The sequence below is a fragment of the Antechinus flavipes genome, chromosome 1, assembly GCF_016432865.1.
Source record: "Antechinus flavipes isolate AdamAnt ecotype Samford, QLD, Australia chromosome 1, AdamAnt_v2, whole genome shotgun sequence".
Classification (NCBI taxonomy): domain Eukaryota; kingdom Metazoa; phylum Chordata; class Mammalia; order Dasyuromorphia; family Dasyuridae; genus Antechinus; species Antechinus flavipes.
Window position 1 is genome coordinate 268311568 of NC_067398.1, and position 284458 is coordinate 268596025.

General features: G+C 34.0%; 2 protein-coding genes across 4 annotated transcripts; one reads left to right on the top strand and one right to left on the bottom strand.

Moving 5' to 3' along the window:
- Positions 1–3955: 3955 nt before the first annotated feature.
- Positions 3956–63462, top strand: ABCC6 (ATP binding cassette subfamily C member 6). Its single transcript, XM_051961163.1, has 31 exons — positions 3956–4380; positions 10274–10450; positions 11854–11979; positions 12164–12301; positions 14349–14474; positions 14869–14930; positions 16584–16715; positions 17670–17882; positions 18516–18693; positions 21220–21381; positions 31674–31766; positions 32677–32880; positions 35420–35566; positions 36780–36861; positions 38840–38909; positions 40738–40864; positions 42568–42744; positions 45037–45204; positions 47321–47495; positions 48072–48141; positions 50844–50952; positions 51390–51597; positions 53444–53754; positions 54652–54851; positions 55967–56093; positions 57446–57547; positions 58154–58300; positions 58448–58606; positions 58781–58947; positions 59919–60113; positions 62908–63462. Exons 1-31 carry the CDS (start codon positions 4327–4329, stop codon positions 63014–63016), a joined length of 4515 nt encoding a protein of 1504 aa, XP_051817123.1. The 5' UTR covers positions 3956–4326; the 3' UTR covers positions 63017–63462.
- An 8616-nt stretch (positions 63463–72078) lies between these two features.
- On the bottom strand, positions 72079–232617 carry ECPAS (Ecm29 proteasome adaptor and scaffold). Of its 3 annotated transcripts, none has more exons than XM_051961107.1 (49): positions 231818–232617; positions 181433–181563; positions 171926–172042; positions 169832–169950; positions 167188–167337; positions 165478–165646; positions 160253–160392; positions 155737–155818; positions 155089–155208; positions 151021–151106; positions 150645–150723; positions 143419–143468; positions 141132–141198; positions 140888–141010; positions 138934–139037; positions 128125–128248; positions 126714–126794; positions 124490–124709; positions 123113–123204; positions 118348–118482; positions 112976–113138; positions 112273–112445; positions 109313–109414; positions 108089–108212; positions 104988–105133; positions 104395–104449; positions 103319–103433; positions 102406–102474; positions 101371–101488; positions 100917–101084; positions 96011–96090; positions 95263–95368; positions 93000–93047; positions 91507–91628; positions 88020–88170; positions 85912–85977; positions 84477–84566; positions 83814–83880; positions 83264–83355; positions 83117–83183; positions 82840–83031; positions 81752–81960; positions 80855–80898; positions 80565–80757; positions 78959–79100; positions 77704–77809; positions 77426–77514; positions 74030–74101; positions 72079–72380 (listed from the first exon to the last, which is right to left on the bottom strand). In XM_051961107.1, the coding sequence occupies exons 1-49, from the start codon at positions 231837–231839 to the stop codon at positions 72241–72243; spliced, it is 5520 nt and encodes a 1839-aa protein (XP_051817067.1). In that variant the 5' UTR covers positions 231840–232617; the 3' UTR covers positions 72079–72240. The 3 variants fall into 3 exon arrangements, with proteins under 3 accessions (XP_051817067.1, XP_051817050.1, XP_051817057.1); XM_051961090.1 differs by having other exon boundaries at positions 230792–231822; XM_051961097.1 differs by lacking the exon at positions 231818–232617 and adding an exon at positions 223681–223782.
- Between the last annotated feature and the right edge of the window lie 51841 nt (positions 232618–284458).

The following is a 284458-nucleotide window of genomic DNA, read 5'->3' on the forward strand; positions in this document are numbered from 1 at the left end:
CTTTCTGATTGGCTAAAGTGACAGGAAAAGGTAATGACTAATATTGGAGGGGATATGGAAAAACAGGGACACTGATACATTGTTGGTGGAATTGTGAATGGATCCAACCATTCTGGAGAGCAATTTGGAACTATGCCCAAAGAGTTATCAAACTGTGCATATCCTTTGATCCAGGCATGTTTCTACTGAGCTTATATCCCAAAGAGATCTTAAAGGAGGGAAAGGGACCCACATATACAAAAATGTTTGTGGCAGCCCTTTTTGTAGTGGCTAGAAACTGGAAACTGAGTGAATGCCCATCAGTTGGAGAATGGCTGAATAAATTATGGTATATGAATGTTATGGAATATTATTATTCTGTAAGAAACAATAAGCAAAATGATTCAGAAAGGCCTGGAGAGACTTGCATGATCTGATGCTAAGTGAAATGAGCAGAACCAGGAGATCACCATATATGGCAACAAGATTATACAATGATGAATGGACATGGCTCTCTTCAACAATGAGATGATTCACATCAGTTCTAATGGTCTCGTGATAAAGAGAGCCATCTACACCCAGAGGGAGGACCGTGAGAACTAAGTGTGGTTCACAACAGCATTTTCACTCTTTTTGTTGTGGTTTGCTTGCATTTTATATTATTTCTCATTTTTCTGGTTTGTTTTGATTTTTCTTGTGCTACAAGATAATTGTATAAATATGTATGTACATATTGAATTTAACATATATTTCTACCATGTTTAATATATATTGGAATACTTGGCATCTAGAGGAGGGGGTGGGGAAAGGAGAAGAATTGGAACACAAGGTTTTGTAAGGTTAATGTTGAAGAAATTTTTTAAAAATAAATTTTAAAAAATAAAGTGACTTTGTTTCCTTTCAATCTTAAAGTAATATCATAAAAATATGGGTTTGGGTGTGGAGGAAGAAGATTCTTCTCTACCCCATAACAGGTCAATTGTTCCCAAGAGGCAACTAAATTTGGGTCTCAGTTACACAAGTTTGAGTCTGGACTTTTGTGCTGCTGCTTGTACTTTTGGTTTTTTACATGATCTTTAGCAACCAAATATCCATGTGAATATCATGTGTACAAACTGGAGGTGATATCAAAAGATTTGGAGGACAGTGCCCTGAGTGGGTACCAGTGTTATTTCTGAAGGATCCCTAGCAACTACATCAGCACTGTTATAGAATATGACCACCAAGAAGGAGGATAAGTTTGGCCTGACTTACTAGAAGACAGGGGTCTGTAGTTGTTCAAAGAGTGCAAAGTCAAGATGAAAGGTAACGATACCTAATTAAGAGTTCCACAAACTGTTTCATGTTCTTCTAACTTAAGCCTCAATCCCCTGAAAGAGAATAATAGTAGTTGATAAGCAAAGTTTAATTTCTGCCTGAGTGCACTATGGATATGTGTGTGTGTGTGTGTGTGTGTGTGTGGTGTGTGTGTGTGTGTGAAGTTAAAGAACTTTATTTTAGTTTATTCTGTCAAAACATAGTTATCACTGTTTTGTGTTTAGCTTTTCTTTTGTGTATAGGAATTGAACACCTGTCCTATACCTGATTTACATCTTACTTTGAATATCGTCCTGGGATGTTCAGAAGTCAGCTCAAACTGGCTCATGAGAGCTGCTTGTTAAATTTTCAGTGTGAGCATTTACACATCAGAAATTAGAAGCTGAAAATCAGCACTGGATTTATTGTTTTATTGATTGTCTAGAGTAAATAAAAGAAAATGTTAATAATCCAGATTAAGCCCAAAAGTTTGTATGTATAGGGGGAGAGGGATGTTAAATGTTTAATACCATATCCTGGGGCATAACAAGCCAAATACTATGAGAAGAGGAGCCTAACCCCTCTCATTAAAGGCCAAACTTCTTGAGCGATCTAGACTGCATATAATATAGTCTTTGCTTTTTAGAGCAAAGAGGCCAGTTAGGAGAAAAGGAGAAGATGCTATTCCCTGACCCAGTGAACCCAGCATTAGCTCATAATTGTGTTTTTTTTTAAGGTACACATGGAATATATACAAAATGAATACAAAGTCTTTTTGGGATAATGGGCTCTAGTAACTGGGGAATTAGGAAAGATTTCATATAGAAGGTAGTGCTTTGTGTTTAATCTATATCGGATTGTTTTCTGTCTAAGAAGGGGGAAGAGAGGAGAGAGGGAGAAAATTTTGGGACACAAGATTTTGCAAAGATGAATGTTGAAAACTATCTTTGCATGTATTTAGAAAAAGAAGAAGAAGAAGAAGAAGAAGAAGAGAAGAAGAAGAAGAAGAGAAGAAGAAGAAGAAGAAGAAGAAGAAGAAGAAGAAGAAGAAGAAGAAGAAGAAGAAGAAGAAGAAGAAGAAGAAGAAGAAGAAGAAGAAGAAGAAGAAGAAGAAGAAGAAAAGTGCTTAAGCTGAGTTTTGAAGAAAACCAGGGATCCCAAGAAGTGTAGAGAAGAAAAAATATTTTGGACATGAGGAACAACCAGTACAAAGGCACAAAGACAAAAGTATCCTGAGTGAAGAATTTCAAGTGGTCATCAAGGCTGGTTCATCAAGTAAGCAGAGGAGACTAATGTATAATAGAAAAATAGAAAGGAACCAGTAAAAGAGCATTAAAAGCCAACCTGAGAAATTTATATTTATCTTAAAAGTAATTTAGTAACATGATCAGACCTCAGATAGTTAGGTAAATGGAGTGCTGGGTCTAGTTAGGAAGAACCGAGTTCAAATGTGACTTTATATACTTATTAGCTTGTTGTGACCCTGGGCAAATCATGTAGACTCACTCAGCCTGTTTCTTCCTTTGTCAAATAGGAGTAGTAATAGTCCCTATCTCCAAAGTTCACTGTGAAGATCAAATGAGATAATATTTTTGCATTGCTTAGCACAGTGTCTAGTACATAGTAGGCACATAATAAATACTTGTTTCTTCTCTCTAATTTAGGAAAATTACTTTGGCATGTCTGTGGAGGATGGATTGGAAGGGGAAAAGAGTTGAGAAAGGAAGGTTAAAGAAGAGATCTAGGTGATGAAATCCTGGATATGGATCTGTGAGGGGAGAGAAGGCTACATATACCAAAAATAACATGAAGATGGAAAAGACAATATTTAACAATTCACTGGATAAGGAAGGTGAGGGAAAATGAGGTGCTTAGTATGACATTAAGGTTGCAGATATGAATGACTAGAAAAATAGTGCTACCCTCAATAGCAATAGCAGTGGCATGGTGGTTAAGTGGTGGCTCAGTGGATAGAGTGCTGGATCTAGAATCTGAAGGACATCAGTTCAAATCTGGCCTTACACACTTACTAGCTGGGTGATTCTGAGCAAGTCATTTAACCAGGAAAATGGCAAATGAAGTCATGGAGAGTTAAACATGCCTGAAAACAACAATAATAGCAATAAGGAAAGTCAGAAGAAGGGTGCATTTGAAGGGAAAGATAATGGTTTCTCTTTTGAAGTTTGAGATGCCTCTACAAATCAGATAATTTGAAATGCCCAATAGGTATATGGTGGTATAAGATTAGAGCTCAGAAGAAACCATGTTAGGTTCGATAACGTCAAACATTCCTTTCAGCATTAAACATTTGATCCCATTATACTCCAAAGAGACAGAGTAGACCAGGAGAATGAATGTAAAGATTTCCCCTATATGGTACTGCCCTCATTTGTTAATACACCCTCAGACTTCTCTGTACCATCCCCTCCTCCCAAGCTCTTAAAATTCCAAACCTTTTAATCTTTGAAATAAGTCAAGCTGGTTAAGAACTATGGGTTTCAAATTTAGAGCCATGCTACTAACAAGACTTTGGGCCCTGTGACACTTTAAACTTAAGAATATCTTACCACTTTATTCCATATAGACCCATCCCACACGAAACCTTTGCCAGATTTTTTTTTTTAAATGGGAGCTCCGAGAAAACAACTTGAGATCCACTTTAACTTGATATTTTTTTACTTTTTCCCCTTTAGTATTATTCCACAGTCTCTGAAGATTTGCATTTTGACTTTTTCAGTGGATTGAACCAGTCTGAGAGGGAAACTATCTGGAGAGAAGTATCTGGGCTCCAGCTTTCCTACCCTGGGATAGACAGAAGCTGGGAGGGGCTATAGAGTACAAATATTCCATGCCCCGGCCCCATTTTCCCGAGTTCCCCTTACTCCGCCCCTTAGTACATCCGTGGCCCCTGCTGGACCTTGCCCCAGGTCTGCTGATAAGATGAAGCAAATTCATGTCAGGTCCTGCTAGCAAGGTCCTTTCCCTTCCCGGAACTTCAGCTTTGCCGGACAGGACAGCAAGAAAGTCAAACAACCTGACAGACGTGTCGGAATGGTTGTAATAGGCTCTGTTATCGGGGCCTGCGATCCCCTCTTAGGCATCTGGGTAAGTGTTTTCTGGTCCTATTTTCTCAAATCTTAGCTTCTTTCTGGGCAACCTCCTGATGATATGGGCTTACAGAGCAAAGTATTAAAGAGTTGAAGAGGGGACCCCTCCTCTACATCCCATTATCCCCGCCCAGCCATATGCAGTCTCCGCCCTGGAAAAGAAAATGTAACTGCTGGTGAGTTTGTAAAAGCTCAGAAACAAAAGCTGGAGGCTTTTCTTTTGCTCTCCCTTTCAGGAGCTCCTCACATCCTATAACTCTCCCTAAACGTAGCATAGAAGCAGAGAGAGACATTTATGTCAAGAGATTATTCTCCACTCCATAAGAGTCCTAGCTCTTGCCACCTCATACTAGAGGGGAAGGAGGAAGAGACAAAGACAAAAGAAGGGACTTCCTCGGAGCATTTTGGAGGCTCCTGAAAGACTTGCCTTATCTAGGCAGCTTTCATACAAGCATGGAGGATGAGGCAACACCTCAGTTCCCAGGGGCTAGAGGAATTCCTCATTGGCATAGGGGCACCGCACTGCCAGTTTGTTAGCCATCATTACTAACCCCAGCATGGTCATGAATTTGTAGATCCAGCCTCAGGACATGAACATAGAGATAAAGACCAGGGATTTCCAGTGGAGACAAAGCATAGGGACTGGGACTGAGAGTCACAGAACACTAGGGATCAGGAGATGTCACTTTGTCTTGGCTCCTGCCTTTACCGCTGACTGCCAATTCAGTTATTTTGGGAAAGAGAGCTGTTTATTCAGTTAATATATCCAAAGAGGTTCCCTGGGGCCCTGATCCATATTCTCTCCCATGCCAACATAAAAATCATCCTCACTTAATCTTTTCTTTTTTTTTCTTTTTGAAAAAAACAGCTTTTAATTTTCAAAATACATGCAAAGATAGTTTTCAACATTCAACATTGCAAAACCTTGTGTTCAAAAGTTTTCTCCTTCCCTTCCCCCCACCTTAGATAGCAAATATCCAATATAGGTTAAACATGTGCAATTCTTCTAGACATATTTCCACATTTATCATACTGCACACAAACTTAATATTTTCAAGATTGGAAATGAAGAGAGAAACTTGCTTCCAACCATTTTCAATTAAACAATCATATTAAACTTCTACTAGGCACAATATTAAATGCTAGGGAATGAAGTAAACAAAGAACTTTTGCAATGTAATATAACTGGAGGCTCAAAGTTTATTTGCTTTAGACTCACTTCATAGCTGTAGCTTTATTACTCAATAAATTACTCCAATAATAAAATACTATGTACTTTATTAGGAGAAAGAAAAGAAATCCTGGTCTTTTGGCTCTGAAAAGAAGAGGCATGATTCAGGATCTCTATTCCCTCAAGCTCTCATCAAACTTTCATACAAGCATGGAGGATTGAGTAATCATTTTCTGCCATTGAGGAGAATCTTATGCAATTGATTTTGAGCCATTCTTATACTAGTAACAAAGAGACGCTATATATATATATAAAGAGAGAGAGAGTATATATATATATATATATATATATATATTATATATATATATTATGTATCCTGATTTGCTTTTATAGTTAAATGTAAAGGTAATAGGATATATAAAGGAGATAAAAAAAAAGATTAAAAAAGAGATATAAAGAGAAAACACTTGGAACTAGAAAGATCAGGGAAAACTTTTTGGGGAAGAGATACCTAAGTTGGAACTTAAAGGAAGAATTTCAACAAAGTGAGATGGAAATGAATATATTCTAACTGAAGAAATGACTAATTTGTCCATTTTGGCTGGAAGTTAGTAAATGCTAGTTATATGAGATAAGACTGGAAAAGGACATTTCAGATTGTTTATTATTTTTATATTTGTTCCTTTATCTGCTTTTGTGTGACCCTCTCCAAGTCCTCATTTTCTTTTCTGCAAAATAATACTTCAGATCTTTTTTGTATCTTTAGTTTCCTCACCAGCTTCAACTCATTCTGTGTTATTGAATTTATGGTATATTTACTATGCCACACTCATATTGGCCTTCTTAGAACTATTTTCTCTGCTTAGTCCTGTGTATTTAACATTTTTGATACTTTGATAAAAGAAATGTTCATCAAACATACAAATGACACAAAGCTAGGAGAGATAGATGACACATTGGGTGATAGTCAGGATATACAAAGATCCTCAACAGAGAAAAACACTGGGTTGAATCTAACAAAATGAAGTTTGATAAAGTTGTATATATGTAAAGTTTTTCCCTGGGGTACAAAAAAAAATTTATTTCCTTAGTACATGATGGGGAAAACTGGTTTGACAGCAATTGTTTTGAGAAGGATCTGGAAGTTTTTAGGGAATTCAAAGCTCAGTATCAGTCAGCAGTATGATATATCAGGCTGCTTTAAGAAAGACTGGCTTCCAGAAATGGGAAGGTGATAGGTCTCCCTGTATTGTACTCCCTCCCATCTGACCTCTGGAATGTTGTATCAGGTTCTGAAAAGCACAACTTACAGAAAAACATGAATGATCTGGAGAAGACTCAGAAGATGATAGTGATGATGATGATGATGATGATGATGATGACAATAATAATTGCTTATATTTATATAGCCCTTACAACATGTCAGGCATCTTTAAAAACTTTATACATATTACTTCATTTGATCCTCATGACAATCCTGGGAATTAGGTGTTATACTATTCTACTTTACAGGTGAAGAAACTGAGGCAGATAGTGATTAAATGACTTGCCTAGGATCATATAGCTAGTGTCTAAGGCTGGAATTGAACTCAGGTTTTCCTGATTCCAGGTCCATTACTCTATCCACTGTAGCTGACTTAAGAAATAGTGACTTGTTTCTCATTGAAAGTCTTCAAAACAGAGATTGAATGACCAGTCTGTGATATAAAGGTTCTTTTTTTTCATATATTGGTTGGACTAGAGCAGAAGGGCCAACATGCAGCCCTTGGACCTTAAACTCCAAACTAGATTAAAATGGAGTTGAAAAATATTTAGTACAATAAAGAAAAATACAATAAAACATGGATAATATTGCATTTTAAAATTAAGTCAATGCAACCTACAGGGTTCCTTTTGTATGGATTAGCGATCCAGAGTTTCTATATGAGTTTGACATTACTAGACTAGAGGATTACTAGACTAGAGGATCATTTAGCTTCCTTCCCATTCTCTGATTCTATGGCTATGGATGACAATTATCTTCTTTACTAAAGTTACTGAAGATACATAAATCTTCCAGGGATTCTAGAAGCTGGTTTTGGGTCCTGAAAGCCATATTAACTCAACCCACCAGAAGGATTCTGCTAGATCTTAGATTGTTCTGTTATCTCAATCATGTCTGACCCCTTTGTGATCCCATTTCAGGTTTTCTTGGCAGAGATACTAGAGGGGTTTGGCATTTTTTTTCCTCTAGCTCATTTTATATATAAGGAAGCTGAGTCAAACAGGGTCAAATGACTTGTATAGGATCACACAGCTAGTAATTTTCTGAGGCTGGATTTAAGTTCAGATCTTTCTGACTACAGAATCTATCCACTGCACCACCTAGCTACCCAAGACTTTCTCATCATGCTGACCAGATTTCTTGCTGTGACCTGTGGGCAGCTGTTATCAATCATTATAGCTCTACCACCACTCCTTCCCAAGTAATTCCCTCCTGCTTCAATAATAAAAGATTTTTTTATATAATTAAGGATATAACCTATATGAAATCTGGTGGTCCTTGTCCCAAATACTACTTTCACTGGCAAGCTGTCTCTCAGATCAAGATTATATTTTCCCCTAAGCATTCTAGGTGCATCCTTGAGAGGTTGAGGGTGTTTTTCTAATGCTATTGGTTCGAATCCCTATTCTGGTTGTTTTTCACAATATCAGTGACTTGTTATAATCAGTTTCTCCCTTATGAAAAAATGAACAAAGCATGTATTAAGTGCTTACAATGCTAAACACTGGGAGTACAAATAGAAAAAAAAAATCCTTCACATTCTAATAAAGGAAAGAATACATATCAGATGAAAAAGTTGCATGGTCCTTATGGTACAATAGAAAACCAGATGTCAATGCCCCTTCTTTAATGTCATTTTTTAAAATGTCACTATTCCCAGGGCTTTTAAGTTCAGGATCCTGCATTGTTCACCATCAGGATCTGAGGGGACTTGTTGGGCACATGCTGCTGGCTCCTGTCTTTCCCTTGAAATGCCCTGCTATCTCATCAAGGCTGGTCCACCTGTACTGTATGTGGAAATTTACTGACAGTTGTTTGGGATGCATGTCCTCCTCTCACATGAGTTTCTTCCCAAGATGATGTCTATAATAGATAGTCTGGAAACTAGACATGTCAAGTAAGGAGTCCTGTCACTACTGTGCTCATGTGCCTATTGGTGCCAATGGATCAGCTGCTGTTGTTGCTGCTGGTGAGGAAGATGGGACAGTTCTTTACAATATCTATACAAAATCATGAACTGGTCCAGTGATTGGCATCACAATGTCAATTAATCTATTAATAACTATTACCTTTTAAAAAAGAGATTTTTTTAAAAACAAAAACAACATTACAAACATTCATAAAAACTCAGGGCACATTCTTCCTTGGCCCTCTTAAATGATTCTGTATCAGAAAATTATATGATTTTGTCAGTGGAAATGTCATTAAATTAAAATAAATTTATATATATTTATATGAAATGTGATTCATCATGCACTTTAGGAAACATGAAGACTTTCCATGTGATTTGCTTCTGAAACCTTGTACAAGAGTTGTTTTTTTTTTTCAAATTAATTCAAAGAATATAAGCTCCTTTAGAATAGGAATTTTTTTTTCATTTTTGACTTTATATCCAGGTGCTAACATAGTACCTGATACAAAGTAAGTAGTAGGTACTTGACAGATGCTTATTGGTTGATTGAAAGGTTTTTGATCCAAACACCAGTGTCTGGCACATAGTAAGTACTTAAGAGACAACAAACATTTATTAAGTGCCTGCTATATATCAAAAACTGTGCTAAGCACTGGGGATACAAAGAGAGGCAAAGAATAGCTCTTATCCTCATGGAGCTCACAATCTAAATACTTATTGTTTAATCATTGTGACATTAATTATCAATTTTTTTCATTCCATAGTCCCTTTATACATTTGTAATATTCAGCAAACGCATATTAGACACCTATTCTGCATAAAATATTGTGCTAAGTACTGCAAGAGATCCATAGCTAAAAGAAGCAAGTTCCTTGCCATACTTTACCCTGGAGTATTAGGAGGGACAAGGAGATTAGGTGAAAAGCAGTGGAACAAGGGAGACTGGCCTTTGAAATAGCAAGCTTAATTATTATGAGGGGGATAAGAAAAGGATACTTATTTGCTGGTCACAGGCATAGTTAGGAGGCATAGTCTTCCTATGCCAGAGGCAACCTCTGAACTAACTTTTCACCTGGGATTAGAGATTGGGAGGGACTTGGATCAGCCAAAGAGAAAATGGTAGCTCAGAGGACAGGAGTAGCAGCTCTGACTACAATCCAAACAGGGAAAAAGTCAAATGTATGTTTCAGGAAAAGCTTATTTGAATTGACTTCTTTGAGTTGTGCCGGTATGTTTCCACACACTAAAAAACACACCTTTAGATCACCAGAGATATATACTCAGTGATACTCTAGAGCAAAGATCTTTAAATTTTTCTGTATCATTGACTCCTTAGGCTGTCTGGTGAAACCTAAGGACCTTCTCACAATAATGGTTTTAAATGCATAAAATAAAATACACAGATTACAAAGGAAATTAATTATCAAAATGTTTTTTTAAACAAGTTAATGGACCCCAAATTCAGAACCTTTACATCTAGGGTATACCAACATTGATAGCAGAGTACTCCAATAATAATCCTTCTCTGTGTTTGCCTTGTACAGAGTTCGAATGAGACTCAGGCGCTAGGACTGCAGGTGTTCAGCCCATGTCTCTTGAATGCAACTGTGGCCTGGCTCCCCTCAATCTACCTGTGGATCATTAGTCCCTTCTACTTCCTCTACCTTCGCTACAACAACAAGGGTTATATTCGGATGTCTTGGCTCTTCAAAACTAAAATGGTAGCAGTTTCTGGGGTTCCTGGCCCCACTATGAGCTTGAAATCAATTAATTAACTAATGAGCTTGATGGCAATTAATTAACTAATAAGCATTTATCAAGAACTAGCTACCATTTGCTCAATACTATGCAAAGCACTTTGGGGATATAGATGAAGTCTAACTTTCTTTATTCAAGGAAATTTACAGTCTAATAATGGGGGTGGCAATTATTATAAATGGAATAATCAGAGAACAATACAAGATAATCTATAACTAAAAGCTAAATTATAGTTTACAGATTAAAACTGTTTAAACAGTTCAAAGGTTGGGAGAGATTATACTGGTTATAGAGATAATAATAGCTCACATTTACATAATAGGATATTGAGGTTTAGAAAACCCTTTACTTATTGTATTTTATTTTATCTTCACAGTAACTTCATGATATAGTTCTATTATCATCCACATTTTACAGATAAGAAAATTGAAGCTCAGAGAGGTTAAGGTATTTGCTCAGGGTCATATAATTGATGACGTATTTGAGGCAAAGTTCAAACTCAGATCTTCTATAATCAGAGACTGTCACTCTATCGAAAAATTGCACAAAAGAAGATGGGGTCTTAATAGGGATCTTAAAGCATTCTCATCCTAATTAAAAATTGGATGAGCTTTTACTATTCAGTTCTTCACTGCCTTTTTTTGTGCCTTTGGGGTACTATTATCTTCTATAATTCACATCTTGTTGTCTTCATAGTTAAGTCAATAAATACAGAATAATACTGAATGCATTTTCTTCTTTGAATGCTCTTATTATTTTTGCTTTATTTAATAATAGTTTTCCTTGCTTAGACTGGAGAAGACAGTAATCATCTTCAAGATGGCAAGCATTTTCCATTCTGACCTTCATTCATCTCCCTAGGTCTAAGGCCATAGATCTATTCTGTTTCCTTATCCTTGTCACACCCCTAATTTGTGTTATTCCCCCAATCATTTTTTCTTTTGGGGCCCTTCATTTCCTTATCTATAAAAGGAGAGAATTGACTTAAATAATTTCCAAGGTGCTTTTCCAGTTAAGCATCTTCTAGTTTGATTATTCCTTTGTGTTTATAATAATAATAATAATAAAGTTGACATTTCTATGCTTCTTTAAGATTTGCAAAGCACCATACAAATGTTACTTCATGATCTTGACAACAATCTTTTGAGGTATGTGCTATTATTACCCCTATTTTACAAATGAAGAAGCTGAGGCTGAGATAAGTGCTTTTTTTCTGGAATCATACCCATTAGCATTGAAACAATTTGAACTCAGATCCTACTGATTCTACACACTGAGTGTGTGGGAAATCAATACATGGCTTGTGGTCACCTTAGCTTTCCTTTTTTCTATTCTGTACTCAAATTAATTTTTCTACTCTTCTTAGGTGCTTGGATTTACCTTCATCCTCCTGTGTTCTTCTAATATAATCTTCATTCTTTGGAAAATCAAAGGTGGAACCCCTCAAGCCCCTGAATTCCTGATCAGCCCTACAATATGGCTTGTCACAATGGTAATAACTAAAGCTCAGGTTCTTTCATGTGTTAGATTTTACCATCTCTTGGACAAGCTGGAGTAGAAAGGAAACCAAATGGGTACCTGAGGCAAGAATATTTTTATTTTGTCTTGGGTGGGGAGGTGATTTTGGATCTTCTTCAGGCCCTAAAACACCCTTGCTGTTACTTCCCTCCTTTCAGACCCTGGCCATGTTCCTCATGCATTCAGAGAGACAGAAGGGCATCCAGTCATCAGGAGTGCTGTTCATTTACTGGCTCCTTTGTTCTCTCACCATGGTGGCCACAGTCAGTGCCACAGTGTACCAAGCCCAGCAAGGAGTAAGTGGATGAAGGACAGAGTGGAAGTTTGGGAATCCAGGCTGTGTGCAATTCAGTTCAGTTCCATAAATATTTATTGTTGTCAAGTTGTTTTTCAGTCTTATATTACTCTTCTTTGCACCATTTGGGGTTCCCTTGGCAGAAATACTGGAATGGTTTGTCATTTCCTTCTCCAGTCTTTTTACAGATGAGGAAATGGAGGCAAACAAGATTAAATGACTTGTCCAAGGTTACACAGTTAATAAATTTCCAAGTGCTGATTTAAACTTGGAAATTTTCCTGATTCCAGGCATGATACTCTATCCATTGGGTTATATAGCAGCCCCATTTATTATATGACTACTTTTCAGAAAGGGAAATTAATGTGGTATAAAATGCTGGGATTGGAAGCAGCCAGACCTTAGCATAAAATTCTCCCTCTGGTACTTATTGTCTGATTGTGGTCCAGTCCTTTATGCTTAGTCCCTTATGCTTATCCAGAAAAGATTATGATCTGAGGAAGGAATATTCTTCCACAATGGGAGTTTTCTAAATTGAAGAAATTGTAGGTTTGTGCCTACATACAAGGTATTTGGGATACAAAAGTTAATGAGGTGGAGCAATAGATAATTATTTCTTGAACAAGATGACTGTTTTGTCTTGATTCAAAAGGTAGAGACATAACAAAATATATTACTTTATATAACAATAACTGATATTATATGAATCAATATTAAAACATCATCATCCTTATAAACAAGCAAGGCAGTTCCTGACTGGCAAATGGATTCTGCTGGAAAATATGATATATAATTCAGTTTTAGGATAAAATTTGGGGAAAGGGACTTGAAATACAATTTCCTATGGAAGTAATACTCACATAGTGTTCCAGTCTTAAGCCTACCCATAAATTTGTTCAAACCCATAATGTCACTGCACTGTGGTATTCAAATGAAATAGTGTATGCAAGATGCTTTGTCAATTTTAGAGCTCTATATAAATGTCAAATTTTGACATTATTACTATATAATATTTGCAAATATTTATAGGGTTTAAAGATGAAGGGAGGAGAAATTTTCATGATAGGAAATTAGGAAAGGATTTTTATGCTAGATACAACTAAGCAAGGGAGAACGAAAGGGATAAGGTTCCCTTTTTACCACTCATGACGGTGTTAGGTGGAGGGGAGTTATTTCCCCTGCACATACCATAATAGGAATGACCAACTTGGAGTCAGAAGAGACCTGATACTTTACCTAAGAGGATAACAGTGAGTTTCAAATATGTATATGGACAAAGCACCTTGTAAATCTGCAAGTATTACATGATTATAGATCGAGAATTAAATAGCTGTGGCATTTATCACCTTTGCTCTAACCCAGAGAGGATAAGTTACTTGCTTTGGAGAGATGGTGTCATTGTGGATTACAAGCTGGGTTTAGAATCAGTCTAAAGCATTTACAAGCTATATAACTCAAAAAAAGACACACAATAACCTTCCTTTTTTCTACAAAATGGCAGGAAATCAGGATAGACTCAGTGACCTTTCTGCTTCCTTCTAACTTTAATTCTATGATCCTTGTAACTTCCAAGGTCATAGAAATATTAAGCAGCAGAGTCAGGATTAGTAGCCAGGTTTGTGACTCCATTTCCAACACTTAGCCTGTTGTATCAAATGTCACCTTCATAGAGTCATCACAGCCATTTTTGGATAAATGTTAGACCCTAGCTAACTGTATCTGTGGGTGCAGATAAATCAACTGTTTGTGAATCAGAAACTATTTGAAATGCCTTATAGGAAGCATTTTAAGCCAGGTCTAAAAGAGTTTGCTCAAGCATCCCTACTCCGGCATTTTTCTTAATTTCTCTAATTCTTCCTTACCACACTTTTAATTTAACTAGTTTTTTTTTCTCTTAAAGAAAAAAAAAAGATGGGTTAGATGAGTCTTGCTTAGTCTTACATATATAAAGGGATTCCTTAAATTTCTAGCACCTGATACAGTGACTAGTGCATAGTCGGTGCTTAATAAATGTCTGTGGACTTATTGATTGCTTTTTTACTTCACAGGGCTTCCCAGAAGATACTTTTCACCACCTCACAACCTATTTTTATTCAGCTCTAATTGGTGCACAATTTATATTGTCCTTCCTAGCTGACCAGCCTCCATTCTTCTCAAAAATCCTGTGTTCCTCAGTAAGTGCCAACCATATCACTCTTCCCCATTCTGTCATAATATAAATGGAGAAAGCAAGCCCTTGATCTGAACATTTGAGCTCTTCCCCAGGAAAGAAGGTCAAAATAACAATGCAGTATAGGAAGATTAGACTTCAAAAGAACTGGATTTTAATTCTGGCCCTGTTACTTTACTATTAACTAACAATATCACCTCTTAAGGCCTGTTTTCCTCAACTGAAAGGGAAGAGATGATAGAATCTCCAATATTTTACAACTTTATGAGTCTATGACTTTAAAAATTAATTTTATTTAATGAGTATCTATGCCATACCTAACACTTTGTTAGGGACTTTGAGATAATTAGGGAACATCATCCTTTTACATCAAAATAACTTTCTTCTGCCTCTTCCAGAACCCATGTCCTGAATCTGGAGCCTCATTCCCTTCCAAAGCCACATTCTGGTGGTTTTCTAGGTAAGAAAAAAAGACAAATGGCAGGATATTGTTATTAATTGTTCTTTAAGGCTTACCATGATTTTTTCCTTCCATGATAGATTTAATTGCTTTTAGCATCATAAGCCATAGCATCAAAATGCAATATCAGAAGGGAAGTTTTGGGCTCTAAGGAAAAATAACCTTGTCTAACTTTTAGAATTGTCAAAAATAGAAAAGGCTGTCTTTGGAGTTGTATGGTCTATGTCACTAGGGAAGGGACAAGAAAATTCTTTAAGCAAAAGGCTAGACAGCTATCTGTTGGGGCTATATGACTTTAAGAAACTTATTTAATCCACTTAGGCCTCAATTCCCTTATTTGTAATGTGAAAGGATTAGACCAGATGGCTTCTGAGGTCTCCAATCTAAATCTACAAATCAATAAATCTATTCTCCTTTAGTTCTAGAAGGAATTATTGGTCAAATGCTAATTGAACACAATGACTTTTAAAGCCCCTCCCCCCAATTTCTGTCATTTTGTGATCAAGAAGTCCAACATTCCCATTTAATAAAAAGGATAACTGGAATTCAAAAAGAACAGATCAGCTTGTGGAAGAGCTCACAGGTAAAAAATAGCGGGACCCATATTTAAATCCAGATCTTATATCTCATCATTGCACTAGTATACTATTCCATTTCTTTTTTTAGTGCCTTTATCTCTGATCACACAATCCCACAAGTTCCCACAGATTTAACAATTTCTCCCAGTGCCATCAGGTATAACTGATGCAGCTATGCTTGTTGTAGTTTCCCTTCTCTTGGAGCTAATATAGACATTAATAGCTATGCCATTTCAGTTTATTGGTGCTCAAGAATTCAATTTATTGGTGCCTAAGAGTTTGTTCTTTGGTGATCTCAGCAACATCTTGGAATTTGAGTATTGACTTTCCAACTCCAAGGTTGAGTATGCCCTTCAGTAAAATAGAAAAAAGAAAGGAAGGAAGGAAGGAAGGAAGGAAGGAGAGAGGGAGGAAAGAAGAGAGGGAGGGAGGAAGGGAGAAAGGAAGGAAGGAAGGAAGGAAGGAAGGAAGGAAGAAGGAAAGAAAGAAAGAAAAAGAAAGAAACAAAGAAAGAAAAAAAGAAATGCACCTCAGCTAAGCCTTAATAGAAAATAAGGATTCTGAAAGCAGCGTGAGGATGGATCACATTTCAGGCATGGGGAATAGCTTGTATGGATGCACAAAGAAGATGAAATATTGAGTTCAAGCGATAGCTCGCAGCATACTTTTCTTGGCACATAAAGTACAGTTAGGAAGTGCAGTGGTTAGAGTCATAGAACTAGAGTCAGAAAAACCTAAGTGCCAAGTCAGTCTCAAATATTTAGTAGCTATGTGACCCTGGGCATGACACTTAAGCCTTTGTTTGCCTCAGTTTCCCAAACTGTAGAAATGGGAATAATAATAGCACCTACAGTTTCCCCAACTGTCAAATGGGGATAATATCATCACCCATCTCATAAGTTTATGGTGAAGATTCAATGAGATAATATTTGTAAAGTACTTAGCACAGAGCCTAGCATATAATAGACTCCTTCACAGAGCTTCCTCTTCCCTCAGTTAACAAAAGATAAGATGAGAGTTATAAGGAGGTGATGGGGTTGTCTTTGGTAACTTTTTGAAAGATATTCTTTTATAGACTAGTGTGGCAGGGCTACAAGAAGCCCTTAGAGCTGGATGACCTTTGGTCACTTGGGAAAGAAAATTCATCTGAAGAAATCATATGCCAACTTGAAAGAGAATGGAAGAAGATCTGTAATGAAACCCAACAGTAAGTGCTCCAAGGGAAAGGATTCAGGTCAGCTTGTGCGCAATTGAGAATCCAGCAAATTTTAGTTTTGCTATTATCCTGTATTTCCTTTCAGGGTCCCCTTAACCAAATCATAATCACTCCTTATTCTCTGTACTCTCCTCCTTTCTTATCCCTCATTTTTCCTTTCAAGCTAATTTCTAATTGTTAATAATAGTCATAAGTATTACATTTTTTTACAGCTTAAAGTTATAGACTTCCTCAGAGAGACTTGGTCAGACTCACCAAGCAATAATAGATTAGAAGGTGATTTTCTTTCTGTTTGCCAGGTTAACCTCATATTAGTTTTCCAGGGTGTTAAAGGGCAAAAGGATTGTTTATTGAAAGCTGGGATCCACCCCTGCCATCAAGAGATTTTTTTCATAACTGTATTAAAGGTCTGTCCAGTTAGTTAAGTTGGAGGGAGCATGGTGCTTAATGAGATAACTTCACTGTGTTCTCAAAACAAAGACTAGACTCAGCCTTCATATGCCTGTGCCCTAAGTCACAAGGAGACCAAGTAAGGAAACATGGTAGCTCAGAGCAAATGCATTTATACAATTTGAAAAGTTCAGGGCAGTTACATGGTACAATGCATGGAGTCAGAAAGATTCTTCCTCAGTTTCAATTCAGCCTCAGACACTATCAGGCAAGTCACTTAATCCTGCTTGCCTCAGTTTCCTCATTTGTAAAATGAGCTGGAGAAGAAAATGGCAATCCACTCTAACTTCAGCATTTTTGCCAAGAAATCTCCAAGTGGAATCATGGAGGGTTAGACATGCCTGAAAAACAAGAAAATGGACTGCATGGCCACCAATATCCCTTCCACGAACTCTAAGCAGATGGAACAATAGTATTCCCTGTATATACAAAGAAGAAGTAAGGGAAATTGTCTCCAAGGAGCTAATCTGACTTAGAACTTCATCTTCTCTTAAGGACCAAAGAAGAAGTAGGATTTGAAAAGAGTGGAAGAAATAGAGTTAAACAAACATCCCCTTCAGAGACTGAAGTTTTCCTGCAGGAGCACCAGACTTCTCGACTCCCTTTGCTGAAAGCAATCTGGAAAGTGTTTAATGTCACCTTCCTCCTTGGCACTCTCAGTTTAATTATCTGTGATGTCTTCAGGTTTGCAGTCCCAAAGATTCTAAGGTAGGTCAAAATGCAAAGACTTCCCCTTTTTGTCTTTCCAGGGCAGGGGCAACCTTCTTTCATTGGCAGCTCCACAAAGGGTGCTGCTGGTTTTTCTCTCAACTTTACTTTACCTCTAGATATTTCCTTTCCTTTCTTGCTCCTTACTCTTCAAGTAAAAACCTGCGTCAGGCACAAATGAGTGGGTAAAAAAGAAAATGAGAGAGGAAAAAGAAAACCAAGAAAATGGCCAAACTAGACTTGGAATATCACAAACCTGAGTTCAAATTTCTAGGTGTTTGTAATGTAAAAAGAAAATATATCAATAAAACTTTTTTTTTAATTTTCTTAAAAAATCTACCTCGAACACTTATGTGACTTATTGTCACTTCACTTATGTGATTTACACTCTAAGTCACTTAATCCCACTCAACCTGAAAAATGGAATCTACTCCCCAGGGTTGTTGTCAGGACCAAATGAGATAAAATATTTGTTAAGTGTTTTGTTATTTTTAAAGCACTATCCAAATGCTAACTATCATCATCATCATCAATATTAGTTTAAGTGGGAATGTTTCTTGAAAAGAGATAGCCCAGACATAGGCAAATGATCCTGGCAATGAATGCCTTCTCTTTTTGTCCTTTTCCTTGGAGCATTTTTCTAGAGTTCATCAGTGACCCTCAGGCTCCAGTATGGAAGGGCTATTTCTATGCAGTGCTACTTTTCCTTTCTGCTTGCCTGCAAACCCTGTTTGAACAGCGCTATATGTATGTGTGCATGGTCCTGGAACTACGACTGAAGACAGCTGTGATAGGCCTGGTGTACAGGAAGGTGAGTCCATCCTCTCTGGCCAAATCAGTGACTAAGACGGTTAGAACCCTAAAGTACAGAGAGTGTTTCTGGGGAACCAATCTCCTTAAATCCCTTCTCTTTTTAAGGATGGAAAGACAAGAAGGAGAGAAACCTCAACAGCCTCCTGTGATTTAAGCTTCAGGAAACTATGAAGAAACTTTGCTATAGATTTCTGTGCCCTTTTCCTTTTGAAGTCTTTCCCATAGATACTTAGCCATTTAATACTCTCTACCAAAGGAACAGATAATTTGCTTTTTAGTGTGAATTAGTTTAATTTATGGAGAGATAGGCAGCATTTCTGTAACTAGGTAGTATTTTTATAGCTCATCTCATGGGTAGGAGCTGGATTATTGGATAGAGTGCTGGGCCTGAATAAGGAAAACTTTTCTTCTCAAGTTCAAATCCAACTTCAGACACTTACTAGCTCATGAAAGTTGGACATGATTGAAACATCTGAATAACAGTAATAACAGAAACAGAACTAAAATGTCCCTCATCAGGTCTAACTCTTTAATTTAAAAAATATTTTTTATGCCTAACTTAAATATTTCAAAAAGATCATTTTTCCATTCATAGCAGAATACAAAGAGGATTCTCTATATAATTGTTCATACTGCTTTTTTTTAAAAAAAATTCTACATATTATTTTCAAAATTGCTTCCTTCTGAACTTCCTTCTATTCTCTTCTGTGCATTTTTAAAAAGTTTCAATTGCTCTTATTTTTGGCATCACTTTTGCTATTACCAATCTCCCTTTCCCTCAACCCTCAGCTGAAAATTGAGAAAAAGAAAAGGGGAAAAAGGAAAGTTTTGTCACATAGAAGCATAGGTAAGCAAAATGATGGCCATGTTCAAGAAATGTATGTCTTTTTTTTTTTTTTTTTTTGCATCTTGAGTCTCTCTCTCCTCTATTTGGAGGTTAGTCCTTCATTTCACAGATGAAAAAACAAAGGTTTATAGAGTTTAAGCAATTTGTTGAAGGTCACTCATCAGAAGTGCAAGATCACTGGAGTCCCCTCAAATCCTGTGGTTTCAAGTTCATGATTATCTATTGTGTCAACTTACCACTCCCAGCATTTACTTTTCTTTAAAAGATTGAACCTCCTTCACAGGCTGAAAATAAAGTCTACTCATGGACTTCATGACACTCTGATTGACACAAGAGCTTTGACCTGCTCCATTTCCAATCTGGATTAGTTCTCCCCTCACCCCTCAACCTTATCCTGTTTCCTAATGCTAATGCTCAGCGTTAGTGTGGATATCCAGTCAGCCTAGCCTAGTCAACACAGAACTTTAAAGATCAAATCTTCATCATGCTTATGGGCAGAAAAGATTACAGGCTATGCTGCTGTGCTCTGAATCAGCATTTAAATTTTAAGACAGCTGAATTAGTAGACAAGTCATGGCAGAATTTCAGGTACCATAATACTAGGATGGGGTATTTTGTTTTGTTTTAAGGGAGGCCTCCTTGGGCACCCTTCAAATCATGGTGCTTCTACACACAAGACCAGATTGTACTTATTTCAGAAGTAAGAGAACTGAAAAGAAAGCTTCTTTTTTCCCTGTCCATATCCCAAAGATACTCTCATTTTGTGTGGATCCCTGATTCTGTACCACTTGGGAAACCAGATAGGAAGAGATGTTTCCCTGTTTGGTTTTAAACAAAGGAATTATCTGTTCAATAGATAGATTGGATATATCAGGAGAACTGACTTGAGCAAGAACTATAATCAGGAATATGCTGGTAAATTTTTGTCAACCAATGAAATGATGGAAAAGGGGTCAGTTAGAAAATGTATATACCACTTTTAAGTTTAATTCATATTATTAACATTAACATTGTCTCCATTGTTTTCTCAAATCTAAACCAGATGTAGGCAAACTATAGCCCACTAGCAGTCTATTTTTGTATGGCTAGGGAGCTAAGAATTATTTTTACATCTTAAACTATAATTTAAATTTATATTTTATATAGGTACTTATGTTATTTAAAAATCATTTTATGTATTTAAATATAATAAAATATATAAATTTACATTAAAATGTAATAAAATTATATTTTAAAATGTAAAAACCATTCTTAACTTCTGGATCATACAAAAATAGGCTCCTAGAGTTTACCAACTCCTCGTTTGGACAATGAAACAAATAATAAAATATCAAGTACTGCTTTGTAGTATTTTCTAATTACCAGTATTCATACCGAAAATTTAACAGTGGGCATAGCCAATATGTGTTGAATCCAATACTCACCTGCCTGTAATATACTGAATAATAAGGAGTAAATGAATGCAAGAGTTAGTTTCTATGCAAGGAAAATGAAAAAAGGACAAGAACCCTGATAGACTCTGTCCTTATTCTCTGAGTGTGGTAGTTAAGTCTTCTCTTATTCCAGCTACCTGAGACTTACTACTCTAACTCAGTCTCTAAGTCCTTAGTACTCTTTCCTCTGGTAAGTCCTCCTACCTCTTAGACCTAAAACACCTTTATTCTTTGCCTTATCCAGGTTTTAGCTCTTTCAAGTACTACACGGAAAACTGCTGCAGTGGGAGAGATCATCAATCTGGTGTCTGTGGATGTACAGAAATTGATGGATGCTGTTTTGTATCTGAATGGTCTTTGGCTTCCTGTGGTCTGGATGACCATCTGCTTCATATTTCTTTGGCAGGTAGGAGCCATGGGGTTCCTAGTTTTCTTAGTAGTGAACTAGGGATTAAGTGGGTGCATGCATCTGATTGAAAATTCCATGATTGTTTAATCAAGAACAATTCAAACCTAAGCTTTGTGGTTCCATTCATTTAATCATATTATACTGGTTGATCTAGCTATTAAAACAGGACCAGTATAATGTCTGCTATTTCTTCCCTGTGGTGTGATTTTGAGGTACCAAATATCATAAGATCATACATTTAGAGGTAGAAGGGAATTCAGAGATCACATACACCAAAGGTTTCATTTTACAGATGGGGAAATTAAGGCTCATAGGTCTTTAAATGACTTACAGAAAGTCACTTAGATGTAAATAGGTAAGCAAGGATTTGAACATGAGAAGGTCTAGATTTAGGGAACCAAAATGAGATTAGGGTTTCTGGTTGTTAGGGAGTTAAATGATAAGGTCTAATGGCAGATTTGAGGTTCAGGGAAACAAATGGAGAGGTTTGGCTCCCTTGCACCCTCTTGGGATTCGGCACAAGGGTAGGGAGTTTTGGGGACTCCCTTCTGCCAGTGCAGAGATTCTCTGTAAAGGAATTTACAGACCTGAAAACCTAGATTGATAAAAGAGGTTTAATTATAGGAATTGGGAAGTAAGGTTAGAAATCCTGACAGAGAGGCATAAAGTCTAGTTAGGGAAATAGGTGAGGAAAAAGAGAAGGTGGCACTGAAAAGAATATTCCACTGGACAGAGGCTCCTTGGCACAGCAAGCATGGCATAGCTGGCATGTTTGGAACTTCTGCAAAGAAAGGGTTTTTAGATTGGCTCTTTTATAAGCCTTGGCTGCAAGCTGGGGGTTGCTCTTGATGGGGCTGGGTACGGCTTGAGTCAAATTGAATAGAAGATCTTCATTTGAATGGGATTGAAATTCTTTAGCTCAGGACTCAACCAGCCCCACCGAGGTAAACCACTTCATCTGATTCCCTGGGGCGGTTTCTCACTGAGGCAGGGTTGAAGGAGATTTTCTCCTTCAAGGATTTTTAGAGTTTCAGGGTCCCCTCTTCAAACACAGGTTCAAAACATAAAATCCAGAACTCTTCATTAAACCATGCTGCCTGAAAGTATTTATTTAGGAGTATTTTATGCCTTGGCCTAAGGTTAATTTTCATTAAGGGGCCAGATGAATTAGATGAATTAGAATATTCTATTCCCATCCATTAATCATCATAATTTTTTTTTAAAGCTCTATTCAGGTTCTTAATTTCATTCTTATTTATATTTTTGTTGACTTTGGTCTGAAACAGATACATTAAAGTTTGTCAACTATTGTAATTTTGCTAAATAGTTTCTATTTCTCTTTATAATATGATTAACTTTTTTTCTAGTATTTAAATGTCATTGGGTGCATGCATGTTTATTGGGCATTAATATTATTTCATTATCTATGATGCTTTTAAGAATAGTATGGCTTCCTTACTTAATTATTCAATCATGCTACTACTACTATTGCTGCAGTTGCTGCTGCTACTACTACTACTACTACTACTACTGATGAGGTCTAGATATGGAGTACCTAAATGAAATTAGGGTTGAATTGAGGTCTAGTGGCAGGTTTGGGGTACAGGGAGTCAAATAGAGTTACCTTCAACCCCTTTGGATTTGGAGCAAGGAACTGGAGTTAAATAAGGTCTAGAAGTGGCACAAGTCCCCAATAAAGGAATTTATTGGCCCAAAAAGCTATATTGATAAAAGAGGTTTATTATGGGGTTTGAAAGTAAGGTTAAAGTATAGTTAAAGAAATAGATGAAGGTAGAGATAAGAAGGGCACCTGAAACAGGGTTCTAGTGGACAGAGGGTCCTGGCATGTCAGGCGTAAGCCTGGCATGTTTGGAACCTCTGCAAAGAGAGGGTCCCAGCTTGGCTCTTTTATAATGAAAGATTTACCTAAAGGGGCTGTGGGTGGAGTCCCAGACTGATGTCTTTGTGAAGGGAAAGTGTATCATCTGTTGTGTTTCAATTCTTATCTAGTCCTAAATCATTGAATGCACATTGCACCAGACCTTAATTTAGAAAAGCCAAAGTTGCTTACTGCATTCTGGATCATTCATCTTGACCTTTATTTTGCCACTAGACTTTAATGACTTTAATGAGGAAAGAGTGAAGCTAAAGACTTTGCACTTAAATCCAGTTCATGCATAAATCATCACCTTCAAGGTGTCATTGGTCTTCTTTAAGAAGGATGAACAATAAGAATCTTCTCTTCATTTAACTCTGTGAGTCTTTATGTTTCAAGTGCATTTCTTAGAAACCACATGTTGATGGATTCTACTTTCTAATCTCAATACTGTCCTCCTCCATTTTGTAGGTAAGTTTGCCACATTCACTGATATGATCAATTGTGTATTTATCTTTATCATAAATCCAGCTTTTCCCTAAGAGAGAAGAAATGTGCTTCCTTAAGCTTCTGCTTCTCCTCAGACCAGACCCCAAGCTCTAGTTCTTAGATTTTTTTCTTCTTTCTTTTTAATCTCTTCTTTATGACCAATCCTCTGAAATTATAATTTGTTTTGCTCATGACTATTCCATTCTCTACTCTATTATTCCTCTACTTTACTCTGACTGTGCCCCTGTGTTTCCACCTTGAGGTTAATACATTTATACACAAAACTTTGTTTTTCTGTATGTGAGCATGTGCTCAGCCTTCTGTTATCTGATTTATGTTGAATGACATCATGATTTCCTTTTTCTTTGCCTCTTTATTTGTATACTCTTCTCACATTTTCCCTTTATGTGAAAAAATTAAGTTCCTTTCCCTTTTTCTTAATATCTTTCCCACTAAATTTTTTCCTCCATCCTTTTCCATTCTTTCTCAAAATCAACAAAACAGCAAAAAACAAAAACAAAAACAAAAACAAAACAGGTATTATGTTATTTTACTTAATCTTAAAGTGACCCTTAAAGACATTCAGATTCTTTTTTTTTTTTTTTTAGTATACTATTGGTCTCTACCCTCAAGACATTCAGATTCTGAAGGGACACATCTCTTTACTCCATTAGAATATAATCATTTTATAAAATAAACATTTAGGGGCAGCAAGGTGGTGCAGTGGATAGAGCACCAGCCCTGAAGTCAGGAGGACTGAGTTCAAATTTGGCCTCAGGCATTTAACACTTCCTAGGTGTGTGACTCTGGCCAAGTCACTTAACCCCAATTGCCTCAGCAAAAAAATAAATAAAATAAAAACTTAGTCTCTTATAGCTGCTTACTTATTTTTACCATTCTAAATTTCTCATGTTTTCTGTGTTTACATCTCAAAGTTTCTAATCAGCTCTTGTCTTTTCATCATAAATGCTTGAAAATCCTCTATTATTTTAAAAGTCAATTTTCCCCTGTAGTATTATGTTCAGTTTTACAGGTGAATTGTTCTTATCAGTAACCTTTTTTTTTTTTTTCACTTTAACACACCATATTCCAAGTTGGTTTTTTTTTTTTTTCCTCTATTTTTTGTGTGATCCTGACTGTGGTTCCTTAATTTGTTGTTGTTGTTGGTTTTTAACCCATTCACTTTTTCTGCTTGTTTGCAGTATTTTTCATTTGGCTTGGAACCACTGGATTTAATTATGAAATTCCTAGGTGGTTTTATTTTAATTTTTTAGGAGATAATTGATGGATTCCTTCTATTTTCACTTTGCTCTCTGTTTCTCATACATTCAAGCCATTTTCTTTCTTGAAATGCAGTGTCTAGGTTTATTGTTTGATTATGGTTTTTTAGAAAGTCCTATGATTCCTGTCTTCCCTTAATCTGTTTTCTAGGTCTGTTGTTTTTAATAGTAGTTACTTGGTATTTTCTTCTTCTTTTTTCAATCTTTTGATTTCATTCTAATATTTCTCATTTTCTAATAGAGTCATTGAGTTTAGTTCATTCCAATTTTCAAGAGGTTAATACTTAAAAGGTTTTTTAGGGCAACTAGGTAGTATGCAGTGTAGTGGATAAGCAAGACCTGGGTTCCTTATGGCCTAAGAAATTAGCTAACTGTGGTTAACTGGGCAAATCAGTTTGCCTCACTTTCTTCATCTGTAAAATCAATTGAAGAAGAAAATAGCAAGCCACTCCCATATTCCCCCCTAAAAAAAATCCAATTGGAGTCATGAAGAATTAGAAATAATCAATGTTTCCTACTTTCAATTCTCAACAATTTATTCTTCTTTCTACATTCCCTTTCCAAATGTTAAAGCAGGTAAACTACAAACATATTAAATTATTTTTCCCCCCTTGGCTTAACTCTCAGGCATCTCCTAACCCATAATATTTCATTTTATTGTGGTTTTTTTCTTATTTAAATTTATGAGATAATAATTACAAAGTGCTTAATGTAGTATAAGGGTGGCACATATTAAGCAGTAAACAAAAACAAGCTACATAAGACAAATAGTTATTTTGTATTTTGTGAGTTGTTGTGGGCAAAAAACTCATCATCAAAAACACTTACTTTGTGGGAGACACTGTGATTAGACTTGGTGATACAAATACAATGTAAAATAAAATACAAAAGCCAGTCTTTGCCTTCAAGAAATTTTCATTCTTTTTATCATTGTTATTGTTTGAATTCTGAGCTACTTCCCTCCATCTCTCCCAACTTGGCACTGCAAAGCAACATTTAATACAGATACATATGTAAAAGCATATAATACCTATTTCTATATATTAGTTCTTTCTCTGGAGGTGGGTCTTTTGTCATAATTCCTTTGTAGTTGATTTGAATATTCATATTACTCAGAATAACTTGGTCATTTACTGGGTTACTCTTAGAACAATATTGATGCTACTATGTAATGTACCCAGTCTTTTGATTCTGCTCATTTCACTCTTCATTATTTCATGCAAATCTTTCCATGTTTTTCTAAAATCAACCTGCTCATCATTTCTAAAAACATAGTAGTATTATATCACAATCATATAACCCAATTTATTCAGCCATTCCCCAATTTATGGGCATCCCCTCAATTTCCAATTCTTCATCACCACAAAGCTGCTATAAAATATTTTAGAACATAGAGGTTATTTTCCTTTTTCTCTCTGATCATCTTGGAAAACAGACCTAATAGTTGTATGCTGGGTCAAAGGGAATACACACTTTTATAACTTATTGGATATAATTCCAGATTGTTCTCCAAAGTGGTTGGATCAGATCAGTTTCACCAACAATATTATTAATATCTCAAAATTTCCATATTCCCTCCAACATTTGTCATTTTTCCTTCTATCATTTTAGCCAATCTTATAAGTATGAGGTAGTATTTTAAAGTTTTTTAAATTTGCATTTCTCTAATCAATAATGATTGTTAGAATATTTTTTGATTTGACTATATGTAGTTTTGATTTCTTCTTCCAGAAAATGTTTGTTCATATCCTTTCATTATTTATCATTTGGGGAATGACTAATATTATTATATATTTAATGAGATTCTCTACATATTTGAGATATAAAATATCTGTGAATATGTCTATAAAGATTTTTTTCCTTAAGTTTCTGTTTTCCTTCTAATCTTCAATAAATTGGCTTATTTTACATAAAACCTTTGAATTTATTATATTCAAAATTATCCATTTATATCTCACAACAATCTCTATCTCTTGCTAATTCATACATTCTTCTCCTGTCCATAAATCTGATAGGTAATGAGTTTCATGTTCTATTTTATATCTTCCTTTATGTCTAGATTATATACCCATTTTGATCTTATCTTGGTATATGTTTTAAGGTTTTGACCGTTTAAGGCTTTTTTTCCTCCTGGACTGCTTTTCAGTTTTTCAACAATTTTTACCAAAAAGTGAATTCTTAAATTTTTACATTTATTACACATAAGGTGCATTGTATATCTACTCACTTCCACTAATCTATCCTTCTATTTCTTTTTTTTAAATAAGTTTTAATTTTCAAAATATTTGCAAAGATAACTTTCAACATTCATCTTTGCAGAATCTTGTGTTCCAAATTTTTCTCCCTCCCTTCCTTCTATCCCCTCCCCTAAACAGCAAGTAATCCAATATATGTTAAATATGTAGAATTCTTCTATATATATTTCCACATTTATCATGCTACACAAGAAAACAAAAAGCAAGCAAACAACAAAAAAAGTGAAACTACATTGTGATTCACATTCAATTCTCACAATCCTCTTTGTGGCTATAGATGGCTCTCTCCATCATAAGTCTATTAGAATTGTCTTGAATCACTTCACTGCTGAAAAGAGCCACATCTATCAGAATTAATCATCAAATAATCTTGTTGCTGTGCACAATGTTCTTTTGGATCTACTCACTTCAATTAGCATTAGTTCTCTCCAGACCTTTCTGAAATCATCCTGCTGATTATCTCTTATAGAACAATCATATTCCATAACATTCATATGTCATAACTTATTCAACCATTCTCCAACTGATAGGCATCCTTGTCACTACAAAAAGGGCTACTACAAATATTTTTGCATAGGTGGGTCCTTTCCCCTTTTTTATGATCTCTTTGAGATATAGATACAGTAGAGACACTGCTGGATCAATGGGTATGCACAGTTTGATAGCCCTTTGGGCATAGCTCCAAATTATTCTCCAGAATGGTTGGATCAGTTCACAATTTCACCAACAATGCATCAGTGTCCCAGTTTTCCCACATCCCCTCCAACATTTATCATTATCTTTTCCTGTCATCTTAATCAAACTGAAATATGTGTAGTGGTACCTCAGAGTTGTCTTAATTTGCATTTCTCTATCAATCAATAGTGATTTAGAGTACTTTTTCATATGACTAGAAATATCATTGCATTTCTTAACCAAAACCAGATTGTTTTGTTAATTACTCCCTTATGATACTATTTAAGATCTGGTACTGCTAGACATCCTTTTTTCATATTTTCATTAATTCTTTTGATATTTTTGATCTTTTGTTCTTCCAAATGAATTTTGTTATTATTTTTCCTAGGTCAATAAAATAAGTTTTGGTAATTTAAGTGGGATGTATGAATAAGTAGATTTAGTTTAGGTAGAATTGTAATTTTTTATTATATTGCCTTGGCCTATCCATAAACAATATTTTTCTATTTAAATCTGATTTTATTCATATAAAAAGTGTTTATAATTATGTTCATATAGTTCCTGGGTTTCTCTGACAGGTATACTCCTAAATATTTTATATTACTTACAGTTCCTTTAAATGGAATATCTCTTGCTATCTCTTCTTGTAGGGCTTTGTTGGTGATATATAGAAATAGATGATTTACATAGCTTTATTTTATATCTTGCTACTTTAATTGTTAATTTTTCAATTAACTTTTTATTTAAATCTTTAGGATTTTCCAAGTACTATCATATCATCTTCAAAAAGAGATAGTTTTTTTAAACTCATTGCCCATTCTGATTCCTTCAGTTTTTTTTTTCTCTTATTGCTGTCACTAGCATTTCTAGTACAACATTGAATTATATTACTGATAATAGGTGTCCTTGTTTCACTTCTAATCTTATTGGGGATACTTTTAGCATTACAAGTAATGTTTGTTGATGATTTTAAGTAGATATTTCTTATCATTTAAAGGAAAAATACATTTATACCTATGCTTTCAAGTGTTAATAGGAATGAATATTGTGTTTTTCATTCTAATGGGAAAAGACAAAACATCTAGGGGATAGTGGCCAAAAAAAGAAGTTTTAGTTTGGAAAGTTACCTAACTAAATGGTAGCAATGACTAGAGCCAAGGTAGAATAGAGTTACACATCTGTTTGGAGACTGATGGTAGCAGCATTAATTTGTTGGGGAAAAATTTTCAAGAATTTAAATTTTTTTTATTCTGAATTTTTTAAGAACACCAAATGAGGTTAAGTTCTTTTCAAGATTAAGTCCACTATGAGATATTTATCTCTGTGTGTTTCTCCGTGTCTCTATCTCTCTCTGTTTCTGTCTGTCTCTGTCTCTGTCTCTCTTGGTTTCTGTCTCTGTCTCTCTCTCTCTCTCTCTACTATAAAACTAACTCTGATAGCTCTGCTAAACTCCTCTTTGGATTTAACCTGCCAGTCAGTTGCATACCCAGGCCTCATGCCATATTCTTTTAATGGATTCTTCCAAACTCCTCTTCTTTATAATGATAACCCTATTCTCTCCCAACTCTATTTCATATTTATACCATCTAGCGTCTATTTAGTGTCTTATTTTGCTGTAACCTCTTCTCCTAAATAAATCTACCTTTTGCCCCCCCACAAAAAAATCAACCCCAACAACAACAACAAACACCAAATGAAATAAAAATATAAAAGAATAAAAAAAGAGGATTTCATATATGAAATATTGTACGTGTGCTACTGATCATACATGTACCACATGATTGCAATGTAATATTCTGTTTAGTTTGGTTTTCTTTTTAAAATGTACAGTAAATTCAACATGTAACTTTCAAAACTCCCCTGCTAATTTCTGATTTTTTTTTTCCTGGCCTTCATTCTCTTCTTCAATGTGAGTTTTTAAAATGCTTCAATAATATCTCTTAAATTAAAAAGAAAAAGAAAAAGAAAATCCTTGTAACAAATATGGCAATTTTTATTGCACCATTTTTCTAGAGCATAAATGCCCTGACAGGGTAGCTATGGGGAAGACAGCCAGGGAACAAAGTGAGGCATGCTTAGGGCCAGCCTGATGGAGACCAGGAGATGTTCTTCAATCAGATCAGCAAAGTCCTCTAGTCAGTGATTCCAGACATGAAAAATTTAGATACATAGATCAAAGGGAAAGAGAGCTGGAGAGGAAGTGGCCTGAGAGTAAAGTGAGGCATGGCAAGGAATTTGAAATAAGAGAATCTCCCTTCAGATCTTGATCGTGCTAATTATCACCTGGGTAACCTTAAACAAATAACTTTACTTCCCTGGATTCAGGCTTCTCTGTAAAATGAGGCAGTTGGACTAGATACACTCTGAGATCATTTCTAGGTGTAATTGCAACTCCTTATGAGATTTTTTTTTCATTTAGCAGATAGAGAATTAGGAGGATGCTTCTTCATTTAAGAGCATCATTTGTCCCAGCACTAAACACCTTTTTCCAGATTTTGCGAGAAATCCTGGCAGATTCAGTTAGTTGTAGCACACATAGTTTCCTCTTCTCAGGTTTGAAACAAACTACCATTAACTAACTGACTAAATATTTTCAAGTATAGATCCATGAAATAATAGAGATAAAAAATAAAGAAATAAAAATAAGTAATCAAAAAGATGACTCCATTCTCCCATCCTCCCCAGAGATCACTAGCTTTTTCTTTTTTAACTGAACTTTCCAATGCTTTGTCAATCAAGGTCCGATAAGAAGCCTCTAACCAAATTCTCTAACTTCTATACCTCTCCTAAATATCTCCCTGCATTGATATTTATTTATACAGGGACAAACTTCCCATTTGGAGTACAGGCTACTCTTCCCTATGGCCAACAGGTGGCACTATTGCATAAATAAACTGCATTCCATGCTTTCATTTCCAACCAATGAAGTGTTTGAAATATTTCTAGATTTCTAGTATTCTTTTGTGTTGAGTCCCTGAAATAATAAGAAGATATTCACTAACCAAAGAACTATTCACTAAAAGAATTATTGGAATGTAAGAAATTTTCTTTAGAGATATGTGTCAATAGAATTTCAGGATTTTATCTGCCAGAGATGAGTTGTCCAGAGAAAAAAAGGGTGAGTATTTCAACCTAAACACCATTTGATCAAATGAGAATAATGTAGTCCATGCAGATTATGTGACTTGCCCAAGATCACAAGGCTAGTAAGTGGTAAGAAACAAAAGTAAAATCCAGGTCTTCACGTCCTTGATCTAGTACATATTGATCTGTAGTAGCCCAGAAATCAGTAAGACTGATTTTTTTGACACTAACTCTGTGATCTGAGAAAGTCACTTAATCCTGTTTGTCTCAGTTCTTCATCTGTGCAATGATCTGAAGAAGGAAATAGCAAACCACTTCAATATTTTTGCCAAGAGAACTCCAAATGGGATCCAATGGGGTCAGACTCACCTGAATAACAATAATAACAAGCAATTTAAGGACTCTTTTATTATGTGAATAAACATCTCCCTAGATTATATCTGGACTTCATCTATTACTTAATGAGCTGGGAAATTTTCAGGGATTTGAGCTTGGCTTCTCACTGCCTTATTTCTGAGCTACCAAACATTTTTTTTTTAAACTATAAACAGCACATTATGGGGCAAATAGATACTCATGAAACTTAAGAGTTTGGGGGAGTCTTAGATCTGATATCTTCCTATCTTTCAGCTCTTAGGTCCGTCTGCTCTGACTGCCATTGCTGTCTTCCTCATCCTTCTTCCTTTGAATTTCATCATCACCAAGAAAAGGAGCCGTTTTCAGGTTTGTGGGGAGTTTTTCCAGGGCTGATGATGGTCCTGTTTCCCAGGCGAAGTTTCTTTGGGTACTGAAAAATTCAACAATTTGTTCATGATCACACAGCTAGGGTTTGACAGAGGTAAGGACTTGAATCTGGATCTTGCTGGCTCCGGGAGTGACCCTTAATCCATTCAAAGATCCACATTGCTCTCTCTGAGCAGCAAAAACTGAACCTAGTATTTCACTGGTACTGTGAACTCCTGGGTGAAGAAGCTCCCACTAGTGTAGGTCAACACCTTTTCTGCAATTTATGGTCTTCAAGAAATGATTAGAGTTTTGAGAAATTAAGGGATTTATCCAGAGTCACATAACAGTATGTGAGAGAGGCAGAGCTTAAACCCAGGCCTTTCTGGCTCCAAGGCTGGCCTTCTTCTCTCTACTCTGCCAGACACATATTTAAACATTTCAAGCATTAGTAAGGCTCTTTCTAATGCTTTAAAACTTTGAAAACATATTTAACCACTCCTACTTTTGTTGCTGTTGTGTCCAACTGTTTATGACCCCATGGACCTTACTGTCCATGGGTTTTTCTTGGTAAAGATACTGAAGGGGTAAAGCCATTTCCTTTGCCAGTGGATTATGGAAAACAAAAGTTAAATGACTTGACCAGCATCACACAGCATCACAGTAAGTGTCTGACTCCAGGCCCCAGAGCTCCATCCTTTGGGTTTCTAGCTGCTTCACTACCTTTTCCCAATACCCTTTATTATTATGAGTGAATAATTTTTTCAGGTGAGAAATGTCCTGAACTGCATGTAAAACCACCTGTTTTACTGAGATCTCCCTAAAGAAACTGGATTTGTCCCATTTGATAATTATTATCTCCATGATCTTGCCTTATATTTCCCCATGTTCTCCTTTGTATTTATTTCAGGAGGAACAGATGCTGCATAAAGACCATCGGGCCCGGCTAACAGATTCCATTCTCAGAAACATGAAATTCATCAAGTTACATGGCTGGGAAGAAGCTTTTATGGAGAAGATCCTAAGTATCCGTAGAGGAGAACTTCAGGCCTTGAAGAATTCTGGGTTCCTCTTCACAGTGTCTTTGGTGTCCTTCCACTTGTCCACATTTCTGGTAACTTAGTTACCTTCTGGGGCCAGTTGGGTGCTTCACTGGATAGAGTACCAGTCAGGAAGACTCATTTTTCTGAGTTCAAATCTAGCCTCAGATACTTATTAACTGTGTGACCCTGGGCAAGTCACTTTACCCTATTTGCCTCAGTTTTCTCATCTGTAAAATGAGCTGGAGAAAGAAATGGCCAACTCATTCCAATATCTTTGCCAAGTAAACCCCAACATGGTCACAAAGGTCCAATATAGTCAAAATACCTAAATGACTAAAAATACCTAAACAGTTGCCTCTCCCCATCCCTAGCTGCTGGTCACTAGGGAAAATTTTAAAGCAAAAAAAAAAAAAAGGCATCCAATGTATAGGGTGGTTTTCCAGAGATGCTCAAGGTATTGGGTGAGTCAGTATCCATCAAAACCCCTCATGAACCCTCACTTATATGTTTACCTTTAGTTAGTGTCCACAGAATCAATCTGTTTTTTTTTTTAGATTAAATTTCCAGGTCCAGGGACTTGGGTTTTCTGCTAGAGACTTCACTCTAGCTCATGGACAGTGTTTCCTTTGCCTCTTAGTTATTAAACTCTGAAAGCCTGACTGTCTAGGCAATTATCCACATAATGGCCACTCATCCAATAACTGCTGTTTTTTTTTAAGTCTAAGTCCTTTCTGCTTTTCCATAAAAATAAGCCCAGAGACTAGGTCATCATTTCTCCTACTATACTAGCCACATTTCTGGCATTTTGTGTATAGATTAAAATAGTCTGAATCCATCCTAATCCAAGCAAAATTTGTCCTTGCTCATACCCCTCCCCCAGGTGCTCAGAGGCCTCATGATTTCTCCAGGCTATCTAGTATTCTCCACTAATGCATATGCCCTCCCTAAGAAACATTTCCTAATTTCTTCTCCCTGTTCCTTATCCCTTTCATGTCTTCAAAAGATAGCTACTAGAGATCTACTACAAAGCTCTAGGTATGAGCATCTGAATTCAGATCTTTAGTGTTCATCACACAAAAATGGTAAGATGATCATAATGTGGCTCTTAATGTGTTCAGTTGTTTCAATCATGTCCGACTCCTCATAAGGCTTTTTTGGGGTTTTCTTGACGTAGATACTGAAGTGATTTGCCATATCTTTTTCAAGCTTATTTTATAGAGAAGAAAACTGAAGCAAACTGAATTAAGTGACTTGCCCAGGGTCACACAGCTAGTAAGCATCTGAGACCAAATTTAAACTCAGGTCTTCCTGATTGCAGGTCTATTACTCTAACCACTGTGTTACCTAACTGCCCATGACACTTAGTAGGTCCTTGATAATTTGTAGGTACTACATAATTTTTAAACCTATTCTTATTTGGAAGTTAAAAACAACAAATAAAATGGCTATTCTAATATATATAGTAAGACAGATTTGTACATAAAACTGCAAATTTCTTTTATGTATTTTAATTTTTAATTATAAAATATTCAAACTGTAGCTTTCAAAACTATCCTGTTTTCCTTTACATCTTTCTGGCCTTCCTTTTATGCATAATTTTCCTCCATGCATAATTTTAATTAATTAATGGCCTAGTTTTTGTCCTCTACTTATATTCTAGTAATAGAGTCAAGATATTGCCACTGAGGACCTTGCTCTCAACTAAGATTATTTATTATATGATGAGAAAATTACTGGCCTGGAAATCAAGAAAACCAAGTTCTGGTCTTATTCATCACTAAGTAGAAGTGTGACATGTGACTGATCAGTTCCCTTTGCTGGGGCTCAGTTTCTTCATCTGTAAAATAGCATGGTTAGATTAGATGATTTCTTAAATTTTATCCCTTCCTTAACATTATATAGAAAGGGAAAAAAAACTAATGCTGTAAAAGATAAAAGATATTAAAAGCTAATTCTGATTCAGTTTGTCACTTTTCCAAGCTGACATTTATATTCTAAAATAATTCTTCATCTTTCACTATCTTAGAACCTCAAATTGCATTTATTTTTACCAATCTCTATGTAAAATTTAGATTTTCTTCAATTATAAATTATTCTTAAAAATGTTAATCTGAGAAGGGAGCTCTGAAATAGCCAAGGATCTAGGATACAAACAAGGTTAAAACCTCTAACCTAAAGAAATGAGTAAAAGAAATTTCATGATGCAGATTCAGGCAGGTAAAAAAGAATTTCTTAGACTAAGGTACCTTTTTCCTTGTATATTCAAAACAAACCATATAAGAATCTTTGAATATTAGAGCTAGAAGGTCCCTTAGGAATCAAATAGTTCACTCCTTTCATTTTACAGATATGAGAAAACTGACTCCCAGAGTGGAAAAGAAATTTGTACAAATTCACAAAGAAAGCTAAATGGAACCCTATGACTCTTTCCACTACAACATAATACCAAGTAGACATTTGCTTTTACATAGGCTGATTCTATTCCTAAATAAGCTATTTAACATAAAATAATCTGTCCCAGGATTCCCAAGGACAGGCCTAATTTCTTAGGGTGAAGAATTTCTTCTTGTATAATTCTACTCACTATTCCTTCTGGGGGGTCTCTTCTAGGTTGCCCTGGTCATGTTTGCTGTTCATGCACTGACAGATGAGAAGCATGTCCTGGATGCTGAAAAAGTTTTTGTGGCTCTGACAATCATCAACATTCTCAATAGGGCCCAAGCTTTCCTGCCATTTTCCATTAATACCATCTTCCAGGTGAGACAGGAGTGAAAAAGTCAGCACTCATTGAATTAAGTCATTATTGAACCCTCAAATCTCTTTCCATTAATAGATCTAGAAGATTTGCAGATAGGAGCAAGTTCTGGGAGAGATTTCTATTTGTGATATATTAGGGTTTAAGGTGCTAATAGAATATTCAGGCAGAGGTGTTTAAAAGGCAGTTGTAAATAAGACACTTTGTCACTTGAGGGATAGAAGTCCAGATTAGAGATACAGATTATCTACATAATCATGTTTTGTAAACTCATACTTTTGTATATAGGGTTTTCTTAAAGTGAAACCCATGAATCTGATCAAGCCAAGTGAGCTCTCTCATTCAATTTAGTTGCATTAGCAATGAGCCTTGAAGCCGTGGGAGTAAAGGATTGCCAGAGGAAAAACTGTACAAAGAGAAGAAAAGAGGACCAAAGATGGTCTTTGGAGAATAGTCATATTTAGGAGGTGTGAGAAGGATAAGAGACCAATAAACAAGATTGAAATAGATTGAAAAGAGAATAGATTCCTTAGAAAGAATAATTCAGAATGAGGATACAAATAGAGGAGAAAAGTAGAGAGAAGAAATGAGGAGGAAGAAGGGAAGATTGAGCAAGACAGATGGGTAAAAGAAAAGTTAAGAGGCACATCGATTATGAGGCCCCCCAAAACCTGTTTCATGGAACATCCATGCCATTGGTTGCGACTTTGTGTTAACTATAGCCACTAGTTCCTTTTGTAGAGACAGAAATCAACTTATCCCCATCCAAGACAGAGAGCACTCTATCCTTATTTTTCTCTTCCCCAAAAGGACAGGTTCTAAAAACAACTTTAATTAAGTGGAAAACTAGGTAATAGCTTACATTTGCTATTATTTCAAAATGTTCTTGTAGGCATTATTTGCTTGCATCTTTTCTCTGCTCTATAACAGCCTAATGAAATAGGTAAGATAGATGGTGTCATAATCTGCTGCAGATGGAGAAACAGGAACAGACAAATGAGGTAATGGGATCAAGATCACATAGCTACCTAGAGGCAAAATTGGACGATCCTGGTTTCATAATTCCTAGAGTTCTTCCTATGAGAATAATTCCTCCTTCATTTTTGTTCTTCCTTAACTGATAAAGGAGATACATTTTTCAGGATTTGCATCAGAACAGTCTTCCTTTTCCTCTTATATTGGTCTTCAACCGATGAATTTTGGTTTTTTCCCCAGGCCTGGGTTTCCTTGGCTCGCCTAGTTGCTTTCCTCCATCTGGAAGAGATAGAGCCCAGAGCAATTAATACAAGACCCATGGGTAGGTACTGAGCTTAGCCTACAAATCCATGTTGAGGGTTTTAAGTTTTAATACTAGTCAACCGCAATTTAAAGATACCTTGAGGTGCAAAGGCAAGGCAATATGTTATGATAGATAATGAGTTATTCTTGGACTCAGGAAGAGCTAAGTTTTATTTCACCTTTGATGTATATGTATGTTTGTGTTTGTGTGACCTTAGAATTGTGGGGAGGATGACAGGAGAATGATATCTTACTGAACAAGGCCAAAAGTGATGTATAATATCAAGAGAGGAATCTGAAAAAGTATAAAAAGCAAGTACAAAAACTCAAAAAACACTGTATAATCTAGCCCTACATTCCTCAGTAAATCCTAAGACATGATAGTCATTGTTCATAATGTGAGAACTGAGTCATCAAGAAAAGGATAAAGATGTACAGAAGCAAATACATTTTTAAATGATTTCTATTTTTAAATTTTCAAGTATTGGAACTCAAAAGTACATTTTGAAAATTCAGCTCTTTCCTAGATATTGCTGAATCCCAAATAAATTAGTTTCCTCTATTTCCCTCAAATCTCAAGTAGTACTTATTCACCATTTTTCTCCATTCTCTCAAACTCAACCCCACACAAATACACTAAGAAATGATGTTATAATTAAAGACCAATAAAAAGTTCAATGATACTTGAACTTTTTCAATTAATGTATCCATTTTAATCTTGAGAAATTTCATGAAAGAGTTCTTAAGGATTAGAGACATTTGCCATGAGGCTAGACCAGAAGGCAAAAAGAGGAACCTCTGAGTTTAGTTGAGAACTCAGGAGGACCCCAGCAGAGAACTCTGACTTAACATTGCTAAAAGCAAGAGAAGAAAAACAATGGCTTGGTAGAGCCTTTGGAAAAAAAGAGAATGGGATGACTTTTTAGTCCTATTAGGCAAAGGATAGATCTTTGGACCCCCTGAAATTAAGTAGAACAATGTCCTTGATGAGACTAGCTGGCATCAGAAAGTCCAAATGGGAACCTTGACCTACTCTCATAGACTACCAGTCATCTGGTAGTACATAGTCATGGACCTCGGAAGCGGAGGATTCAGATTTACCTCAGATTGAATGACCATGAACTAGATGGCCTCTACAATCCCTGCTAACTCATCTGTGATTCTGTGATCATGGTACTGAGTCAGCAGGGAAGAAATGACTTCTCTAGTTCACAATATGTTCTTCAGCACATGAGACTACCCTGGTTATATGGCATCTCATTTCTCTGTCATTTTCTCCCTTACAATAACCTCCCACAAGTTTCTAAATGAGAATATTCCTTGCTGCCTAACATTATTAATAGATTCCTGGAGAAAGACACAAAATGCTTCCCTGGAATTATTCTCTCCATTTTAGAGTGAACTCCCTCCCTTTTCTCTGAATGTCTCTACAGATTTCTTAGATATTAAACAATGTAAACAGTTTTCTGTGCTATCAGTAATTTATATGTTAGTATGAAGAGGAGAAATCTACTGATGACACCTCAAACTTTAATCAATAGGTATTTTTAAAGACTTACTAAGAACTAGACATTGGCCAGAGTGGAGAAGAGGAAGCAGGAGAGGACAATCAGTGTTTAGAAGCCAAATATAAACACATAAATTGTACCTACTATAGCTTCTTATTTCAGTTCCCTCTCTCTGATTCCATATCTCCATCTCTTACTAACCCTTTCACCAGAACTTTTAATAAACCAAATTAAAGTTTCCAAACTCCTTTCTTCCTGCTCCTAATATCCTCATCTCATCTCTGCAGAAAGGTAATAATAATAATAATAAATAATAAACAATAGGTAGCTGGAAGGGATAGTGGAGGCCTTTGAGTTCAACCTACAAATGAGGAAAGTGAGGTTCAGGGACAAGTGACTAGTGTCAGAATAGTAGGAGGAAGAGGAATTAAAGAACCAAGATAATGTGCAAACAGATCCTCAAAGCTGAAAGAAGTCTTTGTGTCACAGGGAAGGAGTGCATCTCTGTCCAAGATGGCACTTTTGCATGGTCCCAGGAAAGCTCTCCCTGCCTGCAAAGGTATAGAATGATTTCTCTATAAACTTTTTTTTACTCTAAAAACACACACAAAAAAACAAGGAATGATGTTTTTCAAATCCAAACCTTTACTGAACCTGAGTGATTTTATTTCTTTTTTTTAATCCTCTAGAGATTTGGGGGTTTGTTTCTTTTTCCGATAAGGAGAATTTATATTTTCAGCCCATTTATTTCTTATTCTCTAGTAATGGATCTCAAGGAAGTATTGAAAGCAGGCAATTGTCATCTCTCCATTATGGCATTTGCTAAATTTCCTTCATAAGGGAAGAAGAAACAGACCAAAAGAGGCAAAACCTCTTTGGATGGATGGCAAGCAAATGTTGACAACAAGTGTAACAAGAATTATTGACACATAGAGAATGTAACATAAAATAGACCCAATGTTCTCAAACAGACCCTATTATTGTGATATAGGAGCCATCTGCCAGTGGCTGCTGGAGGTCTAACTCAGACCTGTAGAATGAATCTTTTCATGTGAAAGGATGATGATGATACAAGGAAACTGAGAGGTAGTTGCTTTGTCTGATCTCTCTCCTCTTCCCTCTTGACTTCAATTTATTTCATTCCCAATCCACAAGGAACATCTGCAAAGGCTGCTTTGCAACTCCTTCAAGTTTTTGATTCACAGCTGTGGAGGATCTAGGAGAATTGACTTTCCTCTTCACCTAGGCATGGTCCTTAACACCCTATAATTCACGATGTGAGGAAAATATCTTGCTGTGTATTCATTATTCATTGTTATTCATTATTTAAGATAAATTTAGTCAAACAAAAAAGGGACTTCATTGTCATATATTATAGGTGTGTATTAACAATGGAAGCCATCAGGTAGTTTCCTACTTATCAAATTATTAATTTTGATTAGATGCTAATTTAAATTATTCCCAACTTCTGATAAATACACATTATAAATTCTTATGCTTTCTAAATTGTCATATCATGAGGACAAAGCCCCAGTCACCACAGTTTCGTTATAGCTGCCAGATTTCCCACTACGGGTTCCCTAAAAGAAGTCTAGTAACTTTCTAGTGTTCTCTAGCATTTCTTTTAAGGAAGCTATTACATGATGCTTGAGATCAGGACAATCTTGGGATGAGAAGTAAAGGTTGCAATCAGTAGCTCACACCTCCCTAAATGTACCTACAAAAAGGCTACCCTTTCTTTTACTTGCTTAGTCCATAGTTCCCAAGCACTCCCTTGGTCCAGGTCCACATTCCTAAGGCAATCATTTGGTGAGAATTTATGACAAAATTTATTTATAGGAAAAAGGAGGATATTGAGCCTCACTCATAAAAATCACTTATTATCATTACTATTTCAGGAAACAGAGGTACATCCAGTATATATTCACAATAGTCTAGTTTCTCTCATTCCATTGCCAGATATTGCCCAGGGTGGTTGAAAGGTGATCATGATGGAGAGGAAAAAGAAGCCTGAAGAAATATATGTGGGTTTATAAAATCATTTTTGTCTTTGTATTATTCCCAGTTCCTCCCATGAGGCCCTTGTACTGGTAGGCACCTAATGCCTTCTTGTTGAACTTAAGTGAATGTGATTGTAGGTAATAGTGGTTGGCCGTGGATTGGGACATGGGACATGGGTGGCTGTCTGGCTACCACTCCAGGATGTTCTCTGCAGATCCAGAGGTGGGTCAAAAACTGTAAAATCTAGGAAGGATTAATCTGCATGGATTATTATTTGGATCATTAACACTTTCATTTTATTTTCAAAGATTGAGCCTATGATCTCTCACCCAAAGAGTCTAGCTCCCATTCCCATGTTTTTCTTTATTTTCCCTCTGTTTTATCAGAATAAACTTGGCTGTACCACGGGGCTCCTTGTTTGCTGTAATTGGCTCAGTGGGTTCAGGGAAGTCCTCATTGCTGTCAGCCCTCCTAGGGGAATTGCCCAAATTGGAGGGATATATGAAGATTAAGGTATGTCCTGAACATTAAAGTATGTCCTGGAATATTAAGGCATGTCCTAGAAAAAGATGCTGTAGGAATTCAGCCCCCAAACAAAGATATTCTTCAAATTTGCAAGTGTTTGCAATCAGGAATTCCCAGAAGAAACTCAGGAGTGGAAATCAGAAGACCTAGATTCTAATCCTGGATTCACCATAATTAGCTCTGTGATTTTAGGCAAGTTACTTAAACTTTCCAGACCTTATTTTCTGCATTCATAAAATAGGGCCAGTCATGCCTAACATTATTGGATTAAAGAGTCCCATTTATCTAGTATCACTTAAGGAGTTTCTCTAAGCTTACTTCTTAAACCAAATCTCATATGTGGTTGAAAGATTTTTAGGGAAATTTTTTAATTTAACATTTTATTTTTTCCAATTAAGTATAAAAGCCAATTTTAAACATTCATTATGAAAATTGAGTTCCAAATTTTCTCCCTCCTTTCCAACCAACCTCATTGAGAAGGCAAGCAATTTGCTAAAGGTTATACATGTGTATAAAATGTATAAGTAAAAGATTTTCATATTAATAATTTTATAAAAGAAAACAGACCAAAATAAAAACTCAAGAAAAACAAAGTTTAAAAAAAAGTGAGCTTCAATCTGTATTTAGATTTTTCATGATAAGTCTTTCAAAATTATCCTGGATTGCTTAAAATAGCCAAATTATTCAGTTGATCATATTACAGTGTTGCTCAATGTTCTTCTGGTTTACTCATTTAACTTTGAATAAGTTCATCTAAATCTGTCCAGGTTTGAGCATCTAGCTCATCTTATATGGTTTTAAGCCCCTTCATCATCCTTATCACCAGGCTCTAGGCACAATGTAGTTTAGTGGTGTCCTGCTTAAATCACAGTACCCACTGTGGAACATTGCATATACTGTTAAGATTCAATTGATGTCTTTCTCCCTCCCTATCTTTGTCCATTCATTTTTTTTCCTTGCTTCCTCTCTTCCTTCCTCTCTCCCTTTTTTCCTCCCTCTTTTCCTTTCCTTCTCTTCTCTCCTTTCCTTTTCTCCTTACCCTCCCTTTTATCCTTTCCTTCCTTATTTCCTTTTCTTCCTTCCTTATAGATCTCTGATGCAGGGAAGAGAAACATATATCTCATGAAATAAAAATGATATAAGAACAAAAGATTTTTTTTTAAAAGACATGGCACCAAAGACTAGACCCAACAGTCTAGAGGGAGTTCTCAGGTACAACCTCGTCTATGCTAATACTTTCCTAACTTTAGAAGGAAACACAGAGAAGTGTCTTCTAATGTCTATTCTTTAGGATCATTATAATTTTACAGCATGGAGTTTTGATGCTGCTGCTACTGTGGCTCTTTCTATTTGCGTTGTTATTTTCATGGACATACTGTTTTCCTGGTTCTCACTTCACTTTACATCAATTCATACAAATCTTCACATGCTTCTCCAAATTCTTAATGTTTGTCATTTCTTGCAGCACAGTAATATTCCATTGAATTCATGTGCCACAATTAGTGTAGCCCTTTCCCATTCAATAGGCACCTGTTGTTTTGTTTTTGTTTTTGTTTCCAGTTCTTTGTAGCCACAAATTTGCTATAATTTGCTATATAAGTTGCTATAAATATTTTGGTGGTCATGGGAAATTTTTTTTCCATCTTTGCCCTCCTTGGGATATATGCTATTTGGGTTTGTTTCCTCCATAGGGCTCAGTGGCTTATGTACCCCAAGAAGCCTGGATCCAGAATGCTTCTGTGGACGAGAACGTGTGCTTTGGGCAGAATCTAGATGTTCAATGGTTAGACAGAGTTCTGGGGGCTTGTGCATTGCATCCAGACATTGCAAGTTTTCCTGCTGGAATCCACACAGAGATAGGTGAACAGGTCAGTCAGCTCTCACATCTCAGTGCCTTCCTAATTATCAGAGAAGGCAAACCCTGGGCTCTCTCTAGCTTTTTCACTAGTAGAGGATGTGCTGTCATCCTCATTTCATAGATAAAGAAGCTGAGGGTAAGAAAAGTTAAGTAACTTACCCATAGTCACAAAACTACTAAGTGTGTGAAGCTGGATTTGAGCTTGTGTCTTTCTGATTCCCAGTCCCATGTTCTGTCCACTGCACCACTTAGCTGCCCCTGCATAATCTAAGTGATATCTGAAGACATTGTTTGGTAAAGGTAAGTCATTTCTAGAAATTAATGATGATGAGAATAAAGAAAATGAGAATATTGTAAAAAGGAATGATGGGTTAGGAAACAGGGAAAAAAAGAAAAAAAGATTCATGTAGCAAAAATGCAGTATAGAAAGTTGTTCTGACAACTGGAAATTGAAAGAGCTGTGTTGTAGTCCAGTACAGTCACTCTGTCAACGAGCATTTATTAAATGACTCTTATGGACCAGTCATTGTGCTGAGGTTGTTGGGATACCAAGAAAGACAAAAAAAGGTGGTTCCTTAAACTCAAAGAAGTCACAATCTCATGGTGGGGAAACCTCATGTGTAAAAACAAGCTAAGTAGAGGATAAATAGAAAATATTCAGCAGAGGGAAGGATCTGGTACTGAGAGATTAGGAAAGGCTTCCTGTAGAAGGTAGCTCCATTAACCAGCTGTTTAAGCATTGGTAAGTCCTCTTCTAGGATCACACAATTAGAGCAAGTTGTTCATCATATCTGACTCTTTGTGACCTCATTTGGCATTTTCTTGGCAGAGATATTGGAATGGTTTTGGTTTGCCATTTTCTTCTCTACCTCCTTTTACAAGGGAGGAAACTGAAGTCAACAAGGTGAAATGATTTGCGCAGGAACACACAGCTAGTGTCTGAGGCTCAGATTTAAACTCAGGGATATGAGTCTTCTTGATTCCAAGCCCAATGCTCTATCCACTGTGTTATCTAACTGTCCAAATTGAGCAAGAAAGGATCTTAAAGATCATCTAATTCAACTCCCTTATTTCATATGGGGGAAAATGAGGCCCAGGGACTTTCCATGGCTAGTTAGCATGGCTAGAATTTGAACCCATATGTGTTGAGCTAGGTCTCAGGACTTTCCCACCAACCTAGGCAAGGTTCCTAGTGCTGACAGCAAAGGTTTATCCTCTTCCTTTTTTTTCAAAACAATATAGTAACATAGTAGAATCAACTGCCCTAAATCTATGTCACTCTCTGGATCTCAGTTGTCTCATTTGCAAATGAAATGAACTGGATGACCTCTAAGATTTCTTCTAGCTCTTAAAATGAATGATTCTTATAGCCAAGAAGGATAACTTCAAAAAATACTTGTTCATTTTTTTTTTAAAGAAAAGTTTTGTCGTATATAATAACTAGTATTTTTATGATGTTTTAAGGGACAGCTGTATGGTATAGTACAATATGATAGAGTACTGGGCTTAGAATCAAGAAGACTCATTTTTATGAGTTCAAATACAACCTCAGATACTTATTAGCTATGCGAACCTGGGTAAGTCACTTAATTGCTTGCTTCAGTGTCCTCATCTGGAAAAGGAAGTGGCAAACCACTCCAGTGTTTTTGCCACGAAAACCCCAAAATGGGATCATGAAGAACAGGACATGACTGAAATAATTGGATAACATGATGTTTTAAATTTTGTAAGACCCTTTACCAATATTATCTTATTTGATCCTCACAACAACCCTGGCAGGTGGGTGCTATTATTATCATCTCCATTTTATAGATGAGGACTATAAGATCAAGTGATCAGAGATCAAGTGACTTCTTCGTGGTCTAGTATGTGAGTCTGGATTTGAACTCAAGTCTTCCTACAAATTCAGGGTTCTATTCTCCATTTCACTTGATTCATGTTTTCATATTTTAAAAAATGTTTCTGATTCTATAAACTGCTACATCTTCTCCTCAGAGATTTCACAGAAGCCAAAATATACCTCTCTGAAACCACTGTTTTCACTTCCTTATTCTAAGTTGGGATTTCAAGTTCTTGATTTGGATTATCTTCTTTGGATTTCTTTTTGGGGAGAGATCTGGGAAGTTGTCCTCTGTATTCCAAACCTTAGTCTTTCTCAGGGATTTGAGGGGACTTAATAGCTAGTTTTCTTTTTATCACAAGGCCAGAGGGAAACTAATTAAGCCAAAGGATATCCCAGCTTACCTCAACAGAGAGATGTAAAGATGTTCAAGACTAACCCTGTCTTTTGGATCCTCTTCAGGGCATTAACCTTTCTGGAGGCCAGAAGCAGAGGCTGAGTCTGGCTCGTGCTGTGTACAAGAAAGCATCTGTCTACCTATTGGATGACCCTCTGGCAGCCCTAGATGTTCATGTTGGCCAGCATATCTTTGATCATGTCATTGGGCCATCCGGATTGCTCCAGGGAATGGTATTGTACCCAAAGGGGACCCTTGTCCATCTATCCCAATTCCAGAGATTTTTAGACTAGAATTAAACAGGACTCGGCCCTCATCCATTTCAAATCCCCATCTCATTGTCCTATCGTTTCTGACCTTTTTTGTCTTCTCCCCTCTCCCTCAAGGAAGAGAAGAACAAAAGTATCTCTTTTTCCCCCCTCTGGCACTATATAATTATTTACAATCTACAGAATATGAAAGACCCTTCAAGTTGTTATGACATGAATAGGAAATATCTTCTGTCTTCAATGACTTCATATTTCATTAATACAACAAAGAAAACATATGGGCAATAGAGTGTGTTCATATTTTAAGTAATTTTAAGTTACATAAGCATGAGTTACATAAGCACTTTGAGAAAAATCTAATAGCTGTAACTTCAAAATTTTTTAAAATGATAAATGGGGGGAGCATTCACTTCCAAAGCTATCACTAAAAATTCTAATAACTAAATCAAATACCATAAAATTACCCTGGACCACCCTGACCTACAAAATGTAGACATAATAAAAATCTTTTTTTCTTTTAAGATAAACTCAATTGGGCAGCAGGGGGAATAAAGATTTTGGACCTCAGGGTACAAGCCCTAGGACATTGCTCCAGAGGAAAGAAATATAGAGATCTAGGGCTTCCAACTCTATCTCAACCACAGAGTCTGCCATCATATGAGGAAACAAGACAAATATAGGGGAAGGGAATCTGGAAGACCAAGAGAAAAGTCTAGTTTCATTTTTAAACTAAATATTCTTGATAACTAGTTGCTAAACTTAGTTATTTTTGCCTACTGAAGGAGGACAAGTAAATTTCAACACCCTGGGGTAAAATTCCAGTCACTCTGACCTAGTTAGAATATTGTTCAGGTTATTCACTATGGGAGCTCCTTTAAATATTTGATCTAATCTTGAGGATTTAAGTGTTTACTGATAGACCTTTAGACAAAGTAACATGGAGCTTAGAAACTTGGAAACTGCTACCAAGAGGATCAAGCAGAAATAAATAGGAAGAATCTCTAAAATTACAGTGGAAGTCGATGGGAGAATAAGATTTAGAGAATACAATTTTGATTACATACTGTTCAGCAATATAAAAGTAGGCCACTACACATTGAAGTATATGAATAAACACACACATTTATATGCCTGCATGCAGATATATATAGAATAGTAATCCTCAAATTCAATTCCAGAAATCCTTGTGCATAGGGAAAATTATATTTTTTGGATATTTAATGGGCAATATTGACTACAGGGAATTGGTTTAGATCATTGAGTTCTTTAAGATTCTATATGTGAGTAGAGTGTAGGATTTGTAGTCAAAAGAATCTTAGTTCAAATTCTGCTTCAAATGCTTACAAACTGTGTGATGCTGGCAAGTCACTTAATGATGTGATTGAATTTTCTGACTTCCTAGGTTTTTTGGCGGGGGTCTGGGGGAGGCAATTGGGTTTAAGTGATCTGCATATAGAGTCACACAGCCAATGCCAACTCTGAGGTCAGAGTTGAACTTAGGTTCTTCTGATTCCACATCTGGGGCTCTATCCACTGCACTACCTAGTTGTCCTTCAACGTCTTTTCCAATTCTGAATTTATGATTCTATGAACCTGAGAGCAAAAATTCTAAGGTCAGAGAGTGTCTTTCCTAAATACACATTTTTCCAGTTATCTCTGTCCAAAAAGAAGTTTGGGGGAAGGGGAGGATTACAGGAGACTAAGTTACTAACTTTGTCTTTAATATAGAAATTGTGTTGCCCTAATGTAAAATTTAATCTACAGCTGGATTCCAATTGTTACAAATAAAGAGAACTGTAAAATGGTCCATTGGCTTGAAACCAATTACTTTATTTTATATAACTTCAAACAGTGCAAATTAAAATATATGGAACCACTTAGATTTAAGAATTTGTACTAATCTGGATCTTGATGAACACTTTTCTTAAAAAAAATACGTATAATGGAAGTCCACAGTTTCATGCACAATCCCCTATTTTTTGTATATTGAAATATTCATATTTATTGTTTAAGTTTATAATTTATTTTTCAAAGCACCTTTTTAACCTATACACATAACTCAATCTTCTGTCTTTCCTAGACTCGCATTCTTGTGACCCATGCAGTCCACATTCTACCACAAGTTGATCACATTATTGTGATGGCAGATGGAATAATTGCTGAGAGTGGTTCCTATCAAGAGCTACTACAGAGGAATGGTGCTTTTGTAGACTTTCTGGGACAGTCAAAACAGGAAGATGTCAATCACAGCCAAGGTAATTCCTTCAACATAGACTGTAGGGTGAGCATTCACTCTGTCTCTGTCTCTCTTCCTTTTCTCTCTCTCTCTTCCCCCCCCCCTCTCTTTCTCTCTCTCTGTCTCTCTCCTCTGTTCTCTCTCTCTCTCTCTCTCTCTCTCTCTCTCTCTCTCTGTCTATGTCTCTCTGTCTGTCTCTCTCTGTCTCTCTCTCTCTCTCTCTTTCTCTGTCTCTCTGTCTCTCTGTCTCTCTCTCTCTGTCTGTCTGTCTCTATCTCTTTCTTTTTCTGTCTCTCTGTGTCTCTCTCTCTGGGTCTGTCTCTCTGTCTTTCTGTCTCTGTCTCTCTCTCTCTCTCTATCTATCTATCTATATCTATCTATATATATATTATATATCTATAGATATATATATATATACACACATATATATCTGTCTCTTTCTTTTGGAGGGAAGGTCTCTTTAGGCTTCCACCTAAGGGAAAGAGGTGAATATGCAAATAGTCCTCTAGGACTGCATCAAACCTCTAAAGTCTCACTGATTCTTTGAGACAGCTCTTAGGAGGAACTTTTCATTTTCCCCAAATGCTTCTTTCAGAAATGAAGCTGTCAGAAGTTAAGAACTCCAGGAACATTTCAGAAAGTGAGGCTGCAGGAAAACCAGACAGGTTAGTGTTGCCTTCATAACATTCCCAAGACAGAAAAAGTACACACAAATTCAAAAAACTTCAGAAGCTCCCAGAACCAGTTGACATTTCTTGGTTTGGAAGGGGAGAAGTGGAAATAGAGATAGTCATATTAATCAAAAATCTCCAACATTTTCTCTTTTTTCCTTTGTTATTTACTCTTTCTCTAAATTCCTAAAGAAGTTAGGAATCTTAATAGAGAGATGTAGCTAGTAGCCCTTTGAGGATCTAACTTGCCTTTCCAAGAGGAAGTCTTCAGCCTCTGTCTATATAAGGATTACATGTGTACTACTTATGGGCTGTCTATCACAGCCTCCTTTAACACTATAATTATTTATGTACTTGTCTTGCCCTCCTTCCCACTCCTATTGCTAAATTATACATTTCCTTTTTAAAAAATGTAAATAGTATTTTATTTTTTCCAATTACATGTAAAATTTATTTCAACATTAATTTTTATAAGCATTTGAGTTTCAAATTTTTCTCCCTCCCTTCTGCTCCCCTTCCCAAGATGGCAAGCATAGATTATATATTTCTTAAGGATAGGTTCTATCTTACTCTCGATTGTATCCCTTATAGAATCTAATGCTTTACTTGTAGAAAGGAAAAAAAGTCACTGATCTTTTTGCCATGTTTTGGCATAAGCAATACCACTTTATTTAGTTAGTAGACAGATTGTTCTAGTTTACTTCTTATAACTCTGCATTTGGGAGATTCATTTTCTCTTCAGAGAAACTGATACCAAGGTATCAGTGAACACAATGATGAATATACACTATGACAGACATGAGAATTGGATCAGATATGAGAAATAGACTTTTGTTGAAGTCAGGAGCAGGGAGAAGGAAGCCCCTTCAAGGACATCTTCAAGGATTTATCCTAGTGACAATGAGCAGGAGTGGGATTTGGGATATAACAATTCAGTTTCCCACATGAGATAAAGGGACCCACATGATTGCATGTATGGGAATGAACAAGGGAAATGGTCCTATCTAAAAGATTGGCACTTAACTGTTAACTAAGAGTTAGTGGGATAAATACCCTCCAAATTAGGGGTGGAAGAAGAATGTTGAGAGTTCCTCCGGGGACACCCCCCTTTTTTTTCCTACAAGGCGGGTGTTTCCGGATGTGCTCAAAGGCTGGGGCCCAAGACTTTTAAAGGCTACATTTATAAGTACCCAAGTCAGATCCAAACAGTGGCCTTGGATAGCTGAAAAAAAAATCCTGTCAGTTTTGTAAACTTGCAACAGACATTAAACTTCTTGACTTTTCATTCCAACATAGAAAAGCATTTTTGTCTCATAAGTAAGACTATGATTGTATATGGATCACAAAACTACAATAAACATCAAAGTGGGTAAAGTCACATTTTAGGTACCTTAAAGAAATCTTTTCCCATTAAAATTCTGTATATGTTAGATGATAATAAATTTATGCTATGCATATAGCAGGACCCAAAGATCCAAAGTTTGATAATGTCTATAGAAGCAGCACAGAACAATTAGGAAAATTCATCAATTTTTGTTTTTATTTTTTCTATTCCCAAATCTAATTATATGTGATAAAAACCTTTACCTTTACAAGGTTGATCAATGAAAGTATTGAAGCAGTGCAAAAGAATACTAGGCTAGAGGGTAAGAAATCTGGGTGGCAAAATTGATTCTCTTACTCATGTTCATGTTCAGATGCTTTTCAGTCATGTGTGACTCTCCATAACCCCATGTGAGATTTTCTTGGTAAATATACTACCATGGTTTGTCTTTTTTTTTCCTCCAACTCATTTTACTAAGGCAAACTGGGTTAAGAGAATTGCCCAGGGTCATACAATTAATACGTTTCTAAAGCCTGATTTGAAATCAAGAAGATGAGTCTTTCTGGTTCTATGCCTGTCATTTTCTCCATTGTACCACCTATTTGCCCCAATTCTCTTACTACCCTCTCAGACATTCAGTTCCTCATCTTTAAAAACTACTTAACGATCCCTGCCTTATTTACCTCACATTATAAATTTATTAAAATTTAATATTTCTAAAGTAAATGTGTTTTTACATTTTGTACCAGGATATCAAGTTCATCAAATATTTTCCTTTGATATGATAGAGTAAAAATCCTTAATGAAATTAATTAATTTGTCTTTAAAATATCACTATATCTCAGATTATATGTAAACAAAGTAAATATTTAGCTTTCAAGACACAGATAGTTGTGGCATCCCTACTGTGACAGCCTTATTTAAACAAATAATCAACTTAGAAAACTGATGGAGAAAAGGAAAACGATGTAGAATTGATGAATTGATGCAGAATGAATGAATGTTTGACTCAGAGATGTCCCATAAAGGGAACATGAGTGGCCAATGTGTGTTTTTATTGTCTTTCAATCTTTATCTACACTACAAGTTTAAAATCTATCCATACATGAAATATTGAGATTGTGTTTATTAGGAATATTAGGAATAAGATTCCCAAATCTTGCACAAATACTGCCTCCCTCCTTCCCCGCCAAATATCTACCTTCATTTTATTTTGTGCAGGAGATAATTTTAGAGAGCTTCTCTCAAAGGTCCTTGATTCTATTCTAAGCCAAATTTAGGGAAATTGTAATCTTAAAATGCTAGTATAGATGGCCCATTAGGGAGAGATTCAGAAATTAAATTTGACTTAATGACTGGTCCTATTTTGCAGCTCCATGGAGGACTACCATGGAAAAGATAGCACAACCTCCCGGAGCCAGGCTGAGGGCACCAAGATGGCAGGACAGCTGACCCAAGGGGACAAAGTACAATATGGCAGGGTAATAGTTGTTTCTTTTATTCTCCCCCACTAATCAGTTGCTGTTCTAGGCCTTTAACCAATGAGAGCCCTGTTGCTCACTGTATTACTGAATGTTTTTAAACTTTTAAAAAATATGTTTTCATTAAAAAGCAACAGGGAAAAAAGACAATAGAACACCTTGATATAAAACTGGAGGGCTATTTCAGAGAGAAGAATGTAATGACTCTGGTAGGGGCTCTGACTTAGAGAAGAAACTTCATCCTTATAGGAGCAAATGATTAGTTGGTAGACTTGAGAATGCTCATTTCTTGCCCTAGAATGTTTCCAGAAGTTTAACTGAAGGTTTTCTTTTTCTTTATCTCCCCCTCTGTTTCACTCTGTTTCCTTCCCCTTCTTTTCCCTTTCCCTTTATGTCTATCCCCCTCCCATTCTTGCTCCATTTGTCATGTGTTTCAGGTGAATGCCACTCTGTACCTGGCCTACCTGAGAGCAGTGGGGACACCAATCTGCCTTTCCGTGGTGTTTTTATTTCTCTGTCAGCAAGTGGTCTCCTTCTCCCGTGGTTACTGGCTCAGTCTTTGGGCAGATGACCCCATCATGAACGGAACCCAGCAGCACACAGGACTTCGGGTTGGGGTCTTTGGTCTCCTAGGCTGTTTCCAAGGTGTTTCTAACCTGTTCTCACTCCATTTCCTTTTTCACTCTCCTAATCCATTCCCATACGTGTTTTGTAGCTCTCTTTTCTTCAGAAGGGTTGGTTACCACTGGCCTGCCTCAACTATCCCTTACCCATTCTTCCCTTTCCTTTCCCCAACATTCATCAAAAGCCCAGCTGAATACGGTTTGGATTCTGTCCTAATCCTTGTGGTTTAGGAAAAAAGACTCCCACGGTCTTTCTATGCATTAGAGAGGAATTGACAGCAAGAATCAAAGAAGTCTCTAGATCATGTATTTTATCACCTCTCTAATAACATACACAAATTGGTACATAGGGTAGTGGGTCCTGACAATTTTCTGGGTTTTTTTATATTTAAAAATACATCACCACCTTATACTTTATAATTAACTGGGAGGAGATACTTTCTGTATTTGTGACATTTAATTGAATTTAGGATAATCTTTAAAGAAATATAGTTTTATTATATTCAAATAGTGCTGTCTCTGGGCCTAATTAGCTATGTTACTTCATTTATCCAGGTCTCATTTTCCTCATCTGAACAGTGAGGGGTTTTGATTAGATGGCCCCTTCTAGCTATCATAACTCAGGATTCTAAATTTGGACTGAATAATAATTGGGATTAATTTATTATTATTATTTATATTATATATATATATAAATTAATAAAAATATTGGATCATAGTAAATGCTAGAGGTTGTTTGTTTAATCCTCTTAATTTACTACATGAAGCAACTAAGGTCAAGAAAGATTAAGGACTATCAGAGTTCTTTGGGTAAACTGTTAATGAAAAAATGAGGCAGAGTTATAATTATATCAATTATGTAAAACTGTAGCTTCTAAGGTATTTGAGGCTATTAAACAGTTTGGTTTCTTTAGTAGGCTCACTCTTACCCTAGCCATTTTGTTCATGTTTTTGAATTTGCTTAATTAACCCTTTCCTAGACAGCAAGGTACCCTAGTGGATAGAGCAATGGTCCTGAGTCAAGAAGACTGGAGTTCAAATGTGGCCTCAGATACTTATTGCGTAATCTGGGAAAAGCCACTTGGGCTCTGTTTGTCATGTATAAAATGGAGATAATAAAAGCATTGCCCTCCCAGGTTTATTGAGAAGATCAAATGAGATATTTGTAAAGTGCTTAGTTAGCCCAAAGCCTGACATAGTAGATGCTACATAAATGCATATTCCCCCCTTTTTCATAGATTAAATTAGTTTGTAAATTGTCACAAGTTCTGTATCACCAATAAAGCCACTTTACATATGATTAGTACTTTGCCTTTTTGGAAGCACTTTCACACCTTTAATTTAACAGGCATTAAAGGTGCTGTCTTCCTTTTATACATGATAGTGAAGCCCAGAGAAAACTGGGTCCCAGTCCTGGAGCAGATCAATTACTAGCTCTGTGGGCAAGTCACTTAATCTGTTTTTTCATTACAGCCTGTTAGGGCTGAAAAGGACTTTACAAATAATACAACATAGTGTCCTGTGGACACTACAAATCACTTACATCTGCACTGCTCTTATAAACAGTCTTCGCTAAAAGAACCTTCTAGCCCTTTACCACTTCCCACCCCTTTTCTCCCTCCCTCAGTTAGAGTTGTTCTGCCTATAGGTACCCTTGGGGTTATAGGTTCATAAATGGAAGACTAGGTGGGACTTTAGAAGATAGTCCAATTCTCTCAATCTGCAGATGGGGAAACTAAGCCCTAGTGACATTAAATAAATTGTCCAAGGTCACACAAATATCAAATGGCAGTCAGGATTTTAATCCACATGTTTTGTCAGCACCATGAATTCTTATTTCCTGTTTTTTTTTTTTTTTTTTGTCTCAGCCATTGGAAGGTTTGGCTCCATTGCAGTTGTCCTACTGGGAGGAGTTCGAGCATCTCAACAGCTGTTCCAAGGGCTTCTGCATGATGTGGCCCGATCCCCCATGACATTCTTTGAGCAGACCCCTATAGGAAATTTGCTCAATCGCTTCTCTAAAGAGACTGATGCCATCGATGCTGTGATCCCAGACAAGTTCAAGTCTTTTTTAGGCTTTCTATTTGGACTTTTGGAAGTGATTTTGGTGGTAGTGGTAACTACTCCACTGGCTGCTCTGGTAGTCCTGCCTCTCATAGCTCTCTACATTGGGCTTCAGGTATGGAACCCAGTGAACACATAATTCCAAGAAAGAAAAGAGAAGGCAAAACACAATGTCACATATCACTCATCCCTCCTAGTACTTTAGAATCTCAAAAATAGCCTCTCATTACACACACACACACACAGAGAGACAGACAGACAGACATGCTAGTGCACTGGGCTGGGAAAATGAGAAATCTGAATTATAGTCTTGATATGTTATTGCATCAGTGGCAGATCTTGGACAGTGTCAAAATTATTTCCAGGTTTGGATTTCCTCAGTTGTCACTGATCTCCTGAGGACAGCAAGGAAGGCTATCCCAAGAGTATCTGTGAGCTCTTGCCCATAAATAGCTTCTCATCTGTTCTCACAGATCTGTCAGGAAATTTGTCCTCCTTAGTTTATTCCATTATCTCTCATAACCCTCAGTTTTGTCAGTTTTACTTTAAAGTTAATCTTCTATTTTCATACTGAAATTTTTAGTTTTTCATTCATAACAAACTAAAAAATAGTAAATTATCATCTTTCATATAACTATGGTCATCTCTTGGCTTATATGAAACACTAAAGAAGTGTTTCTTGGGGTGAAAGAGCTATTTCTCCAATTTCTTTCAGCAAACAACAGGCCATTTCTAGGTACTTTTGGAATAGCCTTCCTTGCTGTCCTTAGGGGGTCAGTGACAACTGAGGAAATTCAAACCTGGAAATGTTTTTGACACTAAGGTCTTCCACTGATGAGAAAACATACCAAGACTATAATTCAGATTTCCCATCTTCCCAGCCCAGCACTCCTGCCATGATAATTTCTATTAATCCTTTATCTTAACTCTTAAATCCTGCTATATTATGGGCAGGGATATTGTCTCCCCCTACTCATCCATGAAGACATCTGTCTGTTCCTTCTGACTTCAGAGCCTGTATATTGCCAGTTCATGCCAGCTAAGGCGCTTGGAGTCAGCTAGCCGCTCACCCATCTATTCCCACATCTCAGAGACATTCCAAGGGAATGCTGTGATTCGGGCCTTCCAGGCTCAGGACCAGTTTATTGCACAGAATGATTTGCGGATAGATGAGCACCAGAGAGCCAGCTTCCCCAGGCTGGTTGCTGACAGGTATGAAAGATGTTTAAAGAAAAGAGAAGGGGAATTGAGGGCTGTGCAATCAGAACCTGCATTGGGTTTGGGAAGAATATGAGATCTATAGTCTGGTCATCTTTCCTTTCTTCTCCTGTCTCATATACCAAAACAGGTTTATCCTTTGTGATTCCTCCAATTTATTTTTTAACATTTCCCATATGGAAATATGTAATCGCCCAAGATCAATTAGTCAGTGATTTTTCTGATGGCAAAGTCAATAAGGCTTTGATAGTCACCTATTTTGTGGGATGGGATAAGAACGTTTTCTTCCCTGAGAAGGAGCTAAAAACTGCTTTACAGAGTCAAGTAACTAGAGATATACTCTGAGTCATCCTAAACTTCCTCATCTCTAATTGGGCCACAACTCAGCCTCTTTCTTACTTGGCTAGTCCCTGATAAGGGCTGTAGCAGAGCCCATGCACTACTTTTATTATAAACTAACAGACATATAATTAATTTCTCACTGTGCTTCAAGCCCTTCCTTCAAGAATCTTACATTCTAATGGGAAAAACAACATATATGTGTTTAAATAGACACATGCAATATACATTTGAAACATATGAAAGAGAACCTTAGAGAAAAAGGTACTAGTTGTTGCATGGTGGGGAGAAAACCTGGGAAAACCTTCTGGAGAAGATGGTATTTGAACTGTGTGTTGAATGAAGTTAAGGGTTCTAAGAATGAGATGGGTATGGGGAGAAAAAGCATTCCAGCAATGGGTTTAGTCAATGCAAAAGCAGTGAAACAGAATATGGATTGCCGTGTGTCATTTAACTGCAGAATTCTTGAGGGAGTCTTTCCCTTGGCATCTGTCTCTCACACAGATGTACCCTGTGTAGAAAAAGGGAGTGATTGGCTTTCAATGCTAGGCTGGAATTTCTTAATCATGAGAATCCCAAGGTTTTCTCAGTCTTCCAAAGTTGCTATGTCTCAGGGCACATGTACTGATCGCATTAGGCCTTGTTACCACCAAGATCTCTATATGGGATAAACTACCCAAAGGATTGATATGAAATAATATAGAAACATGTGAAAAAAATAGTCTTTCCATGGGTTGAAAAAAAAACACCTCTTCTCTTGGGTCAAACAGGTGGCTGGCAACCAATATGGAACTCCTAGGAAATATTCTCATCTTCTCTGCTGCCTTCTTCGCTGTGTTCAGCAAGCCTCATCTCAGTCCCGGAATTGTAGGGTTTTCTGTGTCAGTGACTCTCCAGGTAATGTAAGGTCAGGAGAAGTTAGGGCTGGAAAAGCAGATCTGCATAGGGATGATAACTAAAACCTTAGGGGCCAATGATATCACCAAGTGAAATGGTAGAGATAGAAAAAGTCTCAAAATAGAACCCTTAGTGAGTGAATACTCACAGTAGCAGGAATAGCCTGGATGAAGTTCCATCCAGCAAAGAAAATAGAGAAGTATTAGTAAGACAGGTAGAAGGAGACCTAGAGAACAGCAGTTATGAAAACCTATGAAAAATCTAGAGATTGCCTGGGCAACTGGTAGCAGAGCTCGGACTTAGAAGTCAAAGATAGCTGCTGAAAAAGGCACACTCTCCTGGGAACGTTGCTTAGGATTACGATATGCTTTGTCCTGCATGAGGCAAATCTCAGGGGCACACATTAAGTTAGAGTCTTCCAGATCCTTCCACCTGCTTGCTACCCTTCTGGAGCCAGGAGCTGGATCCTTTCTAGACAAGGCCCACCTATCTTCTTCCATCATGGCATTTCAGCCTCTCTCTGTACTGCTATCATTTTCTCATACTCCAGTGTGCTTGAAACCAAGCTGTGGCTTCTCCCTGGATCCAAATATATCCTTTGCCAGGCTCAGGGCCTGAGCAGACTTACAAATGACTCCACTAGGCCTCTGCACTCATGCCAGAAACTTCAGTGCAGAGTGGGGCTGGGAAATCATCTTAAGTTAGTGGGTTGGAACTCAGTGCTATGAAAGTCAGCCCCATGGGAGCCTTCTCTTTATTCCGTGGTCAACAGTGATTTCCTTTAAACTCAGACATCTTACATATGTATGCTCTTAGACCTAAAAGGATGACAGTATGAATGTTTCAGTACAAACCATCTTCTCTCCTGGAGACTATTGTAGCCTCTTGGTATCTACCCTACTGATGATAGGCCAAGTTTTTTACTGTCAGATTACTTGGTAATTATCTTCATTACCGAGTATCAGGACCATCTCCTTTTTCTTTTCTGATCTATGTCTTTCTGGTGTGTTTATATGTTTGTTGGTATATCTGCCTAAAGAAGGTATGATTGAAGATCATCCCAAGAGAGAATGCTTGCTTTGCTTTCTATTATTTGCTTTCCTCGAATGGAGAAGGAAGCTGGTAAAATGGAAATAGCGCTGGCATTGGAAGCAGAAGATGTGGGGTCAAGCCTCGCTTTTGATGCTTTCTATTTGTGTGACTTTGTGCAACTCATTTAAGTTCCATAGTCCTATGATCCTTGGGTATATTTTTGTAGGTTCAAAAGGGCAGACCTTTAGAACACAACCTACCAATTTAAAATTTGATATCAGGACAAACTTCCTGGACATCACCCACTTTAATCATAATAGGTGACTGAGATCCTACACTGGGCAGTGCGCTCTTGGACAGACTTGGAGAACAACATTGTCTCTGTGGAGAGGATGAGAGATTATACTATGTCCTCCAAGGAGGTAACTTCTATTTTCTCTGTTTTGAAACAAACCATCATGATCTTTATTAATCAGACTGTGACAACAGATTTGTGCCTGTTTCTATTTGGTCACATCATGATGCTCTGGCTTTTTAAAAATCAGAAATCCATGCCATCATCTCATCTACCATTTTTGGGTGGGGAAAGAATTGGAGATTAAGATCAACAAATTAAAGGGGAATTGAGTGTTAGTAGATTCCTCATCAATGAAGTATGGGAGCATGTTTTCTAAGAAGAGCTGGATGACTGTTTATGGAAGAATGCTGCACACAGAATTTTTGTCCCAGGGTAGTTAATTAGTTGGCTTGAATTGGATTATTTAAGAGAGTCAGTTAATTAATTAGTATGACAAGATCCTTTTCAAGGATCTTTTCTAGGATCCTTTGTGTAGAAGCCTCCCCGCCCCCCACATGTACCTAAGTATCTATCATGCCTTCTGATTTCAGTATATTATCTTCAATCATAGCATGCTTCAGAGAAAGGCATTTTTCTTTTCTCCTGGCAAACATGCCCGGATCCCAGGTTTAAATTCTTCTAAATGACTTTCTCTTACTATTTCTTTTCGGCATTTTCTGCTTTTGTCTAGGCCCCTTGGATCCTGCCCCATAATAGGGTCTGTCACACCTGGCCTGCTAGGGGGCAGATTGAATTTCGAGGTTACAGCCTAAGGTACAGGCCAGAGTTAGCACTGGCCTTACGGAATCTGACTCTGAAAATTTACCCACAGGAAAAGGTGAGCAAGGCTTCCTATGGGTCATTCATCCATTGTAACTACTACAATTCAGTCAATTCCAACTCTGAAAAGCTTAAGTTTTCTTTGAGTTTCTTAGAGGCTAGTCCTAATAACAGAAGATGCCACCCTCCCGGGTCTTCAATTTAGGTTGGCATTGTTGGCCGAACAGGGGCAGGGAAATCATCCCTCACCATTAGCCTCTTGAGGCTCATTGAAGCTGCAGAAGGAGGGATCTGGATTGATGGGATCAATATCAGTCAAGTGGGACTCCATACCCTGAGGTCCAAAATAACCATCATCCCTCAGGTATGTGGTTGGTTATTGGAGAAAACCATTAATAATCATTCCTAAGAATTTGGACTTTATACATCAAATGTAGGTTGAGGGAGAATAATCTGGGTGTCTAAAAGGGAAGGTGCCCTGTTCTTTGATTTGTTAGGATATTACTAGTGGATTTTTCTTTTCCCCTTCTGTCCCAAGGACCCAATTTTGCTTCCTGGCTCCGTGAGAATGAACCTTGATCTCTTCGATGAATATTCTGATGATGAGATTTGGGGGGCACTAGAAATGGTTCAGCTTAAGACCTTTATTTTAGGTCTCCCTGGCCAGCTACAATATGAATGCTTAGACCAAGGAGATAACCTGAGGTAAGGACAGTATGGAAAAAGGGGGAAAACAATTACATTACCTAGAGCTAGGAAGTGGGGATGACAAAAATGGTTTGGCTCTGGTCTTAATGGTAGTAGCATAAAACAGATCTGAAAGGAACTTCAAGAAATCATCCATCTCAAGGAGTTCTTATACCTTTTTTTGTAACATGGACCCTTTGTGATAGCCTTGATCTTCTTAAGATGTACTACATCTTTAAATGCATAACATAAAAACATAGGATTGCACAGGAAAGTAAGTTAGTGAACAAATAAATAGATGTGATCTTTTTTCCCATTCAAATTCAACAGACCCCTTAAATCTATCCACTGGGGATCTTTGTGGAGTGAAGAATTCCTAACTTATTTAGTTTAGCTCTTTTACTTCTGGCTATCATGGTATTTTTCCTCATTTGATAGATAAAACAGTTAAGGCCCAATGAGAATGTGATTTGGTTAAAGGTCACATAGTAAGTAGAAAAACCAAAGCAAAGATCAAAGTTTTCCACATCGCAGAATCACAGATTTAGAGTTAGTTAGATTAAAATTAACTTTGGAGTTCACTCACTACAATTCCTTCAATTTTTATAGATAAGCAAACTGACTCTCCAAAGTAGAGTAACTTGCTCAAAGTCCCACAGGTAACAAGTGTCAGAACTGGAATTAGAAATATCCATTCCTTTCTAACTGTACAACAGATAGCAGTGGATAGACAGAAGTTCAGAAAAAAATGGCCACCATGTTGGCCTTTGCCTTGACTTACAAGCTATCTGAAAAACACACACACAGAGACATACACACACACAGAATGAGAGCGGGGCAGGTAAGAGGAGGAGGAGGAAAAAGAGAGAGAGAATATGAATGAAAATATATGTATGTGTATGTAGGATGGACAAGGAAGAAAAGGAAATAGAAGATTTAGTGACCCCTTGGTCACCATGTGGGTCACTTTTTTCTGTTTGCTCAAACAGTGTAGGCCAGAAGCAGCTCTTATGTCTGGCCAGAGCCCTGCTCCGGAAAACCAAAATCCTTTTCCTAGATGAAGCTACAGCTGCTGTGGATCCTCAAAATGATCTCCAGATTCAGGCTATCCTCAGAAATCAGTTTGCAGATTGCACAATATTGACCATTGCTCATCGTCTGCACACAGTGATGGATTGCAACAGGTAACCCCTGCAATAGAGTCTCTTGTCTTTTCCTCCAATATCTTCCCAGAAAGATGCCTAGAGTGAGTCCTGCTTGTAGTTCAGCAATCTAGGGATTGGGTTAGGACCCACTCCTCAACTGAGAACTCAGGCTGCTACTAAATTCTTCATAATTCTTCCCCTGACATCCATAATCTAAGTATACAGAAGGTAGTGAGGATTCAGCTCTGTACAGATTTTTGAAGTGAGTTCTATATGAATGGTAGAAGGTAGAAGACATTCAATCCTTGCTGTAGTCTAGTTTCAATTCAGAATCATGGCAGGGCAATCTAGGGAATACACCAGGCCTCTAGGAAAAAGTTAATTTTCCTGGTCTGTTGGAATCCTTACAAAGTGTTAAGTCATTAGAGTTGATAGAGACAATAATTATCTAATTTGAAATGGTTCAGTATGATTGATCTGATCTTACAAGGAGATGTTAGGGGCCAGAAGAAACAAGGTACTAAGTGAAACTGATAGAAACAATGCTTGTATTCACACCTTTAGAGAGCTCATATAAGCAAGAAGCTCTTAGGGTCAGAGAGCACTCTGGGACAAGCACAGGAGGACTCCGGGAACCATAAGTCCTCTCTCGGAGGTGGAGTCAGATTCATTCACTTCATTTGACACCACTGTGGTGACTGGGCTCCTGCACTTCTCCCACTGAGACCAAGGCTGGTCTGAAAGGCTCTCCAGAAAGCTGCCCAGCCCCAGGCAAGGAGACAAGAGATTCATTCCAACTTTCATTTTGGTGCTGGCTGGAGATATTTGGAAGAAGAGAAGCCAAAGCTGGCAGAGGCAAAAGATTAGCGGCAAGAGCTCTTGGAACCAAGCAGAGAGCTAGGCCTCTAAGAAAGCTACCCAGGCCCAAGGAAGGAGAAAATAAATATTTGCATTTTATCAGCTGGCTGCGTTTGGAATGATTATTACTTTTAACTGAAACTAAGGCTGCCTCCAAAAAACCTCCCCAAGAAACCTGCTCCTAGAGAGAACCATTATATTTTAAAGAAGAAAAACACCGCACTGTCTGGAACACATCCTACCTTGCATAATCACTGGCATCTACATAATACTCTCAAGTTTGTGAGGCACTTTATATTCCAACAACCTAGAGAAGAAAGTGCCAATAGGAGACTGATATGCCCTTGATTGTATCATAAACATTTACAACCCGGAAGGTAATATTTTCATGTTGAGAGAAGGAAATAGGCTCCAAAAAGTTAAGTAATGACCTTAGTTAATGTAAAATGTGAGCTTTGATCTTTTGTCTTTTTGACTTAAAGCAAATATAGTCCCTGAAGTTTAATTAGCTTCTTCCTTACCTACCACAATGAGTTAAAAATCATGCAGTTCTTGTGGAAAAGGAGAGAAGTAGGTTTGATGACAGTATAAGTATTAAATAATTTGAAATTGATTGATGATCTAAACCCAAGAATAGGCAATGTTAGAAGGAAGTCTGCAGTGATATACTCCATGGACCTGTGTAATGCCTATATGCTATTTAACATTTTTATAAATTATTTGGAAAAAGCATAGATGGCATTCATAGCAAATTTATAGGCAATATGATGCTGGGAGGGGTAGCTAATGCATTGTTAGTCAGTTGAGATCCAAAGTCTTGATAGGCTAGAAAATCTGGCTGAATCTAAAAATAAAATTTAATGAATATAAATGTAAAATCTTATGCTGGATCAAAGAAACCAACTTCATGAGTACAAAAAAAATGAGAAGGGAGGGGCAGAAACAACTCAGTCTAGAAAAAGATCAGAGGGTTTTAGGTACTGACAATTCAATTCAGGCAACAGTATAAAGAGTGATCTCTTTAACAGAGGCATAGCTTCCAGGAATACAGAGGTGATAGTCACATAATATTCTGTCCTGGTCTGACCACAAATGGAATTGTGTTCATTTCTGAATGCTATATTTTTGAAAGAATGCTAATAAGCAGAGAGCATCCAGAAAAAAGTGATTAGAGTGGTAAAAGGCCACAAATCCTTGATATTATAAGACCTGACTGAAGGAACTGGGGAAAAAAAACAAATTGGGGGATGGGGAGATATGATGGCTATCATCTTCAAATACATGAAAAGTTGGCATGTAGAAAAGGATTTAGATTTGTTCCATTTGGCTTCAAGGAGGCAGCTTGGGTATTATAGTAGATAGAATCCTAGGCCTGGAGTCAGGAAAACCTGAATTCAAATCCAGCTTCAGAAGCCTATTAGCTTTGTGACCCTAAGCAAGTCACTTAATTTGTCTGTTTGCCTTAATCCACTGGAATAAGAAATGGAAGCCACTCTAGTATCTTTGCCAAGAAAATCCCATGGACAGTATGATCTACAGAGTCATACAAGAACCAGAAGCCACTGAACTATAGTAACAAGCAGAATCAGGAACTATAGGCAGAGATGGAAAAAGGCAAATATAAGTTTATTTTTAGAAAAACTTCCTAACAGCTATCTAAATATGGAATGGCTGCTGGTAGAGGTAGTATTTATTATAGGACTCCATACAGTTTGAATGACCTTTTTGCTGGGAGTGTTATGGTAGGAATTCTTTTCTGGAAAGAATTGGGCTAAGTGGTCATTAAGAAACCTTTAAACTCATAAATTTGAGTATTCTAGGCACTCAATAAATGTCTGGCGAATTGAATTTGGCAATTTTAAGCTAGAAAAGGGAAAAAAATACTGGCTCTCAATATGATCTACTACATTTAGGTTGTGAATCTTACAGCAATTTAGCTTCATAGTAACAGTGTTTATTTTTCTTCCTTTGCTAGGATTCTAGTCATGGACAATGGAGCAGTGGCAGAATTTGATACCCCAGCCCAATTGCTGGCTCAAAGAGGGCTATTCTACAAATTGGCAGAAGAGTCAGGCCTCATCTGATTAAGTTCTGGAGAACCAGCTATTAATGTCTTCATAAAAAGAACATCCACCCATAATCCAGAATAGACTCACACTTGGTCTAAATTTGAATGCCTCCATAAAGTGGGATCAGATGCCTAAGACAAGATCTACTATAAGTAGGACAGGAAAGAGCTCAGTCTTGGTGGATCTTAGGCCACATCAGTGACAGTGATTTTTGTGTCCCAGAGATTCACAGATGGCTCTGGGGTTATTACTTCATTTCACTATACTATTCATTCTTAACACACAACTGTAGTATCAAGGAACAATTCAATAGGAAAAAGGGCATGAGTGGGACCCAAAGAATCATCAGCCCCTGCTTTCCACAGAGTCAATATCAGCCCCCTGTTAACCCTTCCCGGCTTTATTTCTGCAATCCACTGCCATCCCATATAGGTGCTGGAATAAAGTGCCTGATGATACTACCTTATGCTTGTTCTTTAGCTAACTGAAGCCCAGGATGAGAATTTCCTCTCAGAAGTTACCACCTCAGAAACTTAAAGCAACTCAATCCCAGAGAGCATGGCATAGATAGGAGGATGTCAGGAACAAACAGGTTCAAGTTCTATTTTTGACACTTATTATTCAAATGAACATTGATAAAGTCATTTATTCTCTTAGTGACCTAAGTTATTTATCTGCATTGGGATAATATACACATGCGTCCCACTTTTATTTAGATACATATATTTTTATCTACATGAGGAACTCTGTGTCCTCCAATGCTCTCTGGTAACTCATGTAACTTAACTGCCCTAATGCATTATTGGGGGGCACCAGAATCACACTGTCAGTATGTCAGAAGCAGGACTTAGACACGGTTTCCTGAATTCAAGGTTTTCTACCTACTGCACCATGTTCTCTCTGCCCATTTTTCTTTTACTGAAATGCCAAGCCATTAATAATTTTGGCAGTTGTCCCATCCTCAATATGAAGAAGTCAAAGTGCTCTTCCTATGGTTCATTATCAAGACTGTGGCCTTACTCAGACTTAGATCAAAGTTGGGAACTTTCTCATGCCAACTTTTATTGTTCATAATCCACACAGGGTTTGGGGAACTTGGATTTGGAAACAGATACTATTTCCACGCAAGCACTCAGGATAAAATCTACCATATCTAACATTTAATATCAATATGACCAGGGGTAATATCACAGGGTTTCATTTTCCTTATCTACAAAATGAAGTTGGACTAGATTTTCTCTGAGGTCCCTTCTAGATTTTCTATAGTTAAAGGAAACACTTCATCAGACTTTTGTGTAAGTGGGACCATTACTCTAGAAGGGGAAATGTTAAAGGATTTGGTGCTTCAAATGTAGCTAACCTTAAACTTGAATGACAAACTCTGTTAACATGTCTTTACCTGATGTCAGCAGTAACTTATACATAATTTTTACCTCGACAATATCTCCTGCATCCCCTATCTCTCTACTTATATGATCATCACCCTAATTTATGCCTTCATTAGTTTTCACCCAGATTATTGCAATAACTTCCTAATTTTGTTTCCTTGCTCCTAAATTCTCCCCATTCCAACATAACATCTACTTTAGTGGCACCAAACTCTAGTGGAAATACAGGCCACTAAACCATACTAAGTATCCTGGCTGACAATATACTAATGTAGAAAACCAATTGACATTACCTCTGCTTTACTGTAAAGTAGCTAGCACAGTAGACAGAATGCCATGGAGTTATGAATTCATCTTTCTGAGTTCAAATCTCATCTCAGACACTTCTTGTATGGTGCTGGGCAAGTCACTTAACCCTGTTTGCCTCAGTTTCCTCCTCTGTTAAATGAGCTAGAGAAGGAAATGGTAAACCACTCTAAGTATCTTTGCCAAGCAAAGCCCAAATGGAGTCACAAAGAGAGTGAAAAACAAACTATTATATTTTACTATATTCTCACAAAAATTTGTAATTGCATTTTAATTGAGTCTCTACTGTATTAGAGAATGTTTGGTACCTCTGCTCTATATAACTACCAAAGTGGTTTTCTATTTTCAGGTTTGATTGTATCATTTACCCTCCCTACTCAAAAAACTGTGCCTCATTTCCTCTGTGTTCAAACAGAAATTCCTCTGGCTTTTAAAGTCCAGCACAATCTATCCCCAAACCACCTTTCTAGCCTTATTATACATCATTCAATTTTCTTTTCCCCCTATGGACAAGCCAAACTGTCTTTTTTGCTATTTCTTATACCTCCTTTTTTTAAAAAAAATCTCCAGGCCTTTGCACTAGTTGATTCCTATGCCTGAAACACATCCCTTCTCCCCTTTACCTCTTAAAATCAATTATTTCCTTCAAAACCCAAGGACTACCTTTTCTAGGAGGCCCTTCCTGATCTAATTGCTGTGTCCTTCCTCCAAGGTAAATAAATACCTTGTATTTTATTTTGCATGTTTGTGCATTATTAGCCTCAAAAGCCCTTCTTGCAGATTCTAGGTGTTTTATTGCACATTTAGTAGAAATCAAAAATTGGCTACAGTTTGTCACCTAAAGCTTATATCATACATTAGATTATGTGAGGCATAGAGGAAATGTCAAGCTGCCAAGTCAACAAGCATTTATTTAGTGCCTATATGCTAGGCACTATGATAAGCAGCAAGAATAAATGAACTAAAGAATTGAAAAGTATTTATTAGCACTTACTATGTTCCAAGTAGTGTATTGAGTGCTGGTGATAACTGGCCATTAAGGAATTTATAATCTAGTATGAGAAAACAGTATTAAAATAGGCATGGGTGGCCAGGGATAGGAATTATGGTCAAGCATATCAGTGGAGTCACAAAGCAATTATTTAAAATGTTCTTCCCAAGGTGGTAGTATAGATTGGATTACTGGTCCCAGAGCTAAATGTGGGAAATGGGTAGTGGGAAAGGAATAGGTACATAATTCTCATTGGCTGGGCCATGATCATCAATCAGTCAGAAGTTGTAGGCCCAGAGTGAAAGTGTCAGTTCAGAAAGTAGAGGCTAGTATGAGAGAGACTGAGTTAATTATCTATCACCTTTGATAATGAAGAAATTCATCCTGTGGAAAAGATATCTTGAAAAGAATTGCTGAGAGACTTTGCCATCATGAAAACTGAATGGTAAGATTATGGTGTCAGTGTTTGTGAGAAGTTAGCAGTAGTACTTGGTTAGAAGTGACAGACCACATGTGATCTCACAGTTTACACATTTTTGAGATTTACACTGTTAATAGGTTATATAGCCAATAAAACTGATGTTTATCTAAACATTTGGTTAGAGATTTGATACTGAGAGAACAAAATCTTATGGAGAAAAACCAGGGCTCCCCAGTTTATTTATAAATTGATAGATGGCTCAGTTAATTCATTGAAAAGTTATGCATTTCTATCAACTTATAAGAAATATACTCTATATTTATCTTGTAATCTGGGAATGAGTTGGTGGTAGTTAGAGAGGAGTGAAGGTATTAATTTGAACAGCTAGAAGAAATTATGTGGAGAAGACAAGGCTTGTGTGGGGCCATGATGCTCTCCCTAAAAAGAGGATTCAAGTAGAGGTTAACCTATCATTTATAGGTGACATTGTTTAAGTAATCCTTGTAGAAACTCAAGATAGCCTTAGGTCTCTTTCCACTCTGACCATGACCACTAAAAGAAAGCTTAGCATGTGGAGTAAACATTATCCATCCCTCTTAAAAAAGGGAATGTTTGCCTTGCCTATTCCAGCACAGAACACAGGCAAAGCTCCCTGAATTTTGGAGTTAGGAGGAAATTAATTAGTTAGCAAGACAGTAAAGCTTCAAGCAGCTAAACCCATGGGTTGTTATGTTTTAAAAAACAATTTTAACATAGGAAGTTATGTAGTTTTCCTTCAAATTAAGTTTTCCTTCAAGGACAATAAGAAAAGCTGAAATTAGATTAAGTAGTGAAATTTAGTGAGCAAACAGTTGTGGTCTTGTCAGCTATATCTTAAATGAGAATTTCTGTAAATACTGCTTACTTTTTAACTATAGTTGGGGAAAGCTTGGTTTGGCTTAGTATGTCACCATTCATTCAATGGCACTTATAATGTCCAAAAATTTGTTTTCTAGACCCACAAATTACAGTAAAAGTAACAAGACCACAATACTTTTTCCAGGATTCAGGATCCCAAATTTAAAGAATCACATATTTAAAGCTAGAAAAATACTTAGAGGCCATCTAATCCAACTCCTATCATTTTACAGATAAGAAAACTGAGGCCCTGAAAATTAAAGTAAGTTGCCCATGGTCACACAGATGGTGTCAGAAGTAGGATTTAAACCTAGGTCCTCTCCTATCAAATTCATTGCTTATAACTATACCATGCTATCTTTTCATGAATAGTGGGAATAATGAATTTTTTACGTGGTATCCTTTGCAAAGTGTTCATAAACTGCCCATCATCCTAGTACAAAGAATAAAACTAAGGTTAAAGATGAAACAAAGGAATATGATGTGGTTAAATGCACAATGGAAATGATTTTTGGATTGTGCACAATGCTGCTTCTTTTGCACTGTGTAAATAATGGCGAATAAGATAAACTATTCTTATCCACAGAATTTCTGTATTTTTTTTGGTTTAATCTTATATTATCTCTGTAAGCCTATTTTATTACTGAGTTAGAAAGTGCAGAAATAACTATGCCCTAATATTTAAAAAGCAAAATGAGCACACTGTTTTCTGACATCATAATGAATATTTTCCCTAGCTAAGCAATGTATATTGGGAAGACTACAGGTACTTAATTAAAAAATAAACCAGTCAAAGGTTGTTTTTTTTTTAAACTTAAGACAAATGAAAAGGCCATAAAATAGCTGCACTGAAAACAAGCATTTTTATCAATGATTTTCACTTGCTGACAAACTAATTTAAGTACCAATATTTGGCTTATTAGCTAATAAAACTTTTTTTTTCCTTACCTAGATTTATTTTGAGAAGATGCCTTCTTTCAATGGTTTTTAATTTAATTTTTATAGTCTAATATCATGTAGAGACTGATTTTATGAGACATGACAAATGGAAAAACTGAAAATTGTTTAACAAGTCACTTTTCATTGTAATATAGTATTGTGATTGTGTTGCAATAATTGTTATTATATCAAAATAATTATGCCAAATAGAAACTCTTGGGAAGGATTTCTGAAACTCCTTTGTGGAGCTTCTGCGAATATTCTCTAGGACTAGGTTCTAACCAGATCCTCAATTCACTCTTTTGGTTTTGAACTATAATCAAAGCAATTTCCATGATTCCTGAAAAGGGTGTGTCAATTTGCCTCACTATATATACTCCATTCACTATCCCTATGACTTTCCAAACTAAAATATAGCTCCCTGGCCACCACTCTCTTCAATGTGCTGCCCTCCCATTAGAATGTAATATGAGAAAGTCTTTGTTAAAAGGCAGGGACTGTCTCTGCTTTTGTACTTGGTCCCACACAATGCTTGGCACATAAGTGCTTAATATATTTTCCCCCATTCATTCATTCAAAATGAAAGCAGTGTGCAAAAAAGTGGCAGAAGATACTAGCAAAGTTGAAATGAATATTACCAAATCCATTTCCTTTTAACATGATGCTCCTTAATTGTGGTGTGATAAGTATTATGAAATCACTTACCTTGAAAATCATTCTTTGAATCCACAGAAGGATCTGGCAGCTTTAACTAAATTTATTTTGATAAATTTGTTAGCTTGTTGACATCTTTTTAGACAGAATGGACACAGCACCTATAAGGTGCTAAAACAGTTGAGCTAATTGAGAGAAAACAAGTGGCATAGGTAGAATAAGAAGGTCAATGAAGACAGAGCAAGTGTAGCATGTCCAGTGGAAGGAATATAAATCATATTGGGATCAACAATTTAAAAATTAACATTAGGTTGTAAAAAGCAGGAGGGAAAGAAGAGATGAACTGATCGGGCATGAAAATGCACATTTCAAAATAAAAACTTCAATTATAAAGAACCAAAACTGCTATCTAATTTGAATTTTCCTAAAAAACAGGAGAGCTCCCCCCGCCCTAAATCATATTTATCAATCTTGAAATATATGTATAGTTTTTTCCCTTTACAATTTCTCTCTCTCTCAAATCTCAATTACTCAAGATAACTTCTATTTGAAATTGTGGAATCCTTTATAATACCTGAATATCAGATTAAATCTCTCAAAATAGGACAGGTTATGAGTTTTGAAAGATGGTCAATTAAGTATTCTCCAACAGGGGAAAAAATTACCCATTACATCCAGAGGGATAGTTGGTCATGCAGCTTTATTTATCATTTTATACCTTCTTAGTATGGGATGGATTTCCTTTCAAATAAATTCATTACATGCTTAGATAGCTATATACAGATTGAAGTGAATTCTATGAAGACCTTGCATGTAGAAAACCCTTCTTACTATACACCAATTTAAGCAAAAGCTTGCACATGAATGAGTGCTGGTGTTAAAATCCCACCTTTCACTCCTCGTTCACAAGCAGCAGACACATTGCAGCAGTAGCACAAGGAAACCCACATAGGGCAAAGTACAGTGTTTACATAGTGCGACCACTTTTAGAGGAAAGACTCTAGCAAGGCCGCATTTTTTTAAAATCAAACTCACAAATTAAGATTGAAATAGGAGGGGGGAAGGGAAGTCAAAAGGGATTAAGTCAAAGTCTCAGTTTTGTTGTGCAGATAGACTTTGTATATATAGGCACACACACTAGGCTAAATAGAATAATTTAAAAGGCAGTTGGAAAATTTCATATTGCTCTTTATCATCAAAAAAAAAAAAAAAGAAAAAAAAAAGATTTGAACTGTTTCACAATCCCTGTTCCCACTTGTTCTAGACAGAGGCAAGGGTGCAGATCTTTTTTTTTTTTTTTCACATTTACAGAAATGATTCTTTAGTGCACTGTAATATTACAGTAAAAAGGAACTCTCTCTTAAAGACAATTTGATCAGATGTTGGCCGATCAGAACTATGGATTATTCCTAGGGAGGTGCCAACCAGTCCGTGCTATCTATCATGGATCATCTATTGCCATTTTTGTTCTCCTGGGTCAAAATTTCACAACAAAACCAACTTTTTTTCTTTAACATCGTTCCCTTAGATACAAATAGTCATATATACATACCTAACTACACATACACTCTGTCCACACATACACACACATAGAAGCTGAATGAAATGTTTTTCATCATTTCTGGGAGGCAAGACTTAGTGTTATGTTGTGCAAATGATTTGGCTACTACAGGAAATGAAGGCATTAGGTGTAAAAATTAGAAGTGTGCTCAGTCAGCCAAAATAAATGTAAACAAACAGCAGGCTTTCACTAAGCAATTCAAGTGTCTTAGCACCAGCTCTCAGCACCAAGGGAATTTCCCTATGTTAAATACTAAGTTTGTGATGAATAAACTTGGTGATGTTTATCCATCTAAAATGTGCAAAGAGACTCATGGTTTAGGCTTGAATACACTTGTTCTCTTAAGATTCTTTCAATTGGACCTAGCCTACATTCATTCCTCTCTTCCCTGAAAACAGCGTCCCAGCAACAATGCAAGCTAAAGAATGCTGAAAACACATGTAATGTAATGGAAAGAGGGCACTTGATATCATAGGATAGAGGAGTAAACACAGAGGTCCCTCAAAACAGTCTAAGTGAAGGTACAGCGTACCAAAAAACATTCGATGCTCACTGTCATGGAAGTAAGCCACAGATACAGATTAAACATGAAGAAAGCTAAGCATTTAAAGAAAAACAAAAGCTTTCATTTTAAAATTCAGAATTATGACATTGCTGAAAAAAGTTTGATTTCAGAATACACACTAAGCTATCACTTTCTGGTAAAAAGTATATACTTGATTTAGGTCTTCATTTTACAATTCCTTCCTTTTCAACTCAAAAACAAACTAAAGAGATGTCAATTAGTAAAAAATAGATTCTGGTATTCTGTCTACATGGAATATTAAAGACAATAAGAATAGGATTTCTGCCGAGATAGGGAGTTTTGCTGTAATATATTTTTTTTCTTTCTAAAATCTAGGAGCTAAGATTTGAATCTAAATTATTAACATTTTTTCCTAAAGAAGAACAAGGGTATGCAAGGCTCTGAATGTGGAAGTTTATCTTATTGTCATATAAAATTCAATCATAGTTTGAAAAATATTTATAGAAAAAGTTACTGTGATTTGTTTCATTAATGACGATAAGAAGAGAATGTGTTGCAGCCACTGAAATGCCATGGCCAAACTCTCCCAAGAAGGGTTGACACATAATAACAAAACATTTCACAACTGGTTAATTAAGTGCTATCCCTTCCCACCACTCATTATTGAATCAATTCACATGAATTCAATCTTCTAAAGGAGGAAATGGATGTTTTTACACTGTTGCTGAAATGTAAAGTCTATTAAGAAATCTCTCAAAGCAAGGCAGCTTGGTTATTTCACCAAATACCCTCAATTAGAATGTATAATGATATATCATTCAACCTCACACGCCTGAGAAAATGGTATGATAACCAGAGAACAATAGCATAGATAATGAAATCTCCCATGTAAATACAAGTCTTTAATAATGACTCAAAATGTAAAGCCGCCAAAAATTTTCTCCCCCCACAAACAACATACCACACAACCAGATTTCCCTCCCCACTTTCCAATGATGTGCAATATTCAAATGTTCTATGTCCAATAATTCTTTAACATTTAACAGTTCATTTTGCTGCATGAGAATTATAACTTTACAGCAAATCCACCTATATGCTTAACTGATTGGTTGGTTGGATGTTGTCCTTGTTCTTGAAGAGGACCAAAATGACATCACTATGTTAGAATCAAGTTACAGTGTGTTTGACTGTGGCTGATCAGACCAGTGCTTAATTAATCCTAAAAGGACTCTTTTTTCTTACCCTATACATTTTAGTCCATTTAAGTCCTTCAAACAGCATTTACTATAGATTTCTTCAACTACAAATATTCTTTTCAAATATGAGGTAACAATGACCACAGTCAGCCAAGTTGCTTAAACACCACAGTAAAATAAAGCTAATGGGGAACAGAATTTAAGGCATTTTTTTTTTTTTATTTCGGCCAAGGAATGATGCATGCTACAGATTAACCTTTACTTTCCCCACTTGGTTTTCTGAGAACACCGAATTTTTCTTCAATTTTTGTTTTACATGGCACTTGGTTATTGGAGGGAGGGAGAATTGCCTCCCTTCATTTACTCCAGATTTTCAAGCGTTTTCTTCAGTGATGATGCTTTCTCCTGCAGCTCAGGTCTGCTATCAGTCTCCATGGTAGTTAAAGACTCAATGAGCAGTGTTCTGCATTTAGGTGTCAAACTTTCCCACTGTTTAGACTCTACAAAACATTTGGAAGGGAAAAATGAAAAAAAATTAAAATCCAATTTATTAAAAAAAAAAAAAAGAATCAAAAATGTGGGGGGAAACCTGTGAGTTAAGAAAATACAACTCTCTGGCAAAAGCAACTAATTAAATGCCTTTGTATATACCAATGACCAAATTCTATCAACACAGAAACACAATGGAACAATCTGATGTACCATAAACCAATAAGGTGACTATTAGTCCTGTGAGTCACACTAAAGAATGCGAAGTACTTATTTTATATTTAATTTATACTTTAACATATTTAACATATATTGGTCATCCTGCCACCTAGGGGAGGGGGTGGGGGGAAGGAGGGGAAAAACTGGAACAAAAGGTTTGGCGATTGTCAATGCTGTAAGATTACCCATGCATATAATTTGTAAACAAAAAGCTATTAAAAAAAAAAAAGAAAGAAAGAAAAAAGAATGTGAAGTATTTAAGCCACAAAGTTTGAAAAGTTTAAGTGGAAAATATGAGGGCACAGTTCTATAATGTAAATGCAATTCTACTCTAAAAGCATGTATCATGAAAATTAACAGAATGCTACTTCCTATACATCCCCATACAAAATTATCCCATGAGCTATTTCAGAACTATGAACATTAAAGAATCGTGATAATTGAAATCAATATAAAAGGAATTCTTTCACCCTTTTTAAATGTAGGGGGAAAAATCAAATTTATATTCATATATAACACTAATAAGTTCTGCAAGTTAGGTTCAAATTGGGCAAGTTCTCCAGTAATAACAACTAAAATGTACATAATTAAAACAATTTTTATTAAAGCTTTTAAATTTTCAACAGACATGCATGGATAATTTTTCAACATTAATCCTTGCAAAATTTTGTGTTCCAATTTTTCTCTCCCTTCCCACCTCCTCCCTTAGATAGCAAGTAATCCAATATTAAGTTCTGTAAGAGTAAAATCAATGTCTTCTTTAAGTGTTTCTAAAAACAAACTGAGTAATATTTTAACCAAAAAAAAAAAAAAAAAAAAAAGAAGAAAAAGAAGAAAGAAAGAAAAAAACAAGCAAGAGATACCCAGGACTTAACTTAGAAAAGTTAAGATATTAAAGGGAATTGTTCCACTTCATAGATAACATGTGGGAAGGTGGGGGGGGGGGGGAGAGGGGGAAGAGAGAGAATGGACCTTGAATAAAGCTATTTTTTTATTACTACCAAAAGAAGTTATTTAGGGCATCTTCTGGGAGACTTTATAACACCAACTTCAATGGGCATTAAACAGATTAGTAAAGAACAAGCTTTACATCAGATTCATAGATTTATTTATATTTAATCTAACAATCTATTGCTCTGGTTAACTTAAACATTGAGTTATCTACTCTAAGTAGCTTTCATAGTCACCAGTGCTGCACATATGAAAATCAAGTTGTCATCTTGGAAGAGTAACTTCTGTAATTTTTAAATACTATCTTAAAGATAACAACAACAACAACAACAACAACAATAAAACCCTCCTCAAAAGAATTGTAACCATAGAAGTATAAAAGTTACATGGAAAAAATAACATGATAACCTACTAAAAATTAAAGTTAGAAATTGGTATTATACCAAGTCGGCTTACACAATGCAAATTACTATGGAAACTTGTGACTCACCTTCAAGTTTTTGAAGCAGCAATTCTAACACAGACAAAGCTTCTGTTCTTATAGATGTATAGCTTTTGTTTTCTAAAAAGAAAATAATATTTAAAATTATTTATCTTTTGCATTTACCCAACAGAATGCTTCTTCAAATATGAAGCAACGTAGTGAGCCTTTTTTGCAGCAAAATGAGTCAAATATTGCTTCATGTACTCCTACCAAAAGTATATGCATCACACAAATTCATATGTCTAAGTAAGGAAATACAAATGCTAACAAAAAATTCTACTATTTAGCTAATTTTAAGAAGACAGAAGTCCTACTAAGATAAAAAATTTAAAGACAGAAAAGGGCAATTCAAAGGTTTTCTCGGTCAACTCCTTTATTTTCTATATGAAAAACACTGTTAGAAGTTAAGTGATTTACTTATTTAAGAGAAACTAAATAGTGAATTAGGTGTTAAATTCATGTCCTCTGACCCAAATCTAATACTTTTATAAGTATGCTACAATATTCTTGCTTTTCATATTTATTTTCATTATATACCTATTAAAAACATTCCTAAAATACTCAGACTGTAACACTAGGCCAGTCAGAAGACTGGCCGCAAACATTAACTATGTGATTGATCCTGGCCAAGTCATGTCATTGTTTGCCTTAGTTTCCTCATCTGTAAAATAAGTTAGAGAAGGAAATGGCAAACCACTCTAGTATCTTTGTCAAGAAACCCCAAATAAGGTCACAAAGATCTGGATACACCGAAAAATGACTGAAAAATACTCTATCAGAGCAACTAGCATTAAGAATATAGACGTTTTGACCTATTAAGGAATACAGAGAAGTGAACTATGGAAAAATCTTAAAGAAGGAGCCACATTCCTTAACTCCCAGTCCTCTGTCCATAAAAGCAACCAAGACATGTTTTCCCTTACTTAGGCATGCTTCTCTTAACTACTGAAATGCCTCTCCTAAACTAAAACATAAAATTACCCTTTGGGGGGGACAATATTCCTATTTTTTCATGATTGTATCTCAGAATTATGGAATTTCAGAGTTTAAAGGAACCTTCAGTTAAATTACCCAATCTCTATAGAGGAATCTCCTCTACAATATCCTCATGTCCAGAGGTGATCTATTCTTTGAAGATTTACTGATGACAAATTAATTAAATGCCAAAGCTGACCATTTTATCTTTGTACAATTTTACAATTTTAATCTGTCCTAGGTCCTTTTCCTCTTTTGTCTCTACACATATTCTGGATGGTCACATGGATTCAATTATAGTCTCTATATGTATGAGTCTCAAATTTATGTGTCCAGGATTTATATTTGGGCAAGTCCCCTATTACTAAAAGCTTAGCAGACATCTCTATGTGGATGTCCCTTCCAAAATTCTATCCTTCCCATCTTCTCTTCCTATTAAGGTTACCACTACTCTTCTAGCAATCCTCTGATTTTCACTCTCATTCCTCCTTTTTCCCTCATCAGTTGACAAATCATTTTACATCTACCTCTTCCCTACTTTTTTCAACCATACCATATCACCTTTTCCCTCGATGAATGCAATCAATATCTTCTGAATCTGTATCCCTGCTTCGAGTCTCATCACCATCATCAACATTCCTAGCATTTATATGGTGCCTACTATGTGCCAGGCATTTTACTATGCAATTTACAAGAATTATCTCATTTAATCTCACAACAACTGGAATGCAGATGGTATTATCCCTATTTTTCACAGATGAAGAAAGAGGCAAAATGTGATTAAATGACTTAGCCAGGGTCACATAGGTAAGGTTTGAGACCAAATTTAAACTCTGGTAATCCTGAGTCTAGGCCTGCTGCTTTATGCACTGTACCACTTGGCTGCCTCTCTGCTCTCCAATCCATCCTCCACACACCTACTGAACTGATATTCCTACACCAAAGATATGAGATCACTCCTTTGTATTAGCAATCAATGGCTATTACATTTAAGGATAAAATGCAATTCTTCTGTTAGTCATTCAAAGCACTTCACAATCTAACTCCAGATTCATTTACCATTACCCTTCACAAATCTGACATTCCAGTCAAACTGGTCTATTTGCTGCTTTCTCACCTTTCATCTTCTTCCCCCCACTCCTCTCCCCATCATAAAACATTAGATGCCAGGCACTGTCACTTTAATGAGGATACAAAGAAACATAAAAGACAATCCTTGCTCCTTGGAAGTTACAACATACAAACAATTACATACAGTAAGAACAAGAACAATAATAATATGTAATTTTTATCATATTTTATCTTCTGCTTCTATGCTTTTATCCAAACTGTCTTCCGTTCCTCAAATGTTCAATCTCCTCACCAAGACCTGTTGGAATCCCTCAGCTCAGGTCAAGTACCACCTCCTACAAAAGAAGGTCTTTCCTAATCTTCTGTTAGCAATATATCCTCCTGCCCCGTCCTCCCTACTCATTTAAAATAAAAATTACTTTATTTATCTTTATTTACCTCTTGTTTTCTTCAGTGTTATGCATTCCCTGCAGCTTAACAGAGCAGATAGATATGCTTGGTGAATGCTTGAGAGATGCAGAATACTCTGGACAACCTGCCTCTATTAATGTGGCCTAAGATTATGTTAGTTTTGGGGGAGAGGATATGGGGCAAAGGATGTACACACTTTATCACATTACTAACTCACAGCCAACTTAATACACACAAATTATTGTCTAGCCATAGACATAGAAGCCATGCTTCACTCATCTTGGAGCTGGTTAAAAACAAACAAACAAACCAACAAATAGTAAATATTTGACACCTTACCTTCTATTAAATTTTACCTAGATTTCCATTTCCTTAGCTATAAAATGTGGGGATAGTGATGGTGAGAGGGTGTCAAGGATTAGGGAGAATGTGACTAAATGATCATAAAAGTTCCAAGCAGCTTTAAATCTTTTGATTTAGGTTTGTAAGCTAAAGGCATAAAATTCCCAGAATTTTTCTAGGAATTAAAATCTAATTCACTGGAATTTGAAGACTCAACTTTTTCTCCTTTTTTAATTATTCTATCTCCAGTCCTCAAGACACTTACATTCTAAAAAGATGTCTCAGTGACTGGCTACAAATCCAATTCGAGTCAGATAATTTTGGCTAGAACCTTTTCCTACCTAGATGTATCCTATAAAATTTTTAAATCTGGTTTGTCTTAAATTTGTTCAATTTAATCAAACTTTTGTTTTTATATCACTTTATTTCCAAATATATTTTTCCTCTCCCTTTATCTAGAGTTTTACCTAATTTAAAGAAATAATAGTAAAATACAGTTCAACAAAACTGGCCTAGATATCAACCAATCTGAGACAGCATATGCAATGTTTCATAGGGTTGTCTTCTTAATCTTAACTGACCTGGGGATGGAAGCAAGCTTACCTAAAGAGTGTGTGATTGATGAACATGTCTCAAGCAGTATTTCAGTCAAAGCCTCAGAATCTGCATGCTCCTTTTCTAAAAGCATTAACCTAAAGAATTAGAATAGAGATATTTTATTAAGCAATAGCAATCATTCCAATAGTCTTTTCAACTAAAATGAAATATCTACATCTATCACTTTTAAGTCATTTTAAACTGATATTATAACAAAAAGCCAGAACACTACATAATTATGCTAGAAGAAAAACAAGAAAATTTTGAAGTATAAAGTGAATTACCCCTGAAAATAGGCATTCATTGACCTCAAAACTCCCAACTGTACTTTCCATGTGCTGAGTTTCAATCGTTCACACATTAGTTTGCACAACTCCTGACGATAGCAACCTAAGAAAAAGTATAAATTGAGTCCATAAATTAGTATTTCCTGGAAATTTCTCAGTATTTCCCATAAAATTTCAGTCAACTATTACTGTGTCTATTTCCCCTTAAACATTTCTTTCAGAAGAAATTTACTAATTGTTCCACAGAGCCTTCCATAAATGTTAACTTTTTAAACTAATTTGACCAACCCTCTCCCCCCAAAAATACTTTTTTTTGGACTCAAACTAGATCTTATACATTAGAGACTTAGTGGTTCTTAAGTACTTCATATTCAACTATCAAACAATTCATTTTCTTTCAAGATATAATTACTTTACTAGAAAAAATAAATGTAATTCTTTTCAGCATGTGCTTTATGTCACATGCTAAAAAATTAGAAAATCAGTAACTTAGAAAACAATCTTACTTCTGCTTGTAGACAAACCAGATTATGAATGAGCAAAGCAAATTGAAAAACATTAAAAATACTAAGGAAAAAAAAAGCAAAAGGATACAAGGGCATACTGCAAAGTACAATAGTTAAAATACTAAAACTCAAATGTAAGCTTCTGACAAAATAGCACATGTGAATCCCAATCAGCCCTCCTTAAATGTAAAAATGTTTTTTTCATCTTGTTTAGAATGTAAATTTGGCAGCAAATTTGGCTTGGTGAAAAAGTACTTCTTTAAATAAACATTTCATTTCACCTCTTTCTCATGGGGATATATGCCATTGTTGATGCAGTCTCCAAAAAAAGTTATCCGTATACAAAAAAAGTGCATCTCAATCAAAATGACCAAATGTAGAAATCAAATGCCTAATAAGAATTAGGTAGTAAGGCTGATATAATTTCAAACTGGACAGATTTTTCTTTTGGCTTTGTGCCAGTGGCTGAAGATAATATATATGGTTTACAGATTCATACGCAGATGGAACATAAGGTCAATGACATTAGTGAGATAAAATCTATCACAAAGAATTTGATAAAAATATTAATTGGTCACTAAAATCAAACATACTATTATTATCTTAGACCATTCCTAAAGTCAGCTAGGCAAGAAATCAGTGATCATATAAAAAAGGAAATTGTTCATTTTTAGTCAATAGGTATTTCTGGAAGCACTTTCTTAATAAATTCCTTCCTCAGATTTCAAGGTCACAGATGTGCTTACACTGAGTCTCCACATTTCTGGGCCAAGCTTTGCCTATGCTCTCAAAGGCACATAGCAAAGATTCCATCTGAAGTTCCTTTTCCTTTTCATTATCATCCTCTTCATTTTTTGATGTCCGGGCACCAACATTTTCAAGAGAATTCTATGATATATTTAAAAAAAAGAAGAAAAAAATTAATCATTTGTGAGAAGTCAATGTTGGAGGAGTTATGGAAATATAGGTACACTAGTGCATTGTTGGTAGAATCTCTGGAAAACAATTTGAAATTACTTAAAGTGACTAAAATGTCCATATCCTTTACCCAGAAAATCTACTAGCAGACTTCTAGTAGGTCAGATTTCAAGGAGGTCATAGATTAGAAGAAAGCCCCTATAGAGACCAAAATATTTTGTAGTACTTTTCTGGTAGCAAACAATTATAAACAAAGTAAATGCTCAACAATTGGGGAATAGCTAATCACATTGTAATACAAAAATGTAATGCAATATTACTATGTTGTGAGAAATGACAAATGAGAAATGTTGACTACAAAAAAGTATAGAAAGATCTACATAAACTGATGCATAATGAATTAAGAGGACCCAAGAAAATAATATATACAATGACTACAACAATGTGAATGGAAAGAACACATAAACAAAAAAAAAAAAAATACAAAATGAATGTTGTAGAATTAAAAAGAATAGTCATGGCGCCAATGAACAAAGAGAAACTGCTTTCAATTCTTTTGCAGAGGTAGAAAGTTTAGGATTATGGAATACTGCATATATTTCAGACTTTTTGAATACAGTTTGCTTATTCTTTTCCTATTTTTTCCTTTTAAAAATGTTATTATAGGAGATGATTTTCTGGAGTAGGAAGGATATGAGGAGAAATTTAAGAAACATAACAACAAAAGCTGTCAAAAAATTTTATATTAAAAATGAAAAAAAGATTCATTTCTTATTGTCTAGGTGTACTCATAACAGCAACAGACCAGGAGCCAGTGATCTTGATTTAGATGCCAAATTTATCATCATGTCACTTTTAAATGCATGTAATGTTTCTGTGCTTAACAATATTATATCTTGTACTTAAAGGTTCTATAATTGAGAACTCCTAATTGCTTTACTGCCAACTACAGAGATGAAGTCTAAGTTAGGTTTAAAACAGTGAACAAGGGTACTCAATTATCAAACTCCCATCTATTTTATAAAAACTAAACCACACAGCTTATCCTTAATATGGGGTTTTATGAATACAAGTTGATATAGGCCTTGGATACTACTCAATAAATGAAAATCCAAGTTTCACCAAGCTCAGAGGACAAAAATGTAAGGATGGAATATTACTATGCTGTAAGAAATGGCAAATATGATGATTAAAGAGAAGCATGGACATGAACTGACATACACAGCAAAACAAGCTGATAGTGAAATATCTAGTTGGCAGATTCCTGTTCTGCACCACTGAAGCTAACTTTTCTCAATGTGTTTTCATGGTAAAAGCTGCTTACCAAAAAAAAAAAAAAGGATAGAGAAAACATTTTCTCCTTTCCCTTTTTTTATAACTCAAGTATCAAAATCTTTTACTGTGAAAACATAGCTTCAATTTAGCAATTGTTACCTTTTTAATCATTGGAACTACGATATCAGACAACTCCTGGAATCTATCTTCTTTAGTGGCACTGAGTATATCAGCTATACATCTAACAGCTACTATTTTGTATTTGATGTTATCCTTACGACACTCCTTCAGAACAGCTTGTACAATCTCATTTATACTGGGCTGATTGGGCACTGACTTTTCCAGCTCTTCACTGTAGGATACATTAAAAACAAACAAACACTGATTATTAGAAGCGTCGACTTTCTGTTGAAATCAACAAATGGTATATTCATTGAAAGAATACGTACCTACAGGCTATTACAACACAAGCAATGGCTTTTAACAGCTCTTCCTAGCAGATTTAAAAAAGAGAGGAAATATTTCTTTATGAAAAAGTTATTAGGTCCACACATATCATTTGTTTCTTACAAATAATGATTCCACTAGCAATTTCAGGATCACTTAGTTTCTATATACAACAGACAAAATATTCTATATTCTACCACTGCAGGATTTTAAAAGTTTCACTATTTCCAATGACTGTTCATTTCAACTATGATGTTATACAACCCCCTTACAAAAAATAGCCAACATTTTAATTTAAATCTAGGCCTGCAAGCACCTAACTATATACTATGTTTAGTTTAGTCTAGCCTAATATGGATTATCTATCAGCCCCCAGGGAAAACCCTATTGAACTTTGTTCTGGTTTCTAAACCAGACTGAGATATGTGAGCATCATGTAGTGACCATATTGTTTCAAGTTTTAGCTTTCAATCTATGTGAAATAGGTAATCTTTAGTCAAGATATGGATGAAGTACTAAATGACTGACAAGCTCAGACATAGGCAAAATCTAAAGTAGAAAAACAATACTATTTCCAGTTGAATAGTACTTAAATTTTGAAATAAGCACATAAATGCAAGTTTTCATAAGTTGGTATTGCTTCATTCTTTGTATTTGTTAAATGCGCACATAACAGGTGCATAATAAATGCTTGGTTACTGATGGATAAAGGACAGAATATATAGAATTTAATTTATGCTTACTAAAAATACCAATGCTTGAAGCCATCCTCAATATCTATTGTCAAAAATTAGACACTTTTAAAATCAATTTGACATGAATGACTCTTTTGCCTTTGCTGTTATTTTCAGTATGTACTGTCAAGAATTAGATCCAAATGATTTTTTTTTTTTTTTTACCTTTCCTGACCATGTTCTTCCAGCCAACCCCTGTAATAAAGCAGTCATTATCATTCCCAGATACGGAGGTACCAGGGAACTTGTTTGCTTTGCAATAGATGCCATGGCAGCTGCACCCTGGGCTTTCATCTTCCAAGATGGAGACTGCAAAGCCTTCTGAGTAACAACAATCAATTCCTGCATGTATAATCGAATGCCACCAAAGGAACCTGCATTAATGAAAACAAATTTAATACACTTAAGAAAGAACAAATCGTGCAGTCAACCAAGTACTTTTCTTAAAAACCTGACTCAGGGCAGGTAACTAGGGCAATGGATAGAGCACCAGTCCTGAAATCAGGAGGACATGAGTTCAAATTTGGCCTCAGACAACATTTCCTATAGAGGGCTGGAACTCTGGAAAGATATACTTGAATCAAGGGCAGCAGGGTGATTATAGTTAGGCACCTACTCAGTGTGAGATAATGGTTCTCTAAATATATACTTAATGTGATATGGTGATGTAATAGTTGCACATGCTCAGTTGCTGTAGTAATGTAATTGTACTGAAGTATTTAAGGGCTAGGAGGACTGGGAACAAGACTCTCAGACACAGACACAGACACAGAGAAGATTTGGGACTCTATCTTTGACTAGCCTCGTGGTGGCTCTCCTGCCTTCTTCACTTCTCCACGTAAAGACCAAGACCCACCCAGAGATCCTCAAGAAAGCTAGCCCAGACATTACAACTTCCTAGCTGTGTGACCTTGGGAAAATCACTTAAACCCCAATTGCTTCAGCCAAAAAAAAAAAAATCTGATATTTTAAACTACTATGAAATCTTACATGATAATTTTTTTTTAGTAAAAAATGAGATAAAAGTTCAATACTTCAAAAGGCATATAGAAACTTGTTAAAGCTGTTTCATATATTCATTCTTAATAGAAGGTATTTAGACACCCAAATTATACATTAACTAATTGCTGATCTAAAGCATGCAAATGAGCTAAATAGGCTTTGTTACTGAACACATGAGAAGGTAATCCTAAGATTAACAAGTTCCATTTTCAGTTCTATAGGGAAGGAGAAAAGGATGTGGGAACACAGACCTGGCACATTTTCCTGCCACACTTCTGTCCATAGAGTGGCTTCATCCTTCTCCCCCTTATCCTCACTAGTTGCCTCATGCATTCCCAGGAATGCCAACGGCAGCACTTCCTTGGCATGGCTCTTGAGCACGTCAGGACTGTAGCGCCCAATGGCATGAATGGTCAAAGCACATGAGCTCTTATATATTGGTTCTAAAAACAAGGAAACACACAGACAGAATTTAGCTAAATAAACAAAAAATCCGAATCAAGTTGATGATGTCAAAGTTGAGAGTACCTTCCTTTTCCATGTACCAGCTGTTCAGCTTCTGTAACAATTTCTCAGTGCTACTATCTCGTGAAGTCTGAAAAAGAGAATTCAGATCATTTTAAGAGAACAACAATTCTCTTTTTCACTTAATCAAATAAGAGACCAACCACTTACTCGAACTAAATGTCCCATGGCAAATGCAAAGGACTTTTGTACCACATTGTTTCGGTCTGTCAAGCCACTGAGCAATGCACTCATCAGTTTCCCTATTGGCAAAAGGCAAAAGAGAATTTAAGGTTTTAAGCCAACTGCTTTGACATTTTAGCAGAGAATAAAGTGTACCATATTATGATTGGCATTTTTCTTTATAAAACCCTAATAAATAATTAATAGCTCATAATAAATATATAAAGATTCATGGTTCAATGTTTCTATTACTCAATGGACAGTGATTAACTGTCCAAGGAGAGAAACATCCAACATGTTTTGATCCTCTTAGGAAATAACTAAGTATCAAGCACAAAATGGGGCCTAGAAAACTAGAGAATTCATTGAATCTAAGATTACTTAATCAAAATGGGAAAAGGAAAGAGAGAAGAAACCTCTGCAATTATTAGTCACTGATAGAACCAGTTTAACATTTAAAAAAACAACTGTTGCACAAGACATTACTATATACAGAAAAGATTAAGGAAGAAAAAAAAAACACCTCTTAAAAACTTACCAGAGTAAGGTGTTAAGTCCTGAGGACACTGAGTGGTTAATGACACAATTACATTGGCACATCCTCCCTAAAAGATTACAGAAGAAAACATATCTAAATATGATGATCATTTTTTTTTCCATTTTTAAAAACAAATCCCTTGTTTTGGCTCTAATCATTTTGAAGAGGATGTACTGAGTTAACAGTAAGAGAAACTAGCTACTCTAAACCTTTAATCATCAACTTATACTGATTGGATCATTCAAAAGGTACATACATGGTAACTAAAAACGATTTCACTGATGTGTTCTGCATTAACAATTCCACTGAATATCCAAGTTGCACAATATAAGAATTTTTAAAAATGAGTTATTAGTGCAGCCCTGAAGAAAAAAAAATGAATGTCGAGTAACAATACTGAACAGCATTTAAAACACAAATTAGCATACAGACACTATAGATAGATAATATGTGTATATATATATGTATACATATATATATATATATGTATATGTATATGTATATATATATATACACACACACACATTGCAAAGTAGATGGCTAAATTTTTGTGGATAATGAAGGGAAAAAAAAAAGCTGATGCCATGTCTTATCTTTGTATCAATGACTAGCATTCAAAAAATGTGAATTTATGTTCCCCCCCCCTTAAGAAAATATCCTTACCTTAGTACCAAGACCTACTCCACTTTTGATCAATTCACACAACCTAGGAACTAGCTCGCCCAAGACAGACACATCTAGGTATTGCAGGCACTAAGAAAAGAAAAAAAATATGCAAAAGTAACCATCAGGAGAAAGTCAAGTCAGATACAATGATTTAAGAAAACAGTGACTGTACAAATTAAATAACCATAGGGTTTATATTAATTTGCAAAAGTCCAGTTTTTAAGAATTACCCATTCTAATTTCAAAATACCAACAACAAAAAAGATTAAGTGAATGGTACTCTCTCTGCTAATGGTTTGGTCAGTATTTCAATAAATCAGAAGATAGCAGCTTAGCAGAGATGTTATCAAAAGCTAATTATGAACAAAATAGCTCTCCTGTAACTTTCTATTCCTCTTCCAAACCAATTCTTTTCCAATACATACTTCAAGATATGGCTTAAAACTCACCTCCTGCAGAAATCCTTTCCTAACTACCCTACCCCCAGTAACATGAGCATTCTTCAACTATAGGTCCCCAAGCATACGTATTCTAATTTTTTAATGAAACATACTTGCATGTACTCTTCCTAAGGAAAACAAAACAAAACAAAAAAGCACAAAACTCTATGTATTCTAATTAGGTTAACTCCTTAAGGGAAATGATTGTGTCTTCTATTGCTTTCATTTTCCTCCCCCTAAGGACAGGCCTCTGCACACAGGAGACTCTTATACTAATAACTTATACTAATAACCTTGTGTGACCCAATGAAAAGTACGTAAATATTTTAAAAAGCAAGCTGAATTAAAGATACCATTTCCAATAGCTCATGAGGGTTCTCAGAAAACCACAAATAATGATGAACAGTCTAGACTTTTAAATACTTTCTCACACCAGGGCTGGAATAGGACTTGCACGGTCATTATGGAAACCAATTTCAGTTCCTCACAACCTCCTTCCTGTGAATGAATCAGCAACATCAGTTTTACCCCTCCCTTTCACTAGCACACTAATGATTACTTCACCCCCCTGTATTTACCTTGACACCTACCCACCATTCCCTATTTGTGCCTCTTTTCCCTTCTTAATTAGCCCCACTTGGCGAGAAAGCATAATCTGATCCCTTTTTGAAGTTGGCAAAAGTAAAAGAATATTATTACTATTTACCTCTTTTGAAAAAAGATAAAGTTCCTAAATATTATTTTTAGTGTCTGGAAGGAGTTATGTGAGGTTAAAAAGGACCTGTACAATGAACAAGTCTGAAAATCACTGTTCAAGATTCATTTCTTAATTTTTTGTGCTTCTTCTTTAGGGACAAAATTTCTTCTTTGTGGGAGAGTTACTATGAAGACATAGTTATAGCTAATGAATGAAACCTGAAAAATATGTTGTGTTTTTGCCTACAGGAACAATATACAACCTAAAATTGTTCCCTTTCCATTGAGATATTTACCATATTGATTGTTTCCATCATGGGAGAGGATTTTGCAGCACTGAGTCTAGCACTATCCATTGCAGCCTTCAAGAAAAAAAAAATTATTAAAATCACTCTGGAGTACTTAGAAAAACTTCTATATTGAATTTATTTAACACAGATGAAGATGTTCATACACAGAAACCAAATGGCAAAAATTAGCCTCTTGCCCAACTGTTCAACAATCAAAAGAAAAACTGTCCTAAGTAAGTAACTGTTCTAAGACTCTTAAATCTTTCAAAAAGACACTAACTTTAATGGACACTTTGATAGAAAACTTGTTATCAATATAAAAAAAGGCAAAATTACAATGAATTATGGAATCTCAGATTTTTTTGCACTCAAAATCCTTTATGAGATTGCTGTAAGAATAAAATAACAAACAGAATGTTCTTTGTAAAACAATGCTTCATATTTAATATCTTTATTTTTCAGATTTACAAAACAGAAATTTTTTAACTAAAAGGGAATACAGAGATCTCTGTAAAATAAGGAATAAAGAAGTATCAGTGACTTGCCCCATGTAACATATAATATATGGCAGTGTCAAATTTATTAATTAGTAATTGGTCAAATCCTTGTAAGCCCCTCTTTCTACCTTGTTTCTTTCCTTTGTTTTCCCTTCAGGTAAATACTTAGACTTTCAAGCGATCCATATAACTATTTTTTTTCTCTTCCAAGGGATCCATTCCCAGCAGAAGCTCAATTACAAACTTCTGTGGGTGGGAAAATGGGGCAGTATCAGATCCACTGGGGATGCTGCTTACAGAGGAGGCATTTTTCCCTCATACTTTCAATCTTGAAGCAAAGATGCCATTGCTCCAATCTTAGTTACAAGGCTGATTCTAGAGTTCTTAAATAGAAAGTTTCTAATTAACAAATTTCTTTTTGTATTACTTTAACAAATATCTTTATGACCTCAAACTTAGTCATTTTCAGTATCATTTCTACCAATAATCAAGTTGATGTTTTGAAAGTAAAGTTACAATAAGAAATCCAAAAAAGTCGATTATTAAAACTTTGTAATTAGTTTGGTCTTACTGACCTTTCCGTCACATCCCCAAAGTGAATTACTACTTCTACTAATATTTACACTTTTCAATTAGTATTTATTTTCTTAAATATTGGGTCTTTTTAAAAATGGTACAAAATTGGCAACTTGCCTAAACACTTGCAAATTTATTTAGGCTATGAAAGTAAGAAATTGTATTACATTATCAAGAATCTTCCTCTCTGAAACTTTGAATTCACCACTGAAAGTACTATTCATTACTTTCTGAATTCATACTTAAGCTACCATGAATAGTGACTCCCTTCAAAAACATATGTATCTATGTATCTGTATATATATTTATAGATACAAATACTTGCAAAAAAACTATTTTAGACATTTAATTTTTCTTCAGTTCTAAAATCTAAACTGATCTATATAATGATCTGCCCATATATCCAGGGCCAGGTATACCTAGTGTATTACAGTACTTTCTTTAATGAACAATATTTCTATCCTTAAGAGGAAGAACTTATTATACTACTTCCTCATAACTTCAACAACCTAACCTCATTAGGTTAATTGTGAAATATATGCTACGTAAACAGCAAAATACTGTATAAATGTAAACAATGCCTTTAATTACTATTAATCCTTTTATATTGTTCTACCTGTAGCCAGGAGGCACAGTGGATATAGCATCTAAAAGAAGGAATCAGGAAGACTCACTTTCCTGAGTTTAAATCTGGCCTCAGAAACTTATTAGCTGTGTGACCCTGAGCAAGTCACTTAACTCTGTTTGTTTTAGTTTCCTCATCTGTAAGATATCAAACCACTCCAATATTTTTGCCAAGAAAAGCCCAAATGGCTTTCTCAAAGAATCAGATATGACTGAAGAATTAATGAACAACAATTTCTTTAAGTTGGTTTTTATCAAAATTGCCACTTTTTACTGAGACAGGAAGAATCATCCATGATTTTTATTCCCACTACAATTTCTTTCTCTAGTCTCTAATTTTCTAGTATCTAGATGAGTTGAATAAGCAAAATTCTTTATATGTCACTTTGAAAAAGAAAATTGTACTTTTAAACTCACCTTTTCCTGGTCTGTAGCCCGGAGACTCAGATAATTAAGAACTTGTGGCTCCAGTACACTGAGGGATTCCAACAAAGCTGGGATGAGTTTGGGGGCATGTGGTTTCAACATGGCACCAGCACTTTTGCTGATCTTCACAAGGGTGTTAATGCTAGAACATAGAATATGCTATTTAATGCTAAATAAAGGTCTGTAGTGAATGCTCTTAAGCAAAAGTACAGAATTTCATAAAAAAGAAGGGTATTTCCCATTTACTCTCAATTTCATCACATAATTTTTATGCAAAATTATTAGCTTCAAAGTATTTATTTGAATAAAACTACATAAGTACATATGTATGCTATATTAACATTCACTTAAACAATTACTTTCTCTAGAATTCTGCACTCTTTTCAGAACTTTTTTCTTCTGTGTATATTATATTTGCTATTATTTAGAAATTATTTTTATCATAATGTAATAGCAATAATCAAAAATCATGCACAGCTTGTTAAAGAAACAAGCTAAGAGTTTATTTTTAAAACAATTTTCATATTAACTTTTAGAAAAAAAGTCTTGGGTCTTCTACTGATCATTCATTATTCTTTATATTTTTTAAAAGATTTTGCTATTTATCAAAATGGTCATATTCTTTGTGCAGGTCATATTCTGATGCTGCACTACTTAATTTTCCCCCTAATACCAAGGTATTTTTCATATTTGTATCTTTTGTAAAATAACATTCCATTATGCTAATATTCTACTATCTGTTTTAATAATAGATTATACTGACTAACTTTAAAGTATCATTATATTGTTTATCAGTATTCCAGATTTGGGAATTACTAACATTTCGTCTCATAGAAAGTATTAGGGAGAGTATTTCCTTTTCCTCTATCAGTTAACAGCTTATAGGATGTGGATTTGTTTGTTCTTAGAATGTCTAAAAATATTTAATATTAGGCTCATAAATAACCTGTATTTAATTTACTCTTCTGAGAGTGGTTTATATAAGTTACCTTTTTCCTGACTTCTCAAACTGAGTATTTTATATATTTATAAAAATTTATCTATTAAAATTTTTTGTTGGTATAGCTGTATGGACCTGAGCATGTCATTTTGCCGCTAGCATTCTCGAGAACTTCTCAATATGCATCAGGAAAGGGAATTTGTATGATGTTAAAGAAACCAGAAGTCCTTCACTCAGCTATATACAAAGAAAATGTCAATATACAAAGACAAATGTCAAAACATTTGTTTTAATTTCTATTGTATTCATTGTAATCTCCCCTTTCTTGTTTTTATATTGCCATTTGATTTTCTCTCTTTTTGAATACAAAATTAACATATTTAATGTTATGAAAACCAGCTTTTAATTATATTTGTCATTTAAATAGTTGTACTCTCTATATTTCTTATTTAAATTGTCAAATTAACTAGTTAATGATTTATCTTGATTGTTTGCTTCAGACTTATTATTATGTGTATTATGTGTATTATGATGTTCATTTTCTAACATTTATTTAACAGCAAAAACTTGTTAGCTCTTCCTCTGATTTTCTTAATAATCTAAGCATGTATAACTGAATAAAGTAATAATTTATCTGCATTGCTCTGATATGCTGGACTGATACCATTACTCTCTTTGAAACAGTATTTTAAATACCGAGTGTTATAAAAGAAAGAGCCTAAGACCTGGCATTATTAGGAAACCAGTGTCCTTAATTCTTAATTTCAATTCATTTTATACCCACAGGACTGGGAAAGTTACATTATTAATACTTTATAACTTAAGTTTCTGCAGTTGTAAAATGAAGGTTGGACTCAATAATCTTTATTAATGAAGTACTTTAAAATACTAAATCTCAAGGTCCCAAGGATCCTATTGAGGTGCAGTTTCTAGGGAAAAGATAGCAGTAATTCCAAGGTTCCCTGACCTGCTATTGTTTTAACAATCTGACAATGATTCTAATGTCTTCTGGCCTCAGGAACAGTCCTACAATGCTGACTGTCAGATAACCTGTTGGTCAGTGTTAACTAAGTTCCTGAGACAGTAGTGAATAGACCCCCTCAAACTTACTTATATGTCATAAAATTAGAAAATATGAAATATGAAGCTCTGGTCTTTCTAACTTGTATCCTATAAATTTGTCTTCTTGTTCCTGGCTCTTTGCTAAAATCCTTGTGGAATTTAGCCTGCTTTAATTGGCATTACAATTGTGGTATCTTTCCCCTTTCTTTTTTCCCCTTCCTCCATGCCACATGGTATCTCCCCTAAATCCACTAAGTTTCACAATCCCACTTCTCCTTTTTACAGCTAGCTAATTCTTTTAGGGCATGGTGCTAAATCCTTTTCAGGATTTAGCCTACCAATTAAGGGTATGCTCCAACCTCATGAGGTGCTCCCTTTCTACTGAGTATTTAATTATGAGTTCCACTGAGGAACTTGTCTTTTATATGCTCTCATGGCCAAGAGAACAGCCATTGTGAATTCTTCACATGACCAAACCCCAACTTTTGATGCCTGCCATCATTTGGTGCCAAACCCCACATCACAGATCACATTACTTTGAGAATGTGTATTTGGAAAAAAGTATACTCTATACTCTATGCTTTTTCTATATCTAAGCACCAATTTTTAAAAGGCTGTGAAAAAGTATTATAAAATACTTTAGATTTTCATTTATCAGTTTCAGTCTCAATTAGCTTCATAAATATATGTGTGCAAATGAGTTTTTTTGGAAATTGATACTGGAGCATACAATTTAAATTCAAGACAAGTTAATTTGTCAATGAATATACCAAACTGTAAGACACATGATTCAAAGGAGCTGTTTTGTAAAAAGAAAATCTAATTTTAAGGAAAGGCAACAAACACAGTGATAAAGAATAGCAAATTTTAAGCAAAAGCCAAATTTTCCAATGAGATTGTGGTATACAGTTCCCTTGGACTAAAAAAGACCTGGATTCAAGTCCCACCTCTATTTAATCCTGGATACGTGACTCTGGGCAAATACACAAGGTAAAAACTCTAAGACTGTGTTGCTAAAAAGGTGCTGAAAGGCATTGGTAAATAAAATTTGCTCATATGGAAGTTCTATATATCAATAAATTTACAGATTCAGTCCCTATCCCTCTTCATAAAGAAATTTATGCAGTAATATGGAAGGATATTTAAGTGTCAAATGTCCTCAAATTTTCTTGGCTCATTTTAAAAAATCATCCCAATTTCATCACCCAAAGTTTTAATAGTATCTTAACAAAAAACAAGCACTTTGAGAGCAGAAATTATTTGATTTTTCATAGTTGCATCTCCAACATTGAGCACAGAACATCATACATATTAGGTCCTTAATAAATGCTAGTTGCTTGATTAAATTTTCTAATAAAGTATCCAAGTCACTCACAAATTTACAAGATATCCTAGAAGTATCTTTTTGTCATCTCAATTTACTTTCTACCCTAGGCATGTAGATTAAATTTATTTGTGTCATAAAAGAGAACAAACCTGAGGGCTCGAACTTCAGTCACAGTGCTCATCATTCCTTTGTCAAGAAGGCAGGGCAAAAGGACAGCAATGGTTCTCTGGCCTGCTGTTCCTTTAGAAGGGTCGCACATTTTCACACATACCTCACATATAAATAGAACAGATCCGTGAAAAAAACTTAGGATTCTTACCTAACAGCACTCATTTGACAAACTACTACAATTAATAACTGAGAGCCAGAATCAACCCACTTTAAAAAAGTAAATAGTCTTCCACTTAAAAGAAAAAACAGAATACCTCCCTTAAATTAATTACAGTCATCTTGGCCTTACAATCAGTCCATGGCTTACATGGTTATCCAAAACAGGAAATGCTGATTTTTATTTTTATTTTATTACCTAACCTACTATGAACTATGGACTGATATGTCAGCTATAAAATTGTCTCAAAGGCCATGTTAATGCATGATGCAATCTAACATTGCCTGGAAATAGCTATTCATTAAGTCATATTTCTAATAATTTGAATAAAGTTAAAATGAATCCCATACAACTGTTGCCAGACAGAATTACAATCAAGGTTTTTTAAAGAGTCTGGTAGGTAAAAATTTTGTAAGAGAAGGCTGAAAATTAGATTGTATGTATAAGTGCCAAAAAAGAACCTGAACATACCATGTTCATTTCTGTGCCTTTATCATAAAGGGTAGTTTTATAGTTACTACTTAAAATGTCCTCTTTTTGGAAGGAAAAACATCAAACATGCCAGCAGACTCATCAGTTTTTTTATTCCAAACAGATTATGCTCAAGGATGCAGTAACAAAATCAAAGATTGCTGACATGATTGATATGTATGATGTACAGAATGATTGCAGACTGGTGGACTTGAAAGCAGAGAATACATGTAGATAAAAGCCTTTAATATAAGCATTTCAAAAAATGTAGACAAATTGAAACAGTCAAATTTAACGTTACATAGACTACAAGGGACATTTACTAAGTAAATTTAATTCCTTCATTAAAACATAACTCATTAAGAAATGTTGTAATGACTAATTTCTCTTAAGAAAAGCAAACTTAAATTGGAGTTATAGAAATTGCATTATTGTGTTTGTTTCGCACATGAATCAACATGATGGGTAGTTTTAGGTCTAAATGTCATTAGGAAACAACAAGATCACTGCTCCTTGATTTAAGGAAAAAAATGTATTCTTCAAAGTTAAACAAATATCAATTTTAAACTTAATGTATCAAGATAATTCATTATTTATCCTAAAATGAAAGAGTTGATCTTTTACCTATGGATCATCAGATTTCAGGGATTATTAGATGAATATCTGTATTTGAATGTTGTAATGCCTTTTTTTTCTTAAATCAATTTTTTTCATTAAATTAATGATAAATATTAAATCAAAAATATCAAATAAGCAGCTGTACAACAACATAGTCTTTGGGGACAAAAAAAAAGCCATTTTTCTACTATATGTGCACCCAAATATATAAATAAGAGTTTTCACCTTGCTTAAAGTTTTCAAAGCTAGTTCTGCAGCTTTTCGTACAGATTCCTTAAAAAAAAAAAAAAGATTAATATGTAAAAGTTAGATGAGGAATGTTTATTTGGACTATATACTATAATGCATAATGCACATTAGGTCTTTCCAAATTATGGTTTGTGCAAATTTAAATTTTCACTCAGAAGAAATAGTGCTTACATAGGGGAGGAAAATCACCAACTTTTACTTCCAGTTAGGTTTCAGAAAACATTAAACTCATATTTTTTAATATGATTAAATGTAATTCATCTATTTTTAATTCAAAAAATGAAATTAAATGCACCATAAAGTGAGAATGAATATATTCATGCAAGTAGTTCATCAAATGACATACTGAATTTTTCACAATATTTTTTTCAGACCTTTTATACTTTCTCTCAATCCTGTGAATATTAATGCAATATTTTCTTCCCCTAACCTACAGATTATTTATTCCATTTTAAAATAAAATTAAGTTCATGTAACAGCTTTATTATCACTTCTCCACTCACCTCACAAACCTCTCTATGTTGTTCTATTCCTTCACTTCTGTTCCTGAGAAAGAATTTCCCTTCCTCCTTGCCAAGGTTAACGACTCAAGAATACTATCATAACCTCTCCTGCCTCCTCTGAGATGTTTCTTCATTAATCACCATCTCTTTCTTCTGTCTACACTATCTAAGCTACTTTCTGATTTTATTCTTGTCTTCTCTACCTTTAAGGGAAGGGGAAAAAAGTCCTTCCCTCTGACCAGATACACTCTTCACTGCCAAACTGAATCAAAGTTTAGTCTTTAACTGCAACTTTTACTTACTCATCTCAATACACCATCCTTGAAATTACTAAGATAATTGTTAAACTTTTATTTGACCTGTCATTTTCACTCTTCATTCAAAACAAATTCTTCTTCTCCTTTTGGGACATGTGACACATGGCAGGTACTGAATTGATGCATGTGGGTTGGCTTTTTCTTAATTTCTGCTGCCCTAGGCACCATTTTGGCACTTCTTATTCTACCTTCAAAAGTGCCAGTGCCTTAACAGTACTGCTTCCTTTAAGCCATGTCATCTCTTCTACTGCCATGGCTTCAATTACTAGATAGAATATTTCTAACTCAACTCAAGTTATTTCTTTCATAAGATCAGTCCTACCAACCACTTGCCTGACAAGCTCACCTCAATGTTAGGTGGACACTTAAAATTCAACATTTTAAAATGTAAGCTTACTTCACTGTCTTAGTCACGTAAGTTTAAATTCTAAGTCATCCATGACTTCTTCATTTCCCTTGTCCTTCTCATCTAAAGGTTCTATGTCTGCAATGTTACATCCTTTGCTTTAAAATTACCACTATTATCAACCTGAATTCAGGCCCTCAATCACCTCTTACCTATATCTCAATAGCTTCCTAACTTGTCTTCATGTCACAAGTCTCAACAAGACTCCTGCCCAGTTCTGGTTTCATTGCTCTGTTTAAAAAAAACTTCGATGGCTCTCCATTATCTAAACAATAAAGTTCTAATACCTCAGCCTGGCATTCAAGATTTCTCCATTTGAACCCTAATCCATTTTTCAGCCTTATATTCTACAAATTCCCTGTCAAGCAAGTCTATATTTTATTCATTACTCCCGCACATCCAACTCAGTTCTTCCCATCTCCGTATGATTGATCACTGTGCTACCTAGTTGCCCTCTGCTTTGTATTCAAGTTAATTTACATTATTTTAACCCCCAACCCAAATTATATTGAATATTCCTTCAGCATTCTTATAAAACAGAAACTTAATCAACTTTTAATATTGAAATGTACTAAGATACTCAACATAATATGTTGATAAAGTTCTGTATTACTGGCAGATTTGAATCTAATTTCTAAAGCAGCTCATCCTTTGATTTATATGTTGCTTATCAAAGACATATGGATGCAACTGATCATCATGTGGTACTTTGTAATTTATTTCAAAGCACATATATCTTATGAGTCAACCCAATTACATAGAATCTCTTCTAAATTGATTTAATGTGCATAGTGGATAATTTTTAAAGATTAGATGAACATATTTATAGTCCTGATAGATTTCAAAGAATGTAGAGCTGCAAGGATCTTGGGAAATTATAGAACTTACTACTCCACCTCAATATCAGAAAACATACACTTCCATTATTATAGTACCTATTTCTTAAAAGATGATGCCACATTTTTTAAATTTAAAATTTCCTCTGAAATCAATTTTAACATAAACTCAAATACCTTAATATCATCTTGTACTCTAAAGAGTGTTTCCCATATTTCTGGAAGTTTATCAATGATATCATCCAATGGTCTTCCTCTTAGTAAGTCATTCAAAGCTAAACAGCTGCAAATAAAGATTCAAATACATAATCCAAACAAATGAGCAATTTTACTAGTCTGCACAGGAAAATAACCAAAGATAAAATGTATCCATTCTGAAAAGGGATATATTATCTATTTTCCCCACTAGATCCTTTGTTTAGAGTCCAGGGGTCCTCAAACTACGGCCCGCGGCCAGATGCAGCAGCTGAGGACATTTATCCCCCTCACCCAGGGCTATAAAGTTTCTTTATTTAAAGGCCCACAAAACAAAGTTTTTGTTTTTACTATAGTCCAGTCCTCCAACAGTCTGAGGGACAGTGAACTAGCCCTCTATTTAAAAAGTTTGAGGACCCCTGGTTTAGACTAACCTATAATGGCATGAATGATGACAATGAATATATCCATATAACAACACGGAAAATTAGCTCACCTACTTGGGATTTTTTTTTTTATCCATTACCTTTTAACTTAAATAATGTGTGTCTTTTAAAAAAAATTTCTTTATTAATTGTTTCAATTAAATATATGGGATTATAGCTTTATTTTACTTTAATTTTATTCCTTTAAGACAAAAAAACATAAAATTTTCAGGTTTGTCTATAACAATTTAAAAAAAAATACCAAAAATTTTTTTTTAAAAATGAAAAACAAACAAACATAATACCTGGATTCTCGAATTCGCCACATATTGCTGGTCAGGCTATTAATTAGATCTTGAAGAATTTCTTTCAAATATTTATCCACCTGGCAGAAAAAAAAAAAAAAAAGGCAAAATAAAAACAAAAGTGAGAACAATAGCAAACAGTATTAAAACTTCTACCTACTGCCATATATTGACATGTATACCAGATTATGAGAAATTATATAAACTCTTTGTTGGATAGATTTCTAACTAGGTGTTGAAGTAGATAGAGTCCTGGATCTACAGATCCAGGACTCTATCTACTTCAACACCTAGTTGATCTACAATCAGGAAGACTCAACTTTGTGAGTTCAAATCTGGCCTCATACTTACTATGTGACATGGGCACGCCACTTGACACTATTTGCCAGTTTCCTCATCTCTAATGAGCTATAGAAATAAGAGCAAACCACTCAGTATTTCTGCCAAGTAAATCCCAAATGGGGTCACTAAAGGTTAGAAAGGTTTAAAACAACTGAAGAACACAAAAATTTATATCCAATTTAATCCAAGGTGAAAAAGAATTTCTTAAGAATGAAATCCTGACATAAATATACAAATTATACTATGAGAAAAAAGGTGATGCTATCTGGAGTCAAATGTGGAAACACTGGGACTCACCAACCAATTTAGATTTTTTAAAGGACCAGGATAAAGATGAAAACAAAAGTGGATTACAAATGAATGATACAAGCTTACAAAAAGAATCAAATCTATCCCTGCTAAATGGGTCTTTGTTTTAAATCTGTTGGAGGCATAAGACGTAAAACCAAGATAGTTGTCCAAAGTGACTAAGCCAATAAAGAAGGAAAAATAATAAAATTATTCAACTCTTATTATGCTTTTGTTTTCTTTACCAGTGAGAATTATCTTTAGGAAAGATAGAGTATCTTAAAACTAGCTTGAAGAATTTCTTTCAAATATTTATCCACCTGGCAGAAAAAAAAAGGCAAAATAAAAACAAAAGTAAGAACAATAGCTAAAAACATGCTAAAAAAAAAAAGTTAAAACCCAAGAGAAGTGAGAATATGATAAAAGATGTAAATTTAACTTGAATTCATCCACTAATGAGTCAGGTAGACCCAGACAAAACACATCCCAGGGCCATGAAAACCGGCAGATGACAGAACAAGTGTCAATGATTACTTAAAAACTGGGGAGAAGAGGATCACTGCCACAGGATGGGACAAAGGTAAATGGATTTATTTTCAAAAAGAGAGAAGAGAGATCTTAAATCTTTAAACCAGTAAAGCTGACTTCAGTTCCTGACAACACTTTATCACATCAAAGAGATTATTAATGAACATTCAGAAAAGAAAATTGATTACTAGAGACAACACAGATTCATCTATTTTTAACTAACCTAATTTCATTTTTTGACAAGATAATTCAGTTTGCATATCAGAGGAATGCTTTATACAAATTATTATACACTTCAGCAAAGCATCTTACAGTCTATTACGATATTTATCCTTAGAAATAATACTATCTATTCTTACGGAAAACAATAATAATAATGTTAATAATAGCTAAATGGTTGGACAATTAAATTTATCCCTCTGCTAACAAGATGTTAATGTGCTTGTCTTTTCAAAAACTTTTCCAGAAATGTCTATTTCCATATTTTGTCATTTTTGATAACTGCTAGGTTATTATTTGTAAAGAGTTTTTTGAGCTTAATTCCATGGTGACTACACTTCTATTCTTTCACTTTCATTTTTCTTTTCCTTTTAAATTCTATTTACAGATTAATCTTGAAGGTCAGTTTGTTTTGTTTTTCAAGTAACCTCTCTACATGGAATAATTTACTTCATTCCTTATTCTTTCTTTAGAAATTAAGATTATTTGCCTTCTTTTTTGTTTGTTTTTGATGCATTCGAATATTGAATATTTTGTTCATGTCACTCCTCTGTTGAATGTGTGTGTGTGTGTGTGTGTGTGTGTGTGTGTATGTTTTTTTTTTTTTTGGATGATTAGGTTCAGATTTATAGCAAGGCATGTCATTTTTGGTTGTAGTTTGAGCTTCTATGCTTATTCCACTGTCCTGTGCAATTAGTGGATAGAGAATAATTGTAAATTATTCAAATTTCCCTTCCTTTACATTTGAAGGATTTAAGCTTTGTCATTATAATTGTTAAATTTAGCCTCATTATATATCTCAGCCATGCAAATACAGAGTTTCTTCATACAAATAGATGACCTATAGATTTTTTTTTTTAGTCAGTGCTTTGTGTTCTGTATTCAAAAAATTCTACTCAATTTTCTTATATTATTTTCTACACTATAGTGTGCAGGACTTTTGTCACATTTTTCTGGGAGGCTTATGATTTTTAAGGTATCTCCATGAATCCTATGTTCAAAGACCATGGCCTTGACTTGCAAAGAATGCACATGTGCATGCACATGAGAGAGAGAGAGAGAAAAAGAGAGAGAGAGAGAGAGAGAGAGAGAGAGACAGAGAGAGAGAAAATTTAATATTGCCTTTTACACCTTTTGCCTGCTTGTTTTTCCCACTCAATCATTTTTGTATTGCAAATTTGTTAATTTTTTTTTTTGCTTCTTTGCAGAAACTGTTGACTATAGCTATTCATGTGGTTTTAATATTTGTTGAAGGTTTAGTAAATTAATCCTTCGTGTTCTGTTTTGTACTCTGACTTTTTACTGCATTCTCTTCCTCTTGAAATATTTGCTACTTTAATCTTTTTTTTCTTATACTTTCTTGGCAGTAACTTTCTTATTATTCTCCTTCCTTTAAAGACTAGAACACATCAAAGGTTGGAATGCAAAGCTGCTTCAGCCTTCTCCCACACTAGAGTAGATTTATAATTCTTCAGTTTTGATGCTTGCCCTAAATTGTTTCTAGGGGGACAAGACTAACCCCAGCCGTGTTTCATATCCCTTTTACTTTAAGTCTAGTGTCTGCCATATATTTCTATACATGGGTATAGAAGGTATGCAGATATAGTATAAAAGGTGACTTTTAAAAATAAGTCACTGAGTACTGACACTATTAGAGATGAAAAATATGATTCCTGGCTAATGTTAAGTTCTCCAAATGTTCTTTTTTAGGATTAGAGACAGTTAGGGTCAAGAGTGCATATATATTTTTTAAGTGTATGTTGTGTGTGAATATGTAAAAATTATTTTTACAGAGATGATATAATATATATGATGTGTATGAGACACATATAATGATATTATAATAATTTTAATAAATCTACAGTACTACCATTAAATTAACAAGTATTTATAACTGTTTACCATGCACTAGGGATAAATTTGTCACAAACATTTCTGATTAAATCTGCCATCTGCACTTCATAAGGAACTGATGCAATCTTACAAGGCTGATATTTAATAAATAATTATTTAAAATATCGGAATAGGACATTCACATAATTAGAAACATGACTGATTATTTAATATACTAAGTTAGAGAGAATGAAGAACAGAACTGAAATATATATCCTAAAGACAACAATGAATAAAAGAATAATAATGGTCTCAAAATTCACAAAAATAATTAACAAAGATTTCAGGATAGGTCACAGAAGCCAAAAGAGTATCTGTAAAATAGTATCATGGGATAAGAAACTTTTGTCATGGAATTTATGAACTTTTAAATTTTCCATTGTATATTTCATTTTTGCTGTTACTAAATCTAAAATAAGAAAAAAGTGCATCTTAAAATTTAAAAAAATCACATAGGATAAGGTGAGTCTTACTTTTCTCATGGGGAAGGAATAATGCATATACCTATGTAGTTAAGAGATCCAAAGTATCAAAATACTTTTGTGGGGTTTTTTTTAACTTATAAATATCTTTATATTTGAAATGATTCCATACCCCCCCCCATAAGTGTTCACACCCCTACTACATAGCATTTGTCCATAATCCATTTGAATTAAATAATATTCCATGAACAAAAATGTCATAGCATCCTAACCTCCTAATCTATTTTTTTAATTGTTGTAGGGAAGATTTTTTTCATTTAATGCTGTTCTAAATTAGTAAAAAAACTGAAGGTCAGATACTATCACTTCAAATTGAGCAACAGATTTGTTTACTTTTCTTTAGGTCTGCTATAGAAAGCAAGCATTCAGTGCCAAACCCCAAATTTAAAACTGCAAATCTTTAACGTAAAAGCCCTAAACATCTAATAAAATTTTTAACTAGCTATATATAGTCAATTAATCTGATACAGTAAATAACCTCTGATCAGTTTTATATAAAAAGATTTTTGGTGTGTGTGTGTGTGTGTGTGTGTATTTTTAGTACTTCTGAATAATCGTATATATAGTCTATGTTAAATAGGAAATTTCTTTTTCATATTTTTATACATTTGTGTTTCGATAATACATAAGCACAAGGACTGAAAGAATTCTTTCAATGACAATTTAAAATTATAAATCTTAAAGGAATTATAATAGGTAAGTGCCTAACAAGAGATTTTCTCTATTTCTATATAAAGAAAATGATTAGCTAATCTCAAGAAGCAAAATCTAGAACCAGAAACCAAGGAATAGGAAAATTATATGTATCTATAGAGTATGTTAGACCTTACAAAACACTTTCTTCAAAGCAATATTGTGAATTAGCTACAAGTACTATTAACCTCATTTTATAAATGGGGAAACAAACTTAGGGAGGTAATGTAAATGGTCCATGTCACAGATTTAGGAATTCAATCTCCTGTGTCTAATTCTAGGACTTCTTTCTATTAAACCAGGCTGCCTCTCACACTGCATACTCATAATCTTTATTATTTCTTATCTATCTTCCTATCTCATTTAACAAATGTTTGTTGGGTCAATGAATTACTCTAATACTCTAATAAGACAGATCTAAAACATGTAATTAATATAGAAATTAGTATATAAATACTTGCCACAGATTTGTCAGTGACCAGTGCATTCCAAATACTTGTCATAGCTTGACGTATTCCAAGATTTGGATCAAACTGATAGCGATAAAGACGAGGAACCAATTGAGGCAAGAAAGGAGCCAGCTGTTCTCCTGCTTTAGTAGCAATCACATTAAAACCAAAAGCAGCTCCCTAAAAATACAGAACAAAAGAAAAATATACTTAAGTGATTTTCAAACATCTGTTATCAGAAAAGACAGGCCATGGTAAATATTACCCCCAAAATTTTATATCCATCAGCTTTCAAATAAATGTAGCCTATAACTAGAGTCTTTCCCTGAGCTGAACAGAATCTGAAGATAACAGCATTCTAGTCAAGTATTTCTTTGGAAAACACACAACACCTTAACTATAAATGTAGCAGATTGATCTTAGAAGAAATTTTAAAACTGCTTTATTGTAAAGAGCAGCAGCTTACCTTCCTAGAGTTCCACATGGCATGATGGTTGGCTAAATTCATGAATTTATAGACAAGATCTGGTTGACTAAGATCACTTGCCAGAGAACAAAGTTCTTTATAGGTAGAGAGTCCCTGGCTTGGGAAACAAAGAAAAAAGCAGTAATCCATTTCATCTAACTTATTTTTTAAAAATCTACTTATGTCACTATATTACAAATACTATAAATAGTTCATTAAAAACATATTTCCTTAAATTTGTAAAAACAGAGTTTGGGCTAAAAAAAAAAAAAAAGAGAGACTTTTATATTCAAATTTAACAAGTCAGCTATAGAAAAACATTTGAGACTACGGGAAATATTCAATTTAACTCACTGGAGTGACAAAGCATTTTTCACAGTACTTTCAGATACAGCATATATTATAAATTAAATTATAAAATCAGCTCAAGAGAGAATTAGTAGAATAGAGATTTGGGGAAAAGAAGAAATAAGGCAGAGAGAAAGCCCTACTGTGAAAACAGCTATTGGACTGAACCATCAGGCACAAAAGGAAAGTTTGCCTCTTTGGGTAAAAGACAGAAACAACTGGGAGAATTTCAAGAGTAGGGAAAACAATGGAGTTTCTGCAAACTTTGACCTGGCTTTTTTTGATGCTGCAACACAAACTGAGGCAGGTGGCCTCTGAACAAAATAGATCACCACTGGGAGGGAAATAGGAAGGGACTGGTGAATAATGAAAGAGACATGGAAGGGGCTACAGTTTCAACTAATCAAAGCTCTAAGAAGAAAAACAGCAGCACAAATTAAACTGTTTATAAATTAAAAGAAGACTGAAGCTGAAGGGGGAGAGGACTATAAAATTTTAAATGTGGAGCTGATGGAATACCAAATAATGAGCTTTAACAGTACCATAAAAGAACACATATAGAACAACTTTAGGAATATCCTTTTCTACTAATGTTTGTGGAATTGTAAAGAAACATCAGACACAAACCTATTTATGATGAAGTGAAAATATGTAGTTATAAAAATTGAATTCTATGTTATTACTTACCCATCTGGTGTTTTGCCAAGGGATACCCCCTGGAATACCACAGTCTCTCCAGAAACCTCATGCTTAGTTCTAGAATGAAAACAAAAATGACCTTAGATTTTCACCACCCCCATACTGGGAATATTAATTAATATGGAAGCTTTTTCTCAAATTGATGTACTGCAGCAAATACTTTTGACTGTTTATTATGTACCAGATCTACATGTTTTTATCTTTTTTACTTGACTAATCAGCTCTTTAAAAAAAAGTGCAGAATATTTAAGTTATCTTATTAAAAAACAGATTCTACACTGAACTGTGGTCTTCTGAGAATAAGCTATCCTTCCTAAAAAAGACAGAATATAGCAGATACCAATAGTCAAAATCACCATCCTTTCTTACACTCTCTGATACAAAATGTAGGGGGCACAATTGTTCTAATACAGATGACAAGCAAGATGCAATCTTCTGGCATCACTTTCTATTAACTTATTCTTTCTCATTCAAATAACCAAGCATAATTTTTCAAATTCAATGTTTTAATTTTCCAGTAGTTACTGAATCTTTTTACTGTTGCCTTTTTCTCTAGCAAGCAACATTAAATGCACATTTCCACTTGGTAACTTGGTAACAGTTAAAGTGTTGTAGACAGCATAATAAAAGTAACTTAGAAACTATGTAATTACACTGAAAGGAAAAAACTTCAATTTCCCTGCTTTCAGAGAACATTTTGTTTTTGTGCTTTTTTTCATAACAGATATGGAATTTTATTAGTTTGATAATTCTCCAGAAATGCAGCAGATAGGATACCTTCTCTGTAACTGATATTCTTAGAGATTTGTCTGCTTTAGAGACAGACTAGTCTAGGATTATATAGTTAATAGATATCAAAAGCATGACTTGAATCTTAAGGCCTTTCTGATGTTTATCTCACCTTTTTCCAGTCATCAAGGTTTCTACAAGTGTAGATACCAGTTCCTGTTGATCTTGTTCACTGCCCAGTTCATAAACCAAACCAAGGCCTTTTGAAGCAACATCCTGACTGAGTTCTACAAAAAATTTTGAACAGAATAATGTTATTTTATATAAACTCAGTATATCAAATGCATGCATGTTAAAAAGTTTAAAATTGGGGACAGCTAGATGGCACAATGGTTAGCGCACCAATCCTGAGGTTAGAAGACAGTCAGAAGGATCTGAGTTTAAATTTGAGCTCAGACACTTAACATGTATTTCCTAGCTATGTGATCCTGGCCAAGTTACTTAAACCTCAAATGCCTTGCCAAAAAAAAAAAAAAATTAAATAAGCTGATAACCAATCATCATACATATGAATATATAATATTACAACACAACTGAATTCACTTTCATTAAAAAGCATTTATTTGCCTGATTAGTGTATGTGATTTTGTATTGGGATACTTTAAATATACTATATAGATACAGTCTCATTGTAAGCTGAAAGATAATATAGACATGGTCGTAAGTATACTATATACATTACACCAAGAAACAAATTTCCATATCCTAAAGAAATCAACTTCAGATTTTTACCCATCTTAACTAAACTTGAACATTTCCATATAAAAATTATTTTAAAGAAAACTAATGAAAAAGTATATATAAAAGAAACTATAAAGATTAAGAGAAATGTTGAACACTTTTTTTCCTCTCTTACTTTGTAAATGCAGAAGACAATGGCCATTAAAATTAAAAAGTAAATAATAAAAAAAATCAAAGTTTAAATTTCCAAATTCCAAAATTTAAATTAAGCACAAGGGTTATGGCTGAATTTTCAATTAAAAACCAAATCATTTTGAAAACAACTTTTCCCCTATAAACAATGTTTTCTTTGTATTATTATGCTAGATTTTTTAGTCTTGTATTTGTTTTTTAAAATACAGATCAAAAAATGATTTTCTTTTCTTTTTCAAATTCTATCTTGAATTTATAAAAAAAATTATGAAATAATTATTTAATAAGAAAGGCCTAAATTTACCAACTACTTACCATCATTATCTGACAGAACTGAAACAAAAGCACTTTGAATCTCCTTGAGATGAGACTGGAAGAAAAAAAATGGGCTTTACTTGCTGGTACATATACCTTCACTCATATATTATTCCTAGTTCTCAGATTTAGGGATGATTTAGGACAATCCCAAATATCATTGTACTGTTCAGCCTAGACTTACTTCCTTGAGAGAACTTCTTAGTTAAAATGACATACAAGATTATAGGGACAAGACACTTCTTAAAAAAGTGTTTGTCTTGTTGTAGCATTTTCCCATTTCTCACTTTAAAACCTCTTCTTATCCCCAACTCTGCTTAAATCTTCTTTCTTATGATTTTCTTCTAATGTAACTATACTTTCAAGATTTTAGAAATTTATCAAAATATCACGATCTTTCCCTCTCCTACTTTTAAAGTCCATCTTCTGACATAGTCTACTGTGATTGATTAATGGACTTTACCTCACAGTCTTCTTTTATTTTAAAAATAAAACACTTTGACCCATCTATATACCTCTAAATTAGAAATATAACATTTAGATTTCAATAAATTTACTCATATTTTTAGTTCATGATGAATAATGCTGCTTACCTTGATTTCTTTATGGGTATTCAGCTTCTTCACTAAGGAAAGGAGCCAGATGCAGGCAGCCTGCCTTACATGGGGAACAGGGCTGATAATGTGCTTATTTAAAATTATGTCTAACACCCATGGAACCACATCATTCACTTTGGCCTCTATGGATGTGAACAGGTGTAGAAATGAAATGAAAAAAAAAATAGGAAAAATTATTTTAAGAGCATTAGTTATTCTCTATTACCCCTGGAAAGAAAATTAAGTTAAAGGTAACATTTCCTGTAAATTCTGATCCTTAGAATGATCAGTAATTTCACTTATGGGTACATACACTCTTGCATGAAGACAATTCACAGCATCTCAATCTCTTAGCAATGACTAAAAATAAATCATTACATAGACCAATGCCCAAATAAGAGATACACAATCTATTGCTGGGCTCTTTTAGAATGAGTTCCATACTATCACAAAGAAATCTTAAAAAGAAGCAAATACCCAGACCCTCAACCATTTCCAATTCCTGTGAAATGAAATTCAGACTAGTAAATAGCAAACCCTCTTCTCTAATTCATGCTACCTTCTCTCCTATTCCCTGTCCAATACAATCCAACTCCTCTTGCCAAGTCCCATTCCATATCTGAATATACCGCGGTCTACTTAACCCTCGGGAATTCTTGTCTATAATTAATGTAACTTCCCTTCATTTGAGAACTCTCTGGCTCTCACTCCATCCTAGCTCTGCCAAGGATACTGGATTCCTGGCCTTCCTTTTCAGAATCACTCTCAATGGTTCTCAAAGTAAAAATCTCAATATTCCTTGCTGATTTATTTTTTCTTCTTGATTTATTAAATGATTAAGACTACTTATTGCCTTCTAAAACACTAGACTATCAATTCCTGAAACAATTATGAGAAGCTCTTATAAAGAAGAGAAATACTTTGTGTTCATATGGAGAAAGAATTTACTCCATTCTTCCATGTAGGATGGAAGAGAAAACCCTATTAATTACTTCCTTTTTAAAAATCTTTTTTTTTCTTTTGAGATGAAATTAGGACAAGTGATTTGTCCAGATCACACAGCTAGGAAGTGTTAAGTGTCTGAGGACTGATTTGAACTGGAGTCATGCTGATTCCAGGTGCGGTGCTCTATACACTGCACCATCTAGTTGTTCCAAATCATATTATTTCTAGAGAAAACTTAGTTATCTTACAAGATTGTTTTAATGTAGAAGGCACTTGGAAATGGATACTTGTTAAACAAAATATCTAATTCCTCTCTTACATGACTGATGTAAGATGGATATTTATAGGTAAAGCAATTTTTTTAAAAGAGTATGAAGAAGGACCATCACTACTCTCATAGATTTGACCATTTTTCATTTTCTATTTTGGTATTCTAACTTTGGCTTCTAAGATACCTTTGTTCTCCCCAAATCCAAAAGAATTTCTTCCAACTCACAAATTCTTATAATTTCAACAGCCTCAAATATGCCTGACACTGCTAGACTTTACAGAAATTAAAGTACAGAGTACAGACCTGAAAAAGAATCACAGATCATCTAGTCTAGACTCATCACTTTATACCTGAGAAAACTGAGGTCTAGAAAAGTTAAATGACGCATAAGTCTTACCTGGATGAAGGTATTATCCACCTTAAATCTATAATTGTTATTATTCAGTTTAAAATATTTCCACAACTGTGTACTTGAATGGGGGAGGTGGGAGGTTGAAAAATCATTTTTTCTACTCTAATCAGTAATACTACAAAAATCCATTAGATTCAAAAACTTGATTAGAATCGTCTTCAATTTCATTCTTTCAATTGTTTCCATAAACTATAATAAATTCTACCAATTCTTCTTCTAAAAGAATTCTCCAAACTATGCCTTTATTTATTTTTACCTTTTTACCCAGGTTTCAAAACTTAAAAAAAAAAAACAACCCAAAACTTTTATTCTCATAATAAAATACATGCTGATCTGTACTTTACAGCTTGCCAAGATCTTAGTCTAAAGTCTGCATTTTATTTACTCTTTTGTTAACTAGACTTATTGTAATCTTTCCCAGGTTCTTCTTTTACCACTGTGCAAGGTCTTTTCATATCATTAAAATCCAAACTAATCATAAAAGCAAAACAAAGAAGCAATATGCTATCAATTACAGCCAGTCAGTTTTATTTTTATGATGTTAGAAGGGAAGAATGGTCACTAAAATTCATTCACACTCTTTACATTTTATACAGGTTGATGGTAAGAGATACAACAGAGTGTACAGCAAATGCTGGAAAGCATTATTTCACTACAATTCATCTACATGTTTTTCTTTTCCAATGACTTCTTTTACAGGAAGAAGGTTTATTTACTGTGTTCCTTTTCTTTAGTTTAAACTTACAGAAGTTCTGAATCTTCAGCACATTTATTTTCTTAGACATGTCTGCAGATGAAGCAGTAACAAGTAGGTATTTGGCACTAAGACTGAAGCTCTAAACTTCTGTTCCTTCTTTTTCTTTTGAACAGCCATACACAGCTAGTGCAGATCCTATCTCCAATGGACAAGCAAACTACTATCCTCACATTTTGTGTCCTTTCAGCTCTACTATATTCTTAATAGGTCAGCAATACAAAGAAACATGGAAACCCTCAAAGCTGCCTGTCAAATTTCCTAGAGGATTTCTCATAATTACCAACTCCAGTACTGGCTGACTTATACAATTTTTCTCCTTTAGTAACAAACACAAAAAAATGCATGAATCTTAAATCTGGAGTTATTTCATACAATAGACCCTCAAAATTTTATGCATTGATGATAAAGTTCCAAACACACATTAGAAGATATTTGGAAATCTAAAGGTAAAGCTGGCTAGGTCTGAAGGACACTCACCTCAAACATTAGTTAATTCTGTTATTTCATATCTTGGAACTAAAGAATGACAAAATTTGTCTTCATATTGAAATCAAGTTTTTCAGTGTGCCTGCCTCAGTGGTTTCATATATTCCCTGGGCCCTTAATTCCTTAGATGAAAACCTGACATTTTTATTCCAGTTGGGCTTTTAATGTGAACAGAGAAAGAAAAGGTTCTGCCAGAAAGTCAGAAGTGGCTTTTAAGAAAGGCTCACCAGCAAGTGGTGCGTACTCTTCTTCGGTGACCAGCCAGGCATCACGGGCAGCCACTGAACTCGTGCCAATTGCAGCACTGGTAATAGCTTCACCAACAGTAAACTGAAGTTCTATTTGCTTTGCCTAAGGAAGGATGAAATAAAATAACCATGATAGATGCCAGGGGTAGAGAGTTTTCCCTATATGCAGAAGTTGTTAAACCAACAATCCTGCAAAACTTCCTACAGGATTAATATTCCTATAGGACATAAAGATGCTGAAATCGTGTCTTCTGAATATGTTTGATATTGATCCCATTCCCAAAGTCAGTTCCTTCTATCTTTATGGACAAATAATATTACTCTTTCCCTGACTGTGCCTAAGTATTACATTCATTTTCCAACTTAGGGGAGAATTAAAGTGAAAATTTCTTCCCAGTACATGAGACATTATAAAGGTTAAGCTAAGCTTCTAAATCTAATTTTATCAACAACTATACCAACACCACTCTTTTTCTCACGTTGATTAAGACAGAATCAGTTAAAAGGCAGAGAGATACTAGAGACTAGTTTTAATACTTTCTGGAAAAATCTTAATACAATTGCCAATCACTTAAAATCACTTACAAATATTATCTCCAGGCATACTAGTTACATTTGATTGTCAAAATAATTACTTCAATTACTTGAACCAAAAGCTGACAATACAATTATGTAAGCTCTTAAATTATTTTACCAAAAATCATTTAGTAAGCACAAATTATATCCAAACTCTAAAAATTCAAGATTAATAATTTTCAATACACAATGTATAAAGCCAATGAGAAGGGGAAAACATCCAAGGAAAAGACAAGTAATTTTAAATTCTAGCTGATGTCACTTAGCAACTTAATAATTCAGTGAAATCACTTTAAGGGAAAAAAGCTACATGAGTTTAGGTAGTTTTTCTGTATATAAAAGCAGAGTGATTACCCAAAGAACTTTAATCAAATTCCTTTACGATATGATAAAAATCAAATGATAAATAAATTTCAAGGGGATCTTGATCCCCTTTTATCACTAATCACTCAGTGTGGTGAAGCCTAAAAGCACCTTCTCAAAAGAATGTTTTAGTTGTACAGAAGATTACCCCCCCAAAAAATCATTAATTTTAAAATCTAGTCATCAAAAAAATTTTTTTAAACATATTAAGGACTACAGGTTAAGAATTTCTTTAGATAATTCAAAGTCATAATTGAAATTTACCTCAACAGAATCCATGAGGCCTTGCAAAATGAGCTTCTGGTGAGGAAAATCTCCATCCCCAACTGGAAAATAGCCCAAGGTTTGAATTGCTCGTTCTTTCATCTAAAAGGAGAAAATTTCTTCTTTTAAAAAGTACATAGTTTTGTTCTTAGTTTCAAAAGGGTCGTTTCAATAATCCTTATAAAGATGCATTAGTTCATCCGTAAACACCCCGTTTTTACTAAGTTTAAGCTACTAGCTTTGGAATAGAAAATAATTTCTAAAACTTAAAATACAATGTTATTTATATATATATTAAAAAAAAGAAAATAAAAAAATGAGACCTTTATTCTAGATTTGCTGAACTAAAAATTTTGATTTCAATTTTCTAATTTAATGTTTAGAGCATACATGGTATAGTCAGTTATAAGTCAGTTTCAGTGCCTAAAAGAACTGGTTTCAAAAAAAGAACTGGCCTCTGACCAGACTAGCTGCAGTGGAAGCCTACTACACCCAAAGATCTGTACTGGTAGGAGTTTTGTAAGCCATTGAAACCATAAATTAAGTTCAAAAATCAATTAGGCAAATATTATTATTATGTAATTGTTCTTCTAATAGTAAATGAACTTATGGTAGTATCCATTTCACAGTTTAAATGACAGAAAAGACTATAAGATGATTCATTCTCTCTTTATTTATTCCTATTATACATAGTTCATAATTTTTTATACTCTTCTCTTCAGGTATCTTGATGCTTATGAATACAGATTAAAAATCAAACATTTCTTTAAACTTCTCTGAAAAAGCACTCTAATAGTTAACTGAGACACAAACTTCTTAAAATAACCAATGTGGCTCCAGAAATTAATTGGCCTATTCTAACAATATGAAAAAAAATTTTAGGCTGATGGTGATTTTTAAATCATTGTAAAATCTTAAATTTGAAGTCCTTCCTTATGAATCAACAGGTATTTACATATAATTTGATCTGTCCAAATTAGTAACAGGGAATCAGTTTTGTAAAACTAGTTGTACACAGAGAATATCAATTATTTTGATCACAAATCAAAATTTTATTTATTACTCCTTTTCACATAATTCATATCAGTAGAATGTCAGAGCTACAGGGAAGCCTTAAAGATTATATTGTCCAAATTGCTCCTTTAAAAGAAGAAACATCCTAAAAGAAGAAAAGTGATTTGCCTTCTACTACTAAGAGGCATAAATTCAAACCCAGGTCTTTTAACTACAAATCCAGTGCTTTTTTGTTTTTGTTATTAACAAATCAGTTTGATTCTCTCCCCCAATGCCCATCCCTATTTATTGCTAAATTCTGCTGACTCCACCACTGCTATGTTTTTCTTTTGTGTTTTCCTCTACTTTTATTGCAATCCTCCTACATTCTTTCCATTTTTACCTGTCACCTAAATGACTGAAAAAGGTTTCTTTCTAACTGAACTAGGTACTTTTAAGTTCACTGAAGATCTAATAAATCCTTCCAATGAGGAAAGGGTCATCTTATTCACATACCATTATGATTTATTCTACTCTACCTACTAAATAAAAGTTCTTTTCCTGTCACAATCTGGCTCTGACCCAAATTCCAACTTAATTTCTTACCATACCTTTTTTCAGAATGGTCTGACCATAGAATATATGAACCATTCACAAGCTGTGAAAAGGAGTTCACAAATATACACTGACTGGTGAAAGGGTTTGCTTTGATCCTGCGTCCTCCCAACTCTGCCTTTGTGTCATCTCCCATAAATGGAATATACTCATATGCCTTTGGGCATTTTCTCTATGCACCAAGCCTGGAATGCTCTCCATTTTCTGTTCCACCTATTGACTTGTTTGGCTTCTTTCACATCTCAACTAAAACCATCTATAGAGAGCCTTTCCCAACCTCTTAATTCTAGTACCTTCCCTTTCTTATTTCTTATTTATCCTGTGTGTGTGTGTGTGTGTGTGTGTGTGTGTATATATATTTATTTATTTGTACATATTTGTTTGCTTGTCTCCCCCATTACACTAACAGCTCTTTGAGAGCCATCTTTTGCCTTTTTTATATCCCTAGTACTCAGCACAATGCCTGGCACATAGATGATGTTTAATAAATATGTATTGACTGATTCCACTTCCCAAATCTAGGTTGCTGTAACATCCCTAACTACTGAAATTCTATCTTTTAAGGTTCAACTCTGCCATGAATCCTTCCCTGATACCTCTAGAAGAAAGTAATCTTTCTTTCTCAAATTTCTTATAATAGGTTATCTGCAACTGTTCCACATTCATGAGTTTGTTCTATACTATCAGATATTGAAATGACATTGAGAGCTCTTTGATGTAGACATTCCCTCCAATGATATAAATCATAAACCACCTATGCCGGACCACCCTGTACCAATCTTATATACGGTCTCCCATAAATTCACTTTAGAGATCTGGGATAAGTAGGGACAGTTTCTACCTAAATAAACAATAGACTTCTCTTGCCTTTTCCTCACATCATGAGCTCACATATGAGCTGCTCATCAGTTATTATTTAGTTCATACCATATAAATAGGCCACCTTCTTCTTCCATCAGATACTCCTGACAACATCCTATATACCACTTGTCCTCTGTAATTTCTTGTTGGTGATGCAGCCTAAGTAAAGTTCACCACATGCCTTGTCATTGACCTTTGAGTATCAATTTTTATTCTTTAGAAACTATATCTATAACTATACAGAAACACTGCAAGAATGAAGGTATTAACATTAGCCATTTTGTTTCATGGAAAGTCACGGAATCACTGAAAGAACTTGGAAATTTAACAAAGGTTAATTCAGCCTTAACTCTTTCTCTTCTCTAACTTCAGGCCTAAGTAAATTTTTTTTTTTTTTTTGCAATGTCTTTCAAAAATTTGCATGTATATATAATAGATAACTAATAAAAATGACAGAATTGTACTAGAAATGTAAAATAAAATGCTCTTGCCTTGTTTGTTTCTTTGCTTGAAGGTATTCTGTTGAGTAAACTTTCTACAAGATGGAGTTTTGTAAAGCCAGAACCCTCATTGGGAATAGGGAGAGGGCCATTTCTACCAATTTCACCCAGGGCTGTACAAGCAGCAATTGCCAGGAGAGGAGAAGTGCTGTCCAAAAATGAACCTGTAAACACATACAGAACAACATAAAGAGAATAGTCTATATTGTCCTCTTTGTGACCAAAATGAAAGAAGTGTATTTAAAAGCTGGTTTCAATTTGGCATCTTTTTAAAAGATGCCAAATGTCTGATAATGGATTTAAATATATGTGTATGTGCTCATCTTTTTTAAAAAATCATATATCATCAGGGTATAGAGTATAATGAATTTTAAAAAGTTTCATTATTCCAAACATCAAAATCATCCCTATGGATATCTCAGTATGAAAAAATTATGAAAAGTGGCCCTGTATGCTAATAGTGGAATATTATTGATAGTTCTAACTCTAAAAATACAGAATAATCTTTGGATAGAAAGACATTTTAATTTAAATAAAAATTTGGTCACTGCAAGGCACATTTCTGGGAAAATAGTATATCTTTTTAAAAGTGTCAAGTCCTCCCCCCAAAAAAGGAGAAAGGAAAATATCATTTAAAAAGCCTTAACTTTAACAATAAGAATGTAGTCAAATAAGCATAAAAAATGTCAATTACCTATTGTTTCAGTTGTACTCTGAATGAGCTGTTCTTGCTCTGGCAAAAATGCAGTATTAGTCTCTGTGTCTTGTAGCTCTGCCACTTTGGTTTTCTTTTTAGCCAAATAACGTCCCACTGTGAATCCCAACGCAAGCAAGGATCCATGCTGTATTTCTGGGCTCTAAAGTTGACAAGAGAACAACATATTATTGCCATATTTTCTCCATTTAATTTCATTTAAATTTTGCAAGTACACATTATAATAACTCTTCAGAATAAGAATAAATGGACTAAGGAATAAAAATTCTCCATTTTTAATTTCACTGGCTTTTCACAGGTCCAAAGCCTGTTGCATTTGGATGCAACAAAATAAATAAACAAATAAATATGAAATAAAAAGCTCCAAAATATCTTGGTTAATTCTTGGATCATTTTAATAAGAGGCTTCTGAATCTGTTACAGATTTAGTGGTGACCCTTGGTAATGTTCTACACAATGATATGAGCAGGAATAGTATTGTCAGAATTAAATTAAGGTAAACAGAGTCACAAAGTTTGAAGCATGACCAATTTATTAGCAAAAATGTAAATTTACCAAGAAATAGGATCTCAACCTCCTCATCAAGAGCTAAGACTCTGAGATGGGATTTACAGATCATTTTTATTAGACAAAAGGAGGAGGATTATGTAAAAATTATTGTTACAAATTAAGTGGAGATCAGGTATGTAAGGCTAGCAACCATCCATCTTGTTGCTGACTACTGTATAGCTAAAAGGCTAGTTATTGGTACATGCATAATAAATCAGACTTTCTGAAAGGATTACTAATGAGTAGAGATAACAGATTTCCTTGACATAAGAAAAGATCCTGATTTCACAGAAAAACTGAACTTTTAAACTTAAAGACAATGAGTTATTTATAGAAGAACTGAATTTGTCAACCTAACTCATAGAGAACACATCAGAATTAAATCAATTATGAAATAGAAACATTTTTTACCCCAAGGTCAAACTGGCAGGTATATAACAAGTACCTACAGGAAACTGAAGTCAAGTCAAACATATCAGTGCCTTCAACATAAAATTCAAGGCAAAACAATGAGAACTATATAAAAGGGGAGACTACAGATACATGGAAAAAAGCCCCAAATGTTCACTGTCCTCTCTATTTGTTTAGCTACCCAAGAATAACTATTTTAATATGCTAAGTTATCTTGTAGGGTCAACAAAATTTTATTTTGAAAGATTAACATGCTATTCTATTCTATTCTAATTCCTCTATTGCCAATAATTTATTCATTCTATACATGTAGCACCTATATAAAAACTATAAAAAGACAATCTAATTTTTTAGAAAAAAGTAAGATAAATGACAAGTATCAAATTTTAAATGATTTTAAGAAAAAATGCACAATAATTTTTGTAAAGCAACAACTAGATCTACCTATAAGGAGCAATTCTTAACAATTTTAGTAAGATTGTTAAGGGAGAGGGAGAGGATTCTGGGATGGTGGCAGGGTAGGTTGGTAAATTTCAAGCTCTCCAGATTCCCTCCACAAATATAACAAATTTGCATCTCAGGGAGAACATAGACTGGTGAAAAATCAAGATTTGGCCAGAATAGAGGTCTTCCGGGTACAACTCAACAAAATCTAAAGAAAGACCCCAGGTCAGGATTAACCATGTGAAGTGCAAAAACCTTCCGGCTAGCTTCCCAGGGGCCAAGGAAATGAGCTAATAACTAGGTAAAGCAAGAGACTCAACAAGAACCACAAAGACTTTCACCTCCTGGACTGTTTCCTGGGTCCAAAAAGACTTGAGTGAACCTGGCTGATTAGGAAAGCCAGGCCCAGCTGTGCTGCTCAGATATGACCCCGGGCAAGAAGGAATCAACACCCATTGAGCACAGAAGCAGTGGGGCAGGGATGCTGCAGACTGTGGACACTAGCAGGAACGGAGAACTCTTGGTCTGGGGTTCCTAGTCAGAGTGGAGAGCTAAAAGGAAACTTGAGGCATCATCCCCCCACTCCATGGCAAAGAAGAAAGAATCCCACCACAGATACTTAGAATAGGAACAGGGAAGAACCAGGGTTTATCTTCAGAGAAGGACACTGAAGTGAAAAAAGCTTCTACCCCAAAGAGTAATATGAAATGGCTCCCCGCCCAAGGAGAATTTATAAAACAACTTAAAATAGAATTTAAGAATCAAATGAGAGATACTGAGGAAAAACTAAAATAAATAATTAAATAAAGCCCCTCCAAGAAAAACAAGTAGATTATGGGGGGAAAATAATAAACCAGAAAAGGAAATATAAAGTCTCAAAGAGAAAAATAATTCTGCAAAAATTAGAATTAGACAAAGGGAAGTCAGTGAAGCTATGAAAGACCAAGAAATAACAAAATAAATTATAAAGAATGAGAAAGCAGAACAGAATGTGAAACATGAGAAAAATGACAGAAACAGATCAAGATAAATTATAAGAATAAATGGACTGCCTGAAAAGTTGTGACCAGAAAGAAAATCTTGACACAATAATGTAGGAAATAATCCAAAAAAAAGTGTCCTGGAGTGATAGAAGATGAAGGGAAAGTAGAAATAGAAAAAAAAAATCCTATCATCATCCCAATGAGATCCTTTGTGGAAAACACACAAAAATATTATTGCCAAATTTTGAAATTCCCCAAATCAAGTACTAGATTTTGAAAGAAACAGGAAAAAAAAATTCAATGGGGCAGCTAGGTGGCACAGTAGATAGAGCACGAACCCTGAAGTCAGAAGGATCTAAGTTCAAATTTGACCTTAGACACTTAACACTTCCTAGCTGTGTGACCCTGGGCAAGTCACTTACCCCCAAATGCCTCAGGAAAAAAAAATTCAAATATGCCAGAGCAACAATTAGAATTGTATTGGACTTATCAATACCCACAATAAAAGACCCCAGCTCTTGGAATCATATCTACTGACAATCTTTAAAAAATACTAGGCATGTGGCCAAAAATATATCCAGCAATATTAGCTATAATATTGAATAAGAAAAAAAATGGACATTTAACGAACTTGCAGATTTTCAGGAATTTCCATCAACCAAACCTGAACTTAACAGAAAATTTAACATCAATATTAAAGATCAATTTTAAGGAATTCAACATGGACAAATTATTTAAACATGGACAAATTGTTTTGCTTTTCTTTTTACATGAAAAATATATACTGTATGTTTTAAGAGTCACATTAATAATAGGGTAGCTCAAAAGAAAGACTGGCAGAATTAGAAGTATAGATACAGTGGTATTAGAGAGGGAAAGAGGGATCATAGTTCTGAAAACCAACACATCAAGAATGTGTTCAATAGGCAACACTACACATATACCATGTAAGTATAACACCTTCCAAAATCTATAAAGAAATAAGGGGAGATGGATGGGGAAGCAAAGGATGAAGAAAGAAGACAAGAGAAGGATCCATGAGTGGAGGGAGTTTAAGTAATAGCAAGGCAAGTTATGGAGCAGAATTAAAGCAAAGAGACAGCAGGGAGAGTAAAGACATATATGTGTATGTGATGTGTGTTGTATGTATATCTACATGTGCATATATAAATATATCTTATTTGGGGGTGGTGGGGAGATGAAAAGGGAAAAAAGAACAAAGTAAACAAAGTGTCCAACAGAGAACAAAAGAACAAATTTAAAAGGAAGTAAAGAAAAAATAGACATTAATGAATATAATTTCTTCTACTTATATGCTTTCTTGATCTGGTAATTTGTTGTTATATATTTTGAATCCTCCCTGATATTCTGCTGGGCACATGACAATGTTTTCTTGTTTTATTTTGTTTTGTATTCCTTTCTGCTTTTTTTTTTTTTTCAAAAAAAATAAATTTTTAAAAAATAAAGTAATTTGGACTCATTAAAAAAAAATTTTTTTTTTTTGTAAAGTGACATCTATTGGGAGTAATTCTTAACAATTCTAGTAGAATTGCATTGGGCTATGAAAAACAAGAGGGAGAATCAAGATGCTGGAGTAGCCCATCAAGCTCCTCATCAAACTCTACCAAACAGACTTAGAAAAATCACCAGATTGAATCCTGACAGGGAAATCATGAAAAAGTCAGTGAATCATTTTTCCAGCTTAGTTTGGCATAGGGAGAAAGACAGAAAGAAGTCTGTAGATCCTAGGGAAAGGTCCCACATGAAGCACTCCTGTGGATGGGGAGAGGTTAAGCTATCTCACAGCAAAGACAGCTACTCAAGGAAACAGAGTGAAGAGAAAAAATTGTAAGAATCACTGAATATCACAATCAAAAAAAAAAAAAATAGACTTTGGACACAATACTTAAAGAAAAATTTCCGGAACATTAGTCAATATCCAAAATGCTATAAGCAATTAGAAAGATTTCAGGTGCCAAGGAAACTACAGTGAAGATCATATAGGACTTATCAACCATCCTTATAAAAGAGCAGAGATCTCAGATTAAAAAATTAAGGCAAAAATTATATATAAAAGAATAACTTGCTTAGCAAAACTGTTTATAATTCTACAGAGGAAAAAAAATGAACCTCTAATAAACTAGAGGACTTCCAAGCATTCCTGAGAAAAAAGACCAGAATATTGCAGAAATTCTAAAGTTTAAAAGCCAGAATTAAGAGAATCATAATAAAGAACAAATAATGAAATGAAGTATAATAGAAATGAACAGGAAGTGGGCCAATATAACTGGATTATAAAATATATAGAAGAGATTAAATTGTAAGAAGACTGTTTTCGGTCGAGGTAAAATGGGACCCAGTTATTAAGAATTATGAATTTTAAACAAAGGATTTTAGATTTGATGCTGGGGGTAATAATAAACTACTGGATTTCACTGACAAGGGGAATGTCCTGTTAAAATCTGTACTTCAGGAAAATTATCTTGTCAGCTATGAAAACATTCAACTACATTATAAGATTATCTGAAGATTTCTTTATCATTTCAATTTAAAAATGTCTTTGGGTACATTTTACAGAAGATGGTACAGAGGAGAGAATGAATCTGAAGTCAGACCAACTGAACTCAAAATCCTGGTTCTATCAGTTCTGACTTTGGGCAACTTTAGGGAGAAGGCTATATATCTTCTGAGGCCCATTCCAGCTTTATGCATTCTATGAATGTACATTTTATATAAATGCACATACATACATTTTTATATATGTATGTGGGCAAACATACACCACACATATACACACACATACACACACACACACATACCCTTGTTGTTTGAATCCTTTAAAATATGAAAAATGTACATTCAGTATATAACATGGATTTTTCAAAATTTACTTGGTAAGTGGTATGATCAGAAATATACAATGCCATATATTAAAAGAGAAAGAGAAGAAAATCGATTATTTACATGATTGTCCTTTGTAGTCTTCATAAGGTGCTGTATAGTTGACTTCAACTCATTTCCTGACATTGTAGATACCACCACTGAATAAAATAATGCCACTAATTCCCGCATCTCTTCCTTATTAGTATTCATAAGACTCTGAAAAGTATAGAAAAAGGGAATAAGATGTAAGCCAGGAATTATTCACTGTAACTCTAAGACTTAAAAAACATTTTTATGAAATACAAGTACCAATTATTTGCTATAGTAATCTTGAAATGTGAAAATAAAAAAATCAAAAATAATAAGATAAATGATACCTGATATAGTATTCTGATGTTTGGTGCTTAAAGGAAAAATACTCATTCAATACTTTCTCCCAAGTGAAAGAATTACAATAACAATACTACAAAATAATAGACTATAATACAACTTAAAGATTGTTAAACAACTTTTATACATCAATTACTAAGGGGTAAGAATTAATTTACTTTTATATCATCAATAAAGTTAAATTACATATTGAGGGGCAGTTAAATGGCACAATGGATAGAGCATTGGTCCTGGAGTCAGGAGGACCTGAGTTTAAATCCAGCCTCAGACACTTAACACTTCCTACTTGTGTGACCCTGGGCAAGTCACTTAACCCCAATTGCCTCACTGCCCTCCCCTCCTCCCAAAATGTCAAATTACATAACAGATAATCTATAAAACAAAACATAAAATATTGAAAAACTAGAAATTTAATTAAAAAGACTAGAACAAAATAAATTTGAAAGCATTTTTCTATTTTAAATTCAAATCATTTCCTAGCATCAAATAATTTTCAATATGTACAGATACTATTTGAACAATGGGCTACTAGGATGCTTTAGGAAGAGCAAAATTGGCCCAGGAGGGAGACAGCAGGTCAAAGCTTCCACATTTTTATCTGTAGTCAGACGGGGCTTATGCAGAGCAAATTCCAACCTACTTGGTTCATGGAAATTAATTTAATATATTTTGGAAAAAAATGAAGAGGAGTTGGTAGATAGTGAAACAAGAAAAAAGTATCAATGAAACATTTTTAAAACAGATGAGAATTTAAGGAAATTCAGGAGGAAATTAGATAATAGGAAATTTAGATAATTAGATAAATTGTATTCCCATTGCACCAAATACATTCTTTAAAAAAAAAAAAAAATTAAAAGTTCAGCATCACATAAAATCCCTTTCTTCTGATTTCTGCATACTGAAATGTTTACATTTGTTCAGAATAAAAAAGAGAACAGACTTAAAATAGAAACAGAAATTTTTTAAAACTTTCAAACATGTTTTTACAGATTTATAATGCATAACTCCATAAAGGCCTCATTACATTATCTATTTCACTCTGACTTATTTTATTTCCCATAGTATTATCACCTCAAACTCTCAACTACATTCCTCCCCTTCTACCTACAAGTCAGCTACATCAGAGTGATGAGAAAGCCAAATCTCATCTCAGACACTTACAAATGTTTTGATTTTGGGCAAGTCTGTTAACTTATCTGGCTCAGTTTCCTTAACTATAACAGTGACGCAGGTTGTGATTCCTTTAAGAAACTGTACTTCTTTTTGATCTGTAATCCCTTTCAGATTCTCAGCTCCTCCTGGGGAAGGTATCTCCCCCTATATAAGTTATCATTCCAGGATGCCAGAGCCTTTGATTCAATTAGAAATCCTGGTCAAAAAGCACCCCTTTGAAGTGTTGCTAATTTCAATAGGAGACCTGGTAGAAAGAGTCTAAGCCCAGGAACTTGGCTGTCCCAGACCCCAACTTGGTCTGACCCCTGCTTGGGCTGTCTCCACAATCCCTCCCTCCCTCCCACCAAGATACCTAATATAATAGCTTCCATCAACTAAAGTCTTTGCAGATGGACCTCGGTAGTTCGCTCAGCTGACAGGACTTTCTGTCTACTGAGAACTGCATTCTCTCAATGCAAAATTCCATTTTCCAATAGATCTGCCACTATAGAAGTCAGTCTCTTGGTAAACTGATTTCTATTTAACAATAAATTTCCATTTTGCAACTAATATTTGGGAATGAGTGAATTCTTTCACTCCTAAAACCTGCGGCCGATTTAAAGGGGATTTTTAACAACTCTCTTATTGCCACTAACCTCTAGACCACCAGGAATCTAGACCACTCAAACCACATCAACAGCACCACATAGTAGGGACTTTTTCCTCCCCCTTCTCTCCCCACCCCCCACTCAAAAACAAATGACTTCACTAAGAAGACTGAACTCAAGAAGGGGGAAGTGAAAAAAAATGAAAAACTATCAATTAATCCTTTTTTTTTTTTTTTTAAAGCAAGCATAAGGAATTCAGAAAGGACACAAACAAGCAGGATGGTGTTGAAACTACTATGTTAAATTTGAAATATATAAGAAAACCCAAAATGTATATAGGTGCCTTTTCCTGTTCTCATATAGGAAAAATGTTCAAAAGTATTTATACTTAATACTGCTTTTTATTCAGGAAGCCATTCTCCATTCAACTCTTTTCAATTTGGCTTCCATATTTACCACTATATTAAAAGTGCTTCCTTAAGAGCCAAATTCTCAGAACAAATGTTTCTAAAATGCTCTGTGATAATTAATTAATTAATGCCATTAAACATCCCCTTCTGTTCTATACTTTTCCCCTGCTGTCCCTCCACAAAGCTTCAAATATAACAATCTCTTAGTTAACCAGTCAATTAATAAGGACAAGGGATGCTGGAGATGTAAAGACAAAATAAATCCTTGCTATTAAGCAACTTACGACTACTGAAATAGATAAGATGTATGAGATAAAAGAGACAATTTATTGAGGAGAAGACATTTGGAAGTTTCATTTAGAAGATGGCACAAGAGCTGGATTTGAAAAAAAAAATGAGATTTTGAGAAACAAAATCGAAGTAGGGATACATTCTGGCATGGGAGACACTGGCAAGAAGGTCAGTCTCCCTTTACCACATATATAGCAACAGAAACAATATAAAACAAGCTTAGAAATGTAGGTTTTGGCCAAGTGGAGAAAAGTTTTCTAAGTCAAGTGGACAAGTTTATACCATAAAAGCAACAGGAGCTGATAGAATTTTGTTTTGGTTTGTTTTTAAAGTAACTTATGTGGGAGAGTGCCTGGAGTGGGAAAAGATTTTGAGACAGGAAGATTAATTAGGGAGCATTCACTCAAATAAATATTTATTAAGCACTTATTGTGCAAAGCTGGGCTTATAAGTGCTAAGAGTTGGGCATACAAAAACAAAAGTAGACCCTATCCTTAAGGAGTTTATATTCTAAAGGAGGAGACAACACATGCATACAGACATATACAAAGCACATCAAAAATTAGGTACAAGTAAACTTTGTAGGAGAAAGCATTTATTAGCACCTGGGGAAACTAGCAGAAGCCTCATATAGAAGAATGCTCTTGAAGAAATTCCAGAAGGAAACAGGGATTCTGGTAGACAGAAGTGAAGAAAGAGTGCACTTCACATAGAAAACAGAGTTCTTCTATGAGGAACAGTGAAATAAAGCAACATGACTGCAGTCTAGAATACATGGTTAGAAAGGTAGGACAAAGCCAGGCTTTGTGAAAATTTAAATGACTGAGGAGTTTGTATTTGATCAAAGATAATAAGAAACCACTGGTCTGGAGTATACATAGCAGTTCTGACAGCTGTGTGGAAGTTAGTTTGGAGTGGGAGAGAACTCAAGCAAGAAAGCCTAATGAGACTCTCCTAAGTGTCCAGCTAAGAAGTGGCAAGGGCCTGAACTAGGGTGCTGGTTTTATAAGGGGAAAAGCCAATGCATGCATGTCTGAGATGCTGGAAAGATAGAAGGGACTACAGATGACAGATGAGGTTTACTTCCTGTTTCAATATTTCTTTATGTTCTTCACTGGCTCCTTGTCTCATTGACTCTTTGGCCTCTTAACCCTCTCTTTACTCTAGACGTTCTCTCAGGAATATCTAAACTATTATTTCAAGGTCTGCTATAACCCTAATTCTAGCTTCTTCTGTAGCCCCTTCTAAGCTTGAAACCTATGTATCAAACTGCTTTTCACTGAAGTCTAATGCAGAGGTTTTAAACCAAGTCGCACACAAATCAGCAGAAAGAACCTGAGGGGTACAGGTAGGGGTAATTCCGCCTGGAATTTTAGTGAAGGACATAAAGCCAGATTCAAATATTTTCACACTAGTATGGTGAGTAAAAGATTTTATTTTATCGGTAACCTATCAATCAAAAAAGCAGAATAAATCCAGTAGCTTTCAAAAATGGAAAGGACTCAGAATGGAAAGATCTGGGTTCAAGTCAACTGCTAGGCTGAGCTGCTAAGCAACAAATCATTTAACTTCACTGATCATGACCTCTCATCTGTAAAATGAAGATGTGAAAAGGAATACACTTTATGAACATACTATGTAAATATCAGTAGCCATTATTCTTAGGCCTATAAAAATGTTTCTGAATATAGCCCCCCACAATCCAGAGAATTATACTGACATTCCTCAAAATTGGGATCAGAAAGATCCATGAAAGAACTTAAGGGAATCATCAATCTTATAAAGATCCTTGAATATGTTTCATGGTTAAAAATTACAAGATGATCTAAAAACTTTTTTATGATAGGAGACATAAAGAGTAATCAGAGGGATCTTAATAGGAAGAAAGATTATATGAGCCAAGTTTGAAGAACAGTTAAATTTAACTTAAATAAGTTAAACTAGAACTTTCTGCAAAATCATCAAAACCAAACATATGCAATGCATTGAAATTACCTTTATCCAGTCTGTTTTGTCTACAAATTTGGTTGCCAATTTTTCTGGATAGACAGAAACAGCTTCCAAAAGACAATACATGACAGGCAATCCTAAACAGAAATTCAACAACATATTAAAAACCATGAGCACCAACAAATACACATTTTATAATGTAATCCCTAATTCTCTCAAAATTCTTTCAAGTTGAACATTATAAAGAATGTCATTCTAAAGACAAATGAGTGACTTATTACATCTCAATTATGTCAAAGCTAATGTAACTTAGGAGGCAAGCTAAGAGACACAATACAGAACAGCTAGACTTGGAGTTACGAGCAGAGTTCAAATCCAGACTCACATACTTTTCTGGCTCTATGACCCTGGGCAAATCACATCATCTCTGTTAACCTAAGTTTTCTGATCTGTAAAATTGAGGATCACAATAGCACCAACCTCCCTAGGTTAAGAGAATCAAATGAGATGATATTTGTAAATTGCTTATGAGTGCCTGCCACACAGTAGACACTATTTAAATACATAGTTGTCATCATCACTATTGTCATCAACATCAACATTAAAATAAATGTCAAAGAAACTAAGGGAAACAAGGTTATTTTGGGGTCTGTGAACTTGTGTTTTAAATACTATGTTAAGTGTATTTCAAGATAAGTGGTTTTCTTTGAAATTGCAAATATTCTGTTTTATGAATTTAAAAATATTCTAAGAAGGACTTAGAATTAGAATAAATCCAAAGGGTCCATTACAAAAGAAAGATTAACAATCTTGCATTAAAATTTCAGTCCAGATGTATAAAAAAGTATTTTTTCTTTGTCCATCTAGTATGTCACCATAATCTTCACATTGAATAACTTTGCTAATTACCAAGTAAATTGATTATTCCCTGTTGGAATCTTTACAAACTGCTAACTAATTAGAGTTGATCTGATCTTACAAGAAGATGTTTTGAACCTGAAACAAGGTACTAAGTAGAACTAATTAGTACAATGCTGTACTGTTTTTATCGGAGTTCACAAGTATGCCAGAATTCCCTAAGAAAATCTCTACTCTGAGGTCAACAATTCCTTCTTTTCTTTGGGAAATTTGGTTATACAGTTATTTTTACAAACCTTAAGACTCAAAGATGACTTCCATAATCATGAAGGACAAAGATGACCTTTATGTGGCCATTTGATGTGATATACCACAGAAGATTTTGGATAGACCAATATAAATATGATTCAAAAACTAAGATTATTAACAAAAATTAATTTCAATACATTTGAATATAAACTGAGAACTGTCCTACTTTAATTTCAAAAGTAAAATATGAGAATCTAGACCTAAATTATTTTTGTAAGACATTCATTGTTTTTCATTAGCACTGAAGTTTCTCACCTCCAACACCTGCTAACAGCTGCTGAAGGAGGCCAATATAAATCTGTACCGGGTTATTTTCCCCACCCTTGGAGGAAGATGATGTTATGTGGTTGCCAGACATAAGATTTCGTATGTAACGACCAATTGCTGGGGCATGGTCTTGCATATCCGCCAAGCTCTGTGAAGTGGGAACCACACCTGCACTGTGAGCAAGACACATTCGCAAATACAGGACTATCTGAGAAAAGAAAAGAAAAAGAAGACACTAGATAAGGTATTCAGAAAAGATAGAGGGAAAATAAGGTTTCCAGCTTATTCTTCAATTTTCCTTCATAAGAACTTAAATTTCCTTAAGGAAGCTATGAAAAAATGGCCCTAAAATGCCAATTTAATATTACTTCAAGCCATCAAAATTTATTAAACATAATTAACAAATAAGCAAAGAATTTAAAACTATAGTTAAAATCCAAAACTAACTTTGGAGGTTGATTTAGCTAACATTACTAGTTCTACGAGCCAAAGATATAAAACATATATAGCTAGGCAGAAATCTGAGACAAAGTGTTTAGAAAAATTTTTATGATCGAAAAAGTTTCCTAGACATTTTCAACAGCCACAATGAAGAATATAGGTTACCATAGGCCAAACACAGATCAAATATCAATTAAGAACTTCCTTATGTTGAGAAAAAAAAATGGAATGTATTCTTAAGGAATGTTATCGAAACTTTCCATAAGAACCTTATATTTCTTTAAGAATATTTTATTTATTGATATCATAAGAATTTGGGCAAGATAACCCTTAAAGATCAATTTCCTTTTTATATGTCTATATAATTAAATCCCTCTGAATATAGTAAACTCTTCTTGATCTTCGAAACTTTTCTATGAACACAACTGCTACTTTATACAGATTATGAAATTTAAAAGCATACTGTTAAAAGAAAAAATTATAGTAATCAATGAATATAAATGTACAGATTATTAGCTCCTGGTATTAGTGTTGTAAGGTTCTATTTATTATTTCTTATTTTGAATTGAAAACACACAGCTATATTTCTTTCTGTCTCTGTAAGACTCACTCTTTTCCTTAATTCTGAATCAACCTCCAATCCCTAAACCACAATAAACTTAAACTGGAATAGAAAGGTCACATTATATGAAAAAAAAAAATTAAAGAATAAGAACATTTCACAGGTATGGGTCTGAGAATGCCTAATATAGACACAAAAACATAAAATGCAATGGTGATAATAAAGACAAAACATGATTTTGATTACAGAAAGTTGAAAAGCTCCACATAAATAAGGTGAATAAAGAGAGAGAAATAAAAAAGGTTATTGAGTGGAGAAAACTTTTTAAAGCAAATCACTGATAAAAGTCTGAAATACAACCTATACTGAAAATTGATACAGATATAAAACACCCAAGAGCTGTCTTCTAACAGTAACAGATCAAAGGATAAGAAGTTTCAGAAAAGCCATAAACCATAAATAATTACCATGTGAAAACACTCCAAAATACTCAATCAAGCAGTTAAAACAGTGGATAAAAGTGTCAAATGTGGAGTCAGGAAGACCTAAATTCAAATTTGGCAGTTAATTGCTATGTGATCCCGGACAAGTCACCTGTCTGAAAAAGTCATGATAGCATCTGCCTCCCAGAGTTGTGAAATTTAAATAAAATAATATTTGTAAAACATTTAAGGAATCTTGGAATACAATATCCCAAAAGTTTTAAAAAACAGACTTAGAATCTAAAATAACTTCTCCTGCAAAACTGAATGTAAATGCATAAGGAAAAAAAATGCATCTAAAGAAGCTAAATGGATATTCATCAGTAATGGTTGAATAAAATAACTGAACTAGAAGAACTGATGAATTAGATGATTTCAGAAAATCCTATATAGTATGGAATGATACGGATTTTTTTCCCCTAATATATTAGGCTTTTAGCTTTTTTCCTTGTTACAAGAAAGAGTACATTTAACAAGGAGGAAAGTATTTCTAGAAATAACTACGATGTAAAAACAAAAGCAAACAATGAAACTTTTTTTTAAAATGACTTGCCCATTTCTAAAACTTGCTTCTTAAAAATAAAAGCAGATTGACTTAAAAATTTAATGTGAACAAATATGCATATTTAAGTAGATACATATATACACAAACACACATGAACAACTCAGAAATATCTGTTTAAAATATCTATAAAAATCAACACATAAAATGAAATGAAGGATCTACCTCTCCAAATGTAGCTGGATTAAAAGGAAGAACGGCAGTTCCTGTCATATATTTGGCTGGAGTTTTCATTCGATGCGAGGCCTAAAGAAAAGGACTATGTCAAAAAATTAGAATGTAGGAGAGAAAAATTATTTAAAATGATGCACACATGCAATTTATAGGTCACAAATAAATTCTGTGGCAACATTAAGAATTTGCCCCAACACTTTCTATTCATAAGAATTCTATAAGTATGCATTCAATTTAACGCATACTGAATATTGAGAAGGATTTGTTTTTAATGCCATAATATCTACTCCATAAATTACATCATAGCTATAGCAACACAATGTTATACCTCAGTCTTCCCAAACCAGCTCCCACAAGGGATAATAAAAAAATCATTTGTAAATATGGACAGAATGTGACACTGATAAAGGGAGTGATAAAGATGGTATTTAGGAAAATATCTTTCATTCAATAATGAACAAGAACTACACTGAGGTAAAGCAATAGATGTTTCTTTTATCTTCCCATAGCCTGGATTATCTACATCATTTTACAGCAAAACAAGAAATCACACACACACACACACACACACACACACACACACACACACACATAGAGTGACATGTTTTTTGGCCATTAAAACATTGAAGATAGGGTTAAGGTAATGACTGACTGGATGGTAGGGAATAAGTCAATGGAACTGACAGTTTTATGATTTATGGAAGGAGTATAGGGTAATGCATCTGGGGACAGAAAGATCTGAGTTTAGATCCAGACTCATATATAGTTGAGAGCTATGTGATCCTGGAAAAGTCAATTATACTCTGTTTATCCCAGTTTCCTGAACTGTAAAATAAGGTTAGTAACAATTTCTACCTCCAAGGGCTATTATAAAAATCAAATAAAATATTATTTGTAAAGCACTTAAGCACAGTACCTGCACAGTTCTTACTGTCTAAACGTTAATCAACTATATGTTTTTTTAAAGGTTTATTATCCAAAGCAGATTTGGCTGCTAGAAAAAGTTCTCCAGTTTCCATATTAATCACACACACACACACACACAGCTAAAACCACTAAGGGAATGGTGTGTCACAGCTTCACATATATAAACTTTAATATGCTTTTGAAGTTCAGTAATTTTTTATTAGGAAGTATAGAAAAGCAAATTTTCCATTACCTTCTTAACTCCATCAAGACAACTCAAAAATACACGCAACATTAAAAAAGCACTTACTCTGTTTAGACTAAGTATTTTAAATGCAAGGTCGGTCATTTTTTCTTTTTTTAGCATATTTCCTATTCAATCTTCAAAAATTCACTGCTCTTATTAAATAATATGTGAAAAGAATAAAGACAAAATACTTAAGTTTTATTATGGATTTATCCAAGTTATAAATTTATCTGAAGTTACATACTGTACCTTCTCTTGAATATAATGTACCATTTCTGGGAAGGAAGGCATCTGCTTGGAAGTACTTTCTTTTTCATTTTTACCCGGTAGAGTTCTTAACACACGCTGTGCTTCTCCATGAACTTCTTCTCGTCTTTCAGAAAGAAGGTGAAAAAATGAAAAGTCATTATCAACTAGAAGAGTATGAATTTTTTAGTAACACAGTACAATTAAGCAATGGCCTGGTGCTTTTTTAAAACAAATTTTCTTGTTCTAGAACATGGTTTCTTAAACTTTCTCCACTCACTACTTCTTTTCACCTGAGAAATTTTTATATTATCCTGGGTATACAGATATATAATTAAGAGTTATATATAAATAAAAAATTTATTGATAATAAATCATAATTTTGTGAACTCACATTCAAGATCCCATATGGGGTCACATAAGAACTGGGTTCTAAAACACCCTATAGACCCAAATACATTATAAACAACTTATTCTGATCCTTGAAGATGAACTACTCTGTCATTTTACTTTTATTCTATAACCAAAGATATAAATATTCAATAAGTGTTTATTATGCACCAGATATGAATGGAATTATGGACTGGAGATACAAATAAAAAAATGGAAGAAATCCTCTACTCTATAGAATAAAATACATCATGGATTACTCTTCATTAACCATCCTCTATAAAAATAAAAGCACTTTAGGTTTCTAAGCATCTTTAAATTCTCAATAACATAATATTAAACTACCAAAGTACAAAACTATATGTACTGGAATTTGCAAACACATACATTATATACATTATGCCTCTTCTCTCCCATTTTCTCTTCCTGTCTATTTCTCTTTCCCCCACCCATCTCCCACTCTTTTCCATCTCCACACCCGAAAGACTTCTCTCACATCTAATCCTTTTCCCTACTCTCACAACACATCAACTCTCACCATTTCAAGCTTAATTGGTCTTCCAGCTTCAAATCTCTTGCCATTTCTGTTCATCCTCCAGAATTCTACCAAAGTGATTTGCTTTAAATATAAATCTGACCACATTCAATAAATCCAATAAATTCCACTGGCTTCCTAATGCCTCTAAAACCACATTTAAACAATTCTTTTGAGTCTTTAAGGTTATTCATCTACCTTTCTAGCCTCATTGTGTATTGTGCTCCCTCTCATAATCTGAAATCCAAGCAAGCATTCCTTATATGTAACATTCTAGCTCCTATTTCCAGGTCTAGGCACTGGATGTTTCCCTGGCTAATAAATGCTCTTATTTGCTCAATTCTGTCTCAAAGAATCCCTCTTCTTTCAAACACCATCCAAAAACCTTTCCTGATCTCAAAACTCCAAATGCCTTGGCTCTCAAACTACCCTGGAATTTAATTAACTACCTTGGCTTATTCTCTTTATAGTTTTCCTAGATATACTATATTCATGTTGTCTCTCTATTCTAAGAAGGTCAATTCCTTGCAAATAGAGATTGTTTCATTTATTACATTTTACCTTCAGTCTCTAAGTATAACAAACTGATACAGTGAAACAAAGAATTAATATGATTACGCTAAGATTCAGTAAGATGTGTTTAAACAATTTTTAGAAGGAAAAAAAACTTCTGGGAAAGACATAATAAATGCAATAGAATATAATGGAGGTGCCATTGGCTTCAGAATAATTTCAAGATCTGATACTTACTGTGTGACCAGGCAAACAACAAACTCTCAGGAATCTCAATAATATCCCCGAAACACAATGTATTTGTAAATATATCTAAATTCTGTCCTAATATCCCTATTTGGTCAAATCAGTCAACAAGCATTTATTAAATGTTTACTTATGTACCAGACACTATGTTAAGCTCTGGGGAGATAAAAGAATGGCAAAAAACAATCTGCCCTCAAGGAACTCACAAACGGGAAAAACAACATGCAAACAATTATGTACATTGAAAATATATACAAGTTAAACTAGAGACAACATCAGAAAGAAGTCACAAGGATTAAGGAAGCCCAGGAAGTCTAAAGAAGGAGGAAAAAGAGAGGAGAGGGAGGAGGAGTAGGAGGAAGATGATTATTTTAGCTGGAACAGTTAAGGAAAACATGAGGCAGAAAAGAAGATGAGGGAATTCCAGGAATGAGAAATAGCACATGAAATGCCTAGAATTGGGAAAGAGTGTCCTGTGTGAGAAATATCAAAGAGGCCTGTATCACTGAATAATAGAATACCTGAAAGCAATCAAGTATAAAAAGAGAAAAAGCAGGAAGGACTTAAGGTTACAAAAGGATTTAAAAGTCAAACAGAAGATTTTGTATTTCACACTGGAGATCAGAAGCAATAGGGAATCACTGATTAAAATAGTGCCACACACAACAGACAGGTATTGAGACCATTCTCCTCCAAAGAAGAAAAAAAGATGATTGCAGCATTTTCAACAAATGTATAGAAAAGGAAGACTAGAAGGAGACAGACAAGCAGGATGGTTATTAAAAACTTATATACTGAATTTATTATGTACCTGACAGGAAAAGAAACCTGTATGTAACATACTTACAGCTTCACATGAAGTATTTTTTCTGTTCTAGTTATATCAAAATGCTTGATTGGGGAGGCATTTATTTTAAAAATTTGGGTGCAAAAATAAGTTTCCTAAGTACAAAATGAGGGAAACATGGGTGTCTGAATTTCATTTGAAAAAGATATGGAGGCTTCAGGATGCTTCAAAGTCCAATAGGAATCAGTATTGTAATATGGCTGCCAAAAAAACTAATCTAATCTTAGGTTCAATTAAGAAATAATGTCCAGGAGTAGGAATGTAACATTTCCTAGTAGGATCAGATCTGTAATATTCTATTTATTCTGTCTCACAGCAGTACAACCAAGACGGTATAGTATAAACCTAGTTTATACTATATGAGGAGCAAGAAATATTCAACCTGGAAAAGACATGGAGTGAAATTATACCTATCTTCCAGTATATAAAAAGTTATTTCAGGGAAGAGGGATTAGACTTCTTTTGCTTGTCCCCAGAGAGCAAAAGTAGATATAATGAATAGAAATTATAAAGAGGCAAATTTAAGTTTGAAATAAAACTTTCCAAATGTTCTGGAGATCCTTGTGGAGGGAGAGAGCCGGCATTATTAGAGGTCTTCAGAAAAAGGCCAGATGACCATATGTTGTAAAGAGGATTGGTTCTTTTTCCAATTAGAGTTGAATTCAGTATATGTAGAGGGCATTTTAGCTCTGAGCTTCTGTGAACCAGGTCACAGAAAGTATAAAAGCACTGTTTTAAACAGAACTTGAGAGTTATTTTAAAATCTCCTTGTTTCTTGGCCTGTTTAGTACTCTTCCCTCTTTTTTCCCTCCCATATCACAGTTCCTACCAAAAAGTTCTACTATTCTGACAATAAGCATTGATTTGTTACTATGTTACCTGGCATTTTATTCAGTCACCAGAGACTTTTCTTTCCATCTTCCCTTGAAAGAAGCCATTTGGAACCCTATTCTATTGTTAACAAATTTGTTTCCTTTTACACTCATTACTGAACTGACTAAAACTTGGTTTTTCTAGCCTCAGTGTCTCCTCAGAGTTTCAGATTCACATGACCTATTTCTTTTTTAAATAACATTTTATTTTTCTCAACTAATTGTACATACAATTTTGACTTTTACTTTTTTAAAATTTTGATTTCCATGTTTTCTCTCTTCCTCCTTTTTTCTCTTTTCCCCTTCCTTAAAGAATAATCAATTTGATGTTATACACCACATGACTAATTCCTAAAGAACATATAAAATTGAAAGTATCAGAAACACACTCAACATGTCTAAAACTGAACTTATTTTTTTAAGCCAAATACATACTTTTTCCAAATTCCACTATCTATATCCAAGATGATACTGTTCTTAAATTCTCCAGGTTTGAAACCTTGCACAATTCCAGATGCCACACTCTCCCACACCCTACATATGCAAATGTCAAACTTTGATTTTCCTACTGACACATTTCTCAAAACCAGTCTCTTCTCTTCTTCTTCTCATAGCTTCTATCTTAGTTTAGACTATCATCACTTATAGCCTAGAATACAGCAATGGCTTTCTAATTCATCTCCCTGTCTCAAACTCTTTCTTAATAATGCTGTCAAAGAGATTTTTTTTCCTTAAGTCTAGATTTCACTCTATCACTTCACTACTCAATAAACATTAGTGGCTTTTTATTGAGGCTGAGATAAAATATAAATTCTCCTACTTTTAAAGTCTTTTGTAGCCTGGCCTTAACCTACATTTCTAACACCATTGTACATTATTCCCCATCCCATACTCTATAATTCAGGAAAACTGGCTTTTCTATATTTTTAATATGTGATTCCCTAAATCCTGATTCCATTGGCACATGCCAACTCTTATTCCTGGAATCAACTTTCTACTCTCCTATGTCTCTTATATTCTTTCTTGTAGCTCAAGTACTACCTTTTACATGAAGTCTTTCTTTCTCAGGATGCCAATTCTCCCACACCCACTCCAGGAAACAATGACTAAATAACGATTGAGAAATCAAATGGGAAACTATGTTATGAAATCTACTAACTCAGAACTACCCCAAAAAGTTAGCTTGATCCCAGTCAATAGGAAAGATGACCTCTTTAAGCAAAATGAGAGCTGCCATGACTATAGTGGGTACACAATTAGCCTACAAATTGTGTGCAGAAGTAACAAAAGCAGAAGACTCATTTGAAAAAGTTCTAGGGTAGGGGCAGCTAGGTGGCACAGTGGATAGAGCACCAGCACTAAAGTCAGGAGGACCTGAGTTCAAAAATGGCTTCATACACTTAGCACTTCCTAGCTATGTGACCCTGGACAAGTTACTTAACCCCAATTGCCTCAGCCAAAAAAAAAAAAGAAAGAAAGAAAGAAAAGAAAAATCTAAGGATGGTAACTTTGGCAGCCACAGGGAACAGAGGTGAACACTAAGCATTGACTAGCAATCAGTTGGCAACACTCAGACCAAGATAGCCACAGCATAGGGGATCTGAGATCCATAATACTCTGTCCTGATATACCAGTGAGAGCCCTGAAGACCCAGAATTCTGAAGCTCAAAGATCTCAGACTATGAAGAATAGATTAGAAAGTCAGGAGATTCAAAGCAAGACTGACTATCTCATATAATGGTATACTGATGGTTAAGAGCCTGACCCTGGCACCAAGTCCAATTTCAGGAATGAAACCTGGAGAGATGAGTAACCAAGAAAAACAAAAGATGAAATGAAGTATTAAAAAAAAAATCATTAAAAATACAGTGATTTCTCCAATAAGTATAAGCAGAGACTTAAAATTTTAAAATGGATTTTTTCTATGGACTCCATGAATACCTGGAAGATATGAAGCGATAAATGAAAAATATCCTAAAAGTTCTGGAGGAAAGAATTGTAAAGAAAGTAAATATACTTTACCCAAGAAATGGACTTCCTGAAAAACCAGAAAAAAAAAAAAAAAAAAACCAAAAGAAATCAGTGGTTCCACAAGAAATAGTAGGACAAAACCGAACAAGAAGTAATCTGATATAAAAAGCAATGGAACTAGAAAATAGTACAAAGAGAAATAATTTTAGTAAGTGCTAGAGTTCTAGAAAATCATGAAAAAAAATTATCTGGGTACTTAAGAAATCATAAAATTGCCCAGATCAATTGGGGCAAAGTAAAGATAGAAAAAATCTACAGATCACTTCCTGAAAGAGCCAAGAATGATAGACAAAACCCAGAATGATAGACAAAACCCAGAGATCATACTTCAAAGTTAAAAATGTCACAAGCATAGAGGAAGAAGTTCAAGTATTGCGAAACCACCATAAGACTCACACAAGACTTAGAAGATTCTATTATAAACAAGAAGGTTTCTTGGAATACAAAATTCCCAAAGACAAAGGATACAGGATTACAACCTAAAATAACTTACTCTGCAAAGCTGAATATAAACCTATTTTTTAAAAAAAGGCCTTTAATAAAATAGATGGTTCAAATAAATGCTGAGGGGAAAAAAATCAGTACTAATTAAGAACTCTGAAATTTAAACTTGAGTCAAGAGAATTTTGGACAGGTAAATTCATCCAAAAGGGATGGATGATAATGTAGCATTATTAAATGTAGAATTATTAAAATTCTACTATCAATCAAAGGAACAAATGTCTCTTCAAAATCTTACTGCCTTTAAAGGGTATTGAGGGACTTAAAAAACAAAAACAAACAAAAAAGAGAACCTAGGGATGGATTGACTGTTCTGAAGTTTGAGGAAAGGAAAAGGAGGTGATAGTGATAGAAAAGGAATTAATAAAGGAGTAAAATGAGGCAGAACTTATTCTTTATCATAATTGGGATACAATTGCCTACAAACATGGAAGAAACAGGAGAAGTAGGCATCAAAAGAACCTTAAGATATGAAAGAGAGAGGAACTTTCTGATCCTAAGAGAGGATTGAAAAGCAGGATGAAAGGAACAAAGTAAAGAACTGGAATCCAAGGATGTATCTTAGATGAGACTGCTTCTTAATTACTTAAATTTATTTTAATATACATTTGCATTATGAATCATGTTGGGAAAGAAAAATAAGAATAAAAAGGAAAAAACCATGGAAGAGAAAAAAAAAAAAAGAAGTGAACAGTTCTTTTTCTGGATACAGATGCAATTTTCTGTTCAAAGTCTATTGAAATGCTTTGGATCACTTAATCACTGAGAAGAACCAAGCCTTTCAGAGATGATAATCACACATTTTTGCTGTTACAGTGTACAAATGTGTTTTGCTCAGCGTCAGTTCATATAAATCTTCCCAGGTCTTTCTAAAATCAGCTTGTTCATCATTTTATAGAATAATAATAATTCCTTTATCTTTATATACCACAGCTTATTCAGTCATTCCCCAATTGATGGACATCTGCTCATTTTCCAATTCTTTGTATAAACATTTTTGCACACGTAGGTCCTTTTCCCTCCTTTGTCATTTCCTTGGTATACAGACCCAGTAGTAGTACTGCTGGATCAAAGGGTTTACACAGTTTTATAGAACTTTCAGAACTTTCAGCATAGTTCCAGACTGCTCTCCAGAATGGTCGTATCTTTTAACAATTTTACTACCAAAACATTATTGTCCTAGTTTTCCCACATCTCCTCCAACTTTATCATCATCTTTTCCTATCATCTTAGCCAAAATGAAAGGTATGAGGTGTTTTTAATTTCCATTTCTCTAATAATGATTTAGAGCATTTTTTCAATATAGATGGCTTTAATTTTGTCATCTGAAAATAATCTGTTCATATCCTTGGATTTTGTGTTTTCTGCAAGATATGACAAGGAGATGAAATGTTTGCTGGCTTAGGTAGCTCTTGGGCTCTTTAATCTCATTCCATTAATAGTTTTTTGCCTCTCTATGATTCTTTAAGAAACAATAACATCATTCTCCTCACTTTAAGTCACATACAAAACTTTTGAAATTTAAAGCTTGTTTAAATACGTTATGGTAGAACTGTTATAATGACCCACTGGTTTCTCAAGTTTATTCTTTGTTCTATTTTGGTATTAATATTGCTCTTTGATCTACTAACTGTTATGACTATAAACAAATATTTGATTTTAAAGTGACTTCCACATCAATATCTAACAGTTGAACATGTGTTAAGGTATAATCACTATGGCACAATCAAAGGATCATTGGATTTGGTAGTTAGAGGAAACCTGATTCAAATCCTGGTACTGTCATTCCTAATTATGTGATGTTGGCCTCAGTGCCTTTAATAATAAAAACAAGATTATTTCTACCAAACTATAATTAATTTTATGGTGATAAGTTTGAGTACTCCAAGGCAAAATGAACCTAGTAATCCATGAAATTAATGTTTCTTGTTGTCTTTCTGTATACAACTTTAAAATCCTATATATATATATATACATATATATATATATGTTTTAAATTGGTGTGCTATCTTTCCAGCTGGTTTTTAACTTCTTTAGGACCTCTTTGCTTATTCACTGTCAAACTATTTAATATTGCTATAATTTAGTTCTTCTAATAACATATATTCTCAAAGAATGTTGCTTAAAGCTTTCACATTTAGAATAACAATAATTAAATTAATATTAATATACTATAAAAGTTGTCATTGTTTACATCTGATTTGCATATAAACACCTTCTGAGTTGAAAAACATGAAGTCAAAAAGAACGGGATTCTAACCCAAGCTCTGCTATTTATTAACTTGTCTCTGGATAAATAATTTAACTTTTCAGGCCCCCCAATATCCTTGTTTGCAAAATATGGGGATAGTATTCTTTAGGACCTAAATCCTATTAAGACATAATTTAACACTTATTTAATCAGAAAAATATTTAAACAGTATGGCCAACCACAGCATTTAGAAGAATGGATGTAAACGAAGAGAGCAAGGGAGATGATGCCAAGGTATTGTGAGATGCTACGAAGGAAAGAGAAGGGTGAAGGAACTGTTGAAAAATGTACTCTATCTTTTAAAAATTATAAAGTAAGATATTCAGCTGTAAGGGTCAGAAATGGGGTAATTTTTATTTGTTCTTCATTCTCAAAGAGGACCATGACATGCAAGTGAATTGGGTTTAAGTGAGGAAGGGCTGTGAAAAGTCAACACACTCGATTTCTCCTCCAGCATCATCTGGGTCCAGTGGCAAGATATAGATTAGCGCAAGTGGAGATAGCACTAGAAAGAGAAGAGATTTGCAACAGCCACTGTTGGACTAGGATAAAAAATCAACTATGCCGTAAAAAGATTAATGGGTAAGATAAAAATTTCAATTAAGTGACATAGTGAGAAACTAAATTATGAAGTACTAAGAGCAGGATGGAAGGAAGTACATGATGAATGTATAAAATTTTTTTGAGGAGTCTGACAGTCAAAGAAGAAAAATCTAACATTGGCTCTGTGACCATGGAAAAGTCACTTAACCTCTTATTCCTCTGACTTCTTTTAAAAGTTGCATCAATTTTTAAAGATTCCAAATTAGAAGTAGTGACAGCTCTCAACATTATTGAAATCATAAGTCTAATAAAATCATAGATCTAAAGTAAAAAGAATTTTTAAAATAAATAAAAAGTTCAACTGAAAGTCAGGGTGAAAAAAGTGAAAATAAATTTAGAAAGTATTGAGCTTTACCAGATTTATTTTACAATTCAATTTTTATAGCAATATGAATGCTATAGTATTTATCAACCAATTGTTAAGTAAACTGACAGTAGCATTTTTGCTGATTAGTAGCTTCCTAATGGAAGAATACTAAAACACAAGTTGACAACCACATAGTAAACTATGTAAATTTAGGTGGAGACTATGCATCAATAAAATCGGGTTCAGGAAAAATAAAAATATACTTATGAATGACAATCCCTTGTAGAATCTACCTGGTTGTATATTTATTCTCATTTAATAGATATTTAGGCCCACTTTTATTTAAATCAAAATGGAGGATTTTAGCGACCTTTCCTTTAATGGCATTATTGATAATATCTTTAATCTATTTAATGGCAAGTCTTTGACGAGAAACACATTTTCCAAATATAACATAGTTCCTTTTATAAAATAATCTGTTTTAAGACCACTTCTGGGGCAGCTAAGTGATGCAGTAGATAATAGCACAATCCCTGGAGTTAGGAGGACCCGAGTTCAAATGTGACATCAGAAATTTGACACTTACTAGCTATGTTATCAAGTCATTTAACCCTGATTGCCTTGCCCTTCCCTAAAAAAAAAGTTCCAGTAATGCATACAGATAAAAGGAGATCATGACTATACTCTGAAATTATACTCTCTCAAAAATATAACAATTAAGATGGTATGTTGACATCATCCCAGATACAAGCAAAGCATAGACTGAAGATCAGATTGGATGTGCTTCAGTTCTATAAATAAATTCATTATTAAAAACTTGGTATCACCAGGCATTTTAGATCAATTTCATAAAGTAAGATAATGAGGTTAATCACATGTCTTTAGTATTACTGTCAAAATACTAGGTGGATTTAATGCACTACAATGGTCTGACCCAAAATGATATTCTTGGGTTTATTTAATTGGCTAAATCATTTATTTATTATTATTATTCCATTTATATTATTATTTCTGATTTTCCTTTGCATGGTCTTTGAAAGCAGACTATAAAAATATGTGAATATACAGCATGCTTCCTTAGTAACAATCTTGCCAGCTATACTCTTTCATCATTTATTTCTAATTACACTGATGTCCTACTCAATTTTACTTCTTTACTTCATTCTTACTGAATCAAATCACATAGGATAGGGAGAATAAAATAATAAAATGAGACATAAAATCAAATCATTAAACATCATTATATCCTTTTCTTTAAGAATGTCTGAGGAAATTCAAACTTTCATCTTATTAAGTCATCTTTGAGGGAAATATTATTTCCCTCAATTTTTCTCAATTCTTTAATTCAACAAATAATGCTATTAAAGCCCCTCAAATTTTACCAAAGCTGGGGACAGTTATGTGGCACAGGGGATAGAGTACCAGCCCTGAAGTCAGGAGAACATGAGTTCTAATCTGGCCTCAGATACTTAACATGTCCTATCTGTGTGATCCTGGGCAAGTCACTTAACCCCAACTGCCTCAGCAAAAATAAATAAATAAATAAAAATAATAATAATAATTACCAATGTTCATCAAATAACTTTAATCTTTATCCCCAAGAAGTTCTGCTTGATTCTAATATAAGATTTTATCCAAGTAGGGTACTGCAAGACAAGTATAATTTGACAAAACTTTAAGTAATCCAAATTTTGGGTAACGCCTTTTGAAACTTACGGATCTCCTGCAGCTAGTAAAAGTAAGTATCTGGAAGGTATGTGATCGGGGGGAAACACCGTGCTGGCAAATTTCACAGCCACTTGGCGAACTTGGACTTCAGGCTATTTGACATATAAAAAAATTCAATCATCAGTAACTCATCTAAGCCTATGCATAAGTTTAAATATAAATATTTTAAAACTTAACAAATGTTTTCATAAAAACAAGACAACCCAAGTATGTAAGATCTTTAATCCAAATTTAATCTATATGTCTAATTTGGATAGATGTTAACATGATTAAAATAATTTTATTATTTAAGAAATTGTACAATAACTTTTGGAAAATGGACTCATTTAAAAGTGCTTTTATGTTCTATGAAGAATATTCTGGTAATCAGGAAAAGTTCTAAAAAGTACATATATACCCCATGTAAAGCCTCTCTCCTGCAAACTGTGCTCCTGCAGCAATTTCATAAAACCATTCTCTCTGCTAAGTCAATTGGCAAGTTCTAAATTATACATAAGAACCAAAAATAGCACTTCTGGAGTTGAAACAGAATATGATCAGGAGACTTCCTATGTTCCTCCTAGCTGAAGTAAAATAACTAACTTACAAAAACAGAAAGTAATGCTAAGCCTACAACCTTAAAGACATACGGTTTCCTTAAAAATAAAAAACAAACAAAAAAACCTATCTCAAAATTTCTAATCAAATTTAATTAGATAATTTGAATAGATCTAATGACACAATCTTTACAACTAAGAAAGTAGTTTAATACTACCATAACACTAACCTTTTCATTTCTGAGGACTAAATCTCACTGAACTCTCCCTCAAAAGCATTAATTTCTTTCAATTATAAGCAGTAGCAAAAATAAAAAATACAAAAGGGATATAAAAACAAGATAGGTAGAAATTAGTAACAAGGAAGAGGCACAAGATTATCTCTTTCAGTATACCTTTACTGCTCTGTCTTTTTATATGACAATGAACTTCAAAGGATAATGTAAATTCCTATAAAATTTTGTCATTTTGAATAGATTTTTTTCAACAAATGGTCAACTGTCACAATTTTGCTGTAAGAGGATTGAAAGCTATAATCTTTCTTGATGAAGTTGCTTCATGTTCCAGGAAGCCTTTAACAGACCTAATTATTTCCATGGCTAAACACAATATTACAGGAATCATGTGTACCATGTATTATCCTTTTAAGTATGCCTCAACTTCCTCCCTTAAATATCATACAAACATTTTATTTTAATTCTTCTGTCATGCTATCCTAAAATTAGAATGCTCAAAACAAACTTCTCAACTACTGCCAATGGGTATTTATCTCACCAAATTTAAAAAATTTTTAATGGCCATGATTCCATTTGACTCCAAATTTTTTACTGATTTCAAACAAATCCATCCGTCTTCACTTATCATCACTAGTGACATAAAAGTGTCTCAGATGAATATACTCAGCATTCTTTCCTTCTTCATGGCAAATAAACAAAAAGGAAATGAAAAAGAGGCAGAGTATACACAATTATTTTAGGCTATTGTTTGATTTATCTAAGTCTTGAGTATTTGCTTATTTTATGATTTTTATAATGTTCGTATTGTATACACATATATATATTTGTATAACATCAGAAGGTTCAAATACTCAGCTGCTATTTAAATAAACAAAGCACCACTTATTTTAAGGGAAAGACTATCAAAGCAATTAAACCTAATACCAGGCAGGCTACATTAAAAACATCATATCCTTCCCTAAAGCTAAAAAACTTTATTTACAGTGAGAAACAAAAGAAAAAATGTTCTATGAAGTTTATACCACAATGATAAGTGAAAATATAAATTCTTTTCTCTGGCTTATAGGGAATGAGAACCACTTCAAAATATATTTGAGTTTTAAAACTGTACAATAATTTACACTGCAAATCATTAAACTACTTAAAATAGATTCATATACTTGACTTTACCTTTATTAAGTATGAAGCTACCAATGCCTCCATAAGAGTACGCTGGGCTCCTTCCAAAGTACTATAAGCTCCAACCATCATAGATAAAGCCTCTTGAATGGCAAGCCTAGTATCAGGCTCTTCCTGAAAAAAGAAAAGAAAGGGATAGAAGATAAAATGTTTCTAACCCTTCTATCAATAATGTCCTCAGGATAGGGAAGGATTCCAAGCAGAAAAATCTTACTTAATATTTCTATTTACCAACCTTACACAATGCTTCAAAAAACTGCTGTACAAGAGCAATGTCCTTAGTAAACAAATGAGGCATTCGACTACAAGAAAACAGATACACAAAAATTATTTAAAACAAATAGATTGTGTACATTCTAGTGTGTTTTGTATATATCTTACAGCATTTTCACATTAGAATGGAATTCTTATAACTGACATGTTTTATTTTTATTTTTTACTTGTAAATAATATTTTAAATTAATTTTTAATTCTTCTGTCATACTATTATAAAATTAGAATGCTCAAAACAAACTTCTGAACTATATTATGTAAATAATATTTTCCCTAATCTAATTCTATTCTTTAGTTAACAGGTAGCCATTACTTTGCTTTTTCCAAACACTATATAGAGGTTTTCTTCTTTTTTTTTTTTTTATTTGAAGAATTCAACTTTCAGGGTTTTAAAAGTTGTTTGGGTGTTGGGTGCGTGTGCACATGTGTGTGTGTGTGTGTGTGTGTGTGTGTGTGTGTGGTTTGTAAAGATATACATGGAAAAGGAGTACAGAGTATATTAAGAGGAGGAAATACATGGGGAAATCTGGTTAAATAATTTATATTTTTTATAATCGTCTTTCAATTAAGAATAAATAAGTTTTATCAGAAGTTACCAAATATATTAAATGGAAGTGTCCTTATGATAGTGCTACCTAGAATATGCTATTTTTTTTAAAGCAATTCTAGAATCATGGAAAATAAAGACAACAGAATGATTCCCATGAGACTTTTTTTAGAGAAAGCCTGATAAATGGAAAGGAAGAAATCAGCATGTAAAATTAATCAGAAAAAATGGTAAAACCTTTGTTTAAAGAAGTAATGCTGTCAAATTTGTACTTTTTAAAAAGACAGATGTTTTAAGAAGTAATACTGTCGAATTTGTACTTTTAAAAAAGATATAAAAACTCTACTGCTAGGATATATGTATTCTAAAAGTTTTTTTAAGCATATATACTCATCACAATCTAAGTCTAGTCAATAAAATCCAAACCAGGCTAATTCCAGTTTGTGCAAGTTTTTGATGACTTTCAGTAATAATCAAGTCTGTTTATTTAAAAAAAAAAAAAGACCCTAGGAGTTATCTGTTCTGGAGTAAATATTTGAACAAATATCTATGTATTGTGTAAGTATACTTTTGTTGTAACTATCATTTAGGAGACCTGAAAGAGCCTGGTTTGGGTTCTGATTAAATTAATATTTATTCTTGTTAGACAAACAGATAGACAATCAGATAGACAGACAGATAGATAGATAGATAGATAGATAGATAGATAGATAGATAGAATAAACATATTAGAAGGGAAGTAGCATAAGAGTAGCTCTGCAATAGGAAGACCTGGGTTCAAATGCTGATTCTGATATTGTGAACTAAGACAACTCACATAACCTCTCTAGATCTCAAGTTTCCTCATCTATAAAATAAGAGGGTAATTTAAGATGATCTCTGAGGTCTCTTCTAGTTCTATGATCCTACAATCCTACAATTGAGAAAAAAATCTAAAAACTAAAAAAGCTAAACATTTTATTTTTTGCAACTAACTTCCCTTTTTGCCTCAAAGAAGTGTTCAAGTGATTCTAGCCTATAATTACATAGACAAGTAAGTAAAGGAATCATTTCTACTGGGAAATAAATTTTTACATGTAGATATTTATTATGAGAAAGCATTGTATGAACTTAATATGCTTCATATAGAACTTTATTATGTTAGCCACTTGTTCTTCACAATAGTTCTATGATATATTAATATATAATCAATCAACAAACATTCATTAGCTACTTACTATGTGCCAAGCACTATTCTAGAAGCAGGGTCTACAAAGACAAAATTGAGAGTCTCTATCCTTAAAAACTTAAATTCTATCATATAAACAATACCTACCTATATAAATATACAAAAGAGGAAATAAAAATCAAAGTCAGAGGTAAAGAGCACTTAGCATGTGAAGTGAGAGATGGGGAGGGTAGCTTTATGCAGGAGAAGATGCTCTGAACTTGGAAGAGAAAGTGATTTAAATAAATAGAGGTGAAGAAAGGGTATATTCTAGAAGTGGTAGACAAACTGAGAAAAGACTATTTTGACTGCAGAGTACATGAAGGAGAGAAATGTATAATAAACTTAGAAAATAAATTAGACACAGATTGCTACACATTTCCTTTCTTCCCACCCTCCCTTTAAAAGAAGAAGATAAAAATAAACAAAAATCTTTCTTTCTAAGCTCTGAAAATCAGGACATAACATTACAATTTCAAGTTTTAGTTTACCCACCTGGAAAGTTTTCCAACAGCTGAATATGCCATTGACAGTAGTTTAGGATCCTAGAATTTATTTTTTAAATGACAAAATATTTAGAAAAATTAATGACCGAAACAGTACTAAAATAGTATTACCCTCCATCAAACCTTTAGTTTTTTTTTTTTTTTTATTCAGGTCTTAGAATATGAACACATAAGATTTAACAAAATTAAGTTATATATTACTCAACATTTTATATAATATCTGTCAAAATCACATCGGAAAGGAAGCCATGAGATCATGGCTTTACGAATGTTTCACTTTGCCAGTTAATTTTTGAGAGGATATTTTAACTGTTGCTAAAATATTATCTCACCTGATACGTTATAATTCTGCTGAACAAAGGACTATGATAAGCTATTATAGTATTACAGATACTAGTTTATAATGTACCCTTTTTAAACATGCTTTCTTATTACCTTCACCTTAAAATTATACTAAGTAATTTTTAAAAATGCATAATTACTATAATGCAAAATCTTTACCTTCTTGAAAATTCACCTTCAAACAGCTTTAGAAAATCTACGTCTCAACTATAAAGAATGTTATAAATCATATATATATATAACACCTAGATCTATATCTACATACATTTATGTGTGAAATGTAATTAACTTATCCTTATGTCTATATTTGACTTGTGCCTCAACCCAATTGATTTGCTCTCTCTTTTACTGATGCATGAGTTTATAAATTTCCCCCTAAGTATTTCTCTGATTTCATCCTATAAGTTTTAGTATGTTGTCTCACTGCTGTCATTATCTTTAATGAAATTACTGTTTCTATGATTTGTTCTTTGACTCACTGATTCTTTAGGATTAGATTACTTATTTTCAATTAATATTTAATCTATCTTTCCATGGCCCTTTATTGAATGTAATTTTTGTTGCACTATGGTCCAAGAAAGGTAAATTTCTTATTTGCTTTCTGGGTTTATGCCGTAATATATGGTAAATTTTTGTTAAGGTGACATGTATAATTGAAAAAGAGTATACTCCTTTCTATTCTCATTCACTTTTTTGCAGAGGTCTATCTTGTACCTAATTTTTCTAAAATTCTATTCATCTCCTTAACTTCTTTCAGATTTATCTAGCTTTGAGAGAAAGGAAAGCTGAGATACCCCACTAGTGTAATTTTACTATTTCCTCCTAACTTTTCCATTAGGAATCTGCATGCTCTTATTTTAACCTATATCAGATTTCTTGCTGTCTTAGGAAAAGAGGAAGAGAAGAAGAAAAATTTAGAATACAAGATTTTGTAGAGGTAAATATTGAAAATTATCTTTGCATGTATTGGAAAGGGAAAAATTTGGATACTTTATCATTTGGTCCATATGTAATCAGTACTGATATTACTTCATCATCTATGGCAAAATGTAGCTTCCCTGATTATCTCTTTTCATTAGATCTATTTTTACTTTTCCTTTTTCTGGAGCATGCTACCCCTATCTTTTTAACCTTACCTAAAGCATGATAGATTCTGCTTCAGCCCTTTATTTTAATTTTGAATTTATCTTGACATTTCAAGTGTGTTTCTTGTAAATAACAATTTGCTAGATTCTGGTTTATAATCCATTCTGCTATCTGCTTCTATTTTATGGATGACATCTACCATTGACATCCATCATTACAATTGTTAACTGTGCATTTTTCCTTCATTCTTATTTTTTCTGTCTATCTTTCTCTTTCGTTAGCCTGTTCCTCCTCAAAAATCTGTTTTGCTTCTGACCTACCTGGTCCTTCCCTCTTATGACTTCCCAAACCCTGTTTTTATTACATCCACCCAGTTCTCTTTTCCTGTTGGATAAGATGATTTCTGGGTCCAACTAAAGTGTGTATACATAGTCTTCCTTCTTTTCAGAAAAGACAACCTCTGTTCAGGTATTATACCTCTTCTCCTTTTCCCCTCCACTGTCAAAGCTCTTCCTTGTGTACCTCTTCTTTGTGAGAAAATTTCTCCCACTATTCTCTTTTCTCCCTTCTCTGAATGCATGCCTCTTTCTCACCTTTTTTTTTTTTTTTGAGATCACACTAACATCACTGAATTATACACATCCCCTCTAAATAGATTTTAATTGCCCTCATAATATAGGTCTTAGGAATTATATGCATCAGCTTCCCATAAGGTTAAGTCTATTTCTCATTCTTATTTACCTTTTTATGCTACTTCTTAACCTTATTAAGTCTCTATGTTTTATTTTTCATGTTTATCTTCTTATATTTTCTCTAGAGTCTGTAAACAAAAGTCATTTTCTATTCATCTTGATTCTTTTCATCAGGAATGCTTGAAAAATTTCTACTTCATTAATTGAGCATTTTTTCGCCTGAAGGATTATACTCAATTTTGCTGGGTAGATTATTCTTAGTTATATTCTCAGCTCCTTTGCCTTCCAAAATATCACATTCTTTAATGTAATAGCTACTAAATCTTGTGTGATACTGTTGGCATTTTCATGGAATTTGTATGGTCTTTTTGGTGGTTTGCACAGTGTTCCTTTCCTTAATCTGGGAGTTCTAGAATTTGGCTACAATACTCCTGGGAGTTTTCATTCTGGGATTTCTTTCAGGAAGTGATCACTAGATTCTATTTCTGTTTTGTCCACAGGTTCTAAAATATCAGGGCAGTTTTCCTTTATAATTTCTTGGACTATGACATCTAAGCTTTCTTTGATTATGGCTTTCAGATAATTCATTAATTCTCTTCTCAATCTATTTTTCAGATCAGTTGTTTTTCCCAGGTTTTTTTTTTTTTTCTTCAGTCCTCAGGAACTATTTTCTTTAGCGAGCTTTTGTACTCATTTTTCTATTTGATCAATTCTTTTTTTTTTCCTGAGGCAATTAGGGTTAATGACTTGCCCAGAGTCACATAGCTAGGAAGAGATCACATTTGAACTCAAGTCCTCCTGACTTCAGGGATGGTGTTCTATCCACTATGCTATCTAGCTGTCCCTTAGTCAATTCTTTTTAAGGATTTCTTTTATACTACTTTTACTATTTGACTGATTGTTTTTTTTTTAAGATGTTATTTTGTTCAGTACTTTCTGTACCATTTTTTTTTAACCAAGCTATTTTTTTTACATAATTTTCTTGCCCTGCTCTTACTTCTTTTCACAACTTTTTCCTCTACCATTCTTACTTGATTTTTTAAATCATTTTTAGTTCTTCTAAGAATTCTTGTTCACTTTATATCCAATTCACATTTTTTCCCCTTTAAGGCTATTTTAACATCCTTATCTTCTTCTGAGTTTGTGTCTTGATTGTCCCTGTCACCATATTATTTTTTGTCAGGTTCTTTTTTTGGTTGTTGTTATTTGCTCATCTTCCTAGGCTGTTTATAAACTTTAAACTTTATTTTAAAGTTGGGCTTTTTTACGTTGCTGTTCTCAAAGCTAGTTCTTAAGGGTTTAGAAGTTTGGGGCACTTTCAAGTTGGTGTGAACTAGGGAGAGGTACAGTCATTGCTTTCTTGGTCTGGGCTATGGTTTTTATCCTGGAAGGACTCCTGATACCTTAAGACTATAAGTGTTCCTCTCTACCTTGAAACTGTGATTAGGTAACTTAAAGCAATTCCAATAAACTTGTGATGAAGAGATCCATATGCACCCAGAGAAAGGACTATGAGGGACTGATGTGGATTACAATATAGTATTTTTCACCTTTCTTTTGTTGTTGTTGTTTGCTTGCTTATTTTTTTTTCATTTTTCCCCTTTTTGATCTGATTTTTCTTGTGCATTATGATAAATGAGGAAATATGTTTAGAAGAATTGTATATGTTATCCTATAATGGATTACTTGATGTCTAGGAGAGTGAAGAAGTGGATGAGAAAGAAAAACTTGAAACTAAGGTTTTGCAAGGGTGAAAATTATCTTTGCATGTATTTTGAAAACTTTAAAGTTATTATTACAAAAATAAACAAGAATTTTTTTTTAAAAAAGAAAGAAAAGAAAAGAAGCTGTGACTAGGAAGTGGTATGGCAACACTAAACAAAAGCCTATTTTGTGCCTAGTGCCAGCACAGGGAGTCCTTCTGTTATCTCTTTCTAACAAGTTGATTAATCACTTTATTATCTATCTGTGGGCTGAAAACTCCCAAAGCTGCCACTGCTGTTGCTGTCACAATTACCTTCAATATCCACTGATTGTTTTGCCATTCCAGGTAAACCACCCCAATCCAGAGGTAGAGACCTAAAGCTCTCCTTCCAAAATCCTAAATTTTCTTGAACTAAAAAAAGTCTCCCCTCAACCTGATAAGAGAACTGATGAATTCAGAGTATAGACTGAAACATATTTTTCCCTTTTTAAATTCCTTTTTATTTTTATTTTTTTGCAAGAGGAAGGAGTGTGAAATATATTTGGCATGCTTTCATATATACAATAGATATATTTCTTGCCTTCTCAATGGATGTAGAAAGAGCTGGAAAGAGGGAGAGATTGTGGAACTGGAAGTAAAATTTTTAAATTAAAAAAACTTATAAATTTTGATATAAAAATTGGCCAGAGAAAAGATAAAACTATAATTGCCATTATGCCTAAAAGTATACCCTTTAAATTATTTATTATTAAATCAAATTATTTCTTAAATTAAATCATTTAATTAAAATATTTAATACATAATTCTAAAGGCAAAGTTTTTTAATATATTAAAATATTATTACATATATCATATTAAACATTTTGTTTAGCTATAAATCATGAAATCTGTGTTACTTGAGAAGCATAAATCCTAGGCGAATCTAGTTCATCTACCTCAGATTATAAAAAACCTACAGCAAAGGAAAATGTGATATAGTGCTGAGATTTGTAAGCCTTGTTTCATTACTTATAGCAAATAAGAAAAATGAGTAATCAATCTGTCTCTATGTATTGAATAAAAATTGATGCTTCAATGGATCTATGACTTCCCAATTGAGGATACAAACTCCACAAAGCAAACTACATCTTCACATCCTCTCATTTTGTGTGATTTTGTCCATTTTTTAGCAACTCATATTTTCCCAATATGAAGAAAGATTCCTCTAGAATCTTCCTCTAGAAAGATTAATGTTATGTGAATAAGTGAAGATTTGTTGTCATTTATTCTAATCATATGAGGAGCCCCACATTTGTTTTCAGTCACATGTTACATGTGCCAGTTCTTTTGCATAGTTCTTGATTGGTAATATATGCCAACCTACTATCATATCTAATATCTACCATATCCTTCTCCTTTTTCCACTGGAAGACCTTCAACATTAATTTGAGCTTGATACAGTATACAGATTCTTGATACCTTTTATTTGCTATGGACTCATCTGTCAAAGATGATGGGGCCAATAGAATCCTTCTTGGAATAATTTTTTAAAATTAATAACTGAAAGAAACACCAATTCAGACAGAAGTAAATACACACACACACACACACACACACACACACACACACACTTACTTATTTGTTTATTTAGCCATTCAACTTTATAGATATTTTGAAATTTATACATAATTCCCTAGGAATTGGGATTCAAAGACACTGGGTTAAAAATTCCTGGTATGGTGGCAGAATCCTAAATTTAGAGTCTAGAAGACTTAGGTTCAAATTGTGCCTCTGGAACTTACTAGTTATATAGTTATATATATGAGCTTGGTTGGGTCATTTTACCCTTATCCTCTACAGTTTCTCTTTCTAAAATTAGGAGGATGTTCTAGATAGCCCCTAAAGTCCTAACTCTATGATTCTATGATTTTAGTAAGCTGGAAACTGATATTTCATAACTTACAGCCAGGTATCACCAAAAGAATATTGCTATTATTTAAGAAAAAAGCCTGGGATCATTAAAAGCACTCTATGGACCAAAGGAAACCTGCTTCACTTTTCCTGTGTTCCATTCCTTCTCAGAACATTATTTGGCCATGGTATCTGGATTGATGGATCAGCTCTATTGACTAGCCACAGACATGAGCTAGTTGGTACAATGAATAGAGCATTGAATATGAAGTAAGGAAGACCTAAATTTAAATTTTACATCAGACACTTAATTACTAGTTACATAATCCAGGGCAAGTCAATGAACCTATTTGTATCAGTTGACTCATCTATGAGATGGGGCTATAAACAGTACCTATTTCCCAGGGTAGTTAAAATGATCAAATGAGATAACATAAATGTTTAGCACCACTTAGCGCAAATAGCAGGCACTTTATAAATGTGAGCTGCTACTTTTGTTGCTGATTTTTGTAATGTCTAACACCTTTCGATTATCTTTTGAAGTATCATGATAAATAAAAGTGAAGTTTCCTTGACCTTTCTCCTTCCTTATTCAACCTAAGCCATATTCCCCATATACTATTTTACCATCTTTTCCTTATGCCCACCTCTGTACTGAAATTACAAAATATTCAGTTAATATGAATTTCTTTTGGAAATTATAAATTCTTCATAGAATTTCTCTGCTTCTTCACTTTCTATAAAAACATGCTGATGAATAAGCTGCAATTATGTTCCAAATGACCATGCAAATGCTTATTATGAACACTTCAAATGACAAGCAAATGTCCCCTAAAACTGTATTTCTGGGATGCATTAATTCTGCCAACTACATTAGATGTCTCTCCAAATAAAGTATGTGAGTCATCTTTCCCTTTAGGTGCAACTTTATTTTGCCATCTTGTTCACTGATCAACACTAATTGGATTCAGTTCCTATAGTACATTACCCATTAGCTTAACAATGAAGACTTCATATTTAGAATACCAACAGATAAGCTAATGTTCATAGAATAGCTAAAAATTATCTTAATGTATCTCTAGCACTGGTGCAGTAGAAGCAAAAGATTAAGATCCATTTTGTATTCTGATTTGTTTTATGGGTTACCATGTCAAAGAATTCATCACCAAGTTGATAATCCAATATACTTTTCAGTCTTTCCAATAAGGCAAAAGCAGGCAAAATTTAAAACCCACTAACATAAGTTATTAAGAAACGAGATAAACATGCTTTAAACATCAAAAATCTAGTTCCCAAATAATGAAAACCACATCCTAATATGTGTGAAATCTCAACAGCTATAAACAAAAGGAGATTGCAAAATCAGTTTTCAATAGCTATATTTGGAAAGAACCTAAATTTTTTCAAAGAATTATGAATAGTAATTCTATAGCAAAAATCATTTTAGATATCCAGTTTTATAATACATCATTGTAGCATATGTAAAGAGAAGTCACTCACCTCTTTATATTCATTGATTAGTTTAGTGAGACCATTTAAAAGCATAGGACCTAATGGCTTAATCTTGATTTCTGGACATCTTTAAAATGAAAAACAAAACAAAGAATACAAATTATCCCTATTGCTTATAAAAAAGCATTTTATTTTGATTTTTTAATTTTTAAATTGGTCATTTTAAATATAGTTTACTTGAATTAAGAGAGAATATGGTTGAACTATTTGAAAAGAAAGTCATAGATTTAGCTCCCAAGGTTCCTAAATATTCTAAAAAACAAATAATTGTTCCTTCAATATAAGGAATAAAATGGATGTATATGACAAAATATCTATAACTATTTAAAAAATAACCATGATAGTAATAGTCTAAGAAACTTACATTATACAAATATGGTGAACAAATTGCAAGGATAATGTTCTTAATTTTGCATTTGTATTTGCACCAAACAGTCCATCATACACCACCTATGGGAAGAGAGAACTGTCAGAAATACCAATTTTCTGTTATCAAAAATTATTCATTATTTCCAATCCCTACTCCTTGTAAGAATTCATTTGATTCAAGACTTATTTTTAACATTATATATAGTTACTTATAAAATTTTGTTATAATAAATCTGAAATCTAATGTAATTGAAGTGAATAGGTATCTGGTTTAAAAAGTCTTTCAAAACACTGTACAAGCATAACGATCAATCTTGATCCCAGAAAAGAGTTGGAAAAAACCACACTACCTTTTTGTTACAAGGGAAGGTCAAATACATGGTAACAACGCATATTGATAAAAATTGAATAAAGGAAAGAGTTATCATACTGATGCAACTTTCTTCACAGACTATTGTGATATATTCAGAAATATAATTTTTTATTTTTCTTTGAAAAAAGAAAGTTAATTCCAGCTAAACTGAAGAAAAAAATATAGCTATGAGTTCCCCATTAAGCATCTTCATCATTAAAGCACACATAAGACTCAATTTCCGCAAAGGCTAATTTATTAGCATTAAATTAATTGGTATTGATTTAGCTAACTGGTAACAGATTAACTGATTCTTGGTCTACTCTAAAAATTATGTTGCTTAGACCTAGGTTATATTGACCAGAAACCCAGTCAGATCCAAGGATTGATGCAAAGAGTTTACTTACAACTGTACATCTTAAGCAACCCATATCTTATCTGAAAACTGGTCCCATGCTGATCAATCAGTTATTGTTTCCATGGTTCTTTGATTGTTTAGATACTTGGGACCTCTTTTTTCTGAATTCAGGGAATTACACCTATTTGTTCTCCCTCTCCCAACTTGGAAAGCTCCTAATCTTTTAACCAATTAGAAATCAGTTTCCCTTATGTTGTATTGCTTCCATTTCACTGGCCTTATTTGATTGTTTTGTATAAAAATTTATATAAAATTTTGTATAAAAATTTTATTGATTGTATAAAAAAAAAGTCTGTCCCAAGTTGTATTTGGTATCCATTCCTAAAGTAAGGGCCTAAGTCCCAATTTTTTAGGCAATTAACATGCATTATTTAATAAATCAAAATGCTTGTAAGATCAAGACTTTGTTTCCTCAATCCTTTCATCTTTCATCTGCCACTGTAAGAAATAATAAACTTTGAAATGTTTGAGAAAGAAAGAAAAAATATACTTGGCAAAAGAGACATTTTAATCAAAAGTAATGAAACTGGGATGAGGGGAAGCTGTAAAAGGGCACAAAAAAGGTACCCAACTGACTGAAGGAAATTAATACTAATGAATAGTGGAAGGACAGGAAGAGCTTAAAAACATGATTGTGCAAGTTCCTGAAAACTTTGTCTGAAAGTACTCTACAAGAAGCAATAAGGAATTGTAAATGTTCAAAGCAAGCAATATGAATCAAGTAATTTTCAGAAATAGCAACAAGACAAATTAGAATAAGGAGACAAAAGAGAAAAGAAGAGAAAGGGCTACTACAGCAAAACTACAAAACCAGGAGGGTAGTGATGTAACAAAGAACAATTCAATATTTTTAAGTATTTGATTATTAAAAATTTTCTCAGGAAAGAAAGGAAGAAGAAAAGGAAGAGACTTAATAAGTGCTCAACTTTTGAGTGAGGGGCAGTTAACAATGGTGCTTTCGATAAAATGGGAGAGGTAAAAAGGAAAGAGTGTTGCATCAAGCAAGCGAATTTGGTTTTCAATACTATAAATTATAAAGTGATGGCAAGGCATATATGTGCTAACTGAGCAAGAGTTTGTAATCATTTTGGTGCCATGGACTCCTCTGACAGTCTGATGAAGACTATGGACCCCCTTTCTCAGAATATTTTTAAGTGCATATAAGAAGGAAACCAATTATAATGAAACAGTTATGAAAATATTAAAAAAAAAAAAAAACAAATTCAGGGACAACAGGTTAAAAGTCCTTATGCTAGATTAAAGTTACCAATAAAGAACTAGGATAAAATGTTAACTTGAATAATAATAGAGTTAAAGCTTTGAAAGTAGGAAAGCCATCTTTACTATCACAATGAAAATTAAAATTTTTTTGAGGGAGGCAGCTAGATGAGTACCAGCCCTAGAATCAGGAGAACATGAGTTCAAATCTGATCTCAGACACTTAATACTTCCTAACTGTGTGACCCTAGGCAAGTCACTTAACCCTAATTGCCTCAGCAAAAAAAAAAAAAAAAAAAATATATATATATATATATATATATACATATATATATATATATCTTTGAGGTACCTCCTCACACCTATCAAATTAAAAGCAAAGAAACTTAATACTAGCTGAACTGTGGGCAAACGAGTACATAGATTGCTGGTAAAACTGCAATTGGAAGCAACTTGATGTACAAAGGAAACTGAAAAAATAATCACACTTTTTGATTCATTAATTCCATTGTTGAAAATAGAGACTGAAAATACTATCTAAAATAACAACAGCTAAAGAAAACTAAGCATATAACAGTACTGGAATGATTACTGTTATATTAATGCAAAGACAAACTTATGAATAGTATGCTGCAAATAGGAATCACAAATATAAGGAATATAAAGAATTCTGGAAAGATCTTTTTAAAATAAACCAAAGTTTAAAAAAAGGAGGACTAGAAGAAAAGAGGAATCTCTATCTATAGGCCCAGAAAAGAAGTAAATGAAAACTGTTGGACAAGAAATCCTACTTAAGACTTAGAGGGAGTGACTGAAATATAAATATATTTTATACAATGAAATTAATTTAAATGTAACTGGTTTTCAACAAAATATTTAATTCTTAATAGTATTCTTGATTTCTAGTACTTTAAGAATAGAAAATTGTGGATTGAACCAATATATGTATATATATCTGTACACACATATATATGCATACACGCACATAAAATTAGAGATATATATACACACACATAAAATTATAGAGCATAAAAAGAAAACAACACTAGCCAAGGAAAAGTCACAAAAGCAAAAGAAAATAAGAAAACGAGCATTTTTTTAAGAAAGAAAGGAAGAATTTCAAAAAGTAGTGATCAGATGTAATAAAGACAAAAAAAGTCATTTAATTTGGAAGGAGGTGGTCACCACTTATTTTAATGGAATAAGTTTTTGTTTGAATAGTAAAGCAAACAGTGAGGCATTAATCTAGGACTGTTTTTGACAAAGTATGACTAAAAATGAAATGAAGGAAAAGGTAAGCATGACAGCAAAATTAGTAAAGAATGCATGAGATAGCATTCAAAGAACTAGCAGAAGGGCTAAATTTTAGGGATGTCATCCCTTTCAATTTCACTTTAGTAAGATAAATGGGAAGACATACACTGAGGAGAAAAGAGTTGAAATTTGTAGAAATGTTGTCTTGTCTCGGTGAAATAAACTGAGGAAGTGAAAAAATGTTCGAAATGTTTTCAATTACTAATTTTACTATAAGATGCACACCTGGCAAAAATATTTTCTCAAAAAAACTTTAGAGGAGTTTTACAGTCTACAGAATAAAATATTTAACAGTAGAATAAACAATCTAATTCTAATGTAGAATAGGATAAAGAGTTTACAAAAAATAATGGCATAATGTTGTAACTAAAAATAAGTGTTTAATTTTAAAAGGGAAAATATCAAAAATCTTCATTCTTTTCAAATGTACCAACTTATTTCCTGATTGCTCTGAATTATAGAATCACAAGATCAGAGACTGAGTTAGAAAGGACTTTAGAGGCCATCTACTTCTACCCTGACATTTTATAAATGAAGATACTAAGAATCAAAGATTCAATGACTCTGTCCAAAGTCTTGCAATATAAGTGAGGTGTAATTGGGATTTGAATCCATGTTGCCTGAAAATAAAATCATTGCTATTTCCACAGTATCATGCTTAAAAGTGTACAACAGAAATCCATGGCCCACCCAACGCCTTCACTTCCCTTCCTCCCCACCCCCCAATATTGGGATATACTGGCAATATGAGCAGAGACTACCTGAATGTTAGCTGGAAAAGTTTCAGCAGCTTGTTTAGATCGTAAAAGATGAGGAACAATCTTTAATTTAACACGTGTGCTGACAGGATCTCTTTTCAGTTCTGGTTTCAGAACAGCCCCCTGTTAGAGAGATGTTCCATTAATAAGCATCAATTGAGTCCAATTCCTTCACATTTTATGCTCAGTGAAAGGCCTCTGAGCAGAGCTCCTTAGGAGCTGAGATTAGACCTCCAAGGTCTTTGTACCTAGTCAGGGGCAATTCCCACTCTAGCACAATGTTTCAAACTTCTCCTAGTAGAGTGACTGTAACTTTCGGCAATTTTCCTAACTTTACCAGGATCTATGACTATAGAGAAAAAACTACTTAACATAAGTAATTAGCCTTATAATTAATTTAGTTCAGGAAATAGAGAGACATTTGTCATCTATACAATTTGAATTCATCATTAACAATTATGCATAATATCTAAAAAAGTAGTTTAAATTGTCCAGGGAGGTCATGGCTTACTCACAACATTATTCAAACATTCAATACTTTAGCAAACAATAAACTCTAATCAAAACAAACACAAAAAATTAACAGAGATTTAATACAGTTCTAATGGAATAGGATATTATTTGTTAAAACAAAAAGTAAAATGTACTCACCTCTTTTGTTTTCAATGGTATATCCCCAAGGTATACTTTATACATCTTGTTAATGATTGCAGGGTTATTCCAGTCAATTAAGCTATGGAATGTTTCAATTCAGTGAATTAAAAATGAGATCTTTACTATTCACTTTTACATTTTATAAAACTGTAAGCCTCATTATTTGTTACTAAAACCTAAATAAAATAAGAAATTAATTGGGGCAAAGTTATATTCCTACTGTGCATATTGCAAGCTATCTACTGAAAAGAATTTGATCACTGGAAAAATGTCCACAGTATTTATTTGTGTTTCATTCCTATCTATGTATAAACATTCTGTCAAGTTTTAAGTATTTACTCATGCTTTAGCAATACTTCACCCTTATACTTCATTGTTCATGTATTCTCCTAGTTCAAGAAACTTTTCTTCTGCCTAGAAATCAGATTCTCTGGTTAAACATTCTTTTTGAATAACACTTTCGTTTTTGATTTAAAGTTAATCAAAAACAGTTAGATGATGTATTATTTTAACCAGAGGGGTCATATGGAATAAAAAAAAAAAATCCAGTAATTTAACCAGCACACGATCCATTATTTCATAGAATCAGTATGTTACAAACTATGCCACTTAAAAGACTCCATAAAGGAAGTTAATTCTTGGAATTGGAACCCAAGTACAATATTTTGGGGATAATCTTTTTAAAAATATTCAATTATAGATTAAACTTTCCTGTTTTATTTTTTTTGCCATTCATACCAAAAGTACATTAACTATATTGCTCTCATGGATACTGAAGAATATATTATTATGTTATCATGGAACTACCTTATAAATAAATTGTAAGAAAATAAGGTTATGACACCCTAGCCCAAGGTTCCTTTTATCTTTTTTGTGGATTGTATCTTAGGTTCCTTCTTCACTTCTACAAGGTGAGGAATACAAAGCTGAGGAGAATTTCTTCCATCAAAAGCCCCAAATCTTCTTCCTCCTACCACCTTTGCATCATTCACTCTCCTTTCATTCTTAAGGATTTTTCCTATCTGACTCCAACAGTTGGTTGAAACTTTTCTCTCATCAACTATCAATGACTCTAGAAAAAAACTGAATCATTTCTTTGGTATATGAAATAAGGCTACTGCCCAGCTGTTCTAGATAAGGGCTTCTTAGACTTTTTTGACTCACAACCCTTTTTTCACCCCAATAAATTTTTACATGACTCCAGGTATATAAATATGTATACATAAAACAAACATTTATTGTTAATAAATTGTATTTTTACAATGGCTCATATTCAGTTACAACACTCATTATGGGGTTGCAACTCACAGTTTAAGAAAGTTTGCACTAGAGCACCTTGTTGGCTTCCCTTCCTTCTTTTCAAAGACTTTTAATTACCAACTCATATTTCTTCCAGCTTCTATTGTTTTTCTTTTGTTGAGTTTTTAAAGCCTATAACCCAGATGTTAGCCAGGCTAAAGGTTTATGGGTCCTTTGCTCTCATATATCCCAAACCTGAATATACTTCAAATAGTATCACCAAAAATTAGTTGGCCATAAAATACTTTCTGACTTTCTGTTTCCCACAACAGAATTGCACTCTCTATTATCTTCATTCATCTTCAATCTTTCGTTTACTTTCAGTCTTTCCCTTACTTTCAGTCTTTCCCTATACTGGCTCCTTTCTTACTGGCTAAAAACATGCACGTCTCCCTTTTGAAAAAACCCTTACTGGATATCCTTCTATCCCCACTATTGTCCTATATCTCTTTTGTCCTGTGTAGCTAATCTGCTCCAAAGGCTTGCCTACAATGGACACCTACACTTTCTCTCCTCTCACTGTTGTAGTAATCCCTTTCAATCTAGTTTCTGTTCTTATCATTCCACCAAATTCAATGGACTTTTATCAACCCTCATTCTCCTTGACTTTCCTACAGTCTCTGAAAAGATTGACCACTCTCTCTCCTTCTTGATACTTTCTTCTCTCTAGGTTTTCAGGACACAATTCTCTCCTGGTTCTCCTACTTAATTGATAGCTCCATCTCTCTCCTTTGCAAGATCCTCCTCCACATCACATCTTCCAACTCTAGGTATCTCTAAGGCTTCTATCCTGGGTGTTCTTCTCTTATTTGTCTATATTATTTCACTTGTTGATCTCATGGATATGTAATTACCATTTCTATGAAGAAGATTCTAGAATTTATTTATTCTTCCCTCACCTTTTCCAATCTCATATCTCTTAATAGCCTTTCAGATATGTTGAACTAGAAGTTCGGTAAACCCAACATGGCCAAAACAGAATTTTTTATCTTTCACTTTAACTCTCCACTTCATTATCTTCCCCATTTTCTGAAGAGGACACCAACCTCCCAGTCTCCCAGGTTAGCAACCAGAGAGTCATTCTAAATTCCTCACTATCTAACTCTTTATATCACCAAAGCCTCTATAACATTTTCGTTATTTCATCTCTGTAATATCCTTGTTATAATCCCCCTTCTCTCCATTGTCACTATTCTGGTATCAGCCCTTATCATCTCATGCCTGGATTAGTGTAATAGCCTACTGGTGGGTCAGCCTGCCTCAAGTATTTATCCACTCCAGTCAATCACTTAAGTATGAAAGTGATTCTTTTAATGTTCAGGCTCAAGTACATCACTTCCTCCCTCCCTCTTCCCCAATAAACACTAGTGGTTCCCTATTGCTTCCAGGAACAATTACAAAATGTTCCATTTAACATGCAAAGCCATTTATAAACTAGCTCCTTCCTATTCTAGAATTCTTACCTTGGTCCTTAATATGTACTCCTCAATTCAGTGACACTGGACTCCTGGCTATTCCATGAACAAGATGTTTCATTTCTAGGCTTCAGGCATTTTCTCCGTCTCACACATCTGAAATGCTCTCCCCTCCTCTACTCTGATGACTAACCTTCTTGGCTTCCAAGATGCAACTAAACTTTCATTAGGAAGCCTTTCCCAATTTATCTTAATTCTAGTGCTTACCTTTTGTTAATTATTTCTTATTTATTGTGTGTGTGTGTGTGTGTGTGTGTGTGTGTGTGTGTGTGTGTTTGCAAGTTTACTTTATTTAAGGATAAGGACTATCTACCACTTCTTTCTGTATCCCCAGCTTTCGTATAATGCCTGCCACATAGAAGATGCTTAATAAATGTTCACTGATGGACTTGAAATACATTTATATAAACTATTGGAATCTCGTGATATAGAATACTTTAGTTGAAAGGGAGGAATAAAAATGTTTAGAAACTTTAGTGCTTATTAGGGAAAATTAAACTTGTTTTCCTTCCAAAAAATGTTAGAGGTAATTGGTATTTTTCATAATGTAATTTCACACTACAGGTAAAAATAGATTAAATATAAAAAATTTCTTAAAGAACCTTTGGTGACATTAAATACCTAGGTTCAACAAAAAGTTCAATAAATGTAATTCTAAAATTCATATCTTTCAACATTAATATATTTGCATTTTAAAAGAAATTCTCATATTGCTTCTTCCATCCTCACATCATATAAATTTAACACTTGATATTACTCTAATCCCTCATCTGGAGTGCTTCTCTTAATGTTATATCACTTGTAGATAGGAAAAGGGACCTACAACCCTACATCACCAACTGCCTTTAGAACATCTTGAACTAGACCTATAATATGAATTTCATACTCAAGTTCTACATATCCAAAGCAGAATTCATTCTTCTTTCTTCCATAATCTGCCCTCTACTAACCCTTCTCTCCTGTCATGAAAGCATCACTATCCATTCAAGTTTAAGTCCAATTTAAAACTTTCATATCATTCTATTCACCTAAATCTTTATTAAACCTTGTCATTTCTACCTTAAACAAACAAAAGAAATAGCATTTTTTGAATATGTACCCTATGATCAAAGGAATACTACTTTATAACAAAAACTTTCCTTAATTATTAAATTATTATTATTATTAAATTCCATTTTCCCAAGTTTAAGATCTTATCTAATTCTTAGAGAGAATTTAGAGCTGGAAGACAATTTGGAAATCAGACGACCCAAATCCCTCACTTTTGTGACCAGTAACAGTCACACTGAGCTTGACTAACTTAACCAAAGTCATGGAGCTAATCAGATAATGGCTATAGTAGCACTAATTTCTGGCTTATAAACAAACAAATTTCTATCACAGTGTATAGTGTTCTCTGTTTAGTCCTTCTTGTTGAAATTAATCTAAATATTCTCACAATCTGAATTTTAAAAATAAGTAACTAAAAATTGCATTTTGCTAATTTTACTATATAGCTAATTTTACTTGGAATAAGAAAAAAAAGACATAATGCAGATATGAATTTTTAAAAATACTACATGTACATTGCATTCTTGAGTATGTCTAAATATTGTTTTTTTCTCTGAGATTTGTAGAAATCAAATTTTTGCATCATAAATGAGCAGTGAGTGTATGTTTTTTAGCCTTTGCCTAATAATATTTTTAAAATCCTATGCTACTTTCACATGTATAAAATTGTAAGATTAGTAAGTTGTTACCTTTGCTTGCTCTTCAATTCTAAGTCAGCTGCAGTGGCTACACTGTGGCGCGTATCACTAGAGGCAATCACTAGGTGTATAACAGCTTCGAGTTCCGGCACCTGTTCAGCCTCTATAAATTTCACGATACCCAGTTTGCACTGTTTAGAAACATTAAAAAAAGAGAAATAAGAGTTGGAAAGTGTAAACAAAAAATAGGATTTAAAAAATAAAGAATTCATTTACATTTATGCATTTTAAGGACACATTACCAGCTAAAAGAATACTCATAACTGTAAGACCTCTGATATATATTGGTGAGGATAGTATGAAAAAAAAATAAATATGATTAAGTCCATATTAATCAAAACTAAAGGTTCTGAGATACAAAAACTTAACTTGAAATTCAAAACAGAAATTACAGAAAGAAAATTTGGAACTAAAAATTTTAAATAAAAATGTTTTAAAACTCAGGAAAAAAAAGAAACAGTATTTATTCATATGTTGATCTTTATACTAATTAAATAAAAATTAAAAGAATACTAAATAATTTAAATGAGATGTGAAATGTTTTCATTTTATTAAGCTAATGTTTTCAATTCCATATTTTAACACAAAAAATGAGAAAACACTACATTCTAGTGAACATACGTAAAATTTTAATGTAATACATTCAATGAGTAAAATCTATAGTCTTATTGGATATAATAAAAATTTCATTGAAGTAATAAGCTATAAAAACTAGTACAATACTTCTGGCAACTTTCAGAAAGTTTCAGTGAACTAAAAATTTCTTTATAATTAAATTTATAGAGAATTTTTTTCCTACATTAATTTTTCTAAAAGTTCTTCAATTAATCATATTCTTCTATCATTCCATCTTTCTCTATGATTTAGAGGCCCTAATTTTATTTTTCTCCTCACTGTGACCACCATTCCCTATATATCTTTGTTCTTTCTCAAGCCATAAGCTCTACACTGACTATATTCTCTTCCTTTCTGTGTTCATCCTTTGCTGCACAAACTTAACTTTACACTATCCTTCACTCTCTCTTTCCTGTCTGTTCTATTGCTGATTATGGCTCACAACAAACCTCCTTCACTCCTTGTCACATGCTGCTGATCTAGAGAAAAATCATAAAACTGTGATTGGATTCACTCTTTCAGAGTGAACATTTTTAATATTATCTAATTTAAATCAGGCCCTCACCAAAGTCACCAGTGTTCTTTCTCCCTCAGCAAATCTAATGTCCTTTTTTCATTCTCAATCTTTTCCTGACCTTTCCACACCATTTCACATTGTTGGTTCCTCTGTTGTCCTGAATAATATCACCTTACCATGTTTCCCTAATTCTGCTGCGCTATGGTTCTCCCCTTATCTGCCCAAACTCACTCCTTTCAATCTCTTCTGCTGCTTCTTCATTCCTGTCACACCCACTTGTGTACCTCCCAAAAGAGGTACCACCTTAGTTGTCTTCTCTTCTCTCTCCATAACCTCTAAATTGGTGATTTCATAATTCCCATTGGTTATCATTTTTTGGCAGATTTCCAAATCTATTTTTCTAGTACTAATAGCTCTCTGAAGTCACACTCCTATATCACCAACTGCTTTTAGAACATCTTGAATTAGACCTATAAAATGAATTTCATACTCAAGTTCTGCAAAACAGAATTCATTCTTCTTTCTCCCATAATCTGCTCTCTACTGACCCTTCTCTCCTGTCATGGAAGCATCACTATCCACTCAAATTTAAGTCCAATTTGAAACTTTTGTATCATTCTCAATTCCTCACTCAACTCGCCTAAATCTTTATTAAATCTTGTCATTTCTATCTTAAATAAACAAAAGAAATAGCATTTTTTGAATATGTATCCTATGTCAAGCACTGTGCTTAAAAAAAAAAGAAAATGGAAAAAAAGCGAGGCAGTTCTTGATTTCTAAGAGCTAATATGCTAATTGAGGAGACAAAACAAAAAATAAAATTCAGCCATAGCATAGATGGAAAGGCCTGTAAGTCCTAAGGGTATGGCAAGACCAAAGGACCTTAGGTTACTTAAGTAGTTAATATAACAGTGACAGATCTTCAACAATGAGAAGAACCAAATCAGTTCCAATACAGCAGTAATGAATTGAACCAGCTACACTGAGCAAAAGAACTCTGGGAGATGACTATGAACCACTACATAGAATTTGCAATCCCTCTATTTTTGTCTGCCTGCATTTTTTTATTTCCTTCACATGCTAATTGTACAATATTTCAAAGTTCAATTCTTTTTGTGCAGCAAAATAACTGTTTGGACATGTATACATATATTGCATTTAATTTATACTTTAACATATTTAACACGTATTGGTCAACCTGCCATCTGGGGGAAGGGGTGGGGGGAAGGAAGGGAAAAGTTGGAACAAAAGGTTTTGCAATTGTCAATGCTGAAAAATTACCCATGCATATATATTGTAAATAAAAAGCCATAAAAAATTTTTTTGAAAAAAAAATTATATATAATATAAAAACAGTGGCAGAGTACTCCAAGGCAAGTACTCCAGAAGCAAAATAAATGGTAAGGTCTAGAGTTTCCTAAGAGGCAATGGCAAGGGAGACAGTAAAGCCAATTCATCAGAAAGAATAGAGTCTTCTTGTAACTTCTACCTTATTCAAATCTTGACTTCAAGAAATCAAGGAGCACAGAAAATAAAAGCAAAAAGTAAGTATATAATTTCTTACCACCTACCCATCCATGTAAGTTCTAGGGCAGCTCAGACACCAGGGAAGGAGATGACCAGGCAGCAAATAGAGCCACTCCCACCAGTGGCAGTGGTCATAGGGAAAGCTATTCCTGTTAATTACTAAGTTCAATGGATTCTGGGACAGCAAGATCCAGGGAAGGAAAAGCAACATAAGTAGTGACAAAGACTTTTGCCTTCATCAAAGAGGTTATGAAACATCCTAGCATTGCTTTCTCTCCATTCACATGCTTTCAGACTCTCATCACACATCTTGCCTAAACTAACACAATCTGTTTGCTTCAGATCCATCCTCACTTCATTCTACCTTCTACTGAGCTGCCAAGATGATTTTTCCAAAGCTAACCATGCTATCTTCTCCTGAATTCCAGGATTATCCAGTTATTATCTCTAGGATAAAAGTTTAACTTCTAATTTGACATTTAAAGTTCTTCATCTTCAATCTCTCCCTGCCTTGTAAACTTCTTATATTTTGCTCTCCTTCATGCATGTTGAATAGGGGCCTACTTACATTTCCTCAAACATATCACACCTCTTATCTCCTTGTCTTTGCAATGGCCATGCCCCATGCCCACAGTATCTGCCCACACTTCTATCACTTAATTTCTCTGAATTCCTTCAAAACTCAGTTCTGGGGGCAGCTAGGTGGCACAATAGATAGAACACCAGCCCTGAAGTCAGGAGGACCTGAATTCAAATTTGGCTTCAAACACTTAATACTTCCTAGCAGTGTGACCCTGAGCAAGTCACTTAATTCCAAATGCCTCAGAAAAAAAAAAAAGACTCAGTTCTGATACCAGCTCCTGCAGTGCTGGTCCCCAACCCTGTTAATATTCCCCTCTTAGAAGGTCTGTCTTCTATCCTAGGTATCTCTTGTATGTACCTAATTGTTTACATTTGTCTCTTCCTAATAGAATGTAGGTTGCATGAAGTCAGAGACTGTGCTTTTTAAGTTTTAGTGGTTTGGCACACAGTGGTTTAAAAATGCTGAGTGGCTTATATAAAACTTGACACTTTCTTAAGCCCTTTATAGAATCAACAACTAAATCAGATTTCATATAAATGAGAAAAAAGTTCACATGCATTATTAGAAGAAGACAAAGGCCTTGAAGAGAAAGAATATAAAAACTTAAAAAAGATGCTTGGAAAAATTTTTTCTCCCCTCAAATGCAGAATAGAAAGCTATGATACAATATATTTACATGAAAAGGAAGTTTATAATTATAAATCATCCATACAAATATTATTGTTCAGTAAGAAATGACCAACAGGATGACTTCAGAAAGGCCTGAAGAGACTTACATGAACTGATGCTGAGTGAAATGAGTAGGACCAGGAGATCACCATATACTTCAACAACAATACTATATGATGATCAATTCTGATGGACATGGTCATCTCCAGTAATGAGATGAACCAAATCAGTTTCAATGGAGCAGTAATGAATTGAACCAGCTTTACTCAGTGAAAGAACTCTGGGAGATGACTAAGAACCATTACATAGAATTCCCAATCCCTATATTTTTGTCCACCTGCATTTTTAATTTCCTTCACAGGCTAATTATACACTAATTATACAGAGTCCGATTCTTTTTGTATAGCAAAATAACTGTTTGGACATGTATACTTATATTGTATTTAATTTATACTTTAACATATTTAACATGTATTGGTCAACCTGCCATCTGGGGGAAAGGGTGGGGGGAAGGAGGGGAAAAACTGAACAAAAGGTTTAGTAATTGTCAATGCTGTAAAATTACCCATGCATATAACTTGTAAATAAAAAGCTATAATAAAAAATAAAATAAAACAAAAATAAATAAATAAATCATCCATACAAAGTTATTGACAGGAGAGGATATTCTTTAACCAACAAACATCTTTTTTTCTTTTCATCATAAAGGTTTAATGTTGAAAAAAACTATAAGTTAAACCAAACAATATGGCTTCTTGTTTAGTTTTTAATTTAGCCTGTTTCTTCTATTAAAAAAAAAAAAAAACTACTCCAATCAATATAATATTCTTATAAAAGAATTCTTTTTCCTCTTACATTATTGAAAGAAACAAAGTTTTCTTGACTGAAAGAGGCACAAAGGAAAAATATTTGTTAATTAAAAAATGCAAACATTAATAAAAAGGAATATCTCTTGGCTTATTTAGATGCTATAGAAAAAGTGGGAGACAAATCTACAAATGGGTAAAATTTAAGTGCTTTTCATTTATCCTTCCTGAACATTTCTTTAATATCACTAGCCAGATTTATTCTCAATACAGAAGTATCTGGCTATTCTGCCTATTTCTTATGAATGTACTTCTCTATAAGGAAGGTTATTACATGATATCTGTCCTATACTAGACTTTGCAAAGAAAAATAATCTAAGATATATGATTACTTTAGCAGTGATTTAAAAAAAATGCAGACGTTAGTGAACAGCAATGCTATATAAATATGTATATATGTACATAAAGAAAGAAAGCCCAATATCAAATTGCACAATACCTGCTCTAACTGTTCAGGTGTCCATGGACTGTCCCCAATGACTCGTTTTGCTGCATAAAAGCTCATCCCTGGAGGTGGCTGCGGAATCCCAGAACCTCCAGAACCACTGGAAGAGGAGCCCTGTGCAGAGGGCACATTCTGCCTACTCTGGGATTCATTCAGCACATATCTAAAAAGGGAATGGAATTTTAACTGTTTTGTTAAATTACCTTTGTCCTTAATTTCAATGAAATAAAATGTACATAAGAAATCAAAATTCCATTAAAAAGAAAAAAAATCTGAATAGCAAAATTTTTCCATAATTCCAATATGTATAGTATTGCTTTTTCATTCAATTTATTACATAATGATTAATAATCCAATGGAAAGGTATTTTTTTTTAACCATTCCTATCCTAAAAAACACTAATATTATGCCTGAGGAGGAAATGTTCCTTGATATTACAGAGAATTTCAATTTTAATTCAATGATATTGGCATTGTGTATCATGTCAACCTTGTACTAATATTAATATTCAAACCAGGAAGGTTCTGTATGGACCAATCTCTATCAAATCTTATTCATGTTTCTATTTCAGTAGAATATAAAATCCCTGAATACAGAGATTATCACCATCAGAAATCCTTCTCTTTCAATAAACAAATATACACAATTTGATCATTTGTTCTGTAATTATTTAGGTGCTGTTGTTTATTGAAAGACTTTTGGTGTTACTTTTGAACCTCAATTGTTTCACAGGTTTCATCTTGAGGTAATCTTTCAATTCCATTCCATAAATCCAATGGCGTAGACCTGTCATCAGCATTTACTTTCCATATCTACTATGGCCCATTTTAGCATTCTGAAAGTGCATGTCAAAACTACTTTAAGTGCTAATTCTTTCCACTGAGCTTTGATGAAGAATGTGACTAAACAGAAACAACTATAGCTGTCTTCTTGATAGCTTTATACCTGGTATGTTTGTCCACAGAATAACAAGGTACTTTTAAATATCAACTTGGTTCACTGGTTTAATATGATCTCTAGATTCAAGCATCAAATTCTGAGGATTTATCTTTCTTTGGTATATTAAATATTTTATGCTTAAGAGTCCAAATGGCATTATGATATCACTAAAGAAATATTTCACAAAACAGAGAAGCTGTTTAGTTTATTTTTCAGGGCAGCCATGTAACTTGATGTCACCCTGTACATAAAGTACAAAATATTTTTGTAATATGACATTATCATAACATTATTATTAAATATTAATAGAATATTAATATTTCCAACTCTCTTAACAACTGTAATTCATATAGTCTTTTGCAGTTTTAAAAGTACTTTGCTAATAGACTCTATGAAGAAAGTAGTGTAAGGAAATTATGATGTCGGAAGGAATGATTAAAAAAAGCAACAGAGTGTGGAGAATGGATATGGGAGTAAACAGAGGCCAAAGATGACTTATAAGTGTATCAAGCTTAACCAACAGAAAGAATATCAACAAAAATAATAAATCCTGAAATAAGTATGAAGAATATAACGAGTTCTTCTTTGGACAGAATGAGTTTGAGACAACAATGGAGCTGGAGTTTCAGGTATAAGGACTGGGAATTCAAAAGGGAGAAATCAGAGCTATCTAGATGTAGGCACATAGGTATAGTTCAATTTATTCCTTTAAAACCATATTTAAAGGAGGAACAACAAAAAATGAGATGGAAGTTTTCAACTTACCCATAAGGCATCAAGAGGACATCCAGCATGAAGTCCAAAAGCAGCTGTACAGTCTTTGGTTTCTCAGCAAGATTAAATGGAGAAGCTGCTTTAGACGGTTCAACGGGGTATTTCATGTGAAAAAGGGTTGGTATTAGAAGATGCATCAAGCTGAAAAGATAATTTTTACTACCATTATTTAAAAAAATAACTTTGAATACTTAATACATGAGATACAAAGCAGCAAATAGAATATTAAGAGATGACCATTATGGCAACATAAAGATTGGCAGCACTCCATACCCTTTGACCCAGCAGTGTTTCTAGTAAGATTATATCTCAAAGAGATCTTAAAAGAGGGAAAGGGATCTATATGTACAAAAATGTTTGTGGCAGCCCTCTTTGTAGTGGCAGGAAACTGGAAACTGAGTGGATGCACATCAGTTGGGGAATGGCTGAATAAATTATGGTATATGAATGCTATGGAATACTATTATTCTGTAAGAAATGACCAACAGGATGATTTCAGAGAGTCCTGGAGAGACTTACATGAACTGATGCTAAGTGAAATGAGCAGAACCAGGAGATCATTATACACAGCAACAACAAGACTATATGATGATCAGTTCTGAAGGATATGGCCCTCTTCAACAATGAGATGATTCAAATCAGTTCCACTTCTGCAGTGATGAAGAGAACCATCTACATCCAGAGAGAACCATGGGAACAGAGTGTGGAATACAATGTAGCATTCTCACTCTCTCTGTTGTTATTTGCTTGCATTTTATTTTCTTTCTTAATTTTTCTTTTTCTTCCTTCTTGATCTGATTTTTCTTGCACATTCAGATAACTGTATAAATATGTATACACATATTGGATCTAACATGTATTTCAACATATTTAACATGTATCAGACTACCTGCCAGAAGGGGAAGGAAGTGGGGAGAAGAAGGGGAAAATTTACAACAAAATTTCATGCAAGGGTCAATGTTGGAAAAATTACCCATGCATATGCTTTGTAAATAAAAAGCTTTAATAAAAAAAATTTTAAAAAAAGATTGGCAGTATTCATATGAAACAAGATAATATCAGGCAATTAAAAGTATAATAAAAATTAAAATAACCTGAAGAGGGGCATTCAGGGGTATATGGTCAGTTTTTAATGCCTTTTAAGTTACATTTGAAAGGTTTTTTTTTTTTTTTAAATTTCAGATAGCTATGTGACAAAATACTTTTCTCATTTAAATTTTTCATAGAAAAATTAAGTATTCTATTTTTAAAATGTTAAAGGTTGTTATATATATTCAGTTTTGAAAAATTAAAAATCATAACATTTAAAAATCAATTGCTTATCATGTCTATAAAGAATACAAAAAATTATATGTAACTATAACTGTATATACAGAGACACATATATCATACACATATTAACATGTAAGGACATGTATGAACAATTTTTTATCAAATTTAATTTCATCAATATATTTAAAAATTTCATTAATATAAAAAAATATTTAAAAATATATATACTGAGAGTTTACAATATATGTCAAACATAGTGATCCAGACTGAGAAAACTAAAGAAAATCAAAGGCAAAAGATAATACATTCAAGTTAGAAAGACAATGCATATGAAATGCTTAGAACAGGAAAGCAGAAATAAAGTCCTGTAAATCCCAAGGCTTCAATGGTGAAGTGGATGACAAAGCCCCTGGGTCATTTATGGATACGCATAGATTATTAGCTGATGGTCTTATGATTTACCAAACAGATTGTGAAGAGCTCCTAGGATAGTAAGGAATTTCCTCTAATACAGAACAGTGTCTTTTTTCAAACTACTCCTCTTAAGGAAGGGAGGTGGTCTGGGGTTAAGAGAAATTAGGTAACTTGCCCAGGGTCAGAAATTCCTTTAATATAGGTAGGATTAAACTGGTTGGATCTAGCTAACTGGGGAAACAGCTCTCCATCCTTTATATCAATCACACTGGCAATGACAGAGAAATGAGAGGATAGAAACAGAGAGATATTGAGATTGACAGATATTGAGATTTCCCTTTTGTTACATATGGTTTCTGACAGACCTGAAATATAAATATAAAGACTATATTTAAGGTGACTATTTGTTACTTGTTACATATGATTTACATATATAATATTTCCTTTTAAAGACTTGTATGAGTCAACTTTCTACTGAAAGATTTGATGAAAGCATAAATTTTTTAAATTTCAACTCATGTACCTAATTTAAAGCTATAAATGACAATGAAAAAGGAACTTATTCCCTTCCATTTAAAATGTCCTCAATATTTTATATTTCAAAAGTGCCATGTTCAGAAATAAGCTGTTTTATAAGGAACTAATATGTTGATGAGATATCATGCCACATGTATAATTTTTACAATTATATATGAGATGCTTCAAAATACACACATCATTAGAATGCTGAATTTGCACACTTCTGGTTATATTGGCTTTCAGAATTTTTGTAAATCACATTAAGAGTTAATAAAAGTTAGTGAATATATATACAGTTGGGAAACGGTTAAAAAAGATAAGGGTTTCAGATTTTCCCAACTGAAACCAAATGTACATACATAGTTCTTATTTTAAATCAATGTTAGTACTTTAATTTATTACAGACAGAAGTAATCAAGAAAGACCATACCTATCCTGCTGAGGCTGAGGCTTCCCTTCCATTGCAGTAAGAAGTGTAGGAGCAAGTTCACACTGTTTTTCCACTGGTAAGCGAGGATAGCCCATCTTAACATAAATTATAGTAAAATTCTGTAAAGGAAAAGGAAAAACCAAATATCAAAATAAATGAAATCTGACTTTAATCAAAATACATGTTTCTAATTTCAGCAATAATTCTAATTTAATTTTTTTTGGAAACTTATAGCATCACATTCCTTTTCCTAAATATTTTTGCTTCTAATTTTAAGTCAACTATTAAATTTGAAGAAAAACATAAATTGGACAACTAGGAAGAATTACAATGTGACACTCTCGTGGCTTTAAATTAATTCAGTTTTTTGTGGGTTTTTTTTTGGTTTTTGCTGAGGCAATTAGAATTAAGTGACTTGCCTAGGGTCACAGCTACGAAGTGTCTGAGGCCAGATTTTATTAAGTGTCTGAGGCCAAATTTGAACTTAATGTCCTTCTGATTTCAAGGCTGGTGCTCTATCCACTGCGCCACCTAGGTGCCCCAAGTTAATTCAGTTTTAAACTGCACCATGACTTTTGGGAGATCCTGTTTGTGCACAACTTGTTTGCAAAGACAGACTGAGACAGATTCATTAGCTATTTGTTAATTACATAGTCTTCCAAGTCAAGCAATTTTTCATACATAATTTGCTCCTAATATATTTAAGAACTCATTACTGGATCTAAATGTGTTCAATTTCTACAATATAAAACTAAAATAGGTAAATAGGCTTATCTTAAAAATACTTTATTGTACCTAAAAAAAAAAAAAGAGGAATATCAAAACTTATTTGAGGAAAACAAAGCATTACAGTTTGGCTGAAATTTATAGTACATCAAAGAGAAATAAAGTTCAAAAGGCAGGTCAGCAGGGAAACACTTAATATATTTAGAGGAACTTGACAAAATGTGTTGGGTGGGCTGGTGAAAAGAAAAACTAGAAGCATATTTGGGGTTACAGTCTGAACTAGAATGGTGGTAATGGGAATAAAAAGAAATAGATAAAATATTCCAGATAGAGTCAGTAGAACTTTGTGAAACACTAGATGTGGGAAGTGAAGAAAAGGGGCAAGTCAAAAATGACCATATGATTTATAGAAATTCAACTGACACAATTTTTTGATAATATCTAATACTCAAAGCAAAAAAAAAAAATATATATATATATATATATATATGTAATACAATCAGAGTTGAGCAGTTTATCTGACTAAACATGTAGAAGAATGATGCTTAATACTTGGACTTTACTGGAAAAAAGGGCATCTATAACAAAGAAATCTGTTAAAGAGAATGGGCATAATTGTATGGTATCAAAATTGCTTCCATGTACATACCCTGAAAATTGTTAACTTTTCAACAGAGAACAGTAGTTTGATCTGAATCTCATTATCAAAAGCTTTTCTTGACTAGGAAGCTTTTGCTTACTTGCCCTTATTTAAATAAGAGATGTTTTTTCAAAAATCCCCTAAAATACCAAAGGATAAGATGGAAGATATATAAACAAAAATAATTTCAAATCAAAGTGTGTCTTTCTTGTTTTTCCCTTATTTTTCATTATTATCAGTCACCTATTTTATATGCATATTCATATTCTAAGATTCTTTCTATATTTTTTCTTTTGCTAAGAAAAAGTAATTTACTTTAATATGTCATTCAAAACCTTACAACATAGTTTATTCCAATTCCCTTCTCTGTTCTAAAATGCCCCACAGTGACCTACTCTCAGAATTTTCTTAAAGATAATCTCTCAGGGAAAGTGTTCATCAAAAACTAGAGTATTGCTTAAAAACAAACTATCGGGGCAGCTAAGTGGTGCAATGGATAGAGCATTAGCCACGAAGTCAGAAGAATCTGAGTTCAAATCTGTTCTCGGACATTTAACACTTCCTAGCTGTGTGACCCTGGGCAAATCACTTAACCCCAATTGCCTCAAGGGGGAAAAAGTATCTTATACATTTTAACTTAAAAAAAAAAAACTGAGCCCAAACTTCAGACTTTGTAATATATTAAGAAACCATTATGAGTCAGTGAACATTTTAAGAAGGCTACTCACTGTGACAAAGGAAACTGCAGCAGGATCCTGGTACTGAACCAATAAAGTCTCCACTGGAAGTTGTATTTTTGGACGGCTCTTTATACGCTTATTCAAGTGGACCAATAACTCCATGACCTAGAGTAAAGAAGAGTAAACTTCTCTAATTCTAAGCTACTACATCATCAATAAATTTGGCTTTAAAAAATTGGTTTGCACATCAATCAACAACTAAATTAAGTGTGTGAGGACTTCTACCTAATAATAGTAATAATAGTCCAGTTTAACAGTATTTAAATAAGGAATGAAACTTGTAAGGATTAACATTTTTATTTCATTTCTGTGTGGTTTCTTTTCTGGACCACAGCAAAAACAACACTTAGATCTATAAAATTATATTCTGTCACCATCCTTGGTACTTAGAAGAAAGGGGGAAAAACAAAATAAACTATGTGGTCAATTTTGGAGGGTACTATTAGAAACAGAAGAGAAATGGGACTAGATTTGGAAAGAATATTCTTATATAAACTCATAGGTAAAATTTTAATAAATTCACAAACTTAAACCTAATCTTAATTTCCAAACTAATAACCACAAGAAAACCTAGCTGGTTTCCATGCAATTTGAAAACCTTGATCTAGATAGAATAGCCTAAACTTACACAGCAATTTATAATTTCAAAAATAAATTTCTCACAAAAACCTTATGAGGCAAGTACAAATGTTGTTATCACCAATTCTATGAATTAGGAAACTAAGTCACAGAGTGAGCAAAAACTGATCTGACCTTCTTATGTACAAGATCCAGTGCTCTTTGTAACATAAAATACCAATGCTCAGACTGAATAAAAACCATTACAATATTAGAGAATAAGTCAAAATTCAGACATATCATAGACAAAAGATAACATTTTTTAAAATTATTAATACACAAATATTTCTCCATGGCTAGTCTCTTAAGTGTCTTCACTATGTTTCAAATATTAAGATCTAGGACAAAAGCAGCTACATCCAGAGAAAGAACACTGGGAAATGAATATAAACTGCTTGCAATTTTGTTTTTCTTCCAGGGTTATTTATACCTTCTGAATTCAATTCTCCCTGTGCAATAAGAAAACTGTTCGGTTCTGCACACATATATTGTATCCAGGATATACTGTAACCTATTCAACATGTAAAGGACTGCTTGCCATCTGGGGGAAGGGGTGGAGGGAGGGAGGGGAAAAATCGGAACAGAAATGAATGCAAGGGATAATGCTGTAAAAAAATTACCCTGGCATGCGTTCTATCAATAAAAAGATATTAAAATAAAATAAAAAATAAAATAAAAAAAATGTTAAGATGTAGATTTCAAAAGACACAGTGTTAATTTTAATCACAGTGTCCATTTTTCCACATGACTTTTTCAAGGGCTACATACTCTTAGTGTAAGAGATACAATAAGTAAAATAAATTCAACAAAATTTACTGACAGGCTATTGCTATAAGGAATACCAAAATATTATAAAGCAATCCTAACTTTTAAGGAATTCACAACCTCACTGGACAAACAAAAATCAAACAATAATACAAGTCAGAAAATAAAGTGTGAATATTAGTGATTCACATAATAAATTTTTAGAGGAATCATGAAATAATGATTAAGAAAAACCAACATGAGCTTTGAAGGTCTCATGAAAGAAACAGAATGAAAGCTGGATTCTAAAGTTAAATTAAATTTAGGGTAAATACAATTAAAAGAAAAAGGCAGATACAATCCAAGGAGAAAGAATCCGAGGAAGAGAAAAGATAATATTAAAGATTCCGATACAATAAGAAGCATAATATATTTGAAGATCACTAACAATATCAGTGTAAGTGGACCAAAAGATACATAACTCAAGATAACATTAGATATGTGTATATGTATATATTAACCAAAGTAAATTGAATTTTATCTTGTAAGAAACATAAAGTTACTGAATCTGGTAATAGTCAGAAAAAGAATACAGAGAGACTAGTAACAGTAGATAAAGTCATGATAAATTAGGGGTCTGGACTAGAATAGAGATAGTAGGAACAGAAAAGAAGTGATGATCAACCTAGAATTGCCAAAGAAGAATTAAAAGTAATCAGTCAAGGCAGAGACCAAGACTGGCATACTTTTTAATTTGTCTATTGAAAGGAAAGAACAGGAGGAAAAAATGAGAACCTGAAGAAAGCAGAAAAGTTTTGAAACAACAATACTAAGTTTCATCTGAAATTTGAAAGGATTAATTTGTAGTGAACCAGTTCTCTCTAACTCTGCATTGTTTTCCCTAATATAATTACAAAGCAAAAACTTCAAAAATTCTCATAGCTGATAAATGTCCATGAAGACTAGAATCATGTATGTAATCTTATGTAAGATTATGTATTTCAATCTTATGTAAGAGGGAGCACTTCAGCTGTGTCTGAAAATAACTGAAGGATTCTTTGGGATAGAGTTGAAACAGAAGGTAGAGCATAACAGAAGAGAAAAAAGGCCAATTTCATAGGACTTTAGAGTTCCAAAATGGTAACAATACTTAACAAAGTTAAAGAGGTAGGTTATAAAGGTTTTTTAAAGTCAAACATTAAGTGAACTGATCCAGCCATTCTGTAGGGAAATTTGGAACTATGCCCAAAGAGCTACCAAACTCTGCATACCTTTTGATTCTGCAGGGTCTCTACTGCATCTGCATCCCCAAAAGATCGTTAAAAAGGCAATAGGACCCACATGTGGGAAAAAAACTCTTCGTGGCAGCCCTTTTTGTAATGGTAAGTAAGTGGAAACTGATGGCCATCAGTTGGGAATAGCTGAATAAGTTATGTTATGTAAATGTTATGGAATATTATTGTTCTATAAGAAATGATCAGCAGGATGATTTCAGAGAGGCCTGAAGAGACTTACATGAACTGATGCTAAATGAAGTGAGTAGAACCAAGAGAACATGGCAACAACATGATGATCAACTATAATGGATGTGGCTCTTTTCAACAATAAGGTGAGTGAGATCAATTACAATAGAAGTGATAGAGAGAGACATCTGCATCCAGAGAAAGGACTACAAAGAGTGAATGTGGATCATAACATAGTATTTTCACCTTTTTAGTTGTTGTTGTTGTTTACTTGCTTTTTGTTTTCTTTTTCATTTCTTTTTCCTTTTTGATCTGATTTTTCTTGTGCAGCATAATAAATGTGGAAATATATTTAAACCATACTTCCTATCTAGGGTAAGGGAGAAGACGGCAGGGAGAGAGAAAAATATGGAACACAAGATTTTGCAAGGATAAATGTTAAAAACTATTTTTGCAATTTTGAAAAATAAAAATCTATTATTAAAAAAAGGTAAACATTTATATTTGGTAACAAAGGCAATAAAGATTCACTTGAATTTGAATAGGAAAGTGACAAGGAACAGGTCATTGATGATGAGACTCTGAACTAAGGTGGTTTGGCTATGTTAATACAGAGAAGGGAGTTAGGTAAAAGATAATGTGAAGAAATAACTAAAATTTATTTCCTAAAAGAGTATTATGTCTCAAACAATTTTTCTGTATTGTTTCCCAAAGTATTTAAAGATAGAAACAAATCCACTTAAGCAAATCCAGATTATTCCAGGGAAAAACTAACATATTGATGGCTGCTGAAGTGACCTGTAAGTAACAAGAGAAAATTCACTAAGGAATATCCAATTCTGAGAGTACAGAGTATCAAGATATTTGAGAGAAGGAAATATCAAAACAGAAAGAGAAAAAGCTCTATAACTTCATTATGACTAGAAAAAGGCAACTGAAAAAATATCAATAACTAATGGCTCATAGACCTATTTTCCTCTCTAAGAGTCTGTGAAAATAATCTATACATATGTTGAGAGAAAATCTAGCTTAAATGTTTGAAAAAGAACAGATGATCTTTCATAAATGATATTCTACAGTAGACTATTTTTTTAGTAATACAACTGATTAAAAAGGGAAATAGAAGATTCTACATATTGCATACTGCTTATTAACTATAATAAACACCAGCACAAAATGCAGAATACAAAATAGCCCTCCCCCAAAAAAAATCAGCAAAATACAGCTTTGAATGCTCTAATAAAATAATTTTCTGCTTTAGGCAGTTGATTCTACATATCCTTAAATAGAAGTAAACACTATCTCACATGTTAAAATCCTACAAGATTTCTTGAAAGACATAATAAAAAACTTCATTCAATTGATCATTAGTAAAGCATAAAACAAGATTGTGTTGTCAGAGAAAATGTCCAATAAGAGTCCAAATGGAAGGATTCCCAATAAAATAGTGAGGTATTTTAGGTGTTTCTGTTGGCAAATGACTTTAAACTGTTTAGAATAAGCTCCTGGCTCATAGTAAAGTCTAGTAGATGAAAGCTAAATTCATTCAGAATATTTAAGCTTAACTATTCAGGAAAAAAAAGCAATTGGAATAACAAGTGATTATTGCTCCAATTAAGATATACAGTTGGGTGACATATATCTTAGATATTACAAATGGACAACGAATCAGTCGAAATTCAGAAGAAAGACTATTATGTTTTGGAAATTGCAGAGAGTCTTTAATCCATACAATGTCAAAAGGTATAGAAGAAAGCCCTCCATTGAATACTAGAGGATTCAGAGAAGGAACTGGGTGAGAGTTACACAAGATAATAAGAAGATAGATAAAATTGTAATCTGCAGAGGGAGCACCCAAACAAATGTGCTGTTTATTCTTTTAAAAATGATATATTACACAGCTCTTTTTTTGTGAATGATACAGTAAAGATGTGACAAGAAGAATGACAGTGATTAGTGACTCCTTGCTCAAAATTAATAAAGCAGCTATTGTCTATTTTAGAAATTGTCCAATGTCTTCTTGGGACATGTAACCAAAATAAAAGAGAAATTCCATTCAAAATAACAGAGAAAGTATAAATCATTTGAAAGTCTGTTTATGAAGACATACTCAAAAACAATATGAATCCACAAAACACTTTTTGCAGGAAAAAAAACCTAAGGTTTTTAAGGGGAAATTAATTTAAGGGAAATTTAAGGGGAAATCTAAGGAGAAATATTACTCATTAATATAATAAAAATACTACATAAATAAACTAATTAATTCAGTACTGTGCTCCCAAAGGATTATTTGTATGGAACATATAAAAGCAAATAAAAAAGTTATATGGTGTTTAATATACCCCAAACCCCTACTAATTGAAAAAAGGACTTAAATTAGGTAGACATCATTATCTCATACTGTATTTATTCCAAGATAAACTCCAAATGAATATGTGATTTAGATAGAAAAGAATATCATCATGAGCAAATTAGAAAATCAAGAAAGAAATGACCATTTCAACTTATAAATAGGAAAAAGTCCATCATCAAACAAAGGATAGAAAGGATTACAAATGATTAAATGGGCAATTTTAATCGTAAAATATTTTTTAAAGTTTCAAAAACCAAAACAAAAGCAGTTAAAATTATAAGACAAAAAGTAACTGGAGAAAATTCTTCCAAATTTCTCTCATAAAAGTCTTAGTTGCTAAAGCTGATGTAACTATAAAACTGAGAGATACTTCAGTAAATAAACAAAGAACAAGAAATGGAAATTTGCAAAGGAGAAAATTCAAGCTATCAAGAAAAAACAAGTGAAAAAAATTCTCCAAATTATCAATAATTTAAAAGATATATAAATGAAAATAACTATGATGTTTTACTTCATACCAATCAGATTGACAAAAAATGACACAAATGACAAAATAAGAAAAATTAGAAACACTAATAATTTATAAAATGACATCATAAAGAAAAATTACTTTGAAAGACTTCAGACCTCTTGATTAATGCAATGATAAGTCATGATTCCAGAAGACCAGAAATGAATCATACACGCTACCTTCTGCCAGATGAATGATGAACTTAAAATTCAGAATGAATTTTTTTTAAAGAAAATTAATGAACTTTATCAGCCTGAAATGAAAACTAATTTTTAAAATGCATTTTCTTTATTTGTTTCAAATCAACAAGCATTTATTAAGCACTTAATATATGCAAAGGAGAAGCATTAAAGTACTGAAATATACATTTAAGGAAAAATAAAAAGTCCTTCATCTCAAGAAAGCTACAGTCTTTTTCAAATATGTTTTAAGTGATGTTTTGTTTTTACATCACCAAAATTTCCCTAGTATCTCTTCCTCTTCCTCCACTATGAGGCAAACTATATATCAAATATTTTTAAAGACACACACAACAAAAGGAAAAAGAAAACAAAAATGAGAGATACTAGTCAAAGTACCAAAAAAGCCTGAACATTTGCATAATATATAACTCTTGCGGACTGTGGGTTTGTAATATCTTCTTTTATAGCACTTCTTTTAAGCAATATTTATTCTCTGAAATTTTGCAAAACTGAACTTTAACTTTTTTGTGATTTTTCTTTCCATTTACATTATTGTATTTACTATACATATTGCTTACTTAGTTCTGTTTATTTTATTGTGCATCTGATTTTTTGTGCTTTTCAATATTCTTCATATTACTTTTTTCTTACAACATAATAATATTCTATTACATTCATATACCACAACTTTTTAGCCATCCATATCCCAAACCATGGTCATTCTTGTTTGGGATAATCCCTTTACTTATCTGGGACTTTTATATATACAATTTTAAAAATAAGTAAATAAGATTATATATATAAGAATCTTTCACAAGGTTGCTAATAGTTTGCAATTAATTTGTGACCACTTCTCTACTGGGAACACACGCACACACACATGTACACGCACACAACACACACATATATATGCATATATATACACATATATATATATGCATATATAAACTATTTGTATATCTTGTATAGTAAACTGGTCCTGGAAAAATTTGATATAAAGATGTTTCCAATTTGGCTGATTATTATACTGAGTGCCTTAAGTTAATTTGTACAGAAGCTTTTTAGTTTGATGTCATCAGATAAATGTTTTATATGTTATCTTTTGTAATTCCCTTTATTTTGTTAAAAATAAAACTTTTTCCTATAACTATGAAAGGTATATATTTCTGTTCTAATTTTTAATGGTATAATATTTAATATTAAGATCATGTACCCATGATCACTAGCATTTATATTAGTGCCTACTATGTGTCAGATATTGTATTAAGAGCTTTCCATCAATTATTTCATTTGATCGTTATTATTATTAATAAAATTAAATATTAATAATAATTAATAACATTGATATTATTCTTATTTTACATTCAAGGAAAATAAGGAAACAGAAGTTAAGTGACTTTCCAATGATTACACAGCTATTTAAGTGTCTGAGTGAGAATATGAGCTCATGCTCCTGACTCTAGGTCCAGCATTCTACCCACCGCACCACTCTGCTGCCTGTACTATAGAACATAGCATAAGATATTGTTCTAACCTAATTTTTGCCAAACTGCTCATGAGCTTTCCCAGCAGTTTCTATTGAACAAGCAGTACTTTCCTACATAAGTTATGTTTTCCAGTTTATAAAACAATGGGATATTGAGTTCCATTATTTCTAATCTTCCCTTGTCTAGTTTGTTCCACTGATCCTCCTGCTAAAAGTGATATATTTAAAATTCAGAATGAGACACATAATTTTGGATATGGCCAACAAAGGAACTCATTTTGTTGGACCACACGTATCTATTATGGTTGAATTTATTTTTCTTTATTTAATTGTTCAATCCTTAGGATTGACTGTCCAGAATTAGAGAAGTGATAACTTCATTGTACTCTGTTCTCTACCCTAATCAGTCTAAATCTAGATTATTATCCTCCACTATAGACTGGGCTTCCCAGAATGTCTTTTTGCAAAAACACTGATAATCTGAAGCAGGTCCAGAGCAGAGAAATCATGAAAATAAATGGATCTCAAAAGATGATTCAATTGAATGAATTGGTAGTGTTATTCTGGAAAAGATACTGCAAAACCTCAATTATTTCACTTATGTGGTTACTACTTCCAAAGTTACAAATCAAAGTTCATCTGTACCATCTAATTTTGTGAGATTGTTGTCTTTATCATGCTGTAAATTTCCTATAAGAGAAATCTGAAGTGCTGGAAGGGAAACCTACCGCTAAATTTTTGATATTACATGAACACCAACAGAGCAAAAAAACTATCCAATGGTTATCACTTGTTCTCCTTACATGAAGGACCTCCTTTTCCAGGCATACATTTCTTTGATAATATCATATATGCCACCCCTCCAGCCAAATTCTTCTGTAGCAAGATACTTTGTTTCAATGGCTGTTATAATCAAAGGACCCATCATCTAGTATGTTACTAGCTTCTTTAAGGTTCTGTGCTCTATCCGACAGAGTGGATCTAACCCCAAAAAAGAAAATAAAAATCAGTAAAAATAAGTAAATAAGATTATATATAAAAGTTCTAGATAAGTAAAGGGATTATAAATGAGCACCTGACCACTACAAATAATCATATTCCAATGAAATGAATTCCAGGTCACTGAAAGAGCAGATGAAAGTTTTAAGCCAATGAAAAAATTTTGAAAAATCATGAAAATTAAGAAATATGATACATACACAACTAAAGAGGCAAAAGTGCTAATTTTCAAAAAGGCCAAGAGGAGAAAGGTTTCTTTCAGACCATAAGCCAATGTTTTTTACTTCAATTTCCTATCAAAATTCTAGAACATATTATCAAAAAGATGGTCTTTGAAAATCTCAGAAAAGGAAGTAGTAACAAATGAGGGGCAGCATGGCACTCCAGAGAGATCCTAGCAGACTCAAATTTCTTTTCTAACAAAGTGACTAAAAAAAGATTTTGGTGTAGAACCAACCATAATTGAAACTGTTTTTCTTCAGAAATGGTGATTTCCTTATCATTAGAATATTAAAGCAGATCTTAATAATTTTTGTCATGTTAGAGTAGATCACTTCTGAGCTTCTTTCTACATATTATAAAGCATTAATCCTTGGGAGGCAAAGACTATACATTTAAAAGATTTTTTTAAAATTAAGTGATCTGGCCTTAATTCAAGAGTCTATGATTCCTTAATATAACTTCCCATATCTAACACTGTATAAGAGAACATCCTGCTTTACAAGTAAAATACAGCCACTACTTACTGTCAAAATGCTAATTCAAATGATCTCAAGCTTTAAAATATATCTAATGGCCAGGTTACATAAAGAGGTCAGCTTTAACTCACTATCATGGATTGAAAGAGACTAATTAAGCAAATTTTGTCTCAGTTTTTTGAAGAAACAGGAATACAATTCTAGATAAGGAGAATCATTCCCAGAATAAACTAACTTTGTATGTAGTAGTGTTGACATGACTACCAAGTATGGGTATTTAAGAAGGCAACAATTTAAACTTGCAGCAGATTCTTAATAAATACCTGCTAAAGAAGTGAAGGTTAAACAAGAGCATACAGAATAATTATAGAACCTCTAATCTTACAAAACATATCAATTTAATCAAGTACTTAATTCCAGCAACAGGTACAGCATACTTACTTTTTTGCGTACTCCTTCTTGTGTACTAGACAGTTTGAGCAAAACAGGAGGAAGGAATTTAGAGATAATATTCTGTAACTGCTCATCTGTTTCAGCATGACCAAGTCGTAAGAAGACTCGCTCAAGTTGATCTGAAATTTGAAAAGGAAAAAAAGTATGAAAACATAGCAAATCACAAATTCAAATATCAGGATTTTTCTTCTAACCTTCTTCATCAAATTAACAAATATCACTAATAACTAAGTAAAGGCAAACTATTAATGAAGAATCAGAATGTCAATAAGGACAGCCATTAAAATACATATACACAAGTAGAGAAGAGGAAGGGAGTGTCAGTCTAATAAACACAAGTTTCCAAGAATCTAGGCACTACAGTTTTGTAAAATTAACTCACTGTCAAAATAACAAAAGAAAGAACCAATATAGAGTTCTAGTCCATCCTCAAAGTCAGCAAGAGAAATAGTCAGGAATGTGATCATTCAGAACCCATAACCATGCAACTAGTCTCTGATACAACTATTAAGAAGATCCTTTCACATAGGCATTAAATTCTCTTAAAAAGGAAATGGGAAAAGGCTAACAACCAATCATCTTTCTTTATTCTATAATCTCTGAAGGACTTCTGAACACTTTGTTATTTATTAAGCAAGTATAAGTGTCATAACTATATGAACTATAACCCTTAAAGACAAGAGATGACAGAAGAGAAGAGAGATTTGCCCTTTTGGGGAAGATAATAAAGACTCCCTAAAAAGACTCAAAATCTCAAACCCAGTTCTATCTTAGCAGCAAGAGCCCAGACTCAGTGGTAGCTAAGCCACTTCACAGATAACTTAAGGGATAGTCCGACAATCTACAACCCTGGATCTAAGGCTATGATTTCGAACTTCTTCAGTATCATGCCAATCAAGAATAGCTCTGATTCCCCCTCATACTCTCTCCCTGTACTAAAATGTATCTATGTATACAACACAATACAACATACTGTATCAACACAATACAACATATATATGTATATGTATATGTATATATGTCTTTGTCATTTCATTTACTAGGTTTCTTTTACTGAGTCTGAGGATGAAATGAAAAACCCAGTAGAATATACACAAATGAGAAACAGCGTGGTGTAGTAGAGAAAGAACTACTGACTTTTAAATTGATAGAAGCAGTTCCTCTTCCAGAAATTCTTTCTACCAATGAATCAAAGATATTCTACATCCTATTTTGTATGTATTCTATATCCTATATTTTGTACGTGGGGGGAGAGGGGTCAAGGAGAATGAGGGAGAAACAGAGACAGAGAATTTCATGACATTTCTTGAGGCTATTATTTGACTAGGATTGTGAACTATTGCTCTAAGAGCAATGTTTTAAGGCTGAGATTCACAAATATGCCTTCTAACCCAGTCTCAAAACCAAGCAATCCAATAACCATTTTAATTAAGTCCCTATTACAGGCCAAGTGCTGGAAATAGGAAGCAAAGTCATCAGACCTAGAAGTTTCATTCTGTTCCCCTATATTTCTCCTTTTAAGTGCATATAAGCAGGTATGAGTATATACATAACTTGTATTAATAACTTAAATAGCCCTCTCAACAACTGAAGGACAATTCAAGAAATGATTGATAAATAATGGCAATATGAGATGATACTTGAAAAAAAAAAAATAGATGGTAAAAGAAGAGAGTATTCCAGGCAGGGGAGAGTACCTGTTCAAAAGCACAGAGGAAAGCTATAGATTACCAAATTTGGAAAATAGTTACATAATTCAATTTGGCAAGCTTGCAGAATATGTGATACAGTAATTGAACATAAAGGGGAAAGGTTAAACTGAAGACAGATTGAGAAGAGTTTTAAATGATAAGCTAAGGAACTTACATTTCATCCTATAGATGAAAATTTCTTAAACAGAAAAATGATGTGGTCAGACCTGTAGTTGCAGAAGATTTTGGCAACTGTGTGAAGGATAGATAAGGAAGAGAGGGGCAGGTGGAACATGGGAGATAGAAGGCCAATAAAGAAGGTATAGCACTAGTCCAGGAAAAATGACAAAAAATGACTTATGATGGTAGCATTTTAAGTGTAGACAATGGGATATATGAAAGGAATGATGTGAAAGTAGAATATTCTACAACTGACTAAATATAAGAAATGAGGGGAAGAATTAACAATGATAAATCCAAAGTTATAAACTTAAATGTCTAGAAGGAAAGAGGTAGTAGTGAATGGAAGGAATGGAAGGAATGAAATTTAGAGTGTATTTGGATTTGGGGAGAGAAGGGTGCGGAAGGAAGAACTGAATTTGAAATGCCATAGGGATATCCACTTAGAAGTGTTTAACAGCAGCTGGTGATGTGGGATTGGAGCTCAGGGTTGGATTTATGAGTCATCTAAATGAACAGAGATAACTGAAGTCACTGGGAAGTGGCAAGATCGCTAAAAGAGAAAGTGAAGAACAAAGAGGGCCCAGATCTGAAATTCATAAATATTTTTGGTCACATATACCATCGTTAAAAAAAAAAGTTTAACACATAACCCCAATGTATATATTTATTTATAAACTACATGAATGCACCACTAGATTAATAATATATCATAAAACTTATAGAAAAAAGAAACAAATAAAGGATAAGATAAAAATAAATAATATGTGATCCTAGATGCAAAAGAGTCCAGATATCTCCCTATTTACCACCATTGGTGATTAGTATTTCTAGACCACTACTTCAGAAAAGCTCGACCTACTATATTCCAACTCATTTACCCTTCAGAACAACTTCAACAGTCTTTCCATCCTATAGAAATTGTGCTATGGGGCAATAGCTGTCTGAATTGCGGGTTGCTATTCTCAGATTGGATTTCAGAAAAGACCCAGGCATCAGACCTCACTTCCCTAGACATTTCTCTCTTTTTGTTCCCGAAAATTACTCTTTTCTCTTATTTCCTACTCTTCTAGTTCTGGAAATAAGACCATGATCAAATTAATTGTGCCATTGTTCCTAAGTGGGGTATATGTCAAGCTACTGCCCTTGAGTTTCACTAACTATCTCTCTGATTTATAATATCAAATAATAGTTCTTCCTCCCCTAAGTACTATCCCCCCATACAGCAGGTATACCCCATTTTCCATGTTTTCCCCATCCTATTTTCAAATTATGATCAAGACTGCATTCATCTTTATAAACACAAAATGCTTTCTTTTTCCTATGATTTTCTGCTAATGGTGAAAGGACAGAATAAAATAAAGTTTTACTGGTTTTGAGACCAAAAAAAAAAGGGGGGGGGAGGGAGAGAATTATTAAGACAGTTGTATGAAGAATAAAGTAGAGAAGGAAGAAAACTGCGAGAGGGAGACCAATAAGGAGGCTATTGCAATAGTCTAGGCAAGAAATGATCAAACAACTGAACTAAAATGATGATTGTATGAACTGAACAAAAACTGACAGAGAGATGATTAAAAAAAAAAAAAAAAAGCAAAATACCAAGTTTCAGTTACCAGCTTGATATAGAGTGAATGAAAGCAAGGAGTATGACACCTTACATTGTAACTTTAAGTGGAATTAGAGAAAAAAAAGAAGGATTTTCCATGAGAACCACATATCAAAAGAAAAAAGACATTAATATGATGAAATAAAAACTCTTGAGGAAGGAATTGAGTGAATGTACTTACAAAAAAAAAAAAAAATCTTAGCCAAGAAGTGATTTCTTGAGAATCAGAATAGCCCACATAGAAATCAATGACCCCACAAAAAAGCAAGATATATTAGAGCAAACATTAGTCAAGAGAAACCTAAAAAGGTAAATTTGAACATTAGGAAGAGACCACATGATAACATACTGTCACCATCCTGATGAGAGAAGAAATTAGTGTCTTTTCAGAACTAAATGTCTTCAAAGTTTATTAAAAAAAGAAAAAGAGGTACTGTTCAGAGGGTTCTATGATAAGAAAGATAAAGAATAAAAGAAACATAAACGTATACAGAAAGGAGGAAGAAGGTGGAACTCACCATTCCTCACAACTGGGGTACATAAGAAAAGTATACAAAAAATAAAGAAACATTAGGGAAGGAATGATGGGAATGGACATGAGATGAACCAAAATGGGGTAGGGGTGAGTAGAGAGAATATTAAAATCTAAGGAAGCACCTTAGAATAGCTAAACAAATTGTGGTATATAAATATAATAGAACTGTTCTGTAAGAAATAAAGAAAAAGACAATTTTAGAAAATACTAATAGTGTGAGATGACCTGCAGTCAAGTAAGCAGAACCAGACAAACAATTTAAAAGAACAGCAACTCCATTAAAAAAAAAAAAAAAAAAAAAAGACAAAAATAGTAAAAGGCTTGAGAACTCCAATCAATGCAACCACCAATCACACCTATGATGAAACATTTTACTCACTAAAGAAAAAGGTAATGGACATAATGTGCAGAAATATACTTTTGAGCATGGCCAAACATTTGTGTACATTTAGAGATTTGCTTTGTTTGACTATACTTACTTGGGGCTTTTTCTTTCTTTCTTTTTCTTAGTTTTCAATCAAGGGAGGAAGTATCTCATGGAGGGACCCTACTTGGCTCATAGAAAACTCTTTAAGTCAGCTACTTATTTGGCATGATTTCTGTGTTTATATTTGGGTTTGGCTAGATTACCTTTATTGATGTATCTTCCAACTCTTAAGATTTTGTGATTTGAAATTGATATTACTCAGCCTTCCCTCCTCTCCCTACTCCCCCCCCCACTTTTGTTTTCTATATTACTGGGCTACTATTAAATCCTCTGAGTTATCTGAGGTTTTTTGGAACTTACTTCTAGAAAGGTTCCTACATTTTGCCTATCTTGGCTTCCAATAATCTCTTTGATTATTAAGACTACATTTTGGCAGAATAATTAATTTTCCATTAATGGCAGCCGTATTTATTATTTATATAAGGATAACTAGAATATTAGGATATTTACAAAGCCAGTTATAATTCTTATATTTCTCATTGACTGGTCTCAAAACTGGAATTTCTAAAATGATACAGGTTGTCAGTTTATTGTTTAAAATAGAATGAAGTAACTTTCTTCCTTTATCCATTCTTCTAGTTTTAGTTTTCTCAATTTTATTCTTTGGCACATATTTTAAAAGATCAATTAATTTAGATTCAAATAACAGAATCAGTGTTTGAACAAGGTCTCTTGTGGCAGCTACTTCCTCTTTGTATTCTTCAAAGTGTCAAAATAATTTTTCATTGAATTGTGGAAATTTATTAAGAAAAACCTTTTAGTATAAAGGAATAAGGTTTTATTGTGTATTTATTGATGAGAAATACATATTGATGAGGATTAGAATATGAGACTTTCTACCCTTCTATGGCTTTACTCATCAAATTGTTCCTGTGACTTTTTTAAATAATTAAATTATTTAATTAAATTAAATAATTTAAATAATTTTTTTTGTCAAAAAAAATAAGCTTAATTTATCTATGCACACAAGAGAACACACAAAAAAAGGATTTTATAGTAAATCATGAATCTTTGGTAGCTTTTTTAAAAAGTTAGATAATTCTACATGCTACTTTCAAAACTCTTTCTTCTCTCTACTTACTCTCTTAAGTTTATTCTTCCTTCTCTACTTTATTCTTCATACAACTGTCTTAATAATTCTCTCCCTCCCCCCCCCCTTTTTTTTTTGGTCTCAAAACCAGTAAAACTTTATTTTATTCTGTCCTTTCACCATTAGCAGAAAATCATAGGAAAAAGAAAGCATTTTGTGAGGTCTGATGCCTGGGTCTTTTCTGAAATCCAATCTGAGAATAGCAACCCGCAATTCAGACAGCTATTGCCCCATAGCACAATTTCTATAGGATGGAAAGACTGTTGAAGTTGTTCTGAAGGGTAAATGAGTTGGAATATAGTAGGTCGAGCTTTTCTGAAGTAGTGGTCTAGAAATACTAATCACCAATGGTGGTAAATAGGGAGATATCTGGACTCTTTTGCATCTAGGATCAAATATTATTTATTTTTATCTTATCCTTTATTAGTTTCTTTTTTCTATAAGTTTTATGATATATTATTAATCTTTACCCAGAACTGCTGCCTATCCATATTTTCCTCACTTATACTTGTGAAAGTCATTTGGAGAACTCAGTTGCAGATATTTATCTTTATTAAATTGTATTTCATTAGATTTACTCCATTGTTCAAAAAGGCCAACATTTTATAAAATCTTGATTTGGTTATTCAACAATTCCTACCAGTTATATATCCTTGAAAATTTAACAAGCATTTAACAATGCTTTCAAACAAGTCACTAAGAAAAATGCTGAATAGCACAGAATCAAGGAGAAATCCTTAGTAGCATCAAATAGAAAGCACAATAACAATAAAAAGTTGTCAATTAGGTCATATTTGGATCCAGCTCTGATTCCAACTAACACATAACCCCTTTAATAAAAGCCTCAAAAAAAATCATCTCTTTAATGTTATTTCAAAGAATACTATCTATGATTTCATCAATGTGAATCCCCTCACCCAACAATAAAGATCATTCCTATTCACATTTTCTTCTTATCAGAAGAATAATTGTATTCTGAAAAATTCACCAATGAAGGATCATGTAACATTCAGAAAGCTGTCCTCTAAGTCTTTTAACACTAAGCTGATATAACACAAATCAAGCAAGTTTAACTAGTTGTACTGATGTTCAACCAATAATTTTTAGTAAAACTTTTTTAAGAATGCGGTACTTAATAAATTTCAATGGCACAAAAAGACATGAAAAGAAAAAAGGTTACTGTATTTAACAATGATTGACCTTGAAATGAAGAAAATGCATATATTTTTTTTTTAGGCAGAGAACAAAAAGGAAAGAAATAAATATCACCACCACAGTTTTTCACAATATCTGCGTGTAATACTCTGGTTTCTCTTCAGATCACATAAATCTTTCGCCTTTTACAATATCTGTGTGACACTTTTTATATCATGTATATAATTTTAAAATCTTGCAATCTCTCCCACTTTATTCACAAAACGAATTGTTAGCACAGCAAAAACCAAACAAATAAAAAAAAAAAACCTCAAAACCTTAGCACTATTATGGAAAATGTAGTTTTAAGCAATACTGCTAATATAAATAATACAAGTCAGAAATATACTATATATCAGGGTTTCTTAAACTTTTTCCATTTTCGACCCCCTTTTACCCAAGAAACTTTTCTGTTACCCCAAGTATATAAGTATATAAAAAGGTATACAAATTAAATATTTACTAATAATAACTTACAATTTCACATTCAGTTACAAGACCTCATGTAGAGTCATGACCCACAGTTTTAGAAGCTTTGCCACATAGCTCTAAATTTTCCAAAAATGCTAAACAGAAAACTTTTCTCATATATAAATAGAAAAGTTAGAATCAAGCTACAAGTATCTATTAAGTGCTTACTATGTGCTGGGCATTGTGTGTACTGACATGGAGGTACAAAAACAAAAATAATCACTATTCACATAGATTACTTGTTAATGGTGATGACATCATCATGTAGATAAAGAGGCATATATCCAATAAATCCAAAGTAAAAGGAATATTAACTTTAGAAAGGCTGAACTGGCTGGAAATAACAGGAAGGCCTCTTCTAGAACACAGAATTTTTACCATGCAAACAACTGTTTACATGCCAGATAGCAATCTTCCTTTAAAAGCTGGCAATATTTATTTTATCACTGGTATGGTAAAGTGGAAAGAGCGCTACATTTATAGTTAGTAAACTGGGTCAAAGGTTGTTTTTGCCACTTCTACCTCTATGATCTTGGGAAAAATGACTTAACCTGGATCTCTGTTTTCTAAACTATAAAATGAGGCTTCTTTCAGAAGCCATGGATGCCAAGAGACAGAAGTGAATAAGGAAAAAGCATACCAGGCACAGAGACAGTCAATCCAAACGCCTGGAGAGTAGAGATGGAATGTTTCGTATGAGGAAAAGCAAGCAAGCCAGTTATAACACTGGATTACAAAATGCATAGGATAGAGCAACATTCTTTTCATGATGTTTGTAAGAACCAGGATGTTCCAGGACCAGCATTGTGAGAAAAAGAACATGTATGGCTAAAATCCTATTCATAAACACTTAGACCAAACCATAAACCAGTATTACAAATTCCATTTATAAATTAAGAAACTGTATATTCTTCAAGTTATTCTACTGTCTAATTCTTGCCAATCACACAAATTTCTTCTCAACTACTAAAATTCCATGCAAATCTACATCAAAATATTTATTCTCCCATTTTGATCAACCCTGGTTTTATCTCTGGGATGCCAGGCTATAAAAGAGAAGCTTTTACCTTATCTAGAATGATTATGTAATCTTCTGGCCCTCTCCATCCTCCCCCCTAATTCTCCTAATTCAATCTATTATGTCCTGTGGAATACTGCTCTATTTTCAAAGGCCCAATATAGTCTCAAATTTTTTCAACATTTTCTACCTCCTCACTAATGTGAATTTTTCCCTAAAATTCTACAACCTTCTCTACCTCAGGTCATACTCCTAATCCCCCCAGAATTTCTGGGCTATAAAGAAATGCTGGTAGAGTCCTTGATTCTTGTCTATCCTCCCCTTTTTATTCTTCTACTCCTATTCTTCAATATAACATTCCCTATTTTGAAGTTCATGAAAGCTATTTATATACTCTATCTTCATCCTTATTACTCTTATTTATCTGTTTTCAGTTTAACATTCTCAAATTCTTCAATGACATTACTAAGTGATTTGGAACATTCTCTTCCAATCTTCTCTGGGACTTCAATATTCTTCATAATATTCATTCTGTCAACATTCTAGTTAACATTCATTTGCCTTCTTAATTCCAGTGATCTCTTTCCCACTATCACTTAACTACAAAGCTGTATGAATAGGGGAAGAAAAAGGAAAGGAATAAACTCTCATATAGCACCTATTATGTGTCAGTCACTGAGGTACATTGTTATTGTTATTGTTGTTGCTGCTTAGTCATTTCAGTCGTGTCTAACAATCTTTGTAGCCCTTTTGGGGGGTTTTCTTGCCAAGACTATAGAGGGGTAGTTTGCCATCTCCTTCTCCAGATCATTTTACAGATGAAGAAACCAACACAAACAGGATTAAAAATAACTTGTCCAGAGTCCTACAGCTAAACATTTATGAATTTGTGAAGATGAGTCTTCCTAGTTCTCTATCCACAATGCCATCTCAATTGATCCTCACAACAACTCTGAGAAGTAAGTTCTTTTATTATCTTTATCACTGAGGAAACTGAGGTAGGAGGTTACTGCCCTGAGTCAACAGCTAATAAGTATCTGAGACCAGATCTGAACTTAGGTCTCTAATTACAGCCACCTCAACTGCCCTTCAGACTCATCATGTCACAAAAATACATCACTTTCAATACCTTGAAATATTCTACTCTGACCGAAACCTCCTACTATTTCTACCAATAACTTGCTCTCTTAAAACCTGTATTGTGTCAGAGCTAGAAAGTACCTTAGAAAACACAGAGTCCAATTCCCTCATTCTATAGTTTAGAAAACAGACAGAAGTCTAGGTTAAGTGATTTTTCCAAGGTCATAGAGATAGGAAATGATGGAATCAACATTTCACCCAGATTACTAATTATAAATGTAGTGCTCTTTCCACTTTACCATACTGCGATAAAATACATATTACCAGCTTTTAAAGGAAGATTACTATCTGGTATGTAATTGTTTAGTTGTTTACATGTTATCTCTCCCATTTGAATATGAGTTCCTTGAGGGTAGGGGGACTATTTCTGTCTTTTTATGTGTTTCCAGTGCTTAATACTGCATTGTATTAAGCGCTGGCATATAGTAAGTGCTTAATAAACTTAAAAAATGTTTAGTGACTCTATACACACACACACACACACACACACACACACACACACACACACACACGATTCTAGAGATTAAACCAGAGATTAGACCAGGTTAAATCAAAGTTCAGTTGGAACAGAATAAAATTTCATAGGTGATACTCAAAATAGAATATAAAGAAGTGGTCTGAATCCAGGGAGATTAAGTTGGAGTCAGACAGAAAATAATATTGGAAGTAGCAGGTGCTAATGAAATAACTTTCTCTAGCACAAATTCCTTTCCTTTGAGCAGCAGCCCCACTCCTCTTTTCTCTGCCTCACTGTAAAATCAGCACTGTTATGGGATGAAATCTGACTTTCAAAGCTTAACGCTAAGGCTTAATGGTATTATAATTGGCAAAAGACCATTACCAATTCCAAAAAATGAACACTGTCCATTGGTTCCCCACATCAGGATCTCAATAATACATTCTTTTGCTCGTCCAAAATTTGTAAGAAAAGGCAAAGATTAAATTGATACAATTCAGGGTTGATGTGAATCCACTAACAAAAATCAACAAAACACAGGAAAGAAGTTTAGTATAGCCTGTAATCTTAATGATCAATGGCAATAATGACAGCAAGCTCATATTTATATAGTATTGAAAGACTGCACAGTATTTTCCTCACAATAGATTGGTGCAAGTATTATTATCGCTTTTTATAGATCTCAAAATCTCAAGAGCTAAAAGAGATCTTAGACCAAAGAGGTTCAATATCTGAATGAAAAGAAAATGAGTCTATCGCCTATCTTCCAATTTCTAGGAAGAGTTACTGGTAACAATTAATAATCAACAATTCAATTAACAAATATAGAGTATAAAGCAGTGGTCTAAATCTAGAGAGATTAAATTGGAAGCAGACAGAAAATAATATTAGAAGTAGCAGGTGCTGGCAAAATAACTTTCTCTGTTACAAATTCCTTTCTTATGAGCAGCAGTGTGCTCCAAAATATTAAACTTCATAATAATTATGTTATTATTATTATAACTAATGTTTCAAAATATTAAGTGCCTACTATATGTCACAAAATTGATTCTGCCTGTTCTTAAAGGTTACTAAGTATACTTTCTTCAAGGCTAAAAAATCTTCACAGAACTAAGTATGCTTTAAAAAGATATCTATTCAAACAAGCACTGCAGTATCATTTTCTGGGGGTGCCCACATGAGGGCCTACAGATAAGCAGTAGCTCAGCTACAAAATGTTAGGTGAAATAGAAGTTTTTGTATAGGTTACATTTCAAATCAATTTATAATAACCCTAAATCCTAAAAACATCAGAGAAAAATGGAGATATAGGCAGGAGAAAAGGTTTCAGAGAAAAAGTAATCCAGAAGGCATACCTAGTCAAGCCAAAATTCACTAAAAATAGCAAGTCAACTGCGCAAAAAAAATAAGTACAAAAAAGCATTCTAAAGATAGTAAAAAGTAAAATGGAACATACCATGGTGAGAGAAAGGCATCAGCAAAATGAAGGAATGTCCAAGAACTTCCTTGTCAGGGTGTTTTTATGGTAACAGTTTACTTGCCACAATCTCTCCTTATTCCAGGAGGTGTGACAAAATCAGATAACCAATTTTTTAGCCCCTCCCTATTTTCCTAGTCCATCATCCTAATCTGGCTTTACCTATTTCCATACCCAATCATAACGCTCTATGATTTAACATTATCCATGTGTCATTAGCCACCATCACAAAAATCTTCCAAAATCTCCCTGGCTGCTTATCTCACCTACAAATTTGTTTAGGTCACCCTCCTAATCCTAAAAAGAGTTTCTCCTAGGACATTCTGCCTCTCTCCTTATTTCTCTTGTCTCCATAATAACAATCTTTTAAAGAACTGTCTTATGCCCAATAGCAAGGTTGTTACATTACAATTTTTTAAATTTTTGCATAGCTAGCTTGTGTCATCCAAAACTCTTCTGTACTTGCTCTCAAAAAAGGTCATAAATACTCTGATCATTCCTTCATCTCTCTTCAGAAAAGAACCCCCCAAATAACTCCTATTTCAGGTATATTTTTTATTTTTCTTCTACCTTTCTAACTTCCTCTTGCTTTTCATGTTCTTGAGCCTTTATAAGATGTTTCCCAATTTTGTCCTCAGCTTCATTCTTTCTCTATATTGTACTCTCTTTTAATTTCATTTACTGTAATAATTTTGACTAGCACCAGTATGCAAAAGATTCCTCAATCTTCCCTAGCTCTGATCTCTCATGAGCCCAAGATTCACATCTCTAACAGCTTCTCAAAACCATGTCTTAAAAAAACTCCCCTGCCAAATCTGTTCCTTCTGCTAGTCCTTACTTTACTTCACAATTCCCAGTAATTGGCATCGTCTCTCACCCAATCTCACATAACAATAACATTTACATATTGCTTCAAAATTTAAAAAGTTTATGTATTCAAAACCTCAGTGTTCTCTTTGTGATGGAGTTTCCTTTTTTTTCTCCTTCCCACTGGCCTGCTAAGTATTTCATCCAGCTCCCCTTTCTGTGCACTAGTGATTTCACATGTCTGGAATGTACTTCTTCCCACCTGTCATGTAACATTCCTGGCTTCGTTCAAAACCCAAATCCTCCCACAAAAGGCTTTTCTTGATGCCACTCTTTTATGTAGCACCCTGGAAAGAGTACTAACTTGAAGTTAGAAAGACCAAGTTCAAATTCTGCCTCTTGCTTTTTACTCACTCTTTGATCCTGAGCAAGTCCCTCAACCTACCATCATCAGTTTCCACATTTATAAAATGGAGATTATAATAGAGCCCATCTCATAAGGTTGTTGAATAGATCAAACGAGATACTAAGATATGTGTAATCTTTTGCAAACTTAAAAGTACAATAGGCATTACACAAATTTTTATTATTCTCTCCCTCTTAAAATTACATTTTATTAACTTGGCTTATACTTTGTATTTTTGTGTACATGCCAGGGAAACTGTAAGCCCATTGAAGTCAGGAGCTGTTTTGCTTTTGGTTTTGTATGCCAAGAAACCAGTAGACTTTCTTAGATTTTTTTTTTCTTTTCTTACATATGATCTGTGATTTCATCAATTAAATGAAGGGCTCCTTCAACCAATACAAGCTGGCAAATGTTCTGTAATTTATAATTTAGTCTTCGAAGGCTGCCTGGAACCCTAAGTGGCTAAAGGACTTACATAGGGTATACACAAAGTTAATGTCAAAGGCTTGGAGTTTAAGGCTTTGTGATTCAGAAGCCAGTGTTCTCTCTACTATGCCAAAATGCCTTCTAAAAAAAAGATTTATGGTGGGACAGGAATATAGAAAAGCAGCCTGATGCAGGAACTTAATTTTTATTTTCCTGTCTCTCCAATTTCTTAGTTCAGAAATCAATTGCTATCATTTCTACCTCTTTTCAATTTGTGGTATCTTTGTTTTCCACTGCCACCCATTTGGACTATAGCAATAACCTTCCAATTAGTCCTGCCAATTATGTCTTTTTATTCCCTCCCTCAAACACATTTTTTCACTCCTCTATATCACTGATCTTTACTCTGCAGCTGTATGGTTCTGTCACTCTTATTCAAAACTCTAAAAAGAATGTTTCCCAATAAACTGGGAAAACATTTTTACAATCAAAGATTCTGATAAAGGTCTCATTTCCAAAATATATAGAGAATTGACTAATTTATAAGAAATCAAACCATTCTCCAATTGATAAATGGTCAAAGGATATGAACAGACAATTCTCAGATGAAGAAATTGAAACTATTTATAGACATATGAAAATATGCTCCAAATCATTATTAATCAGAGAAATGCAAATTAAGACAATGCTGAGATACCACTACACACCTCTCAGATTGGCTAGAATGACAGGGAAAGATAATGTGGAATGTTGGAGGGGATGTAGGAAAACAGGGACACTGATACATTGTTGGTGGAATTGTGAACAGATCCAACCATTCTGGAGAGCAATTTGGAACTATGCTCAAAAAGTTATCAAACTGTGCATACCCTTTGATCCAGCAGTGCTACTACTGGGCTTATACCCCAAAGAGATACTAAAGAAGGGAAAGGGACCTGTATGTGCCAAAATGTTTGTGGCAGCCCTGTTTGTGATGGCTAGAAGCTGGAAAATGAATGGATGCCCATCAATTGAAGAATAGTTGAGTAAATTGTGGTATATGAACATTATGGAATATTATTGTTCTGTAAGGAATAACCAGCAGGATGAATACAGAGAGGACTGGTGAGACTACATGAACTGATGCTAAGTGAAATGAGCAGAACCAAGAGATCATTATATACCTCAACAACGATACTGTTTGAGGATGTATTCTGATGGAAGTGGATCTCTTCGATAAAGAGAGCTAATTCAGTTTCAATTGAACAAGGATGGACAGAAGCAGCTACACCCAAAGAAAGAACACTGGGAAATGAATATAAACTGCTTGCATTTTTGTTTTTCTTCCCGGGTTATTTATACCTTCTGAATCCAATTCTCCCTGTGCAACAAGAAAACTATTCGGTTCTGCACACATATATTGTATCTAGGATATACTGTAACCTATTCAACATGTAAAGGACTGCTTGCCATCTGGGGGAGGGGGTGGAGGGAGGGAGGGGAAAAATCAGAACAGAAGTGAGTGCAAGGGATAATGCTGTAAAAAAATTACCCTGGCAAGGGTCCTATCAATAAAAAGTTATTAAATAAATAAAATAAAAAGAATGTTTCCCACCGAAGTTTAAACTCTGTGGCTTTTTATTTAATTCTTCACAAACTACTTTTTCTGATCTTGTGCATACTAATTCCATCCAACTTGACAGCTCTTCATGCACCCTAAATTCGATAGAATGCAAGGTGATATTAACTACTCACCCCTATACATAATGCATTTTCCCAAATCCATGCCAATGTTTCTGATTCTTGGAAATCCCTTCCTCCACGTCCATTCTAACAATTCAACTCAAATGCAACTCATTTCCAGACTAACTCCTTTATAAACCTTTGTGTACCTTTGTTGTGAATTTATACTGCACTATTTATTAGTTTATCTGTATCATTCTGTGAAATCCTATTCCGATATCACAATGTGACACAAAGATGATTCTGGCCTCCTAAATGTCAAGCCAACAGAATGCAAATTATGACAGACCTAACACCAAGCTGAATATAGAGCCCATGAAGATGAGCCTTGGCCATAGAAATGCATGAATATCACTTTTCAAGAGTCACAGGGCTAGTTAAGTGTCAGAGTACATAACTTAACTCAAATGCTGCTGATTTCCAAATCTAGCATTAAAATCACTATTCCATGCTGTCTCTATTAGAGCTCCAGAATTGAGGTTGGTGTTGCTTAAGTAAAAATTCTCAATCCCACACCAAACTGCCAAAAAAGTTTTATATAAAGCTAGAAAAATAATAACAAAATTGATCTGAAAGAACAAAAGGTTAACAATAAGAAGCATTCGTCATCAAAACCATATGGTACTGCCTAAGAAATAAAGTGGTAGATCAATGGAATATGTTAGATACATATGACACAATAGCCAATGCCTATAGTAGCTTAGTATTCAATAAACCCCAAGACTCCAGCTTCTGGGATAAGTACTTATTATTTCACAAAAATTGCTGGGAAAACAGGAAAATAATGTCAGAAATTTGGCATAAATCTACATCTCACCCCATACCAAAATATGGTCAAAACAAATATATAACTTATATGTAAAAGGTAATACTATAAGCAAATTAGGAGAGCAAAGGATAGTTTACCTATCAGATCTTGGGGAAAGGAAGGAATTTATGGCCAAAGAAGAACTAGAAAACATTATGAAATACAAATGGACAACTTTGATTACATTAAATAAAAAAATTTTTGCACAAACAAAACTAAAGCAGTCAAGATTAGAAGGCAAACAGAAAGCTGGGAAATTTTTTACAGCCAGTGTTTCTGAACTGAGTCAAATTTATTAGAAAACAAGTCATTCCCCAATTGATAAATAGTCAAAGGATATGAACAATGTTCAGATGAAGAAATTAAAGTCATCTATAGTCATATGAAAAAATGCTCTAATCACTACTGATTAGAGAAATGCAAATTAAAACAACTCTGAGGCACTACCCCACACCTCTTGGATTGGCTAAGATGACAGAAAAAAATAATGGGAAGTGGTGGAATTCTGAAATGATCCAACCATTGTAAAAAGCAATTTGGAACTATGCCCAAAAGGCTATAAAACTATGCATGCCCTTTGACCCCAAATGCCACTAATGGGTCTGTATCCCAAAGAGATCAAAAAAAGGAAAAGGACCCCAAGTGCAAAAATGTTTGTAGCAGCTCTTTTTGAAGAACTGGAAAATGAATTCATGTCCATCTGTTAGAGAATGGCTGAATAAGTTAAGGTATATGAAAGTAATGGAATATTATTATTCTATTAAAAAATGATGAATAGGCTGATTTTAGAAAGGCCTGAAAAGATTTACAGGAAATGATGCTAATAAAGCAAACAAAACCAGGAGAACATTGTACATAGCAGCAGCAAGAGTATGCGTTGACCAATTATGATAGAGTTGGTTCTTCTCAGTGGGTTCAGTGATCCAAGACAATCCCAACAAACTTTGGATGGAAAACCCATTCATATACAGAAAGAGAACAATGGAGACTGTCAATCAACACATGTTGTGTTTACTTCTTTTCTTCTTTTTCTTCTGTTTTTTTCCTCTCTCCCAACATGATTTATAAGGAAATATGTTAACATATATATATGAATGTACATGTATAACAGCCTCCCCCCAAAAAAATGTTTTTACATGTAACTGGGGGCAGAGGGAGTTACATGTAACTCTCTCAAATAAATAAATGAATGAATGAAAGCTCTCTCTCTCTCTCTCTCTCTCTTTTTCTCTCTCTCTCTGATGATTTCTGATAAATCTTATAAGAGGCGATTAGTTCAGTTCAATTTCACAAACATGTATCAGAGGCATAATGTATGCAGAGCTTTATTTTATAAGAGACATGAAGTTTAGAAAGAGAAGGCTTTTCTTTGCTTTCATAAATTTTACCCTATGATAACTATAAAATATATATTGATAACCCTACTTATTCTTTAGTATTGAAAGAATTTATGATTTCGTGTGTGTAATAGTTTCAGAAAAACAGATTACAATAAGAATTCTGTACCTCTGAGATAACAATAGAATCCTAATAAATATAATAAAATTAAACAGCAATGTGAAGCAGGACAAGTCACATTCAATTCTCTGGGCTTCAGTTCCTTATCCATAAAATATTAACAATATCACCTGCCTTACAAATTATTGTAAGAATCAAATGAGATTTTATATATGTGTGCTAACATGTAAACATATACACATGTACACAGAGATGTGTGTACATACATAAATATATTAAAGGGATAACTATATGTTAACAATTCTTATTGTAATCAAAATAGAATGACATGTCTATGAATAAAGAATTATCACCTAAAATATTTTTTAAGGTCAGATCAAGCACTACCTCTAGGAGAGTCACAAAATTGAGTATTTCAATTAAATTGATAACTAGAAATCTCCATTTTTTACCCTCTTTTCTCCACATTATCCTTCTGTAAATGTTTATAGTTTCATAGTATATATATGTATATGTTTATATATATACATATATATATATATATACACACACACATACATACATACACACACACACACATACATGTATAAGCACCCATATACACAGAGAGAGAAGGCCCAATTTAGGGTTTTGTTTTACTTACTACACATGTTTATTAAAAGTTGTTTTACTTAGGTTTTTTTTCCCTATATGGGAAATATACAAATGAAATAAGTTCTTAATTTTTAAAATTAGCTCAAATGAACTTAAATAAAACAAACGTGGGCTTTCAATAAATGCTCATAATTTTTTAAAGAGACAAAAATGTGAAAAAAAAAAAAAAAAAACTTGGGCTCTATCAAATGCACCATCTTTCCTGATATTATTTTGGATATTTTAACAATTTTTCCCTATCGTTTACATATCTCAAAGCAAGAATACCAAACCTAGACGCCCCTCCCAGAACAAGTTGAAGGTTGCTAATTCAGTCGGGGATATTCAGGCACCTTCTCATAACCTCTTCTCTCTCTTGAGGAGGGTTGAAGAATAGAGAATTAAATTCTTCCCAAAGCCTTCCTTTGTGAGGGCTGAAATTGAACTTCTAGCTCACTCCCACTTCTCATCTCAAATGTTTGGTTTCAACTCAAAAGAACAAGGTACCACCTGGTAATGTCTCAGTTCATCTCACCATCCCCACACCCCCAAGCTCCCTTTTATGTGGTTCCCCTCCCCCATCAGATTGTAAGCAACTTGAGGGTAATGACTGTCTTCTTATATTTGTTTCCCCAACTAGCACAAAGTGGGCATTTGATGTTTACTGAATTGAATTTTACAACTAACAAAAATGACTCCAATAACTTTAAGTGACAGCACAAATTTCTCAAAATAAAATTTACTTACTTGAACATAAAAATGTCAGCAATATACCTCCTCTCTGCCTCAGCGGGAGGGAGGGAATCGAAAAAAATCATTAAATTTTGGATCCAGAAATGGTTACAAGAATCACGGTCCAACAATTTCATTACCACTGAAGAAACTAAGCTTTAACTTTAAGGAACTTCCCCAAAAACACACAGCTTATTGTGTGTGACTGAATCAGAATTAGAACTGAAGTCTACTGGCCCATTAAATGATAAAACAATCTAGAGCTGGAAAGGACTCCTATATATCATTTAATTACATTCCTTCATTTTACATAATAGAAAACTGAGGTCTAGAGAAATTATGTGACCTGCTTAAGGTCAACTCACAGTTTTATCAGATTTGAAATCCGGTTCTCTGACTCCAAACTCTTTGCTCTAGAGCAACATAACGTCATTGTCACAATTCCAAAAAGTTTAGGAAACATGACTTTAAGGAATGCCATGAGTGAAGTATGTGGCGAGCATAACCAGAGGTTTAAAATAAGTATTTAGATATATTCTTCACAAGATCTGGGAGAATTACAACCTAACACTGATATGAAGGTTTATTTGTGCATTGTGTAACCTTTTTTTTTAAGAATTACATATGCTCCTTTACTTTGGAATCTGACAAAATATATGAAAATATAAAGCAAACAAACACCACAGCTTGTGTTCCTTTCTGATTCATGATAAATATGCCAGAAAACCTTATTCAAACCAGAAGAAAATAGAACTCTAATTATAGATTAGCATGTTTTCCCCAATAGTGCATGCAATAAATTCTGATTAACAGAAACAAGATTAGCCAAATTTTTTAAATAACTTAAGTTTTATGCTATATTTAGCCTACAAAGAAAGAGGTAAAAATCAAGGGGAAAAAAAAGTTCATTGCAGATTTTTTTAAAAAACAAAGTAGAAAAATCCATATGGATCCATAGAGACTCCAAGTTCTTCAACTGTCCCAGGCTACAAAACAATGATACTGAATCTTTAGCATGTATTTGCTGAACTGTATTGTTTAGTAGAAGGAGCATTAGAATGAAAAAAAACAAAACAAAACAAAACTAGGCATTAGTTTCTCTGCTATTAAATAGTTGTGTTAGTTTGGAAACCAAAGACTTCAGTTTCTTCAACTATATGTCTTATAAAAAAATTTTCTAGATGAATTTTAATATTCCTTGGGCCAAAATATGAACAAACTAATGTTTCCTTCAAAGCAGTCAATTTGGAAGGCTATACTTATTCCAATAATGCTATTTTTGTTGTTAAGTTGTTTATCATACCCAACTCTGCTTGATCCCGGTTCGAGGTTTTCTTAAGAAAGATACTCAAGTGACTTACCACGTCCTTCTCTAACTCATTTTACAGATGAGGAAACTAAGGTAAACAGAATTAAGTGACTTGCCCAATATCACACAATTAATAAGTGTCTAAGAAGATGAGTCTTCCTAACTCCAGGCCCAGTACCCTATGCATTGTTCAACTGAGTTTTCCCCTAATGATGTGATTACTTTCCAAAGTATTTTAAGTCCCTTTTATGAAATACTTCTATAATTAATGAGTAATACTCCATAACACAAATTTCATTAATAATACTTCATTAACAATAACAAAAGATTATCCAACTTGATCATCCAATTTAATCACCAGACTTGATTCCAAATGACTGAACTAGATAATGACTGAAATGCTTGGTTCAAAAAAAATCAAATTTCCTTTCTGAAGGACAAATATTTACAACAACTAAGGGTATTCAAACAATGTCTCAGGTTCTTGGCATATTTACAAAAGTAACACCAAAAATGTTCTGAGCAATGTCATCATTGGAATAAAAGTATTTGAGTGCTTTTTGAAAAATAACATACATAGTGATATCATTTTTCCATTTTTTCCAAAATAATACACTATTTTAAAACTGTACCTCATACTTTGAAATACACTTGAAAATATTTTTAATAAGGCTTAAAATTAAACATTTTCCTGCTTAATCCTCAAATAGAATATTCACTGAAACAATACATTATTCTCCTACCAGTCAGTCGTCTGGAATGTGATTAGTAACTAAATTACTCCGATCCAAATCTTGTTAAAATTCCTATCTTCAAATTGTATGGAGATAATTTTTTAAAATAACCAGTGTTATGCTAAACTTTCAGTAAGAAATAAATAAAAGAATAAAGACTTATAAAGTGCTAGGATCTCTTCAGTAACATAAAAATGCCACAAAATAAAAAAACCCAAACAAACAAAAAGATTGAAATCAGTCTCTATGAAATATGGAAGGGAAAAGAAGAGGGAATAAATGAGAAACTACGGCTGCAGATTTCAAACTGCTTCTGCCCAAGGAGCTAGAGTATAGCTTTCTGCCCCCTCCAGTTTAAATGGGAACCTCTGCTACACTGTTCATCATAAAATATAGCCTCTATTCAATTGGTGAAGGATTCCATTTCTTGGGTTACCATGTAACCCATTACTTATTACTCAAGCTCTCGCTACTCAATATTTAGAGACTTCAAAAATAATTCATCTTCTGGGCAATCACTTAACCCCAATTGCCTCAGCAAAAAAAAAAAGAAAAAAGAAAAAGAAAAAGAAAAAAAAAGAAAAAAAGTTCATCTTTTGGGTTCATAATACTGCCAAGGATTTCAAAAAGTCAGAATTTGGATTATTTCTAGCTCTTATCTGGGTATACTCAGTTCTCTTGTAATCATTAAGCCAACAAGGCATAGAACATAATGCAAGTTTATTATGATACACACACAAATCAATCTGTGTGTGTGTGTGTGTGTGTGTGTGTGTGTGTGTGTGTGAAAAACAGGTGAAGAAATTTTTCTTGAGTTGTATATAATAGTATTATACTATATGATATGATTATAATAATCTTGTATCATATTACGATATGATATATGGATATTATAATCCTGTATCTAATGTTATATTTTATATATTTTATAACAATATATATTACTTTCATTATTATTATATGTAACTCAAGAAGACTTCATACTCATCTTCACTTTATCTCATCCTAACTACAGAAATGGATACAGTTTAAACTTCACCTTTCCCCATTAGTGTTTCCTTGAACTGTGTATAATTATAACTGTTATTATTATTATTACCTAAAGCTCAAGAAAATTTCCTCTCAAATAATATTATTTTTGTAAGATAATTCTATTATTAAATATAACTTAAAAAATTTTCTCTTTATACTCTGTTAGGCCACATCTTCCTTAGGGATCTATATAGTTTCTAAAAATTACATTCCTATACAGGGGGTTGAGACCTCTTTTCCCTAAACAGACAAAGAATACTAGATGACTAGAACTGATCTTTTCTCTCCCAGACCTGAACATTACACATTATTCCCAGAATCAGCAAATGGAAAATGATGTTGTCCTAAATAGAAATATTTTTCTTAATCTTAATCTTAACAGAGGGAAGGATGGATTCTATTTTGAACATAGTGAGTTTGAAATGTCTTTGGGACATTCAAAACAATTAAGTCCAACAACTAACTAACTGAGGGACGGTCAGCCATGTGATGGATGTAAAGAATGCCAAGAAATAAAAATGTCCAGGATCATGAGACAATTAACACTATTAAAAGCTATAGAAAGATCAAAGAGAATTAAGAATTGAAAAAAACAAAACAAAACATTGAATTTAGCAGTAAGAAGGCCATTCATAATCTCAGAGAGACCAGTCTCAGATATAAAGTCAGAGGTATGATCAAATTGAAAAATGAGTGGGAAATGAAGAGACAGAAGTAGAAAAGTCAATACTTTCTAAGTTTGGTGATGAAAAAAGAAAAATATTGGAAATATACATGTGTGTGTTATACACACACACACACACACACACACACACACATATATATACACCATGAAAAAGGGAATATAAAGGAATGTTATGCTCAAGTGAAAATTTTTTTAAAGCACTTTGCATGCAGTCTAGTATTCATAAGAACTTAATAAATGCTAGTTGATTGATTAAAAGGATAATAGTAAACTTGAATGTTTGTAGGAAAAAGAGAAAGAAAAAAAGATAAAGATGATTTTTGAGGTATGAAGTATTGAAAAATCAAAGAGCCTACTGAAATTTTCTCAGTAAGTGATGACATCTGCAAAAAAAGAGAAAGTGGTATGGGGAAGATAATAGGGTATTGTGAAAATGGAACAGAAGAAGAAAGTTTTTCCTTGTAGCTCTGGACACTTAGTTGATATAACTTGAATTTGTAGTGCATCCATTGGCACAGTGATATGATTTTTTTCCTAATGATGTTCAGCAGCTTAAGAGTAAGAGAGCAAAGGCTGGAAGTACTCATATGGATTTATGAGGGAGGGAAGGATTGTACTACAAGGGGAGTTAAGGTGAAAATGAGAAAGAGATGGAAGAACAGCAAAATATAATCAAAGAGGGGAATTTCAACATTCAAAATCATGTAGATGCACATTTATGGGTAATGGGTTTATGTAGCCATCCCTGTGGGTGACAGGATCAAGTAAAGCTGTCAATCATGGGAACTGAGAAGTCTGATAAATTAGAAAAGAAAGAAGTGTTAAGGGAACATTAAGGTTCTCATGTGTAAGGCCAAGGATAGAGATGAAGAAAAAGGAAAGAGTCAGGAAATGAAACTTATTTAAGAAAAGCAAGACTGTAATCAGGAAGCCAGTAGATAATAGTAACAAGAATCTGGTCCAACTGTAAGAAACAGAGAGATTGAAATTCAAAATAAAGCTAAGTGATGATGGCAATGAAAAGAACTGGAAGTAGTAGGAAGAGAATCAGAGACAATCAAATTTTTCTCCTTTCCCAGTGCTATAAAAAAGACACGAAAAAACCAGCACTAAAGGATGGCCAGGGATACAGTAACTTCCTTCCCCAGATCACCTCCCCTAGATAGCAAATAATCCAATATATGCTAAATATGTACAATTCTTTTATATATATAAAAAATATTTTTTTTTCTTTTTTTTTTTTTTTGCTAAGGCAATTGAGGTTAAGTGACTTGCCTAGGGTCACACAGTTAGGAAGTGTTAAATGTCTGAGGCCAGAGTTGAACTCAGGTCTTCCTGACTTCAGAGCTGATGCTCTATTCACTATGCCACCTAGCTATCCCTCTTCTATATATATTTCCACATTTATCATGCTGCACAAGAAAAAAGCAAGCAAACAACAATCAAAAAAAGTGAAAATACTAAGTTGTGATCCACATTTACTCCCCATAGTCCTCATTCTGGATGCAGATGGCTCTCTCCATCACAAATCTATTGGAATAGGCCTGAATCACCTCATTGCTGAAAAGAACCACATCCATCAGAATTGATCATCACATAATCTTGCTGCTGTGTACAATGTTCTCTTCACTCAGCATCAGTTCATGTAAGTTTCTCCTAGTGTTTCTGAAATCATCCTGCTGATCCTTTCTTACAGAACAATAATAATATTCCATAGCATTCATATACCATAACTTATTCAGCCATTCTTCATCTAATGGGTATATATTCAGTTTCCGGTTCCTTCCTACTACATTATTCTTTTCTTTTCTTTTCTTCTTTTCTTTTTTTTTTTTTTTTGCTGAGGCAATTGGGGTTAAGTGACTTGTCACATAGCTGGGAAGTGTTAAGTGTCTGAGGCCACATTTGAACTCAGGCCCTCCTGACTTCAGGAGGCTCGATCCACTGAGTCACCTAGCTACCCTGTAGCTACTACATTTTTGCACATGAAGGTCCTTTTCCCTTTTTTATGATTTTTTTTTTTTTTTTTGGAATACAGGCCCAGTAGGGACATTGCTGGATCAAAGAGTATGCACAGTTTGATACCCCCCCTTTGAACATAGCTCCAAATTGTTCTCCAAAATTGTTGGATCAGTTCACAACTTCAACAATGTCCCAGTTTTCCCATATCCCTCTAACATTTACAATTACCTTTTCCTGTCGTCTTAGCCAATCTGAAAGGAGTGTAGTAGTACCTCAGAGTTGTCTTAATTTGCATTTCTCTGATCAGTAGTGATTGAGTATTTTTTTCATATGACCAGAAATGGTTTTAATTTCTTTGTCTGAAAATTATTCATATCCTTTGACCATTTATCAGTTGGAGAATGGTTTTGTCTATTATAAATTGACAATTATTGTGACAAATTATGAACTGACTCTTAAAAATTTAAGTCAATTCTCTATATATTTTAGAAATGAGGCCTTTATCGGAACACTCTTGCATGTAAATAATTTTTCCCAGTTTTCTACTGGGATACAATAGTTAGGAAAATTCATTTTGATGACTATAAAGACTGGAAGAACATGAAAACATGGGAGATAAAAAATGTTTACAGTTTCCTGACAATTTCTAGAAACAAAATAAATAAAAATTACCCAACAGATTAACTGAAAGATGTACATACACAAAGAGAGGATTCTACAGTATAAAAGTCTCAAGATAAAATCTACCAAAAAGTACAATGAAATCATTAGAAGAAATCAGAAGGAATGTGTACCTCATATACAACAAACTATAGACAGAAGTACTTTTTATTGTAGCAAAGACCTAGAAAGAAAATATCCTGTGCTATTAGAATTAATGAATAAAAAGGAAAGTGGAAAGAATTATATAATCTTGTACAGAGTAAAGCAGAACCAGAGAAACAACATGTAAAATAACTACAAGGTAAATGGTATAAATAACAGAAAAATAACCAAAATTGAATGCTGTAAAATTGTAAATAACCAAGATAGATCTAAAGAAAAGATATAACACCTCATCCAGCCTTTTTTGCAGAGGTGGAAGACCTTGAGTATAGAACACTGTATATAATTGTGATTTTTTTTTAAGATTAGTTAACTTTTTTTTATTCTTTTCTATGAGATAGATGACTTTGTAGGAGAAACAGTGATACAATGAGAAATGTATAAAAACAAAGGATATAAAAATTATACCTAAGAGATTTTATAAAATAATCAATGAGAATGAATGTATTAAAGCACTTCTACTTTAGCACAATGTTTTTGCCGAGTTCTAGAGACATTAGCTAATGACAGTATGAAGCCATTACAATTACATTTAAAAACTTTTTACCCAAAATTAAGTATGGGTATCATCTATAAAAATTTTCTGTTCTGTTCACTTTTGAAATGTAGAGTCTGTTCCAAAATCTTTCAAAGTTTATATGAGCTTATAACCCATTTGTTTAAAATATAAGAATGTAACATCTTTCAATTAATTTGTAAAAAACAACTGATTGGCAGCACGGAATGATGGAAATTTATTAGCTGAATTTCAAATAAAACACCTTTAGATAACTGGAATATGAAATAAAGAAAAGAATATTGTAATTTAGCAAAAGTAGCCAATGAAGCATTTCTTTCATTTACATATCTTTTTGAAGTATCTTCTTCAACTATGACAGCCATTAAAGCTAATTATAAAAATAAACTAACCTTAAAAATGAGCCTCTGAATTGCTATACCAGATTTAAACCCAGATTTTCAAAAATAATGGACATAATTCAATCACATTGGCCTTATTAAAAATATTAATATTTAGGGAACAAAAGGTCTGATTGTTAAAACAGAAATTATTATTTAATCTTTATCTCATCCTTTTATATTATGTGCATAAAAAAGCAGTACAGAAGTATGTGTACATAAGTTTACAAATACACATACATTGGTGAGTGCTCAAATATTTTACTGAAGTAGTACACAATTTTAAAATTTTGGAGACCACTGGATTAGATGTCTGGTAATAAAATTGGATAAGCGAAAGAACTCTGGGAGATGACTAGGAACCATTACATAGAATTCCCAATCCCTATATTTTTGCCCACCTGCATTTGTGATTCCCTTCAAAGGCTAACTGTACACTACTTCAGAGTCCGATTCTTTTTGTACAGCAAAATAATGATTTGGATATGTATACTTATTTTGTATTTAATTTATACTTTAACATATTTAACATATATTGGTCATCCTGCCAGCTTGGGGAGAGGGTGGGGGGAAGGAGAGGAAAAATTAGAACAAAAGGTTGGGCAATTGTTAATGTTGTAAAATTACCCATGCATGTAATTTGTAAATAAAAAGCAATTAAAAAAATAACTGAAAAAAAAAAATAAAACTGGTTGAACTCCGATTGGTTGACTGACAAGACTCAAAAAAAAAAAAAATATATATATATATATATGTATATGTATATATACACATATATACACATATATATACACATATATATACATATATACATATATATATATATATATATATATATATATATATATATATATATACATATATATATATATATATATGTCAACCTAACAGCAGGCTCCAAAAAACTGCCTCAGATATCTATGCATGCTTATGCTATTTAACATTTTTTTAATCGATAACTTAGTTAAAACGTAACTTAGTTATAAAGCAAAGCTGGCATGCTTATCAAACTTGAAGCTGATAGTAAGTTGGAAATATAACCAACACAATGAGCAAGTCAAGATACAAAAACATTTCAAAGATTCAAAACAGGGACAGCAAAGTGGCGCAATAGATAGAGCATCAGCCTTGAAGTCAGGAGGACTTGAGTTCAAATCTGATATCAGACACTTAACACTTCCTAGCTGTGTGACCCTGGCAAGTCACTTAACCCCAATTGCCTCAGAAAAGGGAGAAGGATGGAGGAAGGAAGAAAAAAAAAAGGAAAAAAAAATCAAAGATTCAAGACACTGGTTGAATTCTAAAGAGAAATTTAGTAGAGATAATGTTCAAGTGCAATACGTGCTCAAAAAAGTCAACTACAAATTTTAAATAAAATATTAGCAAGGAGACTCAGCAGTATATCCAAGGATCATCTCAATTTCTTCATCAGTAAAATGATCTAGAGAAGGAAATGGCAAAACACTCCAGCATATTTGTCAAGAAAACTCCAAATAGGGTCAAAAAGAGTTTGATACAACTGAAATAAGTGAACAACAAAAGAAACTTTTTGCAGATGATAGTTTTTTCAAGAACTCCAACTAAAAAACTTAATCAAAATAATTAACTTCAGCAAATTAGCAGGACTCAAAATAAACCTACATAAATCATTAGCATTTCTATTACCAACAAATCCCAGCAGGAAGAAACAGAGAGTAAAAACAGTACAAAATACTTAGGAGTTTACCTACTAACACAAACCTAAGGACAATATGAATACAAATTATATTTGTCGTACAAATAAACATAGCTCTAAATCAACTGGAGAAATATTTGTTGTTCATTGGTAGGCTTAGCCAATACCATAAAAATTACAATTCTATCTAAATTAGTTTACTTAGTGCCGTACCAAACCACCTAAGAATTATTTTATTTAAGTAGAAAAAAAATTATAGAATATTCATCTGAAAGAACAAAATGTCAAGAATATTATGGAAATTGATGAGGGGAAATGGCCTAGCAGTACCAAATTTAAACAATATTACAAAGCAGCAAATATCAAAATAATCTGGTACTGGCTCAGGAAAAAAAGTGGTAAATCAATGATTTACCAATAGATTAGATGTATATAATACTTAATATAATAATATATAATATATATAGAAAATGACAATATTAATCTGCTGTTTGACAAACCCAGTGACTTAAATTTTGGAGGCAAGAGTTCTCTATCTGACAAAAAATTGCTGGGAAAAGTGGAAAGTAGTCTGGCAGAAACTTAGACATACTCCAAAATCTCACACCACATCAAAATAATGTCAAAATAGGTTTAAATCATTTACCTATTATATAATTTCAATTATATGAAATTAAAAGGTTTTAGCACCAATAAAATTAATGCAGCCAAATTAAAGGAAAACAGAAAATTAGAGGGAAATTTTACACCAAGATTCTCTGATAAAGGCTTCATATAGAGAACTGAATCAAATCTACAGCTCATTATGCAACTGATAAATGATAATAGGAAATGAAGTGGCAGTTTTTAGAAGAAAAAAAAACAAAGCTATTAATAGTCCCATGGAAAAAATGCTATAAGTCACTACTGAGTAAAGAAATGCAAATTAAAACAACTCTTGAGATACCAATTCTTATCTATCAAATTGGCTAACATGACAGAAAAGAAAAATGATAAGCCCTGGTGGAATTACGAGAAAATAGGTTGCCGAAAAAGTAATTCCAAACTCTGTTAAAAAGACTATAAAACTGTGCGCATCCTTTGACCCAGCAACTATGAAGTTGGTATTCCAGAGATCAAAGAAAAGGGAAAGGATCTTTTTGTACAAAAATAACAACTCTTTTCAGGGTGGCAAAAAATTGAACATTGAAGGAAGGTCCATCAATTGAGGAATGGCTGAACAAGTTGTGGTATGTGATTGTGATGGAACACTCCTGTGCCATTTGAGCTGGATGCTTTCAGAAAAATCTGCAAATACTCATACAAACTGACGCAAAATCAAATCAGCAGAATCAGGGAAACACTATACAGAGTAACAACAATATTATGCTCAACTGTGAATGATTTAGCTATTCTCAACAATACAATGACCTAAAAAAATTCCAATGGTAAAAAATGCTACCCTACTCCAGAGAAAGAACTGATGAGAGTTTAAATGCAGATCAAAACTTACTTTTTTCTTTTTATACTTTATTTTTCTTAGTGCCGTACCAAACCACCTAAGAATTATTTTATTTAAGTAGAAAAAAAATTATAGAATATTCATCTGAAAGAACAAAATGTCAAGAATATTATGGAAATTGATGAGGGGAAATGGCCTAGCAGTACCAAATTTAAACAATATTACAAAGCAGCAAATATCAAAATAATCTGGTACTGGCTCAGGAAAAAAAGTGGTAAATCAATGATTTACCAATAGATTAGATGTATATAATACTTAATATAATAATATATAATATATATAGAAAATGACAATATTAATCTGCTGTTTGACAAACCAGTGACTTAAATTTTGGAGGCAAGAGTTCTCTATCTGACAAAAAATTGCTGGGAAAAGTGGAAAGTAGTCTGGCAGAAACTTAGACATACTCCAAAATCTCACACCACATCAAAATAATGTCAAAATAGGTTTAAATCATTTACCTATTATATAATTTCAATTATATGAAATTAAAAGGTTTTAGCACCAATAAAATTAATGCAGCCAAATTAAAGGAAAACAGAAAATTAGAGGGAAATTTTACACCAAGATTCTCTGATAAAGGCTTCATATAGAGAACTGAATCAAATCTACAGCTCATTATGCAACTGATAAATGATAATAGGAAATGAAGTGGCAGTTTTTAGAAGAAAAAAAAACAAAGCTATTAATAGTCCCATGGAAAAAATGCTATAAGTCACTACTGAGTAAAGAAATGCAAATTAAAACAACTCTTGAGATACCAATTCTTATCTATCAAATTGGCTAACATGACAGAAAAGAAAAATGATAAGCCCTGGTGGAATTACGAGAAAATAGGTTGCCGAAAAAGTAATTCCAAACTCTGTTAAAAAGACTATAAAACTGTGCGCATCCTTTGACCCAGCAACTATGAAGTTGGTATTCCAGAGATCAAAGAAAAGGGAAAGGATCTTTTTGTACAAAAATAACAACTCTTTTCAGGGTGGCAAAAAATTGAACATTGAAGGAAGGTCCATCAATTGAGGAATGGCTGAACAAGTTGTGGTATGTGATTGTGATGGAACACTCCTGTGCCATTTGAGCTGGATGCTTTCAGAAAAATCTGCAAATACTCATACAAACTGACGCAAAATCAAATCAGCAGAATCAGGGAAACACTATACAGAGTAACAACAATATTATGCTCAACTGTGAATGATTTAGCTATTCTCAACAATACAATGACCTAAAAAAATTCCAATGGTAAAAAATGCTACCCTACTCCAGAGAAAGAACTGATGAGAGTTTAAATGCAGATCAAAACTTACTTTTTTCTTTTTATACTTTATTTTTCTTGGTTTTCCTTTTCTGGGGGGAGAGGGGAAGAATCTATGTGTTCTTTTGAAATATGGCTAATATAGAAAGATGTTTAATGTGACTACACATGTACTGTCTCAGAAAAGGGACAAGGAGCAGAGGAAGGAAGATAATTTGGAACTTAAACTCTTAAAAAAAAAAAAAAGTTAAAAAGTGTCTTTACGGCCTCATTTCCAAAATATATAAAGAATCGACTCTAATTTATAAGAAATCAAACCATTCTCCAATTGATGAATGGTCAAAGGATATGAACAGACAATTTTCAGATGATGAAATTGAAACTATTACCACTCATATGAAAGAGTGTTCCAAATCACTATTGATCAGAGAAATGCAAATTAAGACAACTCTGAGATACCACTAAACACACCTGCCAGATTGGTTAAGATGACAGAAAAAAATAATGATGAATGTTAGAGAGGATGCGGGAAAACTAAGACATTGATGCATTGTTGATGGGGTTGTGAACGAATGCAACCATTCTGGAGAACAATCTAGAGATATGCCCAAAAAGTTATCAAACTGTGCATACCCTGTGACCCAGCAGTGTTACTTCTGGGCTTATATCCCAAAGAAATACTAAAGAAGGGAAAGGGCCCTGTATGTGCCAAAATGTTTATGGCAGCCCTGTTAGTAGTGGCTAGAAACTGGAAAATGAATGGATACCCATCAATTGGAGAATGGTTGGGTAAATTGTGGTATATGAATGTTATGGAATATTATTGTTCTGTAAGAAATGACCAGCAGAATGAATACAGAGAGGCTTGGAGAGACTTACATGAACTGATGCTAAGTGAAATGAGCAGAACCAGGAGATTATTATATACTCCAACAACGATACTGTATGAGGATGTATTCTGATAGAAGTGGATTTCTTCGACAAAGAGAAGATTTAACTCAGTTTCAATTGATCAATGCTTTTTTTAAGAAGCAGCTATACCCAAAGAAAGAACACTGGGAAATGAATGTAAACTGCTTGCATTTTTGTTTTTTTTCCCGGGTTATTTTTACCTTCTAAACCCAATTCTTCCTGTGCAACAAGAGAACTGTTCGGTTCTGCACACATATATTGTACCTAAGATATACTATATATATTTAACATGTTATAAGACTGCTTGCCATCTGGGGGAGGGGGTGGAGGGAGGGAGGAGAAAAGTCGGAAAAGAGGTGAGTGCAAGGGATAATGTTGTAAAAAAATTACCCAGACATGGGTTCTGTCAATAAAAAGTTATAATTTTTTTTAAAAGTGTCTTTACATGTAACTTGAAGAAATATATAAAAATTTTCACATAAAAAAAAAAAACAAGCTTCAGAAAAACCTGGAAAGTCTTATATAAACTGAAACACATTGAAATGAGCAAAACCAGGAGAATATTATACATAGTAACAACAATATTGAAACAATGATCAACTGTGAAAGATTTAGCTACTCTGACCAAGACAATTATCCAGGACAATTCCAAGTGATCCTTGAAGAAAAATGTTTATCCACCTCCAGAGAAGAACTAATGAACCATGAGTACAAATTGAAGCATACTTTGTTCACTATGTTTCTTTCTGTTTTGTTTTTTTGTAGCAACAAGAATAATATGGAAATGTGTTTTACATGACTTTACATATATAGCTGAAATATTGCTTTCCCTCTCAATGGGTGAGGGAGGATAGGTGGGAAGAAAGGAGAGAATTTGAAAGTAAAAATGTTTAAATGAAAGTTTAAAATAAATTATAAATGAAAAAAAAGTTAACTATAGACAATATGAAATACTTAGGCCTATCAAGACATATATAGGAACTGTGTGAACACAATTACAAAATATTCTTCACATAAACATCTCAATAATCAAAGAAATATAAACTGCTCATGGATAGGCAAAGTCCACATAACAGAAATGATAATACTGCCTAACTTAACTTACCTATTTAGTGAAATGCCAATCACATTAGCCAAGAATTACTTTGTAAAGCCAGAAGAGACATTAAATTCATTTGGAGGAATAAAAAATCAAGAACAAAAAATCAAGGAAAATATGAAAAAACAAAACAAAATAAAACTAGGCCCTAGGAAGAGGGCCTAGTAATACTGGATCTCAAACTATATCATATGAAAAGAATGTAATACTAGATAAAAAATAAGAGGTTGTTAAGTAGAACAAATTATGAGAACAATATTCTAGTGTTTGATAAACATAAAGATCTCAGCTACTAGAGCAAGAACTCACTATTTGGCAAAAATTGTCAGGTAAACTGAAAAGTAATCTGCTGGAAACTTAAGCATGAACCCATATCTCTCACTATATTTTAAGACAAATTCCAAAGAGGTACATGATTTAGACATAAAAAGTAATATAAACAAGAAATTATCTGTCAGTTATGGGGGAAAAAAATCATGACCAAATAAGAGAAACAAGTTCACAGGAGATAAATAATTCTGATTACATTATATTTAAAAGTTCTTGTACAAACAAACCAATGCAACTAAAATTAGAAGATGTGGAAACCTAAGAAAAAAGTCATTGCAACAAGTTTCTCTAATAAAAGTTCCATTTCTAAGTTATATAGGGAAGTAAGTCAAATTTATAGGAATAGGCCACTCTTCAACTGAGAAAGATATGAATAGATAAGTTTTTAGAGGGAAAAAAATCAAAGCTGGCAATAGCTATATTTTTAAAATATTTTAAATCAATAATAGAGAAATGCACATTCAAACTGAAGAATCACCTATTATTTATCAGATTTGTTAAAAGTTGATAAAAAAAGGAAAAAGAAAAATGTTTGAAGGGCCTGTGGGAAAATAGAGACTGAGTTGCTAACTGATCCAATCATTCTAAAAATCAATTTGAAACTATGTCTAAAAAAATGTTCATATTCTTTGACCCAGAGATACTATTATTAGTTCTATGCCTCAAAGAAAGTGTTGGTTTTCTCTTCTTTGGAGGTCTTCAATCAAAAGCTAAATGAATACTTTTCAAGTATACTATTGGGCAACTATGTAGTACAGTGAGCAAACTCCCAAGTCTTAAGTCAAGAAGACTCATCTTCATAAATTCAAATTTCACCTCAAACACTTACCAGTTGTGAGATTCTGGGCAAGTCACTCAATCTTGACTACTCTAATTCCTCATTTGTAAAATGATCTGGAGAAGAAAGTAGCAAACTCCTCTAGTATCTTTGCCAAGAAAATCCCACAAGGAGTCAGGAAGAGTTGGACACAATTGAAAAATGACTGAACAACAAACTGAATTATAATAGGAAATTCCTTTCAGAAATGGGTAATACTACCCCTTCTCAACTCATTGTTGGCTATCAATGAGATTTCCATTTTCATAATCCTCTTCTTTCCTAATCCGAAATCTATTGTTAACCAGCTCAACTCCACAGTAGTTTTGTATTCTCTAATCTCTTATCTCGCAGTTCTGATTGACAACACTTTGCCAAATTCCAATTCTACATTATTTCTGCACTTCTACTCACATTCTGCTTTACAAAACTGAAGGAAGTCACACAACTGAAATGATAATATCACACATTTCCTTATATAACGTTTTCTGTGTGTCAATGAAGCAAGAGAATTCTTTTACTCCTTCCCATTCCTTCCATATATAGACTATATCAAACCTTCTCTTCTATCCTCAAACCTTCCATATCTCTCCTTATCCTCAGCTGAAAAGCTTATTTTACTGAGAAGACTGAATCTTTTGGTTATTTCTCATCTCAAAACCCTTTAAGCATCATTTCCCACACTTCTCCTTTCCTCAAGTCTGATAATGAAGAAACCTTTTTTCTTCATTCCATTCAATGTTCTCCAGATTACTAACTACTTACTTGATATTTTATACCAAACATCCCATAGACATTTTAAATGAAACAAATTCAAAACTGAGCTCTTCTCCTGTGTACTCATTCATCTTCCAAACTTCCTTATCTCTATGGAAAGTCCTGTTATTCTTTTAGTCTCCTAGTTTAGCAACTGTGGCATTGTCGTCTACTCCTTACTTTTATTCATACAGTATATCCAATTGGTTACCAAATTTTGTTTCTTTCTCCACATTATCTTTCATCTAACTCCTTTCCTGGTACCTACACAGCCAAACCCCACCTTAGTTCAAACTCTCATCACACTGTCCTGGACCATGTCATCCCCTACTCAAATTCAAGAGAATCCCTATTGCTTTTGTTATGAAATATAAATGTTTGGCTTTAAAAAACCTTCACAACCCATTTCTCCAATTCAATATGCATTCTTACCATTCCTACCAAGCAAAAACCTACCTTTATCTAGTCCAGCAAAATTGACCTTTCTTCTGTTCTTATACAAATGATCCTCCATTTTCTGTCTCAATGCTTATCTCACAAAATCCCTCATTTACTTCAAGACCATCTCTTCCATGAAGTCTTTCTTGAATCTAATTGCTAAAGTTCTCCCTAATTACCTTGTATTTATTTTTATTTATTCTGCATACACTTACCTATGAACATATTTTCCCCAAAAGACTTTAAATTCCTTAAGGCACAGTTTTTTTTTCATCTTGTCCTTATATCTCCAGGATACAAAACATAGTATGTGAGTAGCAGCTATTTATTTAAATGAATTATTATTGATTGATTTCTTTGGAAATCTCTTAGAAGTTTGAATTTCAACACTTCTATCACCAACAAATATATTAAGATCTAAATAACAGGTCCTTTCACTTCTCTATACCTCTATCTCCATCTGTAATATGTCAAGGTTGCATTAGATGGACTCTAAAGTCTCTTCTACCTCTAAAAACAACATATAAAAGAATAGTTTCAAAGATGCCATCTAATTCTACACCTATGACTCTATAAAAAGGAAATTCCATGTTATGAATGGCCTGAATCAATAATCCCACAGATAAACACAGATTTAATGTAATGCTAAAATAGCCATGAATTTCTTTATTGAATTGGCCAAGATCCTAACAAATTTAAATTTTTAAAAATAGCAAATAATACTCTGAAAAGAAAAATTTCAAATGGACTTGCATTTTCAGACTTTTAAACATATTAAAGTGTTATCAAACCTATCTGGCACTAAGCCAGAAAGAGATCAATAAAAGAGAAAAAGGGTTTCAAATATCAAAACATCAAAGATTTTTATAAACTTATAGTAGATAAAAACTAACCTAGAGCTAGTTAATATGAAAAAAAATTAATGCAAATTATGAAATTTAAATTTTAAATCATGAAAAATACACATGAAAATTTAGCTGGAGTAGAGACAAATATTAAGAGAATGGAAAAGACTTTTTATCTCATTTCACTGTATAAAACTATGTCATATCTTACTTCAAGGCAGATAAAAATATATTAAGCAAACAAAAGAAGTTATTGGTAAATATATATATATGAATATATTCAATTCCATTAAAGCTTTAAATTCTTTATAGCAAAAAGATATAAAAATAAACTGAGGAAGATAGAAGGCAATTTTTTTAATATGTATTTATTAAACATCTCATATCTATAGCAAAAACCAATTTGTTTCCACAAAGAGCTGATATTTCACTAAAAGAAACAACATGTACTCACAAAAATAAACTAAAACATATACTAAGAATATAAAATGGTATGCTCTGAGATGGAAATTTTAACTGGAAGTATCAGAATAAACTTCCTCAAAGTAGTATCTTTTGAATTGAACTTTGACAGAAGCAAGGAATTTTCAGGTGGATAATTAGGAAAAGGAACATCTGCCTTGGGAACAGTTAAGTACATAAAGAATAGTGTGAAATAAGTTTGGGGAAAATGGGTTAGAATAAGACTGTGAAAGGCCTTAGAAGTTAATGATGAATCTCTATTTCAAGTTACAAGCAAAAAGAAATCACTGGAACTTCTTGAAAAAAGGAATGGCAAGATCAATGGCAATGTTAATTTTGGGAAGCCTCTAAAACACTCAGATGGAGATTACATCAGGTAATTGAAAATACAGGACTGAATCTTAAAAGAAAATTGAAGGCACCTGCATAGAGATGTCAGTTAAATGTATATGGAGTGAAGAGATAATTGGGAAAGGCCTACAACAAATCCCTGGGGTATACTCACTCATAAACAATGAGACATGGATAATATCTTGGCAAGGATCAGACAACAAAGTGGGCACAAAACGCACAACAGAAAAGTGTCACAAAATACTTAGGAAAGAGAGAATGTGGTATTTGTCTCTTCAAGCACAAAATCCAATCCCCAATGGATAAACAGACAACAGTGAATTCAATTCAACAAATGCTTAAGAAATTGCAAAATATTATATTACCATACACTGAAGAAAAAGACAAAATTGGAACAGCGCCAGTCTTCAATGAGTTTATATTCTACTAGGAAATATATAACATATACGTAATACGTTACATATTATCCAAATTATGTGTGTGTTGTGTGTGTATACACACACACATCATCATTTCAAGTAGAAAAGTTAATGTCTAGGGAAGAGTCAAAGAAAGACTTAAATTTTCATGGAGGAGATGTGTTTTGAAGGGAAGCTCAGCATTCTAAGAAATGTGACAAGTAAGTACATTCAAATCATGGTGACCCAAATGCACATAACAGCTAGCAGGTCAATTTGACAGAAGAATATGAAATAAGACTAAAACGATAGATGTGTGACTGATTTTGAAGGGTTTTAAATGTCAGACTGAAATAGTTTGTATTTTATGCTAAAGGCAATAAGATAGCCATTGGAGATTTTAATAGGAGTGTCTCTTTTTAGAAATATCAACTTGACAGAGTATGAAAGAAAAATAGTAAAGATAAAACACAATAATAAATCTATTTTGAGGTATCAACTCAAACTCACCAAAATGGCCAAAAAAATAAAAAATTCCATAATACTTATATATAGGAGATGTGAAAGCAAAAAAAACAAAAACTGCCAAGTGGCAAGATTACAAGGTACTATACAAAAAGACTTAAATAAATTAAACATATCAAAATTTTGGTGGTGGAGTTTGCTTCAGAAATACCAAAGTATGTACAGTTCAAGAAGCAGAGTTCGATTTTTTTTTTCAATATACAAAAATTTGCATCCTGAATACTGAGTTTATCTCAATGATGTATATACTCAAAAAAAAAAATCTATTATGTAAATATTTGAATTTACTCTCTAATATTACCTAATTCACTGAGAAGTGTCATAACTAATATATTTCTCCTATATCTTAGTTTTTCCATATGAAAAATGAGGAATGGAATGGTGATTTATTTCACTTGAGGTAGATTTAAAATTATAGGATCAAATGCTTTATATTTAGAAGACAGCTTTGAGATCATATAATCAAATTTCCCTTTTTAAAGTGAGGAAATGGACACACAAAGGTGAAGTGACCTACTAGAGGTCACACAATGCAGGTCTAACCTGGGATACTAGGTCTTCTAAGTCCAAATTCAGCATTTCCCCCCATATATCTCCTCTGATTCTCTTGTTCTAGAAATACAAGTATTATGTAAATATTATTCTGAAGAGACAGGACAACCTTATGTTACATCTAATAAACTGCCCATGTTTTTCTAAACACTAAGTAAATTGTTTCTTAATGGTTTGAATAATAACAATTTCAGATTTTTTTTTGAAAGGAAGAGTTAAAAACTAGATTCCTAAACAATTAGAAAGTACATAATTTCAACAAGATTTCACTCACTTTCTCAGTTTTTATTTTTCACTGAATAAGGCAATAAATCTATTTGCACCAACATACTACATTCTATTATCTCTATGCTCCTACCCACTATGAAGTCAACAATCCACTGCAGCTGGGACCTTAGACAAATCATATCACCTCTTCAGTTTTCCTATCTACAAAATAAGGTACTTGAATAAATTATTTCTTACATCCCTTACAGCACTAATATTTCAAGAAATTAATTTTTAAAAGAGGGAGAGGGAAGAGACAATGCTGGCACATTTTACACACACACACACACACACACACACACACACACACACACACACACACAATTTCTATATATGCCACAAAACACAAAAGGGACACCAAAATAACTTCATGTACAATCATGGGCAAGTACTACTCAGGTATGCAGGAAAACAGAAATAATATGAAACCATGAATCTCCATTTCATGCCTTTAAAAAAAAAAAAAGAAAGAAAGAAAAAGATATATTATAAATCCCAGATGTTATTTTTGCCCTGTTTATCTGTAATTTCTTATGAACTTTCTTCTATGCATTTTTTTAAAAAATGTTTCAATGGCCCTCTTTTTTTTGGTATCACTGTTGTTAATTTCTTTTCCTCTAAAATTCTTCATTAAAATCAGAGCTGGGAGGAGGAAGGGGAAACCCTTCATACATTTAAGTTATCATATTCACATTATTGTTCTGTAAGAAATTGACCAGCAGAATGAATACAGAGAGGATTGGCAAGACTTACATGAACTGATGCTAAGCAAAATGAGCAGAACCAAGAGATCATTATATACCTCAACAACGATACTGTATGAGGATATATTCTGATGGAAGTGTATTTCTTCGACAAAGAGAGCTAATTCAGTTTCAATTGATCAAGGATGGACAGAAGCAGCTACACCCAAAGAAAGAACACTGGGAAATGAATGTAAACTGCTTGCATTTTTGTTTTTCTTCCCGGGTTATTTATATCTTCCGAATCCAATTCTCCCTGTGCAACAAGAAAACTGTTCGGTTCTGCACACATATATTGTATCTAGGATATACTATAACCTATTTTAACATATATAGGACTGCTTACCATCTCAGGGAGGGGGTGGAGGGAGGGAGGTTTTTGGAACAGAAGTGAGTGCAAGGGATAATGCTGTAAAAAATTACCTAGGCATGGATTCTGTCAATAAAAAGTTATTAAAAAAAAAAGTTATCATATTCACTTAAAAAATGACCCAAAATTGAAATAAAGTTTACATTCCTACTAGAAAAGACTGTCTAGATAACTGCCTAATAAATCACAAATAGCATCTAAAAATACATTTTTATAAAGAATTTGTCAAGTGACCATGGATCTATAATGTCACTTATAAGAAAAAGTGTTCCCTAATGTCTATTCCTTTCTAGTTCACGTTTAAAAGATTATTTAATGCACTTTAGGAACTAAAAAAAAAAAAAAAAAAAAAAAAAACCTTTTTAAAAATGAAAAATCTTACTACATAAACAACAAGAAAAAGGAAGTAAGTTACAGAAAATATAGCCAAATTTTAAAAAAAAATTAAATGAAAACATCCCCTCCAGATAAGGGTATTTTATTTATTTATAATACTTATCACACATCCCTAGAATCACTCTATAAGTAATTATTTACTATAGATCTACAAGTAATTATTTCCAATAAATTACTAACAGTACTTCACTGAATATTATAGAATTCCAGTAAGGAATTATTTATATAGTAAAATATTACAATATTACAAGTAAATATTTACATCTAAAATTCAGAAATCACTTTTTGTAGAATCCTATGATATCAATTTCTAATATTTTCTTAGGGGATGGGCACCTCAAAATATATAAACCACAGTGATAAATTTAGTACTTCATTTTTTTTTTATGATTTGGCATTAAAAATGCTACTATAATACAACATAAGAGCTAGATTCAAAGTTAAGTAATTCAGTGAAGGCAGCTGCTAGTCCACTTAATACTGAAGTTATCTTGAGCAATTCACCAAATCTCCAAACCTCCCCAAATGTTAGCATTCTAATTTCTAAATTAAGGAAATTTGGACAGGATGATCTCCAAGGTCCCTTCTAGCTCCAGATCTATGATCCTCTGCCAAGACTTGTTAGGAATAGAAAAATACAATGTTTTGTCTCTCTAGATTAAACTTACGCTTATTCTTCAAGTATAATTATAGACTGCATATTATTGACTATTTAAGAAAAAAAACCCTCAGATAGCTGAATGAATTCTGTAGTATTTGATTTTGCTTGTTTTTTAAAAATCAACCTCATCACTTTTTCATAATACCATATGATTTACTAATATAAGACATTAACATATTAATCCTTCTTTAAACTAATTCATTTGTCTCTAATAACAGTGTATTAGAAAAAACATGCAGCATGATAAAAAAGTGAAAGCACAAAATGAATTTAGCTAGCATAAATAATTCTCATCCCCTCCCCCAATAAATCTTTCAATCCTCTACTTCTTTTATACTTCCCAATTTCACTTATTTATTTCTGCTGTACTGCCATCAGGGTTTCCAGACTCCTTACAATCCCTTCATATACCAGTAAAGCACCAGCAAAGCACCAGCTCTGCATGATGTCAGAAGAGTCAGTGAGGTACTCATTCTTTACGTTTAACATTTGTCTTGAGTTGATAAATTTTTTCCTTCAGCATATTTAGGAAATAACAAAGCTTTGAAAAGAATAAAATTACATTCCTAATACACTTTACCAGGATCATAAAGAAAATGTGCAAGTGAAAATTTAATTGACTCGACCGATAAACACTATTAGGTCCATTTCACAGGCTACAGTTTCCCCAGAATCCTGCACTATACTTCAGTATCTGTGACTTTTACCTTCACTGTCAACAATGTTAAAACACAAACACAAACACACACACACACACACACACACACACATACACACACACGAAATGAGGATAGGATGTAGTAGACAATCTTGTCAGATTAAGAGATATCAAATATTCTATATCAGCACAGAATTCAACATACCATCAAAATAAAATATTTAATAAAAAAAGAATCAGCAACATAACAAATTTGCAATTTTTCAGTTGAAGATCACCAAGTGTTACCAGTTACATATGAATTAGAAATGCCATATTTTTACCTAAAACAGAGCTAAATGTTTTAGTGTTTTTTAAGAGAATCAGGACCAGAAAGGCATCCAAAAAACACAGAATTCCCTTACCATTAAGAATACAATGTCTCTTACCACAGACTTGTGATAAGTAATGAGTTTTCATTCAATGTCCCATTCTAATCACATCTAAACCATGCAAACAAGAAAATTGGCTTTCTACATCAAGAAATTCCACTATTTAAAAAAAAAAAAACCATCAGCATACATCACTTTATTAAAGTGGATTTTTTTTCCTTTTTCTGGACATGAATATATTCCTCCTTAAAGATCGGAAGACTTAAATACAACTGAGTAATCAAAATGAGCTGATTTATAGATTCTTCTACATTTTATCAATATAGCTTACTGCTTAATTAAAGAGAGAAGAATTGGAGAAAACAATATGATGTCAAAATTTCTTTTTGCTCAAAGAAGGCATAGAGAAATTTTGTCAGCAATCCAAAAAAATCTAAGAAATCTGCAAAATATTTTAAACTATTATATTCTACTCTCTGTCATGGCTGTTTAAACCAACTGCTTCATAAATTTCTGAATAAAAAATATTAAGGAATGAGAATCATTTTTGGAGAGGTTAAACTTTTTCATCTCTTGCTCTAAAAACCAAACTAAAAATAAAAAGTCAATCAATTCCTCTGAATTCTATTCTGTTCTGTCAATGACTAAAATGTCAATTTTAGTGCTTCAGTTTTCCCTTTTAAAAAAAGTCATCCACCTGCCCCAAAAGAAATTTATAGTAAGTCATCAATTAATCCTTTACAAACAAACAGAAAAATCAAAGAATAAAAATTATTCTAACAACATTTTATTATGCTAACCAACTATTTTCAATTCTGCAAATCTGACTAAAATTAAAAATTGCAATTTTTTTACTTTATATTGATTTCCTGATCCCCCTCCCCCAATGGAATAGTGTTACTGGAAGGATACATGCATAAACAGATTGAAATTTATTCTTCTGGCTGTCAGGATTGCCAAGGTGGGGAGGATTCTGACATAAGGAACCTGGGAGAAAGTTGCAAACTGATGGTATTCCTTTAAATGCAACTACATAATAAGATATAGACCCTAAAGAGCTAAATCTACTAACCTCTACAGTCAATGCGAGACATGGTTTATCCAGCCTTGACAAAAATCCTCTGGACCACCAATGGCATTTGTTCATCCACACGTACATATGCAATTGTATAAAGAATCTATTCTTCAGAGTACGAAAAAAAGAAATACAATTTTAAGATGCAAACTTATAGAACTGCCACTGTGTAAAAAACATTAGCACTTTTCATTTTTAAGTCAACATCTCTGAATATGTCTTGGGTTTCAACTCCAAGTAAGAAAAAATTGTTAACACCAGAATGAAAAAAAAAAAAAGAAAACAAATGTTTCCATATAAACTTTTTTTTTAATTAAAGTACCAAAATGCTGAACATTTTTTAAAAATCCAACGCTAAAATACATTCCACTTTTATTTCAAAATATACTATCATAGCAGCATGGTACAGTAGAGAGAAAATAGGATTCAGAGTCAGAGAACCTGGATTTGAACCTCACTTTTGTCACTAATTGTCTTGGTCAGGTCTTTGGGCCTCAGTTTCTTCTCTAAAAAATGAGGGAAATATACAGGACAGTTCAAAGATCCCTTCTGCATCAATGATATTATGAACTTGAGAAAGCCCATTTTGATGTATTTTTTAAATTTGTAATTTGCACTTTCAAGTACATGTGAAGTCAAGATTCAACTTTTCAGAATTTGTTTCTTTTGGGTTTTTTGGCCCGAATCATGGTAGAGAACTCCCTTTGTAGAAAGAGCTACTGGGATCTGCAACTAGTCTGTAATTTTTAAGAGTTACAAAGTTGTCCAGGCCATTGAAAAGTTAAACTATTTGCCCAAGGTCACACAACTAATGTGTGTCAGAGTAAGGACTTGAATCCAGGTCTTCCAGACTCCAAGTCCAGCCTTCTATCCATGGAGACAGGCTGCCATTTAAAAAATAGTTAAGATTTAGGAGAGTACAGATCTGTATACAAATATAAACATAACCTAGGTTTGAGATCAAAAGTTTTTAATTACTCTTCACTAGTTTTAACATTCTTCTGTTAATTTACTCAGCAAACATTTTCTATTGTAAATTAATATATCACCATTCATTCAAGAAATCAAAGTATTTTTAATTCCAATTATAAAACACAGATTCAAATATACCTTCCTGACCCTGATAAACAACTTAAATCTCTCTGGGTCTCAATTTCCTCATGTATAAAGTGAATAGGATATCGCATGTGACCCTTAAATAATTTTCTAACTCTTAAAAAAAAAAAAAATGTTTTTATCCTCGGTAAATTTTCTGACAAAATCCCATTAAAAAAAGTTTAATCCTTTTTAACTTAACTATCAGTAACTGAAGCAAATTTAAATACCTTCAAAATATTTTATATCTCAAATTTTGAACAAAAAGGTTGTCAACTCTATAGCAGAAACCATATATAAAGATATTACCTCTGAAGAGGTAGAAAGGCCTATATATACTATAGGGCATATAATTATAAAAATGAAATTCATCTTATTTCATTGAAAAAGGATTTGAAATCTCTCACATGGGACAGCTAGGTGGCACAATGCATAGAGTCCTGAAGTCAGGAGAACCTGAGTTCAAATCTGACCTCAGACACTTAATGCTTCCTAGCTGTGTGACCCTGGGCAAGTCACTTAACCCCAATTGCCTCAGCAAAAAAAAAAAAAAAAAGAAGAATAAGAAGAAGAAGAAGTCCCTCACATCCTGCAGAACTCCTATATTTCATTCATCTCTTGCTCTAAGTTTGTTGTACAAATTTGAATAAGATATTTTCTCTGTTATTTTTTAAAATGAGAAATAGAGATGAAAAAATAATTTTTAAAACACGTGTAACGTTTCTAATATAGGACCAAAAAGAATGAATTGCTTCTTTTTCTCAAAACGTGTCAAAGATGAAAGGTGTACTAATAAATTGATATAATTCCAAATGATGCTACTGTCAAACTTTTACTCCAGTTGGTACAAGTATGAGAAAGATATGATGGAGGTCAAAAAAAATTTTTTTATTAAGAAATCACAAAGGTTATTGGCATATACTCTGCTCTCTGAGATAACAAAAAAAAAATTATCCCCCCAAAAGTATCCCCAGTATCTAAAAATCAAAGCTAACTACTTCTGGTGGGAGAGTTGAGAACTAAAAAATGGCTAAGTACTTAGCATAAATTTTTTTTAAGTAATGCAGTGCCTTATTTTTCTAGGAACCAAAATCCTCTAAGTATATTTAGTAACCTAATTGTAACCCAAGTTTAATAACACAAGATAATTGCTCCCAAATTTGTGATTAATCCTTTGCTCCCCAAAGCTGAAACTCCCTATTATTTTACTGGACAGAGGCATGATAATGCTGTTTACTGGCACTATTATTTTCATTTTCACATTTTCAAAGTGGCTACATAATTGTCAAAATCCTAGAGTGATGGTCAGTAACTTTCCCCATTGTTAAGTGCCATTTAACAAAACATACTAGGCAGGACTAAAATAGAAGCTATAGACTCAAGCTAAAGGAATGCAACAATAATGATTGAAATTTTGGCATGTATATGTCAACTTAATGAAATTAATTTCAAAGAAAATGATATTATCAATACTCATAACTTTCCCACCAGTATTAGCATTTTGTTAAAAGCATTATGAATTGTATTAAAATATCACATGCAGAAAAGAATGAAAGATCAGAATGGAATGTAGTAGTCCCAGGGCTCAAGGAAGAGAACAACTCAACCAACCAGTTCCATAAAACCTGGAAAGCAAACTGTCTTCATTTTTATCCTTCCTGTTTAGATAAAAGCTGACATCAGAACCTGAAAGGTGAAAAGGTTGATTTTAACATACAAATTAATGAAGAGATTTTCCAGGAAGATTATAGAGGGCCTTTAGTTTATTCCTGTTCTTTCTTTAAAAACCATCTCTTTAGGGATTATAGCATCACATTAAAAGAACACATTCAGATACTCAAAAGTTCTGGTAAGTTTAAATTATGAAATCTAACTATAACAACCACACATCATCAAGCTATAAGTTTATATGAAGAAAAATTTTTCCAAAATGTTTTAACAGCATAATTATCTAGTCAGTTATTTTCCAACAGCTACATACTTTAAGTATTAGACATTACTTCCAGAATATTATAGGATGTTTCTTCTTGAGTTGTCCCTATCTAACTAAAGATCAAACTGCTCTAAGGATGACTTATAATTAAGAGGTACAGAATGTGAAAGTCCTCAAAACTAAACACCAAAAATAAAGACATTCAGAAATTTGCCTTCTCCTCTTGTCAGAAATATCTGTCCCCTATCAATATGAGTAGTAGATCAACTTTTCCATTTGTTGGCACAAAATAGTATTGTCCTACTTACCCTTGTCTGAATTCAAAGACTACAAATTTAATATACTGTATAGAACTAACTAGACCTGAAAACTATGCATTTATTCTTCTACACACACCACATACAAACCATATATCCTAAAAAATAACTAAAATCCCACTTCCCACATGACAACAGGATACTGCCAAAGTGGTTTCCATTATCTCCAATTTAACATCAGCTGGATTTATTGTGCTGGTGATTCTGAAACTGCTGTAAAGGAATCCTGAAACAACCCATGGTTTTGTTTGTTTCTTTTGTTGTTTGTTTCTTAATGAATCTTATATTATTTTTTAACAAACAACTAAGAATAATAATTTTAGATAATTTTATAAACATTATGCCAAGGTTTTCTTTTATCTGAAGGGTTCTTTCTGAAGAAAATTTCTTTTTCTGTGGAAAAAGTTTGAGAACCATGGTTCTATGGAAAGTCATGGACAAGAAATAGGTTGAAGTATAGCTGGACTACAATCTGCACCAATGAAGAATATCCACCTCTAATGAGATAATGGATCCATTAAGGCAAGAATTATATTATATTAACTTTCTAAACCCTTACAGGTCAGGGCTTTAATCTTCTTTGTGTCAAGCACTCCTTGGAAAATCTGGTGAATCCAATGGACCCCTGCTCAGAATTATTTTTTAAATCATAAAAATAAAATATATAACATTTCAAAGGAAAACAGTTACAATGAAATGCTGCTATCAAAATATAAAAAAGAATTCACCGAACATAGCTAAGAACTCCTTTTCTAAATACTGGCAAGGCATGTGATATTTTTAATAAAACCAAATTAAGGTCTCACAGACTTGGTTCATGATACTGCTTCTATGGCCAACAGTACCAATATCAACAATACCAATATCAAAGAGAAATCAAAAAATTCAAAGTAGCCAACTATGTTTATTTTAATAATAACAGCAAATATATATACACACACTAATCTAAGGTTTTACAATATACTTTTTCACACATTATCTCATTTGCTCCTCACAATAACCCAATGAGGTAGATAGGTGCTGTTATTATTATCCCCATTTTACAGATGACAAAACTGAGGCTGGGGAGTTAAGTGATTTGCCCAAGGTCATATAGCTAATTTTGAGGCAAAGTCTGAACTTAGGAAAGATGACTTTTCAATAGTTCCCATAAAGTTTGGAGGGGTATTAAGTTAAAAAGAAATCATTGGCCATATTTAGATTTCTTACATCCCCAATTTATATTGTTTCTATCATATCCTTGGAAAATTATGAGCTTATTACAATCCTAGAAGGTTACTGCTTCATGCATAGTTGAAATGTATTTCTTTGAATTCTGAAAGTAGGAAAAATTTTCTTTCAGGTTAAAAATTATGGCACTAAATTTATAACACTGGCTATTTAGTGGTATTTATGCCATATCTGACCACTTCTATGAGTTTCACAAACAAAGATAGATGACTGAGGTCTTGTAAAAAGTCATGCTGCAAAGTATCAATAAAGCAAATATGTGAACTGATCTTTTCTTATTTCTCTAAAAGCAATTCTAGTACATTAATTCACTTTCCAAGTATTATCACCAATAACTCACAATTTATGTAGTATGCCTTTATTTTGCTAGCTACATGACCATGGGCAACTGTTTAAAAGTGTGTTTCTGAAAACACTATATAAATCTCCAAGTGCTATATAATTCTAAACTATTATTCCCCAAATCACAATCAGTTTAAGTTTCAAAACAGGCAAATTAAAAATATGATGATAATTTGTCCTTAAAATCTATTACATAACTATTTTTATTTGGAAAAGAATCAAATTTGCAAAAGATTATTGAAGTCATCTAATCCAAGCTTCTCAATGTATTTAGTTTACCTATGGTACGCTCCAAAAGTAGGTTCTACTTAACTATTTTCTTATGCTGAGTCAAAGTCATCTTACTACTCAATTGGTGCTATACTTAGTCAAAGGTAATATATAAAATCGGATACATCTTCTACAATGATGACCTTTCAAATCACATTAGTTCCAGATTCATTCAACAAACATTTATACTAAGCTACTCCATGCTACACTAATATTTTTTCTTATGCTTTTTAAACTTTTCTCTAAGTTCCTTCAACCTTTCCTGACAACATAGTTTCAAACCCCCTTATCATCCTAGTCATTTTTCTCAAATCCTCTTCCAGTTTTTAATGTCCCTCTCAAAATCTATTTATCTTGGAAATAAAAATAACTTCTATGAAGCTCTCTACCTTTTGCACAATCCATTCGATTTTTTAAAAAATGCCCAAACATTGTTCCTTATAGCGTAAAGAAAGTCCTCTGAAGTCAGAGGACTTGGATTCAAATCCCACCTGTGAAAATTTATTTGGGTGACCTTGGCTAAGTCAATAGACTTGTTTGTTTTTCTGCAAAAAGAGAAGATTGGACTTGACGACCTCTAAAGTCCCTTCCAGCTCTAGATATACGATCCATTTTTATGCAGCTGCCAATCTTAGGCTCTTTGTGGAGGCCCAGTTCTTACAGAGGAACATACAAGGACACACGCGAAAGCTTTTTAGGCTCATCCAAAAAACTACATTTCCCATAATGCATTAGAACCTAAATACTTTCCGGTGGGCTGAGCCTCCAATTTATGTGATGTCACAGCTCCTTCAATATGGCTCTGATCTTTGGAATGGTCAAATTTTTGCTCATAGTGGTTTCCCCTGTATAGAGTGTTCGTATTGCTCTTTCCCTGATATAATACGAAACTTTAACAACTCCCTGTGCAGGCCTTCCCCACGATGGAGGCAAAAAAAAAAAAAGACAGCGAGCGCTTCTCCACCTACCTTGCAATAGAGAAGCTAAAATGCGGGGGACGGGCGGGGAATGTGACAGTGTCTCCTTTTTCTGAGACTGATCCTCCCCCACGTCCAGCATCAAAGGAAAAATTAATGGGAAAGAAGGGGGCGAGGTGGGGGGGGTGGGGAGGTGGGAAACGGAGGGTCGAAAATCTCCTACATTTAACTCTTCCAGAAACGTTCATTTCAAGATCTCCAGAGAAATGGATAGTCCAGTTGTCCCCACTCCTGGGAGAGCATCGAAGGGAGGGGCGGAGAGGGGAGGAGGGCAGACAGAGAGGGGGAGTGGAAGGGTACCTGGCCCGTGCTTTCACACATAACAAACATGCTCATCCATCACACATATGCACACGTAACATGCAAACACGTTTATCACACAAACCTCACATCCATCCATCATACACATAACACATCCATCACAGACACGCACATTCATCACTCACACAACACACAGACGCACACGTCCCTCCGTTCCACACCACCTGTTCCAAAACCTCCCAGGTCAGGGCAAGCTAAGGCTGGGAGACGCGGGGCGGGGGGTCTGGACATGAGTCTCCCTCCCTCTCCCCCTCTTCTCAAAGAGAGAGGTGTAAAGATTGAGGCCCCGCCCGGGGCTGGGGTTTCAGTTTCTCAACATGACGCTGCAAACCAGAGGCCTAAAAAGAATCAGGGCGGCGGCGGCAGCAACAGCTTTGGCTTCTCCTCCCCGCCTGGGCCCCCTTCTGCGCCCCCTCAACCCCGGTCCTCAAAACCAAAAAATGTCCCCCTCGCAGCCCCCCCGCCGCCTGGGCCTGCCCAAGGACACCGCAGCCCAGGGGGCCCGGCTAAGGACACCCCATCGAACCCAGCTCCGCGCTTCGGGTAGCCTCAGGGGCAGCAGCCGCCGCCCCAGGAGCGGAGGAGGAGGGGAAGCCGTTGGTCTGTCTGCCCGGATCACTTACTGAGCTCGTCCTGAGAGGCAGAGGCGGCCGCAGCCATGTTGCACCCGGGGAAGGGAGGGAGCGAGCGGAGCCGTGGGAGGGGGCGGGGCGGAGAGGAGGGGGCGAGGCGGGGGCGGGGCAGGGAAGGCCGGGGTGGGGAGGGGGCGCAGCGGGCTGAGGCCTGTCCGAGGCCAAGGCCACACAGCTCCCGCTCGGGCTCGGGCTCGGGCTCCTCCTCTGGCCAGGCGGGCCGCGACCTCTCCCCGGCTTCCTTCAGGCCTCTCTCTCTCCGCCGGCGGCGAAATTCCGAAAGGGAGAGAGGCCGCTCTTCTCCGACCGTTTCTGCGCGGTTCCTGCGACCCCCCTGCAGCCTCTCGGCCTTCTCCCGATCGCCCGCGGTCCGTCTCAATCTCTCTCTGGCTCTGTCTATCTCCCCCCTCCCTCCCTTTCTATCTCTGTCTCTCCCTATTTCTCGGCCTCTCGCTCTCTAGCTCTCGTCTCTGTCTCTCCCCGTCTGTCTCGCGCCCTCGCCACCTCTCCCCTGACTTTACGAAAGCCCGGCCGGGACGGGCGACGAGGCGGCTCTGCCGGAGCCTCCTCCTCCTCCCCCCCCGGGCCCGCGCCCCCCACACCGCGGCTGCGTCTCCCCGCTTCGCCCGCTCGGCTCCCTTTAGTTTTATATTTAGAAAAAGCTGAGCCATCCTCCCCACTCCCTCCCCCCGCTCCCTCACACGCGCGCGCGTTCCCTCCTCCCTCCCTCCTTCCTTCCTCGCTCCCCTTTCTCTCCCCAGCGTCTGCCGCCCAGCGTCCCCCCTCTCACAGTTGGGAAATTAACTAATCCTAGAGCTCCCCGCACTGTAGGAGACTGGGAGCAAGCGAGATGCCCCGCGGACTCCCCGACCTGCCCGCCGGCGCGTGTGGCTTCCTTCCCTTCCTCCCGGCGGCCGCTAACTATTTAGTTGGGTTTGGGGGGCGCATCCAGCTCCCCTTCTTTCCCTGGGGTCTTCCAGGCAATCCGAGTGCTAATCGGCGCGAAAAGCGACTGACCTGAGTCCACGATGACCTCCATGGCCGGAGATGGTGCACTTCACTCGATGGAGGAGGAGGAGGAAATATGGGTAAACCCTCAAGTGAAAAAGGGAGAGAGAGAAAAAATCGTGAGTTTCTCCCCCTATCTGTGGAAGGAGCTTGTAGCAGCCTGAAGAATTTTTCCCGGACCCCGTGCGGCGCCGGCGGCTTACAGGATTTTGCAAGACGTGTGTTGTAACCAGTGACTTTCCTCAATCACAAATTGGAAGCCTCAACCGGAGAGCCGCGTGGCGCTGGCTCAGGACTTCGGCAGGCTTGTTTAAAGGGAGAAATTGCGTATCATAAACTCCTCGTTGAGCGTGGGGCGGCGGAGCGAGACTCGCCAGGCTCCTCCCGGCTAACTTTCAGGCATCAACTTGACTGGAGCTGTGCTGGTTGTGTATACAAGAACCAAAAGGCACCTGCGCCACAATTCTACTGGCCTCCAAAAATGCATTATCCAGAGATTAACATTTTGGGGTTGTTGACTTAAAAAATGAAAGTGTCCGAGGAAAAAGGTCCTGCATTTCTGATTCCATTGATAAGGAGAACTGTTCTATAGTGAGCAAATTTAAATTGGTTCAGGGCAACAAACATCTTCCCTACTCTTGAGAAGCAGTCCAGAGTACTGAAGTAGATTGATCAGTCACACAGCCAGAATGTGTACAAGCAAGATTTGAACCTAGGCTCCAAGGCCAGTTCTCAGTCATTATGCCATGCTGTGTCTCAGAAAGAAAAACTAGAATTGGAATAAGTTTAATTTTTATTTTACTCCTCGAATTAGAACTGTTCATCTTTCTAGCCATCATAACTAGCACAATGCTTTGCATATGTTAATAATTTTTGCTGAATTACATTAAATTATTAAAAGTTTCCTATTTATATTAGCTATAAAGAATTTTTGATAATTCTGGAAATGAGTATTTTTGCATAGGTGTGACTTTTATCCTCTATCTTCAGACTATTCAAATATTAAACAATAGGATATCATATTTTAAGTGATCTTACTGTCAGAAATTAAATTATATGGCATAGGATGTCTGATTTTTTTCATGAAATATGAAAAAATATAAAATTCCTTCTTTAGAACAGGAATCCTTAAATCCCTAATTCATGTTGTGAGGATGAATAAAGTAAGTTAAGTACTTTGCAATCATTACATGAAAGATGTAAGCACTCTACAGAGTTTTATGAGAGAACACGGGCATAATAAAAAAGATGATATCTTACTAGGTGATGCTATGGAACTATAGCTGAAAAGAATCTCAGAAGCCATCCAGTCCAACTAAATTACAGATAAGTAAAGTGAGCCCTAAAGAGTTAAGTGGCTTACTTAAGATACAACATATAATTATTGTTATGATCATTCTTTGAAACCATTTGAAGTTGTCAGCTATTTTCCATGCTATCTCACATTCTTGGGATGTTTGTTTCTTCCCTAAAAACAATCTTTGCTTAGTCTGTTCTCTTCTCCAGTAACATTTCATCAGATTTATAACTCGATACCCACCAACTTCATGTCCCCAGATCAAAAGAAGGAAACAAATAGGCTTATGACTAGCTAAATATCTATTTCATGAATGAAGTTCATATCTTGAAGCTGAAGCACTTTACTAATGGAAAAAGCCTTCATTCACAGTCTCACTCTTATTTTATGTGCCATTCTAACAAGCTTTGTTGGCTGATTTCTCAACAATAGAAGCAGCACCTAAGAAGTAATTAGATAGGGTATGATGGCCAGGTAAACTGACAGCATGAGAAGAGAAGAAAGCAGGGGGAAAAGCCCCACAAATTTTTAAAGTATTGAATAGGGGATAGCTATAGGAGAAAAAAAGTGATGGGATGGCTTGAAGAAGAGTGCATCAATATATTAAAAAATTAAATGATTTATGTATTTATAATATAACGAATATTTATTTGCATTTTTTAAGTACTTAGGAAGTATCTTTACATCTATTTGATCCTTACATTCCTACAAAAAAAAGAAAAAGTAGTGACCACAATATTCAGCTTGCAAACATCCACAAACAAGAAGAACACAAAAATGTGTATAAATAGGAGTCTTCTCCAAGATTATTAAAAGCAAAGACTTTTGCTTTTTCTGTGTATCTTTAAGGCCTAGCAGAATGCTTGACACATAATGGGAACTTAATAAATAATCGTTAATAGATTGATTGACAAGGTGAAATATGTACTCAAAAATGTATAGAATATCATTTTGAAAAATAGCAACTGAATGAGGAGTAATGAATAAAGAGAGATAGTAAAGGAACAGAAAGGACTAAATTTTTAAAGGAAATTCAATAATTCAAACAAAGAAAAGGAGAAAGAGCTGAATTCTTAGAATGAATTTCATGATCTACAATCTCTTAACAAGACAGAACTGTGGGACAAAGAATAAAGGCAATGGAGGAAAGGTACTAGTTAGGAAGTAAGGTCCCACCTCATCTCTTGAAAGAGAATGTATTTGATCTGAATTAATTCCTTTAAATAGTGACTTATTTGAGAAGTGCAAATTAAGACAACTCTGAGATCCCACTACATACCTGTCAGATTGGCTAAGATGATAGGAAAAGATAATGACGAGTGTTGGAGGGGATGTGAGAAAACTGGGACATTGATGCATTGTTGATGGAGTTGTGAACAGATCCAATCATTCTGGAGAATAATTTGGAACTATGCCCAAAGGGCTATCAAATTGTGCAATGTTGATCCAGCAGTGTTTCTATTGGGCTTATATCCCAAAGAGATTTTAAAGGAAGGAAAAGGACTCACATATGGAAAAAATGTTTGTGGCAGCCCTTATTGTAGTGGCTAGAAACTGGAAACTGAGTGGATGCCCATCAATTGGAGAATGGCTTAATAAATTATGGTATATGAATGTAATGGAAATTGTTGTTCTGTAAGAAATAACCAACAGGAAGATTTCAGAAAGGCCTGGAGAGACTTACATGAACTAATGCTAAGTGAAATGAACAGAACCAGGAGATCATTACACATGGCAACAACAAGACTATACAAAGATCAATTCCAATGGACATGGCTCTATTCAACAATGAGATGATTCAAACTCGTTCTAATTGTTCAGTGATGAAGAAAGCCATATATACCCAGAGAGAGGTCTACTAGTGTGGACTACAACATAGCATTTTCATGCTTTCTGTTGATGTTTGCCTGTGTTTTGTTTTCCTTCTCAGGTATTTTTTTTTTCTAGGTCCAATTTTTCTTGCACAGCAAGATAACTGTATAAATATGTATACATATATTGGATTTAATATGTATTTTAACATATTTAACATATATTGGACTACATGCCATCTAAGGGAGGGGATGGAAGGAAGGAGGGAAAAATTTGGATCAGAAACTTCTGCAAGGGTCAATGTTGAAAAATTACCCATGTATATTTTTTTGTAAATAAAAAGCTTTAATAAAAAAAATATATTGACTGATTTGATTTCCTTGCTATCCAAGGGACTCAAGTCTTCTCCAGAATCACAATTCAAAAACATGGATTCTGTGGCATTCAACTTTCCTTATTGTCCAATTCTCACAGTCATATATTGCTACCGCAAAAAACCATAGCTTTGACTATAGAGACCTTTCTCAACACAATGATATTTCCATTTTTTAGTGCTGTCCAGATTTGCAATAATTCTTTTTCTAAGGAGCAAATGTCTTTTAATTTCTTGGCTACCATCATCATTTGCAGTAATCTTTAAGCCCAAGTATGGCTTTCCATTTCTTCTTCTGTTTGACAGGAAATTGCCTGAGATCTAATGTGCAAAATAGGCCCAAGGTTATTTTTTTTTTCTTGGTGGAGGAGGGGGCATGGAAGGAGTTGGGGGGAGGGGTAGAGTAATAGAGGTTAAGTGACTTGCCTAGGGTCACACAGATAAGTTTCTGAGGCTGGATTTGAACTCTGGTCATCCTGATTCTAGGGCTGGTGCTCTATCAGCTGTATACCTAGTTATCCCCAAGTCAAGGTTTTAGGAGTAAGACTAGAGAGATCAAGAAAAGTAATGTGGTGCCTTAGCTGAGCATTAAGGAAATTAGATATAAGAATGAAAAAAAGATGTGTGTTTCTGGTATTAAGTGAAAATCAGAATAAAAAGCACAAGATGGAAAGATGAAGTACTATAAAGTATAAAAAAGGTAGAAAATAGATTGAAGCCATTTTGTGAAAAGTTTTAAATGCCAAAGAGATACATATATAAATCACCAAGTGGTGGTAAGTGAGCAAGACTAAACTAACAACCACCCTTATCTTGGCTTGAGAAGGTATATCCCCTTCTACCTTGACAGAAGCATGGCTTCCTCAGAAACTCACTTCTCTGCTCTGACAGGGAGGGAGGGAGGGCTGGAGCTTTATTAACAGCTCATTACACTATAGGGAAATGGTTTTCCTTTCAAACTGAGCACACACACAAATAATCATCTCTACTGCACCTATTTAACTTTCAGGGAATTCTTACCTATCTCATGTTTCAGGAATCTCTGTGTCTCTGTCTTTCTGTATCTCTCTCCCCACCTCCACTCTCAGGTGAATATGAGGTTTTCAAACCCCAAGCCACAAAATTTTCTCTGGTAGCTCTATCTTGGACTTACAATGCCATAGTATTTTAGGTCTGTTCCCCTCTGCCTTTCCACTCTTTCTAGTCTCCTATATATTTAGGTAAGCAAAATTAGCACAGGTTTGAATAGCTATCCATTTTTATTTTGAGATGGTATCACATGGATAACAAAAGAATCTAAAAATACTACTTAAAGGGATGGAAATTCTAAATGGGATCATGCAAGTTACAACTGCAAGGAAGTAGGGAGTGAAAAAAACAGCATGACTAAGGGGGAAATAAATAAAAAGCAAAGGAATAGATGAGACAGATTTTAAAAAATATATAGTGATATTCTGGACTTACTCTCCTAAAACACTTGCACACTAGAATTTCCAGTTCTTAGAAGGCAGTTATCCATATCTTCCCCTTAAAAGGCTAAAAGTAACTCTAAAGAATTATAGGGTCTTTCCAATTCTACCATCTTGAACACTCATTCAGTTGTATTCATCCCAATATCAATCACTAGTTAATATGTCCTCAATATCACTGATGCCATTGATTAGTAACCTATCCCTTTTAATACCCCATTATCAACTTCACCAGTTGATTTTTCCTTAATATTCATTCGCTGATTAATATTAGCATTTTTACAAAACTAAAAGAGATACAAGAACTCAAACTACAAAAAAAAATTTCCCCCAAACTAGGGACAAACTCCTATTTGCCATCTTGGTCCCTGGAAAGAATGGGCATAAATACAAAGCATTTGCTATAAAGCTTACGTTCACATGTAGCTATGGCCTAGATTCGGGAGAAGTTGCTGACTTGTAGTGTCTCAGCTTCTGGGTTGATCCACAGCTGACTAGGCCAGGCAGATGATTCAGGAGGCTCAGCTGCTGGCAAACTGGTATAGATTCCTGTCAATGGAAGGAGCTCTGCTTTTGAAGTGTCACAAGACCTGACACCAAAGGAAAGATAGTTCAAACAAAAGTTCCAAACATTGGCTTGTGTAGGAGGCCATATGATCAAAGGCTGGCTCAAGGGAATATGAAATATTGTCCTTTTTGAGTAGTTCTCCAGTGCCATATAAGAGACTCAAACAAACTGATTTTGCACATATCTTGTACAGGTAAAAATCATGGTTGCCTACTCTTCTGGAATAGACTTGACTTAAGCCAATCCCCTGATAGTTCAGTTTGAAAAATGGAACAAAATGAGAAACTCATAGATTACTCAACAGTCAATTAAGAGAGATTTAATATCTGTAGCAAAAGTATGAACAAGGATTGATTTAGCTGAGGAAAACCTATATTGTGATCCACAAGACCAGAATTTAAGAGCTTTTCCAGCTCCTTTGGTTGCTTTGTACCTAGGCAGTGAGAAAGTGATGTCAATAGTCTGAGTCTTTAAGCCCCTAAGCCTACCAAGTATAAGGATACTGCTAGTGCCACATCCACAGTTATAAGTTATATAAATCCAATAAATGAATATTTTACAGTTACAATAAGGTTTTTAGTTTATTAGAGATTACTGTTTGCTTAGTACTTAACAAGGATTAAGCCTTGGTACTTGAAGTAGCCTTCCCAACCAAAAAGCAAAAAAAAAAAAAAAAGAAAAAAGAAAAAAAAAGAAAAGAAAATCAGCTTCCTAATTCAGAAGATACTTGTTCCCTACAGAACTTCAGAAACAGTTAGAAGGAGTAGTTGATAAAATATTGGGTTTGAAGTCAGGAGGACCTGAGTTCAAATCTGGCCTTTGCCTCAGTTCCTCATCTGTCAAATGAGCTGGAAAGAAAATGGCAAAACACTCTGGTATCTTTACCTTGAAAATCCCAAATGGGATTCATGGAAAGTCAGACATGGCTGAACAACTCAACTACAACACCATAGAGTTTCTCAGATCATGTAGAGCTCTTTCTGAAGAAATTTAGGACCCAGAATAAACTAGAAATCAGCCCCTGCTTCTCAGGTAAAAAACTAGATGATCCCAGGGAAAAATCTTTCACCTTTGTGCATTAGGCCATCCTCAATGTGGATAAAATTTCAAGATAGAAATTCTGTACAGAAAAACATTCAAATTTCTCCAGGGGTCCCTGTACCATAAATCTTTGGTGACTGGGTTCCTGAAATTTTCCCAAAAGACTTCTTGTCACTGAAAAGAACTCATTAATCAAATTCCAAACTCACTCAATAATAGGGCAAGCAAGATAAATGTAATACTAAAAAAATGAGGATCAGGTTAATCCTAACAAGTTCAAGTCTCCCAAATGTTATTGAGCACCTAGAATTGATTATTTGGGGTTTCTAAACCAGAAGACAAACCTGTTCTTGAGGACCCTCAACATGTGAAGATCTCAATAATGAAACAAGCAGTCTAGGTCTATTAAAAAGAAAGGAAAAAACATAAACATTCATCAGCTACACACCAGTCTTTCTATGGGCAAAAATTCCTGTTTCTCAAACTAACCTCAGTATTATAAAGGATTCATTCTTATAGCTGGTCATATTTTAGCATTCAACTTTGCGAAAGTTATCTCAAAAAGCTTACAAAAGAAACATAAGAACAACTCACTGCAATAAAACTGGTCTAAAAAAAAGGATAAAAATATTGCTAACTTTTTTGTAGTGAGGGAATCCAAAAACTAAAGCTAGAGGTATAAAATCTCACCAATGGGTTTCTGCAAATGCAATGGGGCCAGCATTTTTGCCAAATAAGGTCCCACATGTAGCAACACTGCATTTTGTCTCCTAACACAAACACACCCCTACATTTTGAGAGAAGTTTTCAGAAGATAGTTAGATATATCTCCCCCTCATGGATCAAGATATAACTCCAAAAATTATGGGAATCTTTCTAGAATTATCCCAGATGATCACCTAATGTGCAATAAGTTAACTGGGGACCTCTTATTGCAAGAATTTGTTTAGTTAGATAAGATCTGGGACATGAAATGCTCCACTCCAAATCTCCAAGGGAAACTGCAATTTTCATCTTTGATTGGAGTGGGAGGAGGTCTATTCTCCTATCTCCAATGGTGTATTAACCTAAAATTATATTCACTCACCATATATCAGATATTTGTAGTCTATTATAAGGTGTGATAATCCACTTTGAGGTATAAAATAAATCACTTTAATCCGGAGAGTAATTGCTTATTCTCAGCTCTCAACTATCTACCTCTAACATTTGACACACAAAAGACAACTACTGATAGCCCGCAAACATATTTATCAAAGCAAAAAATAAAAGAAACGGTAATTTTGCAATTTAAGATAGGTGATTGAATAACATGAATAAATGGGCTTTTCAACTCAGGAGCAAGCTATTCTGGGAATACAACGATAATGATGAAACAGTCTCTACCCAGAAGGAAAAAGTGAATAAATATCAGGGCAACCCTGGGCTCGGTATGATATATCTTGAAAACTTATTGGAACGAGTCCCATAAACTCTCTGAGGTTTACTTTCCTCATCTGTGAAAGAGAGATGAATACTTGTACTATAGATGTACCTCAGAGATATAGTGAGTTTGGTTTCAGATCACTGCAATAAAGCAACTATCATAATAAAGTGAGTCATATTATTTTTTTTGTTTTCTAGTGCATATAAGTTATATCTATATTTTACTATAATCTATTAAGTGATAGCATTATGTTTAAAAATGTACATACCTTAAAATGTTTTATAACTAAAAAATGCTAATCATTATCTGAATCTTCGATGATTTATAATCTTTCTGTTAGTGGAAGGCCTAGCTTTATGTCTGACTGATCATGGAAGTGGTTATTGACAGCTGGAATGACGGTGGAAACTTCTTAAAATAAGACAATGAAGTTTTCCACATGGATTGACTCATCCTTTCACTTGAATACTTAGAGGCCTCTATAGCATTATTTATTGGCCTAATTTCAATATTATTGTGTCTCAGGAAATAGAAAGACTCAAGAAGAAGGAGAGAAAAAGGAAACATAACATTTACAGGAAGTTTCATCTTTAAATCAGATTCAAAGGCCCCAGAATCCTTAAGGAGTAGCAGCAAAGCAGATAGCAATGCAAGTTTTTTAGTGTAATTTCCATTAACAAAACCTTATTAATAGTTTCTGAGATTAACCATTTGACAGTGAATCTGCCTGGGAATTACTTTCTTAGATCTTTGTTATGGGGAAATAGGTTGGGTGTAGAGCCAGTAGAATGCGGGTCTTACTGTTCCCAGTGCTCTTGCATTTATTTGCCCACTTATGGTACAAGAATAACATACCCAGCAAACTGGGTAACAAATGTTTGTTGAATTTATTTTATGCATGCCATGATAGCTATTAAATAACAAAAGTCCTCAGAGCCTAGCCCTAACATCAAGCCCCAAATCAGTAAGTAGACTAGAAAAACAAGTAAAGCAAAAAAGAATCTTACCATGAAAAATTATTATGGTAACAGGGATGGTTAAGACACAAATCCAAAAGAGAGTGACTCCAAAAAGCCTCAAAGAAAGGTAAGGGATGAGGGCGGGGAGGCTAAAATTCAATTAGAATTCCTGGCACAAGGCATACAAAACCTTGCCCAAAGATCAAGCTCCCTGAAAATTAGAATGGATCTAATGCAGCCAATGACTCCAAGAAATAACAAGAAATATTAAAAACAAAGTTTAAAAATTGAAAAATTAGAAGGGAAAAAAGTAAATTATCCCATTGGGGGAAAACACTGATCTGGAAAATAGATCAAGAAAAAAAAACTAAAAACTATCAAACTACTTCAAGATCATTACCTAGACATATTTCAAGAATTCATAAAAGTGTCCCAGATCTCTTAGAATAAGAGAGCAAAATGGAAATAGAAACTCTCAGGAAAATTATAAACAAAATCCTGAGATTCCAGGTTAAAAAAATAGGTGTGTGTGCATGTGCATATAATAGTGCAGAAGGTAAAGAACATAGTCTCACAGATAAGAATAACTTACCCAGCAAACAGTATAATCCTAATGGTGGGGTGGGAAGGAGAGAAATTGGTCTCTAATGAAATAAAAAATTTAGCATTCTTTTTTTATAGCTTTTTATTGAAAGAACATATGCATGGGTAATTTTTTCACATTGTCCCTTGCAATCACTTCTGTTCTAACTTTTGCCATCCCTCTCTTCACTCCCTCCCCTAGATAGCAGGCAATCTCATACATATTAAACATGTTAAAGTATATCTTAAATAAAGTAAATCTTAAATAAATATCTTAAATAAAAATAAAATATCTTAAATACACATATATATGTACACATCCATACAATTCTCTTATGGCACAAGAAAAATTGGATTCAGAAAGGTAAAAATAACCTGGGAAGAAAAACAAAAATGCAAGTAGTACACATTCATTTTCCAGTGCTCTTTTCTGGGCATAACTGGTTCTGTCCATCATTGATCAATTGAAACTTAATTGGATCTTCTCATTATTGAAGATATCCACTTCCATCAGAATATATCCTCTTCTTTTATGGTTGTTGAAGTATATAATGATCTCCTGGTTCTGCTCATTTCACTTAGCATCAGTTCATGTAAGTCTCTCCAAGCTTCTCTGTACTCATCCTGCTGGTCATTTCTTACAGAATAATAATATTCCATAACATTCATATACCACAATTTACTCAGTCATTCTCTAAATGATGGGCATTCATTCAGTTTCGAGTTTCTAGCCACTAGGGAAAGGGCTGCCACAAACGTTGCAGGTTCCTTTCCCTCCTTTAAGATCTCTTTGGGATACAAGCCCAGTAGAAACACTCCTGGATCAAAAGGTATGCACAACTTTTTGAGCATAGTTCCAAATTATTCTCCAGAATGGTTGGATCCATTCACAACTCCACAAAACAATGCATCAGTATCCCAGTTTTCTCACATCCCCTCCAACATTCCTCATTATTTTTTCCTGTCACCCTCACCAATCTGACAGGTATGCAGTGGTATCTTAGAATTGTCTTAATTTGCATTTCTCAGATCAACAGTGATTTGGAATACCCTTTCATATGAGTAGAAATAGTTTCAATTTCTTCATCTGAAAATTGTCTGTTCATATCCTTTGATCATTTATCAAATGGAGAATGGCTTGATTTCTTATAAATTAGAGTCAATTCTCTATATATTTTGGAAATGAGGTCTTTATTAGAACCTTTAACTATAAAAATATTTTCCCAGTTTCTTGTTTCCCTTCTAATCTTGTCTACATTAGTTTTGTTTGTACAAAAGCTTTTTAACTTGACATAATCAAAATTTTCTGTTTTGTGATCAATGATAATCTCTAGTTCTTCTTTGGTCACAAATCCCTTCCTCCTCCACAAGTCTGAGAGGGAAACTATGCTATGTTCTTCTAATTTATTTATAATCTCGTTCTTTATGCCTAAATCATGGACCCATTTTGATCTTATCTTGGTGTATGGTGTGAAGTGTGGGTCCAAGCCTAGTTTCTGCCATACTAATTTCCAATTTTCCCAGCAGTTTTTGTCAAATAGTGAATTCTTATCCCAAAAGTTGGGATCTTTGGGTTTGTCAAACACTAGGTTGCTATAGTTATTGACTATTTTGTCCTGTGAACCTAATCTATTCCACTGATCAACTAGTCTATTTCTTAGCCAATACCAAATGGTTTTGGTGATCACTGCTTTGTAATATAGTTTTAGATAAAGTACAGCTAGGCCACCTTCATTTGATTTTTTTTTTCATTAGTTCCCTTGAAATTCTTGAACTTTTGTCCTTCCAGATGAATTTTGTTGTTATTTTTTCTAGGTCATTAAAATAGTTTCTTGGGAGTCTGATTGGCATAGTACTAAATAAATAGATTAGTTTAGGTAGTATTGTCATCTTTATTATATTTGCTCACCCTATCTAAGAGCACTTAATATTTTTCCAGTTGTTTAGAACTGACTTTATTTGTGTGGAAAGTGTTTTGTAGTTTTGCTCATTCCTGACTTTCCTTTGACAGATAGATTCCCAAATATTTTATGCTATCGACAGTTATTTTAAATGGAATTTCTCTTTGTATCTCTTGTTGATGGATTTTGTTGGTGATGTATAAAAATGCTGATGACTAATGTGGATTTATTTTGTATCCTGAAACTTTGCTAAAGTTGTAGATTATTTCTAATAGCTTTTTAGTAGAATCTCTGGGGTTCTCTAAGTATACCATCATATCATCTGCAAAGAGTGATAATTTGGTTTCCTTATTACCTACTCTAATTCCTTTAATATCTTTCTCAACTCTTATTGCCAAAACTAGCATTTCTAATACAATATTGAATAGTAATAGTGATAGTGGGCAACCTTGTTTCACTCCTGATCTTTTGGGGAATGGTTCCAGTTTATCCCCATTACATATGATACTTACTGATGGTTTTGAATAGATGCTACTGACTATTTTAAGAAAAAGTCCATTTATTCCTATACTCATTAGTGTTTTTAATAGGAATGGGTGTTGGATTTTATCAAATGCTTTTTCTGCATCTATTGAGATGATTATATGGTTTTTGTTAATTTGGTCATTGATATAATCAATTATGCTAATAGAAAAACTTAGCATTCTTGATGGAAAAAAAAAACAGGAATGCAGAAAAATTAAACCCAGAAATGAAGAGAAACATAGAAAGGTAAACATGAATAAACAACAATAAAGAACTAAACAAAGACACACTTCTGCATGTTAACATGTTGAGATGATAGAACGTGATGGGGCAGTAGATAGAGTACTTGGCCTGGAATCAGGAAGATCTGAATTCAAATTCAGCTTGACATGCTCCCTATCTGTGACCTTGGAAATAAGTGATTTGTCTAAGCTTACTTAACTGCAAAATGGGTGTAATAACAGCATCTGCCTCACAGGGTTTTTGTAAAGATCAAATGTCTTGATGGTAATTTCAAAAAGAGAATAGAAAGGGAGGGAAAGAGAATGCTTTCAAAGAAATGTATGAATTTCAAAGAAAATGTATGAACTGATGCAGAGTGAAGCGAATAGAACCAGAACAATTTGCCCAAACAGAACAATATAGTAAAGATAAACAACTTTGAAAAAATTAAAAACTCTAATCAGTGTAATGAACATCCATGATTTCAGAAGACTAACAATGCCAAACTTCTGGCAAAGAGGTGAAGAATGCAGAACACAAAATGAGACATATTTTTGGATACAGCCAATATAGAAATTCATTTTGTTTGATTATACATGCTTGTAATAAGGATTTTGTTTTTCTTTCATTCTTAATAGATGGTGGGGTAGGGTTGAAGGAAGAGAGGATAGATTTTTTGCTGATTGAAAAAAAAATGAAAGGCAATTTTAAAAAAAGATAATATTGTAGAGAGGTCACTGACATGTTACTCTATTTTATGTAGCACTTATTTGTATTGTCATATTCGTAGTAGTTGTGATGAAAATGGGAAATGGTTAAATCAATTTGGAAAGCAAATAAAATGACCCAAACTTATCTTTCAGGTTCTCTTTGTGGTAGTTTGTAGTAGAAAATAAACTTTCATGGAAACGTTTCTAGATATACAAAAATGAATTCCAGAGAGAATGAGATCGGGGGCCCAAAAACATTTTTATTCCAGGATCATCAGCACTACTTTCTGCTTTTGTTTTTTCATGCTTTCATAATACTGGAGCCAATGAAATAAATCTTGTTCATGCACAGGATTATTTCCTAAATTTTCCTCTTATAAATTTAAATTTATTCATCTGTCAAGTTTAAAAAAACTTTTCAGACCAATCTTACTTCTTCATTGCTGTGTTTTGACTTACATTTTTGTTAAATTATAAAACCTAATTTAAAAAAAGAAAGAAGGTCTGGTTCCATTAACTGTCCACAATAAAAGGTTTTTATTGTATACACATTGTATATGCTGGTTGTAATTTAAATCAGCTTATCCTTTTGTTATGAAATTATTTCACTAACTGCTAAATAAGAAAACAATTCAAATTTTACTTTTCTAACGACGTTCCTAACAATTTCTAATTTATTATTTATTATTATTTTATTATTATTATTATAAATTATTTATTATTATACATGTAAAAACAATTATTGGTTATATACATAGATTAATTTTTTACATATTTCCATATGGATCATATTGAGAAAGAAACCCATCCAAACTTTACTGAAATTGCCTTGGATCACCATACCTCTGAGAAGAACCAAATCTGTCATAGTTGGTCATTACATAGTCCTACTGTTGCTGTGTACAATGTTTTCCTTATTCTGCTTGCTTCACTCAGCATCAGTTCATGTAAATTCTTTCCAGGTCTTTCTAAAATCAGTCAGTTTCTAATTTCGAATGTCAAGGTTAACCAATAATTAGCCTCAGTTAAAAAACCCATGTAAACTCCACTAGGGCAAAATAATGTCTGTCTAAAACTTTTTAAATTTTTCCACACTTAGCATAATATTTGCTCTTCATAGGAGGTATTTAATAAATGTTTGATTTGAACTAACAGCAACAAATCTATAGTATCATCATAGTGCCAAAGCTGTCTGTTATTTCTTGATCTCATTGCATCAAAAAACCATGCATTTTTCAAATTATACATTTTCTGGATGATATCTTTCATCTAGTCATCCTTGATGATTGGTTATGATCTCTTTAGATCTACTATATGTGTCTTACTTTTGTCCTTTAAGTTATCTGCGACTGTAACTCCAGATATTGTGGAGATCCATGAGTCACAAAAGCATAGATTTCCAGGAGAATATTGGTGTTGACAACTGTTTTTTTAAAAATAATTTTATTGATATCTTTTTTAAGTATCATAATTATTCCTAGTATTATTCTCCTTCCTAGACAGTCAACCCATATAACAAAAAGTATTTTTTTTTATTACAAATAGCATTTTTAAGAGTAAAAAAAAAACTAGCAGAAGTGATCAAAACATTGAAAAAGTCTCAAAACATGTGCAATGTGTAACTCCTTTGGGCTTTCCATCTCTAGGAAGGGGTGGGCTGGAGTTTCTTCTCATATTTCTTCATTCAAGTTATACTTGATTTTTATAATTTTTTTACATTTAGTGGACTTTTTAGGTATGTGGTTGTTCTTTCCATTTACATTGGGGTTATTGTAAATATTGATTTCTTGGCTCTGCTTACTTCACTCTGCATTAATTCATATAAATCTTTCCATGCTTCTCTGTATTCATGACATACATAATTTTTTACAGTAAAATATTCCACTATATTCATGTACCATAATTTTTTTAGTTATTCCCTAGTCAAAACACATTTACTTTGTTTCTAATTCATTGATGTGACAAAAAGTGATGCTGTATTTTGGTGTATATATGGACTTTTTATGAACACTTTTAGTTACTTTATTTGCATACTTCCACATTGTGCTTTCCACAGTGGTTGTTTTAATAGTTCTACCAACAATGTCTTAATGTACTTATAATTCTAGAACCCCTCTAAGTTGATTATTGCCACTTTTTGTCATCTTGCTAATTTGCATAGTATGAGGTGAAAACTCAGAATTGTTTTGATTTTCATTTCTCATATTAGTGATTTGGAGCATACTTTGTATGTTCCAAACATATATATATATATATGTGTGTGTGTGTGTATGTAATACATATGTGTGTGTGTATATATATGTAATATATATATATAAAAAATATATATATCAGACAAATTTGTCACAAATTTTCTCCCATTCCACCATTTATCTTTTATATTTGCTAATTCTATTAATTATAAATATATAAATATAATATAATAATATATAAATATAATTATATTTGTTAATTTTATCTGTAGAGAAGTTTTTCAGTTTCATGAGGTCAACTTATTTTTTATCTTATAAATTATCTTTATATCTTGTTTTATTAAGAATATCTCCTACCCATAATTATGAGAGATCATATGATCTGTTTCTCTTCCATTTTTTATAATATGATTTTTAATGATAAGGTTGCATACCCATTTTGAATGTATTAGGGAATATATTGTAAGCCTAATTTTTGCAAGAGTATTTTTTTCCCAGCAGTTTTAATCAAGTAAGGCATGTTTTCTTGGGTAAGACAGTTTATCAAACTTATTTTTCCTTATCTAGTCTAATCATTTATCTAGGACTGCACTTTTTAACCAATATCAAATTGTTTTGATGACTATTTATAATATAGTTTGAGGTATGGAAGTGCTAATCCCCCTTCATCTCTATTTCTTTTCATCATTTTCTTCGATATTCTAGATCTTTTGTTTTTCCAAATGAACTTTATTATCATTTTATCAAGCTTTATAAATTATTTCCTTTAAAGCATATATATATATATATATATACATACATATATATGTATATATATATATGGATTATCTGTAGGATAGCATTAAAAGTGTAAATTAACTTTGGTAGTTTTGTCATTTTTATTATATTGGCACAACTTAGCCATGAGTACTGAATATTGTTCCAACTATTTAGGTTGTTTTTTATTTCTTTAAGGGGCACTTTATAAATGTATCTATCCAAGTCTTTGGTGTATTTTGTTAGATTGATCCCCATTTTTTCAAGTGTTCAATACTTATTTAGAATGAGATATCCCTTTCTATTAGAGATGCTTGAATTTTGTTATTATTGTATAGAAATTTTGGTGATTTTTGAGGGTTTCCTTTGCACCTTGCAATGATGCTAATGCTATTGTTTCAATTATCTTTGATGATCTCTAGGATTTCCAAATGTGTCTTTTTATTAACAAATAAGAAGTTTTATCTTATCTTTACCTGCCTATATGTCGTTACTTTCTTCTTGTTGTATTCTTGCTTACTGCTAGCATTTCTAAAACTATTGTTGTTAATAGTATTTATTAGAAATAATAAGAATAAGAATAATATTTGTTAGAAAAGGTTTCCCACTACATATGATGTTTGCTTTTTGTTTTAGATTTTTTTATGACATTTAAAGAGGTTCTTCTATGCCAGTACTTTCTAGAGTTTTTAACATAATACAATACTTTGTCAGAGACTTTTTCTGTATCTGTTAAGTTAATCAGGTGATTTGAATGTTTGTAGTACCATTTAGAAAATGTCACAAATCTTTCAATTTTCCAACATGTTCAATTCCATATTTTTCTTCTAATTTATCTTTCTGCTAGATTATCCAAAACTGAAAACAATATTGAAAATAAATACTTGCTAATTGAAAAAAATTCATTTCCATTTGAATTTTTCACAGGATTGGGTGATCAATCAATTTATTAATTAGGTTAGCAATAGCCAATAAATTGGGTCACTGGCCTTTCTTGTTGATAGAAGACCCAGAGTGAAGATCAACAGGGCCTTTTGAACTTTTTTGAATTTTTTTTTTGATTGGAATAATAGTAAATCATTTGGACATTCCCTGGCAAAGGCAAAGTAATCCCAATAGGTTGTCATTTTAATGAGGAGGTGGATAAAGATTTTTTATCTCCACCCTATTTATCTTTGACAGACAGGAGTAATGCTCAAATGATGGAATTAGTCTTCAGCTGGGAAATATGGGTTGGCCTTCAGAAGGGGCTGGTTATGGAGTCTTTGACATTTAAGGAAGGCTAGTTGCTTTATGAGACTCAGCTGTCTCCAATTATCTCAGTTCTCCACCACTTTGGTTTCCCTCTTGTAGACCAATTTATTAAAAAGTAATGATATCCACACAAATAAAGTCAGATCTAAATAATTGGAAAAGTATTAAGTGCTCTTGAATAGGTCAAGTATAATAAAGATGACAATACTACCTAAACTAATCTATTTATTTAGTGCTATGCCAATCAGCTCCCAAGAAACTATTTTAATGACCTAGAAAAAAATAACAACAAAATTCATCTGGAAGAACAAAAGGTCAAGAATTTCAAGGGTACTAATGAAAAAAAAAAAAAAATCAAATGAAGGCGGCCTAGTTGTACCTTATCTAAAACTATGTTACAAAGTAGTGGTCACCAAAACCATTTGGTATTGGCTAAGAAACAGACTAGTTGATCAGTGGAATAGATTAGGTTCACAGGACAAAATAGTCAATAACTATAGCAACCTAGTGTTTGACAAACCCAAAGATCCCAACTTTTGGGATAAGAATTCACTATTTGACAAAAAAATTAGAAATTAGTATGGTAGAAATTAGGCTTGGACCCACACTTCACACCATACACCAAGATAAGATCAAAATGGGTCCATGATTTAGGCATAAAGAACAAGATTATAAATAAATTAGAAGAACATAGGATAGTTTACCTCTCAGACCTGTTGAGGAGGAAGGGATTTGTGACCAAAGAAGAACTAGAGATCATCATTGATCACAAAACAGAAAATTTTGATTATATTAAATTAAAAAGCTTTTGTACAAACAAAACTAATGCAGACAAGATTAGAAGGGAAGCAATAAACTGGGAAAACTTTTTTACAGTTAAAAGTTCTAATAAAGGCCTCATTGCCAAAATATATAGAGAATTGACTCTAATTTATAAGAAATCAAGCCATTCTCCATTTGATAAATGGTCAAAGGATATGGACAGACAATTTTCAGATGAAGAAATTGAAACTATTTCTATTCATATGAAAAGATGTTCCAAATTATTATTGATCAGAGAAATGCAAATTAAGACAACTCTGAGATGCCACTACATACCTGTCAGATTGGCAAAGATGACAGGAAAAGATAATGAAGAATGTTGGAGGGGATGTGGAAAAACTGAAACACTGATGCATTGTTGGTGGGGTTGTGAACGAATCCAATCATTCTGGAGAGGATGTGAGAAAACTGGGACACTGATGCATTGTTTGTGGAGTTGTGAATGGATTCAACCATTCTGTAGAACAATTTGGATCTATGCTTAAAAAGTTATCAAACTGTGCATACCCTTTGATCCAGAAGTGTTACTACTGGGCTTATATCCCAAAGAGATATTAAAGAAGGGAAAAGGACCTATATGTGCCAAAATGTTTATGGCAGCCCTTTTCATACTGGCTAGATTCTGGAAATTGAATGGATGCCCAACAATTAGAGAATGACTGAGTAAGTTGTGGTATATGAATGTTATGGAATATTATCGTTCTGTAAGAAATGACCAGCAGCATGAATACAGAAAAGCTTGGGGAGCCTTACATGAATTGATGCTAAGTGAAATGAAAAGAACCAGGAGATCATTATACACTTAAACAACAATACTATATGAGGATCAATTCTGATGGAAGTGGCTATCTTCAACAATGAGAGGATACAAATCAGTTCTACTTGATCAGTCATGAACAGAAACAGCTATACCCAGAGAAAGAATGCTAGGAAATGAGTGTGGACCATGACATAGCATTTATACTCTTTCTGTTATTGTTTTCTTGCTTTTTGTTTTTCTTCCCAGGTTATTTTTACCTTCTTTCTAAATCTGATCTTTCTTGTGCAACAAGATAATTGTATAAATATACATACATATATTGTATTTAACATATACTTTAACATATTTAACATGTATGGGACTACCTGCCATCTAGGGGAGGGGGTGGAGGGAAGGAGGGGAAAAGTTGGAACAGAAGTTTTTGCAAGGGTCAATGTTGAAAAATTACCCATGCATATGTTTTGTCAATAAAAAGTTATAATAAAAAAAATGAAAGAAAGTAATGATAAAAGAATTATCTCCTGGGGAAGACCTAGTTCAAGCTGACTTTCTGTCTATAGGGTAAACTTCTGTAAGGGTTCCACTTGGGAATGGCCTAACCCCACCTGGTTAACAAGTATGTGTTTTGGGGTCTGGGAATGATCATATTATTCAATCATGAGCTTCATAAATTGGTTGCCCTTCAGAAGTGGGGTCTGACCAAAGGATTGGTCACAAAGTAATGTTGCTCATTAAATAATGAAATATAATATTAATTTTCTTCAGTATGTAGTAAGAGTTATGAGGTAGTCTAGGGCCTATTCCAATGCCCTCCTCATTTGACATCAAACAATATGTTATAATGGAGATGATGATGATAATAACTAGCAATTATAGAGTGCCCACTATGTGCTAGGCACTATGCTAATCACTTTACAAATATTATTTCAACTTATCCTTACAACTCTGGGAGGTAGATGTTATGTTTTACAGATAAGGAAACTGAAGTAGTCAAAAGTTGTGTTTTGTTCAGGGACAAACAGCCAGTATCTAAGATCACATTTGAACTCAGGTCTTCCTGATTTAAAGCCTAGTACTCTCTCCTCTTAGCCACCTAGATCTAGACACAAAGTAGATAACCAACTCTTACTCAAAATTAAAAAAAAAAAACCCACACAACTCTCTAGATTTGGCTTGTTTCTCCAACCTGCTCTTACACTAGAAGATCTAAGTTCCCAAAAGTCCACCATTACCCATTGCCACAAAGTTAAATACAAACTCTCATAGGTCTAAAGAACAACCCTGATGAGGGGGAAAACATACTTTCCCTACTCCTCTAATTCTTGAGGCTCTATCCAATGTTTTCTATCTACATAACCAGCTACACACATAATAACTATTCACTTAGTAATGACACTGTTGGATTTTAAACATAACCATTCACTTAATAATAAAGCAAAAGAAATAATATTATTGTTACTAATATATTAAAACAAATGCATAAAAAATATCTATAATACACATATAAGCCAGATAACACTCTTCCATCCATTTACTCAATAAGATTAGGATTAAGAATTGACATATTCTTATAGAAATTTGATGGGAAAACACATGAGGGAAGAAAATTCAAGTGCTATGGGCAATTCACAACTGTAATGGGCAAGCTTCAATGTTACTACTCTATCCACTACTCAAAACTTTCTCAGATCACTACTTGACTCTTGATCCTCTTCTGTGGGAGAAATTCCTTTCTCTTCCCTGCTGTAACACGACTTATTTTATAAGCCCTTTCATATAATCATCCCAGTTGAAAGATTGTTTAGAAAGTACTACTCTTACTGTGAACATAGTAGCCCTTTTTCAGCTAACCTGCCAAAGATAGTCAAATTGGCTATCTCTGGGTTACGCAGACCATCCCAGCCAATTATTATTTGCTCACTGGGATGCTAAACTGTCCAATCAAAATAGAGCTCACATCACCCAAGTTTAGGTTCATCCTTATAACCTCCACACACCAGGATACCACAAAGCAATTGGGGAAGGCTCTTTGCTTTTTCTTCTCAAGCCTGAGGTGGCAGCAAAGAGCAACAAGCTCTTGTGAAAAGTTTCACCATTCTCCAATTCTAGATAGTACTGAAGGGCAGCAGCTGTCCCTGGAGTTCTTGGCCAATGAAATCAGTTCTTCCTGACCAATCAGGAACCACCCAAGCAGCCTCCTTTCAGCTGTCTCCTTCCCTCAACTGCCAGTTAGAAGGTGCCTTTCAGTACCCCTGCTGTGTTGTCATTTTCTTTCTCCAGTATCAGAAGACTGATGCTGCAGTCTTCTCTGCCCTGCTATAATAGTTTAAAAATATTTGTTTAAAAAGATTTTTTTTCATAATTATAACTTTTTATTGACAGAGCCCATGCCTGGGTAATTTTTAAAAAACATTATCCCTTGCACTCACTTCTGTTCCGACTTTTCCCCTCCCTCCCTCCACCCCCTCTCCCAAATGGCAAGCAGTCCTATATATGTTAAATATGTCACAGTATATCCTAGATACAATATATGTGTGCAGAACTGAACAGTTCTCTTGTTGCACAGGAAGAATTGGATTCAGAAGGTAAAGATAACCTGGGAAGAAAAACAAAAATGCAAATAATTTGCATTCATTTCCCAGTGTTCCTTCTCTGGGTGTAGCTGCTTCTGTCCATCCTTGATCAACTGAAACTGAATTAGCTCTCTTTGTTGAAGAAATCCACTTCCTTCAGAATACATCCTCATACAGTATCGTTGTTGAAGTATATAATGATCTCCTGGTTCTGCTAATTTCACTTAGCATCACTTCATGTAAGTTTAAAAAGAGATGTTTAAATCATACTTCCAATCTTCAATTTGGTAATTTGATTTCTCATTTCTTGTTTTTTAGTAGTTTTTATATGAAAATGCATATGCAAATTTTGTGAGATACCCACCATATCTCCTCTTAAGTGTCCAACAAAGCAATCTTTGAAGCCCTTTTGAATTAGAATTTAAAAATATAAAACTTTCATTTCCTTCTTCATAATATTAAACTGTTTCCCCACTTCCACATTGTAAGAGAGAGAGAGAGAGAGAGAGAGAGAAAGAAAGAGAGAGAGAGAGAGAGAAAGAGACAGAGAGAGAGAGAGACAGAGAGAGAGAAGAGAAAGATCTAAGTCTTCAAATTTGTACTACAGATCATTTTTTTAACCTTCAAAATAGTTCTCCAAAATTCTTTACAATATATTATTTGCATGTTTTTATATTATAACTATGAATATATTTTATATATTATGTGTTTATATATATATATTATATAAATATAGTCTACATAAGAATATATTATATTAATATATATTTATTTTAGGTATTATATTTTATATATTTCTAATATATTAATTTTACATATTATATACTACATTTAAGAAACTTATGGATTAAATATATTTAATTTTTTTGTTAAAATTATTTATTGATTTATAATCACCCTCCAAAATTGGTATAATCACCCTCTTGTCTCTGAAAAAAATAAACTATTGTTGTTTCAATCTTGGATTCTTGAAAGCTAAATTCTCTTCTCATAACCTGGAGTAGAGGAGGATGAAGAGTTAGAACATGGGGGCAGTGGTCAAAGGCAAGGCTCCACCCAAAACCAAAACAGGTAGGTAAAAGTAAGCATAGTCTGAGAAAATCCTATCTCATCTTTTTCTCTCAAGAGAAAAGAGAGTAATAGCTAGCCAATTCTGTCTTCCATAATGATTTCTGGTAGTTACACACACACACACACACACACACACACACACACACAAATAAAAAGAATAGAGGGCAGCTAGGTGGCTCAGTGGATAGAGCACCGGCCCTGAAGTCAGGAGGAACTGAGTTCAAAATCTGGCCCCAGACACTTAGCACTTCCTAGCTGTGTGACCCTGGGTAAGTCACTTAACTCCAATTGCCTCAGTAAAAATAAAAATAAAACTAATGGGATTTTGTATTTTCTGCACTTTTGAATTCTATATAATTCTTGAAGATTCTTCAAATATCTTGATAGTTGACTTATTGTTATGTAGCTGTCATGTTCTAGTCTTTGTGATACCATTTGGGATTACCTTGACAGAGATACTAGAGTATTTTGCTATTTCCTTCTCCAGCTCATTTAATAGATGAGGAATTAAGGTAAATAAGATTAAGTGATTTCCCAAAATCACATAGTGTCTGTGAACAAATTTAAACTCAGGAAGATGAATCTTCCTGACTACAGGCCCCACATTCTAACCACTGAACCATCTAGTTGCCCTCAATGGATGGTGATGTGGTTTCAAACAGCCTACTAGATGAATGAAAAGATATCCCATACACAAAGATACATTCTAACAAAATTTAACAACCTTGAAGTCAGAAACACCTTGATGCAAATCCTTTCTCTGATATATTGACTATGTGACATTGGAGGAATTATTTTAACTCTTTCTCAGAAACCAAGGCAGATTTCCATGATTATAAAATACAATAATTGCTGATCTGCTTTGTTTAAGGGAATCCTCGCAGACAGTTCCCAACACCAATGAAATCATTGGTCTGGACCAAACCCCTCCACCCCCAGGTACAATACTACTGTGGTTCTCTTAGGTTCTTTTAGGTATGTGGTGTCTTATTGTCAATCATATATATATATATATATATATATATATATATATATACACATACATATATACATATATATGATGTATATACATATGTATATGTTTAAAATATGAGTCCTTGTTTCAGATGCATTATTATAGTTAGTGTCTCTCAGACCTGATGATTGCCTGAGACCACATGAGTCACCAATCCTGATGATGTACTGCCCAGACACGTTTCCAGATGGAGACAAGGAGAAGCCTGCATCCTTTGTACTTGAATTGATTCTTTCTGGAAGTTTAAAATATTTTTTCTTTGACATGGCTATACTGAATTTTTGCTATAAAGCTCTCCCCTTTAGGGTTCCTTTCAATAGATGATCAGTGGATTATTTCCATTTTTAGTTTATTCTCTCATTCTAATAGTTTTGAACTTTCCTAATATATTAATTTCCTAAAATATAGTGTTTGGCTAATTTTTTAGAACGACTTTCTAGAAGTCTAGTGATTTTTAAATTACCTCTCCTTGACCTGTTTTCCAGGTGAGTTATCAAATGTCTTACATTTTCTTCTGTTTTTCAGTCTGTTGATTTTGTTTTAATATTACTGACTGTCTCATGAAATCATTCATTTCACTTTTGTCTTTTCTAATTTTTAGGGAGTCCCTTTCTTTAGTAATGTTTAACTGGGGTAAAAGTTTAACAAACAGCTCTCTGCTGGGGAGGAGGGAAAGGGGGAGAAGATATCTGTCTCACTGTTAGCCTACATTACTAATGTTTTCTCCATCATTTTCTTAAGTCTAGACAACCAACAAAATCATAAACCAAGTCCTGATTTGTATCTTTTATCAGTTTCCAAGGTATAAATTCTCACAATGAATTTTTTTTATTTTGATAATAGCTTTTTCTTTTCTTTTTTGATTTTAAAATAATAGCTTTTTATTTTCAAAGTACATACCAAGATAGTGTTCAACAATCACCCTTGCAAAACCTTGTGTTCCAAATTTTTCTCCCTCCCTTCCCTACACTCCAATTTAGGTTAAACATGTGCAATTCTTCTAAACATATTTCCCCATTTATCATGCTGCACAAGAAAAATCAGATCAAAAAGGGGGGGAATGAGAAAGGAAAAAAAACAACAATAAAAAAGTGAAACTATTATGATGTGATACAAATTCAGTCCCCATGGCCCTCTTTCTGGATGCAGATGACTTTCTCCATGACAAATCTATTGGAACTGGCCTAAATCATCTCAATGTTGAAAAGAACCAAGTCCATCACAGTTGATCATTACATCACTTTGTTGTTGCTGTCACACTGAAAATTTAACACTAGATTCCTGAGAATCAGTACAAACTGGGTAAGTAGGAGGAGGCTGAATTTAAGTATGGGACATTGAGTTCAATATGTTCAAAAGGCTGTTGGAGATTCAAGTCTGGAGGTTAGGAGAAAAGTTAGGGCTGGATAAGTAAATCTAAGAATTATTTGAGATAATAATTAAAACCATAAAAACTGATGAAATCACCAAGTGAAATACTATAGAAGGAGAAAAGAAAAACCCTGGGAAAAACCCAGTTTTATCCGGTGTAAGCAGAATAAAGAAGGAACTAAGAAGGAAAGGTAAGCAGGCAGGAGCAGAATGAGAATTGATAGTGTCATGGAAACCTAGAGAATATAAAGGAAAAGAAGGTGACTAACAGTATTAAAAGCTGCAGAGAGTCAAAAAAGGATGAGATGTTAAAAATGAGATGAAATGAAAAAATGAGATGAGAAAAAAACTATTGGATATGGCAATTAGGAAACTGTTGGTAATATACTTCATGTATTATCAAATATCATTTTGTATTGGGTTTTGTTAAGAAGTTTCTTTTCCTAAGGAGAGGATTCAATTGGGGGAGAAAATTGAGAAATTATTCCGGTGGGTTTTTTAAATTTTTGTTTATTTTTAAGATATAGAATAAAACAAACATTTTGACAACAGTATGAAAAAAGTAATTGCACATGAAACTGTAAACTTATTATGTATAACTTGCTATTTCTTTTAAATACTTAATAAAATATCATATAAATTTCCTTTTTCTTTTTTTCTCTAATGCTATGTTTGATATGTGTTTGATATACCCATTTAAAAAAATTAATCTTTACTGAAGATTTTTGCTTTTATATCAGAGTAATTTCTAGATATACTCCCTTACATATCCAATGAACAACCAATAAAGAAAATCATTAAGGATGGAATGTTATTGTTCTGTGAGAAATGATGAGCAGGCTGATTTCAGAAAAGCTAGAATTAACATGAACTGATGCTGAGTGAAGTGAGCAGAACCAGGAGAACATTGTACACAGTAACAACAAGATTAATGATGATTAATTATGAAAGATTTAGTTCTTCTCAACAATACATTGAGCCAAGATAATTCCAATAGATTTGGGATGGAAAATACCATCTGCATCCAGAGAAAGAACTATGGAGCCTGATTGCGAATCAAATTACTTTTTGTTTGCTTTTTTTTCCTCATGGTTTTCCTCTTTTGTTCTGATTTTTCTTTCACAAAATGACTAATATGGAAATATGTTTAAAATGATGGTATATGTGTAACCTATATCAGACTGCTTGCTATCTTGGCAGGGGGGAAGTAAAGGAGGAAGGGAAAACATTTGGAACTCTAAATCTTAAAAATGAATGTTGAAAACTATCTTTGCATATAATTGGAAAAATAAAATACTATTGAATTCAAAAAGAAAAAAAAGAAAAACTATTAAGGAAATTCAATCCACATATTGAATATCTGGCAATGTTAAAAAAAAAAAAAACAGGGCTTCTTAAACTTTTTCCACTTTTCCTTTTTGCCCAAGAAATTTTTACGTGACCTCAGGTATATAGGTATATTGTGGTGTTCTCTTCTTTTCTAAAATATAGAAAGCAGATTTCTTGGGAAGGTTCTGGATGCAGCTTTAGTTAGTTCAGTGAAATAATCACCTCAAATGCATCCAGATGATAAAAGTTCAAATCCTTTATTGTCTCTTCCAAAACAGCCTGATTAGCTTTCTTAGAGGCCTCTCTCCTTGATTCCAAAAGCTCTTGCAGCTTGTCCTTTGCCTCTGCCAGCTTCAGCCTCCAGCTCTCTCTGAATCTTGATTTTGAATCTTCTCCCGACTGAATTCTGGCTCTGTCAATCTTCTTCACTGACTTCTCCACTGACTGACTTCACTGACTCTGACTGAGGCTCTAAGAGCTTCTTATATATGATTTCTTAAAGATGTGAACCGAAAAGTTGACTCCTCCTCTGAGAGTGGGATTGTGGGAGGTGTAACTTGTGAATCTCCCGGACTTGTGAATTCTAATGTGTGAACTAATGTAATCTCAAAGGTGTAAACTTAAGCATTGTTTCTATCAATTCCAGTGAGTTAATACTTCGTAAGGATTCTAACAGTATATAAAATAGGTATAGAAATTAAACATTTACTGATAATAAAACCTAATTTTGTGACACCCCCCCATATCTAGTTGTAAAACTCATTTTGGGGTCATGAACCACAGTTTAAGATGCTGAGGTATAGAATAAAGAATATCTGTATTTCCCCATCTTTCTACCAAAAGAAGGGAGATATATTTCATCATTTGTCTTCTAGTTATTACAGAATTCAATTCTTTTGGATCCTTTACACAGATTATTGTAATCATTTGTTTATATTTTTATCTTGGTTTTGTTAACTTTACTTTGTATTAATTAAAATAAGTCTTATGTTTCACTGAATTTCTCATTTTAGTGGTTTCTTATGGGATTATTACATAATACATATTATATTAGTTCCCTATACAACAATTTGTATAGCCATCATCCAAAATTTGTACAATTTTTGTTTGCTACAAAATGAAGTTTTGTTATGAATAACTTTTTATACTGGTGCCTTCCCCGTCCCCCTCTCCTACCCCCATCCCCATCTTTGACCTTCTTTGTGGAGGGAGAATTGCCAGTATTGAGGAGCTCTGTAACTTTTCTTACATAATTCCAAGTTGATTTCTAATGACTGGCTAGTTAATAGATTAACAATATGCTAATGTCCCTGTCTTATTGTAGCCCTTTCAAATTTGACTATTTGTATCTTTTGTCAGTTATTCCACTTTTGCTAACTAGCTAGCTAGTAATGTCTTGACTAGTCTCTTCAATAAAATATTTATGATACATAGAATTGTTGTGAAGATCAATTGAAACAGTAGTTGTAAAGCTTTTAGCACAGCACCTGATACATTGTAGGACCTATTAAAAATGTTAGCTATTATTATTCAATTCCACCATAAAACAAGAGAATTACAGAAAGTATTAGAAATAAATATAAATGAATAAAAATACTTTTGGAAAAATGTTTGTATTTCAAGCTCATCTAATTTCTTCAGATTCTTGTATAATAAATAACGTAGCCTTCCTCTTCCTCTTCCAAACTTCTATACTTGGTCTCCTGATGTGGCTTCCAAACTCTGACGCACAACTACACCTAACCAAAGACAGCACCCACATACTTGCCCTTCCAACTCCACTGCTCACATTAATAATCCATTCTGGGAGCACTTGTAAATAATATCTAGGTACTATACTACCTCCTTCCTCAACTGCTACCCTCCAAACATAAAACATTTCTGAGATTTTCACACTAGCCCTTCAGAATGTCTTTAATGTAAAGATCTACTGATATTATGTTTCAGAGAAAAATTAAAATAATATTCCACCCTTTATTTCTTGTATTTTAAAAATAGAAGTTCTTATTTAAATATAGTTTGCTAAGAAGTAAGATCCATTAGCTGATTCTGCATACAACCAGATCTCTGTTATTCCTTTTAATATAATCTCTCAGCTCTGGGCTGAAGACTAAAAAATGTCCAGATCTATATCCCAAAGAGATCATTTTTAAAAATTTGAAAAAGACACACATGTACAAAAATGTTTATAGCAGATCACTTTGTTATAGCAAAAAAAAAAAATAGAAACCAAGGGAATGCCTATCAATTGTGGAATGGCTGAATAAATTGTTATATATGAATGTAATAAATTACTATCTTTCTCTATAAGAAATGATGAACAAGCAGATTCCAAAAAACCCCTGGAAACTCTTACATGAACCGATGCTAAATGAAGTGAGCAGAACCAGGAAAACACTTTACACAGTAACAGCAACATTGCTCAGTTGATCAACTTTGGTCAACTTTGTTTTTCTCAGCAATGATACAATAATCTAGGATAGTTCCAAAAGACTCATGACTCATGTGCTATCCACATCCAGAGAAAGAGCTATAAAGTCTGAATGCAAATTAAAGCATACTATTTTCACTTTTTTGTTGGTTTTCTTTCTCATGGTTTTCCCTTTTTCTCTGATTCTTCTTTCACAGCCTGATTAATGTAGACTATGTTTAATATTATTGTACATGTATAATCTATCTCAGATTGATTGCTATCTTGAGGAAGGGAGAAGAATAAGAGGAAAATTGAAAATCAAAATATTATAGAAGTAAATGTTGAAAACAAATAAATAAATTTTTAAAAAAGATAAATTCCACAGAACATCTCAAGATCTTCAAAAACAATAGAGAGCTTTTTTGATCTGGACATTAATTCCATGACCAGTATTTCAGAGGCCACCAGTAATAGGGCATTGCTAACTTATAGGTTTCTAAAATTTATTCTGTATCAGCAATTAAAATCTTTCCATGCAAAAAATTAATATTGCAATCTTAAACATTTTTTGGAATTGCTAATCATTAAAATTGGATGTATAAACTCCTGTATTTGTCAGGGAAGCCTTCTTCAGAATTCATGTCCCAAACTCTACACTAATTCCAGAAATCTACTGTTAACTATGACAGAAATTTGAAGTTTTAAAAAATGATGTCCAAACGCTTGTTAGTTTTTAACATATATTAATTCAACTTTTAAAAAAATTAAACATTCCTTCCCCATTTTTGATATACATTTTATTTTAAAAAATCACACCCCCCAAATATTTATAATTTTGAAAGTATTAAAAGTATATTCCTAAAAGTATATTCAACTAGATTATAAGAAAGTTTGTATTTTTTCAAAACTTTAAGGACAGAATTTGATTTTAATTATTCCTCATATGTTGCCCTGGAAACTGCTTCAGCATTCAACCTTTTCTTTCTTTTCTTTTTTCTTTTTTTTTTCTTTTTTGCTCCAAAGCCTCATCATGTCATTAACTTGAAAGGAATACTAATGATCATATTCCACAGAAAGCCTGGCTTCTTTCAATTACCTCTCCATCAAGGAAGAATGCTATTAAATGTCAGGTTCTTTCTGAGGAATTTATAAGCAGTCAAGATCCTCAGTTTTTCAACAGAGAGAAGTAGTACTGGTAATCCCAGTGTCTGCCCCACCTATCCAATGAATGCACCAAAAACATAATAAGTCTAAGTTTAGAGTCTAGGAGCAAGGTAAGAGTACAAGAATGAGTAATAAGGGTGCCAGTGGAAAGTATCATGAATACCAACAGTTTGTGGGGATAGGGAGAGACAGAGACAGGGAAAAGAGAGAAAAGGAAGGGGGAGAGGAGAGCCAACATAGGACTCCTAAAACCTAAGCGATTTTTACAAGATCTGCTGGGCAATTTGATAAAAGCATTCTTGTTCATTGCCATCACATTAGTGTCAATCATCATATGGCTCTGCCAACATGTTCACTACTGTTAGGAGAATCTTCTCAATGTTCTGTACTGGACTCCAGAACTCTCATCCCCTTTTGAGTCATCTCTAGGAGTGTGAAGAGTAGAAATGCAAACCTTTCCATCAGGGTAAATAGACTTTTTAATATCAGTATTCTATTGGTATTGGGGTTGGTTTTTTTTTTTATTTTGAGCTAGGGGGCACATGTAATATAATGTAGAGATGTATGCTGATAGATATGAGAAGGATCTGTTGGTCCTTCACTCTGGAAGAAAACCATGACATAAAAGAGATGATACCATGATATGCAAGTGAATTGGATTTAAGTGAGATAGAGCTGTGCAATCTCACCTGCCTCACTTTCCCCTCCAGAGCCATGTAAGAGCAATGGTCAGATATAAATGAAGATAACTGGAAAAGCCCTGCATGCAATGGGAAACCTTGGCCTTTTTAAGCTAAGGACTTCAATAAGTCTCAATTTGACATTTAGTGATTAAATCTAGGCAATTAAGGCAAGGAATGGCCTTTCACCTATATGTATATATATATATATATATATATAATATATATATATATATAGAGAGAGAGAGAGAGAGAGAGAGAGAGAGAGAGAGAGAGAGAGAGAGATGGATAAATCTGGGCTTTTACATGTAGCCAATAAGGAACTTTGAAAAAGAATAAAAATTCATAGGATCATAACCCTATAGTTGGAAGGGAAGCCAGAATTCATCTACCCACTTGTTTCGTAGTTGAGGAAACTGATGCTCACGTGGAATAAGTGATTTACCTATCCAAGATCATCAAATAATAAGCCAGTATTCAAACTCATAAGTTCCATAACTCCAAATTCAGAGTTCTCTCTACTGTATCAAATTTTCAGATGTCATATAGAAACATATTATATGGAAAATGTATTATAGCAAGGGAAGATGGGTTGGTAACATAGAGAGGACAAGAAGTGACAGCTGGAAAATCTTAGTACACACTGGTATTTTTGAGATGTCAAGAGAAAATGAGGAAGGCCTCTGACACATTGAGTGAATCTCTTCTGACACTCTTATGGGAAGATATAAAGAAAGTTCACATAGGAGGAACAGAAATGAGATCTTCATTGTTAGAAAAAATATCCAAATCAATGATAATCAAAGATTCACTCCAGCATATTAAAGAACACATTTATATAAGTTGCAAGGCCTCTACAACAGATATTAACAAAAAACCTTCAATTATTTTTATGTGATCTTTTACCACCAAATACTTACCATGAAAACTGTAATATAAGATGATCACATATTCTATTAAATGATTTCTTTTTATCCTTAGATTTATGCTTAAAATTTTTTACTTCCCTTTCTCAAGAGAACATTTGAGTAATTCTTCTACCTCTTCCTCTCTTAATTCTTGTGATTCATTGTTTTTGGCTACCTTTAACAGTGTTATCACTCTCAGATCTCTCATCTCCATCTATCTTAACCTTGACCTTTCCTACTGCCAATTCATTTCTTCATTTCCCTTCTGTTACAGTTAACAAATTTCCTTTCATCATAGATTTTTTGTTTTTTACCTCTTTCCATCTTCTTCTGTGAGTATAGGGTCTTGACTTACTCTAGAAGCATTGCAATATTTTCCAATACCGGATAAATGTTCTAGATAATGTTCTGCCTCTATTGTCCTGAAGTCTAAAATCCCTCCATCTGACCAAGCCCCTTATCCTTTGATCTCTTCATGTACTTCACTCTTTTAAACCTTTTGAGCTCATGGGGACTTATAATCTACTTTGTCTCTCCTTATTCTCCCAGTACATCTCTGGCCTAGTTTTTTTTCTTATTTATTATTGTTGTTCAGTCATTTCAAATGTGTCCAACTTTTTGTGACCCCATTTGGAGTTTTCTTGGCAAAGATACTGGTTTGCCCTTTTGACGAAAAATAGAGTTTAATAACCTGCTCAGAGTCACATAGTGTCTGAGGCCAGATTTGAACTCAAGAAGATAAGTCTTTCTGAATCAGGTCCAGTACTCCATCCACTAAGCTACCTAGGCTGTCTTTATAATTTTAACCATATAGTTAAATTATCCAATTATGTATTGTATTTTACACATAAAAACAAAATCTCTTATTCCCTTGTATTATGACCTTTCATATTTGTCAAGCCCTAACTCTAAGTTACTTCCATGATCTATCTTCTATTCCTACTCAAAGTTCAATAGAATACTGCTAAAGTAAATCACACAATCACATTGAAAAGATTCACTGCAACCTGATATTGTCTCATCTGATTCTATTTTTTTATCATAATTCCTTCAGATTGTCTGTGATCTTTATATTGCTGAGAATACTAAGTCATTCATAGTTGATCATTGTACAACATTGCAGTTACTGTGTACAAAGTGCTCCTGATTCTGCTTATTTCACTTTGCATTAGTTCATGTAAATCTTTCCAGGTTTTTCTGAAAGTATCCAGCTCATCATTTCTTTTATCGCTATAATATTCCATTATAATCACATACCACAACTTGTTCAGCCATTTTCCAATTGATAAGCATCCCTTCAATCTCCAATTCTTTGTCTCAACAAAGCTGCTACAAATATTTTTGTATAAACAACTCCTTTTCCTTAAAAAAAAATCTATGTATACCTTTGCTCCTACCCTGCCTATTCGTTTGTCCCTCCTCTCCCATCTTTAGTTCTCCCTTTCTACTTGACGCTAATCTGCTACAAATATGTATCCTCAAATATCCTTTATCCTTATATCTTTCCCTTGACTTACTAAGCCCTCTACCATTTTCCATAGTCTTTTCTCATTTCTTTATTTCTCTGCAAAATTTAGCATTGTTATCACCTAGTCTTCTTGAATATGCTTTCTCCTCCCTGAGTTTTCTTGAAATCCATCTTTCCTATTCACTCTTCCTTTCTGTTTGACAGCTCTTTCTGTTCTTTTAATGGGTCATCATTAATGTCCTGTGCCCCTTATTTCTGAGTATGTCCCAAACCTTTGTTCTGGGGCCTCCTCTGATTTCACAGATTCTAAGAATGCTAAGATTTTTATGATGCAGTTACTTGAAGAGAATGGCATGTCCTTCATTGGATTCTTTTCCATTAATATCAGGAACAATTTGTTACATCTAGGATCAAATGTTAATTCCTTTGTTTGAAATTAAAAGCCCATCTTTACCTTGTCTCAATCTGCTTTTCTTTCTTTTTTGTATTTTTATTCTAAATGAAAACAACAAAATTAACCATTTTCATATACATAATGGAATAAAAAAAGAGGACTGTGTATAAAACTATGAATCTCATATCATTTGCTTTTTAATTTTGTATTTTTTAAAAATAGTATTTATTTATATATAATACATACTTTAAAAATGTTGAGTTCCAAATTCACACTTGTTCTTCCTTCATCCATTGAGAAGGCATGCAATATATGAAATCATGGAAAACATGTTTCCAAATTAGCCATGTTGCAAAAAAAAAAGGGGGGGGAGAATAGCAAGAAAAATAAAATAACAAAAATTATACTTCAATTTGTACTCAGTGTTCAGTCCTCTCTCATTTTTCATGAGTTTTTTGTAATTTGGATTATTATATGGATCAAAGTAGCTAAGTCTTTCACAGTTGATCATCCTTACAATATTATTTTTATTGTTTATATTGATATCCTAATTTTGCTTACTTTTCTATGCATCAATTCATATAGATCTTCCAAAGTTTTCCTAAAACTATTCCCTTAATCATTTCTTATAATCAAAAAATCTTTCCTCATAATCATGTATCACAGCTTCTTCAGCCATTCCCTAATTAAGGGGAATTTCTCAATTTCCAATTTTTGCTACTACAAAAAGAGCTTCCATAAATATTTTTTGTACCTGCAGGTCTATTTCCTTTTTCTTTGAGGTGCAAGACCTAGTAATGATATTGTTAGATCAAAAGTTATGCACATTATTATTTACTTGATTAAAAAAAGCATAACAAATTTGCAACCTTCAATAACTGTCCTGGTTTTTTTTTCTGAACCTTTTCTCTTCTCTCCATGCATTTTTTAAATGTTTCAACCGTTCCCTTATTTTCTCATCACTATTGCTAATTCCTCCTCTCCTCCCAGGCCTGCTCCAGTTAAAAGCCTAAACAACAAACAAATCCTTGAAATAAATTAGTACAACTAATCAAAATGAATGCAGAGAGTGATCATACTCAATAATATATGTCTCTTTTTGAGTCCAACATTTCCCTATTAGAATGTAGATAATATGTTTTTCCATAGGTCTTTTGAAGACATAGTTAGTTATTGCTTTGATCAGAATAAACATCTTTCAAATCTGTTTTTCTTTAGAATGCTGTTATGTACATCCAGCCATTCTGGAGAGCAATTTGGAACTATGCTCAAAAAGTTATCAAACTGTGTATACCCTTTGATACAGCAGTGTTTCTACTGGGCTTATATCCCAAAGAAATACTAAAGAAAGGAAAGGGACCTGTATGTGCCAAAATGTTTGTGGCAGCCCTGTTTGTAGTGGCTAGAAGCTGGAAAATGAAAGGATGTCCATCAATTGGAGAATGGCTGGGTAAATTGTGGTATATGAACGTTATGGAATATTATTACATGAAATGATGCTGAGTGAAATGAGCAGAACCAGGAGATCATTATATACCTCAACAAACGATACTGTTTGAGGATGTATTCTGATGGAAGTGGATCTCTTCGATAAAGAGAGCCTTAATTGATCAAAGATGGACAGAAGCAGCTACACCCAGAGAAAGAACACTGGGAGATGAATATAAACTGCTTGCATTTTTGTTTTTCTTCCCGGGTTATTTATACCTTCTGAATTCAGTTCTCCCTGTGCAACAAGAAAACTGTTTGGTTCTGCACACATATATTCTATCTAGGATATACTGCAACCCATTCAACATGTAAAGGACTGCTTGCCATCTGGAGGAAGGGGTGGAGGGAGGGAGGGGAAAAATCGGAACAGAAGTGAATGCAAGGGATAATGCTATAAAAAATTACCCTGGCATGCGTTCTATCAATAAAAAGTTATTTTAAAAAATAGAATGCTGTTATGTTCATATAAGAAAAACAAAAACAAAAGCTCTTAGTTCATAAAAGGTAAGGAAATAAAACAACCAGTCAGAAAGAGATTACAAAGGGTCTCTTTATTAGCACTGAGGCAGAACTCTGTTGCTTTGTCCTTACTCCAATTCAGGTTGCAGTTCTTGGTGTCTCCTCCAGGGTGAGGAGGAGAAATAGCACACAATTGTGACCATAATGGAGCTGGGACCCTCCTCAAAGTTCTAAGATTGAAAAGAGTATTTATGGTCACTCACAGACCAGAGTACAAGCCAAGAGAGTAGTAAGTACCCTTGTCCTTAGATCAGGGGTGAGGAACATTCAATCTGTGGATCACTTAGTCAGGCCCTGCCAAGGCAAATATAGGTGGCAAAAACTTCCCACTGTTTGAATTCTTTAAGTTGAAAACTTTGGCCAAATAGCCTTTGCCAGAAAAAAAGATTTCCCACTCTTCCTTAGATCATACCACCTTGGAAAACTGAAAACTTATAGGTCCCTAGAAGTATCTTTGAAAACAGCTGCCTAAAACTCCTGAAACTTGGAACAGACAGTGTATCCTCCACCCTGGAAGAAGAGCCCTATATTAACAAGGAGTTAAAAGTCAAGAAATAAGCTGGGAAAATGAACAAACAACAGAAAAAGATTCTGACTATAGAAAGTCATTACAGTAACAAGGAAAATCAAAACACATACTCAGAAGACATTGACAAAATTAAAACTCTTATATCCAAAGCCTCCAAGAAAAAAATGAATTGGCCTTGTGGGTCATGGAAGAGGTAAAAAATTTTTTTTGAAAATCAATTAAGAGAGGTAGAGGAAAAATTGGGCAGATAAATGAGAATGATGCAAGAAAACTATGAAAAATGAATCAGCAGCTTGGTAAAGGACACACACACACACACACACACACACACACACACACACACACTTGAAGAAAATAACTCCCAAAAAACAAAGACAAGACCAAATGGTAAAAGTGGTACAAAAATTCACTGAAGGATAAAAATTCCTTTAAAAATTGAATTGGCCAAATGGGAAAGGAAGTAGAAAAGTTCACTGAAGAAAATACTTTCTAAAATTTAGAATTGGGCAAGCTAATGACTTTATGAGAAATCACAGAACAATAAAACAAAACCAAAAGAATGAAAACAATAGAAGACAATGTGAAATATCTCATTGAAAAAACAAGTTACCTGGAAAATAAGACCAGAAAGATAATTTTAAAATTATCAGATTACTTGAAAGCCATGATCAACACAAAATAGAAAATTTTGATTATATCAAATTAAAAAGCCTTTGTACAAACAGAACGAATGCAAACAAGATTAGTAGGGAAGCAACAAACTGGGAAAACATCTTTACAATTAAAGGTTCTGATAAAGGCCTCATTTCCAAAATATATAGAGAACTGACTCAAATTTATAAAAAATCAAGCCATTCTCCAATTGATAAATGGTCAAAGGATATGAACAGACAATTTTCAGATGATGAAACTGAAACTATTACCACTCACATGAAAGAGTGTTCCAAATCACTATTGATCAGAGAAATGCAAATTAAGACAACTCTGAGATATCACTACACACTTGTCAGATTGGCTAAGATGACAGGAAAAAATAATGATGAATGTTGGAGGGGATGCGGGAAAACGGGGACACTGATGCATTGTTGGTGGAGTTGTGAATGAATCCAGCCATTCTGGAGAGCAATCTGGAATTATGCCCAAAAAGTTATTAAACTGTGCATACCCTTTGATCCAGCAGTGTTTCTATTGGGCTTATACCCCAAAGAGATACTAAAGAAGGGAAAGGGACCTGTATGTGCCAAAATGTTTGTAGCAGCCCTGTTTGTAGTGGCTAGAAACTGGAAAATGAATGGATGCCCATCAATTGGAGAATGGCTGGGTAAATTGTGGTATATGAATGTTATGGAATATTATTGCTCTGTAAGGAATGACCAGCAGGATGACTACAAAGAGGCTTGGAGAGACCTACATGGACTGATGCTAAGTGAGATGAGCAGAACCAGGAGATCATTATATACTTCGACAACGATATTGTATGAGGATGTATTCTGATAGAAGTGGATTTCCATGACAAAGAGACCTAACTGAGTTTCAATGGATAAATGATGGACAGAAACAGCTACACCCAAAGAAGGAACACTGGGAAACAAATGTGAACTATTTGCATTTTTGATTTTCTTCCTGAGTTATTTTTACCTTCTGAATCCAATTCTCCCTGTGCAACAGGAGAACTGTTTGGTTCTGCAAATATGTATTATATCTAGGATATACTGCAACATATTTAACATATATAGGACTGCTTGCCATCTTGGGGGGAGGGGGGTGGAGGGAGGGAGAGGAAAAAGTGAAACATAAGCGAGTGCAAGGGATAATGTTGTAAAAAATTACCCTGGCATGGATTCTGTCAATGCAAAGTTATTATTAAATAAAATAAAATTAAAAAAAAAAAGAGACCTGAGTTTCAATGGATAAATGATGGACAGAAACAGCTACACCCAAAGAAGGAACACTGGGAAACGAAGGTGAACTATTTGCATTTTTGATTTTCTTCCCGAGTTATTTTTACCTTCTGAATCCAATTCTCCCTGTGCAACAGGAGAACTGTTTGGTTCTGCAAATTTGTATTATATCTAGGATATACTGCAACATATTTAACATATATAGGACTGCTTGCCATCTTGGGGGGGGGTGGAGGGAGGGAGGGGAAAAAATGAAACATAAGCGAGTGCAAGGGATAATGTTGTAAAAAATTACCCTGGCATGGATTCTATCAATACAAAGTTATTATTAAATAAAATAAAATTTAAAAAAAAAAGAAAGCCATGATCAAAAAAAAGAGAGACTAGACATCAAGAAATTAACAAGAAAAAGTGCAAAAAATTAGCAAGGAAAACTGCCCTCGTATTCCAGAACCAGAGAGTGAAATGGAAATTGAAAGAATCCACTTATCACCTCCTGAAAGAGATTCTCAAATGAAAACTCCTTGAAGTATTATAGTCAAATTCCAGAGCTCCCAGGTCAAGGAGAAAATATTGCAAGTGGACAGAAAGAAACAATTTGTGTATCTTGGAATCACAATCAGGATAAACCCAAGTTTTAGCAGCTTCTACATTAAAGGATAGAGGACTTGGATTATGATAATCTGGAGGGCAAAGAAGCTAGGATAACAACCAAGAATTATCTACCCAGCAAAACTGAGTATAATCCTTTAGGGGAAAAAATAGATATTCAATTAAATAGAATATTTTCAAGCATTCCCTCATGGGAAGATGATACTTGTAACTCATAAGAACTTCCTTATTGTTAGTACTAGTAAAAGGAATATTCATATATGTGTGTATATACATATATATGTGTGTGTGTATACATATTATATATATACAAATATATGTATATATATATATATATACATAGAGAGGGCACAGGTGTGAGTTGAATATGAAGGGATGATATAGTAAAAATAAAATTAAGGGGTGAAGGAGGAATGTACTGGGAGAAAGGGAAAGGCCAAATGGGGTAAATTATCTTACATAAAAGAGGCAAGAAAAAGCTTTGCTGTTTTTTACAGGGAAAAGGGGGTTGATAAAAGGGAGTAAATGAACCTTATTCTCATCTATTTTGGCTCAGAAAGGGAATAATATATACACTCAATTGGGAATAGAAATCTATCTTACCCTACTAGAAAGTAGAAAGGGAAGGGGATGGGAGGAGGATCACAGAAGGGAGGGCAGACTTGAGAGGGGTAGTCAGAAGCAAAACTTTTTTTGAGAAGGGACAGGGTGAAAGGAATAAAAGAATAGAACAAAGAAGGAGAAACAAGATGGAGGGAAATACAGTTAGCAATAGTAATTGTGAAACAAATTTTGAAGCAAATTTCTCTAATAAAGGCCTCATTTCTCAAACATAGAACTGAGTCAAATTTATATCCAGCTAGGATGATCCTGGGGAAGTCACTTAACCCCAATTGCCTTGCAAAAAATAAAACAAAAAAAATGGTGGAGAAGACATGAGAAATAGGAAAGCTTAATAAATTGTTGGGTAAAGTTGTAAACTGATTCTGTAGAGCAATTTGGAACTATGCCAAAAGAGCTATAGAACCCTTTGACTTACCAATACCATTATTAGGTCTTATAAAAAGAAAAAGAGAAAAAAAGAAAAAGAAAAATTACCTACATATACAAAAGTATTTACAACATTATTTTCTGGTGACAAAAAATAGGAAATTTAAGGGATACCTATCCATTGGGAAATGACTGAATAAATTTCAGTACATAATTATGTTGAAATACTACTGTGTTATAAGAAATGATCAATAGGATGCTCTGAGAAAAGCCTGTAAAGACTTCCATGAACTGATGGCAAAGTGAAATGAACTATGTACAAAGTAACAACAGCATTATTATAAGATGAATAGCTGTCAATGACTTAGTTATTTTCAGCAATATAATAATCCAAGACAATGCTAAAGAATTTATGTTGAAAAATGCTATTGATTCCCAGAAAAAGGACTGATGATGTCTGAACACAGATTGAAACATACTTTTTTCACTTTATTTTTCTTGAGGGTTTTTTTTTTTGTTGTTGTTCTCTTTTTTTCCCACAATATGACTAATGTGGAAAGGTTTTGTATGACTACACAGGTATAACCCATATCAAATCGATTGCCTTCTTAATGAGGGTAGAGAGGAGGGAGAAAATGAGAGCATTTGGAACTCAAAGTTTTAGTGTGTGTGTGTGTGTGTGTGTGTGTGTGTGTGTGTGTGTGTGTGTGAAGCAATCGGAGTTAAGAGACTTGCCCAGGGTCACACAGCTAGGAAGTGCTAAGTGTCTGAATCCAGATTTGAACTCAGGTCTTCCTGAGCTTACTGAAACTCAAAATTTTTAAAAACAAATGTATAAGATTGTTTGTATGTATATCTGGGGAAAAGTAAAATATTAAATAAAATTTTTAAAATCTAAGAAGAAAAAAAAATTTATAGATGGAAGGAAGGAAGGAAGCAAGGAAGGAAGGAAGGAAGGAAGGAAGGAAGGAAGGAAAGAAGGAAGGAAGGAAGGAAGGAAGGAAGAAAGGAAGGAAGAAAGGAAGGAAGGAAAAAGGTAGGTTCATTTTATGCTCACTTTCCCACACTCCATGAATGTATTTTTCTACTATGAGAAGATTTGAAAATAAATCAATATATTCTCTTTCTTTTTGAATTAGTAGCCCACAAATTAAATATTCATAGTCCATTTAATAGTTATTTTAAAAAGAGAAAGAGATTCACTTAAATGTAATAGAAAAAACTATCTAGTAAGCATATAGCATTGATTCAGCTAGACATATTTTCCCCTGTGAACATGTTAGTTTACTGATGAGAAGCTTTTTTGGTACTTAGGCCAACAAAAAACCTCTAACAATAGCTGAGAAAATTAAAATGGGCAGCTAGGTGGCAAAATGAACAAAGCACAGGAATAAAGTGAAGAAGACCTGAGTTCAAATCCAACCTCAGATACTTAGAATTTGTCTGATCTTAAGCATGATACTTGCATCAGCTCCCTCATTTGTAAAATGTGCTGGGAAAAAAAGTGGCAAATCAAGCCACTATCTCTGCCAAGAAAACCTCAGTTGGGGTCATAAAGACTTGGACATGACTGTGACAAATGAACAACAAGGAAAAACTAGCCTAACCTGTATGGGTAGAATCTTAGGATATTGTTCTTAGCACATACTTGATTGTTGCCCAGCTTGCTCCAGTTGATCTCACTCTAACCTGTACACAGTTCATCTATGTGGACATATTGTACATTTGTAAGACATTTGGAATTTAATCCAGATAGTTCCAATTTTCTTTAGAGAATCTCTAAATCGATTATCTTTTGAAATGCAATTCAGATGCACCTTAAAATTTTTCCTAAACTGCTATTTTTTCCTTAGTCTCAACTTGTAATCTCCCTCATTTTTATAAACTGTTCTCCAAAGTGAAAAATCCCTTTTCTATCTTGTGAGTCAAAGTGGAAATTACTTACATACATTTTAAAATTAGATCAGTACAGTAATTTATTTTGCTTCACCATGTGAACCAATATTTCAACTGAGGGAGATGGAAGGGACAGAAGGGTTAGGGATAGAGCTAGGGATCAAGTTCCAAGCAAACAAACAAATCAGATCTTGGTGGCTCAGTTTCACAATCCTTGTTATAGAGAGGGTCTTAAGCTCAGTGGTTCTGAGAGGCAATAGATGAAGCTAACGCTACTCAAGTTCACATGAAGTATAGCACTCATAAGGTGAGCCCCCTGGGGGAGTGTAGGCCACCAGGTTACCTAAAGAGTGAAACACTCAGGTCAGAAAAACAAAATAGGTCAAAGTTTCCTAATACAGTACTGTAGGATTTAGGTCAGTAGAATCAATGTCCATTTCATTTCCAGGAGGGAGGGAAGGAAGGAAGGGAAGAAAGGAGGAAGGGAGGGAGGGAGGGAAGGAGGGAAAAAGGTAGGAAAGAAGAGAAGGAGGGAGGGAGGGAGAAGGAAGGAAGGAAGGAAGGAAGGAAGGAAGGAAGGAAGGAAGGAAGAAGGAAGGAAGGAAGGAAGGAAGGAAAGAAGGAAGAAGAAAGAAAGGGAGAGAGGAAGGAAGGAAGGAAGGAAGGGAGGAGGGAGGGAGGGAGGGAGGGAAGAAGGAAGAAAGGAAGGGAGGGAAGAAGGAAGGAAGGAAGGAAGGAAGAGAAGGAGGGAGAGAGGGAGGAAGGAAGAAAGAAAAGGAGAGAGGAAGGAAGGGAGGAAGAAAGGAAGGGCGAAAAGGAAGAAAGGAGGGAGGGAAGAAGGAGGAAGGAAGGAAGGAAGGGAAGAAAGGAAGGAAGGAAGGAAGAGAAGGAGAGAGGAAGGAAGGAAGGAAAAGAGGAAGAGAAGGAGGGAGGGAGGGAGGAAGGAAGGAAGAAAAGAAGGAAGGAAAGACGGAAGGAAGGGAAGGAGAGAGGAAAGGAGGGAGAGAGGGAGGAAGGGAGGAGGAGGGAAGAAGGGAGGAGGAGGAAGAAAGGGAGGGAGGGAGATAGAAGGAGGGAGGGAAAAACAAAGGAAGAAAGGAGGTGGGAGAAAGAAAAAGAAGGAAAAGAAAATTACATATATAAAAAAGCAAGCTCTATATAATAGAGAGATTCAGTTTCATAAACAATTCCTTTCTCCTGTCCTATAATGTATATAAAGATGCTCATGTTATTTATTTAAATTCAGAATAAAGAGACATTTTAGAAAATGTTTAAGTAGAAGCTCTTGTTTTTGAAATTCCTTTTTCCCTTTTCTATTTCTTCTCTATGTGCTACTTCAACTAGTCACCAAAATTTCTTGGGCTAATCTTGGAAGAATGTTTTTTAGTGTTAAAAATTGCTTTTGTCTGGTGAGTTTAATTTATGATTTATAACAGTAAAACCCTGTCAGATCTACTTCAGTCAGAACAAATATGAGTGAGATCTTCAGCTTTTTGATACTGTAGATAACAACAAATCCAGGGGGAGAAATGACTTTGTTTTACTATAATGTTAAGATCTCTAGTTCTTAGGCTTTAACTTACTTCCTGCATACTTATATCTAATACTAAAAAATGCAGGAGTTCAGCTGCTTGTAAATAACTTAATTTAAAACAAAAAAAAATAAACATTTAAAAACAAATTCAGTTAAGAAATGTATAATTATTGTCTGAATGCATTTGCCTTTGATACTTGAATGGATCTATGATGTCAGTAGATATTCCCTCCAATGGTGCAGATTCTAATATTTAATGCTATCTCAACTTACATGATTCTTGTCCAAGTCTTTCTGTAAATATTCCATAGAAGATATAGCCCAATGGGTATATCCAGAGAAAGAAACCCTCCTCTGTTTTTTTTAATATCTTGAAGATACCAGTGACATTACTTAAAAACTTAATCTTCCAGATAAAGAAGAGTCAGTATAACATAATGGCTACAAACCCAATGTTGAGGTCAGGCAGATTCCATCCTTTAAAATGCCGTTATGATGATGGTGTAATTCCAAGCAAGTCACTTCATTTCTTCATTACATAGGTAGCTCCTTTAGAGTAGGTACAAGTGTAGATCTGCCTTAGGAGATAGCATTTCTCCACTAAGAGATCCATATAGTAATAAAATTACAAATCAAATCCAAAAATTCCAAATATGTTATTTTTACTGACAATATATCAATAACACATGATTGTGTGATGCAGGCAAGTGAGTTCATCTCTTTCTGCCTCAGTTTCCTCATGTTAAAGTGATGAGTTTGGATTTTGAGCTCTAAATCTATGATTTTATATTGCTTAACAAAGTGACTTTTGAGTTGTAAGTGACACTATAAAAAGCAGGGGTAGGGGATGAAAGAAAGACATCTGTAATGATGTGAAACAGATGTCATATTCAAATCCTGCTTCTATCACTTATTATTGAGTGATCTTGGGTTAGTGACAGCTTTAATGAGAGGAAGGAATTATGTTTCATCATCTGTTGAAGCATATTCCTTAACGATAAAAGGTGGAAAATTATACCTGACCTGCCTATTTCAGAGGGATGCTGTGAGGATCAAATGAAATCTGTAAAATATTTGGTAATGATAAGGCACAGTATAAAGTTATCTTTAAATGATACCTTAGTTAATGATTTCTCTGGGACTGGAGATTTCTCACAAAAGTCAATCTGCACACAGATGAAATGGGAGAAATTGCTAGCCCCACCCCCAAAGAAAATATGGCTATGTCACATTTAGAGACACACTTTATATTTCTGATATTTTTTCTATATCTGATTAAGAAGTTTCTCATGACAAAATATCTTATTAGAATATATCTTCTTTGATATGAAAGCATGATCATGCCCCTGAAATGTCTTGCTTCTTCTAGAATTAAAAATAAAAGAAGAAGTTTTGGGGTTTTCGACATCTTAAAATAGCGTTAGGGATTGATACAAAGAAGGGGACACAAAAAAGATTTGAAAATGGAAAAAGAAAATAGATGTAGGAAAGTGTTAATTAATTTTCTATTCTTTTAGCTCTCATCAGAGAATGATAAACAAGTAGCTACTCTTTTGACTTTATCCTAGTAAAGCCAGATGCCATGTAGGGAAATGGCTGATACCAGCATGGTGGTGATTTCAAAATGCACAGGAATTAAATGGGGAAATAGTCTTAATGTGTGAAATACAAGGGGTGTAGGAGGTGGCAAATAGGCTAACAATATTTAGTAAAATATTCTATTTGTTCATAGTAGTTATTAGTCTATCTTACAAAGTTGCCATGTAGCAAATATTACCTCTCTATAAAAATAGAGAAGTGTTAGTGTGTTAATTAGTATGTTAATAAAATATACCATTTGCTTAAATCTTACTTAAGTGAGACAATCAGTAAAAACAAATCAGTTTGTCTTATGAGAAAGGGAGGAAGCATGATGTAATAGATTGTAAGCTCTTTCAGGAGCGGGACTATCTTTTTGCCCTTTTCTGGTCCCCTATCACTTAGCATTGTTCCTTGCACATAGTAGGAACTTGATAAATATTTATTGATTGCTACATAGTCAATTTTAAAGCCAAGAAGACGTAAATTTAAATCCTGCCTCTGACACAGAATGTCTATGAGATTTACTTAAACCACTGTGTTCTATACAATATTCTAAGATTCTAAATTGCATAGAAAGTGCCTATATACATTGGTAGAAAGATTTTCTGTACCTGGTAGTTCTTTATATAAACGAAATCATAGATCTATCCCTCTTATCTCATGAGAAATAATGCGACATAATGAGAAGCCAAGTCATCTGTTTTTTTATTCAATTCTATTACTAATTCAATGTGTGACTTCAGATTTATCATAGCACCTCACAGTGCCTGATTTTCCTCCTCTCTGAAACAAATGGCTTACTAACAAGAGATAAAAGTGGCAAAAAACATTAAATACATCATATCAATTTGACAAAATTTTAAATTTTGCACCAAGTCAATGAAGTTAGGATAAGAAGAAAAATAGTCATGGGGACAAAATCTTTGTTTCAAATTATGGATGAAAGTTTGCTATCCAAGTTACACAGGGAATTTATACAAATATTTAAGACTCAGAACCATTCTCCAATAAAATATTAAAGGATAAGAACAATTTTATAATATCTTTTTATTTTTTGAAATAATCCAGTTTTCAACATTCACCCTTGCAAAACCTTGTGTTCCAATTTTTTCTCTCTCCCCCACTCCCTTAGGCAGCAAGTAAACCAATATAGGTTAAATATATACAATTATTCTACATATGTTTCCACATTTATCATGCTGCACAAAAAAAAAATCTGATCAAAAAGGGAAAAAAATGAGAAAAAAAATAAAGCAAACAAGAACAAAAAAAGATGAAAATACTATGTTGTGATCCATTTTCAGCATAAGAAAATTTTTCTTTTTAAAAAATTTGTTTATTAAAGCTTTCTATTTACAAAACATGGGTAATTTTTCAACACTGACCTTTACAAAGCCTTCTGTTCCAAATTATTCCCCCCTTCCTCCCACCCCTTCCCCTAGATGGCAGGTAGTCCAATAGATAAGAACAATTTTCAAAAGAAGAAATTAAATTATCAACAATCACATAAATAAATGCTCTACCATTAATAGTAAGGAGAATTCAAATTAAAAGAACTCTAAAGTTTCACTTCACACTCATCAAAGCAAGAATATTGGATATACTATAGGAAGACAGGTACAATGCTAATATCCTAGTATAGATGCAAAGTGGTTTAACTATACTGGAAAAATTTAGAATCACATGAGAAAAATCACAAAACTTCATGTCCTTTGGCATATATTCCAAAGAGATGTAACCCAGAGTTTCTGGACATGTTTTGAACATGCCAGTTTACCTACCATGGAACCCCTTACATTCCCTACCATGTTGCCTGCCTCTTTAAAACTAGCAAGACTGAGCCATTCATTATTTTTCAGCTATATCTCTTTCCTGTCTTCTTTTGAATGCATTTTTTTGCTCTTTTCTACGACTCCTATCTACTGTGCTCAATGTGTCTTCCATGAATTGAGCCAATGAGAAGGAAAGGGCTTGCCTTCCCCTGTTTATCTCAGTTCTGAGAATAGGTCTAGTAGAGTTGTTTCTGCTCTCTATTGTTTGTACTCAGGTTCAGACACTGCAGGTGATCCTCTTGGCACCTGAGAGTTTGAACCAGGGAGAGCTTGAAGCCAGGAGCAATCTGGCACCTGAAACGGAGGACAAACAACAGGAAACAGAAACAAACACCATCTGACCTATTTCTCAGAGCTGGCCTAAAGGAAAAGGAAAGAGTTTCCTCCTCATTGATTCAGTTCCATGCTAAGGACAGCAGAGAGGAGTCACCAAAAAGAGAATAGATGAAAGAGAGTGGAAAGAAGCTACAGCAGAAAATGAATGGCTCAGTTTAATTATGCAGGCAAATTAAAGGAGGCTACCTTCAACCTGCTGATAAGGGATACAGCAGGCTTCATGATAGACAAATTGGTCATGATCAAGACATATCCAGAAAAGCCTGAATTCTCTATGTTCCAAAGTGAGTAGCAGTCTTCTATTCAGGAGGAGAGACTGGCAGAAGAGGAGGTACAGATGTAATTTTTGAGGTACCTTCTTTCTTGTTTGGTCCCTCAGAACAGCTTCTCAAACAGGTTGGTGAGCACCCAGACCAAGTCCTACTCATAAATCCCCAACAATGTTAAAGAAGAAACCTAAAGAATATATTAGTTCAAATAAGACATTTAAACAGCAGACCAAGTAAGAGATAAGGTAACCTTGCGCATGTGGGACTCACCATTTGGAGAAGCACATGCCGTGGCACACACAGACACACAGACACACAAATACACAGCTCTCGGCTGCTCTCTGCTGGCTGTTATATCTGATGCTCTCTATTGAATGCATCGTCAGAAGGATGTCTCTTTGGCAGTCAATGCTATACATCTCCATTATTGCCAACTTCTAGGTTTTATTTGGCATAGAAACTATTTAAATTTTGTCTTTTTCTTCCCAGCACTTAGTAAAGTACTTAAAATCTCATAAGAATTTATTAATTTTTTGTTTTTAATATTAATTTAATATTTTATTAATAATATAATAATAATAAATTAATTCAATATTTTATTTAAGTTTATTAAATGAATGAATGAATGCATTGTCCTCAGGATTATCTGCTGGTCACCTCAGATTTTATCTTCCTGGATTTGAGGGTTAGAAAATGTCTCCTTTACTGTGCCCAAAGGGCTATCAAACCGTGCATACTCTTTGATCCAGCACTGCCACTACTGGATCTGTATCCCAAAAAGATCATAAAAGAGGGAAAAGGACCCACATGTGTAAAAATGTTTTAGGAGCTCTTTTTGTAGTGGCTAGAAACTGGAAAATAAGTGGATGCCTATCCATTGAGGAATGGCTGAATAAGTTATGGTACATGAAAGTAATAGAATATTATTATTCTATAAGAAATGACGAACAGACTGATTTCAGAAAAGTCTGGAAAGACTTAACATGAACTGATGCTTAGTGTAATGTGCAGAACCAGAACATTGTATACAGCAAAAAGCAAGAATGAGTGATGACTAACTAGGATAGACTTAGCCCTCCTCAGCAATTTAGTGATCCAAGGCAATTCCAATAAACTTTCGATAGAAAATGTCATCTAAGAACTATGAAGACTGAATCACATCAAAGCATACTATTTTCACTTTTTTTTTAAATTTTCTTTCTCATGGTTTTTCCCTTTTATTCTGTTTTTTTCTCCCAACATGACTTATATGGAAATACATAAAAAAGAATGTAATATACAGCCTAACAAAAAGGAAAATGTCTCCAAGTAAGACAAATTGACAGCTCTTCAGTTATTGGCTATAAGCCACCACATGTAGCCAAAAAAAAGGAATTTCAGGGGAAATGTTCCCAAGCTAAGAATAAAAGGTTTATTTGTTTGTTTGTTTGTCTATTTTACTGCCTCTGTCTGGGTTTCAATCATACTTGATTGTCCCAGAGAAATGTCTGACCCTTTTATGAGGATCCTGTGCCCTTTAAACTCATTCTTATGTGGTCTTCCAAAGATGCCCACAAAAACTGTGGGAAGCACAAAGTATACGTCATTTCCTAAAATCCCCTTTGGATTGGCATACAAACAAATACCCAAGAACAATCCTAAAAGTTGTTTGAAATTAGATTAATTTCAATGACTAATCTTGGTATTCAAGAAGCCTTTAAAAGGCCAAAGCAAGAGGTAGGCATATATATAGGCAGGGGATAGATGGGGACCTATTTTTATTTTAGTTAGACACCACCGTAGACTATCAGACAAGGTCCCTTAGTCAGTTTTGATTAACTTTTTTTTTTATTTCATAGGAGGGTGTATATTGAGAAATTATTATAGTATGCAAAAGAAAAAGGTATCATTAAAACTTTTTTTAAAATAGTGGATTAAATTAGATGACCCTCCAAGATAATTTTCACCTCTAATTTTCTCTGGTTTTATTTATATAAAATAATTAAGGAATTTCAATTTTTCTTTATTGAATAGTCTTTTATCTTATTCTCTTTAATTCCATTTTCCATTTAATAGGAAGTATATTTCTATTGCTATGTAGGGTGTGTGGGGATTTTAAATATATTAAAAAATACAACTCATGTGTGATGTTGAGATAGATATCTGATTTGGGAAATGGCCTGGCTTTTTGGGGAGACCATATGGGCACTACTGCCAGCCTAGTACAGGAGGGCAGAAAGGATCTAGAATCAAACCTGGATAATTGCTCATACCACTGAGAAGAGTGTGGGACTAGATTAATATTTATTTATCACACATCAAATATCTTAAGTCAAAGTGTATGATTGATTCTAAGTAGTTTTTTTAACTGCTTCTTTAATCTATCTCCAGGAGGAAGGGTAATCCTTAGCTCACTCTTGCCAGCTTCACCCATTCCTGCTAAACACTGGTTATACAAATAGCTAACAAATCTCTTTATCAAAAAAACTAGCAAAAATAAATTAAAAAAAAACTTATACCGACTAGACTATATCAAAGAATACACAAGAGTAAATAATTCTTAATCTGGTAGAGAAGCAAGACTTTATCTCAGACAAGGAAATAGGGATGCAGACACTGCATCAAGGAACAAGATAGGGGCCAATTTCCCTTATATATCTATGGTTCTTGGCTTCTAATCAGCAGAGAAAAAGTTCTTGGTTTAATTAGGTCTTTAAAGGACTTTTACTGTCTTTCTAGAGGTCTTCTCTGGAAATATGCCTCTAATCAAATGAAATAAACTCTTCTCAAGCATCTCAGGGTTCTCTCAATTAGGAATCATTCCCCATATTCTTAAATGCTTAAATGGGTCATATCCTGTCCCTTAGGTTGGATGTATTGATCAATTTCTAACAAATAAAAATGTTCTACAGGTTTGAAGTCTAAACTGCATCATTAACATTTTCTCCAACCAACAATAAATTAAGCTGTGATCTGAAGGTAAATGTTCTCACTGAAGATTTAACCATTAGCTCTTCTGGAAGAAGGTTTGAATAAGGCTCCAGGTTTCAACTTCCAGGTTTTACCTGCCAAGGGCATATCTTTTGCCTCAGGGAACCTTTCCCAAGCTTTTGACGAAACCAGTTTGGCCTGGATGTTTCAAAGATCCAGGATTTGCTGGTATAAGTATTTCCTTTGCTGATTCAGATCGCGACTGACTTCAGATTTAGCAGATGATTTTTGTGAGTTACTATTGCCCAAAATATCTTATCCTGTATCTAATTCGATGAAAAGGAATTAAGAAGCTTCTTGATGAAGGTGAAAGGGGAAAATATAAAAGCTAGCTTGAAGTTTAACATTAACAAAATAACCCTAAGATCTTGGCAACTGATTCCATTATTGCCTCCTGGCAAATAGAGGGAGAAGAAATAGAAGTAGTCTCAGATTTTTTTTTTATTCTTGGGCTCAAAGATTACTATAGAGTGACTGGAGCCATGACATAAAAAGACACTTGCTCCTTGGAAGGAAAGCTGTGGCAATTTTGCCAAAAAATAATCTATATAATCAAAACTATGTTTTTTCCTATAGCAGTATATGGCTGTGAGAGTTGGTCTATAAAGAAAGTTGAGTGATACAGAATCAGTGCTTTTGAATTGTGGTGCTGGAAAAGACTTTTGAGAGAACCTCTGATAGTAAGGAGATCAAATCAGTCAATACTTAAAATTAATTCAAACTATTCACTGGACGGTCAAATACAGAAACTGAAGCTGAAATACTTTGTTCACCTAATGTATATATGGGACTCATTGGAAGAGACCCTCCTTTTGGGAAAGATTGAAGGCAAAAGGAATGAGAGATGGCTGAGGATGAGGTGGATAAATAGCTTCATGAAAACAACAACATGCTTTTGGATAGACTTTGAGAGACAGTGGAGGATAGAAGTACCTGATATCATGAAGAATAGGACACAAATGAACAACAACAAGCCAACCTGATGATGAGCTACTGACAAGTTACGATTAAAATGTCTTTTCCAAACTTAAGATTTTAAAGAAGATAAAAGATTTGGCTTCCTAAATTTAAATAAGATAGTTTGAAACATGAAAGAACATAGGAAGAAGGAATTCAAATAAATAAGGCAAAGAGGGCAGTCAAGTTTTAAAAATGCACCAAGTAGAAGAAACTTAGGATTATCAGAAAATGAAGAAGCAGACAAGTGAGTTATTTTTTTGTTCAAACTGACAATTTATTGTCCCTTTGAAAGGAGGCAAGTATAATACAGAAAAAGAGAAATCTTACAGAAAGAAGATAAGCAGGTATTTGTGGTTGAAAGCACCTTTCCTCTAGGCTCCTATGTCATTGCTCTCTCTTCTCTATTTGCCCAACCCAACTCTTTTCAACTTCTTTACAGGTTTTTTATGTTATGTACTTTAATCGTGAATGATCTCTAAGGTTCTGTCATTTGGCCTCCTCCTGTTTTTATCCTATATTATTTTTCTTGATGATCTTTTCAGCTCCCTTTGGTTCAATGATCATCTTTATATACATGATTCCTAGTTATAAATATCTACCCTTCATCTCTCTTTTGAGCTATAGTAAAGAATCTTCACACATCTCTCAAATTGGATGTCCCATACATATTTCAAATAACATATCTAAAATAGGAATCATCTTTCCCCAAAAAACATTCCTGATAACTATCAAAAGGACTCCCTATTGCTCAGTCCCAAAACATTGTTATCCCTAACTTCTTACCCGCCCTTAAACTATATTCATCCATCCATTGTCAAATTTGTCATTTCTACACTCAGAATATAGTTTATATGTGTCCCTTTCTCCCCATTCATAAACCACAATCTTAATTCAATATCTCATTAGCTCTTACTTAGATTACTGCAAGCCAAGGTGATTTTTCTACAGAATGATCAAGTCATGACAACCTCCCTCTCCACACCTGCCAACCAAAATGTTCCAGTAACTCTCTATCTCTACCTCTAGGATCAAACAGCAAGTGCTTTCCTTGGCATTTAAAGTTCTTTATAACCTGGTCACCTTTCTACCTTTCTAGGCTTTTTGTAAGCCTATTTACTCTATAATTCAGCAACAATGGCTTACTCGTACATCCTTAAATATAACATTCTATTTCTTGTTTTGCCTTTATGCCTGTTCTGCTTCTCCCTACCATTCCTGGAATGCTTTTCCCTCTCACCTCCAACTTTTGGTTTCCCTGGCTTTCTTCAAGGTTCCGCTGAAATTTAATCTTCTACAAAAAGCCTTTTACCAACCTCCTAGCTGTTAATATTTTCCCTTTTTCTATTACCTTCCTATATTCTATATAGATCTTGTATATATCTATATATTAGCACATTGTCTCTCCCATTAAAACATACATTCTCTTCCAAAGCCAGAGAAAGAACTGATTGTCTGAAAACAGATTTTTTAACTCTATTTTTCTTGAGGTTTTTTTTTGAAGGGGAGGAGATCTATGTTTTCTTTTGCAACATGACTTTTATGGAAATGTTTTTCATAACTTCACATGTGCCTTCTCAATAGGAGGGGTAGGGTTGGGGAAGGAGGAAGGGAGAGAATCTGGAACTCAACGTTTCAAAAACAAACATAAAAAATTGTTTTACATGTAACTAAGGAAAATAAAATATTACATAATAATAATAACAACAAAAGAATGCAAACTCTTTGTGAGCAGGGGCTGTGTTCGTTTTTTTTAATTTGCCTTTCTTTGTAAACCTAGCACTTAGCATGGTGCCTGGAATGTAGTGAATGGTTAATAAATGGTTATTGCAGAAGCAGCTGACTTTGGACCTGGTTGTAAGGAATGAAGTTGAGTGAGGTTTGACTTCAGCCAGGGGTCAAGAAAAAAAATTGAATAGAAGAAAGTATAAGATCTCTAGATAAAAAACGAGCACCCTATACCAGTAAGGAAAGTGATTCTCCAGGAAAGCATGACTGCTTTTTATACTCTGTTTATTACATATTATTAAGTGAGAGGTAGATCAGAGTAGTGAATAAAGAAAGGGCTGACAGCAGAGTTAAGATATTAGATTCAAGTTCTAACATATACTAGTTATATGGCCACAGGCAAGTCTGGGCTGCACTGGGCATCAATCTAGCTTCTCCCCAGGTAGGCAA

Coding starts and splice junctions, on each gene's coding strand:
- ECPAS (XM_051961090.1), bottom strand. CDS start 230,828: ATGGCTGCGGCCGCCTCTGCCTCTCAGGACGAGCTCA. Junction 96,091..100,916: donor TGGTCACTGACAAATCTGTG/GCAAGTATTTAT, acceptor TTTTTCTGCCAG/GTGGATAAATATTTGAAAGA. Junction 91,629..92,999: donor CTTTGAAAACTTTAAGCAAG/GTGAAAACTCTT, acceptor TTTATATGTGAG/GTATGTGTGAAAATGTGCGA.
- ABCC6 (XM_051961163.1), top strand. CDS start 4,327: ATGGTTGTAATAGGCTCTGTTATCGGGGCCTGCGATCCCCTCTTAGGC. Junction 10,451..11,853: donor GGCTCTTCAAAACTAAAATG/GTAGCAGTTTCT, acceptor TACTCTTCTTAG/GTGCTTGGATTTACCTTCAT. Junction 60,114..62,907: donor ACAGTGATGGATTGCAACAG/GTAACCCCTGCA, acceptor TTCCTTTGCTAG/GATTCTAGTCATGGACAATG.